The sequence below is a fragment of the Erpetoichthys calabaricus genome, chromosome 3, assembly GCF_900747795.2.
Source record: "Erpetoichthys calabaricus chromosome 3, fErpCal1.3, whole genome shotgun sequence".
Lineage (NCBI taxonomy): Eukaryota > Metazoa > Chordata > Cladistia > Polypteriformes > Polypteridae > Erpetoichthys > Erpetoichthys calabaricus.
The window spans coordinates 255,946,132-256,234,489 of record NC_041396.2 but is presented as its reverse complement, the minus strand read 5'-3'; the positions used below and the strand labels follow the sequence as shown (position 1 = coordinate 256,234,489).

Here is a 288,358-nt window from a genome sequence, read left to right as displayed (position 1 = left end):
TAGTACTGTAAGTGTCCCAGTCCACTTAATGAGTCTCATGGCCCTGGTGTACAATTCAGCAGAACAGATTTTATTTTACACACCACAAGGCACTGCATTAATGTGCAGGAAGGAGCAAGAGTGCATTTATATATGTGCACGTTTCCATTTTCATCATTAGTACTTAGAGTTACTGTACTTGACAAAACATTGAGACTTAGACTACTAAATCTATAATGGCGCTTAAATGGTCATGTAGCTGGAGGTGCTGACTGAAAGCTCGGAGTCCTGGGTTCAAATCTTGAACACAGTGTGGAATCTGTACATTAGCTCATGTCTCTGATGGTGGAATTCGTACATTATCTAAAGTCTCTGATAGTCCTTTACAGGGCAAACCTATGTATATATCCCCAATCATTTATTCTGACACAATATACAAATGTCAATTAACTTAAGATGAATGTGAGGAGAACAAGCCCACTATGCATCTATAGGGACTAGATCTGGAACTGAAACCAGGACCTGGAATCTTTGAGGTACCATTCACATTGCACCACTGGGCCACCACAAACTTCAAAAGTTAATGTCACCATTGACCTACTGCGTGTTTTAGGGTAAATCAATTTCTGTTGACACATTGTGCTGTTTGACACACACAGTGAAAGGAAAAAAATTGAATAAATAAAAGAAAAGATAATTGATGGACATAGAAAGACACAGATGGCAAAAAGTGGAATGACTTGAAACTTGTAAGAAATAAAATACAAGAGAGATAATGCTGCACAACAAAACAGTGTCAAACTCACCTAATCCAATTCATGATTATGTAAGGTCAGAGCTAGCTTGGCAGCATTGGGCATAAGGAAGGATGCACCTCTTGATTGGCAGGGTCTGCTAACCCACATACACACAAGGGACCTATTTCTTAGGTTGCCAATTGACATATCACACTCATTTTTACAATGCTGGGATAGTTGTATTACCCAGTTAGGACTTACTGGCCCAGACAAAATTAATTGTGTTTGATGGAAGCGCAGGACATTTCTGAAAATGTGATGGAGATGAAGCAAGAAAGCTGTTATTAGACTAGATATTAGAACACTCTAGACGAGAACAGGCCATTCAGCCCAACAAAGATCGCCAGTACTATCCACTCATTTCTTCCAAGAAAACATCAAGTCGAGTTCCTGGTATAACCTTCAAGAAAAAACTAAAGTGGTGGAGGACACAAGAGCTTGCTTCACTAAAATGGCTCTCGACAATCCAGAAGTGAATCTCTACGTAAAACAGACAGGCACAAAATTAAACAAGTAAGAAAATGTCTGCATGACGTAACAGGCAGGTATGTTCGTAAACTTGGTTAGCTGATTTGAAAATTGAAGCAATTATACATTTTCTAGTCACTTTATTGTTATCACAATAAACAATGTAACAGTTTGCCATATTCAAAAATAACAGGAAAATAGAATGTGATTACATGTATTAGTAGTGCACATAAAATATATTTTTAATGACATTTTACCAAAATTATGTGGCTAAAATTGTTTGCATAGATAGCAGATTCCAACTCAATTGATGAAAATATTCCTGTGCCATTCTTAGTTGTTTAAATGTGGAGGCCCCTGTGGCTAACTAGAGTTCACATTTCCTAAAATATCAAATTTTTGAAAGAAGTACTCGATAGAGATTTTAAATCTCTACTGCAGTCTCAAGCTAAAATTGTTGACCGCACCTGAACATGATAGATAGCTGATTATTGTGACGCTTTGCTGTTAAATCTCAGTGTCAGAGAAATACTGAATCATTATAATCTTTAGATAATGCAGCCATGGGGCTGTTTTTAGTGTAATGGAAATACTTTGTCTACGTTTATTCACTTTAGCATAAAGTGTCCCCGAGCCATCTATTACACATTTCTACATAAGCCAAATTGATCTTATTTTTTACTTTTACTGACATGAACATCATGTCACTTACCTGCTTCGATTTCAAAGAGTGAGCAGCTGAAAATTCCATGCAGCTGCAGAAGCCAGACCGTTAGGATATAATGAGTCCTACCCTTGCACTGTGGTACAGTAAGGAATGGTGAAGAATAAATAAACAATATCACTGTTAGGAAAGTAAATAAATAAATGCAAACCCAGCATCATGCCCTCCTTTATATGTTAATACTTGGTGAAGCCACCCTGCCTACATCTGATCCCGCTCCATCCCAGGGTGTACTTCCTGTAGCGCACACAACTTATCACTGCTGGTGTTTCACTGTTTTGCAATCTGCATCATCTGTTGAATGAGTAAATGACAAAAATATGAAAAAAGTTTGCTGTGTCTCCCAGCACAGTCTGAGATTCTAGGAGACAGGCAATTAGTTACTCTAGGAGAGCTGGACAGGGATCCCTCGTAGAATGTCCTTAACCCATCAGCAGGACTGGTATCTGCTCCTTTGGGCAAGGAGGAACAAGATGAGCAATGGTAGAGCCCTACAAAATGACCTCCAGCAGGCCACTGGTGTGAATGTCTCTGACCAAACAATCAGAAACATACTCTAGTGGGGCTTGTGCTCACTGCCCGGCACCGTGGAGCTCGATTGGCATTTGCCATAGAATACCAGAATTGGCAGGTCCACCACTGGCGACCTGTGCTTTTCACAGATGAGAGAAGGTTCACCCAGATCACACATGACAGACATGAAAGGGTTTGGAGAAGCTGTGGAGAACATTAAGCTGCCTGTAACATCGTTCAGCATGACCAGTTTGGTGGTGGGTCAGTAATGGTCTGGGGAGGCATATCCATGGAGGGATGCACAGACCTCTCCAGGCTAGACAACGGGACCTTGACTGCCATTAGGTATCGGGATGAAATCCTTGGACCCATTGTCAGACCCTATGCTGGTGTAGTGGGTTCCTCCTGGTGCACGACAATGCCCGCTCTCATATGGCGAGAGTATGCAGGCAGTTCCTGGAGAATTGATACCATTGACTGGCCCCCCCACACTCGCATCATCTAAATCCCATAGAACACCTCTGGGACATTATGTCTGGGTCCATCCGACAGCGCCAGGTTGCACCTCAGACTGTCCAGGAGCTCAGTGATGCCCTGGTCCAGATCTGGAAGGAGATATCCCAGGACACCATCCGTCGTCTCATTAGGAGCATGCATACAAGCACGTGGGGGCCATACAAACTACTGAGTACGATTTTGAGTTGCCCCAATGAAATTTTGGCAAAATGGATTAGCCTGCCGTATCATTTTTTCACTTTGGTTTTTGGGGTGTCTTTGAATTCAGCCCTCTGTAGGTTGATAATTTTCATTTCCATCAAATGATATGGCATCCTTTCGTTCCTAACACATTACCCAGTCCATATCAGTATAGATGTCCAGCAGGATGTGTTTTCAAAGTGTTCCTTTAATTTTTTTGAGCAGTATGAAAGTTGAAGTAAATACTCAAGGTAAAATTGAAACAGTAAACTAATTTGAAGTTAAAGAGGCAAAGAATGTTGTTTTTTAAAATAGACAAGTCGGCAAATTTGTCAATGCTTTTCCATGGAAAATTTAGCAATTTAAAAAAATGTGCACAATGCATACTGTTTAAGCTATCTCAACAAACTGTCTGAACTCTCCTGACAAATGTTCTTTAACATTAAGTGTGTCATGATTGCTTTACTGGGAGCTAAGTTGTTTTGTGTGGACGGACAGACAGACAGATGTTGCAATCACAGTAGGTGCCTTTTGCATTATATGAAAACACTCCTAAAAGAATGAATGATGAAAAAATGTATCATCACGTAGATGGCACCCTTTTCTTTTCAAGCATCAGAAAAAGACAACATAGTTGCTGTTCTTTTGCTGGTTTTGTTTGGTAAAAAAATCACTAAAGAATTAGATGCAGGTACCTGGGTGCAAGAATACAGTGGTGATGGAGCAGTGGTATAAAACAGGCACAGATAATGGTGCTGTGCCCATCAAGAACTTTTAGACAGACAGCTTTTCATAAATCAAGTGGTGGTAGCATTTTGGTGGTTAACTAAAAGGATTGCCAAGTATTGCCTAGGGATCATTAAGCTAAATAGAGAATAGCAGAGAATGTTCATCGAAGTGGAAAGGGTTCATTAAATTTTCCCAAACTCGTGGGTAAATTTGAAATTAAGATTAAAACTGCCTCACTACCAGTTAAGACTATAAAATGACATCAAAAACTCAGAATCAATGTCTCCATGATGGGACAGTTCACTTTGTGAGCTGGAATGTTAAAGGCCTGAATCACGAATTAAAGAGAAAGAAAGTATGCTCTCACCTAACAGGCTTACACGCTAAAATAGTATTTTTACAGGAGACCCACTTACTAAGCAAGGATCTGTCCAGACTACAAAAAGACTGGACTGGCCAAATGTTCCATTCTAGCTTTACAAAGAAAACTAGAGGTGTGGGAATTCTCATACACAGAACAGTCCCATTTGTAGCATCATATGTAGTATCGGACCCTGAAGGGAGATAGGTGATGGTCATAGGCAACTTATTTAGCAGTAAAATGATTTTGATAAATATTTATGCACCCAATGTCGATGATAAGGAATTCATGCAAAATCTATTTGCATCCATTCCCAATGTGAACACTCATAAAATTATAAGGGCTGGGGACTTTAATTGTGTTTTAAATCCACTCTTAGATAGGACTCCCGTCACAGGGGGGACGACATCTAACACTGCAAAGACAATTACACAGTTTGTAACTGACCACAACTTATCAGACCCCTGGAGGTTTCTTAACCCAAACTCCAGAAGATATTTGTTCTACTCACCAGTGCATCATAGCTACTCAAGAATTGATTATTTTTTATAGATAATAATTTCTTGCCTACGATTAAATCGTGCAAAAACGACACAATTGTTATCTCTGACCATGCCCCTCTAGTCTTGGAGCTAAAATCATTAAGCCCCTCACACTCACCTTGCAGATGGCGTCTTAACCCTCTTCTATTGGCAGACGAGAACTGCACAGAATTTATATCCAAACAAATCAGCTTCTTCATAGAGACAAACACACCGTCAGAGGTTTCTGCAAGAACACTCTGGGAAACTCTAAAGGCCATCTTAAGAGGACAGATTATTTCATATCTTTCCCACAGAAATAAATTATAAACCAAGAAAGCGTCAGAGCTAAGAAGCAAAATTACTAGAATAGATGAAGAACAAGCCAGGCGTCCAAGTGAGGCTCTTCATAGGAAAAGGCAGGCTCTGCATACAGAACTCAACATCTTGACAACTAAAGAAACTGAACAACTTATTTATAAGTCAAGACATCATTACTATGAACACGGAGATAAAGCTAATAAGCTTTTAGCTCAACAAATCCACAAGCAAGAAGTTCGCAATGCAATCCCAGTAATCACCAACATGAATGGAGAAGAAATCATTGACCATAAAAATATAATGCACACATTTAGAGATTACTATAAAATCTTATATTCTACTGAGTTCAGAAGACAACACACAATCTAATGCATTTCTGGATACATTACAGACACCACAAATAGATACTTTAAGTGCTGAGGAACTGGATAAACCTCTGACGCTAACAGAATTACTAGATGCTATAAAGTCACTTCAAAGCGGGAAATCAGCAGGCCCTGATGGCTACCCTGTAGAATTTTATAAGAAACTCTCCACTCAGCTAGCTCCCCTCTTATTGGCAACATTTACAGAAGCTAGAGACAATCAAATTCTACCTCAAACTTTTCGTCAAGCATTAATCACCGTCTTTCCTAAACAAAATAAGGACTTGTTACAATGTGCATCATACAGACCAATTTCACTCCTGAATAATGATGTTAAGACACTCTCAAAAATTATAGCTAGAAGGATGGAGAAAGTGCTGCCTTCGGTAATATCACAGGATCATACTGGATTTATTAAAGGCCAACACTTATCTTCCAATCTCTGACGCCTGTTTAATGTAATATATTCACCAGCAAAGTCAAACACCCCAGAGATATTATTATCACTAGATGCAGAAAAGGCATTTGATATGATTGAATGGAACTACCTTTTCACTGCATTGGAGAAATTTGGGTTTGGCCCGAATATTTGTGCATGGATCAAACTACTGTATACCAATCCAGAAGCTTCAGTTTGTATTAACAACATTTGTTCAGACTACTTTAAGCTAGAACGTGGCACCAGACAAGGATGCCCCTTGTCACCACTGCTGTTTGCAATTGCCATTGAACCACTGGCGGTTCACTGTTGAAATTCTTATCAGATAAAGGGGATTATCAGAGAAGGACTGGAACAGAAAATTTCTCTATATGCAGATGCTATGGTTTTATATATATCAGACTCAGAAAACACTGTGCCTGCAGTTTTAACAGCACTTACAGAATTTCAAAAGGTATCTGGTCTCAGAATCAATCTGAATGAAAGTATACTCTTTCCAGTGAATTCACAAGCATATAATATTAGATTGGACACCCTACCTTTTACCATAGCAGATCAGTTTAAATACCTAGGGGTAAATATCACAAGTAAACATAAAGCTCTTTATCAACAAAATTTTGCCGTCTGTATGGAAAAAATTAAGCAAGACTTGCATAGATGGTCAACCCTTCATCTCACTCTAGCCGGAAGAATTAACGTTTTTATGATGAATATCCTTCCTAAACTTGTTTTTTTTATTTCAAAACATTCCAATATATATCAATAAATCATTTTTTAAGCAATTAGATTCAACTATAACCTCATTTATTTGGAACTCAAAACACTCGCGTATCCGAAGAGCGACCCTACAGAGACCTCAGGCAGAAGGTGGCATGGCTTTACCTAATTTTCAGTTTTATTATTGGGCAGCAAACATACAAGCCATAAAAACCTGGACACAAATAAATGAACATACACAGGCTTGGTCCGCAATAGAAGTAAAATCCTGTAGTACTTCTTTATACTCCCTGCTCTGTGCTCCAATAAATGCAAGTTATCGCAAATATACTAATAACCCAATTGTGCTTTACTCACTTAGAATATGGAACCAACTTAGAAAGCATCTTAAGATGGAAAATCTTTTATCTGTGGCACCACCTCTTTTAACCCTCGCAAACATATCCAGTTTTTAATACCTGGTGTAAAAAAGACACAAAAAAGCAGATAAAGGTTTGGGGTTTTCTGGCCCCGTATACTGTACGAAAGTGTAGAAGTTTGAGGTAAACAGTACAAATCTCATAACACCGCCCGCCATCATGGCGGATGGGGGAAACATTTATGAAGGGGGACCGGAAATGGTTGAATGAGCTGATGGGAAGGAACCGAGATGGATGATGGGATTGCTGACGTCATCGGGGTGAGACAGAGGGAAGGTGGAAGTGGCGTGTTGAGATTCCGTGTTCAGGAAGATTCATGGCGGGGTTGTGTCTTTCTTTCTGTTGAGATAAAGAGAGAGAGGTTAGTACTCCGCCATTCCCGTCTGGTATATGCTTTCGCGTTACAGTTTAGATCGTTCCGCGGCTCCCTAATCGCGCGTGCGTGACACTGGAAAAGATTTGGGATTAAATTGCTCAGAGATCTTTACATAGACAATATCTTTGCATCCTTTGAACAATTAAGTTCCAAATTCAACCTCCCAGCTACACATTTCTTTCACTATCTTCAAATAGAAACTTTGTTAAACAGAAACTGCCTGATTTTCCTCATCTCGTACCCTCCATCATGCTGGAAAAAATATTGCTCAATTTCGAGGAATTAGACACCATTTCTGCATTATATAAAATTTTATTAGAGTCCCTTCCTTTCAAAGATCCAAGAGGACAATGGGAAAAAGATCTCTTAATTATTATATCAGAAAAGGAGTGGAAGGTAGCATTGCAGAGAATTTATTCGAGCTCCATATGTGCAAAGCATATAATTATTCAACTAAAAATTATATATCGAGCTCATCTGTCTCGCTTAAAACTGTCCAAAATGTTTCCAGGGCAAGATCCAACCTGAGAACGCTGCAACCAAGCTCCTGCCTCACTGGATGACATGTTTTGGGCCTGCACCAAATTAACATCATTCTGGACCAATTTTTAAGTGCCTTTCAGACAGCCTTGGGGTCACAATCCCTCCTAACCCATTAACAGCTGTGTTCGGTGTTCTTCCAGATGGACTTGAAGTGGAGAAGGACAAGCAAACTGTGATTACATTCACTACACTTTTGGCACGCAGACTTATTTTGTTAAATTGGAAGAATCCTAACTCTCCTCTGATAAGTCAGTGGGAAACCGATGTTTTATATTATTTGAAATTGGAAAAAATCAAATTCTCAGTTAGAGGATCTGTACAGAATTTTTTCAAAACCTGGCAGGATCTAATCAATAATATTTTAGAATAAGAAGAAATAATTATTTCCGCATTTCTTTTCCTTCTCCATTTATTTATTTATATATATATTTTTTCCTTTTTTTTTTTGTTTATTTTTGCCCTATTAAAAAGCCCTAAGCAATTCTCCATTGGCCATGCTCTCCTTCTCAAGTGTGGGGTTTGATTTGTCTTCAGTTCTTTTTTGTATTAATTGATCTATTTGTATGGAATGATTACAATAAAAGTAATAAATAAAATTAAAAAAAAAAAAAATTTCCCAAAGTTTGGACACTGCTTTAACAGTGAGGCCGGCTTATATAACATGATGACTGTGATGTCACAGGTAATGTTGCACATGCATCACATGCCTAGCAGAAAAGAAGCCTCGTTGTGATCAGACACATAATGCTCTGCTAATAAGGAAACAGCAAAAATGAATAACAGGCAGCAGAGAGACAGGGAGAGAGACAAAGTCAATAAACTACTGAGAATCTGAGGCTAAAGATCAAAGAGAACAAAGCCCAAAACACTAATCAAACTTGTAGTTTGCTTTTTCAGAGCAATAACAACATACAAAAGTTTTATTTAGCAAAGGATCCACAAAGTTGGACATGGCAACTACAATGCCATCATCTTAAATTGCATTTTAGTTTTGCCACATTTTATTCATTTCATTATTGTTAGTTTTAGTCACCAAAACCAATACATTTTAGTTGAGAAAAAGCAAATCGTTTTTTGTCAACTAATAGTAAAAGTGAATTAGTCAAACAGTCAAAATCAGATGGATATCTTGTTTAACATTTGAAAATGCACAGAATACACTACACCTCTAAATTACTATACTAGCAAGTACACTAACGAGCCAAACCACACGTAATGATTATTTAACATGAAATGAAGAGTAAATGTAGAAAGGATTTACTCCAAAAGATCTTGGTCAGACAATGACAGCTCTGGTCTGTCATCACAGTTTTTTCAAGATGCCTTAGTTATGCTGCTGTAAGATTTAACCAAAAGAGGATGGACCAAGCAGAACACATTTCATTTCAGCACAAGGTTTAGAAAGAATGAGACCATCTGATTTATCTGACCATGTGCACATTTTAAATTTATTCTCTGATATTTTTTTCCAGCACCTGAAAAATACTGCTTAAAATAATAGTAAAAATAAAAATTCAAACATTATTATATCTGTACCGTTGAATTAGTGAATTCCAAAATTATTTAGAATACTTACCATATATACTCGTGTATAAGTCAGGTCTTGAAATCTGAAATAATCAATCATAAAATCAGACCCCGACTTATATGCCCATTCAAAAATACACTTAGATTTTTTTACTTTTACATCTTCTTGCTTCCAACAATCTTGCACCAGTTTCTCAGAAACATCGAATTTTGTTGCAGCAGTGCAGTTACCAAATTCTTTCACCACTTCAACGACTTTTAATTTAAAACCAGCTTCATATTTTCTTCTGATCGAAAGCTCCATCGTAGATAAGGGATGCTCTTACGATAAATCTGTATGAGGGTGTGAGATGCAAAGAATACAAAACAGTGCAAACGTTGCTATGGAATAGTTTGTGTATTACTGTGTGGTCACGTAGGCACAATATATATATAAAAAAAAAAGGTTGTGTGCTCCGTGGTCACTCTCTCAGGTGGGCGTTAGCATATCATAATCTTGGACCAATAGCGTGAATTTTCTGCACTCGACTTATATGGCCGACATTATAAAAATTATACAGTAAAATCAAGCCCCGACTTATCAAAGGGAGAACTTAAACGCGAGTATATACGGTACATTTAAACAAACCCTAAATGCTGTTTTTGTAACCAAATACTTCTAAAATCATGTTTGTCAGAGAATCACTCTGTTAGGTTTGCAACATTTGCTATTGTAAGATTTATATTTACATCATTAGCTTGTTAAAAACTCACTAAAGAGTAACATTTCACGGATGAGTCAATTTTTTACATTAATCCAATATCTCAGAACTTGTGTAAAAGAGCCTTTGCTGTGTTGCTTCCAAAGTGTCTCACATGAGTGATCAGACTTGGCTATGCTTAGCCTGTGTGCAAATCCACAATTACAAAAGTAACCTGTAGTCAGTTCATCCTGAGAGACTGCATTACAATCACTAATGTACCATTCTAATATATGACATAAGTGCTTTTACTACGTTACCTTGTAAACATTAGCTTGCCCTCAAAAACCAAACGAATAACAGTAATTTAGTGTTTGCAGATTCATATTCAGCAATGAAGCAATGTTGTTTTGCCATACTGTACATATCGTACTAATTGGGAGATGCACTTCAAGCACTGAAATCCCAGATACGTTTTATGTTAGTATTAACAAATGGAGCAGCTCATTACATCTACTGTATGATGTAGACAAGCCAAATGGCCACTTCATTTGAAACTTGCTTCAATTTTTAATTGCTACAACTGTTGTCATGGTATGTGTAAGTGGATGCATGCAAGGTGGTGTCACCCGCAACACTAAACTGTATCCAGCAGTTACAACATGGATGCATGTGTAGATGAATATCTGTAGATCTGCTCATTACAATCAAATAACGAATGTGAAGCTTCTGTTCCCTCATTGGGACTGTGTAGGACACTGAACTAAAAGCGATTAATCTCCCCATTATTTCATCTGTTGTAACAAATGTGTGACACTACAAGCTAAACAGTTAAAACTTACATCTGAGGCTGAGCGCATCTGATTGAGCTCTCAAAGATGCACAAATCATAAAGGGATAATCTACTCTATATCTATAAAATCCTAAGCCTAAAATTGCAACAGAAGTGCTTCACGTTTTTTGTCATGCTTTAAATCGGGCTTACTTTAAAACCTACACATACATGTTTGGTATTATTCTTTTCAGAATTTATCAAACTTTAATGTGATGTTGTTAGATTTTCAGATTCTTATTCCGTTTTTAAATTATAAACTAAAAAATATCAAGAACTCATGTCTTGTGAGACGGGACTTTGTGCCAAAAGATTTAACCACGCTGAGGCCGGAAATAAAAGACAAGCAGTAGGACAGCTGCTGTACAGGCTTTTAAATGTTTGAAGCACCGTGCGAGATGCAGATCATGCGGCACAGCAGCAGCAAGCCAGCAGTTAATTGAGCAAAGAGGAGGTAAAAAAAATGTATTTGTTTCCCATTGTATCACCGATTAAGAGGGAGTTTCGGAGGAGCGATTGTGTCTCCTTGGGGTGCGTTCAATCCTCCTGTTCAAAATGCGAGCAGCAGAAACGCAAAGTGGCTGGCGAGCGAAGCAAGCAGGGGATTTGGCGAGCGAAGAGAGCAGATGGGAACCCCCTAGTATGGCAATAACAAAATCCTGCGTGTGTCTGTCTGCTTTTATTTTATTAATATGCACGTTTTCCCTAAATGCAAGCTGAAATTCTGGAATACACAACAATGCCAAACTTCTGCTGTTTTTCTTTTCCACATTGGTTGATGCAGTGCTGTATCATCACCACTGTAAGCCTTTTCATATGGAATTTTTACTCACATTTTTCTCACATATTATCGTGCCATCCGAAGTTATTTGTATATTTACGGTCACATAAGAGTGCAGTGCTGACCTTACTATCAAAGTATCTTGTGACATCCCTACTAGCAGAACACCTAAAATAAACCGATGCACTTGACACATTAGTATTAGCAGGGTGAACAAGAGCCAGAGGTAACTGTATTGGTGTCAGACAAGTCGCCACTTAGATAACGTTATATACTGTGGACATTAGAGGTCACTGTTGCCCCATTAAACCCAACAGACAGACACTCAGGACACCAGGTAAAGACACCAAGAAGATATTTTAATTATTTTCTTTTATAAATCGTGCCCCTAAGCACCACAGCCACAAATAACAGGCAAATAATACACTAATCATAATTCTCTCTCTCTCTCTCTCTCTCTCTCTCTCTCTCTCTCTCTCTCTCTCTCTCTCTCTCTCTCTCTCTCTCTATTTTCTCCTCCACACCTCCCAGCAAGCTTTGTCCACCTCCACCCGACTCTGGCTCGTCTGCTGGGTCTTCAGCAGTCCTTTAAATAGTCCTCGAACCAGAAGTGCTTCTGTTCTTCCTTTCACGTGACTTGCTAGCACTTCCAGGTCAGAAGGAGAACTCTAGTTCTTTAATCAGTCCGGAAGTACTTCAAGGATTCCGTCCTTGTGACTTTGTACTTTTGGGCTATGGGGAAGATATGACACTCCAGGTTCTCTTGCAGCTTTCACTGGCAGCACTCACGGTACCCAACAGGGCTGTGATATAAAACTACATGTCCCATGGTGCCCTGCGGGAATCTGGGGCACGGCGACACTGCAGGGAAGCTGCCATCTAACGTCTTGGGAGATGTAGTGTCCCAAAGAGGTTGCCTTACCCCATCCTTTTACTCTGTGGGTGTCCTGGCCGGGTTGAGCTGTTGGCTGTCTATCACACTGCCCCTCCCTCAGCTGAGCACTGTGAGGTGAAGCATCCAGTACCGCGAGGGTCGATCTTCACCCGGAGGGGCTGTCTACGATGGCCAGACCATGGCTTCGTCCTATAAGACAACAGCAAGAGAACTGTGGGGAGATACTGCACCAATGTTTCTGTGTAACATCCTCCTCAGTTCTCAGTGGACATTTCCACCACAAGTGGCCAGATCAGTGCCATTCATAACATAGCCACCTTCCTCCTGACATTCATGCCCTGTGGGTTTGGAAACAGGCTGAACATGCCTGCTCCGCCCCTCGGCCAGTTGAGGGTGGGCCATCTCCCCATCCCCAAGTAGAGCATCCTTCTGATGTATGTGAATGCACAACCCGGCCGTCTATCACAATACCTTGGCATGAATCTCAGGATGATGCACGTCTAGAAGCTTCTCAGGTTTGTGGTGTTCTGTCTTGTGTTACCTTCATTGTGAGGGAGTGTCAGTTACAGCACTACAGCCATGTGGCTCACAGGATCCTCATTGCTGAGGACTTGAGTGGCTGGACCAGGCCAAGGGAATGCCCACGTAACACCTGGCTGTGGCAGATAGATGGTAATTTCCGGAGGGTGGGACAGGACCATGTGTCTGCCTGGTGGGTTGCCAACCAGGATCCTAAGCTGTTTCGTTGTGTGGTGGTTGCGGCAACGCACTGTACCAGTGCATGCTCCCCAACCTGACCTGACTTGACCTTTCTTGTGGGCTTCATTCCACATTACTTGCACTAGCTTTTATTTTTTGTCAGCATTGTAATTAAAGTTGGTCTATATGTCTAACCGCTTTTTTTGCTTGAGAAATGTGTTGGCTGACATAGCAGAGCGGAGTGGAGCAGGAGTCTGGCTGATGTGATGATTTCTTGATGGCACCCAAACTAGTGTTATCCAATTATAAGCATGCATACAATTTTTTAAAATTGCACTGCAACATTCATGTTTGTTATTTGTTGATGGACCGTGTCATGTGTAATAGAGATGTGCAAAGAGCTTCACATTGCTCATTGTCCAGTTGATTGTTTGTAACATTTTGTTTTATTTGTTTTTCGTCAACAATGACTTTAAAAGCATTCATCTTAGTTTTTGTCATTAAAAGCACATTTTTATTTAGTTTTTGTTTCATTGTTGTCTTCTAGGAAGGCATTTCACATCATTTTGGAATGTGCAGAAGTGGCTTTACTCCGTTGGGCTCTTGATCCAACTAGCAGGGAAAATTTGGGGGGTTGGTGGCAGGATTGGCACTCCACCCGCTGTAAAAAAAAGCTGGCACTTTTCTAGTGTGGTGCTGAAGTGTCACCCAGTGCATGGCTGGGTCCCATTCCAGGCAGTTCGTTGTGTGGTGGGTGCAGCAACAAGCTGTATCAGTGCGTGCTCCCAACCTCTCTCTCTCTCTCTGTGGTATTCCAGTTCATCCTGAAGATGTTCAATATGGTTATGGTCAGGGATCTGTGTAGGCCACTTGAGCTTCTCTGTGTCTTTATGGATCTGGCACAGGATCACAGTCATGCTGGGAACAAATAGAGCCTCCTTTAAACTGTAAAAAAAGTACACAGTGGTCTAAAAGGTCTTTGCGTTGTGTAGCATTAATAGTACCCTCAGACCATTACCCCTCCTCCACCAAGCTTGACAGTAGGCACTATGCAGCGCAGAAGCTAGCATTCTCCTGGCATATGGCAAACCCAAATTCATCCATCAGAAAGCCAAACAGTGGAGCTTGATTCAACACTCCAGAGAATACATTTCCAGTACTCCAGAGTCTAATGGTGACATGCTTTAAACCACTCCACCCAATGCTTGGCATTGTGTACAGTGATCTTACTCTTGTATGCAGAAAACAAATTTCATGAAGCTCCTGATGCACAGTTCTTGTGCTGATGTTGCTTCCAGGGATTCTTTGAAACTCTGTTGTGAGTGCAGCAACAGATGATAAGTCATATTTACATGCTATGCACTTCAGCACTCGGTGGCCCTGCTCTGTAAGTCTGCATGGTCGTGTCACTTCATGGCTGAGCTGTTCTTGCTTCTAGACGCATCTACATCACAATAATAGAACTTATAGTTGAATGGGGCAGATCTAGCAGAGCAGAAATTTCACATACTGACTTGTGGCAAAAGTGGCATCCTATAACATTACCACATTTATTTATTTATTTATTTATTTTCTATTTTATTGATTTTATTAAAATCAAATAACATTCCATACAAATAAATCAAGTCTTCAGCACAACCTATTCTACTGCCAATGTTTGTCAATGGAGGTTGGATGGATATGTATTTGATTTTATGCACCTTAACAATGAAAAACCTGAACGCAAGGGTATCCACATACATTTGCCCAAATAGTTTCTCATTATAGGGGTAGACTTAGTGATTTGGGCGGCCTAAGTGAACAAATGTATGGGGATTCCCTCTGCACCTATTGTTCCCCATTAAATCTAGCACATTGTGATACCCGGGATGCCCACAGCCTTGGCATTTCCTCGAACCCGACTCATCGATAGACATGAAACCAAGGATGGCTAGGACAAAGAGGACAAGTAAACAAGCAAGGTTGGTGCTTAAAAAGTGTGTTGTGTATTTATTCAAACATATTAGTGTTCATAGTGAAAGCACAGTGCCAGTTCTTCAAATAAATAACCAATAAATTCTCACTTTGGGAGCCAAAGTCAAATAAATAAATAAATATTCCAAACAAGGGTAAAAACAAGTTTCAAATCCCAGAGATAAAAACAGTTTCTATTCTTTTTCTATTCTGAGCCCCAGTGTGTCTCTCTTTCCCTCACTTCTGCATTCTCTGCTCACCAACCAGATGTCTGCTGCAGAGCAGAGGTGCTGACAAATGGGGTCCCCACTCCGGCTCTGGTCCCAGTCACCTTCATCAGTCACCGCTGGGAAGCTCAGAGCTGGTGTCCATTGTCCTTCCACCACCCTTTGGTCCATCAGGACCCCTAGAGTCCTTGATCGCTCCTGCCCAGCAGGAGTAACCTGCCACCTCACTTTCTGGCAGGGCTGCCGACCACCTTGCCACCTGTCCGTCATATTGGCCCACACTCCCCATTCATTCTCTGCCCTTTTTCCCAATCGTATCTCTTAATTTTATTTCCTTCATAATTCTTTTTTTTTCATTGTTCCCCCCCCCCCCCTTCAATCCTGTAGGTGCCTTGATTACGACCCATGGAATGTCAGAAAGGAAACCGGATGAATTGATCATGTCTGCATGTGATCACAAGATCGGCCAGGTTCCCCATTAAACATTCTGGGGCTGTCTGGCTTCACTACTGCATGCACCAACACCCAGGGAGCCTTAGCTACACTGTTTTTACATAAAAACTCACACACTGTCATGGACCCCTATTGCCCTTCACTACATGCATAAATGTTTAAAGCAACACTTGCTATAATCATTAAGAGAACAGCTTGACGGCAAAACAAATAGCAAATTTTCAAATAGAAAAGAACATTTATTATACTCAATAGGAGAACAGCCTAACAGTTTCAACGCTTGCTTTATGTGGGTGCTTCTCGAGTTTTTGCAAATTTCTTGCGACTGTTCTAACTGCGCAGGGTCCAGAAATGATGGAACAGACCACTTTTCACATATGGAGAGGGGAGATGCATTTAAACCAGTGCTAAAAAGTGCACTTTCGCTTTGTTTTCCATTAATAAATCCAGAAAGTATATAGAATAATCCCTAGTTAATGTGTAACTTTCACTGCCAATTAGGTGTTTTTGGGGCCCCCTTTTAGAGTGGGGCCCAAAGTGGCTGCTTACCTCTCTTTATGTTAAGTCTGCCCGACTTGTTATAAAGACAGGGGAGATCTGAAGCCATCCCTGAACCCAAAATGAGCTCCAAGGAATCTATAGGTGTAAAAAATGTGACTTGATTACACATTGAAGCACATAAAGAATGGGATGTTTATAAAGATTAAGAGAAGTACACAAACCCCAATGCCTCCCTAAGCCTTCCTGCAAATGTTGGTTTAGATTGGTGGCTGGCAAACATTTTACCTCAGCACCACTGTACATATGCTATGACATCACCACTCTCTCTCATCCTATGGCATCCTACACCTTTCTACTAGTCAACACATTTCCATAACTCTAAAATTGTAAGCTGACTAGTTTATTGGCTGGATGAAGTTGGAGGTCCTGGGTCATCAAGAACTGCTTGGACAACCCCAGCTTACACCCCTTACAAATCATAGTCTCTATAGCATACATCAGGCATCCACACATCATAGACAGGACATTCATACTGCCCTCTAGTGGTCATGGACACTACTTCTAAATCATATCATCATTCTGTTGTATTGTCATGGTAACATGCACTCACTTCACTGGTTGATCTCTGTTCTTATCCTCACCTATGGCCATGAGCTATGGGCAGTGACCGTGAGAACTAGATTGTAGACACAAGCTGTGGAAATGAGCTTCCTTCACAAGGTGACTGGACCCAGCATTGGAGATAGGGTTAGGAGGTCAGATCACTGTGGAGCTGATGCTTCTCTGCATTAGAAGGAGCCAGCTGAGGTGGTTCAGGTGCTTCCAAAACACCTTCTTGTGAAGCTATTTCAAGCATGTCCAACTAGGAGGAGACCTTGGAATAGAACAAGGACATGCTGGAGAGATTATATTTGGTGAAGGAGGAAGGGAAAAGGGACATTATAATGATTTTAATTATGCTGCCCCCATGATGCAAAACCCAGATAAGCAGTAGAAAATCAATAGATAGATGGATGGTAAACTGCATATTCCTGCCAACATTTTCCCTTACTGTCTTTAACAGTCTTCATCCTGACCAGGCACCCCGCTTTACTGCGTTTGAATATAAACGTACATGTGGCATTATATGCATATTTACAGTAGGTGAATTCATGCCTATGATTCTGCTTGACGTGTGGACATCACAAAGCATGTTTGTCAGTAGGTGGTTACACTTGTGTGCTGACTGAGATGTACCTACATGTGCCACTATAAAAACGAAACACAAATTCACCGGCAGTTTTCAGTCCTAGCCCCTGCTTCACTGGACATTAGATGGCGGAGGTCAATCCTGAGAAGGTTTCTGCCACCTGCCTGCCTGCCTGCCTGCTTGACTGCACAAAGCAGATTTCCTGCACACTGTAAGTAGCACGAGATGCACAAAAATCTATTATTCAGCCAGTCATCAGGCCACTGCATTAAGGGCACCCTGTGACTGTCAGCTCTGATTAGAGACACTTCAAGTCACAATGGTGACAGCCATCCCCAGCTCATTCGCTTTTATCACTCATCCCTTTTTGTGTCTTGCACTTCTAACTGGAAACAAAACAAATTGATTTTTTGGCTTAGAAAGATGTTAACAAATAAAATTGTCTCCCCCTAGGCTGCCCACTGATGAGTGTTTTGACTGGGGTATGAAAGCAAATGCAATGAAAGGACTTGCATGTGGACAACACCGCCAAGGCAGTGCTAGGTGGGTTTGGGCCTGGGGTTGTGTGCGTCTCTGCTTGTGCTAATCATTTTCTGACTGAGGCTCTGCTGCAGCTGAACAGGTGCTGGGGGGAGGCGTTGGGCCGCTATTTTTTGCTGAAGCAGCACTGGCACTTTGTAATTTATTTGTGTGCACGCATGACTGCTTGAAGCTGTTAATGACAGACATCAAGTTTATATTGGTTTAATAAAAAGTGCCGGGGGTGCCACCATCTTTATGAAGGTGCGACTAGAACAGCTCAAGTCAGCTTCATCAGCAGGCTGGACTCTAGCAGCTTTCATACCATGATAATAAACTGTATTGGACCCTTGGTGTAAGTATAGTGACCACTAAAAAAAATCCATAATTTGTAAATCACATCCAGCTACATTTACTGCTAAAATTTAAATCCAGTGTTTAATTGATTATTTTCTAGATAAAATGAGCATTTCAGAAAACCGAATATAAGCTATTTTCTTACCATTTCCATCCAACTGGTAATCCATACTGGTTTACATTTTACCACTATTTACTACTAAACAAGTGTGGCACCCCGTCCGGGACGCCCAGGAAGACAGGAGGAGGGCTCATTCCTCCTCCAGAACGCGAGGGGGCGTCTGCCCTGGTTGTATTGGGGGCCACCGCCAGGGGGTGCCCCGATGCCTTGGGGACCCTGGACCTCAGCGCTTCCGCCACACCCGGAAGTGCTGGGGGGAAGAAAAGAGGGGACACCCGGAGTGCTTCCGGGTACGCAGCCGACACTTCCACCACACTGGGGAGTGCCGGTGGAAGATTGCTGGGGAGCACCTGGAGCACATCCGGGTGTGTATAAAAGGGGCAGCCTCCCTTCAGACGGAGACAAGAGTCGGGTGGAAGGTAGATGATGTCGGGAGGAAGGCAAGGAGGCGGCCTGAAGAGAGAGAAGGCATTGTTGTGTGGCCAGGACTTTGGGGTTTGTGGACACTTGAACTTTGTAAATAATATTGTAAATACACGTGTGTTGGGTGACATGAGCGTGTCCGCCTGTCTGTGTCCGAGCCAGTCTCCACACAAGACTACAGCCAATATATCACCATGTTTGTCCTTTGCATCATTAATATCTTAAAAATAAGCTTCTTGTTGATCTCTGCAAACACAGACTCCAAAATTGCCCTGTTGCGATATTATTATGTGTTATTGTGTAGTGTCATTATATACGTGTTATCGTGTAGTGATGCCCCCTAAAGGTAACAACACTGATAAACACCCAACCTCAAGAAGCCCTTCTTTATTTCTGTCAGTCTGATCTTGTGTATATCTGATGAGTGACAACTGGGGTTTGATCTGTGGTAAGCGATAGGCCATAAAAGGCACCCTGACGGAAGCTAATCTTGGTTAAGATGGTGTCACACAAGTGCTAGAAGGGGATGTGGACAAAGCTAACAACATGAACTAATTTATGTCAAAGATTTTCTCCTTTCACTGCCACCTTTTTCCAATGACCAGTCCCCCCCACATCATCCCTACTACATAACAACTCCTAACACGTCAACTGGAATGGCCAGTCAGAAGTCCACCCCTGACAATCAGTATGGGTTGTGCATAACGGAAGTCCAAGTAAGGAGACAATTGAGGAAGCTACAAAGAGAAAAAGCTGCAGGACCAGATGGAGTCAGTCTTAAGGCCTGAGCTGACCATCTTTGTGGTGTCCTCTGTCACCTGTTCAGTCTGCCCCAAAGGCTCCAGAAAGTTCCACTGCTGTGGATAACATACAGCATTGTTCCTGTTCAAAAGAAAAAAGACACCTTTACACCTAATGACTACAGACCAGAAGCATTTATGTCACATCAAGAAAACCTTTGAGATACTTGTCCTGGATTATATGAGTCCTCTTGTGGTAGACCACCTGGACCCACTGCAGTTGGCCTATCAGACAAAGATTGGAGTGGAGGATGCAATTATTTATCTGCTGAATAAGGCTTCACCTGGACAATGCTGGCAGCACTGTGAGGATTACATTTGTTATATTCTTCAGTGCCCTCAGTACCATCCAGCTATCCAAATTAAGGGGTAAACTCAGAGATGTGCAGGTGGATGAGCCTATGGTGTGCTATATAATGGACTATCTGTCGGGCAAACCACAGTTTGTGAGACTCAAGGACTGTGTTTCTGATACCGATGTGAGCAATACTGAAGCACCATAAGGAACAGTCCTGTCTCCTTTTCACTTCACTCTGTATACCTCAGACTATAAATATAATACCAGGTCATGTCACTTGCAGAAATTCTCAGATGTTTCTGCTTTTATTAGGTGGGTTGATAAGGAGACATAGGAGTCAGTTGGAGAAATAAATTTCTTGGTGAAGAAAAAACAGTCTGCAACCTGACATCAGCAAAAACAAGGAACTGCTTATCAGAGCCAAGAAACTGGTTATTAACTATCAATGCACCAAAAAGCCTCTATGTCTGGTCCCTATTCATCGAGTGAATGTAGAGGTGGTCCACATCTACAAATACTTGAAGGTCCACATCAGTGACCATTTGGACTGGTCTTGTAACACATATGAACTATATAAGGAAGGGTAGATCAGGCTCTTTTTTCTTAGGGGACTGTGATCCTATAATGTGGGAAGTGACATCCTTCACATCTTCTACAACTCTGTAATGTCCAGTACAATTTCCTACACTGTGGTGTGCTGGGCTGGTAACATCACTTAATGAGAGGCCCACCGAATCAACAAGCTATTTAAAAGGACAGGCTTATTTATTGGACACACTCTGGACCCCTTGTAGGTCGTAGCAAAGGAAAGAATTAAAACAAAATTGAGTGGCATTATGACTAATGCTGCACATATTCTCTATGACACACTAACATGGTGAACTTTCAGCCAACAAATCATTCAGCAGAAGTGTGTCAAGAAACGCGATGGGGGCTCCTTTATGCCACCAGCAATGCACCTGCATAATGCCTCACCGCAACCGCAGCTGCAAAATTAGACATTTTCTTTTTCTTTAGTCATTATGGTGTGTGTTCAGACCATAGTTTGTGTGTGTGTGTGTTTATTTAATGAACTTTTGTAAAAATCCAAATTTCCCCCAGGGACAAATAAAATTCTATTTATTATAATTTATCAATCTATGAATTTTAGTGGGAAGCGCATAACTATATTTGAGGACCAAGAGCTTAGAGCATAATGAGAACAATGCGACCCCCACATAACAATGATCCTAGACCCTCGGATACAAAACAGCTTTGTAGGCTTAGATGGTTTGATGAGGCACCTGATGAGTGATGTGAGTGTGATAGCTAGGGTTCGGTCTTTAAAGAGAGATGTGTCTTGGTAGGTAACATTGACAAAATTGATTTTGGTAATGATCATGTCTTAAACGTCTTATTTTAGACACTATTTTAATACTGGAGGGATTTACAGTATGATGGAGTGGAGACAAAGAAAAGAAGAGGAGTGTATAACTGTGTCAAAAAGCGATGCAGTAAAAGTGAACACATTACAATTAAAACTAAAATGTATAATCCAGACATTGAGATTCTGGATACAGCCTAGGGAGATCAGATATTGTACATCATCCTTATTAATGCTTATATTACTCTGTCCTCAGACTGGAAACCCGGCAACAGAAATGATTCACTCTATTATGAACACTCTAATGATGAATCATTCTGACCCTGGAATGGTGGTGGCTTCAACCAGGGGAACTCTGGAAGGAAACATAGCCATCAGTACGTGTCATGTTCCATTCCTGGAGACAACAAGCTGGACTTTCTCTATTCAAATGCCTTTAAAAGTAAATCCGTGGCACACCTGGGCAGATCTGACTATAATCTTACTTCTAGCCAACAATCCCGTTATCAGACAACAACAGCTCCCTTATCCATTATTGCAGCCAGACGTTCTTGTGTGTGTTTGTCAGCAGTGGTTGTTTGTTATAATATTTATATTTTTCTTGAACTTCTGCAAAGTCTCAAGTCCTACACTCAATGGGCATACTCATGTTTGTAATTTACTGGAATGAATTTTGTAATACAAAGGACACAATATCTTATACGAGGTTGTTAATTGAATGAACAAAGTTAAAATTCATTCTGTAATTCAGTACTACTCTGTGGAGGAGTATTAGCCTGCTCTTCCTTGTGAAAATGCTTTAATTCAAAAACATTGGCAGCTTTTTTTGCATGAAATGGTTGTTTCAGGTCCTATCCTGTTGACTGTATTTAAGATTTGACCCAACTACACTTAGGCTTCATCTCATGAATGGTTGACTGGTCATCTTCCTTAAGAATTTTCAGATAAAAACTGAATTCTATGTTTCTTAGATTGTTGCTAGTCTCCCAGGTCATGAGGCAGCAAAGCACACAACACCAATACGTCTGACAGTTGCTATGATGTTCTCACTCTTTGCTTTATGCCAGATATAATGGAACCCATGCTAGTTTTGTCTCAACATTCTCCCCACTTCATGGCAAATGAGAGATGAGCATGCATTGGTCTTAGTGAGCACTTAGTGAGTTCATTTTGCCAGTGTCATTCTGATTCTTGAGTCATGAATGTTAAATGTTGTTAAAATGAGAGAAGCCTGCAGAACTACGTTGTATGAAACTCTAACTTTTATAAACTTTTCTCAACAGAATTATTCTATCTTTTAATTCATTTCTTCTACACAGCTTCACCACCTATTAGGTCAAAAGTGCCTTGTATCGTATTGCTTGGTTTCTCAGTTGTTAAGGGTGAATCCATTGTATTAAGGTAGTTTAGTCACCTTTACTTGGGCGAGGATCTAGTAAACCCTTTAAAAGAAACACTTTCTGTTACATTCACAGACGTTTGTTCAGGTCAGGTCCAAATAAATAACAGCTACAATGTTTGTTTTATCTAACAAGTTTCAGGTGTGAGTTTCATATAGAAATAGATTTATTACCTGAATCAAAAGTGAGTACTCGTCTGCAGCTGACAATCAAAATCCTTTCCTCAACTCAAGTGTCAGCTCAATGGCCAATCCACTTGACAAGCTTTTAAATTCTATTTGACTTAATTCCCAGTATAAAGAGCTCTCTAACCCCAGCTTTCTACTCATGTCTACAATAAAATGTGCACTTAAAAAGACAAGTAGCTCAAAAGTCTCTTCTCACTTTACTCACAAGCCTGTTGTAATCTTGAGGTCCTGCTTGTCATTCTCTTTTAATCTTTGCTCACAAGCCCCTTGTAATTTTGAGGCCCTACTCACAAGAGTCTTTTAGACAGGTGACCCTATTCACAAGATCCTCCTATAATCTTTAAGACTTTTTTCTTTATGTATTTGAATTCGCTACTCAATAAGACTTCTTTGAGTTCCTCCATCTAAAGTGTCACATCACTGAAGAAACCTGAGGGTGTAAATCTTGAAGTGCTTTGTGTACCGCTTAAGCCGATGTCACATTACGTGACTTTTTGTTGTGGGGTATGTCAGATTGCTGATCACAGTTACTGATTTTATTACTGCACCATGTCAAGTTACACGAATGAAAATCTCAGCCCATGTCATTTACTGACTGAGCACAGATCTTCCAGCACTGTCGTGCTCACCCCTTTTTGTGACAGCCAAGTGTGTGTTGCCTGACAGAGCTGGCGCTATATGAAGAATTAACAGCTACAGCAAGTTCAGTAGCAATTTCTGCCATATCTTTTCTTTTTTCCATTCTGTTATGGTATGTAAAATATGAGAGACATCAGACAGACCTCTGTGTGTGAGGTCCACAGCCTCAGTGCGGCCTGACAGAACTTGTGCACTACTGGCGCTGTGTGAAGGGTTAATAGCTGTGATGTGTTCAGTTGCACTCTCAGTCCTTTCGTCTTTCTTCCGTTCTGTTTTAGTACATAAAACATGAGACATAAGACAGATAAATGTCTCTTATATTTGTGTGTTCTTTATTCTTATATAATATGCATTGTACTTCCACATGAGCATTCATTGGCTGTCAGCTCTCATGCAGATCAAGAGCATTTGATTTTATCATTACCAGTCACAGACTAATTGGTCTCAGTTGTTAGGTATGTCACATTAGGGGATCGTCTGCCTCCGACTGGCCAAGATTATGTACATTTACAGTTATTTATTTGGCTAACACCTTTACCTAAAGCAACTTAACATTTGAGATACAATTGGTTACATTTCTTTTTCCAGATGGAACATAGGGTGGTGAAGTGACTTGCTCAGGATCACACAATGTCAGGTTTGATGTCCAAGGCCTTAACCACTACACCACACTGCCTAAATGAAGGCTATGACTGAAAATTGCTGGAAAAGTCGTCTAATGTGACCCGGGCGTTATGCGAGTCAATAGCATATTTGAGAAAGAATGGAATTTAAAAGACGGAAGGGAAAGGTTAAAATTAATGCAGAGTTCACAACTAGGAAGACAATAATTAAATAGCAAAGCTCAAGATGTGTAGCCAGAATCATAGGCCTTGTCCATACTGCTGTGTTGTTGTTTAAAAGCATAGACATTAGTGTCCGTTATTGCCTTTTGTCCATACTACCCTGGTGTTTCCAAACCACAAAACATAGACTTGTGAAACTGCTATCCAGAGACATATACAGTGGAACCTCGGTTTGCGAGCATAATTCGTTCCGGAAATGTGCTCACAGTCCAAAGCACTCGTATATCAAAGTGAACTTCCCCGTTAGAAATAATGGAAACTCATATGATTTGTTCCACAACCCAAAACTATTCATATAAAAATGATTAATACAAAATATAAAGTAAAAATTCATAAAACAAATTAACCTGCACTTTACCTTTGAAGAGAATCATGGCTGGTGTGAGTGAGTTTCTAAACTCTTGTGGGATTCCACCCAACGGGACGACACGCAGAAGAGTGTCCCAAAGCAATCGCAGTCTCCCAGCGCTGTAGCAATTCGCCGTAAAAGCGAATCCGAAAAGATCGCAGACATGCTATAAGCGCCTGCCATCGATGGGTGATACAAGGAACAAGGAACACTATAAATGTGCAGAGCCCTGCCTGACTGCTGTGTCTGTGTATAGGAGAGTGGCAGATCCCACTACAATAAATAACCGTGCTGTTGCTGTTTCAAGCCGAATAAAGCTGGTGTGGCTAAATTACTGAGACTCAGCTTCATGTTTTGGGGTGCAAGACAGGGACTCACATGTCACAGCACACACGCGCACACACACACACACACACATCAAGTTTATAAGTAACATAGAAGAGTTACTTTCTATGGCACTTGCTGTTTTGTTTACCTCTGTGCATCTAAATGACATTTTGTGGTTTGAATGCTGCATACATACGCAAAAGGCAACTTATTTGCCAATCACCATAGTTTTGCAATACCACCCCTTTAAGGATCTCTGGTTTTGGGTGAATGCAGGGCATTCACTTTGTGATTTTGGCCTGAATTTCAGCTTTATCAAACATCATTTCACATGCAGTATAAGAAGGATTGTGATGCCCAGTTGCATACTATGATTGGGCTGTTGAACAATCTGAAGAATTTCTGACCTGTCAGCAGTCTCACAATCCGATTTATTGAGGTCACCATCAAATTTCCTGAAATTCATTGTACATAATGCATTGCCGCATAACGCATACAACTAAATGGCCAATGACATAAGCATGTCAGGAAACGTTTACTGAAACAACCCAAAAAAACACACGCACAATAGTAAAGTACATCGGTCATGTACTTCCAATTCTCTCTGAAAAACAGACAGACCATACTGTCCGCTCCTCAACCACCCATGTGTCCAGTTACGACTTCTTCTTCTCTTTGTACTTTCAGAGCACAGTACAGCAAGAGCCAGCAATGCAGCCCTTTTCTTTCTTGACATTCTGAGAAGCATCTGTCCAAATTGTTTTTTTTCAATAAGTAAAGCTTTATTGCAAAATATGAAGTGATAAAACTGTCCTTCAAGGCCATGAATAAATACCGTTTGAGCACCCACATCATGTCAAGTCAATCAGGCTGAGTGCACTTTGATCCCTTAAACCAGCAATTTTCATCAGGTCTACAGGTGTGCCTCAAGAGTTTCATCCATCCATTATCCAAACTCCACGGAGGGAGGACCCGGGAAGTGAACCCGGGTCTCCTAACTGCAAGGCAGCAGCGCTACCCACTGCGCCGCCGTGCCGCCCTCACACAGTATACTGTATGTCTGGCATAAGTTACAAACAATGTAAACATGCTAGTGTGGTTATAGCCATAGTCATGTAACAGAGTGGTACGTTCTATGCCAAAAGGGTACACGTAATTAGTGACCAGAAACATGACATAAAGATTGTAATCAGAGGGTAGAAGAAATGAATCCGCTCATGGACAATTACTTACTTGTGACTCTGGCCCTTAAAACATCGAGCTAGTGATGCACAGACTTTGAAAACCACATCCCAGCAATGGGGTGTCTCATCCTAGCAAACAGTTTACAGTATGGTGGGGAATAATAGGAAAACAAGATAATATCATGGGGGAACACCAATAATTTTTAACAAGCAAAAATGAATATACCCACAACATTCCTTGGATTAAAATGTTAAGCCAGATCGTGTCACTTTGATGGCTTTCTTAGTGCAAGTTACAGTGCATCTGGAAAGTATTCACAGCGCATCACTTTTTCCACATTTTGTTATGTTACAGCCTTATTCCAAAATGGATTAAATTCATTTTTTTCCTCAGAATTCTACACACAACACCCCATAATGACAACGTGAAAAAAGTTTACTGGAGATTTTTGCAAATTTATTAAAAATAAAAAAATTGACAAAGCACATGTACATAAGTATTCACAGCCTTTGCCATGAAGCTCAAAATTGAGCTCAGGTGCATCCTGTTTCCCCTGATCATCCTTGAGATGTTTCTGCAGCTTAACTGGAGTCCACCTGTGGTAAATTCAGTTGATTGGACATGATTTAGAAAGGCACACACCTGTCTATATAAGGTCCCACAGTTGACAGTTCATGTCAGAGCACAAACCAAGCATGAAGTCAAAGGAATTGTCTGTAGACCTGCCAGACAGGATTGTCTCGAGGCACAAATCTGGGGAAGGTTACAGAAAAATTTCTGCTGCTTTGAAGGTCCCAATGAGCACAGTGGCCTTCATTATCTGTAAGTGGAAGAAGTTCAAAACCACCAGGACTCTTCCTAGAGCTGGCCGGCCATCTAACCTGAACGATCGGGGGCCTTAGTCAGGGAGGTGACCAAGAACCCGATGGTCACTCTGTCAGAGCTCCAGAGGTCCTCTGTGGAGAGAGGAGAACCTTCTAGAAGGACAACCATCTCTGCAGCAATCCACCAATCAGGCCTGTATGGTAGAGTGGCCAGACGGAAGCCACTCCTTAGTAAAAAGCACATGGCAGCCTGCCTGGAGTTTGCCAAAAGGCACCTGAAGGGCTCTCAGACCATGAGAAAGCAAATTCTCTGGTCTGATGAGACAAAGATTGAATTCTTTGGTGTGAATGCCAGGCGTCACATTTGGGGGAAACCTGGCACCATCCCTACAGTGAAGCATGGTGGTGGCAGCATAAAAGGAAAGATGACTGCAGCAATGTACAGAGACATCCTGGATGAAAACCTGCTCTAGAGTGCTCTTGACCTCAGACTGGGGCGACGGTTCATCTTTCAGCAGGACAACGACCCTAAGCACACAGCCAAGATATCAAAGGAGTGGCTTCAGGACAACTCTGTGAATGTCCTTGAGTGGCCCAGCCAGAGCCCAGACTTAAATCTGATTGAACATCTCTAGAGAGATCTTAAAATGGCTGTGCACCGACGCTTCCCATCCAACCTGATGGAGCTTGAGAGGTGCTGCAAAGAGGAATGGGTGAAACTGGCCAAAGATAGGTGTGCCAAGCTTGTGGCATCATATTCAAAAAGACTTGAGGCTGTAATTGCTGCCAAAGGTGCATCAACAAAGTATTGAGCAAAGGCTGCGAATACTTATGTACATGTGATTTCTCAGTTTTTTTATTTTTGATAAATTTGCAAAAACCTCAAGTAAACTTTTTTCATGTTGTCATTATGGGGTGTTGTGTGCAGAATTCTGAGGAAAAAAATGAATGTAATCCATTTTGGAATAAGGCTGTAACATAACAAAATGTGGAAAAAGTGATGCGCTGTGAATACTTTCTGGATGCACTGTATCTACTGCTTTTTTACCACTTCCATTATAAGCTTCAAATTTTTAGAGCTGCTTGATTCACAGTTTCTCTTAATATTCATTCTTTATGATTCACATTTAAAGACTCTTTTAATTTTGGAGTCTCATTACAGTCCTCTCTTATCCTCTTTTATACTTGAATCCAAAACCCATTGTTGATAACTGGAGTTATGAATATGGTAAAAAGAGGAAGTGTGGACTCCAAAAGACCATATTACAGGCTAGGATCTTTACTGGCCAGCCCAGAAAAGGCCCACCCAAACCAACCTGTCCCCAACTATTCTGTGCAGGCTACGGCCTGGACAGGTCTACAAATGGGGTATTGAACTTAAAAGTTCAAAATACTAGGTAGTCCCAAAGCATATCTCCACAATGGCTCACAAGGGAGAGGAAATGTCAATGTCTGATTTGTAGAGACCGACAAGTCCTACAAAGAGTCTGTATAGATTGATGATTTATCGAACAAAATAGGTGCTAGGATTATATTCCTTTTCTGAGTTTTTTTTATACATTCTTCTGCACCAATTCTGCTAATCCTTCACTCATTTAGGGGTTTTCACAGAATCTGGTTCTGATATCAATTTGTGGCAATTATGTTTTGTTTTGCAGGTTAATAATTTTTTGGACAGTCCCGTCCACCATTTTGGTTCTCACACATGTTATTTTGAAGCTCCCATCATTGGGGAAAATGAGCTCATAGTTAGGGGCGTGTCTTCTGAGTTTGTTATTCATGGCGACGGGTTAAAAATTTTTTCCCTCCAGGAAATCACTTCCTCGTCTGAGTTGTGGATTTAGAACCCTTTTTCAAATCACTGTTTCTAAAAGTTTCTTAGTCCTAAGGTTTCCTGGTTCTTACATTTTAGGCTGCATTTTTGACCTTGACTTTTGTCTCTCATTTTGGCTTTGACACTCATGTTTTTGATCACATGGTTTTGACTCTAACCTTGACTCTAACTCTAATCTAGTCAGTTTACAGACATACCATTTCAAAAACAGAGCGAAATACTCAAAAAAGGATTTTATCTTTTTTGTAATTAATTTAATTTTGTAATTATATATTGTGCCTTGGCTGCAAATTGGTTTAAATTGATCAAGATGATCACAGGTACGAGTCCACAACAGAACTGAATATAACAGGAAAATATGGCGGCCTTAAAGGCCAGGACGTCATCACTGGCACTGGAATCAGAAGTGATGTCATTACTGGCATTGGGAAAAAGTGATGTCTTTTATCCTGGCATCCATGGTGCCAGGACAGGAAAATGACATCATCACTGGCGCCAGGACCTGGCGAGATTTCCCGTGGATGGTCTGCAGAAGACTGAGAAAGAGAGTTAGTGCAACTTGCCACCCCCTGGTCTGGCGCGGTAGTACTATTCTTAAGGCCTTTCAGATGTCTTCCAATCGCACGTGTGTGACAATATATATATTATATAAAAATTTTAATAAACAAACAACTACTGCCTAAGCACACAACTTAAGACAACTTCTGCCTTGGAAAATGAAGAGATGGAACTGCCAATAATAAGACTGTACTGTAGGTAGCAGTAAGATGGTGAGCTCTATCCAGATATAGAACAGGTTTGCTTTTAAAGGCATTAACAATTCAAAGTAAACAAGTCCAAAATCACTATCTGAAGGCAGAATCTAAGGAAACAAAGCACAAAAATTAGAAGACACCTGTAAATTCAAAGGTGTCACAATACTCAGAAAACTCCAACATGATCTCAGTGCTCCACTGCTGGGGTTTTCTTTCTGACTGATTTATAAAACCAGAACCAGGACCCAACAGCAGTGATGTTACAGTGGCCCTGCGTCTTGAGGTTCCAATAAGTATACAAGGAACATAAGGTAATTTAAAGGGACAGTCCATGAACGTTAAATTATAAACAAATTGCTTACAAGTATTAAAACTAATAATTCAAAATTAACAAAAAACATCAATAAACCAGAAAGAGCCATAGCCCCAGGTTGATAAATCTTGAAATTTTTAGGCTCTGCTCACAATTCTCTTTTCATGTCAAGTTCTTGCTCAGATGCATCTTTTAATCTTAGGCCAGACCATGAATGCAATACTCCACGTAGCCTAACAACATTCAACCCAAAGCAGCGCGTTGTTGTATGTCTAGAAGTGATAATAGTCTGTGATACTGAGACGACATGTCGAAGGAGCCACTTCTCTGGGGGAATGTCTTCCTGCTCTTTTACCATTCGCTCCCTTCTCACCCTGATCCTGTCACTCAGCTCTCTTGAAGGCGGTGCCTCGACTTCTCACAAAGTGGTTTCCGCCAAAACTCCACCCGCACAGCCACGTCACAATATCAACACACATGTTCCCTCAGTGTGCCGTAGACGTTGTATTCATGGGTGTTAGTTACTGTTATCACTTGTTATGGGTTTGAGCGCTGAGAGTTTTGATAGTGCTGATATTTTTTTTTTTATTCTGTTAAATGCACTTTGTGATTTAACTGATCCAATATATATGCAGTGGTGCAATTGTAGCACTGCTGCCCCACATTAAAAATGATCATGGGTTTGAGTCCTGTGTGGGGCACAATAAGAAAATAAATGCATTGTAAGTATAAAGAATTATTATTATTATTATATGACCAAAATATTTATTTTGTTTCAAAAGATAAAAAAATAATGCTAATACTGTGTATTTTTTTGATTTTATGCACTTTGAGATGTGCCTGGGTCAGATGTGGGCAAAACACTTCTTTTATTTCAAAAGGGAAACAAATGTTATTGCTAACACTGTGCACTGTTTAGTCTTTTTATGCACTTTGAGATGTGCCCGGGTCGGATATGACCAAACTATTTGTTTTTTTTATTTCATAAGTGGAAAAAAAAGTATTGCTACTACCTCAGATTCTATTCAGTTATAGCTTTTTATTGTTTTTTTTAAATACTATATGATGTGCCTGTGTCAATTGTGACCAAATTTAAAAGGGAAACAATGAATAAACATTACTTGTTTCTCAATACATTCATTTGTGTTGGTTTAAAATTTGCTATTACCTGCTGCTTACCGGCAGCTAAGTGTCTTGGTTTGAAAATGCGGCTCAACTGAATTTGTAATTGAATAGCCCTGCTCTACACATTACCTCTTTTCATTATTACATATTAAGCCACTTCTCAAAAAGACTTTTTTGAGATCCCAGACCAAAATGTTCACCTCAATACATAAATCTTAGCAGAAAATAAAGAAACAGATTTGATTGCCTCCCCCTGCCAGCCGTCTGCTGCTTTTTTTCACCGTCTCCATTCGGCCATCTTCCTTATCCGCTGAGGGATTCCTGATCTACAGCTTCTGTCAATTTTCATTGCTCATATCTTATATTGTTTCCATTTCTTCTAGACTTCTGAATCCAAAAATACTTCTAGAAAGGAAGGCATTCATTAAATAGCAGCAACATCTTCCGCAGATTTGTTAAGTACACTGCACCTACCGTCCCTCCCACACCATTATTTTGTTTGCTCTGCTTTTGTTCACAGACCAGCATGACCTTCGTGGGGCAGTAATAACACTAAAATGCAATACTTACTAAAATCATTTGCAGCATCATAGTTTTCCTATAGATCCTCAAAGTGACCTGGCCTTGGTCTTCAGCTAGACGCCATCAATAACATTTTATTATGCAGTTTCCACTTCATTAGTTCCTATGGGAAATATTGTTGTCTATAGGAAAATTATGGTTCACCATCCATAATCATAATAAAAGTAATAATTGCAAGAATCATAATAATAATTCATGTGACAGACGCTGTGAAGCCACAGCTGTATTCTCCTGTGCAGAAATGAGAAAATCCATAGCTGCCAGTATGGAAAATGTCAAGCTGTCAAAAAATAATGCCTGACAAATTTCTCTTGTAGTAAAAATGGAATTGTCTTGCATAATCGGTGGCACAGGAAATGCATCCCTGTCATCTGCATGCAATAGAAGCTCTGATTCCGACGTCTTTTACTCAGCTAGCAGTGGGCTCGCTCAGTGTTGACCTGGGGGCTTGAAAACAAAATTCTAACCTGTAGGATGGACAGCAAGCTTCAATAACCGTAGCCTCTCAGTGGAGGGTTTTGAACATGTCAGACACCTTCTGCAATTTGTAGCAATTTGTGCATTCAGCTAATGAAACGCTAGTGGAACTGGGAGATGGAATTAGCCACACGTGTGGAGGTTAACACATCTGAATATTGTATGCTGCTCCCTTGTGTCCCTGGCAGAGTCTGAATGCTTTATTTTATTTTAAACAGCTTCAGGCGACACAGCAATCGAAAACAAAAAAACACTTAGAGCCGGCTGCCTCTGGGGGCTCCTCCATTAAGGCCCCTCTGTCACTGGTCTCTAGATCACCGCTTTGAGCCAAGCTTTACCTGTTTTCCCTTTCCCCAGTCACGTTTATGTTTCTCCTCCTCAAGACCTTGTTTTTAACAAGCCTTTGCATCCACTTTAGCTCACTCAGTCTTTAATTAGCTCAGATTACCAATGAGCTTGTTTTATGTGTCAATAACAGTTTAAACAACCTATAAAGCTTCACATGCAGTAGCCAAAGCTTGTCTGATGGCATCTCATTAACATTATTGACAGTGCCTACAGCGGAGTACACACACAGTGGGCAGCATCACAGTAAGACTAAGCACAAGACAAATCCACAAAGAAGGGAAACCTCGACACCTCTGGTGCAAGAAATAATCGTCTTTGAGGCACAAAGTAGCCGAAACCAGCTCATTTGAACAACAATACCAGTCTCTCTGTCTAAAGTTGCTAATGGAATTTAATGATTTAAGGAAATGGTAGAAAAGCCTTGAGTTTTAATTAATGCCTTGTATTAGCTGCTGAGAAATGTAAAGAGCAGAACCTTTCTCTGTCAGAATGAAACAAGAGAAACCTAACTGCATCTCCGTGTACTTCCTACTCAGCGTTTAATTATTTCTCAATTACATCCCTCAGCTTTGGCGGCTCTTGTGTCAGGGTGACTCAGTCGTCAGAGATGCTGTGCCTCAGCTCCAGAGACCAGGGGTCTCATTTCTAAAACGTTGGGTGGATTTGTGTGTGAAAATATGTACACGGTAAAAAAAAAAACCAGAACATGCATACATCAAAAAAAAAATTTGTGTATGCAAATTTCATTGCAACTTATCCTTTATAAATAACAATCGTCTTGTAGTTGTGTATTTGTAATCACGCCTCCATGCTAATCAGCCTCATACATATGCAATCACAATGCTGCAGACGTTCATTGGCTGGTAGAGCTGCCTCCCTCCTGTTGTGTCGAGACCCTACCACCTGCACTCAAGAATATTTGGCTACGCTTCGCAACTATGCAGTATTATAACACCTCTCCTCTGCATTCTGGGGATTCAGGGCAGGCGTGAAAGGTGCCAGTATCTGAGTGGGTAGCCTGCCACTGTAAGGATACAATTGGTGATACAATGAATACTACAGGCCATCTGAAACACTGAGGGTTCACCACCACGTAAAGTATCATCATGTGTGCCAAAGCTAGTTTGCCACAATATAAATTAATCATGGGTGGACCAAGGCTACTGAGATGTGGTGTTTGTCAGCATCATCTTGACGTCACATATGACTTGTGCATTAATGGAATGTAACAGTTTGTGGTTGAAAAAAGCAGCATCATTCTTGCTAAATGCCAATATTGCAATATCAGTGCAGTAAAATGTTCCAATTACATTAGGAGAACTGGATACTGTGGGAAATTTCCTTTTTATGTTGGCAAAAACATGTTTTATGAACGTACACTCACACCATAGTAAAAATGGATATAGTGCCTTGTCAGTCAGGAAATGTCTTTCAGCACACACAGCAGGCATGACGGAGATGAACTTGTTGGCCAGGTCCCTGAGACGGGACAACAAATAGCCGATAGAAACTGATGAATAACCCAATAAGTTCTTCAGTGTAAATGCGCAGCATTGGCGTTCTTAAAAGGAAACTAAAATACAGTCTGTGCATCACATTCAGGACTTTTCAAGTTTAATATGTTTCTCACGTTAACACACATTATAATAATGGCTCGGTGATATAAATTACTAGCTGTCAACCGCGGCTCCACCTACATAGTAGTGAAACAGGACAAACTTTAAAAATCAATAAAAAAATTTAAAAAAATATAATAATTTGTATTGAGAACAATTTATATTGACAGCTTTCATATCTGAGGGCCTCTTGATGTACAATATTTTTGGTTTTGCTATCGGGGTGAGAATGTAGCTGTACTCTCTTTGCCGAAAATGTAAAAAGTTGGCAAGGTATCTCTGGCCAAGCGGAAGGTAGGTACGCTCTAACATCAAACATTGCCACTTTATCTGATTGTGTTCAGCTCTGATGGGAGAGCTCCCCTCGCGTGGGGAGAAGAGCATGTGGCTGTACTATCTCTGGGAATCAGCAGCTACCCTCTAAAACACACTTAGCTCTGATCTCTCTCTCAAAAACGTCAAATGTTACTATTTAACAATCTGTAGATGATAATGTCTGCAGAAGAAACAGGTATCGCTAGCTAAGTGGAGGCACGATACACTCCAACATACGGCGAGAGATACAGCGACTCGAATAGAAGCTGACGTGAGGAGGGCCCCACCCAGCTCCCTACTGCTGAGGCTTCACTGTCATTGCCCAAGTAAGCATTAAAGTCTCCCAGTAGAACAACAGACTGGGAGCATCTTCTAGAACTTCCCTTAAGGTCTCCAAGAAGGCTGATTACTCTGACCCAATGGCCTCTGCGTAAGCGTAGAAAAGTGTCAGAGTCCTTCCTCCAACTTGATGTTGCAGGAAGGTGACCGTCCACTGGGTTAAACTCCAATGTACACATGCCAAAGCAGGGGGCTTTTAGTAAGCCTACACCTGCCTGATGCCTTTCAGCCTGGGCAACTGCAGAACAGCATAGAGTCCAGCTCCTCTCCAGGATGGCTCTGGTTTCCCTTTTCTGGAAGAGGATACTGGATCCTTGTTAATCCTTCCATTAATAGTCATATAATTAAACATATAGTAAGAGTGCGCTGGGAATGTCTGTCAGATTCCCCCAGTAGGGAGATCTTCAACTTGCACATCCAGCAGAATTTCTGTTGCACTCTGAGAGAGGGTGGGGATATTAGCCAAAAATGGGCCATTTTCCTTGCCTCCATTGTTGAGACAGCTGCACAGAGCTGGGGCCGCAAGGTTGTTGGTACGTGTCACAGCAGTAATTTAAGAAACCCGTGATGGTTGGCAGTGGTAAAGGGATCCGTCAAATTGAAGAAGGAGGCCTTCCAAGCTATACTACCTGTGGAACTCCGGACGCAGCTGACAGGTACAGAAGTGCCAAGTGGAGCACAGCAATGACAGTTGTGGAGGCAAAATGTCTGGTGTGTGACGAGTTCTGTAAGGCCATGGAAAATGACTTTGAATGACTGAAGTGGTTCTGTCAAACTGTCATTTGACTCAGGATGTGGTTTATAGCAGGGATGGAGTGCTGCTGACCTCACCTGGGGATTTAGTAGGGCAATAGAAGGAGCAATTCCAGGACCTCCTAATTCCCACTGACACACCTTACATTAAGGAAGCAGAGCTAGGGGATTTAGAGAAGGACTCACCCATCAGCTGAACTGAGATCGCTGAAGTAGTTAAAAAACTCCTTGGTGGCAACGCTCCACGGGGGGATATCATTGGTCCAAAGTTCTTAAAGGCTCTGCATTGTTGGTGGGCTGTCTTTGCTGACATGACTCTTCAACATTGTATGGCAATTAGTCCCTCAAGACTGGCAAAGTGGAGTGGTGATCCTCATCCTAAAGAAAGGCACCAGAGGTTTTGGTTTTCCACCATTAGGGCGATCACACACCCCAGTCTACTTGGAAAGGTCTCTGCCATGGTTCTGAATAGGAGGATCTGACTGTTGGTTGAACTTTGGATTCAAGAGGAACAATGCTGAATACTGGACCAGCTTTTTACCCTCACAAAAATTCTGCAGGGTTCATGGAAGTGTGCCCAACCAGTCTACGTGTGTTTTGTGGACTTGGAAAAGGCATATGACCATGTTTTTCAGGGTGTCCTGTTGAGGGTGCTTTGGGAGTATGGAGTACCGGGTTGGCTCCTGTGGGCTATTCATTTTCTGTACAACCAGGGTGAAAAGTTTTGCATTGCAGACAGTAAGTCGGGCTCATTGCTGGTGAGTGTGGGACTCCATCTGGACTGTCCTTTGTCACCATTCCGTTCATAATTTTTATGGACAGAATATTTAGGCATAGCCAAGGAGTTGAGGGTGTACAGTTTGATGACCTCAGCTTTTTACGGGTAATGTGATCCTGTTGGCTTCATCGGGCTATAATCTCAGAAATGCACTGGGACAGTTTGTAGCTGAATTTAAAGCAGCCAGAATAAGGATCAACACCTACAAGTCTGAGGTCATGGTTCTCAACTGGAAAGGGGTGGAACGCTCTCTCCGGGTTGGGGATGAAGTGATGGGTTAAATAGAGCAGTTTAAATATCTTAGGATCTAGTCATGAGTGAGAGAAAAAGGGAGTGGGAAATGAACAGGTGAATGGTAGCAGCATTTGCAGTCAAGTGGACGTTGTGCCAGTCTGTCATGGTCAAGAGAGAGCTGAACTGAAAGGCAAAGCTTCCAATTTAAAATTCAATGTATTTTCCTACCTTAAACCTATGCTCTTGAGCTGTGGGTAGTGACTGAAAGAACTAGATCACAAATATGAGTGGCAGCATTGAGTTTTCTTTTCAGGGTGTCTGAGCTCGGCCTTAGGAGAAGCGTAGACATTTGGAAGGAGCTCCAAGTGTAGCTTTTGCTCCTCTACATTGAAAGGAGTCATTTGACGTGGTTTGGGCATCAGATTAGGAGGCCTCCTGGATTCCTCCCTGGTGAGGTATTTCAGGCTTGTTCAACGGGGGGGAGGCCTCAGGACAGACCCAGGACTTCCTAGAAAGATGATATCTTTCGACAGGCCTAGAAACACCTTGGTATTCCTACAGAGGAATTGGAGGAGCCGGAGGAGAAGAGGGATATCTTTACATGTTTGATTAGACTGCGCCCCTGTGACTTGGACCCAGATAAGCAACAGAAAATGAAAATGGATGGATGGATGAATATGCAGTTCAAAGTTGTACAGTGTAGATTGACCATTTCACTGGTTAGGAAGACGTTCACCATTGGAGGATTTTGTTTCTTAAATATTGTCAGGACTTATAACAGGCAAATAAATGACCCTTGAACAACTTCTTGTGACAGCAATTTATCGTACCTACAAAATAAAGGAAAGATGGAAAGAAAAATGTTTGTATCTATCAAAAATCTAAATCAACCAAGTGTTGATAAATGATGGAAAAAAGATAAAGAACAAACTTGCTGAAAGGGACACAGTTTCTAAAACCAAAGTAAAGCCATGAACTTTCACCTGCAGAAAGTAAAGAAACAAGGATATTCAGTGTAAAGAGAGCCTAATGGACACTAAGGATTGGGAAGACCAGTAGTAAAGGGATCATGGAGATCATCTGTTGCTGTTATTTTCAAGCAGAATCCTGACAACTACACCACTGTAATGAAAGCGTAAACAATGATAAAGAGTTAGGGACACCACCCAGTGACAGTATATTATTGAAGATGAAAAAAACAAAACAGTTTACAGAACTACCAAAAGAAAATCTTATTACCATCAGCGGAACCCTTAAGCTGCCTGCTATGCATGTGTGTGTGACACCCTTATACTGAAAACAAAACATTGTTTAAAGTTGTTGTCAAAAATCTTTTTCTTTGCCATTACTTAAATGAAAGTTTTCCTTATGTGTTTTCTTTAAATTGACAGACTTATTTTTAATGGCAGTCTGATGTTTTGTTTGGTGGGTTGCTGTCTCCCTGAGTTATTATCAATGGGCATCTTTGGCATCAACAACATGGCAGCACCCATGAAAACAGAAAAGGTGACTCTGTTTGAGGAAAACGCCAAATAAAATGGTGCTACAATTCTGTCACAAACATAATGATTAAAGTTATTACCAACAGAAGTAAAACAACGGTGATAACTAGAACTGGGTAAAAATTAATGTACTAATTAATTCAGATCTGTCTTTACATAATTTGATATTGATCCTTCAGTCACTAAGATCAACCTGTCTATGTTTTTGGAAGACATATACAGTACATTCATCATTTTCATCTATTCGTCATTTGCCACAATCTTCCCATCCTGTAGGTGTTTGATTTATGCCTGGGGTAGTCTGCCAAGCTGCCGCCATCTCTATTTGATCACTCATACATAATAATAACAGGCACACCTTCTCTGAAACCAATTCTGTCAAACCACAAAGAAGAAGTTGACTTCATGAAGAAACTGACTGAGGTAAAGGCATCTGTAAGCTGTACAATTCAGATACCGTATATACTCACATTTAAGTTCTCCCGCAGATAAGTTGGGGCTTGATTTCACTGCTTAATTTCCAGTATTTGATAATGTTGGTCGTGTAAGAGAGAGTAACCACGGAGCACACTGCCTTTTTTTTTTTCTATGTATTGTGCCTACATGACCACACGGTAATACCTGAACTATTCCAAAGTGACATTTGCACTGTTTTGTGTTTTTTGTATCTCACACCCTCATACATCTTTATTGTAAGAGCATCCCTTATCTACGATGGAGCGTTCCATCAGAAGAAAATATGAAGCTGGTTTTAAATTAAAAGACGTTGAATTTGCGAAAGAAATTGGTAACTGCACTGCTGTAACAAAATTTGATGTGTCTGAGAAACTGGTGGGAGATTGGAGGAAGCAAGAAGATGTAAAAAACAAAAAAAATTAAGGGTCGCATTTTTGAATGGGCGTATAAGTCAGGGTCTGATTTTATGATCAATTTTTCGAGTTTCAAGACCCGACTTATACGCGAGTATATACGGTATTAAATGCTCTGCATACATGACAAACCTCCAAAATTATCTGTCGAGACACCACTTGGATGTATGGCATGCAGAGCTCAAACTGGTGGATTCTCAAGAGTTGCAGCCAGATGCTTTGTTTGGGAGGTGGAGTTGGTTTTTGTTGGAGAGGGGGGGGTTTGCTTCTGAGACATTAATCCCGATCTTCAAGAGAATCCTCCTATTATGTCTTCTGTCTTGCATGGCCAACTCCACAGGGGACCTTCCCTCTCAGCTCTTCAACTAGCAGCATTAACAGAGTGGGGCTAAGTGCCTAATAAGTGCTAACAATGCTCCTGGTTGTAGTTTGCTTAAGTATTCACATGCAGGCTTCCTTTTAGTTTACAACATACTTAAGAAAAGCTGAACCAGTCACAGGTTTCACAATTTTAAAGTTTAGGGAGTGTTGTTGTTAATTTAATTAATAATTTTAATTGATCTGAGCACAAGCTATTGTGTTTATCTTGTGCCAGTGCAAGGTGCTCTAGTTTAATTAGAAGATTACTGGTTGAGCAGCGGCATGGTAATCAGCAGGTGCCAGCTGCATGACAAATCGGCTATAAGAAGGAACATGTGAGTGCAGGAAAGTTTTGTTGTGTATGTTTTTTTAAATGCAACAGAGAGAGCAATCATTGGTCAGAGAGATATGTCACTGGGAGAAGGAAGGGGTAGCACTGGAAAGGCTGACCATAATAATAATAATAATAATAATAATAATAATTCATTAAATTTATATAGTGCTTTTCAAGGTACTCAGAGTACTTTACACATTGAGTGGGGAGCCACTTGATGTAACGGCAGCCATTTAACGGCAGTATGCTCACCACACATTAGCTGTTAGGTGGTGAAGAGGTGAGAGACAGTTAGCCAATCAGAGACAGGGGATGATTAGGAGGCCCGAACGACCAGGCTAAAGTGAACAATTTCCACTTTGAAGTGGACCATCCAAGAAAGAGCCAGATTGAATGCTGCAATCTCGTCAGCTGAGCAGTGGAGCCGGGGAGATGAGGAGAGACCACTGGAATGTGCTGAAGGAGGGAGATCTGCATGCAGCGGAATTGAAAGGCAAAACAACCTGGGATATAACGGGCTGTGATACTGAAGTTTCCCATTGTCCTGATGCAAACAGGTAGAGAACATGAAGGGACTTTTGCCTCTCAAACGTTTGGAATTTTAACTTTATTTGGATGATTACTTCTTTGCATCCCAAAGACATTTTGCTGTTTGAATGGTACAAATTTTAGTAGATTATTTATTGAATGATTTATTTGACTGCACTCTTTTGTACTTTTAACCCTCCATACCATTCTATTGTTTTTTAAAGTCTCACCTGTCTTCTCGCTCACCTTGGTCTATCATCAGTTCAGGACTATGGATGTCCTTGAAATAAGGGTAATGACTATGGCTGTGGATCTGAGGCATCATACAGGCCAGAACCACACTATCTCTTACCACAGTGTAAACATCAGAGTAAAGCAGATATCCTATGACTACCTGGTGTGTGTCCCATGAGTGATAGTGACATACATTTAAAAAATCACTGATTCAATCAACATAGCAGAGAGGAAGAGACCCTTACCTCTAACATGATCTTCAGCAATATTTTTGTGAGTGTGAATCTCATAACCTGTGCTTTTTTGCACAACATCTCTCTATTATAAAAAAAAAAAAAAAACTTGCGACGAGACGAGACTTTTTCCCGGGGACGAGATGTGATCTTTTAAAGAGAGACAGAGAGACACTTTCACTTCCTATGAAACGGACAAGTCATGTCATACTTATAACCTTCAGACACAAGTCCCATGATACACATGCAGAGCAGGTTAGAGATAATGGAAGTAGGAAAATTCGAAAGTCTCAAAAAATGAGAGTAAAGATCACATTAGTGCAAACAAACTGAAAATATTACTTGGGGAAATAATGGAACAGCGAAAAGAGATTGAATATTCAGGTACTGTACAGGCTTTTAAATGTTCGAAGCTTCGGACAAAATGCAGATCACGTGGCACACAGTAGCAGCAAACCAGCAGTTTCTCGAGCAAAGAGGAGGTGAAAAAAACACCTGTTACTTGTTTCCCAATGTATCACCATTTAAGAGGGGTTTCATAGGAGCAGCTGCGTCTCCTTGGGGTGTGCTCACCCCCCTCTTCACATGGGGGGGCAGGCGAGCAAATAGCAGATCACGTGTGAGGACAGCAGCTGCTCGAGCAAAGAGGAGTTAAAAAGAAATGTATTTGTTTCTCATTGTATCACTGTTTAAGAGGGGTTTCAGAGAAAGGGGGGAAAGGGGTTGGCAAGCGAAGCGAGCAGGGGACAAAGCCCCCTAGTATTATTATAAAATGGAATGGACCGGTAGACTGCAGAGTTCTGAGAATTTATTTTAAGTATTGATGTAAATCAATGACCAAAATGATACTGAATTCTAATCCACCAGGTTGATGCTGAATCAGAATTGAATCAAATCGATTTGGCAAGACTTGCCAATACCCCGCACTGGTCAAAACTCAAAAAATGAGCTAAGACAAGTTAGAATCTTCTCTAGCAAAATCTTGACCCATGATAAAAAATAATGGTAGTATAAAAATGCAAATTTTAAACAAAATAAATACTGACATGCATTAATGGGAACTTAATATGAATATAGATGTAATGTGGAGGAAGTCATGAACGGTGAGTGACTCAACCAGGATGATTGCCGCTACTTTTCAACTGACCGATGCAATGCATGTTTGTTGGGGTACTAGGCTGGGTAGCAGCATTTCTCTGGTGCTGTACTGCTCTGAATTCCTGCAGGGAGGTATGGGATTTGTAGTAGGAAAATGATTCCCTGTTGGGGACCTCTAGGCTACTTTAGGGTGCTCTTGGGGGGCTGCATCCCTGCCCTCATCTATCTGATCCAGGAGTGCTTCCAAAGAATTCTGGTGACGTATTGGTGCTTATTGGTTCCGCTTTGAAATAATCCTACTTTAAAAGAGTTAGGAGTGGAGTGAGATGAAGTTTATGTGGAAAGAAGGAGGAGGATGAAAGAAAAGAAAAGTAAAAGAAAAGAATAGATACTGGTTATGTATCAGAAGTACTTCTTGGCCCTGGTTTGAAAGAAGCCCATCCAACTCAGCCAGGGGAGTTAGAGTGAGGAGCAGAGTAAGATGAAGATCACCTGGAATTAGGGAAGAGGAGGATGAAAGAAAAGAAAAGGAAAGAAAGGAAAAGAAAAGGTGGTTGACTACATAAGAGACAGTAAAATGAAAATGAAATGGAACAGTAGAATCTAAATTAAAGAACTAGGCAAAGGTCAAAACTGGGGGATCTTTTGTCACAGCCAGAATGTGATTAAAAAAAATTCCCAGTCAAAAACAATAACGGGGATTCTAAAAACTGGGAAGGACTAAATAATGACCTTTTAAACACAGCAAAATGAGGTTTATCCATTAATCTTGGATACCCCAGAAATGCCGAAATTGACGTCACAAATGAGCACACTTTGAGAAATTCTGGGAAAGGTCTCCAATGAGAAAACAGAAACAGAAACTTAAAATAGCAACACCCAAATGGGAAACAAAACGGCATCACAATAAAACATGACTAAATTAGGAACTTTTTCAGAACAGGTTTTTGACAACTTTAAATCCTAAATTCAAATTCTGTGTCTCAAAAACCGTATAATTCATTTATAGATTGATGGGAAGTGCACAGAAAGTTACACAAAGAATGAATAACTGGGGATCATAGCAGTACTTAACAAAATTGAATTATATTGGAATAAAAATACCAATTGAAAGCAAAGAAGAATAAAAGGCTTATTAGATCCTACAACTGTGTCTGAGTTTGGGGGTTTGAGATGCCCCCTCAGTGGTTACAACATATACATCAGCTTGTTAGTGCTGGTTAGTGGACACTCTTCTATAGCAGATCCATAAAGGAAAAGACATATTTGTTGGCTTATTAACGTTCACGACCTTAATAGTGATGGCAATCCAGCAACCAAGTTCTTCTTAGGTGCTGCTGTAGCCCCTGCAATACGCATCAGACAAGAAATCTTGAACACAAAGCTTTTAGGACTAACAGCTTTATTGGGTTTCATCCTTTTTATTTTAAAATACAGAGAAAGTTTTCAAACATTCATATTACAAATACAATCATCATTTCAGTACAAAAATGTAAAGGTACCTGTGTCCCACTAGGGTGTACAAGGAGAAATGGTCAGTATGCTAAAGAACATCAAAAACGAGGGAATCTGTTGCCTATGTGGCTTGACAAGAGTCAGCAACAGGAAACACAGAGCTGCTAAATTTGGAGGATCTAGTCTCAAACACCAGGCGAACCAAAAACATCTAGGAGGGCCCAGGCTGGAAATATGACGCATGAGGCCTACTGCTCTCTTGAAGTTGAACAGGCAAATGCTGCCTACCTGGAGGTGACACTGGGGCTGGAGCTGTGCAAGGTAAGCACGACAGCTGGACGTCCCAAGATTCTGAAGAAATGGGGACTTACTTAACTTGCTGTTTTCACATTGTCTGTGTGTTAGAGAAAATACGATGTTTCACGTTTCATAGCATTTCTTCAGAAAAATATAGAAATAGGAATTTGTATTTATATGTAAAAAAAGATGCTACAGTTCTCTTTTGTGCTTGCATTTCACAAACCCCAAAGTCAGTTCATACTAACACAGCAAGTCCCGTCAACAGCCTTGGGAAGGAGAATCTTCCTGAGAGTGAATCTCTGTCACAAATCAGATTGAGCTTTAGTTGTACAGCTCAGTTCACAGAAATCAATAGCGAGAGAGGACATCCAACTATCACAAAAATCAATGAACAGTTAAGTAATGGCTAAAACTAAGAAATAGAATAGAAACCTATAGTTAAAACTGCTGACATCAAAAACGAATATTAAGCCTCCTGTCATTAGCTGTGTCATAAAAGCAGTGATGATCTATAGGAGCAATAAATAAAGCTGTGTAAAGAGACAAATTGATTTGGAGGAACGTGGCTAAATCCTCCAAAATTCCCTTTTAGCCGTTAATTGGAGATTCGGATTGGACCACTCTGGCAGGACTAGATCTAAAGAATCAGATCTTAAAGGTATGGTGCACACAAGGTTATCATCTCACCGGTGCTTCCCAATACTAAACCTAGGCTTGTGTTTCATCTTCTGAAAGATCCATACAGTAATGATATGACTAGAAAACATAAATGTAGACTTTTACTATTAAGATATATATTTTATATTGTTTGTAATCATAAAGTGGTTTGTGGTATTGCTCACAGTAGGTAGTGGTATGTGACGAACAAAAGATCTTTGTGAAAAATCTCATAGATTAATCAGCACACACAGCTCAAAGATTAGCCTGATGTCACTCCAATGACTTCCCTAATGACCCTGTAAAAAGATGTTTCAACTGAATGACCAGCACGTTTAACCCTAAAGCAACTTGTGGACGGTCCATTAGGTATAAAATACGATCTATTTTGGATGCCAAATCTCATATGATAAGAAAGGTTACAGCAAGTATAGAATATCAACTGACTGAAATCCTGGACAAATCAGATTTTGAGGATACACCTCCTAAGTAGATAAGCTAAAACAGCAAGTTGCTTCTGATCTCACAATTAGCTTTCCTATGACACAGAAGAATATCTCCTCAAAGCATTGCCAGATATCATACGCTAAAAATCAGAATATAGATAAGAGCAGTATATATGAAGAACTGCAAGTTGTGACTCATGAAAACCCCAGTATCTTTCATAAATTTGTTAGGATTGTTATGATCTTGGGTGGGATAGTAGAACAGGTTTTAGAACTGCTGAATCATTCATTCAAAGTACTATGTCTGAATCCTGTGCTCATTCTTTTTTCACATGGAGTTTGCACATACTCATTGTTCCTCTGTGGCTTTTACTCTAACTATTCCAGCTTTCCTTCTACATTCTCCAATAATTACGTGAATAGGTGTCTTTAAATTAAATGAGTTTACCGTATATACTCGCGTTTAAGTTCTCCTGCGGATAAGTCAGGGCTTGATTTCACCTGATAATTTCCAGTATTTTATAATGTCGGTCGTATATGTCGAATGCGGAAAACTCACGCTATTGGTCCAAGAGATTAGATAGATAGATAGATAGATAGATAGATAGATAGATAGATAGATAGATAGATAGATAGATAGATAGATAGATAGATAGATAGATAGATAGATAGATACTTTATTAATCCCAATGGGAAATTCACATTCTCCAGCAGCAGCATAATGATACAATAAATAATATTAAATTAAAGAATGATAATAATGCAGGTGAAAAACAGACAATAACTTTGTATAATGTTAAATGTTAACATTTACACCCCCGGGTGGAATTGAAGAGTCGCATAGTTTGGGGGAGGAACGATCTCCTCAATCTGTCAGTGGAGCAGGACAGTGACAGCAGTCTGTCGCTGACCACCGCGTAGAAGAGGGCGCTCGCCACAACTGTCTGATAGAACATCTGCAGCATCTTATTGCAGATGTTGAAGGACGCCAGCCTTCTAAGGAAGTATAGTCGGCTCTGTCCTTTCTTGCACAGCGCATCAGTATTGGCAGTCCAGTCTAATTTATCATCCAGCTGCACTCCAAGATATTTATAGGTCTGCACCATCTGCACACAGTCACCTTTGATTATCACGGGGTCTATGAGGGGTCTGGGCCTTATTATGATTATGATTATGATTATATTATTATTATGTGCTAATGCCCACCTGAGAGAGTAACCACGGAGCACACTACCTTTTTTTCTATGTATTGTGCCTACGTGACTACACGGTAATACCCAAACTATTCTGAAGCTACGTTTGCACTGTTTTGTGTTTTTTTTGTATCTCACACTCTCATACATCTTTATCATAAGAGCATCCCTTATCTACGATAGAATGTTCGATCAGAAGAAGATATGAAGCTGTTTTTAAATTAAAAGTGGTTGAAGTGGCAAAGGAAATTGGTAACTGTGCTGCTGCAACAAAATTTGACATGTCTGAGAAACTGGTGTGAGACTGGAGGAAGCAAGAAGATGTAAAAAAAATCAATTTAAGTGTTGCATTTTTGAATGGGCGTATAAGTCAGGGTCTGATTTTATGATCGATTTTTCAGGTTTCAAGCTTTGACTTATATGCGAATGAACATGGTAAGTGAATGCAGGTCCAGGGTTATTTCTCAACTTGATCCTAGTGGTGCCATGGTAGAATCCTGTCTTCTGTTTTCTTGGTCTTTGTAAATGTTATGTTTTGTTAGTATCATCTGCCATTCAATGGTATTTTTTAGCTTTCTAAATATTTTTAGACATTTTGTTTTCTTAAAATTGTTTTCTTTCGCGCTTTTTTAGTTATAGTCTTGTTGATGTTGCCTCTTGTTTCTCCTTATTGTGGAGCGGTCACAGCACATGCATCAATTTGTGACATGATAGATGTCATTTTTATTTAAGGTAGAGTGGTTGTGGATGCTTCCTGTCTGAACTTTCAATCCAAATAAAGGAAAGTCTAAAGAAATGCAAAAAGGTTAACAACTTACTCTTTCCTCCTGAACTACAATTCTAGTTTTGCCTGTTTGTCTAATGACACTCCCTTTTGGTTTTAATTTAAGGTCTTGCACTTATAACATCTGCTACTCAGAATACTAGCCAAGGATATGTATTTCAGTAAAAAATATTCTGCTGCCCAGAAGAAGTTAGTCAATTTTTAAATAAATAATTGAATGGTCAGCTCGATCTCTGTGGGTGTGCGTGCTCACCCAAACTGCGGGAGGTTGGTTAGGTAATTGGGGCGAGATGCACCTGCACGTGAGGGTACAGTCTGTTTCAATTGCTTCATTGGCCTTCTGCAGTGTGCAATTGAGGATTCGACTTGAGAAAGAGGGGAGGAAAAAAAAAAGAATGAGAAAGAACAGAGTCATGAGAACAGTATGGGGGGAATAGGCAGGATAAGCCAGCCAACTAGGGTGGTGAAGGGCAGAATGGATGTGAGCCCTGTGAAGGAGCAAATGATTGTCGCTCTAGGGGCAGATTGTCCCCATTGAATATTGGTGAGGATTGGGTGCGATTGAGAGGGAGTCCTACCCCTGGGATCCGAGGTACGCCAGGGGAGAGAGAAGGAAGATGGGAGGACAACTGACTCCAAGCCGCTTGAGCCAGCTAAGACAGGAGTCAGAGGGTGAGGACTGCAGCTGTTAGTGTCTCCGCCTGCTGAGTGAGCAATGAGTGAGATGGGGAGACAAAGAGGGTATTGCACTGGGCTTGTCTGACAGAACATGAAGGACCTGATGACTGTTGGTTTACTCTCATTTTGAATTCTGATTGTTAATCTCATGTATTGTCACTTGTTTTTTAAGGACTATTTATTTATTGAAGAGAGCACAGCACTCTTTGGACATTGTTTTTTTGTTGGGTTTAATAAAAGCACCATGTTCACTTTTGCACCCACCCCTTGCTTTGAGTGAGTGTCCTCATCTGCTGGCTCATCCCTCGGGTATGTTATCGGCAGTAGTGGGTTCAAGAAGTTCATAGTAAGGACCCAGTAATGTGGAGCTGACACACACTGTCAAATACTCTTTTTAACAAATGTTCTGATCCAGAGGAGAGTAACTAGGCTGATTCCAGGACTAAGAGATATGAGCTGCAATGAGAGACTGAAGGAGTTGAATCTTTTCAATTTAAGCAATGCAGATCAAGAGGTGACATGATTGAAGTATTTAAAATTAGGAAGGGAATTAATACAGTGGATCCCAGTTATTACTTTAAATTGCACATTGCAATAAGAATACAGGGACATGGTTGGAAACTTATGGAGAAATTTTATAGAAATGTCATAAAGTTTTTCTTCCCACAAAGAACCATAGACACATGAAATAAGTTACCAAGTAGGGTAGTGTAGAGTATTGTAGGGACCTTCAAAACTCAGCTTGATGTTATTTTAGACAAGCTGGCTGAATAGGATGGGTGAGCTGTTGGTTGTAATGTTCTTAATATGCCTTATAGTCTGGATGTTTGTGGAATATGTAGAGTAATGCTTAAATTGATGTCTGACTCATTTTGAGATAGTTCTTACTAGAATAATTTGTATAAAGGATGGACCAACATACAAATCACAAACAAAAATAAAATAAAATAAAATAAAAATAACAGATTAAATTAGACTACTTGGCTATGACAGGCTTGATCTACATGGTCATTCCTGAAATGTTTGTCATGCTGTACTAATGACCCGGCAGATAGTTCTTAATGCCAAAACAGGTAAGAATTATGGCTTTTGAACAGAGCAGCACTTATACCCCAACACAAATTATAATTAGGTATGCTTTAGGGCCAATTTAGGATCAGAAAATAATTCTGCTTATCTGATTAGAACAGTTTGCCAAAATACAAGCAGAAGATATACTGTATGGGACATCTAATGGTAAATGTGGATACTACTAGATGGTATAGTGTCACAGTATTCTCTGCCCATGGGGTATAAATGGAATCAAAAGAGCTAACAGAAGAAAGTTTATATCTCAGTGAAGGACTGAGGTGGGCACGAAGCTCCACTAAGAGGCACATTCTCAGGTCATGGAATGCTTGACTCTGGTATCTGGCCTGACAGATGTGGAACCACAAGGTCTTATGACAAATCCCTTATAGGAATATCATTAGGAATTTCATGTTTTATAGGATGTCAGTGATATATCTAGAAGAGCATGAAGCTCTTGGGTTTACTCACCAGGCTAGAAGCATAGCTTTATTACACAGTAGATGTAGACAGAGATGATTTTGTCTGTAGAAAAGAAGCCTTGCTGTGGCAAAGCAGGTAACCTGTAAAGGTCATCTTAGGAGATCAAGGGTTTAACAACCCCAGTGTTCATTAGTTGTCATCATGGCCCTGAAAGGAACCTCACAATGAGCAAAAAAAAAGGGCTTGAATTGGCAGAAGTACATAATTTGAGCTTGAAAATAGTGCTCAACAGCTGTTTGGTAGAGAAGAATCGTGAAGAGAGCAAATCACTTAACTGAAGGCCAACCCAATCATAACTGATACAGTAAATTTTGTATGAATTTCAGATGTATGACCTCACAGGTGGCACAGTGGGAGTGCTGCTGCTTTGCAGTAAGGAGATTTCGGGTTCACTTCCCAGGTCCTCCCTGTGTGTAGAGTGCTTTGAGTAGTGAGAAAAACACTATATAAATGTAAAGAATTATTATTGTTACTATTATTAGAAGGCCAAGACTATAATGGTGATAACTCAGATTTTATAAAGGCTTCATCTCTTAAGTAAGAGCACACAACTTTTCTCCCTGCTCAGTGGTCACTTTATCAAGTCCACCTGGTCATTCGGGCAGATAGCCTGCTCCTGCAAATAGCCAATCACATGGTTGGAATTCAACATATATGCTCATGTTCAAGAGGTTTAACATTAGAGTCAAACATTAGAATGGCAAAGACACTTTGACCATGGTATGATTGTGGCTGTCAGATACGGTGGTTCCAGCACCTCAGAAGCAGTTTCCCCTCCTGGAACTTTCAGAAACTACAGTGTCTAGCATTTACAGAGATGGTCTAATAATATCCAAAAAGCATCCAGTAAGCTGCAACTTTTTAATGAGAGAGATCAGACCCATTCAAGCCAACAGAAAATTCAAAGAAATGTTGGTATTTTGTTTGGTATTTGGTACACTGTATTAATCCCTGAGGGGAAACTGTCCTTTCGCATGACCTTTGGAGACCTTTGTACAGCACCCATGGAGTAACTTACAGGTTAAGGGCCTTGCTCAAGGGCCCAGTGGAGTAGGATCCCAACCTTCCAGATACCAGTGCAGATCCTTAGCCTCAGAATCACCACCACACCTTAATAACAACTCTTTACATCTACGATGGGCAGAAAAGAATCTATGAACATGTAAGTCAGACATTTAAGTAGATGGACTACAATCACTGTTACTCTAACTCCTGTCCAAAAACTGCAGAAACCATCTGCCGTGATGGGCCTGACTTCACAGACACTGCTTCAGGACTCAGTATTATTACAATAGACAGCACCAATACTGGTATTCAATAATGTTGTAAAGATGGTTCTAAATGAATTAATGCAGTTTATTTCACCTCTGTATTGGCATTAAATATTAAAATTATAAGTGCTTTAGCATAAATAAATGTCTATCATTAAGAAACAGTAAAAGTTACTAACTCTGTCCTCAGCCATTTTATTTCTACTACATTCTAAACAGCTGCTCAGCATGCGTTAAAAAATCACACTTCATTCTGTTTCATTGTGGTTCATCTGTAACACACTTAGTAACGTTATGCAGGGGTGTAATAAAAAGATGTGAGGCTCTGCTTTGATAAAAAATGTCGCGTCAACAGTGTCATTTCAGAGTTATTGTCACATGACAAGTATCCTTTTTCATACAATTTTGAAAAAAGGTGCTTTTTTTTGCAGTTTTTAGTGTTTTTAGTTTGGGGAAGGTGAAATGAAAGGAATATTGCTTCTTAAGGATTGCTGCAAGACTCCATATTATTACCATAGACAGCACCAATAGCAATGTTCAATAGTTATAAAGATGATTTAAAGTTTATTTGTTCAAAGTTTATTTATAAAGTTGCTACAAACCATTACTGTGTATTGGCATCAACATCTAAAAGTTGTTTATCATAAAATAGATTTCAGTTAATGTCTACCATCAAGAAGCAGTAAAAGTTACTAAGACTGTCCTCAGCCATTTGTTTTCTACCAATTCTGAACAGCGACTTGCACTTCATTCTATTTTACTGTGGCTTATCTCTATCGCCCTTACTAATGATATGCAGGGATATGATAGCGCTGGCTTTTAAAAATAAATGTGAGGCTTTGATTTGATTAAAAATGTAATGTCATCAATTCATTTCAGAGTTTTTGTCACGTGTACACAGTGCAATGAAATTCCTTCCTATTTGTACACTTGACCAACACACACCACACTGCCATAGCCCTTGCCTGGCAGATTGAATCTTAAAAATATAATATAAATATGATTATAAAATTTTAAAGTGATGAGCAAAACAACAGTTTCCTTTTGCATACAATTTTGTGAAGAAGGTGCTTTTTTATTTCAGTTTTTAAGGTTTTGATTTCATGAAGAAGGTGGAAAGAAAGCTCCTTCAGAGTTTGGTAACACAACCCATCCCTTTGAAAATGTAAATTTCGCAGAAAAGGGTCCAGATGAAAATGAATGAGGATAAAGTGTGTTTTGAAAATTCAATATGGCAAAACACAACAACGAGACAAAAAGATGCACTCCTAGCAAGGCAACGAAATGGCTATAATAATTAGTTATGAAAATAATGCTGCATCTTAGAGGTGATCCCACTTTTGCCACTGTTATTTAAACTTTGTGTGTGCTGATAATGCCATCTTCCCATTAGCTCTGATGAATTCCTGCTGCATGATGGGAATTGTAGTCCCAGCCTCGCAACTACTACAAGGTTAAAGATGATGGAAACATTTAAGGGGGAAAAAAAGTTTATATGTAAGAGGTGAGACACAAAAATAATCGGACCGGGCTTGGGGCTTTCCTGCAAAACCATCTGGAGGTCGGCTGGATGTGAATCATAGAACTATATCTCCTCCTAGATGCCCTCTCAAACCACCAACTGGCTAGGTATAGCCTGTGAATAGCCCAGTCAGTATTTGCACAACAATTGCTACACGAGTTGCCACGATAATGTCGGGTGAAAAACATCAAATTTCTCGTGAATTTTCTTTTCTGTAAAACGGTTTTTGACTGACAAAAACATTCCTGTCCTCGATCATGCTTCATATTCACCTGATTTAGCTCCCTGTGATTGTTACTTGTTCCCTAAAACCAAAGGTGACATGAAGGGAACACATTTTTCTTCAATGAATGAAGTGAAGACAGAAATGGCAAGCCTGTTGAAGAGTGTCAAGCAAGAAAACTTCCAGCACTGTTTCAATCAATGGAAGATACGTATGGAGCGGTGTAGAGATCAGGAGGGGGAGTGTATAGAAGGTGACAATGTTTAGAATGCTGTAATTCATCAATAAATATTATTTTTTTGTTACCATTCCAGTTATTTTTGTGTCTCATGTATATGAAATACCTTTCTTCTGGGGTCAATGGCATAAATTTCCTGGTCATGTAATGGTATAGTTTTGTTAATTATTATTTTTTTTTAAAACAAAATCACAAAGGTTTGATTCAGTTTCACTTTAATTGCTGGCTTGTCACTAATAACTGGACCCCTTGGTTGCATGGTCTCTGCTCATGTCATTTAAAGCCAGAAATATGAAGCTACAATGAGTATGAGATCACCAGAGCTAGGTGACTGAAGATTGGAATCTCAATTTCTGCTATAATATACTGATGGCAGGGTCAGAATTAGCCATAAATGCATGAATTAGCCATAAAGGCATGAATCCAATAGATCTACCCTGCCTTGTGTAAACGGTGCAGACTATTGGTTGCAGTCTGAAGGTTTTCTTGAGAAACATTAAGCCTCTAAATGCCATCTGTCTACCCTTTGAATGAACCTTTCTACAGTCAACCCTTTTCAAATGAATACTTCCAGAAGGATAATGCACAATATCACAGAGAACATGACAGCTTAAGATGGGCAGAGATGGATAAACACCTTAATGTGGATAAACATGACGGTGACTTCAGTATGTTTTGATACCCTGTCTCTAGATCTCAGAGCACCTTGGGATGAGCTGGCCATGCAGTATGAATCTGTGGCCACAAAATCTGCAGATACTGTGTGATGCTATTCAATCAGCATGGACCAAAATCCCAAAGGAATATTAACAGTACCTTTTGGTATCCATGGTTCAAAGAATATTCTGGGAACATAATAGGGTACTGCACGGTACTAGACAAGTGTACCTAATGAGGAAACCAATCACAGCATTTATTGGTTGTCATGTGACCCAGAGTCATATAGTGGATTCTTGCAAAGCTGATGGGAGATACAAGCTTTTCATTCAGTTTGAAATCACAGATCTTTTAGCACCGTGACACTGTTGATCTTAGCAGGGTAAATGCACAAACACCTTCCTGTAGCCTGTTTAGTCAGAAACATGGGATTGTCCAGAGATCATCTGGAAGAGGTTTTGTGGACATTATTTAAGAAATTTGCAGGGAACTGCTCAAGAGCATCAATTTAGAATTAAAACTGGTCAAATTATATACCTGTATAACAAAAATGCAATTAACAGTTTTTAAGCCAAGAAATATTATTCCTATCTGGAAGAAACACAAGTGCAAGGAGTCAACTGTACTTGCTAGCCATCACACTACATAACTGACAACTCCATTATGAATGATGGGGAGTGACCAGCAGGTGATGTCATGGCCTCACTTTGGATGAATGTGTTCTGAATGCTACCCAGACCAGCTCTACCACAACCATCAAGCAGCACAACTACCCTTGTACCACACGAATAAGCCTCCAATCAGTATTTCTGCCTTTTGATGCAACTATGAATAATTGTGGAGTGATGGCGGGGCTTTTGCTACCGTGTAGACTGAAGAAGATGGCTTCAGAGTTTCCAAACAGCATTGCTCTTGGTCTTTGGACTGAGCACCATACCATGTTGTGAAGTGGTTTCTAGGTTTGTTACACCGGTGATGTCCTTGTTGACTGTTTCAGTATCCGAGGTGTTACAGATGTCCTTGGGCGAAATGATGTCAGTGAAAAGAAAGGGGCAGATCCATGCTGGCAGTGGCTACGGGGTCTTCCTTTGGATGATGTCCTTTCAAGGGGTGGACGGTGGTTTAGGAGATGGACACGATCCCTGGCTATCAAAGCTTGCTGTGCGGCCTTGCCACTGAAAGATAAATACAAAATGAACACAGAGTTTGGTTGAATGATCTGGGTAGTTGAAAACCAGACAACTGTATTAATTACAGAGCTTCTGGTACTTAGAAATCCTTTAACTGATAACGCCTGGGACTGTGTCTTCTTCATTATTTTTCTCAGAATGTGTGCCCCCAAATTAAAAAAATGGTAACTGACCTCTTTCACAGATTTCTTTGACTCCACTAAGGGGTGCCAGTGAGCGATTGGTTTCCGGGGATAGGCCAGCATCTCATTCCAGTGGTCTCGTCCAAGGCCCTCTGCATTAATTCCAACTCGATTGACTCCAATTATTTCATTGTGTCCCACACTAAATAAGGAAAAAAAAAGATAAAGCGAAGAATCAAGCCGTCCACAGGAAGGTCTTAGGAACATAAGCTAATGCAGATTCAAGAGTATGCTGCCATCCCACCTTCACATAAATGTACATTTTTCTGAGTCCTAGGTTCCACCTAATATTTAGTATAAGGCAACACTAAAATATCTTGAGACCATTTTGCCACCTGAAGTTCTGGAAAAATATTATTTATCTCTCTCATTGCCATGTTTCTATTTTTAAGTGTTCCATATGCATATCTGCAGTACTCATTCAGCCTATATAATTGTCATGTTTAGCTCTGTATTTAGTTATGGATACCATTAAGAAAGCAGGGTGGCACAGTGGTTAGCACTGCAGCCTCATAAACTAAGCCTCCTGTGTTTGACTCCCAAGCCCAGTCACCTTCTCTGTGGAGTTTGCACAATTTCCCTCTGTCCATATTGTTTTTTCTCTCAAATATATGCAGGTTAGCAAGTGTGGTTGTGTGCCCAATGATGTACTGGTATCCTGTGCAGTGTTATTTCCTGCCTTGCCCCCAGTGCTGCCAGCATAGACTCGGGTCCCTTGCAGCACTGATATGAATTAGGTTGGGGTCCTATAGAGTTATCAGAGTTTGTTTTATTAGTTTGGTGAGCAAATCTTTATTCCTCAGTATTTCCTCAGGTACGTTTTTGTCAGTGTTGTGTAAAGAACACCTTATTTTACTAGTAATACATTAATTATTTCAATATTTTTATGCAGTGGATTCAGAAAGTTATTAGATCCCTTCACTTTCTGCACACTTTATTGTGTTGTAGGCTTAATTTCAAATGAAAAAAATTAAATTTTTTTACCCATCAATTTTGACAAAGTCAAAAGATGTTTTTGGAAAGGTTTGCTAATTTATTGAAAATCAAAAACCGAAATATTCATTCTTATAGAGGAAGTATTCAGATCCTATTCTGTGGCACTTCAGATTGTGGTCAAGTATGCCCTATTTGCTTAAATTATCCTTGAGATGTTTCTAGAATGCCCTCCCCAGGGTTTGTTTCCTGCCTTGTGCCCTGTGTTGGCTGGGATTGGCTCCAGCAGACCCCCGTGACCCTGTAGTTAGGATATTGAGGGTTGGATAATGGATAGATGGATGGATGGATGTTTCTAGAACCTGATTGGAGTCCACCTGTGACAAACTGAATTGACTGGAGATTGTTTAGAAAGACACACACTGGTGTATATAAAGCCCTACAATTCACACTGTATGTCAGGACAAAAACCAAGCCATGAAGTCCAAGGAACTCTCTGAAGACATCCATGATGAAATTATGGTGAGGCACAAATCAGGACAATGGGGATAAAACTATTTCTACAACTTTAAGTGTTCCCAGGAGCACAGTGGCCTCAATAATTGAGAAATGGAAGACATTTGGAACCACCAGAACTCTTCCTAAAGTTCTCCCTTCCGGCCAGACTGAATAACAGGGCAAGAAGGGCCTTGATCAGAAAAACAACTGAGCAACCAATGGTCACTCTAACAGAGCTTCAGAAGTCCTTTGCTGAGATGGGAGAACCTGTAAGAAGGACAATCGTCTCAGCAGCGATCTGTGAATCGTCGTTTATGGTAGAAAAGGAAAATGACAGCCTATGTGGAGCTTGTAAAACAGCATTAGAAGATTCTCTGGTCTGATGAGACAAAAAATAAACTCTTTGGGCAGACCTCCAAGCACTGTATCTGGCACTGCTCATCATCTGCCTACGAACCATACTATGATAAAGCATAGTGGTGGCAGCATCATGCTGTGGAGGGTCTCATCACTAACAGAGACATGGAGGACTAGCAATAACTGAGGGAAGGATGAATGCAGCCAAATACAGAGGGGTCCTCTGAAAACCTGCTCCAAAGTGCATACAACCTCAGACTGGCGCTATGGTTCATCTCTCAGGAAAACAATGAAGCACAGCACATACAATGCTGGAGTGAATTTTGGACAATACTCTGATTGTCTCGTGTCAGCCAAAGCCCAGACTTAAGTGCATAAAGAATCTGAGGAGAGATCTGAAGATGGCAGTTTGTAAACACTTTCCATATCTAATGGAGCTTGAAAGGATCTGCCAGGAAGAATCAGATAAACCGATGAAATTCAGGCGTATAAAGCTCATAGAGACTTACCCAAGAAGGCCTGAAGCTGTAATTGCCGCCAAAAGGTTTACTACGAGGTACCGAATTGAGGGTCTGAGTTACTTACATGAGAGAGTTCAGCTTTTCATTTTTAATAAATTAGCAAATCTTTCTAAAATGAGTTGTCACATTGTTATTATGGGTTATTGACTTATTCATTTAAAATCTGTGCAGAAAGTGATACTTTCTCAGTCCATTGTAAATCAGGCTTGAAAATATGTCTCTATATTTTCACATTTGGACTTTTATACCATTTTTGAAGACAAACACAATTAATTAATTAATTAATTGATTGATTGATTGATTGATTGATTGATTGATTGATTAATTACATTTATATAGCACTTTTTCAACCTACTCATAAAAGTTAAAGATTTATCAATTGCGAGATCAATTATGTATTTATGTGTAACTTTTATGGACACCTTACATTGCAAAGTAATCCTGTGGCATTATCTGTTTTATAAGTTGTTCTGTAGATAATTTGCATTTCTTTTTCAGCTATGTAGTATTTTATTTTGTGTGCTTTTTTATGGTTTTAGCCAAATCATTTACAGCTGCTTGTGCCATTGATATCATGTGACCAGATTTCGTCATGGTGTGACGTCACAGGCTTTCCAAGTTAAGGTGGCAGCACTAACAGTAATGTCTACATTTCTGTATTGAAAACAAAATTTAGCATTGTATTTTATTTTTCAAATCAACAGTCTGGATCTTGGATGCAATTTTGACTGTGACTTTTGGTTAACATTTTGGCCTTTTGTTGAGATATCTCGAGTGCTGCGCACAGTGCAAATTTTTGAAACTTGAAATACATCCATTTAAAAAGCATCAACAAATTTTTTAAATTGTCTATTTTCAAATAGAAGCGTTCTGTGTGACCTCAATTACTGATTCATTTGTTATTTTAAATTCATTTCTAAATTTACTGAAGTTACTGAAACAGCTGCAGAGTCACCATGAACCTTCAGTGAATGTGGGTGGAAGTCTCCAGATACACCTTTACACATTTTCTAACTTGTTCTGTAGGCTTTTCTGCATTTTTTTCTCAGTATAATTTGGGGTTATATCCTTTATATCCTTTCTGAATAACACTTGGTGGTTGGGTGCCAAAGTCCAATAACAAACTGCATTTTTTATTAATTGCAGAGGTGATGCCAGTTTTTTGTATCTGTTCAGTGGACATGCCTATTATTTCTTATTAATTCGGTGGACCCGTGTGATGTCAGTACTACCATCTATTTTTAGTTGTTGTCTGGGTATGCTGGTATGTCGTACAAAGAGTCCCTCAGGGCTCTGTCCTCGGTCCTCTGCTTTTCTATATTTACATGCTTCCCATTGGCCATATTGTTCGTAGCTTTGGACTGCGCTTATCATTTTTATGCAGATGATACTCAACTCTATTTCAATGTTAAAAGTGGAACTTCATCAGAGCTTTCTCAGCTCACAACCTACCTTAGTGAAATTAAAACCTGGATGGAGCAGAACTCTTTAAAATTAAATTGCAATAAAACTGAACTCCTGCAAATTGGAACTAAAATGCAACTTAATAAAATGAGCTCCTTCCCAGTCTATCTTGGCGGTGATCTCATCAGACCTGCCTCTACTGCAAAGAATCTTGGTGTCATTTTTGATTCCTCCCTTTCTTATTCCGCCCACATAAATCACATTAAGAAACTTTCTTACTTTCACCTCCGTAACATTTCCCGTGTTCGCTCCTTCCTCTCCTTCTCTAATGCTGAGAAACTTGTCCATGCTTTTATCACATCCTGCATCGATTATTGTAATTCCCTACTGGCAGGTGCCCCTTCTAATCTTATATCACAGCTCCAGCTTATTTAAAACTCAGCTGCAAGAGTCCTTACTCGAACCAGCAGCAGCGAGCACATCACACCCATCCTGCTCCGCCTTAACTGGCTCCCCGTGTCTTACAGAATTGAGTATAAAATCCTACTAATAACCTACAAAGCTTAAACAACCTTGCACCAAACTACATCAGTGACCTACTCCATCACTATGTGCCTGACTGCCCACTAAGGTCCTCTGATTCTGGCAATCTTTTTGTGCCCCACACTAATCTACACTCCATGGGTGACAGGGCCTTCAGCTGTATAGCGCCCAGACTCTGGAATGACCTACCGAAATTAATCAGGTCAGCTGATTCCATGAATTCTTTTAAAAAACAACTCAAAACTCATCTGTTCAGGAAGGCTTTTAGCTCTACTTGACTTTATTACCTTCTCTCAGTTTACCTCAATCTCAAGATGCTCATGTAACCTGTATGTGTGTGTGTGCTAGACAATCAATTATGTTGTCTGTTAGGCTTTTCTCTGAATTACTATTTTACTCTTCTTTATTTATTTATTTGGTTTAGTACAATGCTATATACTGTATACCCTGCCATTCTTTCTTAAACTCTGTGAAGTGCCTTGAGCATGGGAAAGGCATTATATAGATAGATAGATAGATAGATAGATAGATAGATAGATAGATAGATAGATAGATAGATAGATAGATAGATAGATAGATAGATAGATAGATAGATAGATACTTTATTAATCCCAAGGGGGCATTCACATACTCCAGCAGCACCTTACTGATAAAGACAATATTAAATTAAATAAAATGTATTATTATTATTATTATTATTATTATGCTTGCATTTCTTCGTCAGTCTGTGTATTTTACTTGCCATGCTGTTATTGTTTTATCACTCTTAGGACTAGTCTGAATTTGTTAGCATTACATTACTGGTCCTCCGAGAATTTATGTGAGCATTTTGGTATTTTATTACTTATGTGAGTTCAGCCTTTTTATCAGATCCATGCTAAGCTTGTGTAAATTAATAGCCTCTTTGGAATTATTATAGGTTTTGCTATCGGCCCCATAAACATACAGTAACTGTATTTCTTCTAGACTCATCAGTACTTCTGTATCCCTTTCAAACTTACTAAACCTTTCAAGCCATCAGTCTTGTATGGTGATTTTATTAGTGCTGTGCGTGTGTAGTTTTTATATCAGTTTTGTCAAAAATCCTTTGTTAAGAGCCTGCAATGAAAAGTAAGTGCCCTGATAGGTCACTACGTAAACTAAGCTGGTTCAAATGGCTACACTCTGCATTCTGAATCCATCCATCCATCCATCCATCCATCCATCCATCCATCCATCCATCCATCCATCCATCCATCCATCCATCCTCTTCCGCTTATTCGAGATCGGGTCGTGGGGGCAGCAGCTTGAGCAGAGATGCCCAGACTTCCCTCTCCCTGGCCACTTCTTCTAGCTCTTCCGGGAGAATCCCAAGACGTTCCACATTCTGAATCCAGTGACCTAAATTCAAGTCCAGCATCTCCAAGTGAGGAGGTATAACTAAGATGGGCACTGCTCGAGTGAATTTCTTTCCAGCGTTTTATTAGCTCTGTGATTCTGTCAGTGTTTTGTTTATACCAGTGTTGTCAGTCTGTCACTATAGCTCAGTAGACACATTTTTATTTTTGGTCAGTTTCATGTGTTATACAGAGATTCTAGAGGGTATTTATATCTTTAGAATTTTTTGTAGCTATATTGATAATTTTCTTTTAATTCTGATCATTATCTCATCTCATCTCATCATCTCTGACCATTTTTTTCTGGTGAGGGTTGCAGCAGACCAAACAAGTCAGCCCAGACTTCCCTGGTCCCAGTTACAAATTTCAGCTTTTCATATGGAATTCTCAGGAATTCCCAAGCCAGCCAAGAAATGTAATCCCTCCAACATGTCCTGGGTCCAACGCAGGATCTTCAGCCAGTGGGATGTGCCTGGAGCAGTAGCCATTGGGGGGCATCCTTATGACATGCCCAAATCGACCTGGTAGAGCAGTGGGCCTATTCTGGAGCTTCTCACCCAATCACAGAGTGTCAGCTCAGAAACCCTGTGAAGAAACCTCATTTCTGCCACCTGTATTTGCAATGTCATTCTTTTAGCCATTATCTACAGCTCATGACCATATGTGAGGACAGGGAGATACAGCAACCAGTAAACTGAGTTTTGTCTTTAGAGTCAGCTCCTGCTTCACCACAGTAGATATATACAGCACCCGCAACTGAGCTTCCTCTGCTCCAAACTGCTTTTCAATATAATGTTCTCTTCTTCCATCACTTATGAACAAGATTCTGAGATACTTGAACTTCTCCACTTAAGGCAGTTTTCACCTCCTGTCCTGGAAAGAGAAAGCCACTCTTTTTCAAGAGAGAACCATGACTTGGAGGTGCTGATCCTCATTCCTGCTGCTTCACACAGAGAAGCAAATCACTCAATTTGCATACTGAAGGTCATAATCCTATGAAGCAAGAAGGACATCAACTGCATAAAGCAACAATGCTACCCCTAGTCACCCCAACTGCACAACCTCACAACTCCACAATCCTCAATGGATTCCTGCACCCAAAGCAAGCATTCAGACACAGCTTTCACTGCATTCATGTAGGAAATGAATAGCACATAAGAGCAGCCGTGTTACCCTATATTACTTTAGCACCTTTCATAACACATTCCGACTGACATGGTCATATGTCAGTCAGTCAGTCAGTCAGTCAGTCAGTCAGTCAGTCAGTCAATCAGTCATCATCCAACCCGCAGTATCCTAACACAGGGTCACGAGGGTCTGCATGGAGCCAATCCCAGTTGGCACAGGGTGCAAGGCAGTAACAAATCCCAGGCAGAGCGCCAGCCCACCGCAGGACACACACACACCCAAACACCAAGCACACACTAGGGACAATTTAGGATCGCCAGTGTACCTAACCTGCATGTCTTTGGACTGTGGGAGGAAACCGGAGCACCTGGAGGAAACCCACGCAGATACGGGGAGAACATGCAAACTCCACGCAGGGAGGACCTAGGAAGCAAACCCGGGTCTCCTTACTGCGAGGCAGCAGCACTACCACTGCGCCATCATGCCACCCTGACGTGGTCATATGCTTTTTCCAAATCTACAAAACACATCCTCCCAATATCTATGTGCTTTTCCTCTGGATATTTCAGTATTTTGCAGAAATTATATATGAATGTGTAAATGAGTAGGTCCTGCCATTGACAGGCACCCTGTCCAGAATTGATTCCGCCACAAGATCGGAGACCCCTTATAAGCCTTGTGGACATTGAAAATCCTACAAAATCACTGTTGTGGGGGGTCCCTGACTTTAAATGATAAAATAATGTTATAAGTCACTCACTGCCCATTACTATGTTTGTGAGCAGAGTGCAGAAAGCTCTTCACAGGGAGGGCTTCACAGTCTTGATGGAATGAGATGTTACAGTAACTCATCAACAAGAAAGGAGAGCACATTCTTAAAATCGGAAGAATTTAAGAAAGAGAGCAGAGACTTTTACAGGAAATGAATAAATCAGAACCCACACAGACATTAATGCTTGCACACGTGGGGCATCATCACAGTAATCATGAAGAACGAGACAGTGATATCTGATACCGTGACACCGACAGTATTCAGCCTGGGAACAGCATGAGGCTAGCTTTGTCTTGTCAGATTGTATTTATTGTTTTGTTCTTTCCAATGGCTCTTAAAAAACAAAAAAGAAGACTTATGTCATGTTAGGCTCTTAAACTGCACATTTCTTATGTATTGTTCAAAAAGCAGCTGTTATGATGATGATCCTGTTGGAATCACTACTGAGAGGACTTCTATTCCCAGCAGTCAGCAAACATGTACAGATGCTAATGAGACGAGGCTTTGATCTGTGCCACATTAAAGGAAGTCAGTGTTCAGAACCAACAAATCAGAGTTGAACTACAGTCATCTGTCACGTAGACTTAAAGTGTGTGGGCATCATGGAAGGTGACAGTTGTGCGTGATGCTAGTCAGGAGTACAAGGTTGCATGGCTTTTGTCTGCAGAGTGTGTAACAGATTGTGATGTGATTATTTCACTTAAGATACGCATATCCTAAGTAATAGCATTCTCCATATAAATTTTATTTAAATTCCACAGCACCAGAGTAAGATGGAGCATTAACGGGATCCCCAGTTACCATGGGGTGTTTTTGCACAATGGTTCTGTCTTATTCTTAATGCTGCTGCAATAGGCTACCCCCTCGTGACCAGACGCTGGATTACGAGGATCTGTGAATGCTATATTATTCACTCAGACTTCCTCTTTCTATGATCTCCAATCCCTTCTGTGTCTTCTTCTCTCTCCTCATTCTATTCTGTTCATGATTAAACAGAATCCTTTCTATTCCATCAATCCTTAATGGTGTCATTACTTGTTGCATGATTGCTCTCACCACCCTTCCTGATTTTCAGCCCTCTAACAGTCATCACGAGCTCTACAGCAGATCTGATCATTAGGGTGTCATTTGTAGTGGAAGACCACCTACCGGTCATAGTCCATGACGGAGATAAGAAGGCTGACTTGGTCCATATTCTCAGGTGGGATGTCAAAGATGATGGCCTCGTTGTATGTGGGATTAAGAGTGTTCTTCTTGATGGTGGTCTTTTTCTTCTTCAAGCGGCGTCCATCACAGAGTAAAGACACCTTCACATAGGGATCTGTAAAAGATGGAAGGAAGATTAAACAGGAACAGAAGATGACCTTATTTAAGTTGCATGCAAACATAAAAAGGAATTTCTAATATTACACAATGGATTAACACAAAAGGGAATGATTATACTCCTTGGGCCTGAATGAGGGGATTGATCACGTGCAACTGAAACATGAGAAATGAGTCTACCGAGGTAACAAGTTGATAAGGAGCATACCAGGTAAATGGTTTTGAAGCAGACAGGCCTGATTTACACCTCCCATTTATTTAGTTTGGACAACAATCTCATTTCTTTCTTGCTGGCTTTCCCCAGCTTTGAATTGAAAAGGGGACACACACTAGGTCTTGACTGGACACAAGGGTCAAGGAGGCCGGCTCCATGAAAGTTTAGTTAGAAAAAGGGGCTCAGGGCTATACTGCCAACTTAGGAGAACATTGAATGTTCATTATAGTTTTTTAGCATAACTCCTTATTCAGAATTGGGGTTTAAAATAAACATTTACAAGTAGGAGGTAGAAACAGGAGCTCACCAATGAGGTTAAAAGACAGACCAGCAAGGCAAGGGCTAGGGCGATCAGGGAGGAATGCTGGGAGGGTTAAGCAGGCACTTTTCAATTATTTTACGGATTACTGGAGAATGAAGACATTGTTGATATTTGTTGTTTAAAATAGTGTACCATATTTTCATCCACAGCCTTAATGCGTTAACATGTAGAAGGTAACACTGAAAAGGAAAGGCTCAATGTCAAGATTCTAAGTTTGACTGTCTGCCCTATGTGGTGTAGCAAGAACAATTAAGGAGCCATCGTATGTCTGTCTGTTCCACAGCTCAAAGACAATGAAACCATCAATGCATGCTAAGTGGGCCCTTGGGCTGTGGTATTCTTTATTTAAACTCATTAATTCTACAAGTTATTAAAATTTCTAATTAGCACCCATCTTAAGAGGGCGCTGTTATCGATTATTTTATGCCATAAAGGCCACATTCTGGTAATAATAAAACAAGAGATCTGACACTCTACATGCATATGCAAACCTTTTCATCTTAGGCCCCCAGTGGAAAATCGTGCATTTCGTTCTACACACCGGCTTTAAGTGAACGATAAATTTTAATAAAAAATGCATTTAATTTTCTTTTATATAGTGCTCTTCAGAGCAGGCACATTTAAAGCCAAAGAACAGATTGTCAAATTCAGAAGTTATCCGTTAGATAGAAACGAAAGAACATAAATTCACTGCCAAATTCTTTAATCAAATTGAGTGTAATGGAGGGCTGGGAGGTGGCATGTCAATTCACACTCATTCGGGTGCCCTTTTAGAGTCACACATTAACTTAAGGTGCCTGTCTTGCGGGGATGTGGGCCAAACACAGATCTGTTGTCAGGGTGCCAGTCTATGAGAGGACCCAAGCAGACAACTTGGAATTGAAAGTAACCATTGTGTGAAATAGCCTGTGGTAATAAGAGGGTCCTATTAGTGCTCCGGGGTTAGCTGAAAACTGAAATTTTACCCTGGTACTGTGAAATATACAAGTATAATGAACTATGGAGAATGCTCTCTGTTATGGTATGTGTATCTTAAAAGAACACTCCACTCAAAACTTACTTTTTTATATGTTATGTATCCTGGGTGAAGTGGTGCCTCTGAGGCTAGGGATCAGTGCTGGAAATTGGAAGGTTGCTGGTTTGAATCCCGTAAACGCCAGAAGTGACTCTACTCCATTAGGCCCTTAACCCGCAATTACTTCATCCTGGGTATGACATTAATCTGCATCCAGCCCTGTAATCAGGTCTTCCGTCATACATAGAAAACTTGGGCATTGTTACTCCAACCACCATAAAAAACCTCACACTGTTCCAGTGTGGTGCTGAGGTGTCACTCACTACACTCGGGTCCCAATCCATGTAGTTCATTGTGTGGTGGGTGTAGCAACATGCTATCAGCACATGTTCCCAACCTCTTACCCCATGTCATTTGTGTTAATGGCTGAGAAAAAGCTTAAATCTCATATTTTTTTATGGAGAACTGAGTAACAAAGTTCTTCACTCAACAGGTTCAATGGGGACCAACACTGAACAAACAGAAAAAAATATCAACAGGTCCATGAAAAAAAAAATCAGTTTACTCATGTCAGATAATCCATATACTAGATTTTGAAATGAAGACTTCCCTTTTCCCTCATTTGTTAACCATGAAACAACATCATTTATTTGTTTTTTTCCTGTGGAGAATCTGCAGACTATACATGGAGAGGAGTTAGGCACCTGGATCTGAACCTAGGAAGTTGAGTCCATCAATTCGCAGCAATAACCATTGCTCCATGACATCAATATTTTAATACTAGCCGACGCCCGCCGTAGCATACGGCAGTGTAAGAATAGGAACGGAAAATGGTGAGAAAGGAATTCAGAAATCAAGAAGAAATAAATACCTCTTGAAAGACGCAGTTGTGCATAGGTGTTTCGCTGCAGCATCGGTGTGACATGTTGGGGCATTGTATCATCGTAAATCGTGCCTAGGGTTTTCCTTGAAAACCATTCGCACAGATGCTGTTGGATTGGACTGAGCGATTTCATGCATGTGTTTGTATGATTCAGCGAAGGGGTTGATGGTTCTGAGCATGGAATCTAGCTGGAGAAGTAAATTTTTGCTGCATGCAGACTTTGTTTTATTTTGTAAGCATACTTCAGTAGCTTGCGCAAAGTCAAAAACATATAACTGTCCATATCCTGAAGATGTAGAAGTGTTAGCGTATAGTGGAGAGATTTGGTGATAAATTTGCCCGTGTATTTTAAAACAGTATGGTCCGTGGCCAGGAGGTTGAGTTATCTGTGCACCCATGGAAGCAAACGCTAGAGAAGAGTTGTATTCTCGAATGTGTTCACGATAATTTTTAGCTTCTGATGTTTGCTGTGTAAGAAGCTGTTGTAAAGACACATGAGCTGCAGGCAGCATGGGGAAAGGTTTGGAAGAGGACGAATAGGAATCGAGAAATGCCGTGTCGGCTGCATGTGGGCGGGACCGGTTTTGAAGCATGGGTAAGGTTTTGGAAGAGGACGAATATGAATCAAGAAATGCCATGTTGGCTGCGTGTGGGCGGGACCGGTTTTGAAGAAGAGCCACAGGCAGCGTGGGGAAGGGTTTTGAAGAGGACGAATAGGAATCGAGAAATGCCGTGTCGGCTGTGTGTGAGCGGGACCGGTTTTGAAGTGGAAGCAGGATGAACCAGAAGCGAAATATATATAAGAGATTGTGATAAAGAAAGGTATGTCCTTCCACCCATTTTCATAGTGCTTTGGTCAATTTAGCATCATGGGACAGGAGCTTGTCTTAATAGCATGTGTTACAGGGCAACTGCCAGTCCTGGATAGGCCATTAGGTCCTCACAGAAAACACCCATTTAGAATCCATCCTTTAACCTTATTTGCCCACCTTTGGGATACTTGAGGAAAACCAAAGTACGTGGAGATAAAGGCACGGGGAGAATATGCAAACTCCACACAGATAGCGACCAACCCTAGATTTGTCACCTTACGGCCGCAGCACTAAATATCGTGTCACTTTGAAGTCACAGAAATGTTCATTTCATTCATTCTTCCATTTTCTCCAAGCCCACTTCACCCATTCACTGTTAGTCTGAACAGGACACAGTTACACACTCATGTTAACCCTCATTCATGGAGAATATTCCTGCACATCTTGGTTTCAGATTCATTTTACAGAACTGTGTGACAAAAACTGCTCTCCGATTTCTCAAGCTATGAAATGTTTCAAAATGTGTACATACAGCACCAAGGCCCCACAGGCTCAGTAGAGCTGGACTAAAGTATCTTCCATTTTCAGTCTGAATTAATTTTTATTAACAACGTGCGGACACAAGGCCTCTTCCCAGCATTCTCAGCATCCTCCCAAAGAGATGTATTGTAGCATATCATGTCACTGCCAGCAACATCAGACTCAAAGCAGAAACCAACCATGAATGTGATGCCAGTCGACTGCAGTGCCCATTATTATCATTCTCACTGTGGCACAGTGGCTGAGACACTGGATTTTAAACAGTGAGGTTTGTGGTTCAAATCCCTGCTAAGTGACTCCTGAGTCATTTAATTTGCCTGTTATCCAGCTGTGTTAAAAAAGAGTTTGTAACAAACTGTGCTCTATCACTGTAATTGTAAACTCTCTGTGGGATGGCATTCACTGTCAAATGACACTCTAGAAAATATAATATGTGTGTCTTTGGGATTTGGGAGAAAACCTAGGGGGCCATTGTGTTAATGCTAATGTGACCTGATTTGCTTAAAGAAGGCTATGAGTTAAAGCTGCGCCTGTGAAGAATTTGGCTGCGGGGGGAACTGTCCAAATTAAGGCATCCAGCATAAGCTCATTTTCTTTGTGCAAGTTAGTTTCAAAAATAGTCCAAATGAAGGGTGGGGATCAGTCTGATAACAATGCAAGTAACAGTACATCCCTATTTGCTATCAAGTGCAAGAATAAATCTGGCTTCCGCATTTGCCATCCAGATATCATGCTTTCTAAGCTGCATATATCCTTCACAGGTAACACGAAGTATAAAAATTGATGTCACAAATGTCACTTCCATAAGGGAGGTGAGGGAAATGAATTATTACTGCATACCTAACTGATGCTTTTATCTGTGGTGGAATATCATAAGGATACAGCTCAATTGTTTCTATTGATTTTTATAACTGGGGAACAGAGGACTAAGCAACGGGCTCAGGATCACACAGTCAGAGTTAGGAATTAAATCAGCAGCTTTGTACTGTAGAGTCCAGCACCACAGTGGACACACTGCATTATATGCCTCAATGTACATTCAACAAACCCTGAGGTTGTGGTATCAAATCCCACCATTGACACTATGTGACCCTGTCTGCCTGTGTTACAATTCGAAGAAGAAAAGAAATGTAACCAATTGTATCTCAAATGTTGCAAGTCACTTTGGATAAACACGTCAGCCAAAGAATTAAATGTATGTAATGTAACACCAGATCTAATGGAGCTGACAGAGTCTGCTCAGATTGGCTGGGATGTACCTGTGATGTAAGGGATGGGGTACAGGATGGCTTTTCGGCCAATGTCCAAGAAAGCTTAGTTATATTTTTTCTTTTGTTTGACATTGTTGAGTCCTATGATGGACTCAAGCCCTTTCAGCGCTGGTTCCTGCTTTAATCTGATACAGTTGAGATTCCAGCTCCCCAAAATAGTGAACTGAAACAAGCAGGTTTAGAAAATAAATTAATTACCAGATAGCGCAGCTACTTGCAAATACAGCAGGGTCAACAATATGCTGTAGTTAGTCAGTTATGCCCCTGGCTAAATATGGTGGCAAGAAGCACATATGTAATAGATGGCTAGAGCTACCATCATATCTTCTGTCCTCATCCTTCTGGATCACTCCCCTGCCTTTGATATAGTCATCCATCAAATCCTCCTTGTCACTCTCTATGACCTTGGCATTACTGAGACTACCATCAGGTGGTTTGAGTCCTTCCTCTTGGCTAGATCCTACTATAGTTCCCTGTGAGGAGAGATGTGGGGTGGTTCAAGGATCGGTGCTGGGCCCTGCTTCTTCTCACTATACACCTCCTCAGTATGTCCTACCATCCTGTTCCATGGTTTTTCTTCTTAGTGCTATGTTGCTGATATACAACTGTACTGGTCATTCCCTCCAGAGGAACAAATGATTTCAGCTAGAATCTCTGCATGTCTCCCTAATATTGCATATTGAAGAAACACCATGTCCAGCTCAATCTGGCAAAGACAGACTTTCTTGTTGTCCCAGCTTGTCCATCTGTTCAGAACCCGATCTCCGTCCAGCTTGGTTCATTATCGCTAACACCTGCCAAGTATGTATGCAACCTTGATGCCCAGCTGTCTTTCACTGACCATGATGCAACTGCCTTTCTGTCTCACAGATTCACTTTATCTAACTCCTGGTATAGACTTTGGACTTGTATTGTCTGGACTACTGACATTTTTGAGTCGTCCCTTTCTTATTCCGCCCACATAAACCACCTTAAGAAACTTTCTTACTTCCACTACCGTAACAAATCCTGTGTTCCCTCATTCCTCTTCTTTTCTAATGCTGAGAAATCTGTAAATGCATCGATTATTGTAATTCCCTACTGGCAGGTGTCACTTCTGATCTTATATCACAGCTCCAGTTGATTCAAAACTCTGCTGCAAGAGTCCTAACACGAAACAGCTACAGCGAGCACATAACACTCATCTTGCTTCACCTTCACTGGCTCCCTGTGTCTTACAGGATTTTGAGTATAAAATTCTATCAATAACCTACAAAGCTTTGAAGCCTTACACTTAGCTACATCAGTGACTTTCTCCATCACTGTGCTCCTGTTTGCCAAATAAGGTCCTCTAATTCTGGCAATCTTGTTGTGTCAGACGCTAACCTGCACTCTATGGGCAGCAGGGCCTTCAGCTGTATAGCGCCCAGCCTTTGGAATGACCTCCCTAAATTAATTAGATCAACTGACTCCATTCATTCTTTTAAAAAACAACTTAAAACTCATCTGTTCAGGAAGGCGTTTAACTTAACTTGACATTCTTCCCCTTCTTTCCTTCTTCCTCTCTGTCCAAATACTGTGTGTGTTATATCAAAAATGATGTTATTTGTTAGGCTTTTAGTATTGAATTTAGTATTTTACTCTAGTTTATTGTCCTTTATTCTATTTAACGCTTTTGTATATCCTGTATCTATCTGTTTAGTGCTCTAGTCAGGAAACATTTGCATCCAATGTTACATATACCTGCTGCTTCTTTCTGAATGAAATGCCTTAAGCATGGGAAAGGTGCTATATAAATAAAATGTATTGTAATTTTTATTATTACTGCAGCTCCTTGCTGGAAGGAGAACTAGAATGTGTCATCAAGCAGATGATTCAAAATGCATTATCATATCTTATGTTCAAACTGTCTAGGTGGGAACATGTCAGTTTTCTTTTCAGAGCATTCTCTGCAGTGTCTCTTATTAAGGTCAAATACAGAGTAGTCAACTTGAGTATATGGAGACACTTTTGAGGTCTTATACTCCTTCTTGCTCACTCAGTTCTGTATCTGGAGATGCCACATCTGTGTGGCATCAAATCTCAATCCAGTCTCTTTTTACATGTAGCTTCTGGCTGGTGGAAGCAGCTGCCCACATCCATTTGAAATTATTACTACCTCAAAGTGTTTAAGAAGCATTTGAAGACTCTCATATTTGGTGAACTTCTGTCTAACTGATATTAGACCTAGGAATTGTAACTCACTTACATTTTGTTCTGAGCTCTTCACTTGGGATGATCAATTTTGCAGTGGCGGGCCATCAGGGCCTGCAAGGCCTTCTCTGCTGGCCTAAAAAAATATCTGAATCACAAACTGATGTTAATTATATTTTGTCCATGAATACTTATTAAATAATTCCAAATAGTCTGTCCGCTTCCTTTCATAGCTTTTCCGATGATTGTGCTGCTTCCAGACATGTATTTTCGTATTAAAGCATTTAACCAATCACATTTCAGCCATCATTTGTTGCCAGGCAGGGTCAAAGTCAAAGAAGTCTGCCCGGAGGCCTTCACAATCCATTCTGCAGGCCCTCTAACACAAAATAAATGTCGATTAAACTGTTGCTTCAACCAATCAGATTTAGAGTTGGTTTCACTTGGGCCCTCTAGCAGGCGTACGGCAACGTCACCGTATTCAGACCCGTTGATTAGATAGGATGGTGCGGATGGTGTAATATCTGAAAAATCTGAATGAGAGCATCATGGGGCATCTGTACACATTGGTATGTTTGGCGGTGACCATTCCCATGTCCACTGCTTCTGTCGAGCGGACATTTTCAGTCCTAAAGCGAATTAAAACTTATACCAGAAATACGACAGGGCAGGTTCAACTTTCAGCATTAGCTTCGATGGCGATAGAAAGGGACTTCGTGATGGAACTGAAGCGCATGGATAATCTGTACGACAGAGTAATTGAACTGTTTTTGAGGAAAGAGAGGAGGATGGATTTTGTTTACAAATAATCCAAATTTTTGGTTAGTAAAATGTTGCAATTTTCCTAAATAATATTGCAAGTTTATGAGTTATTATTGATGTTTTTTATGTGTGTCGCGGGCTGTAGCTGCAGTAGAAAGGAACTTGTTCACCCCTGGTTTGTCTATTCAATAAAGGCATTTATTGTGGCTACAGGAGTTATCTATCTGTGATGCAACGGCTCTTTATACTGTATTTCTGCATATTAAAATGGTTTTTATAACCATAAATTCGTTTTTGAGGGGCGGGTTGATTCAGACAGAGCTCTACTGAAGGCCTAGGTGTGAAATGCATGGTCCGCCACTGCAATTTTGTAACCTTGTCCTGTAACACTTGTTCCCAAACAGTCCCTCAGACCGATGTTTACTTGATTATGCTGACTTCTTTTGTAAGTCACTTTGGATAAAGTCAAGTAAATGTAAATGTAATATAAAGGCCCCTTTGTTGCTTAATTGAGTCTTCTTTGGGTATGACTTGGCTCCAATATTGACTAGCACATTCTCTATAGGGTTACTGTAGTCTTGCGAGGCCAGACATAATTCTTAAATAAGAATACACTTGTGTGGATAACCCCACAAACAAGTTTATTTGGAATAGCGTTGAAATCCTGCGCTGTAAAGGCTACAATCACAGAGCTTATTCCTAAAACATCTGCAGCCCACTTTCTCCAGTTTAAACATTTTAAACTGCTGCCAGGGTTTCAGGGAGAGAGCCAAAAATACTGAACAAAAGACTGACACTGAGAGAAACACAAAAAGCTAATATTGCTGTTATCCATAAAGGAGCTCAGTACAAGGTAATTGAAGCTTAATAATTAGTTTGAATGTTGTAATAAGCACTGTGCCAGACACACACACATAGACCACTGCAGCAACTGGGCTCCACACATTTGAGAAGTGCCTCTGTCTGGTGTGATCTGTGTATAACATAACATGACATAACAACACCAAACAGAGTTTAGATACAGTAAGCTTTTTGCTCTGTGGAAATACGTGCAACTATTTTGTCATTGCATGTTTGCATTCCCAATTAGACAGTAATGTTACATTTATTTGGTTATTTGTTTAGACGTGCAGTCAAAAGGTAGATTCTTTACATCCTTGTCTGTGCTTTACTGGTGTAATTATGAACGATTTGTTGATTCGGAGTTTTGAGCACTGAAATCTGCATCTCCTGTGACTCTTTGATATCAGCTCTCTTAATGACAGCCATTTTAACGTGTGAGGCACCCTTTACTTGAAATGCATATTTGTACTTCATATTTTCATGAATACAGCTGCTAATACTTTCAAGCTTACATCGGCTCCTTACACAGTCGTTGTAATGCTGAACAGCAAACAGCACAAACAGCACCTGTGACAACATATAGTCCACGTTTACCGTTTGTCCATTGTTATTGTCGAATTTCAATGTATAATCTGATGCTACAGAAAGATTTTTCTCTTGCATCAGGTTATGATTATTTTTAAGAAGTGCAATGAGCTCTCTGCATTCGCAATGCACTTTTACAAGTCTTAGGAGATTTTTCGACTGTAGACAGTTCATCATAACCAGAAGCTTATGTCTGTTGGACCAGATTAACACGAGCAACTTTGATCTCTGCAGTTCAAAATCACCGCTCCTACCTTGAGCACCTACTTCTTGAGGTGATGGAGTGGTTTAGAAAGGTGACACTCAGTGATCTGTCTCCTTGTTCACACTCAGTTTTAAGCACAATTCACCCATGGTTGTCTCCAGATATATACTCAGCTTATTAGGCACACCTATTCAAATGCTTGTTAACACAAATATCTAATCAGCCAATCATATGGCAGCAACTCAGTGCATGTAGGCATGTAGACTTTGTCAAGATGACCTGCTGAAGTTCAAATCGAGCATCAGAATGGGGAAGAATGGTGGTTTAAGTAACTTTGAACGTGGCATGGTTGTTGGTGCCAGACAGGCTGTTCGAGGATTTCAGAAACTGCTGACCTACTGGGGTTTTCATGCACAACCATCTCTAGGGTTTACAGAAAAGGGTCCAAAAAGGTAAAATATCCAGTGAGCGGCAGTTCTCTGGGTGAAAATGCCTTTTTGACTCTGATAGAAAGGCAACAGTAACTCAAATAATCACTTGTTACAATTGAGGTGTGTGGAAAAGTATGTCTGAAAGCACAACACATCAAACCTTGAAGCAGATGGGCTACAGCAGCAGGAGACCACACCGGGTGCCACTCCTATCAGCTAGGCAACTGAAGCTACAATTTGCACAGGCTCACTAAAATTGGACGCTAGAAGAGTGGAAAAATTATGCCCGGTCTGATGAGTCTTGATTTCTGTTGTAACATTCGGATGTTAAGATCAGAATTTGGCGTTAACAGAATGAAAGCCATGGATACATCCTGCCTTGTATCAATGGTTCAGGCTAGTGGTGGTGGTGTAATGGTGTGGGGGATATTTTTGTGACACACTTTGGGCCCCTTAGTACTAACTGAGCATCATTTAAATGTCACAGTCTACCTGACCTGTCTACCTGAGTATTGTTGCTGACCATGTCCATCCCTTCATAACCACAGTGTACCCATCTTCTAATGGCTACTTCTAGCAGGATAACGCACCATGTCACAAAGTTCAAATCATCTCAAACTGGTTTCTTGAACATGACAATGAGTTCACTGTACTCAAATGGTCTCCACAGTCACCGGAGCACCATTGGGATGTCATGGAATGGCAGATTTGCATCATGGATGTGCACCTGACAAATCTGTAGCAGCTGCATGATTCTATCATGTCACTATAAACCAAAATCCCTGAGAAATGTTTACTTCTCACTTTTGAAGGGAAAAGGGGGTCCAACCCGGTACCAGCAAGGTGTACCTAATAAAGTGTGAGTGTATATATTATACATGTGGCTTCAGTGAGAAGAATTTCTACCAGGATAGACTTCAGCTCCCATAACCCTGAAATGGAATAAGCAGGTTTGAGAATATAGTGATATGCTATGTTAGTAAGGTCCTGCCATTTTAAATGGAGTGGTTAGATCTGTCTCAGCAAGAGTATTCATGTTGCAATGCTCGATCGGCTTAGGGCAAGACTAATGTGCCATGCCAGTTAAGGGCTGTGAGTTTCATGGCTGGTTGGTCCTTACATTAGATTAGCTCTCTTCTCTCCTTGTGAAAGATCCTCAAACTGTGGCCTCCTTTGCCAAGCATGCTCACTAGGTGTGATATTGGTGCAATGCTGCCCTGTTTGTCTCATCTTCTTGAACTAAATAAATCTTCTATGCTTCATATGCAGCTGTCTAAGAAGTTTAATTGCCTGTCTCTAACTAACGTGTAGATAATTCCAGCCATCATTTTGAACTCAGTGGCTGATTCCTTCCAGTGATGATTCATTTCAGTGTGCATCCGTTAAGTGGAGGATTGCACCACAAGGTCACTCGGCTTACTCTAATCCATTAGTTCAGGTGAAATGAGACAACAGCGAGGAGCAGCAGGCCGTCTAACAAATGTCTGCCTCTTCCGTCCTCCTGCAGTCATCTCCTCGCCTGGGCTTCACCACAGGACACTAACTTATTTTGTCGCTTCTGTACACTAGGAAATCTGACTTGAAAATGGGCAACGCTGCTGACCTGAGTATCCATTGATGTCCATTGCCTTGAGGTTCCTGCATTTGATGACGGTCAGGGTCAGGCGTCCAGCAGTTGGCAGGTAACACAGTGAAAACATGATCTCACCCAGATCAACACTCTCCTGCAGGAAAACAAAAAAGGACAGACACACAGAGAGGGGCACATTAGAGAGGTGATGGCATCCAAGAACAGACTTCAGTCAGAAGGCAATCCCAGGCAAAGCAAAGAGGGGATGAAGGCAGGTAAGCAAATGGAAAGAGATTTTCCTTTAAAATAAAACAAAACTGTACGAAAACCTCATATAAAAAGGTATATTCAATATCACTTTAATAAAATCATGAAAAAGCATAAGGAAATAACAGAATGGAAATAAATGAATAAAGAGAGGAAATCAATAAACAAAAAAAATAAGAAGAAGTAAGAAAGTAAAGAAGAGTAAGAAAATAAAGCAAGAAAGAAGAGACAAAGGAAATACTGAAAAAGAAAATAACAAGTGAGGAAAACAATAGTGGGAAATCCAAGTGTTCTGGAGGTTAGGAGCAGGGTCCCAGATTAGCACCCGAGTGCAGCCATACAACGGGTGACACTTCAGCACCACACTAGTTTAGATGGAATGGAACCAGTGTGAGGTTTTATATGGGGGCTGGAGTGCCAGTCCTGCCACCAACCCCCAGGATTTTCCCTGCAAGTTAGAGGGCCTACATGCGGGCTGGATGCAGATTAACATCATACCCAGGACAGAGCAATTGCAGGTTAAAGGCCTTGCTCAAGGGCCCAACAAAATTATAGAAAAATACAAACTGTTTTCTTTTTAATCATTCAGGAAGTCAGACATTCTCAAGCCTGCATAGACCAAGGCAGGATCACAGGGCCAGAAGCCTGTCCTGGCACCACTGAATGCAAGGCAGAAAACATACCTGGACAAGGTGCCAGTCCATCAGAGGGTCCCCTCACACATACACTCAGTCAATGTAATCTGCCCATCAGCACCAGGAAAAAAATGCACGCAGAAACAAGATAAATGTACAGACTCCACACAGAAAACATCCAGGCAAAGGTTTCAAACCAAGGACACTGGATCCATGAAGCAGCAGTGCTGTCCAACTTACTGCCATGGTACCTGGTCTGAATAAGTAATGATTTAAATACAACTTAATGAAGTTTATGACTCAGACAGATTTTTAACATAATTTAGCATTCTCAGATTTGCTTACTACAGTTCAGGGTCACAGGAGCTTGAGTCTAACACAAGAGTACTAGCTGCCAAACAAGACCAGGGTAGCAGTCATCCGCAGGGCACAACTGCCAATGCACCTAAGGTACATGTCTTCTGTATATGGTGTCACACACGCGTGTTTAGGAGACTAAAGGGCTTGAGTACATGTAATTCCATGCCGGACCCGGGGGTGGCGAAGTGCACTAATTCTCTCTCTCGATCTCTTACAGACCATTCTAGGGAAATCCTGCCCGGCTCTGGGGCAGCCAACGATGTCACTTCTGGTTCCGGTCCTGATGGCATCACTTCCCTTACTGGCCTTTAAAGCCGCCATCTTGTTTATACTAAATCAGTTCTGTTTTGGACTCAGTCGTGTGAACATGTCTATTCTCTTGAATCAATTTTGCAGCCGGGAAAAATTTATTTGGGTGGCTGCCCCAAACCTTCTCAATGTCTTATGGTCATTCTTGTTACAATGGGTGGGAAGTCAGAGTCCAGAAAGAATATGCCATCTCTAGCATTATTAATATGTGAATTCTTATTCCCGCTAATTTACTTTAAACTTTAATTGGACCTGGTAGGTACTGTATGTGTGTTAGTGGGCCCTGAGGTGGACTGGCATCCTGTCAAGAGCTGTCTTCTGCTCTGCCTTTAATGTTGCTGTGTTTCCCAGCCCCTCATAATCTTAAATTGTATTAATGTTATGCTGTTACACATTTTGTTCCATTGTTAGGTCTGGCTGAGTGAGAGAGACATCACCAAGAAGCTCTCTGCGTTGCTTTGCTTATAGGCTGTTCCTGCGCAAACAGTTAATGGAGTTCTTCTTCAGCTTAAACGTTAGACAAGCTGCTTCTTAGGGCCATTGTAATCCAAACATCGCAGGTTTGTGGCTGACCACTGGCAGTTATCACAGTGAGAAATGGGCGACCTGGGATGGACTGTGGTGTGATTCTGTGACAATACAGAAACACACTGGAAGAACTGAACTCAAGTGGAAAGAGATAAGGTAGGGAAATCTAAACAAGAAAGGAAAGATGAACATTTAAAAGCGAGAACAATTCTGAAAATTAGTGAGACTGAGAACAAAAAGTTAGTAAGGTAAGTGAAAGAAAGTTAAAAGAGGACAAGAGAATGAGAAAGTCAATTAGAAAAAGACAAAGCAACAGTAAAAAGACTCGAAAAAGAGGAAACAAGGGAATGGAGAGTGAAAAATGTAGAATATAGCAGAGAAAAATAAGAAATCTCATTGGGAAAAGAAGGAAGAAAATAAAACGTCAAGATTCAGTGAAAAAATTAAGTAGAAAATGAGAACATAAAGGGAGTACAGAAATGCGAAACTACTCAAAAGCACAAAAGGAAAACACAAAAGAATGATGAAAAGTAGAAAAGAGAACAATTTTATAAAAAATAGGAATAAAAGAAGTCAAAAAGAAAAAATAAAGAAATAGGGAATGACAAAATAAAAAATTGAAAAGAAAAATAAGAAAAGATTATTAAGCACAGAAGGAAGGAAAAATGAGAAAAAATATTTGCAAATTTAATGAGATAAAGAAAGTATCAGTCAGTCAGTCATTGTCCAACCTGCTATACCCTAATACAGGATCATGGGGGTCTGCGGGAGCCAATCCCAGCCAACACAGGGCACACACACACCCACACACCAGAGACAATTTAGGATCGCCAATGCACCTAACCTGCACGTCTTTGGACTGTGGGGGGAAACTGGAGCACCGTGGAGGAAACCCACACAGACACAGGGAGAACATGCAAACTCAATAAGCATTCATAGACAGCAGCTTCCAAGTCAACTTTTCTAAAGTTTGCATTGACGGATGTCCTGCTGTAAGCTGTGGGTTGTGGAGTGTTTATGGCTATCTGTAGTTCATATTTCTTAAATATAAACTTTTTTAAAGGAGTACCAAACAGAGAGTTAAAATATATCTTGAAGTCTCCAGTTAAAATTTTTGGATTCAAACTTTGTTGGCCATTATGGAGGCCAGTAAATGACAGTATCTTTGAAATATTAAATTATCATAATCTGCAGATAAAGCAGCAGTGAGGCTGTTTTAGTGTACTGTAATGTGGAGTGCATATTTGCTCTGTGTCTAATGACTTACACATCTATGCTCGCAGAGCTCCTTTCGTCTTCCATTCTTCTATATAAGTTATGTTTTCTTAGCTTGCACTTTTTACCTTTATGGTTACCGAGATCATGCATCAAGCTCATATAACTTCAAGCAGTAGGAGAAGTGAGATGGTGTTGCAGAGATTCATGCAATCTGCCCACTTGACACTGCTGACATTTCAGTGACTCGTATTAAGGCCTTATTATTGACCCTCTGCAGTTTGCATATCAGGAGAAGGTGGAAGCGGAGGATGCGATCATCTATATGCTACACCGATCCCTCTCCCACTTAGACAGAGGCAGTGGTGCTGTAAGAATTATGTTTCTAGACTTCTCTAGCGCCTTCAACACAATCCAACCTCTGCTCCTTAGGGACAAGCTGACATAGATGGGAGTAGATTCATACCTAGTGGCATGGACCGTGGACTATCTTAAGTAATTGGGATGTTCATGAGCCCATAATCCAGTGGCCAGACCTTCAGAAGGCCTCAGTGTCATCGACAGCCCCCACTTGCAGGCTAGTAGTAGTACGCTAATCTTGATCTTGATACGTAATCTGGCGTTCAGTCCGAGTTAAATGATGAGGAATTGATGGCCTCGGCTCATTTCAGTCTCCATAAGCCTGGCTGATGAAGAGGAAACTATGCTGAATGCTGCATAGTCTTGCAGTTGAGACAGATGATCGATACAGTTCTGGCTCTCTCTCAGTTTTTATACTACATGCTGAAAAAAATGTTTCACCATATCCACAGATCTCAGAGGTATCGATTGCTCTCCTGCCAGGATAATAATTTCTTTTAGATGAACATCCAAGAATTCATGTCATGAGGTGTAGACAACCAACAACTTTATCCTCAGGCAGAGCTGCTTGCTGACTAAAACAACTCCACCAAAGAGAGCACAGAGAAGCACACCTTCATTAATTTAGCATAAAGGAGCTAACTACTAATGATTTACTGTAAAGAGTATAGTGTGAGGAAAGAAGAAATTAGAGCACAGAGGCACATGGAAATCTACAACGTACATGCCAAGAAAGGCTCGTATACAAAGTAAAAGCTCTTAAACATGGGTAAATAAACATATCGGGAAGATCTTATGCCATTTAAGATCATTTTGGAGCATTTTTGATATTTTTTCCTGTCCTTTTACTTCCATGTAAATGGAAGTTTGGTAATGAGGTCAAACATCCATCCATCAATTATCCAACCCACTATATCCTAACTACAGAGTCACGGGGGTCTGCTGGAGCCAATCCCAGCCAACACAGGGCGCAAGCCAGGAAACAAACCCCCGGACAGGGCGCACACACATTAGACAATTTAGAATCGCCAATGCACCTGACCTGCATATCTTTGGACTGTGGGAGGAAACCCATGCAGATGTAATGGGCTAGAATTCAGTATTCTAAAGAAAATGACATTTCGGTGTGTTGCTTAGTGTAATGGGCTATAAACCAGTGTTTTAAAGAAAAGGCAGAATTTCTGGAAAATTCTGCTACAGGTTATTGCTGATGGCTATCTACAGGACACAAATATTTACCTGTCTTGCTAAAGAGTCACCTGCTTTGAATAGTCAGACTGCTTTGATTTAGTATCTTATCTACACACAATGTGGGGATACAGAACTGTCTGCTTTCTTGGAAAATTAACGAGTTCTGGGGACATTGGTTTCTAATCAAGTACTCAAAGTAAATGTGTTTACACTATTTGTTATACAGAGTAAATTGGCTTGCACCATTGTTTTCACTGATTACCATGTTCATCTATGCAGAAATTGAAGCATATATATATTTCTGGGAAAAGGAGAATAAAGGCAGAAGAGAACAGGGAAGTATGGTCTGAGACTTGGGACTGCTGTCTGTTTCTTTTATGCTTTACACCATATTGCTGTGGCTACACCCTGTAGCAACAGTGGCTTGTACCTGGCCCAGGTTCCCCTAGGCCTGAGGTCGGTAACACAGACACGAGGAGAACATGAAAACTCCACGCAGGGAGGACCCGGGAAGTGAATCCAGGTATCCTAACTGCGAGGCAGCACCGCTACCGCTGCGCCACTGTGCCGCCCCTGAGGTCAAACATTTTATGTTGAATTAAGTTCAAATTCTGATTCTATGATCTTCAAAACATCAAGAAAAGTTGATTCTAGCATGATTTCTTATTAATGTGTTTGTGTCTGTGAAAAAAATCAACATTGATTATCACTTCTTTTTTTTCCAGTTTTCATTGGAATATTATATGTCTTTTACGGCTTTGTCACACTCCTAGATGACTATAATCCATCAAAGCCACAACATTTTGGAACAAGTTGTTTATGAGATATCTGCCCTGAATGCAAATACCTAAAAATACCTCCCAAAAAAAAATTGACCTCTCTTCTTCAAACAAGATGCATCATATTTGCCTTGTTCCAGGTTTATGATCTATTGGTTTTGGTCCAGTACTTATCCCCATATCCTTCAAACACAGTTTGACCAACAAGCATAGCAAATGATGCTGCCCTAGAAGTTGTTTAATTTAACCATTAATTTTAGCAGTCTGATTTGAAAAAGCTTTCCACATGCAGTTTTTGAGATGCATCATTTATTTATATACTGTATATATAATAGGGGGCTCTGCCCAACTGCTCGTTTCGCTCGCCAACCCCCACGCTAGCCAGTTTGCGGCTCTGCCGCTCGCGTATGGGGAAGTGGATGTAAGTAGTAGTTATACAGACAGCTATTGTCACACGGATGATTGATGACTTTAAGCCCCGCCCCCAAACATGATGGACGACTTCAAGCCCCACCCCCAAAATATAAAAATATGATTTATGAAAATATCCATCCATCCATCCATTATCCAACCCGCTGAATCCGAACACAGGGTCACGGGGGTCTGCTGGAGCCAATCCCAGCCAACACAGGGCACAAGGCAGGAACCAGTCCTGGGCAGGGTGCCAACCCACCACAGGACACACACAAACACACCCACACACCAAGCACACACTAGGGCCAATTTAGAATCGCTAATCCACCTAACCTGCATGTCTGTGGACTGTGGGAGGAAACCGGAGCACCCGGAGGAAACCCACGCAGACACGGGGAGAACATGCAAACTCCACGCAGGGAGGACCCAGGAAGCGAACCCAGGTCCCCAGGTCTCCCAACTGCGAGGCAGCAGCGCTACCCACTGCGCCACCGTGCCGCCCTTTATGAAAATATGATTTATGAAAATATGAACACATAAAAATATGAAAATATGAAAATATAATTTATGAAAATATGTAAATATGAAAATATGAAATATACCCTGCCCCTGGGGGTTGGACCACCGTCATAATTGATCAATTCTAAACCCCGCCTTTTAGGGTGGGTCTTTTGTAAACCGAACCCTTATCCCACCCCAGTAACAATACTCACACCCCCGAGGTACGCCTTTATCTCTCTAACCGCCTATAGGGTTAGGGGTGAGGCGTGTCGCTCACCCCCGACTGTGGGAGGAGACGAAAGAGTTCTTGTATAAAATTCTAGTCATTTAGTGAAAACGCCATGACACACAAAAGCAAATAGAATGGACGGTCTTGTGAACGCTCCTAAGAAACTGAAAGCAAACAGGGTGTCCAGAAGGACTGAGTTACGAGAACCACGCTTCAGCTCTGCCTGGTATGATTCTAACTGTGCTCTGAGCCAGGTAGAGGTAAAAAGAAATGCTGAGGGACAGCTCACGGCAGCAGTTTCCAAGAAGGAGCCTATCCTTCCCAAATATAAAGAGGCCGGTCATGAAGAGGGGGAAGAAGATCAAGAAAATGAGATAAAGGAACAAGTGAGTGAAATTCATTTTTCTATAAAAGACTGGACTTTTTTTAAAGCTCTTATTCCAAATATTGATGAGGCTATTTATCAAGGAAAACTGCCCGACCAAATGAAAAGAATTAAAAGAAAATTGGAGGAGGTGTTTAGCCTGTTGAGGACTTCTGCCACCTCAGAGGCTAACAGGGAGAGAACAGGGAGACGACTGGCCCAGATAGCACCAGCTTCGGTAGGGTAGTTAGTTGAAGACATCTCGATAGTGTTTTAGGTTAATGTAGTCTATGACAAAGACCTCTGTATTTATCTCCACTCACTTAGGGGGCGGTTGTCTCCCAATTTTCTTCCTCCCCCTCCGAGTATGAATTATTCAACAGGCTAAACTATGTTTCATGTTGCGTTAGAGGTATTTGTTGCGTTATATGTTTTCATTCTGTTTGGCTTCGAAATTAACGTGCAAATACTTTGTAAACTTACACTTTTATTGTAAAACTTCAGTAAAAACAATATTTGGAATTAACTTTTCGTCAGTATTGCATTGAATTTTGATACCGTGTTTGGAGTTACATCGTGACAATGCAACGTATAACTGCCCATGAGTGAATATCGTTTCTTTCTCTCTAATAAATAAACCGACTTTTTTGAATGTTTGTTCCTGTGATTTGTTAATTGTCATAGCAAAAACTATTCTAAAGGAAAACTGTAAACGTTTTAATACGAATGGCATATCACGATCTCCTTTGATGTCTAATTTTATCTGTGAAAGATGTACTACCATTACCTTTCTTGTCGTATGTTAAAATTTTACATGTTAGAATTGTTCAGCCAATTTTAAATACAACTAATCTTGTCCTATTGCATAGCCCATCCCTCATACAAAAATTACGCAATAACATTACGATACCTCCTTCTTTCAACAGTAATTTGGCCAGTGGAAGACCGGAACGGTGTTAACAGTTGTAGATATTCTACGGGATATTGTAAGTTGATATTTTCATCTTCCACACCGTCACCACCAACTGTTTCAGCGTAGTCTATTGATACGCATTTAACAAATCTGCCGTGTAACCAATCGACAATTTTTGCGTTAATTCATTTGACTTCATCATTTCTCAGTGCTAGGATTGCCCGTGTACTCATTTCTTCTGTTGATAACCTTTCGGGATGAAATTCTTCAATAAAATTATTATGTCTTCTTTTATTGGCAACTTAAAGTGAGGAAAACATAAAAATGTATAAGAGCTGAGAACGTATGAACTGTGTCTGACAAAAGCATTCACACGAATTAGAGGTGAGAGGACCGTGGGTGTGGGCCATTAACCAGAAATGGTTGAGAGATATATTAGAGAGATATAATAGAGAGAAATGCATACACATGGTTTGGCACAAAAGTACGTGGACACATGTACACACACACACTCAAAGAAATTTATAAGTGAAGATTGCTGACAGCATGTTTGCCCTACCAGAACACACACTTGTTGTAGAACAGAAAGAAATAAAGACACACAAACACAAACTCAACACAATAGATCTGCAAAGGTCGACATGCACAGAGGCATTAAGTCACCCATGTAGCAATCTGTCTGTCTATGTGCTTGCTTACTTCATTTGAACCGGTGTGTTTAATTTTAGGTTGAATACTATGGAAGTTGTTCCTTTGATTCAATTTCTGGTTCATTTTACTCTAAATATATTTATGTAAATTAATGTACTTGATACTAATTGTACATCACATTAGTTAGCATTGTATTGTAGATTCTTCAGTTGAGTGATTTCCTATGGTATCACTAAAGTATAATTTACATGGAAGTATTATTTGGACCATTCCGTACCAATTTCTTTTATTTAATATTATATGTTGTTTACATTATTTTATTCATTTTGTTGATGATGTCATTCCAAATTTGCTTCTCTGTGATTTCTATCAACTCATTCCCACAGCAGTACTGCCACTGTGCATTTCAATTAGTGATGTTATAGTCAGTCTTTTAATTCAAGAACAAGGGGTTGTGGATGCTACTGGACTAATCTTTACTTAAAAATAAAAGAAGGTCTCTCTTTTGTTAAAACATGATCAGCATTTCAACTGAAGCATTCAACACACCGATTCTTGTTCACCCAGAAGTCCACCAGATTGATCAAATCCTACTTCTCTTGAGACATCAATTTGTAATTCTGTGTCTATAACCTCTGCCCTTGGAAAACAAAACCTGTTTTGTTCAGAATTATTTCAAGAGCATAGAGAAAACTGGGAGATGGAAAGCATTGTTAAGGAACAGGCCAATCTGCAGTGAGGAGTCTGTAAAATGTTCAAAACCAGAAGTAAATCGGTACAACAGCAAAAACAAGAACAAAGTTAAAAATAATGAAGATTTCAATGAAGAAGCCCTAGCATTATCTTGGGTTTCTTTTCTCTAACTATTACCACCACAAAGTTTGTTTTAACAAAATACTTAAATTTCAAAAGCTGTGAGCCACCATCTTTTATAGGCAGGACAAGATGACACAACATATCATGTGTGACAGGCAATAGACATAGCAACAGCCATGCACAGATTGTGCCAATGTTATGTAACAGGAAGTGTTTTCTTTTTATTTAATCTTTTTTTTGTTTTTATGTATTACTTAACTAATGTTTTGTAAAAGTACTATGTTATGTTAATATGAGTTATTCTTTACCTCATGTGCCTAACAGACTTAAAGTAGAACCCATGGAGACAGCTGAAGGACTGCCTTTATGCTTGGCTGGCAAGTTTTAATTCTTTTTGCTGCAGTGTTCATTGAAATGTCTTTAGTTTATCTTTCTTTAGGAATTGTGGACTTCATGGTGGTTTATGGACTTTAGCTTCATTCAACAAATTAACTTTCTGGATTATGAAATTAGAGTTGTTTGCTAAGGTTTTCCATTTAGTAATACTTTTGATTATTTTTTAATTGTATTTTTTTGTTAATAAAATTGTTAATTATAAAGTATCATTGTTTTCTGAATTTGGGGAAGAGGGTTTTAAATGTTACCATCTTCCTTTTTCACAAATATTATATGTTTGGCCTGTCCTGCATAGGCCACAAAGCCTGCATGTTGATTTGGAGGCATACTTTTAGTCAAGGACTACTGTACAGTATGTTTCTAGACAAGGTTGAGCCTTGAGCCTTAGATATGGAGGTAAAATCCAGTTTTGAATTTCAAGAATAGTGAAATACATAACACCCGAAATGGTGATGGCCATCCAAAAAACAGACAACAAAATGGCCTCCCCAAACTATAATAAATAAACACTAAGAAAATTAATTATTCTGCTTTTGGTTGATCAGGAGGAAAGACATGGTCAGGATTTAGTGTTAAAGTCTAAAACCAGAAGATTGTTAGCACAGACGACAAAAACCAAGACATTAGGCAAAAATCAAAGTAACAGAGTTCAAGAATAGGATCATAACCATAAGTACATAAAAAATGATGTTTTTTAGCAGAGAAGCACATAAGAGCTCACACCTGAACTCAATTAATAAGTTGCCACATCAACCCAGTACAAATTAATTTTAAGGCCATGCCCTCCATAACCCCATTCACCAATCACAAGGCATCCCTAGTGACAGAAAGAAAAAATTGGTGAAACACATGAAATGCAAAATGTGCTCCCCTATGTTATTTATCGTTTGTGGATGGAGCCCAGAGAGGCGTGGCCACACTGATGTCACGATTGAAGGACCGCCCCCATCCTTTATCAGCCAAATTGAGAGCAGATTGATCAGTGGCCCATTGAAATTCTTTACAGTGAGTATTGGATTTGCTGTTTTTTTGGGATTTTTTTTCTGCTCTTTGTTTTTGATATCTAGATTTGTGTTTTGAGACTTGCTCACTTAGGATTGCCTTTTAGGCAGCTCCTTTTTTTGCCATTTTTATATTAGTATTAATATAATTATGATCTACTTATTATCCTCTTTAATAAAATCCCTTTGTGCGTCCAGGTGTCCGTGTGTGTGTGTGTCTTCTGGTGAAGTGCGCATGTGCGGGGCTTCTGGTGAAGTGCGCGTGCGCGGGGCACGGTGCGATGCGCGATATTACTGTCAGAGAAAGTTAGAGGCATTTTACGAAAATACAAACCAGTATTACTGCGAGAGGAAATTAAAGGTACACAATACAGTGACGCATATTACAGCCACATACAAGCCAGTATTACTGTCAGAGGAGATTAAAGGCATATTACCGACGGGTACGCCTGTATTACCGCCAGAGAAAATTAAAGGTATATTACGGACATACAAGCCAGTGGACGTACAAGACAGTATTACTGTCACAGAAAATGAAAGACACACAATACACGTCGGCAGCCCACGAAGAACGGTCAGCTCAGCAAGTAAACATCAACAAAAGAAAGGCTGAAAGAAAGAAAAATACGACCAACAAAAAGAATGAGGTCAAAGTCCCTTGCCATTTAATATAGACTGTTCCTACTAATGTTTATGCACTACTGTTCTAGCACCCGTTATTGTAACGGGCTAAATGACTAGTATTCATAATAAATCATTGCATTTATAAAGATTCTGTAACAGGTTTTAAAAGTTCATTTCCCTGGTAGGGCATTTTTTTGCATAATTTATATTTTTGGGACCTTTTAGAGATGTATTTAAACGTTGAAAGCCAATTTCTTATTTCTGGCCTAGTTGGCCAAAGCATCTCTGTAGAGCTAGGAGGTCAGACTGGATTGGGTGAGGCCTATTCTGGGCTGGCAGGGAAAGCCTGACCTGCCTTGCGGAGCTTTTTAGGAGGCTATAGAAAGGCAATTGAATCACAAAAGTCATGTAAGCTTCATCATCATGCTGATGACATAACTTAAGCTACAATATAAATATGGCAGTTGCACTTCATGATTATCCTCAGCAGATGACAAAACCTCTTTGATATTCATGTCAATAGTTAGCTTCTTTCTAGGTGGGCCTTTGAGTTAGGATTTTGTGTTTTGGTTTTGACCCTCCTCTGAATCTGACTTTTGATTTCAGTTTTGCCTTTTGATTCTAGTTACTCATTCTTGTATTGTCTTCTCCGGCATTCTGACTCTTGGTTGTATTTTGATGAAAATTTCTGTTTTTTTAAGTGTCTCTTGATGTTTTTTGCTTACAACTAGCTGTTCTACTCATCTAAGGTGGGTTGAAATCTAAGTTATCAATGTACAGTAGACCTCAGCATATTTAATGATCACTTTTGCAGTAAACCATCTGTTGGAATGTATTTTTAATTAACTTAGTAATAAATTGCATTGAGTTTTTCATTCCAATTGATGGAGGTGTGACGGTAGAAGAACCATCACAGAGTCCTTTGCCGGTTCCAGTGAGCTGGAAAAACCAGTAGCAGCCACTATTTAACCAAACATAATATAGGGTGTTGACAATTGTGGTACTGAAAAATAGTAACTTTAAATGAATCCTCATGAGGCGATTTATGTTAGTATGTAAATCAAACAAGAATCTGATTTTTAGATTTTGTAACATACGTTCATTTACCAGCTTGGCAGAGTCTTCTTCTTTAGTGGATTTGGAGGTCAGTTGATGGGCAGTTTTCATCTTGCACACGAGTGTCTACTTACTCCCTTTATGCTGCTAAAAGCTGACAATCAGCTGATTTTGCAACAGTTAGAAGCAGCGGAATGGGAAAGGGGGAGAGCGGTGAGGACTGGCGTTGCTATTGTGTGTATCACGTATGTGTATTTTTCCCATATTGTTGGCTGATTTTGGGAGAGCTCCAGCACTGGTGTGAGAGACAGAGCTTGGCTGCTACTGAGCCATTTGATCAATTATCAGATTTTTTTTTGGGCAGCTTTGGACTATCTACATTTTCAGCAAATTAAAGTTTTGGTTTATTTCATTTTTGCTTGATTGATACATATTATTTTAAGAGAATGTTACCTGTTTATAGCACATTTTTCTTGTTGATGTTTTAGTTCTTTTTCTTACCAACAAATATCAGATTATGACTCTTCCTACAATAAATATCTATGACTGTGGTTTCTAAGTATTTTGTGCTTTATCTGTGGTTTGGGGCATCTTAAGTGCTGTCCAGCTATGAACTACTAGTGAGTACTAACTTATGACAGTGAATTGGGACAGGAGGATCACAAATATTAGCACTCCTTTTATGAATCCCATACCAAATGGCATATAACAGAGACACAGCACACAGACTCACACACACTATTATTTATTAAAGTAGGTAAAGGTGATTTCTGTCCATCCAGTAGTTACCCTTTTTTGGACATATTCAGCATTAACATTCGCAGTGCACCATCTATTGGATGCATTTTTTAATTAATGTAGCAATCAAATGCACTACATTTTTCATTCCAACAGATGACAGATTGCAAAAATTAGCACTGTTTTTACAAATCCCAAACCAAATGGCATATAACAGAGACATAGCAACCAGGCAATCACCCAGATACACAGACACTTATCCTTTTATTACGGTGGATAATCTTTGTCTCTCAGCTCGTCATGGCAGGCACGTGTGCACATACATGCTTGTACTTGTCACATAAGGTGATGTCATAGTGCCCATTGTCACACATGTGCAAGTAGGAGGTGGCTAAAGGGTCTGAGTAATTGTAATAAAAAATCCAACCAGGGGGTGGCGGAGTGTGCTGACTGTCCTTCTCAGTTCCCTACAGACCTTTCCCAGGAAATCCTGCAAGGTTCTGGCGCTTCAGAAGACATCACTTCTGGAGACGGCCCCTTTGCTGACATCACCACTGAAGCCGGCTCCTTTGCTGACATCACTTCCGGTCCAGATCACATCACTTCTAGTTCCGGCCCTTTTGATGACGTCATTTCCTCTTTGGGCCTTTAAAGCCTCCATCTTTGGGCTATTGTGATTAGTTATGTTTTGTACTCTGTTCTATGCACATCGTGTTTCATCAACATTAACTTTTGCAGCCAGGAAAACAATATACGAGTGGCTGCCTCAAATCTTTATTTTGTCTGTGTTGCATTTTTAGATTTTCACCCAAATCATTTTCCTCAATAAATAAATAACCAAGTATAATATTTTTGTCTCATTTGTTTAGCTGGTTTCTCTTTATCTACTTTTAGTACTTGAGTGAAAATCTGATGATGATTTAGGTCATATTTAGGCAGAAATATAGAAAATTCTAAAGGGTTCACAAACTTTCAAGCACAACTGTAAGATCAGTCTGTCATGTCTGCTTTTTTCATATTTATTGTAGCTTCGTGGCTCTCCAAATCTACTGTATTGCTTTTTTCAAATGAACTACACACATTCTTGCTAAGTGTGGCAGTTTTGGGATCTTTTCACAGTTTTCTTTGAACATCCCGAGGCTTTGTTAAATCATTATCTTAGTGAAACTGGCAACACTTTAGCTTTGATATCCATTAGAAGTGGCTACAGTCTGCATGCTATAAACACATTCTAAGCCTCTTTAATATGATGTAAACCAATTGTAAATGTTTCAAAAGTCTTATTGTATTTTAAAGGTAATTTATTGTTGTTAAAAGCATACTTAACACATTTTTATAATTAACCATGTCTGTCTGACTACTCCACTGGATGCCTCTTTAATAAGAAAAGCTAAAGAAGAAAATCTTGCCTTTTCTCACTCTTTTCTCCAAAGGCTCTCCACAGACCATTATAATATACCTACAGTACAGATCACAGCCCTTTTTCATGTGTGGAAAATAATGATGGCCACAAGTGGGGAGTCAGATAGCTAAAACAGATGTTCTAAGACTTTAAGGCCATTAAGACCTTTACCACTACCTTGAAATAAACGAAAACTTTTTAGTCAATGGCTTCACAAAATCCAATGTGGAGTTCATAATTAAAGATTGTGTAGAAATACACTGGAGTGAAACCAGCAATCTGGTTACTTTGCTTACTGACTTACAAACCAGAGCGCACATTAAGATCTCAAGATGCCGGTCTGCTTATGATTCCAAGGATTAATAAAATAACAGTGGGAGGTCGAGCTTTTAGTTACAGGGCCCCTAAACTGTGGAATGGTCTGCCTGCTACTATAAGAGATGCCCCTTCGGTCTCAGCTTTTAAATCCCGGCTGAAGACTCACTACTTCAGTTTAGCATATCCTGACTAGAGCTGCTGATTAACTGTACAGACTGCATCTCTGTTGTTAGTTATTAGCACTTAAACATAAGTAACATGACAGTTATAATTGTATACTAACCCTCACTTATTCTGTTTTTCTTCTCGGTACTCAAATGTGGCACTTGGTGCCATGGCCCACCTGCCAAGTTGTTTTGCCTGCCTAAGGAAAAGTCATCCCAGATGGAGGATCGCGGGAATCGTGGGAGAGAGGGGTCCTTTCATCGGATTGGGTGGCCCAGCACTGTTTCAGCCGTGGAATGGCCAAATGGGGGAGGCAGCTTGAAGGATGAGGTCTCCAGGACTCTATACAAATCCAAATCTTATTATGGGATATATCATCTACTGTTAAATTCTGCTATGTAATTCTAAAATTTATATTTTTTATTTTTTAGTATATTGAGGAATTGTTCTGTTCTGTGTACTGCATTGTATTGTATTGACCCCCTTCTTTTGACACCCACTGCACGCCCAACCTACCTGGAAAGGGGTCTCTCTCTGAACTGCCTTTCCCAAGGTTTCTTCCATTTTTCCCTACTAAGTTTTTTTGGGAGTTTTTCCTTGTCTTCTTAGAGAGTCAAGGCTGGGGGTCTGTCAAGAGGCAGGGCCTGTTAAAGCTCATTGCGGCACTTCCTGTGTGATTTTGGGCTATACAAAAATAAACTGTATTGTATTGTAAAAGGGCAAGGCTAGAATGCCAACAATTCCTTTCAAATAAATATGCTTAAATAAAATGTACTCATGCAATGTGACAATGGTGTCTCATCAGAAGATTAAGCTCCTTACACTGTTGAGTGCTCTTGGGTGACTCCTGCTTTATCTATGAGATGTCTACTGTCTGGGTGTCCTCTGGCTACTCCATTTCCTTCCCACATCCCAATTTATGTGAAATGAAGTCATTTTGGCTGATGTTGGTGTGATCGCGCCCTATGGCAGACTGGCATCTTAGTAGTGCCATTGCAGGCTTTGACTAAACCTGCATGTCTAACTCTTGCCCTGTTAAACCAGGTTTAGAAAATGGATGGGCAAATGAATAACAACTCCTAGTAACATTTGCTTTTTCAGATTCTGTTTTAACAGTTTAAATGTTCTGCTGTTTGTAACACAATGACCCTCAATCATGATATTCAGAATATGTTTTCAAGGCAATAATAACCTTCCCTTCTGCTTCTAGTTCTTCATCTGTCAGTCCCAAGTTTTATCGTTTGTATCTGCAGTGCCTGTCAAAAGTAGTTCACTCCCTTGGACGTTTGGACATTTTATTGTTATACAAGTTTTGAATCCCAGTAGATTTCATTTGTCTTTTCTGACACTGATCAACAGAAAAAGACTCTTTAACGTCAAAGTGAAATCAGATGTACCTGTCCACAGTCAAGGGGTCTCAATTGACTGTAGTCTAAAAGAGTGTGACTGTGCTGAGTCAGTATGGAGGCCTACCCTGCACAATGAAGACAAAAGCAACTTTGTCAAAAGGTGACTGAATAGCCCACATCACAGGCTATGGACAAGATAAATATCCCTTGGAGTCCAGTTAAATCAAACATTAAGAAATGGAAAGAGTCTGACCCAGATGTAAATCTGCCTTGGACGGACCATCCACACGAAAATGAAGTGATTGTCTAGTGAGGGAGGCCACCAAGGGACCTATGAGAACTATGAAGGAGTTACATGCTACAGTGGCAGAGAATGGAATCTCATCTTGGGTGAGTGGCAAAGAGAAAGCTACCATTTAAAAAAACACACAAGCCAACTTGGCTAGATTTTGACAAAGGGCTCATGGGAGACTCTGAAGTCAGCTGGAGGAAGGTTCAACTTTTTAGGCATCAAACTTAATATTTGATATTAGCTAAACACTTTCTATGATCAAACACACACTCGTGAAGCATGGTGGTGGCAGTACCATGCTGTGGCGATGCTTCTCTGCAGCAGGCCCTAGAAGGTTTGTGAGGGTAAAATGATTTTAGCAAAATTCAGGGAAATCCTAGAGGAAAATCTGATGCAGTCTACAAGAAACTTGAGCCTTATGCAAAGAGTTGAATTCCACCAAAACAACAACCCAAAGCCAAAAGCCAAAACTACACGGGAATGACTTAAAAATGACGATGTGAATGTCCTGGAGTTGTAGTTCTCATCCCAACTGAGAATTTTTGGCTGAACTTGACAAAGGCTGTTTGCTCACAATCCCCATGTGACCTGACAGGGCTCGAGCAGCTTTGCAACGAAGAATTGAGAAACACTGTATTGTCCAGATGTGCAAAGCTGATAGAGACCCGAGCACATAGACTCAAGGGTGTCATGGCTGCATCTGCTAAATACTGACTTGAAGAAGTAAATACTTATGTGATCAATTATTTTGTGTTTTATATTTGTAATTCATTTCGACAGCTTTGCACAGAGCTGTTCTCACTTTGATATTAAAGAGTCTTTTTTTTTCTGCCAAGCTAAATCCACTGTGATTTAATGTTGTACCACAATGAACTATGAAAACTTCCAGGGGTGTGAATATTTTTATAGGCACTGCATACTTCATTTAGGCACATAACGTCTGCAGATTGAGAACTGTTATTTTTTGTAATATCTTGAATTCATGTTTTTAATAACTTGAATGTTACATTTAATATTAATGATTTGAGAATATTATTATTGTTTTAGTTATTTTTTATGATATTACTAAGCCACCTTATCTGTTGAAGACAAGTAATAGAATCAGTTTAATAATATTTGATATCTCTTGCCCTGTATGTACTCGTTCCTAATGTATCCTTGTGTGTCTAAACTTCTATTTGCTCAGCGCTCCCTCTCTTGTGCGTGTTCGCCTGCTTCTCAGACTTCATCATTTCAAGGTTTCTTACTCACCTCCTGTTTGCTTTTTGACTACCACCAGTGGTAGATGAGGCCCGATTACATGATGTGAAAACATCATTCACGTTCTTGTGAATACTTCCCATCATTCAAGGCGACTCTCAGTGTGCCTCCTACATCTTGACTCTTTCTCGTGTGTTGCAGACTGTTTTGCCTGGCTCTTGCTCTGTCGCTCACCCCACCAAAAGCCAAACTAGCCAATCAGACCAAAGTCAAATTGACCAATCAGAGTGTGCGATGGGACTGGACACACACAACGACACACATTTTATTTAGTAACATTTTATTATACAGTAGATGATTTAGTTACGGTGGCGCAGTGGGTAGTGCTGCTGCCTCGCAGTTAGGAGACCTGGGTTCGCTTCCCAGGTCCTCCCTGCGTGGAGTTTGCATGTTCTCCCTGTGTCTGCGTGGGTTTCCTCTCACAGTCCAAAGACATGCAGGTTAGGTGCATTGGTGATTCTAAATTGTCCCTAGTGTGTGTGTGTGTGTATATGTGTGTGTGTGTGCACCCTGCGGTGGGCTGGCGCCCTGCCTGGGGTTTGTTTCCTGCCTTGCACCCCGTGTTGGTCTAGGATTGGCTCCAGCAGACCCCCATGACCCTGTAGTTAGGATATAGCGGGTTGGATAATGGATGGATGGTTACCAGTTACCAGTTTACTTTTTACTTACTGTACATTATCCTCTGCTAATAGAATTTAGATCTTTTATGCAGAGGTTTGAAGTCTTTAGAATGATTTGTGCTGTACTGTGCAACAGAACCATTTACAAGCACATCGATTACACAGACCATTTTTAATGGTCTGAAAAATGAAACAACATATAATGTAATTGATTTTTCCTTATTTATTTAACACTTCTTCCACAATTCATGTTTCATGGTTTATGAGCTATTTGCTTTGGCACAACAATAAAAGCCATCAGTCTGGATAATACTTAGATTATTGTATGCTGAATTGTTTGCTGAATATCATGATAGTCCATCCATCTTCTAAACCTGCTTATCTTCCTCAGTGTTGATGGACCAGAGACTATCTGGCTGCTCTGGAGAATGACGTGCCGGTCCATCACTGGGCATAACTTACACATTTGAAATAGCTTGTAAATGTAAAAAGGAATATACGAGGAATGCTGGAGTACCTGGAGGAAAGACTTGACACAGAAAGTGAACAGGCCAGGATTTAAACCCAGAACCTTGAAGCCATAAGGCAGCAGTGCTTTGCTCCTCCAGACATAGGATTTTGCCTAAGAGTCGTGTTAACATTTCTTATATTTAAAAACTCTTACCAAAGCCTGATAAAACTTATTGCTGACAGAAATCTCCCACCAATCCAATAGTCACTGCTTTAGTTGAATTCATCCCTGAAAATAAGCAGTTAATTTAAGATCTAGCCCAGATATGTCATTTATGATTAATATTTTCAATTTGTATTATTTTGTATGTCTTTAATTAAGACATTCTTTTCCTAACAGAGTATTTTTAATACCGACAACGTACTAAGTGCACTATAGCTTAACTGATAAGGCTCAACGCTGCTTTACACCAGGAGGTCCTGTCACATATACAGTTATCAACCAATGATTTGCACATTAACTGTGAATGAAAATGCAAATAAAAAAATCACTTAAAAGGAAGATGCATTTGGCAAGTAAATGGCATTTAAATGATATTGAACTTATAATCAGAAATTGCCAAAAATGTTACATAAGGGCCATTTCATAGGTGTTCTTCAGAATATATGTAACAGGTTTGTTTTATCCATATCACAATAGAGTTTACTATTAAAAAATCTGAATTAATTTAGAATATATTACAATAATTGTTAATACAAAAATTCTCCCAATGTCTGTATTTACTGAAACAAGTTTGTTCTTGATAATTGTTATCTGATATTGACCAATGTCTGCCTTGAAAGATCTTGCTAATGTTTAATGTTAATCAAAACTCAAAAACAGAAACTGGCTAGTGAGACATGTAACCCTCAGTGTCACAGCACTGCTACCTTAAGAGTCTAATTCCATCCCAGGTGTTGTCTGTGTGGAGGTTCTCCTCAAATGCCTCTGGGTCCTTCAGCTACCTTCCCACTTTCAAAAGAAGTGTAGTTCAGGTTAACTGGTGACTCTATATTGGACTATAATGGGCCCTGCAACGGACTGGCAATCAATCCATGCCTCTGTTGTGCCCGAAGATACCCTCAATTGCATTAATCAGAATTAAAACTATTATATCATGTGAAAGACATAAACTGCATATTAACAGGGGCTTCAGAGTGCTGGGTGTCTTTTAAAAGTGCTTTTATATTTGCATTGGTTTGTTTTACGCTATTTGGTGAGTCCCTATGTTTTTCTGTTTGAAGTGTTATGTGGTGACTGTGCTTTCCAGGTGCATTATGCCCACGTGTTGAAATGTTTTGTTTAAATGGGCCTTTATACAAGCTGTAAAAAAAATCTGTATTTTGCTGGTCCTTACCTGTTTTGTATCTTAAAGGAATACTCCACCCAAAAATGACTTTTTATATGTTACTTACCCCACGTACTTTGTATTGATGGCTAAGAAACAATTTTAATCTCATGTTTTAATGCAGAACAGCAATAAAAAATCACGATGTAATACAAGCCAAAGGTGATATGTGCTGTAAAACTGCAAATAATGTGAAAAAGATCCATGCAACAAAGAAAAAAAAAACTCACGTTACTCGTGTTGCAGGATCTGTGGTTCACATGGAAATGGAGTCTCTGGTGTCAGTGGCAGAGAGGAGGACACTATGGAAGCTGCTATCAATTATGGACAATGAGCATCACCCACTATACACCAGCATAACTAAGCAGAGGAGTTTGTCTAGTGGTAGCTTGCTATCACGGAACTGCAAAAAAACAGATACAAGACATCTTTTACCCCCAGAGCCATTAGACTCTTTAACTCTTCCCAAATGTGGCAGGGGGGGTGGTTGAGTTCTGGGCTTGATGCTCCCTCTCTGCTCATAAGCTATATTAGCTATACTGGCTATGCACTGCATCCGATATCTCACCACTTGGTCATATAACCTTTTTTAATTATGTGTCACTTTAAACATCATACTCTCTGACACACCAACATGGAGGACTTTCAGCCAATAAGTCTCTAAAATGCCTGCATACTGCCTCACTGGGATTGGGACTGCCAAGTCAGAAGTTTTCTTTCTTTTTAATTTTCTTGCACATTCTGGTGTGTGTTCAGAAGTAGTTCATGAAAATATTTATTAATTTATTTAACAAGCTTATGTAAAAAACCCAAATTACCCCCAATGCACTACACCTCTATCTATCTATCTATCTATCTATCTATCTATCTATCTATCTATCTATCTATCTATCTATCTATCTATCTATCTATCTATCTATCTATCTATCTATCTATCTATCTATCTATCTATCTATCTATCTATCTATAATATAGTGCCCTATCTATCTATCACCTGGATGGAAGAACCAGGGGAGAGAGAGCATCTGCAAGACACTACCTCCGCTTGGACTCTAGAGGGCAGCCCTCCTGGGTGGCTGTAGAACCATGGATTCCCACAGGGCATGCTGGGAGTTTGAGTTTGGCACAGCCCTGTTGGGTTCCATGGGAGCCACCAGGGGGAACTTCAGAGACTTACTTTGGGTTTTCACCACAACTGAGAGTGATTCCAGGTCTGATTAATGAGCCACCTGGAACACTCTTGGAGCCTGCTTAAAAGGAGCCACTTCACTCTATTCAGGGAGCCAGAGTCGGGTGGAGGAGGACAAAGCTTGCCAGAGGAAGAGTGGAGGCGGAACGACAAAGAACAAAGGAAGAAGACGGGACTGTATATTTGGTGCTTTGTGTACTGTGCTGTTGAGAGGACAGAGGGAGATGTGCTTCCCGTGTGAAAATAAATGTATGCTGCGCTGAACCCGTGTCTCTATCTGTCTGTGTCGGGGTTGGGGCATCTGGAGTGCCCCTGGTTTCCACACTATCTATCTATCTATCTATCTATCTATCTATCTATCTATCTATCTATCTATCTATCTATCTATCTATCTATCTATCTATGCACATGTCAGTTATTCAGTTGCATGCTCAAAATGTGCAAAACACATGCATTTTTTTCTAAAGGTTTGCTAAACAGATCCTTCCAGAAAAATCAATGCATATCATAAACAGCAAATGCAAGTCACATGGGACTGCCTTTTTGAATTGAAGAACTGCTAATTTAATTAATTTTGGAAGATTCAGCTTAACAATACAGTATTTTAGTAAAAATACATATTTTTCAAATGAATAATGTTAGAAAATTTTTTTCATTGACATTTTTCACATTATTTGCCGTTGTGCAGCACTTGCTGCTGTTGGCTTGTATTATATCATAAACTTTTTTGATCTCCTTTCTGCATGAGAACATAAGATTACAGTTTTTTCTCAGTCATCACTACAAACTACATGGAGTGAGTAACATATAAAAAAATATAATTTTTGAGTGAAGTATTCCTTTCAAAAGAAGACTTTTGCCTTCAGACCCAGCCTGCTCCTAGCTATTGGGAGAAGGCAGAGCGAGTCCAAAACTAATTGGGTGCCAATCGGGCAATTAACAGATGCACAGTAACACTAGCAGATAATATCAGGCAATTGCCTCTTATCACCCTCTAGTGGCGTTTATGGGTAGCACACACCTTCCAGGTTATATTGGCCAGACAGGAAATGGCGGTGCTTCACTGACCCCATTGGTTTCAGTGAGGGAAAAAAGAGACAAGGCTGTTAGCAACAGCGTCCCCCCTTGTCCCGGAGTGGTACTGCATGCCTTAGGTGAGCCTCTGGTGCGGATATATGACACTATCTTGTCATTTGTTTATATTTTCTGGAGTGTCGAGTCTTTTTTGTCTGACTGCATTTTCTCTGTTTTTGGTCTTTGATTGTGAAGTGTTTGTACCGTTGCTCTGAGATGAGTGACTGAGCAATCAGTCAACTGAACATCCTTCGGTGGGCTGATTTGTTTTACTCTGGTGGCAACCATATATATAGAAACGAGCTTTCATTTTGTGCTTGTCCTGCCACTCTCTTTGTCAGCTGCTTGTAGATGCATCTACTGAACACAATTTGCCAGCAGTTGCTTCATTCCTGTCAGGACCGACGTCCGGCCCACCCATCAAATAATCAACAATGTCCACATCCTCATCCTCTTCCTTTCTTTTTCTTGTGTTACCCTGTCTTGGGTCCTACCCATCTGCGTTTGTTGCTTAGCAACTGCCAATTATGTGGCAGTCACATGATTAATGGGTAAAGGACACAAACAAGTGAGATTCACATAATGGGTTGCTTGAGCATTAGTAGCCTTGCCTTTGCCACAGCCACTGTTTGGTGTTCCCTTCTAATGAGGGGGGGGGGGGGGGGGGGGGGGGGGGGGGGGGGGGGGGGGGGAACAGAATAATTAACAAGCAAAAGGTAAAAAAACCTTAAGAAGCAAAAAATCTATTGCCAATTAAAAAATGCACTATAAAAAAAGTGAAAAGAGCAAAGCAAAAGTGCTGGATACCCATAAATCATTTTTCTAAATAGATCACTGACTAACAGTGAGTAGATTGTCTTGAAATTACCCATAAGCTTGGCCACAGAACAAAAGGTCCTGGAAATGCCAGCACAGAATTAATGCTTGAGGAGACGGCACAGAATTCTACTGATTGTTCACCTAACCTCATGCAGTGTTGCTGTAAAATACAGTAGACTGACTTGCTTTGACCTTTACTCTGTTACCTAACATTCGGCAAGCTAACTACCGCTGTCACTAGAGACAGGATATTTCTTTTCGTGGTTGAAATAAAGAGTATGGGAGTATGAAATGGAGATCAGTCTGAAGTGTTTTAGGCACACGACAGCACATTTTACTCACATTACACTTTATGTTGTGAACATAACAGTGATCATCTGTGCCTGCTCCTCTATCAGATCTAAGTGTTTCAACTCACATTACGTCTGCTAGGGCAACTCATGCAGAACAGAAACTGTTTTGAATTGTGTTTAAACAAATGAACACAATAATAAATAAGAATATAAATTGAAATTTGTGCAGCCCAGCCACAGGGGATGCACAAACCAGTGTGTTTTTTTGCGCCGGTCCCAAGCCCGGATAAATGCGGAGGGTTACATCAGGAATGGCATCCGGTGTAAAATTTTGCCGGATCAACATGCGGACAACAATACAAATTTCCATACCAGATCTGTCAAGGCCTGGGTTAACAATGGCTGCCACCAATAATGTTAGCCAACAGAGTGCTGGCGGAAATTGGGCTACTGTTGGCCAAAGAAGGAGACGGTTGGGAGACAAAGTCAGAGAGGCGAGATTGCGTTGGTTTGGACATGTGCAGAGGAGAGATGCTGGGTATATTGGGAGAAGGATGCTAAGGATAGAGCTGACAGGGAAGAGGAAAAGGGGAAGGCCTAAGAAAAGGTTTATGGATGTGGTGAGAGAAGACATGCAGGTGATGGGTGTAACAGAACAAGATGCAGAGGACAGAAAGATATGGAAGAAGATGATCCGCTGTGGCAACCCCTTACAGGAGCAGCTAAAAGAAGAAGAAGAAATTGAAATTTGTTAGAAGTTTCCAGTTGCACATTTTCCAGTTTCACACAAGAAATGAAACCTTTAAAGGACTCTCCCTCCCACAATTATAACTTGTGTAGAATGGTGGAATTTGGTGGTGTCTTTTAACAGTGAATATGATGCACTTGCCAAATATTTTCCTGGAAATTCATTATGTGACCAGCTTAGAAGAATTTTTTTCCCGGTGTATCAAAATGCTTTGCGCCACCATCATGGCATCACAGAGCTGTAGCAGGCAATATATAACACTGATTGTAGTGGTGACCTAAAAATTAGCGGAAAACTTGCAAATACATTTAAATACAAAATGTGTATACACAGAAGAAAACTGAAAATGTGTTGCTGTATTTGTGTCTTAAAGGTAATCTCTTTTTATATGGACTTTATGTGACCAGGGTATAATATATGAGCCTAACCTTTTAATAGTATTACCCAGAGTGCTGTGCAGTTGAAGCAAGCAGAAAGAAGTGAAGAATCCACGTGCTTTAGTGTGGTGCTTATTTGATAGCAGTGGCAGTGAACAATCAAAAGAGACAGTGAACAAAAACAACACTCTGTACTTTTCTGTTTGAGTGAGGTTAGTACCTGCTATTGGGGGGCAACCCTCAGCGAATTCATGCTTCCCATCTACCACTGTTAGCAAGATATTACATGGTTCGATATTTAATTCATTTAATTTTATCACATCTGTGCTTATCACTGTCAATTCATTGCTCAGGTCACATTTTTGACCAGAATTTTCAGGCCGAGCATAGCTGGCAAATGTTTTCCTAGCCCTCAGGGACACTTAAAAGGCCATTTCATCATTACAATCCACCCAAAACTAGCTCTGTTTCTCCTTCCCCGATACCTTCAATGCATTTCATGGAGTTTGGTCAAGTTCCCGAACATTTCTGCGATTTTGCCGAACTTGAAGTGAAGGTGAATCCATTGGGTTTCACTCATCATAAGTTATAACATTTCCTTACTGCAGTCTTTTCTCTCTCTTTCAAGAGACAACATGTCCAGTCCAAAAGAGGACTTCGACTCTGTCTCTCTTGATGAGGTGTGAATTCTTAACTCTAAAGGTCTGCAGTGACTTGGGTTTTTGTGGCTACCTAAATATTGACATTTTCCCTTTTTTCCCTTCTTCTTTCTTATATTACAAATAAAAGTGGAAACATCCAGAAGTATTTTAAGCACCACCGAACTGATAACAGTCTAGCTATGTATTTAACATATGACCATTTTTTCTCTAATAACATTTACAAGTCTGATGACCAACTGTCAAAACATGAGAACATGAGGTATTTCTATAGCAAATAAATATTAATTCTACTTAGGCCAGCATCAAACTACCTGACTTTTCCTTATAGCCTTGGTTTACATAATGTTAAAAAAGTCAAAGTGAATTGTAGACATTTGCTATACACCGCTGTTACTATCAGTTGTATGGAGTGAAACACTCAACAACTCAAATGTACTGTAATTCTCTACAATTGTCAGCAAGTTGCTACAATGAAAATAAACGGGTTTGACTGCTTTTTAATCTAGTTAACAGCCAATGAGCACTCAACTGGAATGAAAATGCAAACAATGCCTGAAAACAGTGAGAAACATTGTAAAGATGCAAGGAAAGGAAGAATATTAGATTGGGCATACAATTAAACTTCAAAATTTGGTGCCAGCACAGATCTCTGCTCATTGTTTTATATTTGTTGGCAACTTTACTAGTGATGAAATAATCAGGCAAATTTTGATTTCATTTCCCAGGTGATTTTGCAATTGTGAAACTCACATTAGAACAATCTAGATGAGAACAGGCCATCCAGCCCAACAAAGCTTGCGAGTCCCATCCACTTCATTTTTCCAAAATAACATCAAGACTAGTTTTGAAAGTCCCTAAAGTCCTACTCTCTGCCATGCTCCTTGGTATTAAAAATGTCTTTGGTTCTCTGTGTAAAGAAAAACTTCCTAATGTTAAACTTCCTTAAATCTCCTTGTAACTCTTTCCCTGTAGCTCTCGACTCAGCCTAGTCGCTCTTCTCTGGACATTTTCTAGTGCTGCTATGTTCTTTTTGTAGCCTGGAGACCAAAACCTGGAAACCAAGATGAGGCCTCAACAGTGCATTTTAAAGCTTGAGAAGAACTTCCTTGGACTTGTACTGTACATGTTGTGCTATATAACTTGACATTCTGTTAGCCTTCTTAATGGCTTCTGAACACTGGCTGGAAGTCTACTACAACTCCTAAATCCTTCTCATATTTTTAGAACTCCCATTGTGTATTCAAACCTAACATTTTTACTTCGTATGTGTAATACTTTACATTCATCGAGATTAAATTTTATCTTCCACAAATCTGCCCAAACGTGTAATGCTGTCCAAATCCCTCTGTAATGATTCAATGGATTCTGCCAATCCACCAATCTTGGTATCAACAACAAACTTAACTAATTAGTTCCTTATATTCCTATCCAAATCATTTAAATATATAAAAAATAGCAGGGGCTCTAACATTGACCCCTGTGGAACACCACTCTTAACGTCAGTCAGTTCTGATAATGCTCCGTGCAACATAACCTTCTGTTTTTGATGCCCTACATCTCATGTGGCTGCTTTTCAAAAGCTTTCTGAAAATCACTAAAGAGTTCTTTGAGGTTTTAAAAAAACTGGTTTGGGGTAGAAAACAAGGAATATTGCTCCATAAAGCTTTGTTCACAGTTCTGTGTTTACCTGTGTTCTTTTCTCCAGATGTGTTACACATTAATGTATACCACACTGGAAAAATCAGCTCTGTTCTGTTTATGGGTTTTGTCCATGTAGGAGTTGTGACACGCGGCTGGAGGTGGTACCCAGCCGGGACGGCCCAGCAGGACCGGAGGAGGGCTTGTGCCTCCTCCAGACCACAAGGGGGCGACTGCCCTGGTTGTGTTGGGGGCCACGGGTACAGAGCTGGGAAGCTCAACCCTGTAGGGGCCCGTGGTCACCGCCAGGGGGCGCCCCGCTGCCTTGGGAACCCTGGACCGCAGCACTTCTGCCACACCCGGAAGTGATGGGGGGAAGAGGATTGGGGACACCCAGAGTCCGTCCGGGTGCACAGCCGGCACTTCCGCCACACAGAGGAGTGTTAGCGGAGGAGTATCGGGAAGCACCTGGAGCCCATCCGGGAGTGAATAAAAGGGGCCGTCTCCCTCCATTCAGGAGCAAGAGTCAGGTGAGGAGAAGGACAGAGCTCGGAGGAGAGGAGTGGAGGCGGACCTGAGACACAAGGCATTGTGAAGGCCAGGACTGAAGGGGTGATTGGTGCTGAGGCACTGGGTTTGTGCAAATATATCATTGTAAATACTTGTAAATAAACATGTGTGTGGTGAAACAGCATGTCTACCTGTCTGTGTCCGGGCTGTACCCCACAGAGTGCAATGTGTTTTTAAAAATGAGATAAGCTTCATGTTTTCCACACAAATACACACTAAAAAGCAGCAGTGTGCACCTTGTTATCTTGCTACACGGGATGTTGCTGCTGCCAAGCCAGCCCCCCCCCCCCACCACTGCCACCTGTCTTTATCTAACAACAGCCTAATTCTAGTTAAAGATGTGCACACTTCTGATTTTATTCCACATGCATGTGCCATTGATACATGAGAACACTTTCAGACAGCAACTAAATGCCCTTTTTCTTATGCAAATTACATAAATGTTTTGTCAGGTGAAACATTCAGACTATGGCCACACTACTACATTTTCATTTAAAAACTACACTTTTAAAGGAAAATGATCTTCATCCACACTAGCATTTTCATAACATTTACCAAAGTATCTCTACCCACACTAAAATGATTGAATACGAATACAATGATGTCACACACGTGCTCTTGAGAGACAAGTTCATGGCTCCTCTTTTAGCAATTCCACTCTGAGCCAGGGGTTGGCGCTATTCACTTAATGCCTCTTCTCTTCCTCGCTTTCAGCATTAATGATTAAAGAACAAACGCCGATGACTTCACTTCTGGCCTCCTGAAACTGCCTCTCTGCTCTCCAAACTGGCTCCACCACCATCTTGGAGTCAGTCCATAGTGGACTTGTGTCTAAAGAAGACTTGATCACATTCATTGCATGTTTTTGCTTATTGTTAACTTCACTTATATGGGGATCACTTCTGGGTGCTCCAGACCTTTATAATCCTTAAGCTATATTTTTTTACAATGGAGACGTTTGACAACACAGGGCATGCACGCTTCAGTGGAAACAGGAAGAGGAGGTGTCCTTCTTGAAAGGATGATTATGTCGCTGGCCATGGGATTTATTGCAAAATTGTAGCGAAGGGTAAATTATTTTCCTTTTGTGTATGTTTGCAGCATTCAGACTGTATACAATTCAATTTAGATGGACGCAACAAATGCCAGTGGAGTTTAGAGTATGGTTTTCTTCCATAAATGGCAAACTTTCAGGAAATAAGATGTTGCAATGAGCAGGATCCAATCAGAGAAGAGCCATATAATAAGCACGGACCAATCAGAGTACAATTCGTATCTACATTTTCCACCCATCCACACAGTGCAGAGCAAGCATTTTCAAAAACAGGAATGTTCTCAAAAAGTCTCGGTTTTTGGGAGATAAAAACTCTGGTTTAGTGTGGTGTTTTTAAATGAAAACGTAGTACTGTGGATGTAGCCTGAATTTTGCTGGGAATTGAATTTTGCACTAATCATTTTGCTCATCACTAACCATGACAGAGGATTAAAGAAAAAAGATGGCCAGAGATTACAACTTGCTCTCATGTATACCACAATGATTGGCTGCCAAAATTAGGCAATATTGCATTATTATTCTGGCACAATATAAGAGTTGGAACTGTCAAGAAAAGTCAAAAAGAAATCGTGCAGCCATTCTATTCCTTGCGATTCCTATCTGCACAAATTAAAACCCACAGAGGCAACAAGATCCAGTACCTGCAATTGGTAAATCTGACATGGTGTAAAACCAGAACTTTTGTTAGGTCCAGTAGTGTGATGCCAGCCTTTGATAGTGTGTTACGTGAGCCCTGGTGGCCCCTAGCAATATTCATTTTAACGCTTTCAAAGTGGGCAACGACAAAAGTCGCCAGTACAGGGTAGAAGGATGAGACTGTTTCTAAAAGTTGGAAAAAGTAATCTAGAGAGTATTGTTTTGTTCTGTCTGCTAGGTGGCGGCAAAGACCACACTCTAGGCACCCTTACAGACTTACAGCATCAAATAGCAGCCATCGCTTTCACTCCTGTCCTCCAACTTGCAAGAAAAACTCAGGGGTTGGATGCAGGATTGACACTCCAGCCACTGTTAAAAACCTCACACTGTTCCATTCCATTCAAACTAGTGTGGTGCAGAGGTGTCGCCTGTTGCATGGCTGCACTCGGGTCCTAATTTGGGATCCTGAGGTGGTTCATTGTGTGGTGGGTGCACTGTATCAGTACCTGCTCCCAACCTCTCTCTCTCTTTCACTTGCCAGGTAGACTAACTGAATGTTGTTTTCCATGCACCTATGAAAACTCAAAATACAAGCCAGACTACAGTATGTACTGTAAATGATAGCAACTGGAAGAAAAAAAGCAACGTTACTAGCGTACCCCATATTGCGAACAGTGTAACTTTGAACAGTTCAGTGTGGTTCAGAATTGTCATGTTTAGTTTATAAAGTGCACATACCTTTTCAGACATTTTTTTAAATTTCTTGCACAATGTGAAGAAAAGCCAAGCAAAATGACACCTTTTATTGGCTAACTAGAAAGATTACAATATGCAAGCTTTCGAGGCAACTCAGGCCCCTTCTTGCACAATGTGACTAATTAAAAAATATTTTAGGACATTATTCAGCCTTGAAAGAGTTAAACTGTTCACATTTACCCACAGTATGCTTGGCTGTGTTTGGCTGAGTCCTTATTTTTGATATGGACATGCCATTAGATGATTTAAGTAACCGTATATCACAGTGCAATTTGGTCCCTATGGCTGACCCCAGTAACAGAACAGGAAAGTAAAAATTGGGTGCATTTACAAATTTAAAATTCGGTTGCATTTGAAATTAAACTTGGGTGATAATTACTGTTCCTCTCTAAGGATTACCCTCTTATTGTGGTGGAACGGTTTGTGTGTCTCAATAATCCTAAGAGCTATGTTGTCTATGGATATTGCCCTTGGTAGAGTCACCCAAGGCAGATTGGCCCTAAGTGAGCCACTAGACAAAAAGCCGTTCTATTGACTATTATGGGAAAAGTTAACAAGCACCTAGAAACTCACTCGGAAAAGGAAAATCAGGTCTGGCGGGGCAGGCTCATCAGAGAGTGCCTGGTGATCCAGCCCACACTAGTTTGAATGGAATGGAACAGTGTGATGTTTTTTTACTTATTAGACCAAACCGAGCACAACCCGAAGGAACAACACTCTTCCAGTGGGCTCACCAACTGCAATTGGTGCATTGTGACTTGTGTGGCAGTCAAAGGCAAGTGCTGGTTACCAAAACTGACTCTAGGGCCATGGAATGTGACCTCTCTGGCAGGTAAGGAACCCAAGCTAGTGTGTGTGGTAGAGAGGTAACATCTAGATATAGTTGGGCTCACCTCAATGCACAGCATGACGTCTGGAACCAAACTCCTGGAGAGGGACTGGACTCTATTCCACTCTGGTGTTGCCCAGTGTAGGAGGTGTCGGCATGTGTAAGTAGGAGTTTACCCCAGTGGATGAGAGTGTCGTTTTCCTGTTACTTTGAGTCAGGGTATGGGCTTTGACTCTTGTATGAGCATATGTGCCAACAATTAGGTCAGAGAATTTAGCCTTCTTGGAGACCTTGGGGGGAATGCTGGAAGGTGCTTCCTATGGGGACTTTAATGCTCACATGAGCAGTGACAGTGAAACATGAAAGGGTATAATTGGGTGGAAAAGACTACCCAATCTGAACTTGATGCTTTGTTTTTGGACTTCTATTGCACTCACAGCTGGTCCATAACAAACACCATGTTTAAGCAGACACCAGAGCTCCCTAGGCCATAGGTCAATGATCAATTGTGTAGTTGTGTCATCAGATGTACAACTGTTTGTCTTGGGCAGTCGGGGGAAGAGAGAGACTGAGCTGTTAGCTGATCACTATTTAGTTGAGAGTTGGATCAGATGGTGGGGGAATATGCTGAACAGACCAGGTAGACCCAATCATATTGTGAGAATGTGCTGGTAGAGTTTTGCAGACGTCCCCATCCTGGATAACTTGCACCTTTGGACAAAATTCACTTACAGTACATTCTGGGGGAGGCTGGGGACATTGAACCTGAACGAACAATGTTCTTTGCCCCCATTGCTGAGGCAGTAGCACAGAGCTGCAGCTGTAAGGTGGTTGGTGCCTGTTATGATGGAAATCCATGAATCCAGTGGTGGAAGCCATCAGACTGAAGAAGGAGGTCGTTCAAGCTTCATGGAAGTATGCCCAAACAGGTCCACATGTGTTTTTTGGACTAGGGAAAGGCATATGACCATGTTCTTCTTGTGGTTTAAAAGTATGGGGTACTGGGCCATCTGTGGGATATTTGTTCCCTGTAAACCTGGAGCTAAGTAAGTCAGACTCATTCTCGGTGGGTGTGGGACTCTTCTAGGACTGCCCTTTGTTACTGATTCAGTTCATAATTTTTATGAATGGAATTTGTAGGCACTGCCAAGGGGTAGAGGTTTTCCAGTTTGGTGACCTCAGGATCACATCTCTGCTTTGTTCAGATGATTTGGTGCCTTTGGCTTCATCAGGCTGTTTGTACAGTTCACCAGTTTGCAGCAGAGTGCAAAGCGGACAGAAGGAGGATTAGCATTTCCAAATCCAAGGTCATGGTCCTCTCCTGGAAAAGGATGAAGTGCCCTCTCTGGATTAGGGATGAGGTACTGCCTCAAGTGGAGGAGTCTAAATATCTCAGGGTCTTGTTCACGAGTAAGGAAAGAAGGGAGAAACGTCCATAGTCCTGCAGGAAATCAGTCAGCCGTGGTGAAGAAAGAACTATTGCCTGTCGATTATTGCTACTACCCTCACCTAAGGTCATGAGCTGTGAGTAGTAACCAAAGTATTAGGTCACTGGTCCATGTGACAGAAATTAGTTTCTTTCACAGGATGTGCAGGCTCACCCTTAGAGACAAGGTGAGGAGTCCAGACATTTGGGAGCTCAAAGTGGAGCCGCTGGTCCTCTGCATCAAAATGAGCCACTTAAGGTGGTTTGGGCACCTGATTAGGATGTCTCCTGGATGCCTCCTTAAGGTGGTGTTTAGGCCCTGTCCAACAGGGAGGAGACCTCGAGGCAGACCCAAGATACACTAGCAAGATTATATATCTTGTCTGGCCTGGCAACTCCTTGGTATCCCCCCAGGGGATGTGATGAAGAACGAGAATGTCTGGGCATCATTGCTTAGACTGCTGCCTCCATCACCACAACCCAGATAAGCGGCAGAAAATTGATATATGGATGGATAGATGGATGAATAGAAAATTACTGTTCCCTCAAATTAGAGATGACAGTCCTGTAATATCTTTATAAACACAGTATATTAAAACCAATTTAATTATTTCTGTGACCTTACCACAAATTAGAAATGAGTGGCACGGTAATTTTTTTAAGGTTAGCTTCTTGCAACCTGATGTACTATATGGTGCTTTTTTGGAAGCTATAAAGCATTCGGCATATCAGTCTTTGGGTGAAGGTGGTAGCTTGTGCTGGAAGCCATAGAGATTTTAGCGGCTCCCGTCTAACAGGTCACGTTGATCTCTTCTGTACCTCCAAGGTTTTTGTCTCAGAAGATCAAATTCTGCAGCTTCATTTATGGCGGTATAAGCCTCCATTCTCTCTGCTGCTGTTGGCATTAGGCCAGCTCCCTGGGAGTCCTCTGGAAAGCGCCCATGGCACTGCTTGTTTTTTCTTTGCAAAGGAAAGTTATTAAATGAGACAAGGGCCTGTCTTTGTGAAGCGCAAGTCAAGAAATGACAAAAGGCAGACAATGGTGAACCCCGTGCTTCAGTACTTCAATTAGCAGACTGAGTAGTGAATCTCTGGCCTCAAACGACTCTAAGAAGGGGGAAAGGATATTACATGGAAGAATGAGAGGGAGAACAAAACTTGGAATCAAACTTGCAGACTACTTGACAGGCTTACACATCCGTGAGTTCAGGGAAAGGTCTGGGAGAAGCTGGATGTCAGCAATCTACCAGCAAAATGGGGTTTACACACACAAACATACACACACTCAGCAATGCCAGCTCATCTAACCTGGATGTCTTTGGACTGTGGGGAGAAACTGGAGCACCCAGAGTAAAGCCACTTGGATGTAACTGGTGTTCACTGCAAGCTCTGTAACGCTGCACTCCAATTAATGTTATGTGTTGTGCTTTGTAATTTGCTTTGTTGTACAAACCACCACAAAGAAACAATGTGGCCAAGACACTCAGCTCTGTCTGCTATTAACATTTATTCCATTTAGGCTTCACAAAGTAACACTCAGTGAAATACTGGGAGAGGCTCAAATTCATTACATCGCAGAACCCAGGGAACAGAACAGAGAAATGTAAAAGAAACACAGCAAGAGAACATACAGCATAACAGATATGTGTCAGGATTTGGTAAAGCACTAAATGACTGTTTTAGATGTCTGTTACATGAACATGGATAGAACATGCAAACTCCACACTGGGAGCACCCAGGATGTAAACCCTAGTCTCCTCACTGTGAGGCAGCAGCATTACAATCATGCCACCCCCTGTAAATGGCTCACATGCCGCATCATATCATTTCTTGAAAGACTGAGGGCAGTCAGTTGATTGACAGAAATGGTCATTTTTGCCCAAGTACTCTCACCACTCCTCAGCTCAATGTGTTCTTTATTTGTATTTAAAGTGCACTTCCCTTCAGTTTCAATTGAGGTACGTTACATGCCATCCTCAAGCCTAATCACCCATGTCAGGGTGACAGACATCAGTGCCTATCTCAGCACCATCAGGGTCAAGGCAGGGATCAGCCCTGGACAAGAAAACAGTCTACAGCAGGACAAACTGACACCAACCAGGAGCCCAGGATAGATAGATAGATACTGTAGATACATGTAGATAGATAGATAGATAGATAGATAGATAGATAGATAGATAGATAGATAGATAGATAGATAGATAGATAGATAGATAGATAGATAGATAGATAGATAGATAGATCATAGGTTTAAACTGTCATCAGGAAATGGAAAGCCACAGGTACAGTTGCTGTTAAACCCAGCAGGTCTGGCAGGCCAAGAAAAATACAGGAGCGGCATATGCGCAGGATTGTGAGAATGGTTACAGACAACCCACTGATCACCTCCAAAGACCTGCAAAAACATCTTGCTGCAGACGGTGTATCTGTACATCGTTCTACAATTCAGCGCAATTTGCACAAAGAACATCTGTATGGCAGGGTGATGAGAAAGAAGCCCTTTCTGCACTCATGCCACAAACAGTCGCTTGTTGTATGCAAATGCTCATTTAGACAAGCCAGATACATTTTGGAACAAAGTGCTTTGGACTGATGAGACAAAAATTTAGTTATTTGGTCATAACAAAAAGCGCTTTGCATTCCATGAAAAACACCTGCTACCTACTGTCAAATTTAGTGGAGGTTCCATCATGCTGTGGGGCTGTGTGGCTAGTTCATGGACTGGGTCCCTTGTTAAAGTCGAGGGTCGGATGAATTCAACCCAATACACCAGCCTACAAAAAATATTTTTGTTTTGCTACTGGGAACTTCAGAGCATCTCTTTATTAAGTGTTTTACATTGATTTCATATATGAAATCGGAATTAAGATAGCACATCAGATTTTTGAGATACACATCATTGCCGTTTTGACACTTTTGAATATCAATATAATATATCAACATGATATCTAGATTTTGAACTATGTCTCACCAAAATTGTTTGAATGTGTTTATTCTGAAAATAAACCAGAAGACGATACCAGAGACATTTTAAAACATGTTTATGTCAATTTACTTTAATATAAAAGCGAGGTCAGTGTACTCAAAATTGTCTGAGGCAATTGCTTTTGCGCTTGTACTGCATATCCGTTTTTCTTTGCATGAACCAATAGTAGTCACCCATCATGCTCAGAGTGAATTTTTCCCAATATCAGTTTCCAGCACCTTTGTATCTTGATTAAATCTTTCCCCATGCTCATCTCTGACATAGCTTAGATTTGGTGGAAAAAAAGTCGAGATGAGAATGCGCATAATACGTCTTCAGTGACATTCTGGCTCCCGTAAGCTAATATACTTTCAGCATATTCTCCACAAGCTCAGTATAATTCTTTGTTCTGTGACTGTCAAGAAAATTCTGGACAACCTGCACGAATGAGGGTGCTGATTCAGTTGGCTTCAGTTTCCTTTTGAACTGATCATCAAGCATCAGTTCACGTATTTCAGGGCCAACAAAAACACTTTCCTTAATTTTGGCTTCACTTTTTTCAAGAGCAAACTTACTTCTTAAATGCTGAAATGCATCGCCTTTACTGTCCAGTCATCCTAGTTGTCCAAGACCTGGAACATCATAACTAAAAAATGGGGCGTGCTGGATGAAAACGGTTTTCAGATTTGGAGTCAGCAAATGAAATTTGTTAAAGTTCAGGTGAAAGAATCCCAGTAGCAAAATGCTTGTTGACCAGTGATATCTACAAATTCTTCAGGATAATGTTCAAGTATCAGTCACAAAGTTGAAGATACGTAGGGGTTGGATATTCCAACAAGACAATGACCCAAAACACAGTTCGAAATCTACAAAGGCATTCATGCAGAGGGAGAAGTACAATGTTCTGGAATGGCCGTCACAGTCCCCTGACTTGAATATCATCGAAAATCTGTGGGATGATTTGAAGCAGGCTGTCCATGCTCAGCAGCCATCAAATTTAACTGAACTGGAGAGATTTTGTATAGAAGAATGATAAAAAATACCTCCATCCAGAATCCAGACACTCATCAAAGGCTATAGGAGGCATCTAGAGGCTGTTATATTTGCTAAAGGAGGTTCAACTAAGTATTGAAGTTGGGGTGCCAACATTTATGCACCTGTCTAATTTTGTTATGATGCATATTGCATATTTTCTGTTAATCCAATAAACTTAATGTCACTGCTGAAATACTACTGTTTCCATAAGGCATGTCATATATTAAAAGGATTGCTACTTTGAAAGCTCAGCCAATGATAAACAAAAATCCAAAGAATTAAGAGGGGTTCCCAAACTTTCTCATATGACTGTAGATAGAAGTCAGCAGCAGCACTAACCACTGGCCCTTCATAAAGTACACTGAATATTAATTACATTTTAATTAAAAAAACAAATAGCAGGAAGAATAATGCCTCCCTGACAAAGGGTAATTTATTGGGCACCATTTACTTCTGACTTGTATCCTCCCAGGTTTCTATTTATTATTTCATTTTTTAAAGTCAGAGTCCCCTGCATAGTGACACAGTGGTGTATCAGTTAGTGCCGCTGCCTCATAGACTCAGAGCTCCAAATCCTCCAGCCAGCCCCTTCCTGTGAGCAGTTTGCACGTTCTGCCCATGTCTATTTTCTATTTTCTGTGTCTGCTTGTGTGCAGGATTGCTTCCCAACTGCTTATATTACATCTCTCTGATCTTCAGAAAGAGAGCCGGAGTCTATCCTGCGTCAGTGCTGTGGTCACATCAGTGCAACATTTCCGGAGAGGAGTCGTCTGTACTTATCTTATGAAGTATTTTTTTAACCTTAAATTAGTATCATTTTGTCATCATTTTTACAATATTATCTGTATCCATAGCAGATTCCATATTGCCACATGACAACAAGTGATAGCATCTCCTTGATGATATCATTTTCAAAAGTCAGAATATCACACTCCAATAATACATTGTCCCAAACAGGATATTTGCAAGTTTGCATTATTTTTTGGGCATTTTTTAGTTACTTTGTTTCCATCAGTATTGCTTTTATCTGTATATTCAAGTTCAGTTCCAGAGATGCCACTCTGACTATTTTCTCCTCTCTTATAGTGCCCTCCCTACTTTCCATGAAGCACAGACACTCACACTCTTGTCACCATGCACTGAAGACTAAGTGGTAATTTACTGTGGAGAACTGAGCACTGCAAAATCATAGTTTAGCGTTTTGAAGACCACAGGCTCTTAATTTTGGCAAGCATTCAACAATCTAACAGCAGATAGCAGTCAACCTAATAACAGGTCTGTTGACTGAGGGTGACCAGGAGTCTCAAAGGAAGTGGCAGCAGAACACAAAAGATTCACAGAGAAGCTGTGAGCTGCACTCACATCCAGACTCTGTGGTGTGCCAGTTCTCACCTTTGTGTTGCTTATGGCAGAATTTGGTAAGAAACATGCACTTTTGAAAAGTAAGAAAGTGGAGATCCCCATACCAAGTATAAATCCAGGTAACAAGCAAAAGTCCAGATGATTCTGTTTCACCTCATGAAGCTCAACTGCATTACAGAACAGGTAAACTCCCTGAAGCTCAGCATGCTTGGGCCTGGCCAGTACCGGGATGGGGGATCAACTAAAGGAAGCATTAGGAGTTTTTTGAGGCCATTAGGGGGCACTTACGCTGTGGTTTGTGTGTGGATCCCAATGCCCCAGTGCAGTGATGGGAACACTGTGCTGAAAAAAATGGTATTGTCCTTCAGATGTGATGTAAAACCGATATTGTGACTTTCTTTTGAAAATCCTTTGAAAAAGAGAAGTGTGTCAACAGATATTCTGGCTAAATTGGCCACCATGGCTGAGTGATTCTGACCCCCTAATCATCCCCTGTAACTAACTGTCTCTCTCATCCCTTCACCACCTAATTGCTAATGTGTGGTGAGCGTACTGACACAAGAATGGCTGACATTGAATGCTGCCCATTGGTGGTGGTTGAACTGCCTGCCCACACCCACTGCCTATGTGAAGTGCTTTGAGTGTTTAAAAAATGCGCTGTATAAAATATAATCATCTCTTCATCTCTAAATTGACTTTCTCCATGATACTATAAGTCGTACAGAGGATAATGTCCGCTGCTATTTATTATTCATCCACCCATTGTCTAAGCCAGTTATCCAGTTTAGCAGCTGGTGTCTCCAGGGCCAGCACATTTCAGGGTATACCCACAATTAATCTGATCAGCACATCTTCGGGAATACCAGGCAGAAAACCCACTCAAACATGAGGGGAACTTGCTGACTAAACACAGGCTGTGCCTCTGCCCATTGTAATTATTTTTATATTAAATGGTGTCATTAGTCTGAAAGTTATACTACTGAGCTATTAGCATGCGCTACATGAAGACTGATGGAGGGCTTATCTCTGTTGCCTCATGGATCCAGCACCTTGACTTTGAACCTTGTGTCCTGGCAATGTCTGTGTGTAGTCGGCACATTCCCCTCCTGTCTCTGCGAGCTTTTGTGGTCTGCACAGGTCGAGTGACCGCTCTAAATGGACCCGTGTGAGTGTGTGATGGCCTGGCACCCTGCCTACAACCGTTTTCTGGCTCACATCAATGCTGCTGCTTAACCCTTGAGTCCCAAACTGGATTATGCGGATTAGAGAGAGTGTTACACTGCAGAAATTCCCACTAAAAAGGAATTAAATTAACTATATTTTTTACTAATAAAAATCATTCATACAATTCATCCATCCATTATCCAACTCGCTATATCCTAACTACAGGGTCACGGGGGTCCGCTGGAGCCAATCCCAGCCAACACAGGGCGCAAGGCAGGAAACCAACCCCGGGCATGGTGCCAGCCCACCGCAGGGCATACACACACACACACACACCAAGCACACATTAGGGACAATTTAGAACCACCAATGCACCTAACCTGCATGTCTTTGGACTGTGGGAGGAAACCCACGCAGACACGGGGAGAACATGCAAACTCCACACAGGGAGGACCCGGGAAGCGAACCCAGGTCTCCTAACTGCGAGGCACCAGCGCTACCTCCCCACTCATACAATTAATCATTAAAATAATATTTTTAAACAGATGAATGTATCTATATTTACATTTAATCAATGTTATGCCAATATTACTTTAAAATGCAAGAATATAACAGACTCACAATGCTTTATTAAAATGCTTTGCTTTTGTCATATGGAATTGGTTTATGAATAAATAAAAATATTATAAACTGTTTATTGATATTTTAGATTTACTTAAATTTAATGGCTACTCATCCACCCATGCATTTTCTTAATCAACTTATCCAAAGCAGGACCAGAGGGAAGCTGCAGCCTATTCCAGCAAGCCCTGGGCACAAGGCAGGAACAATCCCTGGACGCGCCACTAGTCCTTGCAGAGTGAATGCACGCACACACACGCACACACACACACACCCATACACACACACACACACACACACACACACACACGCACACCCACACACCCACACACCCATACACACATACGGACACACATACAACAACACCAGTCCATTGAACCTGTATGTCTTCAGACTGTGGCCCCTAACCCTAATCCTAACCCTAACTCCTATGGACAAGGGGAGAACATGCAAACTCCACACAGGGATGACGTGAGCAGCGAACCCTGGTCTTCTTTGGTTTGAAATTGTTGTAAAATGCATTTTAAATACAGATTGAAATTTTATGTTTATGAATTTTAATTGTTTGCTGCCTTAATTTTACTTTGTTGAACTGAACAGCTGTCAGTCATGTAATCGTTGTCACACATGGGAAGCAGAAAAAGGGCTTCAAAGATGGCAATCCCACACCGGACCAGGGGGTGGCAGTGTGCGCTAACCCTTTCTCTATTTCTCCTGCAGGCCACCCGAGGCTGTCAACTTCACTTTTGTTTCTGGGCCCGATGACATTACTTCCGACTATGTCACTTCCTCCAACGCCATTTTGTTAGCCTTGAATCAGTTCTATTTTGGACTCAAGTCTGTAAAGACCTACTGATGATTTTTGCTCTTTTTCCAGCCAAATCTTCAAGGACATGGGGTGGCTACCCCAACCATTTTTCTGTGCAATTCTCTTTTATTCACACCATTAAATTCCATTTTCATTTTTAACATTTTTTGCTATCCCCTGAGTATATTTGATATTGTAGACAGCTTCCTGAATGATTTGAACATGTGATTCAGCCGAGTACGACTTCTTCTTAAATAATTGTCAGTTGATGAAGATTTACTTGTTCTGTGATGAAGTTTCAAGTATGTAGTGACTGTTTTGTGTAACTAAAACCCACCGTAATCTCATCATATCAAAATGCTTTTGTTTAACACAACTTTGTTTTTTCATGGTTGTTGTATTGTCTGTTTTTCATTTCCCTTCTTTAAGACCTTTTAGGTGCATTGGCGTATAATGCAAAAAGCATCTACTATGACAGCCATGTGTGACTGTCCACATGAAACAACTCATCTCCCTATGGAGTGATTTAGCTGAAAATCAGAACTCTTATTCTTTAAGGAAATTTGTCAGGACAGTTCAATTTCCAGGTTCCAGTATCTCACACTGCACTCATGTTTAGGTGCGTTTGTATATAATGCACAAAGCACCCAATGTGAAATTCCATGTATGTCTGTCTGTCTGCATGAAACAACTTGGTCCCCCATAGGACAATTTTGTTGTGGCAGTGGAGTTTGCATGTTCTCCCCGTGTCTGCGTGGGTTTCCTCCGGGCACTCCGGTTTCCTCCCACAGTCCAAAGACATGCAGGTTAGGTGGATTGGCGATTCTAAATTGGCCCTAGTGTGTGCTTGGTGTGTGGGGTGTGTTTGTGTGTGTCCTGCGGTGGGTTGGCACCCTGCCCGGGATTGTTTCCTGCCTTGTGCCCTGTGTTGGCTGGGATTGGCTCCAGCAGACCCCCGTGACCCTGTGTTCGGATTCAGCGGGTTGGAAAATGGATGGATGGATGAATGGAGTTATTCTTCAAAGAAATTTTTCAAGATGGCTCAATTTTCATTCAGATATTTCCAACAGATCACGTTGCACAAAATATTAAAATTATTGAAAAGCATTGGTGAATTTGCACATTCGTCCATCTTAAAACGGAGAAACTTTCTGTGTGACTTTAACTAGGAATTAGTTTAGTGTTTCCTCATAGACTCAGTGCTTGGTCTGAACTTGTATATTTTGTACATTTTCCTCTTTGACAAATCCGTCAGCCACTTGGAGGCCCAATGCACTTGAGTCAAACACTTGACAGAGCGCATGTGCCAACAACTCACCCAACAGCACCATAAATCAGGGCTGTCTTACCAGCATCACAGAACGCAGGGCATTTGTGGGGCCCTATGTTCCTGGTGCCCCTGGCCAGTACCCATTGTGCCCATTCGTTAAGATGACCCTGCGCCTTCTCCTGCTGCTTTTGGTAAATAAACTAATAGAGCACAAAAAAGTCACTTCTCTGGAAATAAATGTAAGGAGAAGGCAATTATGACTGAACTGATTGAACAATATTATCTGCAGATTATTATTGTAAAGAATATCAACCTGCAGCTAAATGGTGTTTGAACAAGTTAATAACATGGGAAAAGTGCAGCTGCCCTAAGTGATATAAACATAGGGCAGGTTTAAAAATGGACAGTGGCATCGTTTGGGGGGCTTCAGTGACCTATGCCCCTGATCTTTCAGTCTCAGATTTACACAAACAATCATGGCAAGTCCCTGAACGTCTTGCCCATTGTGCACAATTTGTATTCCCTTTATACAAAAAATCGGTTCTTTTCCAAGTTCTTATTTATTGATATAGCTGCACTGTGGTGGGCTGGTGCCCTGCCCAGGATTTGTTTCCTGCCTTGCGCCCTGTGTTGGCTGGGATTGGCTCCAGCGCACCCCCGTGACCCTGTAGTTAGGATATAGCGGGTTGGATAAGTATAGATGGATGGATTAATAGCTACATGGGGAGCTTATTTCAGTTCCTTTCCTCCCTTCATAGGGTAATATTGACAGTAAGTTTAGGCTAATATTGGTCATTCTGTATTAATAGATATTTTTCAATTGCCAATTATTGGATACTAATCTTTTGGTTAAACTTTCAAAAATGCTATATTTAAGAAAATTGAACAGCAGTTAGTCACAGACAGTTCACCACTAACACACATCAATTGAATTGCAATCTGCTGTGGATTAAAAACATTGACTCACCACAAGCCTGTTGTTTATAACGTTATTGTAAAGCGCTCCATTGTAATGTAGTCTACTAGCACATGTAATTGCATGCTATTATCACTATTACTTTTGAATGTGAGTCATTGTTGCAATTAATAAATCAAAATGTAATAACTGACTCTTGGATGAAAATAATAAAAAACGTGAAATGTTCTCATTTTTATATCAGTTAACTTAGTTGCCAGACACACCTGAATGTTGTGCCATGCCTACATTGTCTCACTTGTTGAAATTTCAAAGTCCCCCATTGAAAAGTAATAGCAAAGTTAGAAATTCACCTCCCTGTGTGACTTTACGTATGAATTAGTTACCTTGACAGAGGTCACTACAGCTTGTATATTTTAATATATTTTTTGTTTACTTGTTCGTCAGCAGCTCCTGACAGCAAACCAGTGAAACACCTGCAGTTGTCTTCACCAAACCAACACACCTTTCTGTGTGACCAGGATGGGGCGGGGCTTTGTTGTATACTACCAGTCTGGCTCCTCCTCCTCTGCCCCACCCTGCACTTGTCTCTACAGTCTTGTGGCATTGTGTTTAAACCTCAGTCATAGCAGCTCACTCCTCCTGCTCATTGAAGTCAAAGCAAGTAAGTGACATGGTGTTCATTTCTATAAAAGTAAAATAAAAGCAACCTAACTTATAGTATGTACTGGAGAAATATATGAAAGATGGCTTTGTGACACTTTATGCTACAGTGACTAAACGTGAACTCAGAAATTCTATTACACTAAAAACAACCTCATGGCTGCATTATCTAAAGATTATAATATTTAATATTTCTCTGACACTAGGTTATTGGCAGAGTGCCACATTAATCTATCATGTTCAGATGCAGCCAATTTTAGCTTGAGAGACTTCAGCACAGATTTTAAATCTCCACTGGGTACTTTTGTGAAAAAAGTATGCTTACGAAATTTGAACTACAATTATCTACAGATCCTCCACATTTTAACAACTAACAACAGCACATGAATCTTTTCATGACTTGAGCTGGAATCTGCGGTCTATGAAAGCAACTTTAGCCTTGAATATTATGAAAATAGTTTTTGTGCACTACCAATACGTATAATTACATATTGCGAAAATAAATATTGTGATAATAAATCTTTGCTTTGGTCCGCACAGTGAGTGACCAGTGGGCACCGCAGTGGCAGGCCATTAGAGCATGGTGTATAGTAATTATTTTATGATATCTCTATAAGGTGGTGGCATGGCAGTACAGTAGTTAGCACTGCTGATCCAGTGTTTTGGGTTCAAATCCAATGTGGAGCTGGTGTTGGTTTTCCTTAGGGTACTGCTGCAAAAATATTCAGATTAGATTACCTGGCAATTCTAAGTTGCCATTTTGCATGGGTGGGCCCTGCATTAGACTGGCACCCAGGTCTGGGCTGGCTACTTTCTTGGACCTGATGATGTTGGGACAGGCTTCGGCCATGCATGAGTCTGAAATAGATTAAGTGTGCCAGAGAAGGTGATGGTATGTAACTGTGAAAGGAGTTTTGCAGCTGTGCATGTTCATCAGATTGTTACATGAATAATTCTGTGCATCAATAACAAAAAGGGCACTTCTGACAAAAATTATTGGAAACAATAATGATTATTAATTTCTTTCCTTTTTCTTCAGTTTCAAATGTAAATGATTATACAATACATTATCAATGTTTATCATGATGTGTGGCCACAAATTACAGAGCTGCATATAATTTATATCATCTGCCTTGATGTGTCCATGTGCAGTCATCTTTGAAGCTGCTGTTACATCCTCACAATGGTAAACCAGTCACTCTTGTGCAGTATAAACAACTCAATCACTATGTGATGTAATAACTTGCTGTTTATTTATTACTTAGATAATGCTTAGCAATAATGGGATTATCGTCTCAGAATCCATGTTGCTTAGAAAACGTCCTTTTTTTCATTAGCTGGAAATGGAAAACATTTTTTTTATTTAGCAAGCAATAAGACAACTGGCTCCTTAATAAGAAAGATTTATAGTTGCTGCCTTTGTGCTGGTGACAGACGGCACTCCCTGGCTTGGAAAATGTTCCTGTTTTTGTGCCTCATTGCTTTTCAGCTAATCATTAACAGCTCTAAATAGAAACATAATTGGAAATATACTGTATACTATGTACACCAAACCCAAACTCCAACATCTCCCACAAAAGATGATACCCAACCAGATACAGAGAGGAGTAGGAGAGCTGCTAACCTTAAAATCAAGGTAATCAAACCTGCTTTGTATTGTAGGTATGACCATTGTAAAGGGGAGGATGGGGCTGGAGAAATCAAGAAATAGATAGATAGATAGATAGATAGATAGATAGATAGATAGATAGATAGATAGATAGATAGATAGATAGATAGATAGATAGATAGATAGATAGATAGATAGATAGATATGAAAGGCACTATATAACAGATAGATAGATAGATAGATAGATAGATAGATAGATAGATAGATAGATAGATAGATAGATAGATAGATAGATATGAAAGGCACTATATAACAGATAGATAGATAGATAGATAGATAGATAGATAGATAGATAGATAGATAGATAGATAGATAGATAGATAGATAGATAGATAGATATTGATCTCAGGAAGAAATTGCAGCCCACCCATATTAGCAGAGGTCAAGTAAATAAAAAATGATACTCAGTTCTATTGGGTAAAATCAAACTAGGTATTAAAATTAATATATAAAAATAACAGAAAAATGTTGTCTAACATGAATATGTTGGAAGGAGTTAGATGAAAAGAGTTCCACTAGCATACCCAGAAGGACTGTAATTGAATTGATTGATTTCTAATTCTGAGTTTGGATCCCACATCTGGATTTTGTCAATAGGGTTTGTGATCCTGAATTGGGTTTAAGTTAATGCAAATGTTATTGGAAAATTAACATCTGGAGCCTAAAAGTTCAAAAGATACAAACAGATTATGAAAATAGAAATCTCTAACTGTCACAACTCCAAATATCTTCCATAGATTGAAAACAATGCCATGTAAGGGAGGGTAAAATAAGAGATTATCATGTATCAGGGCAATAGATAGCGCTTCTCTGCCTTACAATGTTTCCTTCATTGGTTCCATATCTTTGATATATTATTAAACACTGGACTCCTGACAAACTGACAGCAATTAGTGTTGACTGGAGCACAGAGCAGAACATTCAACAAGATTTGTTTCCATTGCTAATCAATGAAAGTTAGTTAGTGCCATGCCGCCTTCTGAGTTACATTTCTGTAGGGACACCTTTTTATATGTTTCCATTTTGATTTCCAGATGATTGATGCTACAATTGAGGCTTAACTTCTTAAAGGAGGATTCCTTGATGTACAGTATATACATAAAAGGTATAGAAGCTTTGAGAGGATATTCAGTTTAAGTATATTGATAAATTAGGACAGAAGAAGAGCCATCTATTAACAACATTGTTAGATATATGCTGATGTCTGTTATTTCCACAATCTTCTCTTTATGGTTTGTTTCTTTTAGTTATTTTGTTAATTGATTTCCCTATTGGGAAATTCCTAAATCACTGCAGTGGTCCAGGCCATTCAACTCTATGTGCTGATATCTGCACAGGAACCTCACGTAACTACAACGTACAATACTGTTAGAACATATTTCATAAGATCAAAAAAACAAAACTGTGTGGCATGGTCATGAAGTCATTAGAATGGGTGCCTGACTGATCCAGAATCTTGTGTTTGAATCTTGCTGTTTGTGTGAGGTCTGCATGTTCTACCTGTATTAATGTGTTTTGTTCCCAAGACACAAGAAAATGCACTTCTAAATTGGCCTAGTGGAGGTGTGTATGGGTGGGTCGTGTGAACAACTGGTGCCCCATTCATGGTCAGTTTCTGCATGGATAGTCCTGCTCCCCACAATTCTGAAATAAATTAAGTGGGTTTAAGAATGTCTATTGAAATATAAAATGTCTGGGCTGCAAACAATGAGCATTGAAATTTTAAAAATACTGCCACGCTGGCACAGAGCTGTCAGAAAGTATCTTAAATCAGGACAGTAGACCAAATATAAAATATTGATACACACCAGTGCAGTCCAGTGACTAAACTGTAGGATATAATAGAGTGGGACACAGTGTCACGGTGGTATGAAAGTACCTCAGGCATACTGGGAAATGTTCTGTGGAGGAACAAACTAGCCCAACATGAACAGTTTCAGAAAGAAGCACCTTAAATTAATATTTTGCCACTTACATGCTACTGTAGCACTAAAATGATTCATATAGGCTGCTGTGAAAATGACCTGCCAGTAATTGCCTGCTGGTTGGCGCTTGCCAAGGAGTCAGTAAATTACTTGCACCACAATTTACATTGCATCTGAACAATTTTACAGCATTCTGATTAGGAGAAAGGTAAAGATGGAAAACACGTGTTGTGCTGCTTGCTTTGCATGCATAGACTGCACACCAGGAGAGTCACTCACTTCTGTTCCACAGGGCGCTAACACTGCTGTTATTGTTGATTGTCCGGGGATGGAAGATTGGCAGCTGGTTTCAGGCAATTTCTTTCCTAAACTAAACTTTAAAGCAGCTAAAATCCAATAATAAATCCCTTTCATGTCCAGTGAGAAAGCCGACGTGGTCAGAATCTGGAGAAGCCGCCCAGACCTTTCACGTTCTTTTTCCGATCTGACAAAGCCCAGCACATCCTGCTTTTGGACAAATGTCTTGAAATTGAATATGAGCTTGACTGGTGATGAAGAACAGCTTGAGAACAGCAGCTGCATTAGGACAGACGCGAGCTTGCCGCTCTGGCACATTCGTATGGTACTGATCGGCTTGACACCAGTCTCTGACACTCACCGTTATGACTTTGTAATTGATATTCCAAATTTGGGCTAAAATTCAAACACTTGGCAGCAGTATGGCTTCTTGTAAACACAATCCAGCTGTTTTCCTAGTCATTCCAAGCACGGTCTCCACTCATCAAATCTATTATGTTATTACATTCACAGACTGATAAAGCTGGCCTCCATCAACAGTTTTTGTTTTATATCGTAGCCCCCTACCTTCTACATAAAAATCTGTTCACCTTCACTCAGTTTACCTTCCACATCTATTTAATATTTTCTTGTCTCTGCTTATCCCATTTATCCCTTGTTGGACGCATAATCTGTGGGCTCGGACCCCCTATTCATTTTATAGACACTCTCGTATCATATAAACTGTATTGACTCCGTAATTGCTGCATATATAAAATGTGATGCCATGGTGCTGGTAGCCTTGGGGGTATTCAAATTGAACATTTACTTACGATTACCTTCTATCTACAGAATCCTTTGATTAGCTTTGGCCACAACTTTTTGCCAGAATCTACTTGAGTCTGAATTTTTGATTCTCATTTTACCATCGGTCAACATTTCTCTTTTTGATTTCCTGGTAGTAAACCCATGCAAGTTCTTTTGACCATTTCCCTACCTTTGGATCTGTTCTCCTGTGGTCCTTTATATTTTCCACCTTTTAAGGGGATCCCTTTGTCCCTGCATAGACACAATACCACTTCCCAAACACACGTGCATTAAGTTAATTGTCAACAGGCCCGTGGTGGACGAGTGGGATTGTGGTAATCAGTGCCCTTATATATCAGGCCAATTGGACTGATCCTTGGCTACCTCACTCTAAAGGGTCTCAGTGTCCCATTCCTTTAGTTCTGGGACTGCATGCAACCACTAAAAAAAATTGATGGGTAAAGATTAGCCCTTTGTCCAGTTTGCTCAGCCCCTGCTTTTAAATGGCCAACACATGAGTCAGCATATCTTTTATCATCCTGCAAACCCTTCATGACATCTCTGGTACGTTTTGGGTCTTCTGCCCTGTAACGTTGCAGAGGAATTCTCCCTCCTAGGTTGAACTTCACATTCTCTTTACGTCACACATACACCAACAGGAATTGCCACTCTCTAGTTCAGCTCTTTGTCCAGTACAGGAACGTTTATTTGCGTCCACATTGCCAGTGCAGGTTTTCTTTCTCTCCTCAGGCCTTGTTGAGCCCCATGCTGCCTTCTCTCTGTGAAAACTCCTAACCCAGCAGGCACATTCACAGTTAAATGTGAGAATAAAGGAGGACATAGATCAAGCAGGATGTTTAAGAGTGTCATCTGACCTTGACTGAAGCCAATCTCTTTTTTCATTTGTGTAATTTATTGCTGTAGTAAGACGTGTTTGGCCGTGACAGTTTTGGCCTTTCATTCCACTGATATATGGAGTGAATAAGCATGGCTTTTGGATGGGTGCAGGAATCCACCACTAGTTAGGCTTATCATATGGTAGAGGATTCACTAAGAATTCAACGTTTCAGTGCATTTAAAGTATGAAGATGCAATAGACCTTCTGAATTAGAAACCAACAAATGTAAAGAGAAGAGTCAAATGTGAAGAACAAAAGTGGAGCGTCTCTGAGTTAAGCATTACCAGTGTCAGGAAATTCAGGGGTTTGCAAGCAAAAAGTGAGAAGATCAAAGAATTTTTGGAACTATCTGTCTCCTGGCTTAACAGGTCATCCTCCACCAGTACCACGTTTGATGAATGCTCAGCTAAGCCTTGGTAAGAGATTGGTTGGTGACCTTTTTTTTCTGTTTCTTTCTCCCTCTATTTCTCGTGTCTCCTTTTGTTCATGGGGATGTGACTATCATGTGGGAGATGATTCTTAATTTATTTATTTTTTAATTTGTATTCTTTTAATTATGCTGTTTTTTCCTATTATATTTTTCTCCTAAGAGATCTGATCACAAAAAAATTGCAATAGGCTACAGATTTACCAAGCAGTTTAGTCTTCATAAAAATCATTAAGAGAATAATGCTTACACAGTGTGACAGGCGACCTCGGCCATCACCCGACTGGGATGGCACCTGGAAGGAAGGTCCCAGGGGAGAGAGCATCTGCAAGGCACTATCTCCCCTGGGACACTAGAGGGCAGCCCTCCTGGGTGGCTGTGGCACCACGGATTCCTGCAGGGCATGCCAGGACTTGGATTATGTTACAGACCTGTTGGGATCTGTGAGGTCTGCCACAGGGAGCTGCAGAGCCATTCACTAGATTTCCATCACACCTGGGAGTGATTCCAGTCAATCCTCATGAACCACCTGGAGCACTCCCAGGTGCTGAATAAAAGGAGCCGCCTCACTCCATTCTGGGAGCCAGAGTCGGGAGATGGAGGACAAAGCTTGCTGGAAGAGGAGTGGAGGCAGCAGAGAAAGAGAGAAGATGAAGAAGAAGAAAGAAGAAGGGACTGAGCATTACTGCTGGTACTTTTGTACTGTGCTCTGTAGTGGGGAGCAGGAAAAAGCGCTACCCCACAAGAAATAAATGTGTGTTGTCTTGGACTTGTGTCTCTGTGCCTGTCTGAGTTTGGGTTTAGGGAGCTGTACGCCCCCAGTATTCCACAATCATTATTGTCATAATGTTTCTTAAAACCCATCCAACCACTTTATGAAGCTATGATTTCTACCTTAAATTATACTCAGGCCATTCATTACTGCATCAAGATGCTGGAGGAAACTTGCATGTGTCCATCAAATGTTTTTGTGATTTGAGAATAAGGTACTGTGCCTGCACCAGCATATTGTTGTATGTGATGGACAATAAGAACCTTCTTCAAAATGGCTAAATATGGAGCAGATAGGCAGCCAGGAGAGAAATAAAATCTGTTCAGAAAGTGGAAGAAGAAGAGCCACAAGTAAGAAGGAGTTAACTCATGAGGGCAAAGGCAAAATGGAAATATCAAGAGCAGTACCTTACTAAGTTGGTAAGTAAGTATGTCCGGTACCTTTGTATTAGTCAGATTCTACATACTAACTTACTATTTGATTTTTCACATTGCATCTTTCATTATATGTATTCTTTTAAAGCAAGCTCCGCACGAGCGAACGCATTTTACATGTGTGTGCACTGAAGTGAACATCAGCTCAGAAAATTTAGTTTGCATTAAGCCAGCGTGGCTCGTACAGAAAATGAGCACAACAATCAATCAGTCAGTAGTCAGTAGTCAATAGTAACCACAACGCAATAAATTTTCAAAGAAGCAGTATTGTTTTCAAAATTACATCACTTCCCAGCTTGAAATAAACATTTCATTGTGAATGATTGATTATTCATTTGTAATTCCATCTCATTTTCTACTTTCATTCGTTTAATTTGATGTATACGATATGGTGCATTCAGTTGCTCGCTTTGTACACTAGTCATGTTTTATTTTAATATTGCTGTTTTTACAATTTCATTTACTGTACTTAGGAGGTAGTGCACAGCGTGATTGTTTTTGTTGGCAGTTTTGCGTGAAAGGTTATTCAATTATCATTCACTCAGACACTTTAAATTTTTAGAAAACCAAGGTAAAGTTTTTGCTTAGAACAAAATGTACCAGGAAACATTTGGTTAATCTAATACCTTAAGTAAATATACTGGCAAAGCCTTCACAATAGGAGGCCTATGTAGAAGCATGCAGCAATAGGTCTAGGGTCTCTGTCCTGCATGATGTTGTTCTTTGACTTAACTCTTTAACACCATTTTGCCCACCAGCCTGGTGTCAGAGCTCAGAGACCTTGGTCTGAGCAGCTCCATCTGTGGCTGAGTGTTTAACTTTTTGACAAATAGACCCCAATCAGTGAGGATTGGCAACAAGTACTCCTCCACGCTGTTCACCAACATCGGCGTTCTGCAAAGCCCGCTGCTGTACAGTCTATTCCGCTATAAGGTAAACAGCATCCTCAAGTTTGCGGACAACGCCACCGTGATAGGCCTCATCAGCATAAATGACAAGCCTGCCTACAGGAAGGAGGTAAATGACCTGATAGTATGGCGCCTCTCTTAGAATGTCAACAAAAATGGAGGTCATTGTTGACTTCAGAAAGAACAAAGGCAGTCACACTGCACTCCACATCAACAGCCCCTCCACTATCCAGTCCGTCAACAGATTCAGGTTCCTTGGCATCCAGATCACCGACTGCCTTTTGTGGTCTGTCAATACCACCTGAATACTCAGAAAGGTGCAGCAAAGGCTCTTTTTGCTGAAGGGGCTAAAGAGTTTTGGAGTGAAATGAATTTGTACCATTGCACTATTGAGAGTATCCTGAACAGATTCATCATGGTGTAGTTTGGTAATCTGACTGTCAGGATCACAAATGTCTTTGTGACTGTGTACAGAACTTCAAAAGTCATACCATCTACTCCATCAGAGATCTGAGGAGTGCTGAATCCATCCAGCACATCCCCTATTTTCACTTCCGCCTTCTGGAAAGCACTAGCAGATCTTCACCACTCACTCAACCTGTGAATGGGAGACAGCTGAAAGGCCTAAATGATAGCAATTCCATGCCAGACCAGGGGGCGGCAGGGTGCGCTGACTGCCTCTCTCAATCTCTTGCAGACCATCCACAGGAAATCCCGCAGGGTACTGACGCCACTGATGACGTCACTTCCGGCCCCAGAATCACGGATCCTGTCGACTATGCCACTGTCACAAGAATGAATCTTAGACATCATGAAGGTTTGGGGCAGCCACCCGTATATTGTTCAAAGGCTGCAAAATAGGTTTAAATTGAACAGAGATGTTCACAGATTCGAGTCCAAAACAGAACTGAAGTTATTGAGACAAGATGGCGGCTTTAAAGGCTAGTCAAGGAAATTACGTCATCTGGGCGGAACCGGAAGTGTCTTCGTTGGTGGCACCGGTACAATGCGGGATTTCCCGTGGATGGTCTGCAAGAGATTGAGAGTGGCAGTCAGTGCACCCCGCCACTCCTTGGTCCAATGGAATTACTATCATTTAGGCCCTTCCGCTGTTTCCCAAACACACGTGTGTGACAATATATATATTATTTAAAACTAGGGGGCTTCGCTCGCCAACCCCCATTTTTGTTTTTCCGGATACACACTTTTAAGATTTTTTTTCTTTGAATTGTTGCTATTTCATTAGTTTCACTTTTTGTTTCAGAACTTCTGTAAAAACAATATTTGGAATCTTTCGAGTCCCAACATGCTGAATCTTTTTAATGAGGTCAGTGAGACATGTGTTTAATGACTTTATACCATAATTCAGGATAGGTTTCTCTGTTTGGAATTTCAGCACAGACAAAGTGATCTACATCAACAGCACTTAATATTTTTTTTTTGCAAAGTAACCAATAAATACATGTGAGGTAAACCCCGTTTTTGAAATTCTCTGACTTAAACTTCAAAGCCTTACAATATTTACATACTTCTGACATATCACCTATGTCCATATATTCGATCTCTATTCGCCTTTTCGTTATTTCTCTCAGTAACAATTTCTCTTTCTTTGCGCTAATGCGATGTTTACTTTCTTTGTTTTGACACTGTCGTTTTTTTCTGCTTTCATATTCTGTATCTTGCTCTGTGTTTTTTTAGAGTCTTTTGAATTCCAGTTTTCATTACCTCTAACCTGCTCTACATGTGTTTGGCCCCCTTGTTTTTTAACCTCTGTATGACGTTTTACTTTGTTTTCTGTTCTGTCTTTTATTTTTGACCTTACTTTATCCTGCTTTTGTTTTAATGACACCTGGTCCGTGGTGATTATTTTCCCTTTTTCGAGTAATAATTTCCGTTTGTTTGCGCTCCTGCGATCTTTACTTTCTTTTTTTATACTTTCTAATTTTCCTACTTTCATATTCTTTAACTTTGTCCACATGTGTATCGCGCCAACTATTTTTTTTTTGAGCTTTTCGAATTACATTGCTTCATAATTTCTAACCTGTTCTGCATGTGTATAGCGCCAACATCCAAATTAGACGTGCTTTTTTTTCAATTCCACTTGTTCCAGGCTGATAATTACTTTCCTTATTTTCTGAATTTGCACCTAGATTATTCTTTTTCTTTTTTGTCTCTCCAACGCTTTTGAGTCTTTTTTCTCCATGTTGCTTTCTTCTTCGCTTTGTCGTCTACGTTTCAATTATAACGTATTGTCCTTATACGCTTTATATGCGCTGAGAGCCCTGGATCTGTATGTGCTCAAAGCCACAACACGAGTGAGTGTGTTGCTGGCTGCCCTTGCTCTTATTTATTTGTAAGTAGGGTGTGTCTTGCAAGAATCTCATGTTCTACATCATCGCAAGACGGTCCTCGGTCAATCTCTTGGCACAAAGTCTCATGTTTAAGGTCCCCACGTGGCCAATCTCTCTAGTCTCGTGGGTCTTTTAAGTGTCTTCCGTGATCTTAACGTATCACGTATCGTAGCCGTACTGTTTCTCTACAGGAATTTTTCTTATAATAGACAGATGTTTTTGCATTCTTACATTGAGACTTACTACTATAACATACCATGGTGGAGATCTTACTTAAGGGCAAGCCTGACAAGCACAACTTGTTTTAATTTTGAAGGGAAGGCTGAGATAAAAAAAAAAAAAAAATTATTTTTTAGCAAAAGAAATTAAAGGATAAGTTTGGCATTTTTCGAGTGAAAGTTATTTCTTCACAATCAAGATACATATTAGTCTGTCACATGAGATTGCGTTCTAAAGTCAAGCATATTTAATAAATTAAAAAAAAAAAGGTAACTAGCCCTCTCTAGTATTTATAATAGTTGTGAAGCGTCCTTTTTTACAGAAAATCATGAAAGTTATGGAATGTGTTCATTTTTTAAGCCAAAAATGTTATTGAGCATTTCACACTTATTGCAAAACAGCATATCAGAGTCTTTTTAAGAAGGCATAAAAGCAAAATGCAAATAATTGTTGAGAGATTCAGACATTTTAGAAGGAGGCTGCTTGTGCTTTTAACTCCACCAGCTGTCCTTTCTCCATGGTTCCCTTTTAGCCCCAGGGATGTGGATTCATCTCAAAAACTATTCACCAGTACTTTGTCATTGTCAATACAGCAGCAGCAGTTCTCAAGCCTTTATATAGTGTGACCCCACTTAAAAAGAAACAAAACCTCCACTTGTTATATTGTGCCGCAGGCTTCTAACAGGATGTTTTTAAAACTTCGATGGTGTGAATAAACCTTATGACCATACAACACTGTGTGTGACCTATGCACCGAATACCATTAAATTTTAACAGAAAACAGGTCTGTGTTTTTTAACATTCAAATTTAAAACAAAAAGCCTCCAGATGACAGCAAAAACTTGACCCCCATTTCTTTCTGAGGATCTTAATGATCTGAAGTTAAAAGAACACAAAACTACGTAGGGGAGAGTGGAGTAAGTTGAGCCATTTTTTACTTAGGCTGTCCTCTAGGCAAGGGAAAGTGATATGTAAATAAAACCAAAATGTCTACATCTTTTTCAGGATGTTTCCCATCAGTGGAAATGCTAAGAATGCATACATGACATATGAAAAAGAAAATGTGACCTCTTGAAAAAAAGTGGTCTTGTGGCTCAACTTGCCCCAGCTTAGGGGTAAGTTGAGCCAAGCCAGGGGGTAAATTGAGCCACCTGTGTGTAAACTGACCAATATACTTTTTCCAGTTTAAACCTGATTGTCATTTTGAATTATCCTAAAGGAAACTTTAAACTATATATAAATAAGTCAAATGCAAGTGTACTGTTCAAAATATTTTAATAAAAATGATGATATAACAATTGAACACTATCAACAGTGTAGAACAACTGTAACGAACTCACAAAAAAGATTAGGCCTACTGTGGTTTTCCTTAACTATCTACTATTCTATTTTCACTTCTTTTTCTTCATTCTTTTGTATGAATCTGCGTAATGTTGACCTGTCAATCTTTCTCTCTTTTGCTGCTGCTCTTATGGATTTTCCTGCCTTGACTTCAGCGGTTGCTCTCTCCATCTCTTCAAGGGGTGTTGAACCCCAGTCTGTCTTTCTACTGTATTTTCTTGGCATGCTTACTTTTCTACAAGTAAAACATTAGGGGGAAAACAGCTATGTAATACCACAATAAAATATTTTTTGACATTTTAAACATAATATTACTTGAGTTTCAAGGTGGGGTAAGTTGAGCCAGTGGTTCAACTTACCCCAAGGCATCTGGCTCACTTTACCCCACAGCCACCACTTTGGAAAAAGTTACCTAGCTTAGCAATTCAAGCTAACCTTTAGCTAAATGGTTCACATGGTTTAATATGCTAGTAAATCATCAACATGTATGGTATTAATTTTTAGGCCTGGATAAATTAGCTTTCATGTTACAGTCAAAATAACAGAAATGCAAAAAATTTACTTTGACAAGGCAAAAACAGGTTTTTGTGAATACAGCAGACTTACCACACTACCACACACTTCTTTCAATCACAGGGGCAGCGAAATGGAGGGTGCTTTCAAAATGTATGGTCACATGACAACAAATCTGCACTATTGCCTAGATACAGGGGGTGGGTCAACTTACCCCACTCTCCCCTAAGCCAAGAGAGGACGTGCAATATTGTTAGTTTTTAAATTGTTTCCTCAGGATAACAGACTAATTTTATCGAGATCTCAAGTAAACGAACTTTGTTTTCTCGAGATAATGAGATAGATAGATAGATAGATAGATAGATAGATAGATAGATAGATAGATAGATAGATAGATAGATAGATAGATAGATAGATAGATAGATAGATAGATAGATAGATAGATAGATACTTTATTAATCCCAGGGGGAAATTCACATACTCCAGCAGCAAAAAATATTAAATTAAAGAGTAATAAAAAAAAATGCAGCTAAAAAACAGACAATAACTTGAATAATGTTCAACGTTTACCCCCTCTGGTGGAATTGAAGAGTCGCATAGTTTGGGGGAGGAATGATCTTCTCAGTCTGTCAGTGGAGCAGGATAGTGACAGCAGTCTGTTGCTGAAACTGCTCCTCTGTCTGGAGATGACACTGTTTAATGGATGTAGTGGATTCTCCATAATTGATAGGAGCCTGCTCAGTGCCCGTTGCTCTGCCACGGATGTCAAACCGTCCAGCTCTATGCCAACAATAGAGCCTGCCTTCCTCACCAGTTTGTCCAGGCGTGAGGCATCCTTCTTCTTAATGCTGCCTCCCCAGCACACCTCTGCGTAGAAGAGGGCACTCGCCACAACCATCTGATAGAACATCTGCAGCATCTTACTGCAGATGTTGAAGGATGCCAGTCTTCTAAGGAAGTACAGGCGGCTCTGTCCTTTCTTGCACAGAGAATCAGTATTGGCAGTCCAGTCCAATTTATCGTCCAGCTGCACTCCCAGGTATTTATAGGTCTGCACCCTCTGCACACAGTCACCTCTGATGATCACGGGGTCCATGAGGGGCCTGGGTCTCCTAAAATCCACCACCAGTTCCTTGGTTTTTCTGGTGTTCAGGTGTAGGTGGTTTAAGTCGCACCATTTAACAAAGTCCTTGATGAGGTTCCTATACTCCTCCTCCTGCCCACTCCTGATGCAGCCCACGATAGCAGTGTCGTCAGCAAACTTTTGCACGTGGCAGGACTCCGAGTTATATTGGAAGTCTGATGTATATAGGCTGAACAGGACCGGAGAAAGTACAGTCCCCTGCGGCGCTCCTGTGTTGCTGACCACAATGTCAGATCTGCAATTCCCGAGACGCACATACTGAGGTCTGTTTGTAAGATAGTTCACGATCCATGCCACCAGGTATGAATCTACTCCCATCTCTGTCATCTTGTCCCTAAGGAGCAGAGGTTGGATGGTGTTGAAGGCGCTAGAGAAGTCTAGAAACATATTTCTTACAGCGCCATTGCCTCTGTCCAAGTGGGAGAGGGATCGATGTAGCATATAGATGATCGCATCTTCCGCTCCCATCTTCTCCTGGTATGCGAACTGCAGAGGGTCGAGGGCGTGTTGGACCTGTGGCCTCAGGTGGAATAGTTTTATCGAGATCTCTAAAGAACAAAAGATCTTGTTTTCTCAAAATTATGAAATAATTGTATCTAACGTTTAATGTTTAACTTATTGAAGTCACGTCCTGTTTTAAATGGCAGAAGAGCAGAACTGCATCGATCAGCGCGTCACATTTCTGTTCAATCAAGGGCTGATGCAGGCTGAAATATGTTTATGCCTTAGTTTAGAAAATAATATCGTTAGTGTCCATCATTTAAGGAGACAGTTAGCAAGGCTTCATCTGTATAGGTGTCACAATCTAAGCAAGCCTGATGCCAGTAGCAAACGTTAAGTTTCGTTTTCTTGAGATCTTGATAAAATGAGTCTGTTATCTCGAGGAGACAATTTAAAAAAATAACGATATTGCACGTCCTCTCTCGGCTTCTGTACAAAACAACAGAGAGTACGTGATTACAATTAATTTCAAATAGCAAAAGTAGCACTTTAAATATGAATAACATCAAAATGCAAATAGTATATACAATATGCAAAATGCTCTCTGACTTTAAAATGCCCACTTGAGTTGTAAAATGAATAGATTAACCAGTTGTGGCAGAAGGAGGAATGAAGGATGGAAGGACCGGGAGAGAGACAATACCTTCCCTGGCACACAAGAGGGCATCCCCTGTTGGTTTGCATTGGGGCGCCTGGACAATTCTGGAGCCCCGGACTGCAGCACTTTCGCCACATCAGGAAGTGCTGCAGGAAGATCATCAGGGAGCACCTGGAGCACATCTGGGTGTAATATAAAAGAGGCTGGCTCACTCTGTTGGGAGAGCTGGAGTCGGGAGGTGGAGGACAGAGCTTGTGTGGAGGAGTGAAGGCAGCCGGACAAAAAAGGTAGAGAAGAAGAGAGAAAGAAAGAAGGGACTGAGCAAAAGTGTTGCTGGTGATTTGTGTATGGAGCTGTGAAAAGGCAAAGGAAAGAAATAAAAGTGTGCTTTTAGGACTTGTGAGTCTGTGTGTCTATCTGTGTTGAGGCTGAATGCCCACACAGTATAAAACAGAAAGAAAAATGACAATTCATTTTAAGTACAACCTACTGACGGCACGAATGAGGTGCTGTGGGACGCCTGTCCTGTAACTTGTTCTCATGGCCTCCTTGGCTCATTCCATTATTTGTTTGATTCTCACTTCACTGCTTTCATCTTTTAGCATAACTAAATATCTAAAATGTATGTTATGTTACATTCATACATGAAGCCTCCATTCACCAATCATCTGGCATTTGATGACTACACTTTCACTAGGTTATGATCACCAAGATTGAGGACAAATATTTCAGAGTAAAACAGCAAAGGAGACAGACATTGCTAAAAAAAAAACCAAATGGCCTGTCAAATAGGTGAGCTTGGGGTGTGTCACTCAGGATTTGGATCAACTTACCTTATGGAGAAGTGTTTAGATGTAACTCTGCCAATAACCCGATTTCCATTTGTCCCGGAATCGAGGAGCACATTCTGGAGGAACTGGGACGTCACGTCCACCTGAGCCGACCAACTCTCCGCCCTCTTCTGTTCCTGCCTCTAAACAAGGTCACGTGATTCTACCAACCCCATTAGACCAGACCTGGACTCTGAAGAGAGGAGCCCTCCGAAACAAGACCAATCTGACGTCATTATTAACCATCTGTTTTGTCATCCTGTCTTTGCCTAGCATTTTTGGACAAATATAAGGGACAAGCATGGCAACCCAACTGTTCTTCTGTTTACGTTGTGTCTTGTTTACAGGCCGTAAATGAAAAAACAATAAATATCAATTTAAATAAATGTTAAATATAAGCTTGCTACCTGCATCAGACTGTATGTGCAACTGAGCGACGGGCAGTCACTAATCCCGATCGGCTGACTGGTGTGCAGGGTCTTCAGCCACAGGGCCAGTCAAGTCAATGACAATCAGAGAGTTAACATTTTAATAGCTGGGGATTAAAAGCTGTTTCTGGTCTGCTGGTATGATATTTAATGCTACAAAATTGATTGTTGGATCACAGGGAGACAGTTTGTTGATGGGGTGTGGGATGGTCTAAGAAAATGGCACTGTAAAAATTGTGGTTATGAACCCGCTTCTTAATTATTATGATCTGACTTAGAGTTCATTCACTCAAGCCATTAAGATCTTCGGTCCCTCAAATTAGATAGGTAGATAGATAAATAGATAAGGCACTATATTAGATAGATAGATAGATAGATAGATAGATAGATAGATAGATAGATAGATAGATAGATAGATAGATAGATAGATAGATAGATAGATAGATAGATAGATAGATACTTTATTAATCCCAAGGGGAATTATGCAGAGGCCCATAGGTTCTCACACTTGTACAGTAAGTGACTTAATAAAAGTTTTAAGTTAATAAATATTAAAGAATGTACTCACTTGTACTGCAGTATGCAGAAATTGAGTAAAGACTAGGGCTTGATTTTCTAGTACGGGCTGAATCAAGAAGCAGTTTAATTGTTCCTTTCTATAAAGTTGCTACCTTACAACCCAGCTGTCATCATACATAAAATACTTAGAAGATAATGTTTTCATTCTACGTGTGTGTAACGTAATGGTTCCCTATTGAAAATGTTTTTGTGATTGTAATATAAAGATATGCAGATTTTCTGCCAGGCAGATATAAATAGCTGTGAGCTTGAGGGTGCAGAGCTGCAAGTGTCCATGGGACATTCCACCGCTCCTTCTATAATTAGGAGGTCATCATGAGAACAAATGAAACTTATTAGTAAAGTGCCTGAAATAAAACAGAGACATTAAGCAGTGGAAATTCATTAACAAAAAGGATAAGATATGAAAAAAACTATTACAGGCAAACCTGAACAAATTCCGCTACTCAGTTGCTACGAGTGTGCAGTTTTTTAAGCAATCAAATAAAATGTGTTAAATAACGGTTTGTGAATTTGTTCCACCAAACTGACTTTCAGCAACAAAAATGGTAAAATATGAACAGAACTGAAATCGAGTAAGTGTAATATAAATGAATCCAAACACTGAGCTTTTATTGTACTCAAAGAAAGTGTCTGTGAAAACAGAGAATCGCTGGCAATCTTTTTGTTCATTCTTGATGGGCAAGACGATAACATGCAGAACAAAACCTTTAAACTAGCCACAAGAACAGTTGATTGGAGGAACTTTCATCAAACTTAAAATTGTAGTCAAGAGTGCTTAATTGATAACCTGAAGAAAATGTAATTTTGCAATTCTTCTTGTTGCTGTTTACTGCTGTTGTTCTATCTTAAATAAATAAATAATACATTGACAGGTCATCATTTAACAGAAGCTGTAATAGGAAAATCATCCCTAGGTACAAAACAGAACTTAAAAACTGACATCATCAAAAACAACAAAAAAGTAATTAAAATGAATTTTCAAAGAATGGCCCTCATATATTTTCCTGATCTTCCAAAACTATCCTGCTGCACACGCTGCTAGATCCCCTTAAAGAACTACTCCACCATAAATTAGATGTTTTCCATATGTTACGAGGGACATTCAAAAAGTTTCCACATTTTTATATTTTCGTTGGAAATGGTGAAGGCGGGAGGAGTTGTAATTGGTCGTGTCTGAGAGTGTCACATGACTGGGAAAATTCAATTGCAAAGGAAGGTGACTATGTAGAAAAGTGATGTCATTTGTTTTTCAAATTCTTAATTAATAGTTAAAAAAAGTGCGGAAACTTTTTGAACATCCCTCGTACTTACTCCATATGTGTAGTGATCACCCTGAAAGAGTTCTAATCTTATTTATTCATGTAGAATGGTGATAACATCATTTCAGACAGAACTGATGCCCATGGTGATGAACGCTGGACAACAGCAAACAATATAAAAACGTCCATGGAAAGCTCTCATGTCACTCACGTCACATAATCCACAGGTCAAGTCAGCCACTCGTATGATCACAATTGGCATAGTGCATGTATTTTCACTAAAATTTAATCAAATAAACTACTAGTAGAAAATGTTCTCATGAACAAAAATTGAACCTACCCACCTTAATCTACTACTGTATGTAATAAAATGCAAAGGTCTGTGTGTCAAGTTTCTCAGAGAAATCTGATTGGTCAGTTTGGTCTTGGTGTGATTAGTCAGTTTGTTTTTGATGACACAATGAAAGAGGAAATGGGGAGTGTGAGACACACATGGAGGAGTAAAGGCATGTGAGGCATGCTGAGAGAGTTGTCTTCAAAGACAGCAAGTATAAAGGCGAACAAGAGTCGAGAAAGGTGACTCACAAATAATGAAAGGCTTTACTGGAACATGCTCGAGAGAGTTGGTGAAGAGACGTTCGCACATTCAAATACAGAGGACAGGTGCTATATTCTGTTATGTATCTGCAACAAGTACTGTGGCTCATGAAAGGATATGCGTCTGTGTGTCTGTTTGTGTGTCCATCCTGCTGCCACGTCTCCATCATTCCAAAAGATGTCACATCACAAGCAATTCTAGTAATAAAATGCATAGCATTTGACATTCCGACAGAAAGCGCATCACAAACATTAACACCGCTTTTACAAATCCCATACCAAATGGCATATAACAGGGACATAAAGACTGCATGGTGCACTGCTGAAGTCTACATTGATTACTTAGACTTCAACTCATCTTAGACAGGTAGCACAGCTAGTAGTTCACTGATACACATATCAGAATATGAATATACGTTATTAATGAGTTCATAATCCATTTAAACAGATTACATGCAAGATGTATTATAGGTATTACTATGTAAAAGGGTTAAAGTAGCAGTAACCATACTTTCAATGACATTGGGTCAGGGGGTTTCCAATTACAACTTCACCTAGGGCAGCAAAAATGCTACAACTGGCCTTGATCATCATGACCAAAAAATTACATGGAACAAGCTAAAATAAATTTAACCAGCAGATGATCCTGACAAAAATATGTGCCTCCCAACATCCAAATCCCCTCCTGCCCCCTGGCTTCCTCTCCTGCCTGCTAGTCATAAAACTCTTCAATTGGGTTGTACATGGTCTTTCTAGAGACAGAACTATTAGAATCCATATTGAGGATACTTTAGGGACATGTCTTCAGACCCTCGGTTTACTCAAACTGACAGGAATGCTCAGTGCCAATTCATCACAAGGTGCTAAAACCCCCCATATGCCAAACCACAATGGCACCTCATCAGATGTGCTCTCATCCAGAAAATGAGAACGACAGATCCCTTTAAACCAAAACCAGTCTTGCATGACACTAGTTATCAGGACCCCCATGAGACCTCTTAAGTGGGCTTTAGGTTCACGTTATTACACTACTAGCCCTGAAGTAGCAACGATTCCAAAGCGTGACACCCCCCATTGGCCTTATTTTTCTGTCTGGCTCCATCTTACAAATGAATGGTTCTACATACTAGGCAGGACAGACACATTGAGACTATATGTTTAAAATATATATTTTATACGATGAAACAGATTTGTTTCACACTGTAAGCAGTAGAGCTCTGCTTTGATCAACTTTAATGACTTCATCCTTTGTCTACCAAAAAAGCTGCACAGGGACAGCCAGTGAAAACAGCTCCCCAAATAGTCAAAGATGAAATGTGACACTACAGGAGATGGTGATGAGGTGTGAAAATGTCAGATGAAAATGACTTCCATCCAGCCATCAATTAGTAGTGTGGCAGAAGGCCAGGTAAAGGATGCCCCTATAATGGAAGATCCAGGGGAGAGAGCCTATCCAGACCATTACAGGACAGCCCCCCTGCGTGCAGCAGTGCCACGGGTTTGGACCATGGAAGCTCAAACCTGCTGGAGAACTGCTGAGCCCTTGTATGCAGCATTACTGCCACACCCGGAAGTGCTGACGGAAATAGGTCAGCGAGCCCCTGGAGCACTTATAAAAGGAGCTAGCGGCCACTTCTCTGAGAGCCAGCGTTGAGTGGAAGAGGACGAAGCTTGCTGAAGGAGGAGTGGAGGCAAAGAAAGAGGAAGAAAAAGAAGAAGAGAACTGTTTGGTGTACAGTACTCTGCTTGTGCCTGAACTGTGCTGTATAGGTGGGAAACAGCGGAAGATGTTTTCCGTGGAAAAGAAAAATAAAATAAAAGCGTGTGTTTACATTTGTGGTACATCCCTTGGTGGTCCACAGTAGATTAATATTTAAAATAAATAAATTCAGGTAGAAGAGTGTTAGTGGGAGGCACGGTGGTGCAGCGGATGGTGCACAGCTCCAGAATACTTGGTTCAAATTCAGCCGCGGTCACCATAGGTGTGGAGTTTCACTGTTCTCCTCGAGTTGTGATGAGTCGTGATTAGTGAAATAGACAAATCTCGATTTGCATACGGTTTTATAAAACTGACACTAAAATAAATTTTGCAGATGATTTAGAAATTGCATCCTCACCATACAGTTGATTGGTGTTTTAAAGTTTTTATTTTTGTTCAGGAAAACAAAGAATATTCCTTTCTAACGCCTCATTTACACTTTTGTGTTTACTTGTGCTCTTTTCGGCTGCTGAGTGAAGCATGTATTCCGTACGACACCGATAACATTATGCCTTTTGTCCACATCACTGCAGAAGAAAGAATTTTTAAAAAAATATGACACGTGACATATTTTGCACACTAAAATGCACCAATGTGCACATTACTGTACAAGGAGAGTCACTACTGCTAACCCCCCGTTGCCCTCCATTACCTAAATACCACCTTATCCTGAATGAAGATATGCAAACTTGTCCGTGTTTACTAGAGATCTTAATTTAAATACTAAATAACATGTGGAATTAACGCAGGAAAACACCTCCCAGCAAGAACTAAACACCTCTCTTCTTGTGTAAATGGTATGGATTTTGCCAAAAGTGCAATTTGTTTTTGTGCAAAGCAAAACAATGAGTTCCGATAGAAATGTAACTTTGCACACATTGTTTTGCTCACCATTACTTCTATCTGGTTTATCTCCCATATCCAAAATGTGTATGCATTGAGTTGGCTGGGAACTCCGTGACTGACTGGATGAACTGGCTGCGTGTCGGAGATTCCTGAGATGAGCTTGGGTCCAATGCTGTGAGGATAAGTGCTGACTCATCCACGACCATGATTTGAAGTAAAGGGTTACTAGATTAGAGTAGATAAAATGTTATTAATCCCAAGGGAAAATTCAAACGCATACAGCAGCAGAAACATAAAAAGCTAGAATACACATTCATAGAACACATATTGCAACCAATCAACTAATTGATAAGTAAGTAAATAAATAAAAAATAAACTTAACAAGTACACTGAGTGGAAACATTGAAATTGCTTAATAGCCATAGGCAGAAAAGACCCCCAGAGGTGCTTCTTAGCACACCATGGTGGAATGTGCCTGTGGCTAAAAGTGCTCCAAGACAGCACCTCCTAGAGGGAATGAAGAGGATTTCTCATGATGGTATTCAATTTTTGCCATCACTCTCTTTTCCGCAGCAGCTTCCAGTGTGTACTCATTAGGAAAGAATGTAAAGAATATGCAAGGTGTTTCACAAAAAATGTCAGCTACAAAATGTGTGCTGTGTGAGATCATTTACTGTGAACACAACACATGCCCTTACTCTACAAGATGGTAGTTGTTATTAAGTTTGAAGGTTGTTCTATGCTGAATAAATGCATTCAGACAGAATGATGATGCCTCTGCCATCCATCCATCTGTCCATCTGTCCATCCAGCCGTCCATCTACTGAATCCCACTTACTCCACTGACAGTTCCAGAGCCTAAATCTACAAGATCAGGAGCAGACAGAAGCCAGCCAGGGGTTATTCCCCTTGTCTCCTAAGAATTTCTGGTGTGTTGGCACAGCTTTCCATTGTTTTTATATCTTCAGATTGTCCACAAGAGGGCTTGTTCAGCACTTCTGCTTGGTACTTTTTCCTACCAATCCTGACTTATTGTTCTTTTGGGGTAAATTAAGTGGCAGGCTTCCATGACCCTCTAATAAAACAAGTGATGTGTGGATGTTTACTGTAGATCCATTAGATAAGGTTCATAAAGTTTTCCTCTGGGTATAGAGAATATTTGAAAGCTACACTTTAAAACTTATTTATGCCGAAGGTTGAAATTTTTGAGTTTGTGCATGAAATTCACATATGTTGCGTAGAAAAATATAAGGAACAAGAATTTGAAGAGAAAAAATTTTTATTACATTCCATTGTTGAGTTATGTGGCGTCCCAAAATTGGAACACTCGGCAAATCCACTTCTTACATTATACATAACATATGTTACTCCAACGTGACTGTCGTTCCAATAATGGAACACGAGGCATAAATGGGTTTAATAGAGGGCACTGTTAGACTTTTTATGTGTGAAAGTTTGTCCGTTTAGATTCAAAGATGACAGACTAAAAAACCCAGCTAAGATTCACACTGCCTTTGACAGTGATTTATTTATTTTTTCGGTGAGGATCCCAGGAACGCACCCAGCCTTGGCCCGACTCACACATGCTTCCTCACAGAGACACAGAAGCAACAGCTAACTCTCTTCTCTGTATAACTCGTCTGCTTTTAAATCTCACGCCAGCCTCCTTGGCCCCAGCAGCCCCTGCACCTTCAGCAGACGACCAATCAGAGGCATTGCTGGGACTGCTGGGAGTTGAAGTTTTCACTTCATTCCACTTCAAACATAGCAAAAACAGCTTCAGTAAATATAAATGTAAATAGAAAAGCATAGATAATAAAAAATAAATATATATATGCTTGGGCACTCTCAGGGTGGAGTCTGCATGTTCTAGTCCACTGGTGGGCAATGTCAGTCCTGGAGGGCCGCAGTGGCTGCAGGTTTTTGTTCCAACCCAGTTGCTTTATGAGAAGTGAGTTATTGCTGATGAAGCACTTATTGATCAAGTGACATTCTGATGCTTCATTTTAGTGGTCTTGTATGTTAAGGTTCCCCACCCTTATTTGCTTATTTCAATCTTAAACAGCTGCATTCACTGTTTTAATGGCTTCTTATTAACAATAACATGTAAATGACAAAGCAGCCAGAAGTTCTCCATCTAACTTGTTTCCATTTACATCTCTGTGGGTTCATCATGCACTGTTTGATTTAATAATACACTTAATAGGAAAAAGTGACAGATGGAAAATCAAACATTTTAGGCTTCAAATCATTTGGATGACATCCTTGCAAAGGAAAAAAAATCTATGATATGAGAACCTTAGATTGTAGACTAGCAAGCCATAAAATTAAATAAGGTCTGCAATTAGCAAGGATTGGTTTCTAATTAAGCAATTGGGATGGAATTAAAATATGCAGCCACTGCGGCTCTCCAGGAGTGACATTGCCCATCCCTGGTCTAGTCAGCCTCCATATTGGACAGCCAGCTGCTGTCTCTGCAGGGATAGTTCTTCTTATTTGATTTTTCTGTGGATCACATCTATTTTATTTACTTCTTGGTAATTTTTCCACATTTTCTTTCTTTCAAAAAGTTCATTTTAATTATATTTTTTTTCTGTTTTTCAGTCATTCTTTGTTTAAAGTTGTACTTGGTGTATGGGAAGCTTTCCTGCTGCAGTGTGTTGCAACATTAAGGGTGGAGTGGTGGTTCTGTGGCTAAGGGTCTGCACTGTTATCTGGAAGGTTGCTGATTCATATCCTGTTACAGTTGGAAGAGATCCTACTCTGCTGCAAGGCCCTTAACATGAAAACTATCCAGAGGTATATCCAAAAAAAAAACTCTAAATGTCAGATGCCATCTGTGCTTTACATAAAAAATAAATAAAAGACTGTCAAGATAATAATAATAATAATAAAAACATTTACAATTGGAGGCTACCCTCTGCCCTGTCTTGAATATGATTTTTGTGCCCGTATGTATCAAGCATCTCAGAATTACCCTTAGGAATTGCAGTTAAAGTTTGACTAGGACAAGACTTTGCCCTACCCCGGAACACAGGACACAAGAAGGAGTTATGAGGCGTTCTGTACCAACTCCCAGCAAGAAGTAGAAGCCGAGAAGGAATGACGTCATGATTTTATGGCACCCTGACCGGTATTCATGAAGGAAGGTGTTTTGTAGTTTCCTTGGAAATCATAATGACACTTTGTAGTTTTCTGATACCAATGCTACAGCTTCACCATAAAGATAATAAAATAATAATAATAATAATAATAATAGGTCTGGCAAAGCATCTCAAAGGAGGAAGCTTGGTATTTGGTGATGTCCATGGATTCCAGACTTTTCATCCAAGTATTAATACAAGTATTATTATTGCTTTGTCCAATTGAGCTTCTGAAACTGTACAAAGCTTAATGCAATACCTTTGTTAAACCCCAAAAATTAAAGCTGACAGTGTATTCTTCCATCACATCTTGATTGCTTAATTTCAAACCCATTGTAGGGGTATACAGAGAGAAAATTACAAAAATTGCATCAATGTCCAAATATTTATGGACCTAACTGTAACCATTTACCTGTGGTAAAGCACACAGATGTCCATATGGTGGTGTGTCATTTTTATAAAAACAGTATGGCTCAGGACTTGGGGGAGTGGGTGCTCACCGGTGGACAGTTGTGCAGCTGCAGGGTGTTCAGTGAGGAAATTGGCTGATTGTTTGTTTACATGTAAAGGCGATCAGCTCAGTCATTCCTCACTGACACTTCACGGGTTGTTAAGGTGAGCACCTTCACCCACAATCTGTACAAGGGTCCTGAGTAGGACAGACAGAACAGGAAAATTGGAGGAAAGAAAATGAAAGAAAAAAAATGGGATAACATCAAGGAAGAAAGTTTGGTGAGAATAAAAGGCGACATGATGTTATCAAGTTGCTGCAGAAGGCAAGGTGGTCTGGTGTCCCCGCAGTAAGAGAGATGAATGGAGCTCTAGGCGTGGGTTGCTGTTGGTAAGCATTGAAAGGAGCAGGAATGGCCAAAGTCTTCAAGAATTGTCTCACGAATGTCAAAGAATAGCATTGGGACGATGGAGCCGATCATTGGGCTGAGGTTTTACTGCCTGAGGATGCTGAGACAAAAGCAGCAGGGGTACTGTTTGGACTATTTCAAAGTCACTGATTATGAGTATGAAGTTACTTTTTATTTTTGATTTTTATTAGGGAGTTGGCCCTCTATGGACCTCAGTCAGAGGGTGAAAAATGACAAATTTCTATTTCAATCGAGAATATTTAGACATTTTAATATTTCAAATTTTTGATGCAACTATTGTTATTTATTAGATACTTCGGCCTCATGAATAAATCATTATATTTCTTATGAACACCCTGAAAAAGGGAGGTTTACTCTAATTCTGACTTTTTGCTCTTTGAGGGAAACATGACTATTTTTTGTATTCTTTAGTGGATACTTTTAACTTTGAGTTTTCAATCTTTAAGGCATAACCAAACACATTTTAGCCATTTTCGGTGTGATGTCTATGTGTGTCTGTCTGTGGGTCAGCTATTAATGCTGTAAAACGGCATTTGCTTTATATAGTTCAGTGCATACACCATTGGTATATACATATAATGAAAGAATTATGACAGGGCCAGACTTTTGACATCAAAAGGTGTTACTGGCTGAGGTTGCTGAGACGAAAGCAGGTGATGGTTGACCGCACTCGTCAACATCTCTACCTGCAGAGCCGACCTGGAGGGTGAGCAGAGGAGACGTAAAAGAGAAATGATGCACTGGAGCTTAGAGAGACAGACAACCAGATTTTATCTCTGTGTTTTAAACTTGGTTTGAACATATTCTTTTAGATTTATTTATTTATTGCATTTAAGTCCCACAAGGGCGGTTGTCTTTATTGATTATCCTTTTAATGAATTGCACCAGACCTTTAAACACGTTTGAATCTTTTTTGATTGTTCTGAATAAACTGCACTAAGCGCTTTGCACCAGTCTAGTTGTTTGTGCCCTCTTTGCACTAGTCCCTCCTCAGTACATGACGATTACCATTCTGAAAAATGTTAATGCCAAGACTACGGGCACACAGGGCATCACAGTTGCTATAATTATAATTTGAGAGAAAGGCACTATATAGATTCAACAACCTGATGAGGCCCATATGGCATACAGAATAAAAATACCCTCCAGCACTTGAGGTTCAGATGTTGCCAGTGCTGTCGGGGTTTGTCCAGCTCCGAGTCTGACAAGGTGCGATTGGAGTCTCAGGAGCTTTAGTAATTATGCCAAACAAGGTTTGCTTTGAAATGCACCTGCTAATTGGGAGCTAATTGAGATGCAAACCAAACAAAAGACCCCTGAGTTTCCAAGGATGAAAGCAGGGGGTAGTCGTGCTGGGGGGGGGTTGGGTTGCTCCATATCAATGTCTCTGTTTTGATTTACATATGAATTAAAAGCTGAGCTCTTTTATTAAGGACTTCAAGAATTTTCATTCTTCTCATCCCACATACTGGGTCTCGGAAAACAAACAAAGAGAAGAACACTGGGGATGGGGCCAGCATAATATTTCACAGGGATCTTTGCCTCTCTGTTCACTGCCATTTCTATCCCTTAAACATTTTTAACTGAAGATAACTGACTAGAAACTTTAAGACATGCCGACTAATAAGTCTCTCGAGAGAATGAGAGAAGAAATTTTCAGCTGGAAGAGGTTACAAAGCCAGGTGCAATAAACAATTTACTTTTCTGCTCCGTCCTCCTCCATTCAGTTGATTGAAACGTGCAATTCAGAGGCATCATCATGCTCTGTGGAAGCACACCATTTACTAAGAGGATTGGTATTTCGCAACAGCTTTGTCCGTGAGCAGATAGGGGTCACGCCTTACCTTAATTATCCCAACTGTGGATGACATTTATAACCTGTCCTCTGCATGAGGAATACTCGAGGTGGGAAAATACAAGTGAAAAATATGGCTGGCAAATGTTTTTGTGTTCACATGAATTACTTGTGAAGTCTTTGAAATCATTTTAGTGTTTTGGTGCCTCCTGACTCACCAGTATGAGAAACACCTCACATATGGTATGCCATTCAATTCGCCTTGATATCGCGTTATGCAAGAAATTGAGCGTTTTGGTGTTTTCCCCAGTTTTTGTCCATCTAGACCTAAAATCCCTTATTTTTAGACCATATTTTGTGCAGGAAATTGCACCCTAATTATAAAGAGTAAACCAAAATTGATCAGAAGGACTTGAAGTCATGCCTATCACATTGACCGACCCCAGAGGTTCACCCCCTAATGGGATATGAGGAGTCAAAGTTACTCCATTTCACAAAACTTCTACAAAACAGTGGTCTGTAACATAGGCACATGGAATGTCGTTTTATTTTGTTCCAAGGTTCTTCTTCTTCCTAGCATTAGTCCCACACGACTGCAGGGTCTGCTTTTCTGCAATGTCTCCTCCATTTGGCGTGATCCAGGGCATCCTCCAGGGCAACACCAGCAATTTTCATCCGGTCCAACGTTTTTTTCGGTCTCCCTCTTGGGTGTCTGCCTTGGGGGCCCAGGTGCAGTGCCGTTCTGGTCATGGAATTCTCATCACTGTGGGCAACATGCCTATACCATGGTAGCCTTGCTTCATGCATCTTTTCCATGATTGGTGCAACTCCCATCCTTTTCCAGATGTCAGTGTTCATGACATGGGTCCCATCTCGTCAAACCAAGGCACCACCACAGCATCCGTGTTTCCATCACACTAAGGGTCCATTTGTGCTTTGCCGTAGCTGTCCAGCAATCTGAGCCATAGAGGGCAAATGGGCGCACCACTGTTTTATATATCTTGGACTTAAGATGGCCTGGCATGCAGCAGTCGCAGAGGACTTCGGTGACTTTTCGCCATTTCAACCATGTAGCATTGATCCTTGCACTGACATCAGGGAGCAGGTTGCTGCTGCTGCTGATGACAGCCGAGATACTTGAAGTTGGTGACCTTCTTTGGGTCTTCGCCGCCAATGCTGATGGCACCATTGGTCTGCAGACCACACTCCATGTACTCAGTCTTCTTGATGTTAAGCCGCATACCATTGGCATCCAAGCGAGTCTTCCACTGCTGTGTTAGCCGCTCCAGATCTTCACAGCAAATGCTACGTTGTTCCGAGGTTACTGATCATATTTTTTGAGAACTGATTCTTTTGCTGGTGGTCCCAGCCATCTAAAAGCCACTCCCAGAATGTTAAAAATAACAACTTCGGGTATTGCTTGGGACTATTTCAAGGTCACTGATTATGAATATGATGTCATTTTTTATTTTTGATATTTTATTAGAGAGCTAGCCCTTTATTGCCCTTAATTAAAGGGTGAAAAAGGACACATTTCTATTACAATCGAGAATATTTAGACATTTAAACTGAAGCACACATTTTAATATTTCAAATATTTGATGCAACTATTCTAATTTATTTGATACTTTTGCCTCATGAATAAATCATTCCATTTCTTATGAACACCCTAAAAAAGGGATGTTTACACTAATTCTGACTTTTTGCTCTTTGAGGAAAATTGACTATTCTTTGCATTCTTTAGAGGTTATTTTTAACTTTGAATTTTCAATCTTTAAGGCATAACTGAACACATTTTGGCTATTTTCGGTGTGATGTCTATGTTTGTGTCTGGATGGGCTCTATCTGAAGGACGCTTGAATAAGCTAATAATGCTTTAAAACGCCATTTGCTCTGTATATTGTAGTTCAGTTCATACACCATTGGTATATAAATACAGTGAAAGAATTAGGACGGGGTCAGAATTTTGACATCAAATTTTCAGAGGATTTACACATATGAACACTTTTAGAGTCGTGTGTGTGTGCGTGTGTGATGATGAAGTCTGTGATGATAACTCAAAAATCAATCACTCAGTCCTAATGAAGCTTGCAACAGTTATTAGCATTGTAAAATGTTAGAAGCCTATTGATTTTGAATAATCTTGTTTCAGTAGGTTATCACCAGAGTTAAGTGCATATACCATAAGCATATAAATATCGTGAAAGTACTGTGACCGGGTTCAAATTTCATACTTGAGTTTTTAACGGATGTTTGCATATTAAGGATCCCTGAACATGTCTGACGAAATTTAGAGTGACGTCCGTCTGTCTGTCTGTCCGTGTGCATGTGTGTTTGTGTTAGGATGTGAGCCTTTGGGCAGGATAACGGAAAAACAAACCACTCAATTCAAATGAAACTTGGCACAATTATTAGCATGCTGGGAGCCTATTGATTTTGAACAAAATCACTCAAGCGGATTTTGCCCTGCAGAGATAATGATTTTGTGTTTTTGTGTGCATTGGCCTGCCATATTTTACTGCTACTGAGAATTCAGTAAGTATTTAGACGATTTCATTTTCTGCACGCCTTATTGTGTTGTAGATTTTATTTAAAATGAATAAATGTGCCATATTTGCCTATCAATCTACACTCAATAACCCATGACAAAGTGAAAACACACTTTCAAAAAGGTTTGCAAATTTATTAAAAATCAGAAAATGAAATCTCTCAATCATATAAGTACTTGGTCCCTTTGCTGTAGCGTCCCAAACTGTGGTCCGGTGCATCCTTTTAGCTCTAATTAGAACTTGATTGGCGTTCATCTGTGACAAAGTGAATTGATTGGACATCATTTAGAAAAGGCACCGACCTGTGTAAATGAGGTACCACAATTCACACTGCATGTCAGCACAAAAACCAGGCCATGAAATCCAAAGAACTCTCCGTAGACCTTCACAATCAAATTGTGGTGAGGCACAGAGCAGGGCAAGGATACGAAACCATTTCTAAAGCTTTGAGTGTTCTCAGAAGCACGGTGGCCTCATTAATTGCGACATAAAAGTTTGAAACTACCAGAACTCTTCCTAGAGTTGGCCTTCCAACCAAACTGAGTAACCGGGAAAGAAGGAAGTTGGTCAGGGAAGTAAGCAAGAACCCAATGGTCACTCTAACGGAGCTTCACAAGTCCTCTGCTGAGAGATGAGAACTTGTTGAAAGGAGAACCATCTCAACACCACTCCATCAATCAGACAGAAGCCACGTTTGAGTAAAAGGCATACGAAAGCCAGTCTGGAGTTTGTCAAACAACATTTAATGGACTCTGGGAGCATGGGAAAACAGATTCTATGGTCCAATGAGACAAATGTTAAATTTGTTGGGCAGAACTCTAAGCACTGTGTCCAGCAATGGCTAGCTTCTGCTCATCACCTGCCTAACACTATTCCTATGGTGAAGCATGGTGGTGGCAGCATCATGCTATAGGGTTGTTCCTCATCAGAACTGAGGGAAGGATAAAAGTGGCCAAATATAGAGATGCCATTCAAGATAACCTGCTCCAGAGTGCATGTGAAGTCAGAGTTAGACAACAGGTCATCTTTTAGCATGACAATACGATGCTGGAGTGGCTTTGGGACAAGTTCTTGAGTGAGCCAGGCAAAGCTCAGACATGTACTACAAAGAACATGTGCGAAGAGATCTGAATGGAGCTTGAGAGGATCTGACAAGAAGAATGTTATAAACTGCCCAAATCCATGTGTGCAAACTTGTAGACTTACCTCAAATGGCTCAAAGCTGTAAATGCTGTAAAAAGGACTTCTACAAAGTGATGAATTAAGGATCTGAATACTTACATGAATTAAAGATTTCAGTTTTTGATTTTTATAAATTGGCTAACCTTTCTGAAAGAATTATGGGTTACTCTGTGTAGATTGATGGGCTAAAATGGCAAATGTATCCATTTAAAGTTAAATCTATAATGAAATAAAGTGTACAGAAAGTGAAAGACTCTGAATACTTTCTGAATCCTCCGTAAAAACACATCAGACATTTTTTCTTCAGTCTTGTTGTTTGCTATAACATTTTGAATAATAATAAACTGAATAAATGGGACAACCTTGGATGGTTTGCATTATATATAGTATAAATGTCATCTAAAATTTCTACAGGTTTTTAACAGCTAAGGGTAAACATCACAAATAAATTTAAAGATATTTTTCAACAGACTTTTGCTATCTCTATGTAAAAAATCAAACAAGATGTGAATAGATAGTCTACCCTCCATCTCACATTAGCAAGAAGAATAAATACTGTCAAGATGAACATCCTTCCCAGAGCTTCTTTTTCTATTTCGGAGCATCTGCATATACATTAACTAATCATTCTTTAAGAAATTAGACTCATTTATAACCTTATTTATTTGAAATCCGAGACAATCATGCATTCAAAGGGTGACTCTGCAAAGACCTAAAGTAGGAGGTGGCACGGCACTACCTCACTTTCAGTTTTATTACTGGGTGGCAAATATAGAAGTTATAAATTAATGAATATACACAAGCCTGGTTTGCAAAAGAAAAATATAGATTATGTATTTGCATCTTATGAATGATTATGCTTCAAATGCAACTTCCCAGAAACACAATTTTTCCACTATATTCAAATAAGAAACTTTGCTAAAAGGAACCTACCTAATTTTCCAAATCTCCCACCCATTTATATTCCAAATACTATTGAGATCTCAAGATGAAGGCCAGTTTATGATTCCAAGGATTAATAAAATAACATAGGGAGATGGAGCTTTTAGTTACAGGGCCCTGAAGCTGTGGAACGGCCTTTCTGCTAATATAAGAAGTTCCCCTTCAGCTTTAGCTTTTATATCCAGAGTGAAGACTCACAACTTTAGTCTGGCATACCCTGACTAGAGCTGCTGATTAGCTGTGCCTACTGCATCTCTGCTTGTTAGTCATTTGTACAGAAATATACGTAGTACAATATTTTTAACCCTGACTGTAACCCTCCTCTATTCTGTTTCTCTTCTCATTATCTTGATGTGGCACTTGGTGCTGCCGCTCTCCTGCAGATGAAAAGTCATGTCGGATGAAGGAGCATTGGAATCATCAGATGGAAAGATTCTCTCATCAAATTGGATGGGCAACACATACTCCAATATAGAAAACCCAAGAGTGGGTAGGTGTCCTGTTGGCCGTGGTCTTGGACTGTGACTTTGTTTTTGACTTCCTCCTTTACAATTTTAATGTCCACTGTTGTCAACTGGCCATAGATCAATTAAGAAATGGAGAGATATTGTTGGTTTCCATTTATGTTTAATCAGATTCTCCCTTGTTCTCTGTGTGTTTTAACAAATCTTTATTTATATGTGTACCAGTTCTGCATTGAGTAATTAGGATAATCTATACTTTTATTTTAACTTAGAATCGTTCACGGTGCTCTGAGCTTGCACTCAGTGAAGAATGCCATATAAAAATAAGTTGTTGTGATTACCTATTAAAAAGATAAATGGATGCTAAATTTGATTCATTATTAATCACCCATGTTTCAAGATATTTTTGGATGATTACCATGCATATTTCATCTATTATGTACACTGTGTTTAAATGTTAAATATGTATTTACTGTTATTTGTAAATGTGTGCCATTCAGGGGAAAATGTGGGTACTTTACATTAAAATTACTGCTAATGAATTGTCATGACTGAACAAAACTAGAGGCTAAACCGTTTGAGAAGCAATGTCCTAGTTCATCTCCCAGTCGTTGCACACCTGTGCAGTCATTGCCACTTTCTGATTCCACTGTTGCCTAGATGCAGTTTTTCATTGTCAAAGTTATACTTCAACAGAAATCGCAATGAGTGACATCATCCACATGGTGGTATTTAAGCCACCATTGCAGGTCTGTTGTCATCCAATATTATTATTATTTTATGTGTATGCTTCCTTAAAGATTCTTTTATTGAATGACTTTCTAGCTAGGCTTTTCAGACTTTGAATTATGGTCATGTTGTATAAACATTTATCTTTCTGGTGTTGACCCCTGCTAGTCACCTGGTTATGATTTCATCTTCCAATACTTTTTTACTTGCCTTGGTGGCCTGCAAATTTCACTAATGCTGGCAATATAGTAAAACTTCCTCGCAGCAGATCCTTATGTGAAATTGGAGTCAGGAAGAAGGCAAGTGGCACTCTAGGATACAAGATGAGAACCCAGAATGAGAGCTGGAACGTAAAACTGCGTGGCATATACAGTAGATGTGGGCAACAGGATGAGCCACCACACAGATAGGTAGGAGCTCACATTAGGAATTATCAGACTGTCTTCAGTGGTTGGTTGTGTTCTTTGAATTACTTTGCACTTTGAATTCCCTTCTGTTGATGAATATAATTCTGGCTTTCTTTCTGCCTTTTTAATATTATTTTGGGTTCCAGAGAGAACTCAAGAGTGCCCCCACTGTTTACAAAGTTAAGAGACCCTTTTTAAAATAAAGTCTCATGCCTGCTGGAATCCTAGCCCCTCTATAATCCTGCAGATTTTCGTATTGCCTCACTTAGAATATCTGGTAATGCTTTATAATAAATTTCATTAATGAAGCATTAACAAGCATTATGTAATGTTTAACAGCTCATGAGTTCATGTTCATTCAAATAGTTATAAATGTAATAAAATGATCATTCATACATTAGCTAATGAATTAGGTATTATAGTTGGGCATTGGGTAGTCTATTCCATGACATTTCAAGACAATACAAATAAGGATTAAACGCACCAATTTCTTTGTTCTAATTGTCTATGCATTAGCTTGTTCATTCTTAAATCAACACATTCTGTACATTTTTTGATAAAAAAGCTCTTTTGTTTATTTTCATCAATGTAATCATATTTTATAGACTATTAAAATTTGATCAAACAGCGGTTTACAAATACTACTTATTATTAATTAATAATTTAGCATTTTCTATTTGTGTATTCACGTGTTTGTGTGTCAGTATGAATGTCAAATATTTTTAGGAAAAATAAAACATAGAAAGATTGTTTTTTTTAAATTGTATTTGCTGTTCCTTGCAATTTTGATAAATTGAAAAAAATATTTAAAATTGAAGAAATGCTGTACAATACCATTTCTAAAAAGGAATTACTTGTTCATATCACAGTAGTGTAATGTCTTATCATAAATCTGTTATTAAGGCAATAAACATAATGCTTTTATTCCGAATGATTTGCTCCTGCCATTAATTTCTATTACAAGGATGAAACTAAACTATTCATAAAACTGCTCCTTACATCCCATTGCTGTCTTCAGCAGGGCACAGAGCTGGTCATGCTAAAGCCCAGTACCCATTAATGTATTAATTACCCATTTACACACCTTTATAACGCATGAACAGTTGCAATGTTAGATTAGGTACTATAAAAACCTCTACAACTCACGAAAAAATGGTTTATAAACATGTGCAGACCTGTATAATAAATGAAGAGTTTCAACTTTAGATTGAGTACTGCAAAAACATTTATAACGAATGAATAAATGAAATGAAAAACAAGTGTGAAATCCAGCAAAAATTCTTGCAGTGTTACAAGAAGGCCAGTACATGAAATAAGCAGTTTTACAGACTCATGAACAACACACTCGCATATGATAAATAAAACACAAGTAGCTGATATTTAAAGATGCTTGCCAGTAATCAGCTAGACGTTAGTGAATGCAGTCTCAACATGAGTATTGTGGTAACAAATGGTAAAAAAGTTACATAATTTGTAAATGTTCAAAAGTACATTACCTAACATATGAATTATCATTTAATGACATTTATAACTATTTGAATGAACATTACATTACACAATGCTAGTTAATGCATTATTAATGAAAGTTATTATATAGTGTATATAATTTGATATCTGTAATGACTTTAAAAAACGCATTCTTAATTAATAGTATACATTTTAAAACAAAGCCAGATTAATGCAGGTTCATTTAATGTTTCTTGAAATGTTGCTCAATAGCATCTTTCAGTTTATTATGCCTTTAAAAACAAACCTGAGAAGATGTAGCGATTTCAAGTTTGATTTACTACTTTGAAGCAGCAAAGGCTCAAATGAAGTATGTGTGTGTGTGGGTTTACTCAATAAATGTTTGCTTTTACGCTTTATGAAACTTGTTTTCTTTGTTTAGATTTAATAGCTGAAAATATTGAAAATGCTCAAGGCATCATGCCCAGTGATTTATTGTAGGGTATTGGAATTAAGTTGAAAATAAAATCATTTTTTCAGAAGTGTTGTGGAGCACTGGAAATTGGGTAAGTATCCCCAACACCGGAGGACACTGCAGCACATCGCTATATATGACTGGACCCTCAGGCATAATAAAAACGTCAAGGAGGAAAATCAGTGTATTTACTCAAAAATATTAACTTGGCTGTAGAACATTCTTTTGGACAATGTCCCAAGTACCATTAGCTGATCAGTGAAACTTGCAACCTAATGACATTATAGTGCTCAGAAAAGAGACGTAATTATTGACTAACATTGAATAGGAATTCTTTAACAAAGGCTAACAGTTTTTCTCCAGGGACAGTGTGGTCAGTGGAAAATGATGAGGTTGACCCTGGTGCCCTGAGCCTCTACTTTTTGGTCAGTAAGAGTAGATAATGACAACAGTGGTGGTAATTCTCATATGGATGATCAGTACCTAAAGATAATGTTCACATCGTAGTCCATGTCTCAACTACACTATCTCATAACTAAGCACTGTATGGTCGGTGAGAAGTGCTGAAGTCTACAATGCTGCCCTAATTCTGTAACCTTTGGTCAATAAGGGCAGTTGAAGTCTCATTCTAACCTAAGTATTCAAAACCTCCATTCTTTTGTAAGATAGGAGACACAAGAACAGGAACAAGGACAAATTTGTAAACTTGTTAAGAGTAGATTTTGCACATGTTAGGTTTTTCTTCATGCAAAGAACCATAGACGCAAGGAATAAATTACCACGTTATGTGGTGGAGAACAGGAATTTGTGGACCTTTTAATAATGACTTGATATTATTTTGGACAATTTAGGAGAATAGGATGAACATGCATGCTGGACTGAATGGCCTGTCCCCCTCACAACTGTTCTAATGTCCTAAATTATTTCCTCATGTTGTTTGCTTACAGCTTCACTGTGTGGTCAGTGAGAGCGAACAAAGTTCAGACTGGTTTCCAAATCTTTGCTATATTGTGTTTGAGAAGGAAATGATGTCCACACTGCTGACCTGATTATGTTAGAGGATCGTGCAAGGACTTCATAATGCTGCCTAGAAGGAAGAATCATATGGCTTGAAGTGTTTTGAAGAAAAAAAATGAATAAACGGTTGTGCTGGTGTCTGCTGAATTGTAAAGAAGATGAGTTGAAGCATGAACTGCTGCTGGAGAGTCTTCACTGTAGTAAGATCGTTTACAGCAAAATGATATTGGTTTTGCAGCCCCATATGGTCAGTGACAGGAGATGAGTTAATTTAAATGATGCAGTGCAATTTTACTTTTCAAACACTCTCTTATAATCAAAATCTGGCTCAGGTCCATGAACACTTCAAGTGATCTCTTCTCATCTTTGTTTTCTTTACACCTAAAGCCACAAGAGACCATTTCCCTCAACACCAATGTAAATGAACCACACAAACTTAAAAAGAAGACACTTTCTACATCAAGGTCAGCTCAGGTTCAGAAAGACTTCTGACTTTCTTTCACTTTCTCAGTCTTACTTAAACCCTCAAAAATATTGGAAGAAACCTAAAGTACTCCCTAAGTGGGTTTTGTTTGCTTTCTTGTGGCCACTTTCTGTGCCTTTCCTCTGTGGACAATGCCATAGTTAGTCAGTCTGACTCTTTTTCTGCTATTGTCTTTGTTTGCTTTCTTTATGATCAAAGTCAGTCATTTAAGGCTAATGACCCCATTTTTGTAATGTTACTTGGTGGACAGTTCTAACTAGTTAGTTAGTCTGACTTTACTTTCTGCTGACTCATCACTATCTGCCCCGTTGTTTAATAAATCCCCCTGTCAAATATCAGAGAGGTCCCTTTGGTATTCCAGAAATCTCAGCAGCTGCACTTAAAGATTATTGAAGGATTAAATGTTCTCATTACATTTAGTGTCACCAGAGCAGAAGACGCATTAATGATGATTCATCTCGGCTTTATCCAGTTCTCCGCTTCCAAGTTAAAGAAGGAAGCTGCTCATGGGAGGATTTCCGCTAAGAGCAGCCAAGTACAGGTTTAGGCTTTGAAGGTTTTTAGACAACCATCTGTTTGTAGGAAATGGTATTTTCTACTTATTGTGACAGGTTGCCCCAACATTCTCATCCATGTATTATTTTCTGATGTGAGTCAGACAATCAGGGAGGAGTGAACAAGACAGTAATAAGCCTCTAATGAACTGACTAATAAAAAGAGAATTATTACTCACACATATGCTATGACAATTTAGGGACTTCATATGTATGCTCTCTGAGTCCCCAGTTGTCAAATTCAGATTCTGGAGGGCTGCAGTAGTTGCAAGTTTTCACTCGAGCCACTTTCTTAATTAGTAACAGTAAGCAATTACTGCACTGTTGTTGATAGAACTTTCCTCTTTTGAGTTAATTTAAGATTCAGAACTCTTAATTGTTTTCAGTAGCCCAAAAATAATGAGATGTGAAGCAAGCAAACAGATGTCTGGCTAACCAGATCCTATTTGCACTTGTGTGTATATTGTGCAGTATATGTTTCAATAAAATAGAAAATAAAAAAGGGGTAAAGGCCTGAGAATTTTTAATCTGTTATGATCCACAAACCATGCTGATAGTGCGCTCCAGAAAAAGAAAATCAACAATTTTTGGGAATGTCTGGTGTGGCAGAAAGAGAACGCTAAGAGGCCATAGAATTGTGATAATGCATTCAATAACAGCAGATAAGATAAGAATTTCAAAAATGGAGGCTCATCAGAACAGAGTCTTGAACAACTTGGGTTAGTTGGTCATCTGTTGGCCAATTTTGGAGTTCATTTTTACTTGGCAGCTTCTTAAGGAAAAAAAATCAGTTAAATCTTAAAAAACAAGTCAACAAACTTTAAGGTAAAATAAGCCTGTTCCATTAGTGGCAGTAATTAGTTACACATTGAGGAAGTACACTGTGACCCCCCTGGATCTGAGTTTGACACCCCTGGTGAACGTATTGGAGAATGCTATACAAAACCAGATTGAACTAAGATGAGTAGAATAAATGGGACCTGTAGAACCCAGAAAGGGCCACCATATTGCCCAAGAAATGTTGTTGTCCTTCATTCGCACTGCATAGCATTCTGGTCTGCAAGGTGATATTATTAGTACATAGTCCTGCTTAAGCCGTCTTGGACTGTTCTGAACTGATGTTATTTTAGTAGTCCACATTGCTTCGATGAATAAACACTTTACTGATGCTGAGAAAGAGAAAAATCATTACCTGTATAATCATTTTAACAGTATAAGTATATTACTAGTTTGTATTAATGAGCCATGGATTAATTGTTTAATAATATGACTTACTTAAACTAATGAGTTAAAGATTAATTGTTTATTAATAAGACTTACATATAAAAATTAAGTGTGTACGCAAAGCTAAAAGGACAAACTTACATTTCTGTCAAACTGCTGACTCTTAGTCTGTACTCAGGAAAACTGCTAATCTTTTTTATTTTCAACGTCTGTGATTTTTGTTTAATCAACAGTAATAGGTTCTTTCACTTCTTCTTAAGTTGTTTTGAACAAATGTGTTGTAATTTTTGGGCATATTACTGAACCCCTCCAAAGAATTGTGTAACCTTGTCTCATGATAAGCTGTCTCTGCAAGATGTATCAATTATAAAAGGGAACTCACCCCCCGCAAGATTGGGCTATTTTCTGGTAACTGTCAGTGACACAAGCTGACAGGGGCTGCAGTGGTCTCTCTGCTCATCAAGAATAAAGAAATTGCTTTTTTACTCTACATCTGCTGTCTGTCTGCTGTTTGCCTCGAACCTTCGTCCACAATGCCTTGTAAGTTCAATTAACACCAATAAAAGCCTTCATTCATGCCTTGTTACATACTGGTAAGTGAGTCATAGATGCATTTGTGCAGTACCTAAAGTAAAGTGTTAACACACTCCTCAAGAAATATAATTTACAACAGGAACAAAATCCAGGACCTATAATGAATGAATGGGTTTATAAAAGAGAAAGCCATGAATAAGAAACACAGAGAAGAGCAAGAGATCCTCACATTTTTTAGAGGACTAGCATTGCTTTAGCCTGTTTTACCGATTTCTCATTTGAAAGTTAAGGTGATGTACTACGGACGTTTGGGCAAGCATTCTGGATTCGAACTGGGCACCCTGTTATTGCTCTAGAGCAGGGGTACTCAATTACAGCCCTCAAGGTCCGCAGTGGCTGCAAGTTTTCATTCCAACCAGTTTTGTGTGATTTGACATCAGACCTAATAACATGGTGTTACTCAAACCACCTACAACTGAACACCAGCAAAACCAAGGAGCTGGTGGTGGATTTTACGAGGCCTAGGCCCCTCATGGTCCCCGTAATCATCAGAGGTGACTGTGTGCAGAGGGTGCAGACCTATAAATACCTGGGAGTGCAGCTGGATGATAAATTGGACTGGACTGCCAATACTGATGCTCTGTGCAAGAGAGGACAGAGACGACTATACTTCCTTAGAAGGCTGGCGTCTTTCAACACCTGCAATAAGATGCTGCAGATGTTCTATCAGACGGTTGTGGTAAGCGCCCTCTCCTACGCGGTGGTGTGCTTGGGAGGCAGCATAAAGAAGAAGGACGCCTCGCACCTGGACAAACTGGTGAGGAAGGCAGTCTCTATTGTAGGCATGGAGCTGGACAGTTTGACATCTGTGGCAGAGCGACGGGCACTGAGCAGGCTCCTGTCAATGATGGAGAATCCACTGCATCCACTGAACAGTATCATCTCCAGACAGAGGAGCAGCTTCAGAGACAGACTGCTGTCACTGTCCTGCTCCACTGACATACTGAGGAGATCGTTCCTTCCCCACACTATGCGACTCTTCAATTCCACCCAGGGGGGGTAAACGTTAAAATTATGCAAAGTTATCGTCTGTTATACCTGCATTGTTATCACTCTTTAATTTAATATTGTTTTTTTATCAGTATGCTGCTGCTGGAGTATGTGAATTTCCCCTTGGGATTAATAAAGTATCTATCTATCTATCTATCTATCTATCTATCTATCTATCTATCTATCTATCTATCTATCTATCTATCTATCTATCTATCTATCTATCTATCTATCTATCTATCTATCTACAGTGCATCCAGAAAGTATTCACAGCGCATCACTTTTTCCACCTTTTGTTATGTTACAGCCTTATTCCAAAATGGATTAAATTCATTTTTTTCCTCAGAATTCTGCCCACAACACCCCATAATGACAATGTGAAAAAAGTTTACTTGAGGTTTTTGCAAATTTATTAAAAATAAAAAAACTGAGAAATCACATGTACATAAGTATTCACAGCCTTTGCTCAATACTTTGTCGATGCACCTTTGGCAGCAATTACAGCCTCAAGTCTTTTTGAATATGATGCCACAAGCTTGGCACACCTATCCTTGGCCAGTTCCGCCCATTCCTCTTTGCAGCACCTCTCAAGCTCCATCAGGTTGGATGGGAAGCGTCGGTGCACAGCCATTTTAAGATATCTCCAGAGATGTTCAATCGAATTCAAGTCTGGGCTCTGGCTGGGCCGCTCAAAGACATTCACAGAGTTGTCCTGAAGCCACTCCTTTGATATCTTGGCTGTGTGCTTAGGGTCGTTGTCCTGCTGAAAGATGAACCGTCGCCCCAGTCTGAGGTCAAGAGCACTCTGGAGCAGGTTTTCATCCAGGATGTCTCTGTACATTGCTGCAGTCATCTTTCCATTTACACTGACTAGTCTCCCAGTCCCTGCCGCTGAAAAACATCCCCACAGCATGATGCTGCCACCACCATGCTTCACTGTAGGGATGGTGCCTGGTTTCCTCCAAACGTGACGCCTGGCATTCACACCAAAGAGTTCAATCTTTGTCTCATCAGACCAGAGAATTTTCTTTCTCATGGTCTGAGAGTCCTTCAGGTGCCTTTTGGCAAACTCCAGGCGGGCTGCCATGTGCCTTTTACTAAGGAGTGGCTTCCGTCTGGCCACCCTACCATATAGGCCTGATTGGTGGATTGCTGCAGAGATGGTTGTCCTACTGGAAGGTTCTCCTCTCTCCACAGAGGAGCTCTGACAGAGTGACCATCGGGTTCTTGGTCACCTCCCTGACTAAGGCCCTACTCCCTGATCGCTCAGTTTAGATGGCCGGCCAGCTCTATGAAGAGTCCTGGTGGTTTTGAACTTCTTCCACTTATGGATGATGGAGGCCACTGTGCTCATTGGGACCTTCAAAGCAGCAGAAATTTTTCTGTTACCTTCCCCAGATTTGTGCCTGTCTCGGATGTCTACAGAGAATTCCTTTGACTTCATGCTTGGTTTGTGCTCTGACATTAACTGTCAACTGTGGGACCTTATATGGACAGGTGTGTGCCTTTCCAAATCATGTCCAATCAACTGAATTTACCACAGGTGGACTCCAATTAAGCTGCAGAAACATCTCAAGGATGATCAGGGGAAACAGGATGCACCTGAGCTCAATTTTGAGCTTCATGGCTAAGACTGTGAATACTTATGTACATGTGCTTTCTCAATTTTTTTATTTTTAATAAATTTGCAAAAACCTCAAGTAAACTTTTTTCACGTTGTCATTATGGGGTGTTGTGTGTGGAATTTTGAGGAAAAAAATGAATTTAATCCATTTTGGAATAAGGCTGTAACATAACAAAATGTGGAAAAAGTGATGCGCTGTGAATACTTTCCGGATGCACTGTATCTAACAGATAATGAAACTTGATGTTTAATGATGTGGCTTGTTAGTGATTTCATTCTTTCCAGACAAAAATGATATACTTATTGTTTTCTGAGAACTTTATCCATATGCTTTGTGGTCCTTCCCTTCTCATTTATTTTAAAACATTTTATTAACACCCGATGCCCATGCCTGGCCGGGACGCCCCTTCACCACATCTGCCAGGGGGACAAGGGTGGGAAGCCCAGTATCTCCACCTGGAAGCTAGATGGCAGCCTCCCTGGGTTGCAGTGGTGCCTCGGACTCCCCCCAGGGCTTCATGGGGGTTGGAGTTCTGTGCAGCTCTGTGGGGTTCCGCAGGCGCCACCAGGGGGTGCTGCAACAGGAGCGGCTGGCCCCTTTTGGGCACTGGTTTCACCTTACCTGGAAATGCAGCCAGATGTCAGCAATCAACCACCTGGAGCACTTCCAGGTAACTGATAAAAGGGAGCCAGCGATCACCACTCAGTGGGCAGAGTCGGAGGAGGAGGACAAAGCTTGTGGAGGAGTGGTGGTGGAAGAGAGAAAAGTGCTTTTGTGTGTTACTTGTGCTTGGGACTGTGTTTTGTATGGGTACGAGGGTGGGTACGAGGAAGGCATAGCCCACAGATGAAGAAAATAAAAAGTATTTGTTTTATTTTACACGTGCCTCCTATGTCCAATCTGTGTCGGGTCAGGTGCTATATAGCGTCATTCTTACAACAGATACTTCATGATGCATACACACAGGTTTAAATGGAAACGCGTTATCTACAGAGCTGGTTGTTCTTTTGTCATTTGTACCTCATTATTAACTGAAGGGTGGTTTATAAAAGTGGTGACAATTAAAACCGAAATGCAGCAGTTAAAAACTAAAATACACTATTAAGGCTTCTGAATTGTAACACACATTACCTAAAACTAACCCTCACAAAAATATTGCTTTCTTATTAATTGAGCTATGCTACCCATCTAAGACAGATTGAAATCTAAGTAATCAATGTAGACGTCAGCATTAATGTCTGCAGTCCACCATGCATTGTTATGTGCCATTTGTTATGAGATTCATAAAGCATTTTATTATTTAAAATGTGTATAATGCGGCATCTTTTGGAATGACAGAGACATGGCAACTGGATGGACATACAGTACGGACAGACACACGAACACTTATCCTTTTATTGAGGTGAATAAATGGGTTCTAACTGGTTGAAGAGAAAACCTGCAGACTGTAACTGAGTACCTCTGCTGTAGAGTCGGCACATTTTTTCTATGTCTGGGTGTGTTTTTATTCCAAAGTGGTACAAAATTATTTTTGATTTTTAGTGTTAAAAGATTGTAGTAAAGGGAAAATTAGTACCATAGATACTCGCGTATTAGTCGATCTCGCAGATAAGTCGAGTGTATTTTTAAGCTGAAAATTATGAAATTTGTTATGACCCATGTATAAGTCGAGGGTAAAACTTGACAGCTTGCGACCTTTAACACTATGTACTAGCTGACAGGCACGCGTGATCATATCCGCTATATGCCAGCTTGCTCCCGCGACCTTTAACACTATGTACTACCCGACAGGCATGCGCGATCGTATCTGCTATATGCCGGCTTGCTCCGGCGAACTTTAACACTATGTACTGGCCGACAGGCACATGCGATTGCAGCCGCTATATGCCGGCTTGCTCCCGTGACCTTTAACACTATGTACCAGCCGACAGGCACGCGCGATGGCAGCCTCTAGATGGCACGTGGCAGCTAATGATATGTTTGTTATCCAAAACCTGCAAAAGCTAATGCTCAAATTCAAGTATTTCACATTTTAAATAATTATTTAATGAAATTAGAAAAAAACTAGCTAATTAGCAATAGTAGTGCTGGCTTATAATTATTTCAAAGACCATGGGAAACGGCAGATGACCGGTGACTTAACACCGTGAAGCGTTGAGTGTACAATGTCATTACCCAAATTCTATGGACAATTGTGCTGCCCCGTGGATAAGTCGACCCTGTTTTTTTGAAAGAATTTTAAGGCATAAATTTTTCGACTTATACGTGAGTATCCACGGTAGTAGTCTGTCCACCGTAAGAATGTTTTTTATTGTATGTTATGGATAAACAGCCCAGCTATATGCCGTTTCACTATAACATGGGGCTTTTTCTGTCTTTATTACTGTTGCATAGTTGGGATGGATTTATACACTTTGTAGTAATCTGTTTTTTTATTCACTATTCATGCTCCTTGGCTTCTTATCAAATAAAAATGACTAACCTAATAGGAAAGTGCCTTGTACACCTTGTTGACCTCTGGCTGTGCAGCCAGACATAACTCCAACTCCATTATTAAATTTGCAATATGTCAGCACCATCATAGGCCTGATCACCAACAATAATGTGGCAGCTTAAAGAAAGGAGGTCTGCCTGATGAGTCAATGGTGTCAGGACAGCCATCTGATTCTTAATGTCAGCAAAACTAAAGAGCTGCTCATTGACTTCAGGAAGCAGAAGGCAGACTACACTTTCCTCTACATCAGAGGGGATGCTATTGAGAGGGTGGGCAGCTTTAAATTTCTTGGAGTGACCATCAAAGATGAACTGATTTGAACACAACACGTTTCAGCTCTTTTCAAGAAGACTCACGAAAGACATCTGAGAAAAGCCCAGTCCTCCCCATTTTTTCTCACAAACTTCTACAGGGTCACAATGGTCATTCCTTACTGGCTGCCTCATATCCTGGTACAGCACTTGCTTGGCTCAAGATTACAAAGCATTGCAGAGGGAGGTGAAGGCCATGCAGAATATTACTGGCATACAGCTGCCCTCTGTTCATGACACACTCACTGCCTTTGAAAGCCAAACAGTATTATTAAGGGCCTCCGACATCTTTCACTGTTACCTTTCTCACTCCTCCTTTCAGGCAAATGGCACCTGGAAACCAATAGATTCAGGCATAGCTATTACCCACAAGTCATAAGGTTACTTAAAAGGCAGTCACACTAGCAAATACTGTCAGAAATATTGTAGCATAAAAATGTTTAATGTGTATGTATTTATTGTAAAGGATGCACTGGCGTTTCGGCCACGACAGACCAAATTCCCTTATCTGGCCATGACGCCAAGAGAGACTGGTGGGACCAGTGGGAGACTACTTCCCATGGGCAGATCATTCCCCCGTACACTGAATGGCAGCATCCCTTCTGGGTGAGCCCTGGTTTGGACACCAATAAGGCAGCATGGCAGTTGTGGTCCCATAAAGTTGCTATGTTGGGTTACATGGGGGCCACCAGGGGGAGCTGGCCTGTGATCAAAGGGTTCTGTCTGTGGGTGCATCCAGGAGATAATGGATTGAGCACCAGAATACTCCCAGGTCTGGATTAAATGAGAGACCTCCACTTTATCTGGAAAGTCTGAACTGGGAAAGGAGCTGGACAACACACACCTGGGAGAAGTAGAGGAGAAAGAAGAGAAAGAATTGTATTGCTGCGCTGTGATATGTTAAAATAATGGAAAAGAAGCCTGTTGTGGGTACTTGTTCAATAAAAACCACTTGTTTTAAACCCGGGACTAGTGTTTGTGGAGTTCTGGAGTATATACGTAACTATCTTTATATATAATACGCTACCGTGGCTGTTTGTTTGTCTGTCCAGGATTTTAAATCACCTGTAGCTCGCAAACTGTTTGAACTATTCACCTGAAATTTGGCACACATATACTACGTGATGTCTACTATCAGCTTTCGGAGTGATGATTGACCTCCAAGGTTATTCCTCTTTTTATTTTTATTTTATTTTATTGTAGAATCAACTCTTGGCAGCAGGAAGCAGGGCGGCCATGCGCCGTCCGTCCCCTACCTCTTCATATCTGAAATCATTCTTGAGGCAAATTGAATACTTGAATGCCAGCTTAAGTGAAAAATTAAGAAAAACGTACTAAGCAATTGCATCAACCTCTGAGCAAACAAATGCTAAATGTACAGAGAAAGATTATGAAAACTAGGAATTCTCAAGTCAAGTGTATTCCGTGCAGTGCACCGTTACTGGTATATGTATATATATTGTCACACACGTGTGCATGGGTGGCAGCTAAAGGGCCTGAATGAGGGCAATTCCATGCTAAACTAGGGGGTGGCAAAGTGTACTAATCCTTTGTCTCTTTCCACTGCAGACCACTTACAGGAAATTCAATTCCGACAACGTCATTTCCTGTTCTTGACCCAACAATGCCACTTCCGGCTCTGGCCCCACTGATGTCGCTTCCTATGCTTGCCCTTAAAACTTCTATCTTTACCTTAGCAATTCAGTTCTGTTTTGAACTCTAATCTGTTCACATCTGTACATCAAACTATCCATTTTGCAGCCAGGAACAATATATGGGATGGCTGCCCCAAACTTCTTTATTTGTCTTTGACAATATATATATATATACATATATATATATATATATATATATATATATATATATATATATATATATATATATATATATATATATATAATATATATGTGTGTGTATATTCTTCATGAAGTCTAAACAACTGAAACATGTCTTTTACCTTCCTATACTGTTTATAGATAGACAGATATATAAATATATATAGACGTGTGTGTGCTTCTTTGTTGAATGCTATTTATACCTTTTATTTTTTCTTTGCCTTTTTCTTGTGTTCAGAGGAGACATGTAAGTAAGAATTTCAATGTACTATTGCTCTACATACTATGCACACATGACAATAATCTTGAGCAAGCTATTGTACACTGCAACCATAAAATGTATTTACAACTGTTTTACTTATGTTTTGTATAAGGATATGGATATGGTGAGAGAAGAAATGCAAGTGATGGGTGTAACAGAGTGAGATGCAGAGGACAGGAAGGTATGGAAAAAGATGATCAGCTATGGTGACCCCTAACGGGAGCAGTCAAAAGAAGGTTTAGATAGATAGATAGATAGATAGATAGATAGATAGATAGATAGATAGATAGATAGATAGATAGATAGATAGATAGATAGATAGATAGATAGATAGATAGATAGATAGATAGATACTTTATTAATCCCAAGGGGAAATTCACATACTCCAGCAGCAGCATACTGATAAAGAAACTATTAAATTAAAGAGTGATAACAATGCAGGTATACAGACAGACAATAACTTTGAATAATGTTAACGTTTATCCCAAACCCGGGTGGAATTGAAGAGTCGCATAGTGTGGGGGAGGAACGATCTCCTCAGTCTGTCAGTGGAGCAGGACAGTGACAGCAGTCTGTCTCTGAAGCTGCTCCTCTGTCTGAAGATGATACTGTTTAGTGGATGCAGTGAATTCTCCATGATTGACAGGAGCCTGCTCAGCGCCCGTCGCTCTACCACAGATGTCAACTGTCCAGCTCTGTTTAGTGAAGTAAAGGAAGATGTACTGTATAACTCTTTAGTATAGCAACTTTGTTGATGTTACTGACTGTTTGCATACCTACAACAAAACCAAATAATTTTGCAAACTCTTTCACTCTCAATATACTTTTATTCCCTGGGGCTTCCAATATGTCATGTTGAATGTGTTAAACCCAATCCATAGGTGGAGAGGTCTACAGATAAACACAAAAAATTGCCTTTTCAATGCACACAATTGATACACGCACACACACACTCACATATATATATGTACTCCACATTATTTTACTAGTATGATAAATTTATCCCACTGCTGACACCACTCAAAGGAGAATATTTCCAAAATGGATACCACTGACACACAAACACTAGATTGTCACTCAGTAGTGCAGAAGACTACTAGCCTTTTTATAAACCATATAGACTCAAGTGAAGACTTGATGGGCCATTTAATCTCCTAATGATCATGATTGGAATATTTGAGAAATCATAATATACATCACAAACAAGAAAAAGAATATGATGTTGCGCTTAATGTCTGATTTGAAATCTTTCATACCTGCTGCAAATAAAATTGAACCTCATCCAGTTGGCTCACTAATCTGTGCACAAAAATGAAGAAGCAGACTGGATTTGGCATTTACAATTTAATATCATATCATATTTGCTTTCATTGGCCCAGGTTGCACAGAGACAGTTTCATAAGTGCAGAGGCGTTTTCATGAAACTCTTAGACCAAACAGATGCCTGCTATAAAAAGAAACAGGCATCCTGGACTTCAAAAAAAAGAGTGTAAAACAAAGACAGACATGTTGCTTCATTTAATGATGAGGTCCTCATTCTGAGCAGGGAAGGTGATTAATCCTCCCGTCGAGATTAGGAGTGGGTGTCTGTCAGCCTGGCAACAAACAGTCCTGTAATTAGGGCAGCACACGATCAAGACACGGATATGTGTAACAACGGAGACAGGACTAGCAGATGAGAGCATCCATGTTCTCATTAGGAAGAGATCTAGACTTTTGATATGAGGAAATCACTGGGTGACAGTGCAAGTGAGGATGCACAACTCGAGGAGGTGGTTCAGAGGTCAGATCAGTAAGCCTCCGCGAGTTGACAGATAAACAAACCCCTCACTAACAGCACTTTGACACTACATGCCCCTGGTTGCTATGGCACTCTGTGCATCCAGCTGGCTTTTAATGGAGAACTGAGGGTTAAAGCCAGAGCTTCATGACCTTTCAGAAAGCACATCTGCAACCAAATTAGACAATATTAAAAAAGAGAGTGAGTGGTCTAATTCAGTTTTGCAATGCTGCTGCATTATTAAAGCCAATAAAATGTCACAAAAATCAATGGGGTTCTTACATAAGTTGCATCGAGGCCATGTGTTAAGAGAAACTGCCTACGACTTCCTGTTCATCCCAGAGTCAACTGGCTGCACCTACTGTGTCTATTCAGAAAGAATGCATAGCCTAATGTTTAGGGTAAAGAAAACAACAAAACAGTCCAAAGAGTGTTCCTCGTTGCTCCTACCACCTGCTCTTTACAGAATAAAATACACACAGTATGTCGTAATATTTGTGCACCTCACACACGCATGAACATGCACACACAAATAGAGGATGCACCTCTTCACATCCACTCCTGTCAACTTACCGTGGTGGCATACTGGATATCCTTCCAAATAGATGTCTCCCTGGAGAGGTCTGAGGCTTCAAAGAGATTGTCCAGGATGACTTCACCGATCATATCGTGCCGAGAGAAGCGATCAAAGTCGAAGACGCTGAGGTGTAGTTTACGGCTGACAAGCTCATCGTAGGGCACAGGAAACTGGAAGGACTCATCAAAGGTGGGATTCAGGGTCTTGCGGTGCACCCGCGTTTGGAACTTCCTCTTTCGGTCAGGCAGCAGGTAGATCTTTACGTAGGGGTCCGAGCTACCACAGAAGTCCTTAGCAGGCAAGTCTAAAGCCTTGAGGATGCGGACATTGAGCATTTCATTCTCGTAGTCGTACTTGAGAGAAAAATTAATTTTGCCGCATGTCTTCCCACTGTCCTTTGCTGACTCTTCCAACTCTACTGACTTCTGCTTGTACAACTCCGGCTTAATGCGACCGATGCTGGTGGGCTGCTCGTCGACGTATAGGATGTCTGAGCCATAATCCAGGCTGGATACATGCATCTGCCGAGGCAGGTGTCTCTTGAAAGAGCTGTGCCTGCGGGAAAAGGGAGAAATCCTCACTAGCCCACCTGATCAGAAAGCAGGAAATGCCACATCATACAATGTGTGTGATGTACGAAACTCTTAAAGAATCAATCAATGACACATGGATGTATGACATACAATAAATGCTAATTATAATACGATTATGAAAGAATGAACAATATTAAATTTATCCAGTGACATACTTAGTGGATCATAATGATGTTTACTGATCAATGGGGACCACAGTTTCTGTAAGACAGTCCATATTGTGCATATGTGCAATTTAAAGTATGACATTAGGAACTGTGAAGCTGCACCATATTGATGACATGTAACCTTAGTAATCCTGCACCTAAAAAATAACTACACTGTATAGTGAAGTACATAATTACAGACATTAAATGAGTAAAAATACAGCATTGACAATAACAGCAATGAAGTGATTAAAGTAGAATATGAGAAACAGAAAAACAAAGAGGATGTACACAGACAACAAATCAGTGACAGAGTCTGATTTATGAAACAAAACCAAAAAATTAAAGTGAGGGAAAAACACATACTAAGGACATGAGTAACAGAATATCAAATTCAAAAGAAACAAGATAAAATGTGTTTACTATACAGAGTAAAAATACAGAATGAGACAGAAAAGTAAATAATGTAGCACAGTATGATAAATTCAGAATGGAAAACATTAACATTTTGTTTCGTTTCTAAAAAAAAGAGAACTACTCACTGTACGTTTTTGGTGTTTAACATGACTTTAATACTATGGTTTAATGGAAAATTTAAAGAAAATAATCTATACTGTATATTTTTATTCATCTACAGTTTATTTGTTTATATACATGGTACATTTCAAAAACTGCATTAAACTGAGCCTACTTTCCAGTATTGTATTCACCTGCATCTTGTCAGAAATGCGCGTAATAAGGAGCACCTTCAGGGATTTTAAAGGTAAGACCGGCAGAGCCCAAACTAGGATGAACGAAAAGGCTGCTGACTCCTTCCCTCTTTTCACCCACATGTATGGAATGAATGTATAGGGGAAGGCAGCTTGCATAGGGCATCGTCTTCCACAAGGTGCTAGATGGCAGCCTCCCTTGGGTACGGCATTACTATGGATTCCGTCTGGTGCATTAGGAACTGTAGTTCATTAGCTCATCCCTGTTGGGTTCTGTGGGTGCCACCAGGGGGCACTGAGGAGACTAGCAAGCCTGCTTTGTCATGATTAGGTCTTACCCGGAAGTACTCCCAGGCCATGGTCTTGGGACACTGGAAGTGCTCCCTGGTTTTAGATAAAAGGAGTTGGCTGCCTTAACACAGGGAGCCAGATTTGGAAGGAGAATAACAAAGCTTGCTGGAAGAGTAGAGGAGAGACGACAGACTTACAGAATTGCAAAGAATTGAAAATGCAGTTGTGGTGTGGGAAAGAATTCATTGTGGAAGAGTTTCACACAACCCTTCATTCATTGGTAAACTTGTGTCCAAGCCTTTGTGTCAGGAGTTTGAAGAGCTGCACTGCCCCCTGGAGGAAGAGGTTAGGAGCAGGTGCTGATACAGCGCATTGCCGCACCCACCAAATGTCAAACCAACTCAGGATCACAGATTAGGACCTGAGTGTAGCCATACAACGAATGACACCTCAGCACCACACTAGTTCAGATGGAATGGAACCAGTGTGAGGTTTTTTATGGTGGCTGGAGTGCCAATTCTGCCACCAACCCCCAGGTTTTTCCCTGGAGGTTGGAGGGCCTACATGCAGAGCTGGATGCAGATTAACGTGGCCCCCTGGGGACCATTGTATATATATATATATATGGCGGCACGGTGGCGCAGTGGTAGTGCTGCTGCCTCGCAGTTAGGATACCCGGGTTCGCTTCCCGGGTCCTCCCTGCATGGAGTTTGCATGTTCTCCCCGTGTCTGCGTGGGTTTCCTCCGGTGCTCTGGTTTCCTCCCACAGTCCAAAGACATGCAGGTGAGGTGGATTGGCGATTCTAAATTGGCCCTAGTGTGTGCTCGGTGTGTGTGTGTGTTTGTGTGTGTCCTGCGGTGGGTTGGCACCCTGCCCAGGATTGTTTCCTGCCTTGTGCCCTGTGTTGGCTGGGATTGGCTCTAGCAGACCCCCGTGACACTGTGTTCGGATTCAGCGGGTTAGAAAATGGATGGATGGATATATATATATATATATACTGTATATATATATATATATATATATATATATATATATATATATATATATTGCAATACACATGCACATTGGGACCAAATTGAAGGTCAGATAAGCTTGTCAATACCACTCCCAAGCAAGAGGGACTACTGTTCACTAACCATATTTTCCTCTTTTGACAGCTCCGACCAAATCCAGGAAGATGACACTTTCAAAACCCCGCGCCTGAGAGCTTAGACCTATTTAATCACAATACCTACAGTGGGAGTTCATCACCCTTAGACTAGCTACATTAGAAGACGGATATCTCAATTTATGTTTGTGTGTTGGAACATGTGTGTTCATGTATGTATAATGTTTCCTTTTGTTTTTCTTGTTAATAATTTCTTATCTGGCTTTTATTTCATACTGTTACTTTTTATTCTACAGTATGTAAAGCACTTTGGTCAACTTCTGGTTGTTTTAAACCAGGTGGATCGGAGGTGGATTCAAATTGTTCTATCATGGTGTGGATGGGAGGAAAAATGGGATAGGAGTTATTCTGAAGGAACAGTATGTCAAGAGTGTTTTGGAGGTGAAAAGAGTGTCAGGTAGAGTAATGATTATGAAGCTGGAAACTGGAGGTGTGATGATGAATGTTGTTAGTGCATATGCACTGCAAGTTGGGTGTGCAATGGGTGAGAAAGAAGATTTTTAGAGTGAGTTGGATGAAGTGATGAACAGTGTACCCAAGGGACAGAAAGTGGTAATTGGAGCGGATTTCAATGGGCATGTTGGTAAAGGGAACAGTGGAGACGAGGAGGTGATGGGTAGGCATGGTGTCAAGGAGAGGAATGAAGAAGGTCAGAGGATAGTGGATTTTGCCAAAAGGATGGACATGGCTGTGGCGAATACGTATTTTAAGAAGAGGAAGGAACATAGGGTTATGTACAAGAGTGGAGGAAGATGCACACATGTAGATTACATCCTATGCAGAAGAGTTGATCTGAAGGAGATTGAAGACTTCAAAGTGGTGGCAGGGGAAAGTGTAGTTAAGCAGCATGGGATGGTGGTCTGTAGGATGACGTTGGAGATCAAGAAGAGGAAGAGAGTGCAAGCAGGGTGGAATGAGTGGAGAAGAGTGTCAGGAGTAATCTGTGACAGACGGGTATCAGCAAGAGTGAAAGGGAAGGTCTACAGGAGGGTAGTGAGACCAGCTATGTTATATGGGTTGGAGATGGTGGCTCTGACCAGAAAGCAGGAGACAGAGCTGGAGGTAGCAGAGTTAAAGATGCTAAGATTTGCATTGGGTGTGACGAGGATGGATAGGATTAGAAATGAGTACGTTAGAGGGTCAGCTCAAGTTGGGAGACAAAGTCAGAGAGGTGAGATTGCGTTGGTTTGGACATGTGCAGAGGAGAGATGCTGGGTATATTGGGAGAAGGATGCTAAGGATAGAGCTGACAGGGAAGAGGAAAAGAAGAAGGCCTTAGAGAAGGTTTATTGATGTGGTGAGAGAGGACATGCAAGTGATGGGTGTAACAGAACAAGATGCAGAGGACAGAAAGATATGGAAGAAGATGATCCGCTGTGGCAACCCCTAACGGGAGCAGCCGAAAGAAGAAGTTATATATAATTATTTTTAGCTTGCTATTTTTTTTCTCTTGTAATTATTTTGTATTGTGTAAAGCAGTTTGAGCTACATTCCTTGCATGAAAATGTGCTACAGAAATAAATGTTGTCATTGTGAGTAGGCTGATTTCTCTTATTAAACAGGGCCATCTAGCCAGTTACCCTAAACCCCTGATCATGTGTCTTGTGTGCTTCTTCACTATGTATATTTATATACTGTATATATTGTACTGACTTCAGTAGGACACCACAAAAATTTATGAGAAAAGACTAAAAGAATAGATGAGGTTAGAAAATGAAGAAAATTTTGAAAACCAGGGTTCAAAGAGTGAAATGACAAAACCAGAAATGCCAACCCAAAAGATCAAAGTTTAAGAACCAAATTCAATAACAGAAATTGTTCAAATAAAGTGCAAATATTGCAGAGTATGGACCTATGCAAGCTGACTTTTCAGCAGTCATGCCAATTTTGTTTCCATCGTACAATCTTAGAATTAGGATTCTTAGGACATTTGGTGATGTGCTAACGTTGACATACAGTAGTTTTGCATAAAAATAACAAACTGACGTTGAAAATATGAGGAGAAATTTTAAACATCAAAATAAAGAATCAGAATGAAAAACTGATCCCAGAAAACTAATCCTGAGTCAGAAAAGCCTTAAACATATGAATGGTTTATTTCACATCAACGCAAGCATCAATTGTAACATATATTTAAATTATGGAAGTTTCTTTACTTTGGTCATTTAAGCCATGGCTTTACATTCATTTTCTCCCTTAAAGGACATTTGTAGCCCGGTTTTGGGCCTGTGAAGGGAAGAAAGCCTGCCATATGAGTTTGGAGCTAGGCTGCCTATAGTGAGGCCACGTCTGACACCCAGATCTAGTGGAGTCTGGTCTGGCTGTTGTTTATATTGAGGCCTGCTCACTCTTTTTGATTATCTTTGTGTTGTGGAATAATAACAAGTAGGAGGATAGTGTTGGTCTGCCAGTTAAGCAAAGGGTAGTAGAGCAAAGCAGTTAAATCTCAGCCCACTGCAGGATTGCCTAGGGGATGTAGTTTAGGCAGGAAATCCTGCTGGAAAGGAAAACACAAACTGCAGTGGAAGGACTGCAAGGGGTGGCCTCAGGATTCAGTATGAGCTTTTGTTTTTCAAAGATGCAGAAAAGGCATGAGCAATACACCTAGGTCCACAAGTGCTCACCTGGCAGAATGGAGAAAGAAGAAGGTCAGAATACTGGTAGAAGCTTGTGCCACTTAGAAAGCACATAATTGTTAGATATGGCACTGCTGTGTAATGAAACAGCCAGTGTTTTATAATCAGTTGGTTTTATATTTTTTTTGCAGCTCACCCTGATTCACTTGATTCACTCTTTATGTCTGCTCAGGGATTTTGGAACTTGAGGATTATGAACATGAGGTTGATCTTTGCATTAAATGAGCAAGTTCAATAGTTTTTAACATCTTGCAGTGATGCCATCTTTAATTTCTGTGAGCACTGCTACTTTGTGGCCCTGTTATCACGATGCAGGTCCTGATTGCCAGGAGTATGGAAACAAGGGTCTCGATGCCGGGTGTCATGTGTGTGAAATTAGTTAAAAGCAGGTATTCCCTATCCAAATTGGTGTGGATAAAAACATCCCTTTTCAATTTTTTCAAATTTCTTTCATTTACTGATTTCCTGCTAATGAATTTCTTGCTCTGGTTCCTGACTTGTAAATTTTGGTTTCCCATTTTGGCTCTGATAAAGATTGGTTTGACTCACAGTTTTGTTTCTTTCACTTACAAATTTCTTCTTACTGTTTCAAGTCAATACACAGGGTGGGGGAACAGCACTTATAATTTTATTTTTGTGTGAACCATTTGTGTCAGTACTTCCAATATACCCTGTCACACACACACACACACGCATGGGATGCAGCTACAAGGCCTGAATGAGAGCAATTACATGTGTGGTGGAGTGTGCTGACTCTTTTTCTCACTTTACTGCAGACCGCTCACGGGAAATTTCGCCTGGCCCTGATGACGTCACTTCCAGTGACGGCCCTAATGATGTCACTTCTGGTTACAGGCCTGAGGACGTCACTTCCGGTTCTCAGGCCTTTGATGACATCACTTCTGGTCCCGAGCCTATGGACAAAGACCCTTCTGGTTCCGGCCCTTTGGATGATGTCACTTCCTGCACTGGCCTTTAAAGCCACCATTTTTCCTCTATCCAGTCAGTTCTGTTTTGGACTCTGATCTGTACATATCTGTACACCATTTCTTCTGATTTTGCAGCCAGGATATAATATACGGGTGGCTGCCCCAACCGTTTTTGAACTCTTTGTCAGTTCTTGTGACAACCCTTACGTGTAAACTTGATTTATCCCAATAAACATTTTTTTGTTGGAAATCTGGAGTGAAGTAGTTGTTTTTTGGGCTTGGGGTTTGCTCAGGAGTGGAACCAGAAAGTCACAAAACTAAGAAACGCAGAGTGAGAGACAAAAAATTTGAAATACAGAATGATACATGCTGAACGTATAATATTTTTAGCATGTAGATCTTTTTAAGGAGAATATGAGAGATACAGTATCAGGAAAAGGACATTGGGATACAAGAAAAGAAAATGAGATGGGAAAAAAAAACACGTAATGAGAGATACAGAATTAAGATTGTTGATTTGAGACACATAATTAAAAAGAAATGATGAGAAACAAAATGAGAATTAACACCAAGCTTATAGTCCTGACATGTGAAGCGGGAATATGGAATAAGATAAGGTATGGAATGTGAGATGGAATGTAGACTGTGAGATGGGCATTGCCCAAATCCTCTTGTGTACCACCTTAAAATGGCTTAAGTGCCTCCATGTCTTGCAGTCAAATGGAGATCAGTTGCCATGGACTGAAGACTCTTAGACAGGGCACCATCCTGCCTCCCCCCGACACCCACCAGCCTCACATCAAACCCCAGCACATCTGTCTTTCTGCTGACTCTGTGAATTGAGAGAAAGCGGAGACGGCAAAACATAACAAGAGTGGGATTTCAGGCCTCCGAAGCCTCCTTTTAACGGCGCTTATGAAGCGGATTTGCATTTCTCAATTTCACACTCCCAGAACAACAAATAAAAACATTTCCCATCTCTTGTACTTTTTTTTTGTCTCCTGGCAGCAGATCAAGAAGAATATGATTATCCTCAAAACTGGCGCTTTGCAAAGATGAATAAGGCTGGAAAAAGTTAAGCAAACAAGGGCTTGATGTAGTTGCTGAAATTACAAATCTAAAATAAAAGAGGGGCCTGAAGTTAATAGGTTTTGCCAGAGAGCACTGAGAGATTGAGAAACGGCTCTCCCCCCGCCATCTCCTAGCACGCATTTCACTTAGGGCTGATTTAACTGAAAGAAAGTCCTCTTTCTACAATGTCTTTTTCCTCTTTAAAATATAATCTGCTTTTCCTTCTAGGTCACACTTGACAACTAATCTGCATGGGAAGTAAACATATCTTGGCTAAGCTATGAGTGAGACCTAAAGGGAAATATGTCATCCGAGGTAAGCAGTCCATGTGAAGGACAAAAGAGTGGTGGGAATACAATACAAAAAACAACTTAAAGGTGCCACAAAAAAGATGTGGAAAATTCAAGCCCCCAGCTTCAAAGAGCCAGCCAGAATTTAAGAAATTTGACAAACAAGAGAAGACCATTCAGTCCATCAAGCTTGTTTGATTGCTGATATCTGAGCTGCCCCAATATCTCATCCAGACTCTTCTTAAAGTCAATTCCATGTCTCTTTGGTTTAGTCTAGAGTCCCACAATTCTGCTTGATCAAATTTATCAACGCCTTTGAGGATTTTGAAGATCTGGATTAGTTCCCCATGCAGTTTCCCCTGAAAGAGGTTCAATTTTCTAAGTCTGTCAAACAACATTCCCCCAGTTCTCCATTGCCAATGCTTGCATCCAGCCTACCAATGCAGGCTCACACCAACTCAATCAGAAACACTTCACTGTCTACTTTTGTTTTATTCTGTCCTATGAATCTAAATGATGGTACTGAAACCATCTTGTAACCACACCAAAGCCCAACCAGCTACCACAGCTGGAATGAAGAATCTTGGAGTTACTGATCCCCCTTATGATTCCGGTGTGATTGATAATGGAGTGTCCCCAAGATGCCCAGTGAACCTGCTCTAGTAGAGGGTTTATGTTCATGAGGAATAAGACTATAAAGAAGCCCCCACACACAAACTCTGAATGGTTCATTCCCTTTTTCCCAGCTCTAACCCGTAGCAGGAGGTTCTGACCTGGTAGAAGATGCAGGCTCTGTTGACTGCCTCTGCATGCGAGCGCGTCTCAAAATGTGCTCCCTCATCGAGAGCTGAACTTCGGCGGGAATATCTGGAGAAGTATGGCTGATTTTCACCGCTGCTTCCAGGATGCTCATGGCCCCCGGCTCTTTAAGCTTGTCTGCTGCCATCTTCTCCTTCTCTTGTTCTCCTGCGGATGGGGCAGCGTAGGGCAGGGAGAGGGCGGCAACGCTTAAGGACAGGGCCTTGCTCCTCCAGGGTACCCAGCACAGCTTCCAAAGGAGAAAGAGAAAGACTGCCACCAGGGCAACGCCACACGTGGTAACAACGACAGCGAGGAGGCTGGTTGAAAGTTCTGTGGGGAAAGACAAATAAAGAAGAAGAAGGGTAAATCAAGAGCGGCTAAGGCTCACAACCTAGTGGTTGTGAGTTAATATCCCACTACTGACTCTGTGCGGCCACGAGCAAGTCACTTCACCTGCTTGTGCTCCATCTGGGAAAAAACAAAAGAAATGCAACCAATTGAACCTGAGATGTTGAAAGTCACCTTGGAGAAAAGAGTCAGTTAAATAATAAGTAAAAATAATAATAAGAACAAGGATAAAAGAGTGTTAGAATAGAAAAGGGAAAGAGAAATAAATGTGACTCATGCTTTGTGTTAATAAACATCAGTCCACTCCAAAGTGGCATCAGCTGCCATAGTCTGTGACAAGCATAATAAAACAGTTAAGCAGGACAAAACTGTCTAAAGAGTACCTGGACATCCTGTTGACCGACCCCCATACTGTCAATTACAGATAAGGGGTGAAGCATCAGTGCACACACCACATGAGTAAATGACCTAGATGGGGTGTATGAGGGTAAATGAAGTATGTTTGTGGTTGTGTGCAGGCTTGTGTGTGTACAAGTAAGAGAAAGGAGGAGGACAAGGGGCAGGATGGCCAAGCTATGGCAGGAGTGTTAATGCTGCCTGTCATTCTCAAGTCGAAGCGAGAAGTGATGATGTAACACCCAAAAGAGTGGGGAGCAGGAGCATTACAATGGATGTGAATGATGTTCATAATTCAAATATCTACCACCATTCAGTTAAATACAGTCATGTTTTGTGTTTCTGTTTTATTCTTGTTTATTTTTTCTGTCATGCACTGCCTATTTTGAATGGGTTTCTATGACACCATGTCATAGACTACAGAACAGTGCTTACCCCAGTCCTGGTCTACTTTTAACCTAATATTGGTGATAAACCAGCAAGTGAAACTGAATTTGTTTGACTTTGAGAAAATTATTGAGAAACTTTGCCATTTGCACCATTGAGCCGGGTAGAATGGTGTTTGACATTTTGAGGGATGGCCAGGGCTATTACTCGGCCAGGATGCCGCCTGGGTTGGAAGGACAGAGGTAGAGACTATATTTGGGACATTGTCTTCCCTGAGACGCTAGAGGGCAGCACACCTGGGTTGCTACAGCACCACGGTTCCCCGCAAGGCATGCTGGGAGTTGTAGTTTAGAGCAGCCCTGTTGGGCTCCATGGGCGCCCCCAGGGGGTGCTGCAGGTACGTCTGAGTCCTCTGTGGCACCACATCCACCATATCCGGAAATGCAGCCGGAAGAAAGTCAAGAGACACCTGGAGCACTTCTGGATGCACTTTAAAAGGAGCCACCTCATCACTAGTCAGAGAGCCAGAGTCAGGAGGTGGAGGACAAAGCTTGCGAAGAGGAGTGGAGGCGAGGAAGGGAGAGAGAGAGAAGAATGAAAGAAGGGCTGTATTGAGGACTGATCATTTATGTTAGGTAGAATGCTTAGAGAGGGCTGAGTGGTCCCATGGCCTGGAACCCTTGCAGAGTTTATTTTTTCTCCAGTCATCTGAACTTTTTTTTGTTTTTTCTGTCCTCCCAGGCCATCGGACCTTACTTTTATTCTATGTTAATTAGTGTTCTCTTATTTTAATTCTTACTTTGTCTTTTTTCTCTTTCTTCATCATGTAAAGCACTTTGAGCTACATTATTTGTATGAAAATGTGCTATATAAATAAATGTTGTTTTGTTGTGTTTGGTGCTTTTGTACTGTGCTGTGAAGTGGGGAGCAACAGAAAAGGCTTTCCTCCTGAAGAATAAAACGTATGTTGTGTTGAACTTGTGTCTCAGCCTGTCTGTGTCGGGGTTGGGGAAGCTGTACGTTCCCTGGTGGTTCACAACGTATATAAAATCTCTTACTCTCCATATTTTTTCATCTCATCTGGATCCTTGTAGCAGTGCCAACAATGGAACTACTCCTCTCATCAGGCAGCAGGAGTTTGCTGTGGCTGATGGGAGGCAGCTTAATCAGCTTGGCACACAAAACGTTTGAAATTTGAAGGTGGCAGGTAGTTTTTTAATCTCAGCTACGTTTTACACCAATTTCACTGCTTCACTTGGTTACAGTATTTGATAACAGAACTCCTTTTTGTCTCATCGTGGGTCTTCTTTAGCCATATTATATTAAAAAAAGCACTATTTTCCCGCTACAGTGTTGGCGGCAAGTGCCCATGCTCTCTCACTCTTTATGTTGCTCTCTTAGGTAGCCTGTTATCCTTTAAAGGAACGCTTGTAATTCTTTTGCTACTTTGGAAGGCTTGCCGTTTCTCTCAGCTTCTCTGCAGCTGCCTCTGAAGCTGATAATTTGTGTGACACTAATGAGGACTCATCCTTAGACTGATGCATCTTATAAGTGCCATTACAATATTGTGTGAGGTTCATCCATCCATCCATCCATTATCCAACCCGCTATATCCTAACCACAGGGTCACGAGGGTCTGCTGGAGCCAATCCCAACGAACACAGGGCGCAAGGCAGGAAACAAACCCTGTGCAGGGCGCCAGCCCACCACAGTTGTGTGAGGTTATATTTTACATAACCAGTGGCGTGAACAAAGAAAGTGGAGGCATGGTGGTGCTTGTTGTACTTGTGGTAAACAGGAATATCATAATACTGTGTACTGTATATGAGACATTATATCTGAGATGACCTGATGACACTCTATTTTTTATCAAAGCAATGCATTACATTTTGTAAACAGCCAGTGCCATTTTACACACATTGCAAGATTGCTAAACCAATCATCTCTCAGCATTTTGCACTTTTTGTGGTATGTCATTTGCGTGCATGAGAAGGAAAGTTTCAAGGAAATGTGGAAAAAGCTATGATGAAACAGAATGAAGTACGGTTGTTTGTTTAGAACACGTCGAGTCGTTTTTGCTCAGAAGATGATAGATAGAGAAAGACAGAGGAACTATTTTGGAATGAGTAAAAATAATTTGTAACTTTAACTGTTTGTTGTTGATATACATTTATTCAAATCTAGTTTATGAGTTTGGGGCCAACACTTCATCATCCTTCAGATGAGACATAAAACCGAGGTCCTGATGCTCTGTGGTCATTAAAGATTCCAGGGCATCCTTTGAAAAGAGCAGGGTGTATTCCGATGTTCTGGCTAAATTGCCCACTTGCCCCCTAATTATCCCCTGTTCTCTGATTGGTTAAATATCTAATCTAATGCTAACGTGCAGTGAATGTACTGGCACAAAATGGCTCATATCATCCAGGTGGATGCTGCACATTAGTGGTGATTGAAGAGGCTCCCCACTCACTATGTAAAGTGCTTTGAATACCTTGAAAAGTGCTATACAAATGTAATGTATTAATATTATTACTATTATAAGTATGATTTACAGAAATTTTAAATGTATTTACAATGAATCACCTTTGAATCATCTCAGCAACCACTACGTGTCCTGACCCACTGCTGTCTCTGTGAGACAAAACACCAACTCCCCCACACCAAACTCTAACCCCCACTAGATGCTTTCCAAGCACCACTTGAATGCTGATGATAGTATTAGGTTTAGCAACCATCTATAAAAGAGTACGCCATCTGCTTAAAAGTTGTCTGCGCTTTATTTCTCCAAAAAAAGACTGGAGATGTAAAACTAGATATTCAAGAAATGTTTCTTTGGTTTTAGTTTAACCTAGACAAGCTTATTAAGTTCAAGTTCGATTTGCCCTTTTGTTCTGGTCTTTAATTGTCTACCAGTTTGGGGTATAGACCTTCTACTGCACATTCAGCCAGTTTTTGCCATTCCTCCTTAACTCTTTCAAGGCTGATTTTATTTTCAGAAAAACTCACTTTTTGATGGTGTGTTCTGCCAATAGAAGAAGTGTGGTAAATTTGAGAAATAAGGGAATAGGAGATGAAAAGATGTCAAGAAAACAAGCCAGTGTACATTATGTGTGTCAGGGTCAATGTCTGGGTGACGTACCCGACAGTAAACTGTCCTCATGAACCCTGGTAGTTTGTAACCAAGATGGGCACAGCAGCAAGTGAGAGACAACAACAATGCTCACATTTTCCAGAAGTGCATAGTGCAAGCTTATTAAATTAATTTCACAATAATAAAAATGCAATGAAGATCCTAATTAATAAATAAATAATCCAATTAAAATCGGAGCACATGAACAATGTACAATAAACCAAGGTAGCAGGATGGGCAGTTCTCTCTCTCTCTCTCTCTCTCTGTCACCCCAGTGGGTCCTCCCAGATGGAGACGACACCGTCAGCTGTGGTCACCTTCTCCCGACTGTCCTGCCTGCCTGCACTTAGCCAAACATCTATCTCTCCATATGCTCCATTAGCGCTTCTAGAATCTCTAGAAGGCTTGTTCTCTCATTCCGGCACGGACACAATTGTTCAGTGGGAACACCGCTTGGAGCCCCATTACATTTGCTCCTTTGCAGGGGCTCAGCCACACTTCCTTCTCTGCTTTTTGTTGCTCTTCTGACTTTGCCTTAGTATTTCTTTTCCAACTTGTAATTTTTCTCTTTTACTCTATTGTGCTCAGACTCACCTTGTAAATGTTGATGGGCATGCGTGCTTGATGACACACTCCAGAGGGCCATCGAAGAACTTGTCCAGACTTTGCACCTCTGCACGTGAGTACTGTCACCCCAATTCCCTCATTAACAACCCCAGGGCTACTCCGCCATGCTACTATAAACCTGCACCCTGTCCTCCCAAGCTTGACTGCACGTTTTTTCTACAACTAGAGTTGCCACGGACCTCACTTCATGACAATGCAAATTTCTATAAATTGTGATGATTGAAGCCAAAACACAAAATTGTAGTCAAAATTCTATAGAAAAGATTGAGAGCCACAAACAAGGAAAACTATAAAAGTTTTGGTTTGCATCCACAATTTCTGACATCCAGGAAGTGCAGGGAACTGACCTTTATGCCGTTATGACAGTGACATCATGTGTCACACACCTCCCAGACATCCATGAATGGCAAACTGACAAAAAGGCAGCACTCACACAAAATAAATATGCCGTAGATGTAGATAATTCCCAAAAAGGGAAGAAAAACGCATAAAAAAAGAACAAAGAACGACCCAAGAAGATTTTTAAATGAAGCAAAATCATAACACTGTGCACCTCAGTCTTAAAAAAGTGGGATGCAATGACATCAGGCATCACATGATTTCCTGCGACTGCCAATGGGCACTATTGCTATAAACATGATGGCCACCAACACGAAAAACAAGCATAGAATGACTGTGACAGCTACACAAAACATATATAAAATTGCACTGTGATAATGTCACAAAAATGAGTTGAAAGTTTATCAAAATTAATAAAAAAAAAGTATTAACAAAAAAGCATGATCAAAGTGAACCTAGACAGTCATCTAAACCAGTGGTCCCCAACCTTTTTGACAGCAAGGACCACTTTATTAGATGCAAATTTTTCCACGGACCGGTTGGGGGGGAGTGGTGGGAGGCAGTTTTATACACAATTTACATAACATTTCTATTATTATTAAGTTATTAAGCAGTTCGCATACGTTTGCAGCCTGAGATTTTTCTTCTTTTTTTGCATATAACAAAGACATATGCTTTGCATTTGCCATTCCAACAGATTGCACATCACAAACATTAACACTGTGATCGTTTTTTCCGTGTCTGCCGTTTCTATAGGAGGGTGACAAGGAGTTAAATTCCAATGGATGTTTTTCAAATGTTGACAAGCAATAAGCAAAAAGGTATCACTGAAAACCACAGAAAACAAAAACAGCAAAAAAAAAAACAGTACAAGGAAAGTTCGAAGAAAGAATTTTTATTTCAATGTTTCTGTTTGGGGATCGTTGTGTAAATGTGTACAACTGAGCTGCGACCACAGATCTAACTGCTCTGTGGATGATTCATTCAGGCATTTCAAGGTCACTTCATTGTAATGAAAGTATCTGCTGAATGTACTTCGTAGTAACGCGATTTCTATAGTCTCGTGTCATATGGGGAAACTGTCGGGACTGTAACAATACTTTGTTGTAATACTCTCTCACCTCGGTCTCTCTCCTCTCTCTGCACTGCTGCAAAGCCCCGCTCGCCAAGCGTTCTGAAAAGTCTGAGTGAGTCTCCGTTGCCGGCAGTTCTCTCGCGGCCCGGCTGTCAGACAGCTGCGGCCCGGTAGTGGGTCGCGGACCGGTGGTTGGGGACCCCTGATCTAAACAATATTAATGATGGCATTCTGACAGTGTGCTTTGGTTTATACAAAAGATTTCCATCCTACAAACTAATCTGATTCCTGCATATCTGCCAACTCTACTATCGTGTTTTCCTCTAAAGGAAGACATTTGGTCATCTCTAAAAAAAAAAAGGTGAATAGACTAGTCGGTCAGTTGAGTCAAACATGACAGATGGAATTTTTACGAAGGGGAGTCAAGTTGAAAGTTAGAAAATGGGATTTATTAGAAAATGGAATGAACCTTCACAAAACTGATAATGTCATCTCTGAACATAGTCTCCATCCTTCTCAGTGCACTTGCGCCACCTGCGTGGAAGTTCCTGGATTTCAGCAGAATAAAAGGTTTTTATTATTTGAATTATTTTATAATTGAATTATATGAAATCAACAAAGTAATTAACTCTATTCCTCGCTGTTCAAATGCCATATTGTGAAGAAAAAACTAAAAATGTGCTAAACAGATCCAGAGAAAAATGATGACATGTACAAAAGCATCACACCTGGTGCAGGAGCCCTGGTTGGCATCCCTGTTCTACGCAGGGCTCACTCGCGTGCTCACCCACATTCACTTCTTCAGGGTCAAATTCAATTTTCCAATAAATGAAACACACCAGTCTTTGGCATGTGGGAGTAAAATTAAGTACCAAGAGGAAAAATCAATGTTGAAGTTGGGAAAACAAGCAAGCTCCACATAGACAGTAAATGGGTGTAGAGTGTGAGCCCAGGGTGCAGGGTCCTGTAAGTGCCAGCACCAGGACTCATTAACCTACATAGCTGCTGGAGTTGGCATGTTCTCCCTGCGGTTACATTGATTTTCTTAGGATACTGTTACATCCTCCCACATTAAGGGATGGAGTGGTGGCTCTGAGACTAAGGATCTATGCTGGTATCCAGAAGGTTGCCGGTTTGAATACCCATTACTGCCAAAAAGAGATCCTACTCTGCTGGGCCCTTGAGTAAGGCCCTTAACCTACAATTGCTCCAGGGGCACTGCACAATGGCTGATCCTGCACTCTGACCCCAAGGGGTATGCAAAAACTAACAAATTCCAAATGCAAGAAATTGTAAAAGGTGAAATAAAGAACAAAATAAAATACCAAAGATGTAACCATAGGCTGGTGGGCACTCTGTGGCCTATGGGCTTAATAAATGGAGGCTGTGTTATGAAATGAATGTGTCTTTCATTCTATAACTATACAGCTGCATCCTTCTGGATGTCTATGGCTACGTCTTGAGCTGATTTTGTTCAGAATATGAGTGTGTCCCATTGTGTCAAGATCTTGACTTCTCTTTGTTTATATAATGCCAGTATCTTCGGAGTATGGTCTGTCTTAAATAAATGAGTTGCACTGTACCACCACACTCTAGTGCGCTCTTAGTCCTGCATGTATGAGGTGAGACTTGCTCACCCGCCACACTCACTGATATATGAACTCACAAAATAAAATTAGAGGTAACAAAAGGCTGAGGTGTCAGAAGAAACTGCCAGCCGTCTTGGTAGAAGTGGTGCCAGTGATATTGTGAGTCAGAGGAAACAAAGAGTGTGAGCGGAGGGAATGACACTGCCATCTGACAGGTCCAGCTCTGTGCTCTGCTGCCACCACTGCTGCTTATTTAAAACTTTTACAAATCAGGCAGTGTGCAGATTATGTAGCAAACCTCTCAGGGCTACTTTGTTTAATCTTGACATGAGAATGGCACAGTTAGTCAGCCAGTGTGACAGGCAGAAAACCCAAGTGACGTCAGACGTTCAGCATAGAAACAGAAGGAGAAGGAGTGCCTGATTCTGTTGGAAACAGACTGGGGCTGCGAGTCGAACACTTCACATGAAAGGGATGAGTTCAAGTCCACAAAACACTGGCAAAGTAAAGAAATCTATCTGCATGGTCCACAAAACAAAACAAAGAGTTGATGTTTGTAGAAAAATTTCCCCACAAGACTTCTCTGTGGTCTGATTGTGAAACATTTAGTGGTCACTTCGTTCTGAGAATTTTATTTGTATTGCTGCTATGTACTGTGGGGGACACGCTAGATGGTAGCTTCCCTGGGTTGCAGCAGTGCCTAGGACTCCCGCAGCCTTCATGGGAGTTGGAGTTTGGTGCAGACCTCTTGGGATCCATGGGCACCTCCACACCCGGAAGTGCTGCCGGAAGTACAGTAGGTCATCCAGCACCGGAAATACAGTAGGTCATCAAGCACCTGGAGCACTTCCAGGTGCGTTATAAAAGGAGCTAGCAGCCACTATTCCGGAAGCCAGAGTCAAGAGGAGGGAGACAATGCTTGACCGGAGGAGTAAAGGAGAGAAAAGAGAGAGAAAGAAAGAGAGAAGAAAAGAAATGAGTTGAATTGCATCGTGTTGTGCTTGTGTTTTGGGACTGTGTTATACTTGTGGGGAACGGGGAAGGCGTTGCCCACAAGGGAAAAGAAAATAAAAAGTCCTGCGCACTTGGAGTTGTGCTTTTGCATCTGTCTGTGCCTCGTTGGGGTGACGGTGCCCACCTTAGAGGCCCACAATACATATACTTGTGAGGGATTCTTAGTAAATAATAATAAAAAAAAATGAAACCGAGAACCTTCTAGTACTAAGGTGGAGTTCTCAGAACATTCTAGTACTAAGTGAAAGTTTCCAGAATATTGTAGTATTAAGTAGATGTTTCAAGAACATCCTGGTAGTAAGTAGGAGTTTCTATGTTAGCCCCTTTTGATGACAGAGTCAAGGCACTAAGAAAAGAAAAGATGGTGCAAAGCCTGCAGCGGCCAACGTTTTCAGACATTCCTCGATGTCTGAAGTTGTTTAATGTTGGAGGATCGGATAACAAAAAGAACAGTGGTAATCTTTGATGTCCTTATGGAAAGGTCTCAGGAAATTCTTAATAAAGCACCAAAACAGTGGACAGATGATCCAATCTTCAACGAATTTTGTGAACTTTTGGCATGCATGACGGTAGGGAACGACACAGCTGAATGAGGAATGAGTCACAACAAAGTACAATGACATATTGACATAGGATGAGGAACAGAAACAGTTTATTCTTTGAATGATCACAAACCATCACAAGAATTTTCAAGTAACCATCAAAGACAGTGCTAGTGTTGTAGAACTACCAATGTGGAACAGGTGTCTGCTGTTCAGTTCAGTTGACATAAAAACTGCCCAATGCAGTGACCTCTAAACATTGTTTATTTGCATTAAAAGTTTGTGTATTTGTTCTAAATTGGAGAAAGAATAAAGCTAGCCTCATGGAAATTGTGAATCGTTTTTTTTTCGGACCTCCCTAAGGCAGGTGGCTATTCCACTGAACCATGTCAGGCAGTAACTCATTAGGGGCCAGAAGCAGGTTGGCGAACAATGATCAGGAGATGACCTGCAAATATTTCATGCAGACAAGACAGAATGAATGACATATAAAAGTAAAACTCACTGAAGTAAAACACAGGAACATGGACATGGACCCACTCTCCCCATTTGCTCTCTACAGGAGTCCTACAGGTTTCTCCCTCCAGCTCCAGATTCAGTTTCTCCACTGGAGCCATTAAACAGTGTTGAGTGGTTCTATCATCGTTCTTTACGGAATGAGGCCCAGTCTTAAATCAAAAGAATTTCTTAGAATAGATGGCTGACTTTAGCAATGTTATCTGTTTAAATATTTTAAAAGTGACTGAGAGAGTTAAATTTTAAATAACAGTGTTTGATGCTCAGCTGAAGACGCATTTGGAGATGTGCTGGGGTTAGTCAGCCAGAATGCTGTATACAAAAATAAAGATAAGGAGAAGAGAAGGAGCAAAAAAGAAATTGGGCATTTGGAGAATCTCATGTGAAGGGCTGTATTACAGTACGCTAGTGTTGCAAATAAGATACTTAAAGGCCCCCTATTTAAAGAGAACAAAAAGGAACCCCAGGTTTTTCACACAGCAATTCAACTCACCCAACAATTACAAATGTAAACCTTTGGGGTCTTCATCTGTTTATGGAGCAGTGCAAGACTATGGATGGAGCCAGTCCTCGAGCACTGAAGGGGTTTGTACTAACCACATTTGTGGTATCTTCTGCTACCTGTTCAGTCTGATACTAAGGCTCCAGAAAGTGAAACATCCTGCAAGTTCTCTTTAGCTATTGACTTCAGACCAGTAGCGCTTACAGTTTACACCTTTAAGACCTTTGAGAGGTTGGTCCAGGACTTTATGAGTCTTCTTATGAAAGATCACTTGGGCCCACTGCACTTGCCTTTTGGCCTATCATAGTGGAAGATGCAATTATCCATCTACTACACAAGCTTATTCCCATCTGGACAAACATAGCACCACTGAAAGAATTATGTTTTTTGACTTCAGTACCATCCTTTAATCCATGCTAAGTGGGAAACTCAGAGATATGCAAGTGGCTGAGTCTATGGTGTCCTGGATAATGACATATCTGTGTAGTATGTGAGGCTTAAGGACTGTGTTTCTGATACCGAAGTTAGGAACACTGGAGCACCACAAGGAACAGTCCTGTCTCCTTTTATCATCACTCTGTACACCTCAGACTACACATATAACACCTGGTCATGTCACTTGCAGAAATTCTGCACTAATGGTGACAAGTGGGGTGATACAGAGTATAAGAGTCAGGTGGAGAAGAGAATTGTCTGCAACTTAATATCAGTAAAACAAAGGAGCTGGTTATTGACTTTCACCACACCAAAGAGCTTCTATGTTTGGTAACTATTCAGGGAGTGGCTGTGGAGGTGACACAATGCTACAAGTACGCAAAGAGGTCCACATCAATGATGGGCTGAACCGGTCCAGTTAAACAGTGGAACTGTATAAGAAAAAGGCAGAGTAGCCTCTTCTTTCATAGGAGACTGCATTCCTTTAATGTGGGCAGTGACATCCTTCACGTCTTCAATAACTCTGTGATGGCCAGTGAGATTTACTACTCTGTGGTGTGCTCAGCTGGTAACATCACTTCAAGAGAGTCCCACCAAATCAACAAGATAATTAAAAGGTCAGGCTCAGTTATGGAACACACCCGCAGGTGATGGTAGTAGAGGAGAGAATGAAAACCAAAGTAAGTACCATTATGAACAATGATGCACATCCTCTCTCTGACACACTAACATTGAGGAGTTTTGGCCAGTGAATTATTAAATAGAAGCGTGTCAAGAAATGCTACTGGGGCTCCTTCATACCAACAGCAATACGCCTGGATAATCCTTTACTGTGATTGCTCTCCTACCATTAGGAGAGCAGGCCATTACTTTCTTCTTCTTTTTTGTAATTCCTCTGTTTGTTTGAAGGGGTTGTTGATTGTTATATTTCTACATCTCTATAGTTTCTGTATAAAATTTAAATTTCCCCTTTTCTTTCTATCTATCTATCTATCTATCTATCTATCTATCTATCTATCTATCTATCTATCTATCTATCTATCTATCTATCTATCTATCTATCTATCTATCTATCTATCTATCTATCTATCTATCTATCTATCTATCTATCTATCTATCTATCTATCTATCTAAATTGAGCATAGTTGTGCTCTGTGATGAGTCCAATTCTCCGTAAATCAGATAAAGTGAGTTTAAGAATGTTGTGTTTTGCATAGAGCAGGAAGCCTCAGGTCAAGTAAAAGATCATTTCCTTGAGTAATACATCTTGACAAATGTTTGATCAAGTCTACAGATCCCTGCAGAGCATCACATTTAGGTGGAATGTAAATAAAAATCAGCAATGGTGCTCATGTGGTGCTCTCTAGAGGAGGCCAGGCTTTTCAAAGAGATAAAATAATTAAACTTGAGCACACAGGAGTTCTCTTACAATTTAAATACACATTATATACAAATATATTCCCAAAAGACACTAATGGAAAAGCTTGCTGTACTCTTTGAAGTCACTCATCCGTTGGGAAGAGCGCGTTGATAGTTAAATTGATGACACTGCCAGTGCTCTGGATCTAAATGAGGATCAGAGCAGTTGGATGAAAGCTGGAATCATCGTCTAGTGTATTAACTGTGGGAATGTATGCCGCTCTTTCTCATTTATATTTTTAATTACAAGAACATTTGAATGTTACACTCTTAAAAAAAATCTATTTGATGAATTCACACCCAGAATGTGGAATGAAGAAAACATGGCTGGCCAAAAGTCTCTCCAGGTAGTGCTTGATATTTCTTTTCCTATCGTTTGTCACCCTGAATGTGCATTTGGAATTATATTAAAAGGCTTAGCTAGAACTACTGTAGAGGAATAATTGGACTCAGAAAATGGATGGGTGGATAGATGGATTATTGCTGTCCATTACATGTGAACTCCTGCCTCTATCTGCTCATTGCAATTTCAACAAGAAAATAAAAAACCAAGGGTGAGGAGGAGACACAGAGCATCTAATGGGTTCTTAATCACTGAATCTTTATGTCAGAAGTCACATGTTCACTTTGGCACACTTGGGTTGGTCCAGTCTTTTATGTCTTTCTACTCCAATCCCTCTTTAGTAAGTTTTTTAGAATCAGTTCATCTTTAATTTCTCACTGAAGAGACCAGTTGCTCTTCCTTCATACGTCATGAAGACCATTGAGAGGTCAGTCCTGATCCTCTGCAGTTTCCCTATCAGGCACACGTAGGTGTGGAGGAGGTTCTACTGTATATGCTCCACTTGGACAAAGCTGGCACCACAGTTAGGATAATATTCTTTGATTTTTCCAGTTCCTTTAACTTCTTTCTGCCTCATTGAATGAGGGAAAAGCTCAAAGTTATATACATTATCTTAATGCCCCTACAATCTCCTGTATTATGGACTACCTGACCAACAGATAGCAGTTTGTGAGGCCAAGGGACTGTGTGTCAGAAATGGTGTGGGCACCTCAAGAAGCAGTCCTGCTTCCCTTTCTGCTCACCCTCTACACAGTAGACCTCCAGTACAATTCCAGCACTTGTCATCTACAGAAATTCTCAAATGACTCGTCCATCACAGGCTTTATTAGTGATTGAGACGAGATGGAGTACATTGCTTGTGAAAGACTTCGTCTTGTGGTGTAGGAAAAATCACCATTAGCTCAGCATCAGCAAGGCAAAAGAGCTGATGATGGATTTAGAGTGTGGCAAAGAGGTTCTGAAACCAGTTACCATTCAGGAGGAGGACATGGGAGTGGTGCCGAGCTACAAGTACCAGGGGGATCACATAAACAGCAAACTGGACTGGCCTGACAACTCTGTGATGTTGTATAAGATAGGCCAGAGCAGAGTATACTTCCTAAGGAGACTCAGGTCTCTTGATGTATGCAGAAAGCTGCTGGAAATGTTCTATCAGTCTGTAGTAGCCAGTGTTTTGTTCTAAACCGTGGTCTTCTAACATTTATATTTACATTTACATCATTTAGCAGAGGCTCTTATCCAGAGCGACTTACAACAGTGCTTAGTAGTCTACGACTGTTCTTCAGTCTTTAAGTCTAGGATTAAATCTACTGTCATTAAACAAGTTACCGCTGACCAAGTTGTACACAAAACCATGCTAGAAGAAAATAGTAAGTTGTTAGTACAAAATTTTTTTTTTTTTTTTTGAGAAAACGGGTAGAAAAAAAAGTATGGGGACTTTAGTCCAAGTGCTGTTGAAAGAAGTGTGTCTTCAGACGACGTTTGAAGACAGTGAGGGTCTCCGCTGTTCGTACAGCAAGAGGAAGTTCGTTCCACCACTGAGGAGCCAACACTGCAAAGAGTCTTGATGCATGTCGTCCTCTTCTTTTAAGTAAGGGTGGTTCGAGACGAGCAGTGCTTGATGTTCTGAGAGAGCGAGAAGTGACACGCTGCTTAACCAGTGCTGATATGTAAGGTGGTGCAGTTCCAGTTTTGGCCTTAAAGGCAAGGGTTAGGGTTTTGAACCTGATGCGGGCAGCCACAGGGAGCCAGTGCAGGTTCCGCAGCAGAGGTGTAGTGTGAGAGAATTTGGGAATATTAAAAATGAGTCTTGCAGCTGCATTCTGGATCAATTGAAGTGGTCGTGTTGCCTTTAGTGAAAGTCCAGACATCAGAGAGTTGCAGTAGTCCAGCTTAGAGATGACCAAGGTCTGGACGAGAAGCTGAGTAGCCTCTGTAGTGAGAAAGGGGCGGATTCTCCTGATGTTGTAAAGAAGATATCTGCAGGACCTGGAGAGGTTGCTGATGTGAGGAGTTCTAAGGAAGCAACTTGACCTCAAAAGATGTCCAATGCCTGAACAAACTTATCAGGAAAGCCTGCTCCATTACTGATCTAACCCTGGACACAACGGAAGCTGTTTTGGAAAAGAAGATGGTGGCAAAATTGGATGCCATAATGAAAAATCCCTTCCATCCCCTCCAGGAGGTGCTGTCTTGGAGCACTTTTAGCCACATTCCTCCTGGGTGTGCTAAGAAGCACCTCTGGAGATCCTTTCTTTCTGCTGCTATCAGGCAATTCAATGTTTCTTCCGGATATCCAAAACTAAATGCTCATTTTGTACTTTCTGCACAATACATATTTAGTTATTTATCTTATATTGCCTGTATTATCTGTTCTGTGAGACTGTATGTTTGTTTTTTATGTTTCTGTTTCATCTAAATTTACACTCAGGATTAATAATGTTTGTCTAATCTAATCTAATCTAATCTAATCTAATCTAATCTAATCTAATCTAATCTAATCTAATCTAATCTAATCTAATCTAATCTAAAAAATCAAACATTCTAAGTAACACAATAAATCGTTAATACAAATACTGTGGTACAGTTCTAGGTGCTCTTGTTTTACAGACCTACAGCTCTGGATCTGAACCCTGACTGGTACTCTACTTGCCTCTCTTCTCTGTTCTGGTGCAGACTTTTCTCTGGTTTCCCTCCCAAATATGGGCTGGATAACTGAATAAGTGCTTCTAAATTGATAAATTACATGTCAGTAACTTGCCCTACAATGGAGTAGCACCTTATTTAGGGCGGATTCCTGTCTTAAATCCAGTGCTGCCACGTAAGACACCAGTTTCAAGTGAACCTGAACCTGAACTGGATACACTGGTCAGCAAATAACTGGCTGGGTATGTAAGATGAAATGAGAGTAGACTGACAGGATGGATGAATAATTTATTAATCCTCTCTGGAAACAGCACAGTTGTAGCAGCCTATACATCATAACAGCAGTCAGATATTTACAAAAAGAGCAAGAAATACAATCAGATATAAATATTAAATTAAATATAATAAATATGTCTACAATCTACTTAAAATTAATATATTAATAGGGAGATGAGGTGATAAAAAGGCTCCACAATATCTTAAGGAACTCCTTATATTACAATCCACTACAAGAAACCTCCGTTTTACAAATACCTGCCGCCTTCGCCCCCCTGTGACCAAACTTCATACATTGGGTGACCGAGCCTTTGCAGTTGCTACTCCACGGCTCTGGAATGCCCTACCAGAGGGTAAGAACACATCAGATTGTGGGCTGTTTTAAAAAAACAGCTAAAGACTTTTCTATTTAGGAAAGCTTAATAACAAGTATGCTATAATTATTGTTGTTTTATCTCTGTTTTTATCTTGCCTTGCCTTTATTTAATCTTTTTATGTTGCACTTTGAGATTTACTGCTAATGTAAAGTGCCCCTATAAATAAAATGCATTATTATTATTATTATAAAAAGTCTGATTGCAGTTGGTAAAGAACACATCTGAGAAATGAAATCCTGCGGTACTTCTTTATATTCCTTGCTTTGTACCCCAATAAGTACAAGTTATAGGCAACATACTAACAATCCGATTGTGCTTCATTCACTCAGAATATGGAACCAATATAGGAAGCACTTCAAGTTAAAGAATATTTTATCTGTGGCACCTCTACATGATAACCACCTCTTTACATCCTCTCAAACTTACATAGTTTTTAATGTTTGGAAAACATTCAGGATTAAATCATTTAGAGATTTGTGTATAAATAATGTCTTTGCATTCTACAAACAATTACACTCCAAATTTAGCTTCCCATTAACACAATTTTTCCACTATCTCCAAATTAGAAACTTTGCTAAATGAAATTTGCCCGATTTTCCTCACCTCTTACCTATTTCTGTTCCAGAAGAAATATTGATCAGTCTTGAAGACTCAGACAGCATTTCTATAATATATAAAACCCTTCCCCTTCCTTTTAAAGATCCCAGAGTACAGTGGGAAAATGACCTCTTACTCAACATTTCAGAAAAGGAGTGGAAGGTAGCCATGCACAGAATTCACTCGAGCTTCTTATGCACAAAGCATACAATTATTCAACTAAAATCTTTTATCAAGAGCATTTATCTCATTTAAAGTTGTCCAAAATATTTTCCCGGCACCTGCGAACGTTGCAATTGAGCTCCAGCCTCATTGGGCCAAATGTTTTGGGTGTGTACCAAATTAACATTATTCTGGACCAAATTTTTTTTTTGTGCCACAATCCGTCCTAATCCATAAACAGCTGTGTTTGGTGGACTCTCAAATGGGCTTAAAGTGGAGAAGGACAATCAAACTGTAATTACCTTTACTACACTTTTAGCATGTAGACATATCTTCCTCAAATGGAAGAATCCTAACTCACAAATTTTAAGTCAGTGGATAACTGATGTTATATATTATATGAAATTGGAAAAAATCAAATTCTTCTACGCAGTGGTGTGCTGGGGTGGCAGCATAAAGAAGAAGGATGCCTCACGCCAGGACGAACTGGTGAGGAAGGCAGGCTCTATTGTAGGCATGGAGCTGGACAGTTTGACATCCGTGGAAGAGCGACGGGCGCTTAGCAGGCTCCTATCAATCATGGAGAATCCACTGCATCCACTAAACAGTATCATCTCCAGACAGAGGAGCAGCTTCAGCGACAGACTGCTGTCAATGTCCTGCTCCACTGACAGACTGAGGAGATCGTTCCTCCCCCAAACTATGCGACTCTTTAATTCCACCTGGGGGGGGGAGGGGGGGTAAACATTAACATTATTCAAAGTTGTTGTCTGTTTTTACCTGCATTTTTATTACTCTTTAATATTGTTTTTTTGTATCAGTATGCTGCTGCTGGAGTATGTGAATTTCCCCTTGGGATTAATAAAGTATCTATCTATCTATCTATCTATCTATCTATCTATCTATCTATCTATCTATCTATCTATCTATCTATCTATCTATCTATCTATCTATCTATCTATCTATCTATCTATCTATCTATCTATCTATCTATCTATCTATCTATCTATCTATCTATCTATCTATTCTCTCTTAGATAGAATCCCTGAACTGGATTAAGCTGGCGGATGAATGTAATGCAGTTCCGGGTATAGCCAATGAATATGAGAGAGAGTGTGTCTTTTTATGGATGATCAGGATATGTCTATTGATGGGGCTTCTTGCATGGACCTTAGCATAATACCAAATGGTAGGTGCCACAAAGCTAAATGAGCTCTGGAAAAAGAGTGTTTAAAATAATGAGAAGGCTGATGTCTGACTTATCAAGAACAAATGAAACTTTTTACTCAGTGGCATCTGTAGATAAATAATATTGTTTCACGTACATTTGGCTCACTATTTTATCCAGGGCAAATCACAAGGTCTGGACATGTTACGGTTGTTTAGATATTTTTATGTTTGGTGTCCCAACACAACAGGTTAAAGGCAGGATCTGGGCCAGTAGCCTTCTGGTTTTAAGTCTATTGCCTTCGCCACTGTACCAAAGAGTCGATAAATTCAATTTTAATCTGCCTAAACTGGTTCAAAAATATAAAGTGTTACACAGTTGAACATAACCATCTTTTTGTCTGTAGCAGAGTCGCCATAATAGACAGGAAGTTGGTTATCTTGGTTAAGGCATCTAAGGCTGATCATTCAGTGCCCACTACTGACTTACTGCCTGTGCTCCAATTGTAACAATTTACAGGAATAACCATATTGTGTCCTAAATTTGTAAATCACCATGGATAAAAACATCAGCCTACAGCACTTATCACATGTTTCTCTTTCATGCCATCATTTTCCACCAACGTGTAAAGAGTTCATCATTCTGAACCTTCGTGTTAAGCCAAGAGTTATAAAGTTTAATGAACAGAAGAAGCTTTAACAACAGCATCTTCTTATAAGCTCATAATTTGTCCTAAATAACAAACGTAGCAACACCGAAATGTATGGCCTCAATAACAAAACAAAGGTATGAAAGAATTAATCAAAAGGAAAATTAACTTGAAAATGGAAATCATTTTGGCGTAAGACATTGCTTCCAAATTTTCCACAGTAAAGTTCATGCCTCTTTTCTGTGACATTATCCTTTTCTTTTATGGGCAACTGTTCCTGAGAAGGTGAATGAGATGACCATCCTACTTAGGTGTGTTGGACCTTAAAGCTAACTGAGGGGTACAAAGGGTTGGGTTCATGATATAAACCCACTGAATTATGAAGGAAGACCACTCTCCCTTGTCTTTGATGAAAATTTCAAGTCTATAATCCCAAGATATCTTTCATATTTTCAAAATTGATTACCTTACGATCAAGAATACTGTGTGAAGGCTAGGGGGCACCAGTGAGCCCCAAATCCCAACCACAGTCCCGGGTTCAAATCAAAGGGGTTTTAGTGCACAAGTACCTTGTACAATGATTAAATACTATGCTTCTCTTCTTTCTCTCTCCCTCTCTCTCCACTGCACTACTACTCCTAAAGTTGAGTGTTGCCTATCTCCGCTCCCAGCTCCGACTCACCTGGACAAGGCAGTGCTGGTCCCTTTTATTGAGGACCTGGGAGTACTTCTGGTAATGTGACGTAGCCAGTTGGAAGCACTTCTGGTTTATGAGAAAGCCAGGGAGATCCTTCCCTGGCAGCACCCTCAATCGTTCGCCAGGGATCCCTATAGGGCTGCTCCTCCGGACTCCAACTCTCGTAATGGGCTATAAATGAACTCTCCAGGCACAGTGAATGCCTCTCTGGCATACTAGCTTAATAATTTCTATGTGCGCTTTAATGTGAATGTCACTAACAGCAGCCAGTCTGGCACATATGTGGTGATAGAACTGCACAGTGAGGAAACAGTGATCACTTTGTCAGACCATGGTGTGAGAAGAGAGACCAAGAAAGCTGCAGGTCCAGACAGAATTCCAGGATGAGTTTTCAAGATCTGTGCTGATCAGCTTGCAGCCATGTTCATGGTAATATTTCATCTCTCCTTAACCCAGTCTATCATACCAACGTGCTTAAAAAGGTCCACAATTGCCACTGTACCAAAAAAATCACATCCAGCCTGCCTGAATGACCATTGTCCTGTTGCACTAACACGTACTGTATACCAATGAAGTGCTTCTAGAGGGTAGTCAAAAATCATATATGCTCTTTTCTGCCACAAGACCTGGAACCATTACAGTTCACATATTGCTACAGTCGATCCAAAGAGGATGCCATCACTTTGATCATCCATACAGCACTGGTTCACCTGGATAGCAAGAGGGGGAACTATGTTTCGAATGCTATTTATAAACTATAGCTCTGCATTTAACACAATAAACCTCTCAGCATCCTGTGTCTGAGCACTTGTGCTGCTGGATTTTAAACTTCCTTATCGACAGACCCCAGGCTGTCTGAGAGGGTGGGAACACTTCATCATTCACAACAGGGCTGTTCCTCCGGACTCCAACTCCCATGCAGCCCAAACTAGGACTATATATGAGGGACACTGACACCTATTAAAGTGGTGGATGAACTGCTGCCTTCCGCGCTCTCCTGCCAGTTCTTATACTCTTTGGGCATCCCATTCAGGACGGGGATCGTAAAGGCGGCCCAACCGGGTATTGCCCCCATTTAGTCCATCCTTCGATTATGGCATCCGAGCTGGGAAAAGACTCCACCTCTGTCATGGGTGGGATACCCAACTGCCATCAGGGTTATCTACAGCTCCTAATCCAGATCGACCTTAGTGACCTTCTCAGTGGTGACTAAAGTAATTAAGGCCTCTGGCTTTATGTTCAAATGTCCATCGCTTTGATCCTTGCTTGGATTTAAAAGAAGCTTTAAGTCACTTAACAATTCCTGCCTAGGATCAAACTTGAATAGTAAATTACTAGCTGCCAGGATCGGGGAGGAATGTCATGAATACAGAAATGCTGCATCTGCTACTTAGAAATATGCTTGGTGAATTTGATTTCATAACCAGCATTACTTAGATGCAGTGCAAACAATAGTGGGCTCATAATTGAACCTTGGGGATCTCCCTTAATAAGGTCTGATGATAAATTTCCATTTTTCTATAAACTATGATTGATTACCTCAATAATGCACAAACCAACTGATGTGCATTTTAAACAACAGAACTTCTTGATTAATGACTTATGGTCAGCTATTTCCACAGTCAATAAGGATCATCTGTAAGTTTCACATTTTCAAATCAAGCTAAAGAGAATACTTTGCTTTCCAACACTTGATTTGGTTATTGAATTTGACTAGTGTTCTGTTAAAATAAACTAATGTTGCAGTTTGTGTGGAACACTTCAGGAACATCATGTTTGTCACTGTTCTGAGATAATGAATGCCATGGCTTCCTTGAATGAATAAGTGTGCTAAGCCATTGACAGGAATATTGTATGTATAATCCCTGCCTTTAAGTGCAAACTGCTTCACTAAAACACGGATATTTGCTGACTTATTGAGCTGGTACCATTGATCCACCATTAACGGTATTAGAATAACTTTACATCAGGAATTGAGATGTCTGACCTCTGCTCTGTTACATTCACATTCTGTGACCTCTGATCCCTCACATGATAATGCTATGGAGCATCTAATTAATTGTAGAATAGTTCTTTGAAACGTTTAAAAACCCATGCTCTAGGATGCCTGATTTGTTCATGAATAGATCTCTGCAAGAACAATACCTCAGAACTCTAGGACATCTGATTTATGGTTAGTGTTCTGTGGTTTCTGATCTATTACTGAATAGCGTTAAGATCTTGGAGTGTCTTCAAAACAGTGCCTAGCGGTACCCGATCAATTACACAGAAGTTATTTTAAATTGTTGATCTATTGTAAAATAGCAATCTGGCCTGTTAATCTGTTCATCAATTACAGAAAAATCCTCCATAGTCATATTAAAAAAATATTGCTCTGGGACTGATCTTTTAAATGAGAAAACTAGGCAACTGTATGTTATGATTGTGTCTTCATTATTTAATGATTTTCATTATTTGTAAACTTTGTCATTTTCCTCTGCTCCCTTGTTTATTGCTTATTTATTGCAATGTTTGTAGTTTTGGCAATTAAAGCTGTCAGGTATAACCTAAACATTTTACATTTACATTTATTTGCTTAGTAGACACTTTTATTCATAATAACTTACAAAGGGGGTCAATTGAGAAAATATCAATCTGGGGGAATGTTTGGAAACAAGCGTTACAGGACAAGTTTACAAAAATTGACCAACACAAGTGAAGAGCTCAGAACAAAAAACAAGCGAGATACACTTCCGAGGTTTAAAAACCTAACAGATAATGTTAGACACAAATAAACCAAATGGGAGAGTCTTTGAATGCTTGAAGACATTGAGGAAGTCAGAATTTTGAAATGAAGTCGTGCAGCTCATCAGATGGAAGCTACACTTGAAAAGATTCTGTTCTAAGATGTGATACCATGTAGAGGTGACATCACCAGATGCCATTCATTCATTTTCCTGGCTGTGAAAGCTGCTATGAAATGATATGGGTAGAAAGTTAAAGGCTGAATTTGAACAGTCAAAACAGTCCAATCCAAGGCGTATGTGGCAAGGTCTGCAATAATGGACTATTACTTAACTACTCCCAGCACAGTGAATGCCTCTCTGGCACACTAGCTTTAAAGTGAATGTCACTAACAGCAGCCAGTCCAGCACATCTGTGGTGATAGAACTGCACAGTGAGGAAACAATGATCACTTTGTCGGACCATGGTGTGAGAAGAGAGACCAAGAAGGCAGCAGGATCAGAAAGGATTCGAGATGTGTTTTCAAGATCTGTGCTGATCACCTTGCACCAGTGTTCACGGTAATATTTAATCTCTCCTTAACCCAGTCAATCATACCAAAAATGGATTTAAAGGTTCACCATTGCCACTGTACCAAAACAATCACATACAACCTTCCTGAATGTCCATTGTTCTGTTGCACTAACACCTAAAGCAATGAAGTGTTTCGAGAAGGTAGTCAAAAATCATATATGCTCTTGTCTGCCAAAAGAAGTGGATCCATTACAGTTCATTTATCACTCCAGTAGATCTACAGAGGATGCCATTATCTTGATCCTTCATACAGCACTGGTCCACTGAGATAGCAAGAGGGAGAACTATGTTTCAAATGCTATTTATAAACTATAGCTCTGCATTTAACACAATAAACCTCTCTAAGCTCATCCACAACCTCAACAACCTGTGTCTGAGGATTAATAACTTTCTGACAGGTAGACCCCAAGGTGGTCTAAGTGGGTGGCCACACTTCATCATCCCTCACTGTCAGCACAGGTGCTCCACAGGGCTGTGTTCTGAGTCTACTGCTGTACTCCCTCTACACATATGACAGCATGGCTGTAGACGCCTCTAACGTCAAGTTTCCTGATAACACATCTATTGTAGGCTTGATATCTAACAACAACGAGCAGGTTTACCTGAATAAAGTCGAGACTCTCACACTGGTATCAGGACAGCAGTCTTCTACTGAATGTCAACAAGTCAAAGGAGCTAATTGTGGGCTTTGGGAGGAAATAGCACAGGTACTACCACCCTCTCAGCATTAACAGCACTCAGTTAGAAAAGGTAGACAGATTCAGACACCATGGTGTCCACATCAAAGAGGATCTGACTTGGTTCAAGCACATCAACACCTTGGTGAAGGAGGTACAGCAATCTCTATACCACTTCTGATGCCTCAGGGTCAGTTTCAGGCTGCTCTCACAGATACTAAAGAACTTCTATACGTCCACCACTCAAAGTATCCTGACAAGAAGCATCACAGCCTGGTTTGGGAACAGCACTCAGTAGGAATGCAAGGCTCTGCAGAGAATGGTGCAGTAAAGTTAAACTCATCTCATGGTGTGCACTCACTAACCTCCAGGACATCTACATCAAACAATGTTGAACCAAACCAAGGAAAATTATCTGTGACACCAGCTGTCCCATCAACAGCGTGTTTCCTGTGTTGTGCTCAGGTAAAAGCTACTGCTACCTAAAGTTCAGTGCAGAGGGACTGAGGAAGAACTTTTTCCTGCCGTCCATCTGCATGTTAAATAAAGAAAGTGTCTGGAACTGCATGATGACCTATTGTCAAGTCTCCCACAATAAGTTATTCAAGCTAACTCGTCTATTAAGTTATTATTATTATTATCACATATTTATAATTCTATTAATGATTTTTGAAATTCTAAAATGATGTATTGTTAATGTCCATTTATATTTGTCTGAAGGCACAATCAAACATTTCATGGCATATTGTACTGTATGTATAATTTGATCACGATAAGTAAAAATTTGATTTGATTTGGTGAGCAGCCCTGAGTAGTCAATAAGGAGCATAGGACCTCACAAAAACCTCCATGTATAAGGGTGCTAACCCATTTACTACTCTGTATGCAAGCATCAAAAATTGGAACCTAATGCATGAAACTACGGGAAGACAATGTAGTCATCTGAAAAGAGGAGTGACATGTACCCATCTTGGCTACACCAGACATGCCATTCCATTTCAAATCATCTACAGTGGCTAAGTGACACATGCTGGCACTCCTGCCATTAGAGAGTTGCAGTAGTCCAGATATGACAAGACAAAAAGCGGCACCAGGAGTTGTGCTGCATACTCTGTTAGATACGTCTGATCATTTGTATATTGTATAGAGTGAATCTACAAGACAGATAGACCATTACAACTTAGTCCTGAAGGACAGCTGTCCATTGATCAACACCCCAAGGTTGCGCACAGACTTGAAGGGTATTTGCAATAATAGATAGACAAGCTGAAATAACAAACAGGTCAGCTTTTGCCAGGTTGAGCTCAAGATGGCGTTTCTTCATCCGGGTTGTAATATCAGTGAAACACGCAGAGATTCCCGGTGATATCGTGTGGTCCTCTGGAAGGAACAACAAGCACAGTATTATTGGCATAGCACTGATATCAGAAAATGTGTGACAGAGTCATGGAGAATAGAGAGAAGGTGTATAGAGAGAACAGGAGAGGGCCATCTAGGAAAAAGCATAAGTTGCTACTTGAAGAGGTGATGGTAAGGCCATCAAGGGGTGCTCACCTTGTGGTCTGAGTGCAGATCCCAATGCTCCAATGTAGTGACAAGGAAATTATGCTGTAAAAAACTGATGCCAACCTTCAGATAAGACATAAAACTGAGGTTTTGGCTTCCTGAGTATATTAAAGATCCCTGGGCATCTTTTAAAAAGATTAGGGTGCTCCCTGATGTCATGGCTAAATTGCCCACCATGGACTGCCCATTCTCATTCCTTCACCTCCTAATAGTGGACGTGCTTCTGCAAGAATTGCTGTTGTTGCATTATCCAGGTGTATGCCATACATTGGTGGTGGTTAAGTGGTTCTCCGCTGTCTATGTAAAGTACTTTGAGGGGGTTAGAAAAGTGCTATATAATTGTATTTAACTGGCTATTGATACAAGAATAAAGTTTCTTTGTCAGAGCATTTTGTGTACTAATACTACATGTTTATGTTTGTGATTGAGTATTTAAATATTTAAATTCATTATAGATTAAGAAAAACAATCACCAGAATCACTTCCTGTTATGTGTAGACATTTAATTGAGCCATAAAAAGTAGATAGATAGATAGATAGATAGATAGATAGATAGATAGATAGATAGATAGATAGATAGATAGATAGATAGATAGATAGATAGATAGATGGTCTCTAAAGATTTAAAGAGATAGAATCAATACTTAATACAGCTCTCCACGATATGCGGAGTGAACATATCTGCCGTGTCTTTTGCAGGAATCAAGAAACAGGAAAAGGCTATTGCAAGGTAACACCAAGGGCTAGACTACTGTTGTTGTGCATTTTCCTAAACAGAAAATATGATTTAAATTCAATAATGTGCATGGTGATGTGTTTTTGTATATATTCATGCAGAAAATATACAGCATGACACATTTTAAAAAATTCACTGCACTCCTTCACAGTGATGTGAACGAGAGCCATAGAACATAATTGATTTTCTTGGATGCCTACATTACACAATTCAAAAGGACATAGTGAGCAATATTTGTTACTTTCCACCACAAGAAAAAACTTTAAAAACTGCAGAAAACCATATGTTAGAGAGTTTTGGACTTTTGATTGTGAAGTGAAAATGTGAAATTAATGTTAGCATCCATTTCCGTGATGTCCCATGTCCACATACAGCCATAAGCAACAGCCTTTACCACAACATCAGTTGTCATGAACTGAGATGGACCAGAGTGAGTGAAGAAACAGGCAAGACTTTTTTTTACCAGAGGATTATTATAAATAATAAAATTAACACATTTATATAGCACCTTAACATGCTCATTAAACAAAGAATGAAAGTGCCTATAGTGCAACAGTGTATTCAATAAATAATTCTTCTTTAAATAATAAATTGTGCCTTTAAAACAATGTCTTATGGAGCTACAATATATAAATACTTTTAAAATTACAGCACCATTCTTAATGAGGTATTGCGTCTCTCCTAATCCAAACCTCTTCCAAACCCGAACTACCAGTATTGTGCATGAACTAGTTCAAATGAGCGCCTTCATTGAACGTTGAACATTTTTCTAAGAACGATGAACTTAAGCGAAGAACTTGAATGTGAGCTAGTTCAGTTTTATGTGACATTCTCGATCTGGTTTTGGTCCAGATTAAAAGTTTTGCCTTACCCTATAATGTAGGGGTGGAGCCGAATCCGAAAATGGTATTTGGATAAGCACAAATAGTGGATTTTTACGAATATTTATTGTGTATGAATTTTTTGCCATTTATTTGTATTCAGAAAACATAACATAAAATCAAATAGGTACTGTTAGTGTCTGCTTCCTTGTGCTTAAGCATGCTGTGAAGCTCAACTTTCGCTTTTAGGAAAACATTGTACTTCGCGAGACCACTTTATATTTTTCCCCGTTAGACATGCAATATGTGAAGCGAATTTTGTAATAGGTTAGTTCACCTACATGCTGCTTCCACAGTCACCATTTGTGTCACATGGTTGGAAACAGAGTGGTAATTTAATCTATTTCATTTCTTTTTTGACCAGGAGGATATTAGCTTTTATGTTTATTCATGTTTGTTGCTGGGTATAACTCAATAAAGTATATATGAATAAAAAAGTCTTCATAATTTTTGTACTTTATTCAAGAATGCTGTAATAGCCTAATATAAGGCATGCAAAACTGAAAAAAAGTAAACTCATGGGTCATTTATTCTTACTCCTTAAAAAATACAAAATGAACTGAACATGAACTAGTTCAAAACTGAAATGGTGAACTATGAACGTGAATTTATTAATTTCAATCTGCGTGAACTGAACTTTGAGCTAGCTCTTGTGAGGTGTGAACTTGCACAACACTGCGAACTACCACCTCAGCTGGTACCCACAGCTCCCTCTGGTGCCTTGCTCTGAAATGGATGCCTCTACACTCTGGATCCTCCTGTCTCTGTATAGTTCTAGCGGCCATGCTCCATTCTCATCTCATCTCATTAAGTCAATCAACAGACGCAGACTAACTCAGCCACTCCTGCAACCTCCACACCAGCCTCTGGTCCTGCTCCCTGTGCACAACTCAACAGTGCCGAGGCTTCCTGTGCTCTCCTTTCCAGCCAGACTACTCACCAAGACAAAATTCCAGTGAGCGATTGCTTGTACTCTGGTCGTTATTTTCTTTGATCTCCACTAAGCACTTACCTCTTTATCCTCTTCGGCTCCTTACCCCACACCTGGCATTTAGCAATTATTGCATCGCACTCACAATGATTGCTTCAGTAGTCTCACATGCTCAAGTGTGACACGCTCAATAAAAACTTTCATGTAATTGTTTCAAACCATTTAAATAATTACTAAATTAAGCTATTAAAATACTCTCAGACTCGACTAATCACAATTTCGGGAAACATTATATGAAACAAAACTCGGTCATTTCACTCATCACTACATAACAATACTTTATAGCTTCTATTAGCTTTGAGACTAGTGTCGAATAGTGCTCTGGGACTCCTGAACCATTGGCAAATAGTGCTCTTTGGTCCCTGGTCTTTTATACAGCAATATTCTGAACTACTATTACACAAATTTTGCTGTGAGATAATTGATCCATTATCAAGAGGTGCTCATGATCCATTATTAAACCTCTGCAACTACTGATCAGCACAACAGTGTTCTGGGACCTCTCATTTATGACCAAATCATTTTTCAAGACTAATGATCACTTAATGAATAGTGCTGTAGGACCAATAACACATACAGGCTTCTGAGAACGTTAATCTATTATGAAATCACTTCTGGCCACCGATCTCTTACATAGCAATACTCTGAAACTATGACTATACAAAAGTGATCCGGGATGGCTGAATCATTATTGACCAGTTCTCTGAGGACATTATTAAATAGTGCTCTGGAATTGTTCATCTGTTCTTGAAAAGGGGTCTTTGGCTTCTGATCTTTTACATATACTGATTTATTATGCAAAAGTTCTCTGTGACTGCTTGTCTTTTATACAATAGGAGTCACTGATCAATTATAGACCAGTCTTTTGGAACCACATACCCATTTCCTAATAGTAATCTGGGACCACTCATCTATTATCAAGTAGTGCTGTGAGGCTCTTCACTCATTATTGAATACTCATCTTTGAGTCTCTTAACAATACTCCACAGCTACTGATCTACTGCATGATATTGCTCTGGGACCACTGATCAGTTACACAATATAGCTCTAGGACTGCTGATCCATTACAGAACAGTGCTTGGTGACCACTGATTCATTATCAAACACTGCTCTGGGAATGCTCAGCCTTTATTGGATAGTGGTCCTTGGCCTTTGATCTTTTCCGGGACAACTGATCCATTACGGATAGTAGTACTTTGAACCATTAATCCATTATACATTAGTGCTTTGCAACCACTAATGCACAGTATACTAGTATTCTATAAAACATTTTGTGACATTTTAACTGTTACGACCTTTTTATGTCTATGTTAAAAGTGCTCCTAAACTTCCAATGAACAATGAAGGAAATGGAGCATTACGTTGTTGAAGGAATGAGTGATTGGAGCTAAATTACAAAATCTTATAATTGCATCTGAAAAAGAACTGGATTAAAACTGCTAAAAGCCAATAAGCCGGCAGGACCAAATGGTCTGCTGTTATTTTTTAATTGCTTAGATTGTTGCATGGTTTTTGTTCAATGAGTGGCTGAAAGTGTCAACTGTGCCTCACTCCAGTTAGTGTAATGTCTTAATAGTAACCAACATGACAGCACTCATGAGGTTCTCAGAGAGCTACCATAGATATGACTAATTTAACTCTACGCTGTGTAAGATGTTCAAGTGCTCCTTGAAGTGAATGCTTAGGGTTATGGATCCTTCAAGTTCTACTATCTTTATGAGTGAATAGGTCCTCTAAAATGAATAGAAACATTGTGCAATTTAAATGGATCGATAAATGTAAATGAATCTTGCACATTTCTCGTTCTGTGATGCCGTGGAATCCCACCTGGAATCCCACCAGTGCAGACACTAAAGAACACAATCATTGACGACCACACAGAACGGTGCGCCTCTGCAGGAACGGCGCTTCAAGAATGTGACTAATTACAGCACAGATCTGGAGCCTTTCACAGGAGAGTTTCTTCTATTTTTAATTAGCCATTTAATCAGCGCCTTTTGTTAAACAGTTCTCTCGATTGTTCATTCACTTGAAGGTTATTTGAAATTGTCATTAGAGTTTCTTTTTATTTAATAAATTTGCTAATTGCTAGACTCTTAAAATTGAAGTGTGATCTCAAAGCCTAACTGCTGAAAGTTCTCCGGGTTAATTACCCTTCAGGATCACTAAGCACATTGCCACAAACACAAGATCTGATCTCTGTGTGCGGCGCTCGAGGATCATCAGGCACACGTTAGTGATGGTGCAAACTGCCAGCTCAGCTTGTTTCATAATATAGGAAATGTAAGTGGCACATCTTGCCTCAAATTTGCAGTGGACCATTTCTCTTCACATCTAAATGATTGCCATGTGAGTCCAGTCAGTGTTCTACTTAGGGTCCTGATGGCCCAGTCAGTGGCTAGTGCTTTTTTCTGCATACCACTTAGTTAATGTGTGAAAGTAAATGTCCCCCCGGGGGGATCCAATCAGTGCTTCTGTGGGTATCCAAGTGAGTATTTCAGCAAGAATGTCATGCAAAATGGTACTCCTCTAATGTGGTATTAAACATTGAGCTTTTTATTTATGCTCTCTGTGTGGCATGCATTACTTTATTTTTTGACCAAAAGTATTATGCAGCTCACACAAACATGATCAACAATGTGAAAGGCAGAACCTTGACCCTTAGTTTACAGAAAATGCATTTCAAAGCTTTAATTTCCAAGAGGTTTTGTGCCATTTCTCCAGGAACAGTACTTATAATGATGTGCAATAAAACCTCCTGCTACCCCATGTTTTGCTGCAGGATAATGGATTACAGTGTTTGGTAAATTCAAAACAGGATTATACAGAAATATGGCTAAAATAGAACATTCCTTATAATATGATTCACCTGGCAGAGTACACACTTCATTATCTGTAGCACATAGCTCACTCAGCTGACAAAATGGTTCACATTTGTAGCGCTGATGCACACCTTGAGCATTTTGTATCACCCTACCAACTGCGAAAAAATGTTCTTCTTTCTATACATTTCTCTCTAGTTCTCTTTCCCTCAGAGGTCACTCAAAATGAGGACTTTGCCTGTCCAGGTCATACTTAGATGGCAAAGGAGTTTAATCCTCAAGCTTCAGACTTTGAGACCGTGGGGGCAGGAGATTCCAATTGTGATCCTCCTCCACAAATCCTCTTTCCTTTCCATATATGATCATATTTTGTGTATCTCATTAAAGAAGCAGCTGCCCTCTAACTCATGTGAAGAAGTTGGTAACCTCCCAGCAGTTACAGGGACTACTAAGGAGGTACTTAATAATTTGGAAGAAGTGCTGCTTAGATTAAATAGACTGGAATATAACAGATCCCCAGGCCCGGATGACATTTATCCTCAAGTGCCCCAGGAGGTTAGAGAGCAAATAAATAAATGCTGGATGGACATTTTTCCAAAATTACTGTCCTTGGACCACTTTTGGTATGTACTAGCCACTATATTTTGGGTAAACCCCACAAGACCTGTCATTTTGTAGGTGATCTGATCCAATCGTCTAGCCATCACAATCTGGCCCTTGCCATATTTACTCAGATCCTTACACTTGCCCATTATTTTCTGCTTCTGACACATCACCATCAAGAACAGACTCTTCACTTGCTGCTCTAATAAATCCCACCCATTAACAGGTGCAATCGAAATGAGATAATCAATGTTATTCACTTCACATGATGTGGCTGATCCATGTTCAGATATACAGTACAGCATATGCTGTCTGTGGTACCTATCTAAGATCTAAGAAATCAGCGTAGACCTCAGCACTAACGTTTGCGTTGCACCATGCATTGTATATACCTCTGCTATATGCCATTTGGTATGGGAATCGTAAAAGTAGTGTTAATTCTTGTGATGCGCCACCTATTGGAATGATGAAGGCAAAGCAACTGGAAAGACACACAGACAGACATTTATCCTTTTATTAAGATGGACGACCAAAGCAAGGGAGGTTATGCTCAAACTATATAACACTTAGAGAGAAAGTATCAGGAGTACTGTGTGCAATTCTGGTCACCACATGACAAGAAAGACATATTTGTATTGTACTGTATATATTATACAGTTTACTGTATCTACAGTATGAGGCAACTTTGATTAGAATATATATCACATTTTTCTAAGTTTCCAGATGATAGTAAACTAAGTAGAATGGTAGATAATGTAGAATCAGATGAATTATAACAAAAGGACCAAGACAAAATCCAGGCTTATGAAGATTTGTGGCAAATGTACTTTAATGTAAATCCATGTTGTGGCGGACGGCTGGGGGCCATGCCCAGCCGGGACGCCTAGAAGGCGCCCAGAGAGGGACTATATACCTTTCCTGGACCATGAGAGGGCAGCCGCCCTGGTTGGTATGAGGGCCACGGGAACGGAGCATAGAAGCTCAACCCTACTGGGGCTCATGGTTACCACGGTGGGGGGGGGGGGGGGGGGGGGGGGGGCCTGTGGACGTCAGCACTTCCACCACACTCAGAAGTGCTGATGGAAGGAATTCCAGGGACACACGGAGTGCTTCCGGGTGCTTATGCGGCACTTCCACCACACCAGGAAGTGCCGCCGGAAGATCGTCAAGGAGCACCTGGAACACACCTGGGTGCTTATAAAAGAGGTCACCTTTCTCCACTAGATGGCCGGAGTCGGGAGGAGGAGGACGGAGCTTGTGGGGAGAGGAGTAGAGGGGCCAGAAGGATTTGGAGAAAGAAAGAAAGAAAGAAAGAAAGAAAGAAAGAAAGAAAGAAAGAAAGAAAGAAAGAAAGAAAGAAAGAAAGAAAGAAAGAAAGAAGGGACTGATAAGGCATTGTGATGCTCTTCTGTATAATAAACATGTGTGTTTCAGGACATTTGGTGTCTGTCTGTCTGTGCCCGGGGGCTCTCTTTCCACAATGTATACATGTAAGGAGGCTAAATGTTAAATTTAAATATAAAATAGGAAACTAGAAACCACATGTTTTGAGAAAAACCTAGGAGATGTAGTGGACTCTTAATTTTTTACATCCAGACAGTGCACAGAGGAGATTTAAAAGGGAACTAGCATGTTAGGTTGTATAGCTAATGCAATATAACTCACTGGCGACGTAGCAGAACTAAGAGTGCACTAAGGAAAGTGCTAAGGACTGAGAGGTACGAGCTAAGTGGAGAGACTGAAGGACTTGAACTTTTTAATTTTTACTGGTTTGGAGATTAAAAGGTGACATAAATGAAGTGTTTAAAATTAAATATAAGTTAGAACAGAGGATACATTCTTTAGCAAGAACAAGGTGGAACAGATGGAAACTCATCCATCCATCCATCCATTATCCAACCAGCTATATCCTAATTACAGGGTCACGGGGGTCTGCTGGAGCCAATCCCAGCCAACACAGGGCACAAGGCAGGAAGCAAACCCCGGGTAGGGCGCCAGCCCACCTCACACACCCACACGCCAAGCACACACTAGGGACAATTTAGGATCACCAATGCACCTAACCTGCATGTCTTTGGACTGTGGGAGGAAACCGGAGCACCAGGAGGAAACCCACGCAGACATGGGGAGAACATGCAAACTCCACACAGGGAGGACCTGGGAAGCGAATCCAGGTCTCCTAACTGCGAGGCGGCAGCGCTACCACTGGATGGAAACTCATTGAGAGTAAATTTTGCAAAACATTAGAACGTTTTTCAATCACACAGAGAACCACAGACACATGGAACCCATAGTTTGGTAAGCAATAAGACCTTAGGAACCTTTAAAACTCAAATATTTTTGGAAACATTAAGGAAATTGTATTAACTTGTTGGGATGAATGACTTATTCTCTTCAAGATTATTCTAAAGTTTTCAAATAAAATGTGGCTTGATGAATTACGTGTCATAAGAGACAATCTGTAGCTAGGGTCACCCGTCTATTGATGGTAATGTTGATTTGTAGGTAGATATACTTGATTAGTGAAATTTCTTCTGACAGCCCTGCAATGAAGAGACAACAGCAGAAGAAGTGAAGAATGTTGGACTCTAGCAATGTTCCATGTGTAATATAAAGACAGATGTAGAAATGTGATTTTTCACAAACTGAATTCTAAAGCTGGCTAATCTATTTCCAAAACTCTGTGCACCACTAAGTAACACTGTAAGATTTTTCAAATCATGATCTTCCACTCATATTTTTGGTCAGCAAGCTTGTTGCCATTACAGAAAGAACAGTCTTTCCAAACTCAAGTACTATGTTTGAAAGAAACACACTATCAGCCACTCAACACCAGTCTTGTTTCTATGATCTCTTTCTTCTTCAAACCGCTACGGATAGAGAAATCAAACTCTCATCTGACAAATGCAAACCTAACACAAGATGGCTGCATAATTTAAACCTATTATTCATTCATAATACAGTGCACATACATAACAGAAGGCTTCTCTGCAGGGACATTTGATCAAGTGGTGAACTGGTTGGCAAGAATTGCCAATTAAACTAACATGAATGATTATGGGATGTGGGGAGACACCTAGAACAGAGTGCCAAATCCACACAGTCATCAACAAGGGATATCATTCAAATCCAGGACACTTTATCTGTGAGGTGGCTATGCTTCCTTAATATTACAGTTTGAAAATGTTCTTGCAAAAGTTATTCCATAAACACAGTAAAATGAATACTTTACTCCTCAACAGTCTCGACTCCAAAGATTTTTTGAATGATGACATATTACCTTCCAAATCATTCCAACATCCCAGATTAACCATTTGCATTGCTTGCCTCATGGCAACTTGCCACTGAGGTTGGGCTTCCAGTTGCTCCAAAGGCTCATTTTGCAACTTCAGTCAGAATTTGCTTGACTTTGCGTTTCTTGCTCTCCCTGAAGCCTGTTTATGAAGCAACATACTTAGTAGCTTTCAGGTCATGCCAAAAAAAACCCCATAATTTCTGTCTTGAATTTAATCACACTCTGCACATATCTATATTTTCTATCTTTCATCTCCTGTATCAGTGGTAATAATCCCAACTCTACTCTACTGTCAACCTGCTCCCATGTACTTATTGTTCAGGCTCCCTTTTGTACACTCTTCAAATCTGATTTCCTTTGAAATTAATTACCTGGAATTGATTTTTATTATTTTGAACTCTTTTCATGTTTTTATTGGAAAGCACCGTATACTGTCATGCACTTAATGACTTAACTGTGTAGCAGTAGTGGGCGCTACCGCTCCCTTGAAAACTCAGGTACCACGCCAAACACCAGGTAAAAGTACAATACTTATTATTTTTATTATAATAGTACCGTGCACCAAGCACCCTCCACTCCACACTACATATACAATAAACAATACTCTAATTACTCACTAAACAATCCTCCACTCCCAGACACTTAGCCACCCTTCCTCTCAGCTCAGCTCAGCGTCTGGGCTTTCCCAAGGTCCTTTTATATCTCCTAACCCGGGAGTGGTTCCAACCCTGCAGTCCATGATTCCTTATCACTTCCGGGTCAGATAAAAAGTCCTTTTCTTCATCCCGGAAGCACGTCGTTCCTTCTGTCCATGTGACCAGGATGTACTTCCGGGTTATAGGGCACGTAGTACTCCCCAAGCCTCCCTACAGAAGCTCCTGGTGGTCCCCATGGTATCCTTGCAGGGCTGTTTGTAAAAACTACAAGGTCCATGAGGCCCTGCTGGAATTCGGGGAAGCTCCATGCTGCTGGGAGGGCTCCATCTGGCGGTTTGGAGGTGTGGGCCGGAATATATGGCCGGCCATCCCTCACATCCCTCCCTCTGGCTGAATGACAGACAAACAAGGAGGTTTGTGACACAGATATTTTCATGTAAATCAGGTTAACAAGTATGAGATATTTATTCTTTGATTATTCTCTTATCCACCCATTTTCATAACCCACGCTTTTCACAGTTGTCTTCTTCTTCTTTCGGCTGCTCCCATTAGGGGTTGCCACAGAGGATCATCTTGTTCCATATCTTTCTATCCTCTACATCTTGCTCTGTCACACCCATCTCCTGCATGTCTTCTCTCACCACATCCATCCAGTAATATTAAAATAGTTAAAAATCTGATAAGTTATCTGTATAGACATTGGAATCTACAAGAAGAAAGAAATGGAAATTTTGCAGGTGCAATTAGAAGTAGGATTTAAAAGATGCTGTAGCTCAGTGCCAATGTCGACTGTAAGAGTTCCAGTTAGTTATTGCTAAATGCCCAAATCAGCAGTTTTACAAGCCGTTCAGTGTGGACTTCTGTCAATCTGTTCAAACAGAAAACATTTCCAAAACAACATCAGGTCGAGTTTTGAAGGTTCCTAAAGTCCTACTGTCTATCCCACTACTTGGTCACTTATCCCATTTCTATATAGTTTTCTGTGTTAAGAAAAACTTGCAAACATTTGTCTGAAATTTATCCATAACAAGTTTCCAGCTGTGTCCCTGTCCCATTTTAAAGTAACAGTCTCATTCCACTGTACTAATTCCATTCATTTTCCTCTTAATCTTCATTTTCTTAAACTTAGAGGGTTCAACTCCTTTAGTTTATCCCCATAACTCATCAGTGGAATCAGCCTAGATACTCCTGTCTGGCCTTGTTCTAGTGCTTCTATGCCTTTTTGTAGTCAAGAGACCAAAATGGTACTCCAGGTGAAGCCTCACTAGTGTGTTCCAAAGGTTGAGCAGAACCTCCTTGGACTTGTACTCCACACATCAGGGTGCAATATAACCTAACATTCTATTAGCCTTCTTAATGGCTTCTGAACACTGTCTGGAGGTTTATAGTGTTGATTTCACTATGACTCCTGAGTCCTTCTCATAAGATCTATTATACTTTTGATTTTCAGACCTCCCATTGTATACTCAAATTTAACATTTTTACTTCCTATGTGTAATATTTTATATTTACTGACATTAAATTTCATCTGCCACAAATCTGTCCAAGCATGTATGCTGTCTAAGTCCTTCTCTATTGATTCAATGGATTCCAAATTATCTGCCAATCCACTTGTCTTGGTATCATCTTCATAACTTAACCAGCCTGTTACTTATATTCCTATCTAAATCATTTATATATATTAAAAATAGCAGCGGCCCTAGCACTGACCCCTGTAGAACACCACTCTTAACATCGGCCAGTTCTGAAGAGGTTCCTCGCACCATCACCCTCTGCTTCCTGTGTCTGAGCCAATTCTGCACCCATCTAAAAACATCACCCTGAACTCTCACTTCTTTTAGTTTGATGCCCAACCTTCCATGTGGCATCTTATCAAATCCATCCATCCATCCATTTTCCAACCCGCTGAATCCGAACACAGGGTCACGGGGGTCTGCTGGAGCCAATCCCAGCCAACACAGGGCACAAGGCAGGAACCAATCCTGGGCAGGATGCCAACCCACTGCAGGACACACACAAACACACCCACCCACACACCAAGCATACACTAGGGCCAATTTAGAATCGCCAATCCACCTAACCAACATGTCTTTGGACTGTGGAAAGAAACCTGAGCGCCCGGAGGAAACCCACGCAGACACGGGGAGAACATGCAAACACCTTATCAAATGGTTTCTGAAAATCAAGATTTGGTGGATGGATTTAATTCTTGAGGACAATAGTGGTTACAAGTTTATTCCAAAAAAGCTTGACGGACTAAAGGTTTCCTCTCACTAGTCACACTTCTTTGTTTTCTCTCCGGCTTCCTTGATTGTCAGTAAATATGTTTTATCTGTAAATCAGCCCCACACTTAACTCCACTCACCATTTTGTGTGAAAGGAAATATCAGACTAGAAAAGTCAGGAGATCAGCAATACCTCCACAAAGACACAAATAGCAGTGAATTCAATGCTGCATATTAACAGTAGCTGAAAACAAAGAGCAGCAAGGCAGGGGGCTTCTGTGACCATTTGGTGTATCACTGTGCTGATCGCACAGTGATTGATGGCCTCCCTTATCTCCGGGATGGACCGCTCCACACTCATTGTGCTGTCCCTTTATGCATGTGTCCTGTGTAGCCAGGCTTGGTGATGGGTAATGATAAAATCTCTCTGTGTGACACAGAGAAAAGGACCAGAATTAAAAAAAAGAAAAAAAAAAAACCACAAAAAAAGACCAACCCCCATCCCTTTAGAATCAAAGAATCCCAAAGTGGTAATTTGGACTGTGGGGGGTGGAGGAGTTTACTGGAGAAAAGGGGCAGACGTATTTAGAATTTAAAGCCTTTCATTGGCTTATGTCAAACTACACAGCATGAATAAAAATCAATACCCCAGCCAGGCAGAGCTGGCCTGTTCAAGTGAAACTGGGAAGAAGATAACCGCCATTCAGATTATGGAAAAGCTGAATATTCAAGGGAAGCTGGTTCAGATAGACTGACTAATCAGAAAACAACTATACAAAATTTAAATAATACTGGAAAACCATTTAGAGTGAAACTGGGAAAGAGACAATGGGAAGAAGATACCAGTGATTTAGACTAAACTGGAGTGAAATTGAAATTCAATGGAAACTGGTGAAAATAGATAATGCAAGTAAATGATAAAAACACCGTGGACCATCAGAAAGGAAAATGGACAATGAAATCCACTCTTCTGAATAGGAAAAGGTGGGAGATTCTAACTATTTAGAGTAAAACTAACAATGACTTACTGGCCATTGTTAATAAATCTCAGTACAAGACACAAAAACCATAAACATCCAAAATGAAATGGGCAAAAGAGATCCAGATCATTAAGAAGGCAAATGAGACTAAGAACACTATTAATCTCTGGAAGAGTAAAATAGCGACAATTGAGAAGAAACCAGGAAAGGAACACTAGCTTATCAGAATGAAAAAAGGTCCCAACTGGCTTGTTATCAGGCCACCGAATGAACGCTATTAGTGTTATCAGTCTCACTGGACCCACAGATCCCCTGGAAGATGAAGCAGGTTTATCAGTCAGATGAGTGATAGCAATGCTGATGAGCACTCATATCTTGAGATTTAATGACTGTGTGGTGAGCATGCCAAAGCAAATAAAACATCCATCCATTCTCTTCCGCTTATCCGAGATCGGGTCACGGGGGCAGCAGCTTTAGCAGAGTTGCCCAGACTTCCCTCTCCCTGGCCACTTCTACTAGCTCTTCCGGGGGAATTCCAAGGTGTTCCCAGGCCAGCGTGTCCTGGGTCTTCCCCGGGCCCTCTTACCAGTTAGACGTGCCTGGAACACCTAACCAGGGAGGCGTCCAGAAGGCATCCTGATCAGATGCCCGAGCCACCTCATCTGACTCCTCATCTCTCCTTTTATTTTTACTGGAAGCATTTAATTCATGCTAGGAGAGATGGCACAGTGGATAGGCAGGGAAGCATCATGGATTAAATATTCTGGGTTCGAGTCCCGTGTCCAATTTTTTTCAATAAAGTATATACATTCTTCCCTCCATCTGAGTGGGGATTCTTGCCACATTCACAAAGACATTCTAGTTAGGTTATATTAAATGGATTAATCCCAAGGGGAATTTTAGATGCATTCAGCAGCAGAAACATAAAAACAAAGATACAGAATAATTTGACAAATAATGCAATTAATCAATAGACAGAGGGATTCAAAAATAAATGTATAATGTGCAGAAATCAAAAAATGAACTTAAAGAGAGATTCAGCAGTTAGTTCAGGACATCGGGAGGAAGCAGTGAATCGCTTGCATTGACAGAAAAGACCCCCAGAGGTGCTTCTTAGCACACCCTGGAGGAATGAGTCTTTGTGCAGAAAGTACAAAATGAGCATTTAGTTTGGGATATCCGGAGGAAACATTGAATTGCCTGATAGCAGCAGAAAGAAAGGATCTCCAGAGGTGCTTCTTAGCACACCCAGGAGGAATGTAGCTAAAAGTGCTCCAAGATAGCACCTCCTGGAGGGATGGAAGGGATTTTTCATTATGGTATCCAATTTTGCCACCATCTTCTTTTCCAAAACAGCTTCCATTGTGTCCAGGGTTAGATCAGTAATGGAGCAGGCTTTCCTGACAAGTTTGTTCAGGCATTGCGATTCTTTTGAGCTCAAATTGCTTCCCCAGGAAACAGCAGCGTAGAACACCACACTGGCTACTATGGACTTGTAGAACATTTCCATCAGCTAGCTGTATACATCAAGGGACCTGAGTCTCCTTAGCAAGTACAGTCTGCTCTGGCCCTTCTTGTACAGCGTCATATAGTTGTCAGACCAGTCCAGTTTGCTGTTTATGTGAACTACCAGGCAGTTGTAGCTCTGCACCACTCCCACGCCCTCCCCTTGAATGGTGACTGGTCTCAGAGTCTCTTTGGCATGTGAGAAATCCACTGCCATTTCTTTTTCTTGCTAATGTTGAGTTGCAGGTGGTTCTCCCACCACCACACGATGAATTCCTTGACCATCCTCATGTACTTCAACTCTAAATTATTAATGTCATCTGAAAATTTCTGTAGGTGGCAAGTGTTGATATCGTGTGGGAAGTCTTTTGTGTAGAGGATAAACAGGAATGCAGACAGGACAGTTCCCCAAGGGGCCGCAGTGCCACACACCACCATTTGTGACACACAATCCTTGAGCCAAAACAAAGGCTAATTGGAAGTTCTAGAATGGCTCCTTCATGAGTGTGGGTGTGCTCATGAATGGGCCCTACAATGGACTGGCATCATATCCACAGCTGTTGCCTGTCTTGTGCCCATTAGTCAAATGATATATTGCCTCACCTCCTGTGTATTAAGCTAGCAAAATCAAATATAGGTAAATTATGCTTCATAATTGAATATGCTTAAAGAAAAAACATCATCACGGCTCTCCATTAATGGGTTTTCATTTAAAAATCATCTCATCACATGTGATCGAGTAAAAATCAAAAGCACAAGCTTTATCTGACACTTGATGTCTTAAGTTAGCTGACAAATCTTCAATTCACCACACAACTGCATTTCTGGACAAGCGAACATTGTTGAATTCATGCATTTTCTCTGAGCACATTATCCCTGAGACTTTAGTGAGGCACTGTTTTATGAAGTCACCATCTGAGAAAGGTTTCCCGTGATTGGCAGTGAGTTGCGCTACCTCGTAACTGCTAATGTGGCATTTTCTTGTGTTTTATTAGCACAGAAGAAATACTGTTGTTAGCAGACTAGCTGCCATTTGCTTAACTTTCTGTTCTCACTCGACACCAGTGTAGGACGTGTAGGTCGAATGTTTGGTGTTGTAGTGTTGACACACTCTTTCATCACTGCAATAGTTTCATTGCAAATCAAATAGACACACTTGCCCTTGACTTGTAGGAAGATATATTCATTTTCTCACCATGTCTGAAATTTTCTGCTCTCACTTGCTATTGTGCGTTTCTTTGTTTCTGCCTTTTTTGGTCACCCGTAGCAAAATTGTTCTTTGGTTGTGCTTATTTGTGAAGACACTGCCTTGATCAAGACAGCAGCTCCGCCTTGTGCTAAACCTAAGAAGTACAATACAGTTAAGGACAAGTTTCGTGTGTGGATCACATTTCATTATATTTTTAGAATTTGCTGCGGGCTAATTAAAAATGGACCATGGGTCACAGTTGGCCCGCAGGCCTTAGTTTGGACACCTTTGACTTAAAACTATCAGGGTGCTGCCTGATCTCAGTGTTCCTAAATACATTTCCCCATTGCATGTGCCACAGGGAAAGGTTCTAACATAACCCCCATGGGGTTTCTTATGAATGACAGCTTCTACATCACTTCTCCTTCCCAATTGGCTCCATAATACCCCTTATGTTCATTTAAAAACAGCACTTTTTAACAAAAATGATCTCAGTCCACTCAGCCCATTGTTTATGAAAGTAGACCTGTCCACAGTAAAACAACCAAAAGGATGCTCAACTACACTGGGCATGCATGCATCAGTGGAAATATCCTCTAAAGGATGGTAACACTGAGAAGATTTATCACAAAATTCATAGAGACTGGTAAATTCTTTTGTGCACATATGCAGCATTCAAGATGTATAAAATGAAATTTAAATGTACAATATACAGGTAAGCAACACAACATGCGCCATGGTTAGCAGCTCTTCTAGTTCTAATATAATTTTCTTCTGTGATGGATGACCAATCAGGGAAAGAGATGATGTAATGAACAGAATTAAAGTTATAGTACTGATTTTAAAGGGTCACACTACACAACTTTGAGTCAGAGAGCATGTCACAATGAATGACTGCTGTTGTTGGATCTCTATTCCTTGGGGATGATAGATTGCACCTCTGGGAATCACACAGGATGATAGATTACATACCAAATTCCGATTCTAACATGAGAGCATCACAAGGTCGACACAGTTGTCAGCCAATCAATGATGAACACCAGAATGGAGATTTGTGCTGGCTTCAGCACAAACTGTTTCTCCAGAACACCCATTTTTATTAGTTTGTTCAGGTTGTCATTGCCTTTCTGTGTTCTGTTTCATCTAAGTGCCCATTGGTTGTCAATTCCTGCACACACAGGAAGACCCCTTCTGACAATTTAGCAGTAGGTAGTCACTTAGTGCTGTGATTGAGTTGGTGGTGGTTACTAGTGCACACTCCTACTGTCCCCAACACTCTGAGATTATCTTAATAAAATTTGTTAATGTGCTAGAGAATTCCTTTCGGTCATTTAGATACTGATAATGAGTTTCCTTAACCCTTCAGTAGATTCCTATTCCCTGGCCTTTTCTTATGGTACTCATAAATATGTTTATTCATAAAGGATTAGCTAAAAAAGAAAAGATCTAAGTAAAAGCTGAGATTAAAATTAAAATTGACAGCAGGATAAAGCTGGGGAGCGGACTGTCTCAGTCCAAGAATTTGCTTTGTGTCACCGATGGTCAAGAACTAGTCCTTAAGTCCAGCTATGAAGATACAAAGAAGCTTTCCACTGTGGAGAGTGATAGGAGATCTCTCATCCCACCGCCGATGGGACATCTTACAAACTGCAAGCAGCATGCTTCTATGCATGTGACATCAATCATCTCTCACTCAGCACCCCACTCCAACACACTCCATTAAAAATTTACAGGGACTCAGCTCTGGAATGGCAAATAGGGGGAAGCAGTTTGATGGCTGAGGTCTCCAGGACTCTGAACAAATCCAAATCATATTATGTGATATCATCTACTATTGAATTCTACTCTGTACTTGTAATATTTCTATTGTACTATTATATCGTATTGAGGATTTCTTATGTTCTGTTTTGTGTATTGTATTGTATTTACCCCCTTTTATTGACACCCACTGCATGCCCAACCTACCTGGAAAGGGGTCTCTCTTTGAACTGCCTTTCCCAAGGTTTCTTCCATTTTTTTCCTAAAAGAGGTTTTTTGGGAGTTTTTCTTTGTCTTCTTGGAAAGTCAAGGCTTGGGGGGGCCGTCAAAAGGCAGGGCCTGTTACAGCCTATTGCGACACTCCTAGTGTGATTTTGGGCTATACAAATATAAATTGTATTGTATTGTGTTGTACTTTGGAAATAGACACCGGTAGAATCCTATCAAAATGCTGCTTGGTCGGAGACACTAATCCATGTTACATGGAGTCTCAGATGAGGTGGTTTATGCCAACTGGATGGCACAGGAGACAGTCTGTACAGCTTGACACAAAGTGCTCCATAGGAATGTTCAGCTGGCATGCAATTGAGAATAACAAGTGCAAGTTTTTGAACCTGAAATGTTGGGATACTGACAATTTATCACAATGTATCACAAAATCTACAAAGGAGGAGTGTCTTGGATCCTCCCATCTCAAGCAGACTGCTCCTTAGCCCACCAGGATAATAATACAAAGGGAATCTCAGCAGCTGTGCTCAGCGGAGTTCAGTGGGCGAATGTTTCACCCAGCCACTTACAATTAAACTTGTCAGCTGTGAAGACATTCACCGGCCAAAAAGACTTGCCGAGCAGATGTTTGCTTCATTGGCAAGTTGCTTACCTCTGACATGCGATAATGGATCTGTGCAGATGTTCCAATTACACTTTCTGGCTGCTTTGGCTCAGCCGTCAAGTTGTCCATTAAGCGTTAATGGCACTGTGCCAGCCAAGAAGGTTCAGCGCTGTCTGCCACAAATCTCTGTCGCACTTTCCTGGTGTTAAAACAGCCCAGTTTACTGAGTAGGCAGTGGAGAGTTGAGAATGGGCTTGGAAGTCAATTTATCTCAACAGTCCAGGCAGCCTGGCAGACCTCACATTCCAGAAAAAAGCACTCAGTGATTTTTGTATTTTGCATTTTCTTATCTGGTGGTAGGAAGGTGAGGTATCAGTGAATCTTTGGGTGTCACATATTCAGTAGAAGGGACCAGCACAGCCAAAATGTTGAGAGCTACTGCCCCACACTTCTATGATCCTTTGCGTATTTTGAGTAATTTCCATGTTCTTCCTGTACTGACTTGGATGCGCATGTGACATCCATGTGAGTTTAACTATATGATTTAGTAGTGACAGTAGTAGCAATAGTTTTATGGTAGCCACCTCCTGACTCTCCCAGTTAGTGAGGACTGCATCTCGTTGTTGTGCTAGCCAGACAAACAAAAATTTTGAATACGACCAGGAGATAAAATGTGTTCAGTAGCCAAAACAGGATCAAAACCAAGAGACTGAGAAATCAAGCATTAGATTTGAAATGAGAACTTCCAAAAATTGAAGTAAAAAGGATCAGAAGTTTAAAAGACTATCGGGTATTTCGTTTAGAGAATAAAAATGCTCATCAGAAAAGATTATGTATCTGCAAACTCAGATAAGGAAGTGCTCAAAACGATGACTTTAAATTCGTCATGTTGTAATCAAGACGTCACGATCTTCGAGGAAATGCCACTAACAATGCAGGTACTGACTTAACGACAGGAGGAACAAATGGCAACATGTGTGGAAAAACAAAATGGCAACGGTAGCTCAAAATAATTCACAACACAAAAAGTAAGAGATACAGTAAATGAATAAACTGGCTTCAAAATCAGATTCCTTACATTGAAAAGCCTCTAAAAGGACTGTAAGAACATACCTTTTAATGCACAAACACCCATTAAATATTATAAACAACCCAATTCATGGCTCGTGGCTCCTTTGGCCTACTGTGTATTAGGTACGTCAAGCTGTATTAGGGTTAGTGATGATCCAGGCATTCCCTCACTAAAATCAACAGATTATTACAGGACACATTGTGATAATTCACAGTGGATGAACTAAGTAAGTTTGATCGCTTCAGCTTTGTAACATGGACATCTGATATGAATAGATAATGGGGCACAAAATGGCGTAACAACTCCACGTCCCCATTTTGTCCTTGCCTTGCTCCCAGTGATAACAATACGATCTTTAGCTGCTTGTGACTCCATTAGTGACAAAGTTCATTAGTGAATGGTTGGATTTTCTTAATTTTTGCTTAATGTTGTTAATGTGACCCTGTGGCTGAGTTTACGGGGGCTAAGTGAAATGAGAAACAGGAAGTGGTGGCAGCAAGTATCCAAAGTCTGGAAGTTGGATGAAGGTCAATGACTCCCATCTGACTCCTCTCATTGATCCAATCTTATGTCCAACAACCACCATGATAGGTTCTGTAGTCCATTAAGCCAAGATCTGTAACAATTGTAGCATATTCTACAATCAATGGGAAATTATTCTTTTTAAAGCCTCTGCTTTTCTTGGCCGTCTCTAACTGCATGTTTCTTACAACACTGCCAACAGTGAAGAGGGATGAAAACACAAAAATTGGTTGCCTAAATATCAACAATGCTCTACAGAATCTTATACAGGGAGATTCACTTGAAAGAGGCCCCAAATATTCTGTAATAACTCTCGCTAGGACAAAGCAATTTGAACGAAACATGTAATGTGCTCCTCAGTATATGGAGCTTCGAACAAGCTTGGATGCCCCTGCTTTAGAGCAATGAGGTAGGCGCTGGACAGCTGTCATGACGTTTAACCTCTGTTTGCAACTTCTAGGTGCATACTGCGTGTACCCCTTCACTCAGTTGCTTAACTTCTCATCAGGATGGTGGTGTACAGTATTGAGTGGCACGTCTTCCTAGTGTGAATCTATTGGGTCACCAATTCGTTTAAGCGATGTCAGAATCAACTGGATGATCATGAGTTAACGGAAGGTTACTTCCATCAAGATGGAGCAACGTGTCACACATCGGCAATGAGCATGGCAGAAATTGAGTTCTTCTTCGGCAACAGGGTAATTTCAAAGGGGCTTTGGCCACCACGGTCGCCGGATCTGACACCACCAGACTTCTTCCTTTGGGATATACTCAAAGGAAAAGTCTATCGGAACAAGCCTGGCACTGTGGAAGATTTGAAGGTAAACATCCAACGTGAAATTGCTGCTATTCCCCCCGAGATGCTTGCCAATATGTTCAGGAACATGGAGCACTGCATCAAAATGTGTCTGGCAGAAAACGGAAACCACTTCCAGCATCGCATGTAATGCGATCGATCACACATACATCAAGGTATGTAGCATATTTGTTTGGTTCAGATTGCTTCATCCTAATGGGAGTTACAACAGAATATTTGGGGTCTCTTTCGAGTGAATCTCCCTGTACCTCCATGTGAGTACATAAAATTATTTAGCACACAATCATGTCTAATTTGGGCTGTTTCTGCAGCCTATAACTCTTATAAACGTATCCATTATTATCATAGTCTTATGCTTACCACACAGATTCTTGCGGAATGTCACACTCTGATTAAACAATATTCCAGAACACCTTCAGATTTGCATTCCACTCAGTCACACTTGGACTTAAACCAGAAGATTTGGTGTAACAACGAATATTCCCAGGAGTGGCCCATTAGGTCAAAATCAATCCAATGCCACAGTGCAAAATCAATCAAGCAAGTGCAAATGATTCCAGAAAGACATACAAGCGTCTTTTTAATCACAGTCAGTGTGTGGGGCCTATCATCCAAAAAACAGCAGAGTAGCAAAGAAGAAGCCACAAATAATGAAGATTACTTTAGGTTTGTCATAGACCAATTGGGTGTTTTTTGACATCTTTGGAGGTTAGTTAAGGTGGAATGTTGTTTCCTACATGAGCATAAAATAAGTGCTGCCTTCCAAAATGAGGACTGCATATCAGTAATCACATATTATGGTGGAAGTTTCATAGTTTAGGAACTTCTTCAGAACCTACTGTAAATAGGTAACTTTTTGAATTCTTTTCAGTATTTTGAATATGTTGAGGACAATGTTAGTTTATTAAACCTGAAACACAATTAGATGATGCATCAAGACAATATTCCAATACATTACTTTATTTGGCTGACACCTTTATCGATGGGGACTTACAGCATTTATGATACAATTGGTTACATTTCACACAGCGTCATAAGCAGGATTTGCACCCACAACCTCAGAGTTTGAAGGCCAACACCGTAACCACTACACCACCCTTCCAATAATATATGGTCAACAGATGACACAAGCAGCTACAGAAAGTGTTCTTTATACTTGGAAAGTCACATAATTTCATATGACCTAAAATAAGACAGAATGGTCTAAAATATTATTGAAATGAAGCAGTTCAGAATTGAAGAAATGAGAAAAAATTGCTACATTGTATTATGTAATCGAAACTATTTGCAAGAAACTTGCTTCATTTTCCATTACAAAATAATAACAGGGTATATAAATTGTTAGAATGAAAACAAGATGCATAAATAAGGCATATTTTTTCCAACCATGTGAGTGAAAATGGATGCTTCTGAAAACTGTATTTGTGCAAAAACCTTCATTTCAATTATTTTCCTTCATTACTAAAAAAATCTGACGTTTTGTGTTCAAACCTAACAACAGTAATCATCTCTCTGTACTTCACGAAAGCCTCCCTATTTGCAGAGATCAGTAGGCCAGAGAAACCAAATGCGTCACAGGCTAAGGTTAACAAGCTATCGAGTAATATTTGTAGCCTCCTTATGCACAATGAGGATAATGGAAATATCCACCATTGTCAGTCAGTCTTTACTTCTTTAGTTCAGACTACATGAGCTAATTGGATGCTTAACACCTAAGCCACTTATCTAGAGAAGTATGAACACTTTGTCTCCTGTTGGTTTCTCAGTATATTGTTAATCTGTAAAGTGATCATGTTATCCTTGATGACTTTTACAAGACTAGGGCAGTATGTTAACACCTAGAAATGTACTGAAACAAAATTAGTATTAAAAAATACAGTGTCCTCATCAATCCAAACACACTAATGGAAACACAGCAACATAAATCCACTGTCAGAAGCAGTCTGGAGTTCTGCCCTTCAGGCCACTGAAAGTGTAAAAATTAAAGTTTTGTGTTCCTGAACATATGTTATGATCTTATAAATAACTCAGTACTCATTTATAGGCAAAATAAATTAAATACAAATCTATTAGAAGATCATTGTGAGGGTCTTTCCTCTTAAGACAATGTGGTTCTGCTGCCCGTTCTCACTCTTAACTAACTAGAGTTTCGTCTGTGGCAGGGAGACAATAAAAATGTTTTGTTTAACCGAACTCTACTCTGAAACAAAAAAAAGAAGACTAATGTCTTCACTGGTAAATTTTTAATTTAATTTTTAAAATGTTTAAAGTCCCAAATGGTCAAATGTACACTATTATTGAGGTGCACTCAAGCACTGCTACAGCAAGCGGACCTGGCATTTACTTCTTTCACACACAAAGGTCCGTGTGTATCACAAATGAAACATTCTGTGTGATCTTGCCAGAAGTATAAGGGCTTTTGTGTATGGTACAACTGCTCAACTTAAGCTATTCATATTTTAAGTGATAGCATTGTGTATGGCTAGTTGCATATTCCATAACCTCTGGTTCCACCCCTCTACTATCTCTATGTCTGATTTTAGCTCCAAGCTCCTCTCATCTGACTCTTTGATTTAATAAATGTCGGTATACAAAAGACACAGATTAAAAGTGCCAAGTGTTAAATGCAGACACCTAGATAACTCATTTAGACTACTGTGTGTAGTTTTGGTCTCCATGCTACAAACGGACATAGCAGCAATAGAGAAGGTCCAAAGAAGAGCGACTAGGCTGAGTCGAGATCTACAGGGGATGAGTTATGAGGAAAGATTAAAAGAGCTGAGCCTACAGAAGATTAAGAGGTGACATGACTGAAGTGTTTTAAATTATGAAGGGAATTAGTACAGCGGATTGAGACTGTTAGTTTAAAATGAGTTCATCAAGAACATGAGGACACAGTTGGAAATTTGTTATGGGTAAATTTCTCACAAACATTAGGAAGTTTTTCTTCACACAGAAAAGCATAGACACATGGAATAAGCGACCAAGTAGTGTGGTAGTTAATAGGACTTTAGGGACTTTCAAACCTCGACTTGATGTGGTTTTAGAAGAATTAAGTGGATGGGACAGGCGAGCTTTGTTGGGCTGAATTGTCTGTTCTCATCTAGATTGTTCTAATGTTATAAATGATGGATGCCCGAATCCCTGCTTGACATAAATGTTTTACAGAAACAAAACACCAATAAGATAGACCAAGGGAAAATTTACTGTAAGGGGCAGAGTACCAGCCAAATTTGGACACTCGTTTCCTTCTTGTCATCAGTGTATGCTCTCACAACATCAGGATGAAAATCACCTAAAGTAAACAGATAGGCAAGTTAAAGAGTTTAGGGTTTTTATGTCCATACTGTTGACATATGATATGTAACACCCAAAATGTTGGAATGACTTGATCTTGCTGAGAATGGATAAACAATATAAAGGGAGGTTGGGAGTTGAGAGCGAACAAATAATCTGGAAATTTCTAAAATGACTTGAAAATCCTTAATCTGCAAGGGCCTATGACTACCTTTACAAATGGCTGGATAGTTACAGGCTTTAGACAGCATAAAATCATCAATTAACCAAGCCAAATTCAACTGCTGACTATAGGCACATTTAGGCTACGTTCACACTACTAAATTGGCCCTTTTTAAACAAAAGCAATCTCTGTCCTTTCTAGTATTTTCATATCATTTACGAAAGTATCTCTATCCACCTAAAAATGACTGAAAATGCATTTGACGTACGTAGCTCTTCACCAACACTGGGCATGTGTGCATTGGTGAAAAATATGTTTAAAGTGACAGTAACACCATGAGATTTATCACAAAACTGTAGTGACCAGTAAATCATTTACCTTTTGGCCATGTATGCAGCCGTCAAACTGTGCATCACAATTTAAATCCAGGTGAGCAGCACAACGTGGAAAGCAACTCCCCTTTATCCACTATGTTGTTTTCATCCGACCAGGGTAAACAATCAGGGAATGAGACGTTGTAATGAGCAGAACCCAATCAGGGAAGGGCTATGTGATAAGCATGAACAAATCAGAGCACTGCGAAGGGGGACTCTTAAATTCCCAGAATCCATCAACAGCACAGGAACAGGGTCAGTTCACCAATCAATCCACCAAGTGGCATCTTGCAGAGTTGATCGAGTGCATGTTTGTTGCGTTTATTTTACAGTCGCACAGTTGACTTCTGTGTTTATTTTCTCCAAACCACCAGGGTAGATTTTCAAGAGACAATGATGACATTGATGGACTTTTTGATAAAGAGTTTGTTCCCTATGGACAGACTGGTAATCAATGATGTTACACTGAACTGCTGAGGCATCTACTGGAAGTGCGGAAAACTGCATTTTACACCTTGATAATACACCTGTACACACCCCATTGTCAGTAAAAGAGTTTTTGATCAAAAACAATGTAGTTGTTGCTTTGCACTCGCTGTATTCAGCTGACCTTGTTCCCTGTGACTTCTTTTAATTCCTGAAATTAAAATTGAGACTGAAGGGCAGAAGATTTGGTGCCATGGAAGAAACGCAGGAAAAAAACACACAAGAGGCTCTAAAATAACAAAGATAAGGACAGGAAATTTTAACAGGAAGTGCTAAGAAAAGTGTACGGAAACTCAAGGAGGGTTATTTTGAAAGTGATTAAATGGGAATTGCTCTGTTTTACAATAAAAGTTTTTATAACAAGAAATTTTCAGACCCTCCCACACATTATAGTTTATGTTTTCAAAAATTTGCATTCTCACCCAACCATGTCATGGGCTGTGTTTTCAGAATATACACCTCTGGAAAGTGTTTTCAAAAGTCTCCATTTTCTAGGGTTGAAAACTCTGGGGTAGTGTGGCTAAAATAGTGAAATGCCGGCATTTTTAAATGAAAACGTACTAGCGTGGATGGGGTCTAAAGAAAGCACCTTAGTAGATAAAATTCTTATTAAAAAAGGAATCAGTGGGCAACTAATACTGTACTTCATATGGATATAGCATGGTGCCATCTTAGGTGGACAGGGCAGTCAGAATAAATTTGTCCAGGCATTCATTGGGGCTCAGAGTTAAAACAGTGTGAATGTGAAGAAAGATATATAAAAATTGGCTTTTACGATCTATAAGATGTCTTGAAAATTTGGCTGCAGCTGTGGATCAAGAGCTGCCAGCATGACAATTTTTTAAAGTAATGGTTTTGTCTTGGTAGAGTAATATGTTGCTCTACTTTCCCCTATTGTATTATTATATAAGTAGTCTTTGTCAGAATGCCTAATCTCCCCGATTTACCACTGTTCATAAGGTATTATAGTATATAACTTATCCCCACCTTCCCTTCTATATCTATAACCTCAGGCAATTAGGTGTAGTAAAAAGACAAGCAGGAGTTAAGTTTCACATAAAATAATGTATTATTGATAATAATCATAAATAATAACAATATGCAAAGTACATTTGAATAATGGCAACCATACAACGTGATTAAATGGTGATGTGTAGTTCAGGCAGCACACAGACTTGTTAGTTATTTAAAATGTCTCTAGTTTAAGGCATCATTGGTGCTCAGCTTTCTTCAGAACAGGCCGTGTGCCTGTCTCAATATGGCTACTAAGCTGTGGTCTTCATTGTGTTGTCTTCATCATCACAGGTTAGTAAGAGATGCTTCTTTCAGATGTTAATAAGAGAGAGAGAATGTGGTTGAACAAGCAGATTTATAGATTCTCTGTCCAACCCCTACAGCCAATAATAATAATAATAATAATAACAATGCATTTTATTAATAGGGCATCATAGTACTTAAAGGCCTCTGAGACAAGCCAATTCCAAACAAGCATACCTCAGACCAATGGGGAAATACAACATCTTAATTCCTGCCATCCCCCAAAACCATTTGTTGAGCTAAAGTTTGCCAGTTAGGCAACCTGGCTTCCTTGCGGGGGGTTGAAAGACTCTAGCAGAGAAACACTCGTGTCAAGCACCCCTTCCCCCAACTCTGTCGTAAAATTCAAAAAGACTCAGTCGTAAAGGGGGGCAAACATGAATGCCTCTCATCAAAGTAACACTAAATTACATTGCTTTGCCTAAATTACAAATAAAGACATACAAAATATTTATCAAGTTATATGCAAAATCTCACATCATAACAGTAATAAAGTAGCCATGAGCCATCAAGCCGTACAGAACTACTCACTCCATTTCTGTAATTTTTACGTACTGTACTCTATATTGGTTTTTGCCAATGTCATTGTGATGGTAACGTTACCATGTTGCTATGTTTTTGGTGACCTCCTTGACAGTCACGTTGTTGACAGCTGCTCTGTGCCAGGCTACCATATGTTTGGACTTTGTACTTATGTCTTGTACGTATTTCTTAGTATTAGCTTATTAAAAGATGGCATCACTCTGTTTAATGGATTACATTGAGGCAACTGCTTTTTTTACATTAAAACTTAAGGAAAGGCCATTGGAAGTGGAACTGATGGAAATCATATTATTGAGCTATGATTTCTGGATAACGTTTTGTGGTCTTGAAAAATGATTTTTTTTATTTCTTCCTTTTTCTTTCTTATTTGTTGACTCTTGCCCATTAAACAACTCTTCTTTGTCTCTCTCTTTGAAAAATGTTCTATTTCCTAATCTTTCTTTCACTGTTTGCAGTTTTTTCTGTCGCAAATCATAACACAGTAAAACTCCACACTTGATACAAAATGACATGTAGCCTCCAGGCTGAAATAAAACAAAATTGCAAATGCAATAGACAGACTAAGATGTTGAATTCTTATTATAAATTTTCAATCAACAGCGTCCTTTTGAAACTGACTATAAAGACAGCAGTGGAATGATAAGGAGTTGTGAACAGCTTTGATTGAGGTCATACAGTTTATTAAGACATTCATTTATTATCATTTCATTTTGGCTGCCAAGATTACAAGGAGCTGAAAATTAAATAATTAATCGTAAGTAGCGTTCTTACTATGGAAGAATATCGTCTAGTTTTGCAGTCGTAGAATTTGAAACATTGAAATGAATATACATTCATGCTTCTGTTCGTCGTTGATAGGTCGGTTAACGCGCTATCACCAAATGCTCCCAACCTCTCCGCTTCATGCTTCTTGAAAAAAAAACTCAAAATGGTCAGACAAGCATATCTGATTGATCTGTGTAACTTTACAGACAATATTTTACATATTTTGACATTTTAAATCTGAAGATTGGTGAAGATAAATATTCTGTTTACACCTTTACCTCAAAGTTTGCCACCTAGCGATCATTTTAAATATTACGCTGTTAAGTTTCTTCAATCCACTTTTCTTAAGATGGCGGTTTAGTGAAGTTCTGTGCGCTGTTTATGAATCTAGTTCTTTCACGTTAAGCCCTGGCGAAGATATGCCTGTAAGTTTCTCTTTTAAATAATTATTTTGTAAATGTTTGTTAAGATGTTTATCTACTACAGTTCATTGATTTATTTATCATGTATTTCTTTATTGATTGATTGCTTGGCGTGAGCATTGTACCGAAAGCACCCTTTGTATTGTGTTTTGTAGTTTTACAATCAAGAATGAAAGATTTGTCAGTTAAAGCCTCATTCTGAGCTATCTGTATAGCTTTGTATGGACGCACAATCACGAGGGCTGAATAATAAACATATTCAAATTCTCGATGGATTTTGTCAGTAGTGTGTATTCTGAAAGACTCTAGGATTAAATTTGAAATTAATCTGATGAAATATACTTTTGTAAATAAAATATCCAATGAATATGTTAAAATTGGTTTATATGTGAAACACAGTAGCCACATACTTGGACTGTACATACATCATAACAAAATGGAAAGGTTGAACAAGGCTTCAATTTCCATTAATATAAGAAAAGTCTTGCTACACTAGGCAGACGATTTAAGCACATTAGATGCCTCAGAATTTGTTTGTCTTTTTGACAAGGAAATTGAAGCCTAGAGCTCAAGGTTTGTATTGGTCAAGAAGATCTAATAAAGAGAGTTAAGACAGCCTTTGAAAGACAAAATGACTATGATAGATGGTTTGCTACTGGGGTCGAAACTCTGCCTGAGAGTCTGGTCCAAGTACTCTCAGAAGAGGATACAGCCAAATGCAGAATTGATTAATAACAGAAGTAATCATTACTTACATTTATATAGCACTACTCAAAGCGCTTAGACAGAGAGGAACCACTTCAACCACCACCAATGTGTAGCATCCACCTGGATGATGCGACGGCAGACATTTTTGTGCCACTACACTCACCACACATTAGCTCTTGGATGGTAAAGAGGTGAGAGAGATAGCCAATTAGAAACACGGGATGATTAGGGGGCCAGAATCGATAGGCCCGTGAAGGACAATTTAGCTAGGTCTTTGGGATGAACCCTAATCTTTTTGAAAGATGCTCAGGGATCCTTAATAACCACAGAGAGTCAGGACCTCAGTTTTACGTGTTATCTGAAGGACGGCTCCATATGTCCCAGTCACTGCACTAGAGCATTGGGAGCCACACACAGACCACACTGTAAGCACCCCCAGCTGGCCTCTCCAACACCTCTTCCAGCAGCCACCCAAGCTTTTCCTTGATGTTCTGTCATCTAAGTACTGGCCAGACCTAAACATGATTAACTTCGACCTGTTCTGAAACACAGGTGGTATGCTCCTGTCTACTGGTCTACCCTATAATGGTAGCAAATGGGGAAGAGGTAGAATATGCAGAGCCACTGGGCAACAGGTAGGTGATGCTGAGTACTTGCATCCATCTTTTGAAAAAGACATAGCATTTAGTGCTCAGGTTTTTCCATACAATCAAGGAAGGCTGGAGCAGAAACTCCACAAGACTGCTGACGAAACCACAATCCAAGTCAGGGCAGAATGGACAAGGACTTGGCATCAGGGCCTCTTTATGCCAGTTATGAAAATACAGAGTGGCCCAACAGGTCCAGAGCTCAGACTCCCACCACTTGTCTTTTCCCCAGACTGACTGCCTTGGGTAGTCATTTTGCAAATGAGAGTTTAAGAGAAGCTGCTCTGATATTTAAAGCAGAAGAAAAGGAGATGCATGTTTGTTTCTTTTAGAAAGAAAATTAAAGACAAAAAACTACCTTTCCCAAAAGCTGAAAATATTATCACACATAGACAGAAAATGTTTCTGAGGTGTGTGAGTTGTTTATCAAGCCAAATGGTTTAATTATTATCACTCCTCTAAATTTTCTATTCTATGTTTCTATACACATTTTTTTTTTCTGCCGTAAGCATCTAATCAAGAAACAGAGGATGTAGCCCACGCTACAGCAGTTTCTTCAGTTTCAGACTGCATGATTGTGTCAACTATTATGAGCATACTTTTCAAGTTGAAAAATCAAATAAATTGTAAAAGCAACATTTGATTTTGAATTTTGACATCTGAGTTTAAAAACAGAGTCACAGACCGATCTGTCTAAGGATGGAAAATCGGCAGACCAATATAGAGCAAGGTGGAGTGACAGATGAATTACAAACCAGATGGCTCAGCAGAGGGTTTGCAACCTAAAAGGCAATGTAACTTACATCAAAGCTAAGTCGAAAGTCAAAGCACAATAATTCTCAGCCAAATAATTGTAAACCGGGTAAACTATCATCAACACATGTAAAGACTTTTGAGAATGTGTCTACAAACTTGAACAGTTGAAAGATAAATTAAATACTTGTGGCATCATAAGGTCTTACAGTACATCTGAAAACAACTCCAAACAATGGGCATTTGCATCATGGGCACAGCCCTCTAAAATGGCACTCACTAAAAACAAAATTTTAAAACAAATAAAACAAAATGAAATAAAAGTGGACAACAAAAGATAAGCTATACTCATATTTCAAAACTTACAGAAAAAAAATGTATCAAGCTTACAGAAACATGTTCTATCATCAGAAAAAAATTAACAGACATAAGGAATTCACAGACTAAAGTCCCAATTTGATTCAACACGTTGTAGCAATGCTGTTAAACTACCTGGCCAACCTAAACGTCACTAGGAGGACTAAAACTGGTCAGTCAAACACCAGCCACAAACACTATATCAATGTCATGATTGGTTATTTTTCATTGATATTACAGTATATTATTTTTTCATAGCAGTTTTTATCTGTATATGTTTTTGTGGTTTCTTTGAGGTTAAAGCCATTTCTGACTTTAGTTTTTTGGATTGGGGTTGTTTTACTATGTTTACTGTATCTATAGAATGGAATTCTTTCATTACCCCATTTTGCTTTGCTCAGGCGTTACCGCTTTGCGTGGTTTTATTAGTTTCTATGTGGTTGCAACTCATTTCTTTAGTGTAATGCCAGTGAACTGTCAATGATTTAGAGAGCAAACCGGGAGAGAGATGCAAAACAGAAAAAGGTGAAAGCCAAGACATCGAAAAGATCTGTAGCAATTTAGCCAAAGTGTAGGACAAACATTGAGGTTGGAAAAATGAAGCAAAATTCCGAATGCAAAACAAAGAATTTTCTAGGTAGGTTTTTAAAGAAAGGTTTGTTATCAGCAGCTTAGATAAAGACGTGGTGAAGAGAGTGACTTTTCAACCCCATTGCTGCAATTACCCATGGGTTACGACCTTGAGAGACACACCCCTAACGACTGGAAAAGCTACCCAGGCAATGGGAGCAAAACTGCAGCACTTTTAAAAGCACACAAGATAACCATCAGGACAAAATAAAATCCAAAAAATATAATAGTCAGAGGTCACGAGTGAATTATCATCAGGGGTCACAGAATATAAAATTAATTTTTTTGGGATCACTTAATTGTCCGGGTTTACGGATCTCTCACAAAAAAAAATAGTTGTTCATATCTTTCTGGTTCCTTGATCTCTTTTTTGCTTCTGCCTTTTGGACTATGCCTTAGGTTAGTGTTTCAGATTTTGTCACTTTGATCTCTTGTCGGTTATGACATTTGCCTGGTTTTTAACTCCTATTGATCTCTTGTTTCATCATCTTGCTCTCTGGGCATATTAATTAACATGCAACAGTATTCTTAATATAAAAAGTTCATGAGTCTTTTCAATTTTGTTACTGGGTTTTATGGACTTTAGATAGCAATTAGAAGACAAGGATGTAGTCATGAAAACCATAACGAGGGTCAGAACCTGGAGAACAGCTATCTGTAATCTAAGCCAAGAATCACAAGACAAAATTAAAGTCGTAAGGAGTGAAAAAACTGGAGAAGCAAAGCAAAGGAATTTTTTTCAAAAATGTTTGAAGGGTTTTGGAATCAATGTAGTCAGATGATGAACTTTATCCTTTTGCGTCATGATTGACAGGACACTACCTTTGAGGACACAACAACTTTGGGATAGTCCTAGCCACTGAAATCAACAATAGCATTGTCACAATGGCAGTTATATAATGGCCCAAGTCACAATTCAAAATTAAAAACTATGTTTCAAAAATAAATAAGCCCAATGGATATCTTAGGGTATAAAACCCACAAACAGAAGCAAACTGTATTCAAAACAGAAGTTCCTGACAGTGCCTCTCAATCATTGATGGCAGAAAATCTAAACTTAATAGGGCAGTGTAGATATGTAGTTATGACTTGAGCGAAAATTAAGAATGTTTCTATGATTGAAAACAAATATATTAGATTAAAACAATAAAATAGTTTTACATTTTATGAACCTTTTATGAATGGTTTGTGAAGTAGTCGTGCCTGTTCAGTTCATTCATTGCATAATATAATGCAAGGCCTTTGCAGCAAAAACGCTTCCTTCCTAGTTGAACGGTGTGCTGCAGACCTCAAAACAAATTGATAATCTCACCAAGACATGCCTAATAACATCAGGAACGGGATTGGAACCTGAATCGTCACTCCGAAGAGAAACACTGCTTTAGCGGCTATTTTCAATGCGGGATGTATTACCCCTTTAATGTTTGGTCGTTCATCTTCCTATGAACAATGTTGAACCAACCAGAAATATCTAACTCATTCTGCACACTTATTAGATATTTTTATTGATTTAATTCTGTTAATTTATCACTTCGGAGCCCCAATTCAAATGTAGTAAAACTGACTGACAAGATCAAGAGGGTTGTGGGGAGACTGGAGAATGCAGGTTGAGGTCAAAATAGGCACATGTTCACCATCTTGGAGGAATTTGTAATGGAAAATAAAATTGGACGATACTAAAAAATCATCTGAATGACCTTTCTAAACATTTCTGGCATTATTTTTGTGAATGGCAGAGTGGGGACCAATATGATTGCGATTCGTAAAACCCATCATTACCAATGCAGGGTGTCAGCTGTCATCAGAGACATGGGATGTTTTTACACTACTTACACTAACAGTAAGTCACGTGACTTGGCACTGCCATACAGTCTCTTAGAACTTATTCTTCATCTAATTCTTCCACGTGAAGCCTGTAAACCATGAGGGCTGATTGAGATCATTTATGTTAGCCAGCGAGCCCAGTGTGGGCTGGATGGTCTCGTGGCCTCGGAACCCCTACAGATTTATTTTTCTCCAGCCCTCTGGAGTTTTTTTTGTTTTTTTCTGTCCTCCTGTCCATCAGACCTTACTTTATTCTTTATTACTTGGTATCGCGTAATCTTATTTTTATATTTTTGTTTATTTTTTTACAAACTTCATCTTCATCTTGTAAAGCACTTTGAACTATGAAAACATGCTATATAAATAAATGTTGTTGTTGTTGTTTTTATTAAGAATTAATACCACTCATGGTTAATGACAGAAGAGGATGATTTACGACTAGATGTGACTGGACTTGAACCACAAATCTCAGAAAGAGACGCAAGTATCAGTTGGGGGTACCAGTCATGTATCCTTTCTTAAAAATAAATGAAAAGCTTGCATGTATACATAATGTCAATTATATAGTGAAAATGTACGGTTTTGTCAAAGGGTTTTGAGTTGAGGAAATATAAACTCAAACTCAGATGAATTACATGTCAAAGAGATTCAAAACCCACATTTAGAAGAGTGGAGTCTAATTCTTCTAACCTTTCAGTGGTGTTGACAAATAACCAAACTTTAAAATAAGCATGGGGAAAGGAGAGAGTCAAATACCATCTATAGATATTTTATGATTCAAAACAATATGCTGAAGTATCACCAAAAATGGTGTCAAAGAGCAGAAGCGGCTGGGAGTGCTCTCCTCATACTCCAGACATCTGCTTCTAAAAAACACCCTGTTTAATTTCCTCTTATTAAATATCCACTTTTATTTTAATTTCTCTTAGGAAAAAGCACTCTTCCTTTCTTTCATCCACCTTTTGTTTTAGAATACGATTTCCAAAAAGAGAGACCTCATTGATTGTGTCAAATAATGTCTGCTTGAAAATATTCTATGAAACCAAAAACAAGTTCTCCTTTGTTTCTGCTATGAACGCTTCTCTTATTTAGCGACTGCAACATTTTTAATTCTCCATTTCTTTCTTTTCTTTTCCTACTTTTCTTATTGTTCTTATTATCTGTCCATCGTTTTTCATACCTGACATTTCAGAAAAAGACAAAAACTCGGACTGCCTTTTATAAGAAGAGGTTAACTTAACTGAAATTAGGAATATTACTTTTCCTGTCCTCGTCTTGATCTTCTAATTCACTAGCATTTTCTGCATCAGTAGTTTCTTCATCGGTAGAGAGGTCATGTCGCTCTTTAATGCCTTTTTCCTGTATTGTTTTCTATTAAATATCTCTTTGAAGGTACTTCTTGTAATGAATTTGTTTTTTCCTCTAAATCTTTTTTGTGCATTTTTAATTTTGCTTTCTAATTTTTGTTGAAACACCATTTGTTTCCCCTCTGTGACCATTATACGCTTCTTGGCTTGTGATGGTGGGCATTTTTTTAATAACTCTTTTCCAATTATTTTCCGTACTTTTGAGAACAGGCTGACAAGCGATTGAACGAGAATTATTAGAGAGTTTGGATCAGGAAACCAAAAGAGGTTGATGTCTTTTATAAAACCAGAAGGGAGTTCCTAAAGACTAAGCAAGGAACAAAGCCAAACAAATCAAGAGAAGCAACTAACTAAAATAAACACAAGCAAATGCAAAGTTTTATTGAAGAAATGTGAAAGCTAGCTAGTCTGAATACCGTGCCTTCAACTTGAATTGCCTATGTGGGACGACATCTTGTGCAAAAATCTTGGGTGAACTTAACATCTCATATAAACGTACAATCTTGCCAGTAAGTTGTGTTTTAGAATGGCTTTGTGATGATGACATTATCATAATGGTAAAAATTAAAAAAATGTAAAAATTCTTGTTCATAACATAAAAATTAATTAAACAAGTACAGAACGCAAAATATTTCAATTCATAATACTCAGCTTTCAGAGATAACAGGTTTTATTTGTCTGTTTTAATTTTATTCAAGTATTAGTTGGGAAAGTGTAGGCAAAATATGTCATATGATCTGCCAGCTAGTATAGCAGCTGTAAGCAATACAGATGACCAAAAAACACAAACACAAAAAAATAAAATAAAAAATGGAATCATCAGAAAAAATAAAAACTTATTTCAGATAAAGAGTAAAAGCATGTATAAAACATCAGTGAAGCACAGAACTGAGGTAAAAATCATGCATCTTTGTACTTGTTTGTATACTCATGGAAATACAGATCAGGCATTCCTTTAGCTTTGGATTTATTTAAATATATTAACAAATTTGAAATTGGAAAAAATCAAATTCTTGCATAGAGGATTCTGTTCAAAACTTTTTAAAAATATGATAAGCTTTATGCATGCATATTGGGGGAAAAGGACATTTTCCCTTCTTTGTTTCTTTTTCTAATTATATCTATATTTGCCTGTGTTGTTGGCTCTCCTCCCTTCCTCTCAGGTGGAGGCTGAATTCTGTTTTGCTGCTTTCCTTTCTTAAGTTTTGGATATAAACATATATATTTTTATATATATATATGTAAAAAAATATATATATATAGTGACGGACAGCCGACAATGGAAGGACCGGGGAGAGAGCTTTTTCAAGACATTGTCTTCCCCAGACCGAAAGAGGGTAGCCCCCTAGCCTTGCAACAGGACCACGGGTTTGGAGCATGGAAGCTCAAATTGTCTATAGCCTGTCGTCATCACCAGGGGGCGCTGGAATGTTTGCGGGGTCCTGTTTGGCAGCACCTCAGACACACCAGGAAGTGCTGCTGGAAGAGGGTCATTGGACACCTGGAGTCCATCCGGGTGTCCTATAAAATGGGTCCAGTCCAGTTACCACTATTCAACTGTGTGGTGAACCTGTGTCCTGCCTGTCTGTGTCAGGCTTCCCAATATATATATATATATATATATATATATATATATATATATATATATATATATATTGTCACATGTGCGAGTAGGGAACAGCTAAAGGGCCTGAATAATAGTAATTCCACACTAGACCAGGGGGCAGCGAGGTTTACTGACTTTCTTTCTCTTTCCCTTGCAGACCATTCTGGTGACGTCACTTCCAATGCCGCCGATGACGTAACCTCCGGTTCTGGTGCTTCCGATGAAGCCATTTCCGGTTCTGACAAATAAAGCCACCATCTTTTGCAGTGGCGGCTCATAGCTAAAATTAGTGGGGGTGCTGCTCCAGAAAATTTTTAGCCTTTGTTTTAAAATTGTGTAAAAGGAAACAAACATGTATAAAAAGAAAATTTATTCAGAAACCGGAAAAAAAAATGAATCGAATACAATAGCTGGAAGCAGGATAATAATCTAATTCTACACTTTATCACATTCAAGAATATGGTACACGGTTTTTAAGCACAACACATGTGGAGTAAAAAAAAACACTACCTTCCACCAGCACGCCAGGGTCGGCACTGCAGCAGCGACAGTGCTGTCTCTCCCTCGCAGCCTCGCGTGCAGCTTCCTATGTGCGCATGTGCACAACAGTCAAACACCACACCGCTGGAACTGTGAAGCGCACAGTTCCATACAAAGATTTTTGTATCTTTTTCATAAACTGGGGGATGGCTACTGACATTAAGCTTAAGGATTATATATTGTACAAGTATAAAGAAAGAATTAAAGAAAAAAGGACTCATTATATTAAATGTTATCAATAATATCAAGTGGAAATAGGGGGTTATGCAGTTCCACAGTGCCTATACGCGAGCCGCCTCTGATCTTTTCCTATCAATGATAGTTCTGTTTTGGTCTCTAACCTGTGAACATCTCGCAACAATTCACCCATTTTGCAACCAGGTGGGATTAATAAAATATCTACTGTATCTACACAGATGGCTGGCCCAAACCTTTGATGTCTTTTTGTCATTTTTGTGACAATATATATATAGTTATATATAATTTATTTTTTGTTTTTCAATTTTATTTTCCAGGTTATATGAAGTTGTTTGTTGTATGAGTTCAGCTTGAGTGTATGCAATGATATCTTCTTCAAATAAATAAAGTAATAATAAAAGAAAGGTAAATACTTAAAACATTATCAATGAAACCTTGCTGTTATGGGATTCGTTACAAATAACCAAAAGAGACTGGGATCAGCCTCTTCCTCCTCTTATAGTGCATCATAAGTACTACAGACTTCAACCATCTTTTCTTCCTGTGAGTCATTGTATTTGAGGTAATAGAGAAGGCAGCTTCTGTATGTGGTAAGAAACATCTGGGAAGAACATCCCAACTGAGTTGTTAACATTCTAGAACTGCTTGTGTAAGTTAGTGAGAAACCAACAAAAAAAAATTGAGATGAACAAAACAAAAATAGCAGCTTTATCACATAATTTGTTTTACAGCATGTTATGTTTCAGCCAGGGATTGTTAATTTTCCTTTTTATTGTTATTTTCATGTGTTTTTTATTATTATGTATTTTTTATTTAAATATTATTTAGTAATTATGTATTGCGTATATTTGTTTCCTTGCTATGTTCCTTGTTTTCCAAGAAGTGAGTCCACCCTGATGTGACTGCTGTGGAATCCCCTCTGCCTCTTCATTCAGGTGGAGATGGTTCCAGTGGAGCGGCTTTGTCTGTTGTGCAGTGTATATCATTATAACTATTGTTGTGGATTAATTCTGGTTTCTGGACTTTTAATTGGATTTGTTTATTTTTGGTTTGCTTTCTTAGGCAAACTATTTTTGCTTATATTTTTATTTTCTCGTAAACAAGGTATAAGAAAAGTATTGTAATCGTCTGAAAATTTGATTTTGAGATTTTAATGAATCTTGACATTTTAGACCTCCCTGAATCCGAAAATACAATTTTTGGAATTATTTCTGTGTGTGTGTGAATGTATGTGTGTATGTAAACACGATAACTTGAGTACGCTTTCAGTTAGGTCAACCAAATTTTGTACAAGTATTAACAACAAGTATTAGGTACAAGATTTCTATCAACGTTTGACCTATTTACCTTAACTGGAAGTGATACTTTTTTTATTCATGCAGTTGCAGAGTCCATTTTATTCAACTTTACTTTTATAATAATTGTTCAATATGTCATTAATTTGATTTGATTTGTTGTTGGTGGTTCTTTAATGTACATAATATAAAAGTATAATCATTGTCTTGTACTTTACTTCTCAAATATCCATCCCCATATCTGAGTATACGAGAAAGTCTAGGGGAGACCACTCCCGATTTTTTGGTTTTTGTACTTATTCAATATTTCTTTAATCCGTCCATCCCCTTTCTATATGTGCTTTATCCTGAGCAGGTTCACAGAAGTCTATCTCAGCAAGCATTGGGCACAAGGCAGGAACAATCGCCAGATAGGAAGCCAGACCATCACAGAGTGAACACTAAGGCCAGTTTTACGTCACCAGTCCACCTAACCTGCATGTCTTTGGGCTGTGTGAGGAAACTGGCGCACCCAAAGTAAACCAAAGCGGACACTGGGAGAAAACACAAACTCCATGAAGGGAGAACCTGGGTTTCCTTATTGCCAGGCAGCACTGCCACTGCGCCATCATGCTGACAATTTTTCCCTAATAAATTATTTAAATGTTATGGAACTTCATTTTGTGTTGTTCAGTGACCTAGTAGTTTGTATTTTTCTCTTACATTTCCTCTTGAAAGATATGTTTATACAGTTAAGTATTTTTTAACTTAAAAACCCCAAGCCTCATTTTAGCACTTTGAAGGCCTGAACTCCTGCCTGTTGAGTCTGAGACCAGGCTGCATGGGGTGAGGTTTATCTTTGAGGTGGACTCAATAAAATCCTAGACTCTTTTTGACATTTTGTGCTGCAGCTTCATAACACATCCCTGGGGCCAAGTGGGATAATGGGAAAGCTCTCAATAAAGGAAAAATGAGCAAAACATCCAAAATGTTAAATAACAGATGCATAGTGCACAGTAAAGTATCTATTGAAAGCAAAGGTGACAAAATGAATAACTAGAATAATGATTTCTATCATTAGAGCTACTAGAAATGTGTGTAGTCCACATGTTTAAAGCCCTAAACTTGAACAGATTTACTGAAAAAAATAGGCTAATAAAATGCACACCCATAGGCCTCATAATAAAGAACAAGAGTTGTGGAGCATCATAAATGACAAAAATCTCAAAGAAAGCTATAAGTGAGGTGTACATTAAGTTTAGCCAGAACCAGTTTAAACTAGAACTCCAGTGTCGATTTAAACAACTCCTTTCAGGCAAGCATTGCAAGCAAATAATACAACTACAAGATGAAAATACACAAAAATAGCAGCATGGTGAAAGCAATGGAGCTTGAAAAAGCAATTACAATACAACCACAGTCTCATTAGAAAATCAAATAAAATGTAAAAAATCTCTGAAATCTTAAATTGCAATGAGCATTAGAAGAGCATTGTCTGAATTAAACGCTTCAGCATGACAATCAGGACTATAATCTAAAGGACACAAATTGAGTTTAAATGTTAGCAAGAGCCAATGTTATGTTTTAATCAATTGATCTAACCTTATTTTATGTTGTTAATGGATTACAACTCTGCCTGACTTTGGCAGCACTATTTAAAGATTTCGTTGGGCTTGCTGTGTTATAGTGTGACAATAACAAGCCATTTCATTGGCCTCAATCAAAGAATCCATGGACCAATCAGTTAATGTTGTGTTTATGGAGTGCTTGTCATGGATCAAAATCAACAGGAACTTTAGAGTCCAATCAACTAGTCTATACCAGAAATACATCTTAATTTTCAGAGATTCCTTATAATTGGAGGTTTAGGGGCAGGTGCCGACACAGCACGTTGATGCACTCTCCACATGACAAACCACCTCAGGATCCCGGATTAGGACCCAAGTGCGCCATGCAACAGGTGACACCAGAGCACCACAGGTTTCTTATGGTGGCCGGAGGGCCAATCCTGCCACCAACCCCCAAGTTTTCCTTGCAGGTTGGAGGGCCTACTTGCAGGGCTGGATACCCAGGATGGAGCAATTGCAGGTTAAGGACCTTGCACAAGGGCCCAACAGGGTGGAATCCCTCCTGACATTTATGGGATTTGAACCAGCAACTTTCCAATTGCCAGTTCAGATCCCTGGCCTCAGAGCCACCACTCTGCCTTTTCCTCTCACATTGCAATCAAAATTCTAAAGTAACATTTTGCAAGCAGGAGTCCTGGATTTTGCCATCATTTCACTTTCAGATCCTTGCTGACATGTTGTTGGCATCCAGTGAGATATAAAGGAGCAGTGCCAGTCTTATGGCTTGGTTATCTTCCAGCTTTTGCCTTAGTACAATTTTCAGCAATACTGAAAGGAAGTCTAAAAGGGAGCTTTTGGTCTGCTAAATCCTGCGGGCATGATGTGAACAAACACATCAGATAACATGTTAGGCAGACAGAGATTAGTCAATTACTCATTTGGATAGACTCTGCCTGCCTTTCCAGGCATTGCTTTTTTATCCTTAGTTCAAATGTGGCTGCCAAGCTCTCACAAAAAGGGTTAACTAGAGAATAAAGAGCACCAATAGAAAGAAAATTCACTTGTACTGCAACAGGACTTTTATATTAAAAACTGCAGAACTACAGTATACAGTATACAGTCCCCGTGATCATCAGAGGTGACTGTGTGCAGAGGGTGCAGACCTATAAATACCTGGGAGTGCAGCTGGACGATAAATTGGACTGGACTGCCAATACTGATTCTCTGTGCAAGAAAGGACAGAGCCGCCTGTACTTCCTTAGAAGACTGGCATCCTTCAACATCTGCAGTAAGATGCTGCAGATGTTCTATCAGATGGTTGTGGCGAGTGCCCTCTTCTACGCAGTGGTGTGCTGGGGAGGCAGCATTAAGAAGAAGGATGCCTCACGCCTGGACAAACTGGTGAGGAAGGCAGGCTCTATTGTTGGCATAGAGCTGGACGGCTTGACATCCGTAGCAGAGCAACGGGCACTCAGCAGGCTCCTATCAATTATGGAGAATCCACTACATCCATTAAACAGTGTCATCTCCAGACAGAGGAGCAGTTTCAGCGACAGACTGCTGTCACTGTCCTGCTCCACTGACAGACTGAGAAGATCATTCCTCCCCCAAACTATGCGACTCTTCAATTCCACCAGAGGGGGTAAACGTTGAACATTATTCAAGTTATTGTCTGTTTTTTACCTGCATTTTTTTTTATATTACTCTTTAATTTAATATTTTTTGCTGCTGGAGTATGTGAATTTCCCCCTGGGATTAATAAAGTATCTATCTATCTATCTATCTATCTATCTATCTATCTATCTATCTATCTATCTATCTATCTATCTATCTATCTATCTATCTATCTATCTAGCTATACTGTATGCAGTGAACAGACACAACATTAAAACTACTGACAGGTGAAGTGAATATCTTCACTTATCTCATTACAATGGCACCTGTCGAGGGGTGGGATATATCTGGCCACAAGAGAACAGTCAGTTCTTGAAAGTGATGTGCTGGAAGCAGAAAAAAATGGTCATGCGTAAATATCTGAGTGACTTTGAGAAGGTCCACATTGTGATGGGTAGATGATTGGATCAGAGCATCTCGATATGCATTAGTTAGGACCTACCTAAAGTGGTCCAGCCAGGGATAACCGGTGAACTGATGCAAGTGTCATGGGTGCCCAAGGTTCATTGATGTATGTGAGAAGTAAAGGCTAGCCCGTCTGCTCCGAACCCACAAAAAACCTTCTGTAACACATACTGCTGATAAACTTAATGCTGACCATGAGAAAAAGGTGTCAGAGCACAAGACACAAGAATGCCCATGCTGACCCCTGTCCACCCCTGAAAGCTCCTATAATATTAATGTGAGCTACAGACCTGGACCATGGAGCATTCAAAGAAGGGGGCCTTCACATTTTTTTTTAGATCATGTGGACGGCCAGGTGTGTGCACATCATTTACTTGTACACTATGAGAAGAAAGACGAGCTGGCGGAGACAGGTTGATACTCTGGGCAATGTTCTACTGGGAAACCTTGGACCTTGGCTTTCATGGTGATGTTACTTTGAGACATACCGCCTACCTAAAGATTGTTGCTTATCACCTATACCCCTTCTTGGCAATGGTATTCACTGACGGAAGTGACGCTTTTCAGCAGGGTAATGTCACACTGCAAAAACTGCTCAGGAAAGATTTGAGGATTATGACAAACACCTCAAGGTGCTGACGTGGGTTCCAAACTCCCCAAATCTCAATCTGCAAAAAACAATCTGATCCATGGAGGCCACACCTCACAATGCAGCAGACTTAAAAGACCTGCTGTTAATGTCTTGGTACCAAATACCATATGTGACGGATGGCCGGGGCCCATGCCTGGCCAGGACGCCCCTGCAACATATGGATGAGAAACCCAGTATCTCCCCCTGGACGCTAGATGGCAGCCTTTCTAGGTTGCAGAAGTGCCTCAGACTCCCCCAGGGCTTCATGGGGGTTGGAGTTCTATGCAGCTCTGTGGGTTTTCGCAGGTGCCGCCAGGGGGTGCTGCAGCAGGAGCTGCTGGCCCCTTTTGGGCACTGGTTTCGCCACACCCGGAAGTGCAGCTGGATGTCGGCAATCAACCACCTGGAGCACTTCCAGGTGCCCAATAAAAGGAGCCAGCGACCACCACTCACCGGCCAGAGTGGGGTGGAGGAGGACAAGGTTGCCTGGGAGGAGTGGTGGTAGAAGTGAGGACTGTTTTGGTGTTGGAGTTTGTACTTGGGACTGTGTTGTGGCTGGGGGGAATAAGGGAAAGACGTGCCCTAAAGCTGAAGAAGATAAAAGTTTGTTTTATTTTTATACATGTCTTCTGTGTCCAATCTGTGATTGCAGCATTCACAGGTTGGATCTCGTCCTGGAAACATTTTGGACAATTTTAAATGAGACAGATGTGCCAATATATAATTTTAAGTTGAATAATTGCATGCTTTGCGCATATGGAGCTCAAGTAAATTCTGTGCATTGCTGCCTTCCACTCCTTTTCTGAGATGTTGAGTGAGAGCTCCTTTTCCCATTGTACTCTTGGGACTTTGAAAGAGAGGGACTGTAAAACAGTTTTATATATTACGGAGATGCTGTCCGAGTCCTCAAGACTGATCAATATTTTTTCTGGCATAGAGGTAGGTGGGAGGTGAAGAAAATTGGGCAGGTTTTGTTTAACAAAGTTTCTAATTTGAAGGTAGTGAAAGAAATGTGTTGCTGAAAAGTTACATTTAGAGTGTAATTGTTTGTAAGATGCAAAGACGTTGTCTATGTTCAGATCTCTAACTGATTTAATCCCAAATGTTTTCCAGACGTTAAAAACTCTGTACGTTTGAGAGAGTGGAAAAAGATGGTTCTCATGCAGAGGTGCCACTGATAAAAGCTTCTTTATCTTAAAATGCTTCCTACATTGGTTCCATATTCTGAGTGAGTGAAGCACAATTGGGTTGTTAGTATATTGGCAATAACTTGTATTAACTGGGGTGCAAAGCAAGGAATATAAAGAAGTACTGCAGGGTTTTATTGTTAATTTTTTTAAGTTGAAATCTGGCCTGGTTTCTCAACCTTTGTGGCTTTGGGAAACATTTTTACCTTTTTAACTTTATTGACATCCCACATATGAATTGAAGAGCCTCACGGGTTGAAACAACTATGAATGGAAGAAACAAGTGTGGTCAGAGATGGGGAAACAAGGTGGGAGCGGATGGCTTCAGCGCAGCTCAGTAGCTGAAATGGCATTATTTTTTTCCTGTATGACTGTGACACAGAGATGGCCAAGTCGGCAAAACATTTAACAGCAGGCATGCGTGAAAGTCCTGTGCATGGCTGCTACAGCTCTGTGATATCTTGTTGTCCTCACAAAGAGTCATTGGGCCATTGGAAAACAAATGTTTGTCTAAGCCAGCCACAGGGTAAATTTCCAGGAAAACATTTGGCGACATAGCTTATTGCCTGCAAAAAATGCTTTAGTGAATTTCACTGATGAATGGTCCAAGTTAATCATTATCTTTGGTACTAATAAGTAATCACTCCTGTTGACAGCACCATTTGACAAAACATGTTTGCTTTCAACTACTACTAACACAGCACATGGAGATTATTGTCCAAAGTTGGGGCTGTTCATAAAATGAATTAAGAATGCATGGCGACTTCCAATTCAGTTCCTTAAGGTGGATCTGAATTCACCATCTACATCCAACCCTGAGGAAATGTAATTGGAATAGAATTGGAATAACAAGAAAACAGCACTGGAATTCACTAACTGCCATGAAATTCCACTTTGGAGAGAGATTGTCTTGACTTGCTTAGCACCATAAATCAAACATCATGGATCAAATTAGAAACAGTCACACAATTAAATACCTTTGATCATAAGATACTGTACATATTATGAGTACATATGGTGCTGGATCAATACTCTACACATTTTCATGCATTTATAACAAAAATGTGTTTAATTTTATCTTTGATTGTACACAATTATTATCCAGAACCATTGCGTTTGAGGATGTCTGGGTGAGTTGATGTAATAAGAAAGTTTTACATATAGGAACAAATTCCATTAATTTATCAATAAAAAATTCCACTGTTTTCCACATGTATCACATTTTTGTATCACACAGATTTTCTCTGCTTTTATTTAGGAACTAATTTTTATTTTGGATACTCAAGTAATCCTTTGCTAGTGGAAACAGTCCAGTCAAATCCACAGTTTGGCTCCAATTTTTACCGTTGTCCCATTTCTACCATTATACCGCTCACTGCTCGCTTCACAATCGCCAACCTCTCATTTTAATTCAGTTTAACTTACTTAAATTATCGTTCATACATCTAACACTACATGAAAGGACCCTTTAACATTTCAAGATACTCAGTATTAGAAATATGAATCACTAAATGCAATCGCAGATACAGTATGTGGTTTAAAAAATATGGAATTGAACTGAATTTGAATAAAATTCAACTTTCTTGAATTCTAATTCAATTACAATTTTGATTCTTGTATGTTTTTTATAAATTCCAATTCCTTAGTTGATTTAGAATTGATGACTTTATTCACGGATTGACGCCAATGCCATGGTGACACCACTCCTATGGCCTAACTCTCAGAGGAACGAAATGAATGAAATGAACTTGTGCTAATTATGGTGAAGTATAAAATTTCATGAAAGTAAAAACCAAGCATCAAACACAATCGATCAAATAATAGTATTCATTAATCAGTATTTATTTTATATGGCACCTTTGACAGTGGCCACTTTTACTCATTCTGGTGTCATGTTCAGAGAGAAAAGTGACCCCTTCCCAGGAGGGGAGGCCAGAGTGGAAGTACAATGATGGATCAGAGTGCTGACCAGTTTGATTCCTTGTCAGGGAGGGAGGTGAGAATGATGAAGGGACCAGGGTGAGTTAGCCTTTCTTGAGCCTATACTTCCCCAATACACTAGAGGGCAGCATTCTTGTGTCATTGCTCCCTTTTTTCAACCAACAGGCATGCTGGGAGGTGTAGTCCTGTGGTGCAGCCCTGCTGTGTGCCACGGGTGCAGGTAGAGTTGCAGGGCAAAGTCACTCCTGCATTATAGAAATGCCCTCCTGACCAAGAAGAGCTTCAGTTGAACTTTGGACAGACACCTAAATACTTCCAGGATCCCATTTAAATGGAGTTTCTCTGTTTTGCCTCAGGGAGTCAGAGGACAATACTTGTGACAGGAAGAGGAATAGGGAGAGAGAAGAAAAAAGGAAGAATTCACCATCCATATACGTACTGTATCATCAGGAGTGGGCAGGAGGAGGAGTATAGGGACCTAATCAAGGACTTTGTTAAATGGTGTGACTCAAACCACCTACACCTGAACACCAGCAAAACCAAGGAGCTGGTGGTGAAATTTTAGGAGGACCAGGCCCCTCATGGACCCTGTGATCATCAGAGGTGACCTATAAATACCTGGGAGTGCAGCTGGATGATAAATTGGACTGTACTGCCAATACTGATGCTCTGTGCAAGAGAGGACAGAGCCGACTATACTTCCTTAGAAGGCTGGCATCCTTCACCATCTGCAATAAGATGCTGCAGATGTTCTATCAGATGGTTGTGGCGAGTGCCCTCTTCTATGCGGTGGTGTGCTGGGGAGGTAGCATAAAGAAGAAGGACGCCTCATGCCTGGACAAACAGGTGAAGAAGGCAGGCTCTATTGTAGGCATGGAGCTGGACAGTTTAACATCTGTGGCAGAGCGACGGGCACAGAGCAGGCTCCTGTCAATCATGGAGAATCCACTGCATCCACTTAACAGTATCATCTCCAGACAAAGGAGCAGCTTCAGCGACAGACTGCTGTCACTGTCCTGCTCCACTGACAGACTGAGGAGATCGTTCCTCCCCCACACTATGCGACTCTTCAGTTCCACCCGGGTTAAACGTTAACAATAATTTAAAGTTATTGTCTGTTTAGCCTGCATTTTTTATCACTCTTTAATTTAATATTGTTTCTTTATCAGCATGCTGCTGTTGGAGTATGTGCATTTCCCCTTGGGATTAATAAAGCATCCTATCTATCTATCTATCTATCTATCTATCTATCTATCTATCTATCTATCTATCTATCTATCTATCTATCTATCTATCTATCTATCTATCTATCTATCTATCTATCTATCTATCTATCTATCTATCTATCTATCTATCTATCTACTGTATTACATATAACATCCATTATAATTAAACCCGTAACTGAGTGCGTGTCAGTTGTGTCTGGGGTTTGGCGCTTGGCGGCACTCCCTGTCTTCTACACCATCCTTTTATAAAGTACAGAATAATATAAAATGAAGCAGCACATGATAACAAGAAGCATAACAGTGTCTGGCATATTATAAGACCTGGAATGCAAGCTTTGTCCCTGGCATTTATCCCCCAAGCTCTTGTACTGTACCTGCCTCTACACGAATCACATTTTAAAGTCTAAAAGCAGATTGGATTTAATACAAGGACAAAGCCTAGAAAATATAAAATCCCCACAAGTCATTCTAATCCTACTCAGGCAAACACTGGTGCATCCTTGAACCTTTGCTGCCATTACATCACAGCATAGAGCCAGTAGGGTCCCTGACAGCAGCATTTTTTAATTTGTTGGGCCTGCCTTTATTTGCACCCTTGATTCAGGTTGCTCTGCAGTACAAACCAGAATAAACAGACAGCAAAAGTTAATTACTAAAGCTCTGAGTGAACAGGGCTGGGACATTATTGTTCCCTTCTTCGTCCCCAGCAGACCCAGAATAGCAACAACTGCAATCCTTCTGAATCTAATGCTCCATATGCATGAACAGGAGGCTCTGTACTGTAACATAAATTGATTTCCCAAGGTGACATGTGTCCTGGAGCAACAGTTGCAGCTGAGAAGTTTATAAATAAGGAACGTTGTGTCTTCTGTCACAGACCTTCTAGGAGTAGGGTCTGGCCTGGCTCAGCCCAGGACTTAGCCACTTAGGTGAGGAAAAAATTCAATGAAGGTAATTAGACCTGCTCTCTTATTGATAAAGCCAAAGAAAAGATGACACATCAGCCCAGCACTGTAAACAAAATGGACCCTTTGAACTGAGTGATTATATCCAGGAATGAGGATAACCGGATGGCTCTGTTGAAAAATTGAAGAATATGTCCTCCATCAGCCAATAAAGAATAGACTCAGTAGAAGAAAATACATTTACAAAGAGTGGGTCAATCCCAAAAAAAAATGCTAAAATAGACCAAAAGCTTCAAAGTTTAGAAGATGTCAAGTCTTTGGGGAAGAAGAATACCCGGGAATTCTAACAATTACGCTTTAGCCAGACTAACAAATTCAAGAAACATCTAGAAACAGTGAACAGCTATCAAACTAACCAGCTCACAAAAGAAGAGAAACCACAGACGACACACTTTTCAGTAACACCACAGACTACCAGACCAGGGGCCTCATGTATAAACGGTGCGTATGCACAGAAATTTTGCATGCGAACGTTTCCACGCTCATATCGCAATGTATAAAACCTAAACTTGGCGTAAAGCCACGCACATTTCCACGGTACCTCATACCCTGGCGTATGCAATTTCTCCGCTCGGTTTTGCAGACTGGCAGAACCCAGCGTCAAAGCAGTGCTACTGCTCCTGTGTGGTCACCCTTTCTTTCTTAGATCCACATTCCTGATGCGGCTTTATAAATACACTGAAATTAACTGCATATTGTTTATTAGTGTAATGCATCTGATTGTAATTAACCTGTAGCAATGTAATGGTCCAGGGAATAGCCATAGTATTCCAAATACCATAACTGCTTTAGTGTTGTTACTCTCACTGCATCTTCTTCTTCTTTCAGCTGCTCCCGTTAAGGGTTGCCACAGCGGATCATCTTTTTCCATATTACTCTCACTGCACCACTCAGAGTATTTATATCACTGTATCTGAGTGGGGAATCACAGCAGCAGCTGATCGGAAAGAGAATTATCGGTATACAGTTTCAAGCACACAGTACCTCAGCCACGGCAAAACGCGTCAAAGCCTTTCCTGTACGGACCTCGCGTTTCAGAAACAGTTTCATCCCAAGAACTATAAACGCACTCAATCAAGTGCTCCTTGTGGAACTGTTTGTGCTTATAAGTACAATTACCTCACTGTAAACTTGCACTACAGTTATAATATTGCACAACCTGCGCCTCTTTATAAAGCGCGTATGATGATGATATCATTTTTACAATGAAATGCAGCAAAATATGTTGCTTATAGTATACAGATAAAACTTTAACTTCATTTAAATAATCTGTGTTGTTAATAAATAAATGTGAGGACACGGTGCTGCAGCGCTAGCTAGTTCACGGATAGCTCCTGCCTTGTGCTGTATTATTGCTGGTGCTGACGCGACACTGGAAGGATAGACGAATAGAATAATTAAACATGTACTATGAAGATATTTCAATATTCCTTAAAAGTTTTGAAGAATCTGCGTTCTAAGTTTACAAATGGCTTCACGTCTATTACAGAGCTGATTGTGTGGCGATTGGGTATTTGGAGAAAGAAAAGTAAGGACAGGAATTGGAGGTTAGAACGTTTGAAAGAGACAGTACTTCTGTAATAAATTATTTCATCGAAGGTCGCACATGGCACAGCAAGCCTCTTGCGTGAGATATGAACAATCACTGTGCCACCGTGTTCCCATGTTTAATAACATGCTTTCATTCCTATCATCATGAAAAAGATATCACGTATACATCTCAGTATTTTAATTATTCAGAGAGCTGTAATATCACAAATGTAATGGATTCTGTGTCCTGTCGGAGAAAGAGAAAGAACAGAAGCACGTAGTGATTCACACACATAGAGCACATAGAAGATCAAACACAGAACAAAGCATTTAACGTGCTACTTTAGTTACGATGGGATTTGAGAAACTAGTAAATTAAACAATTTTAGGATGAAGTTTATGATGTTCTACTTTAATGACAAAATAAACTACGTGATTAAAGTGGAAATTTCGAGATTAAAGTTGACATTTCGTGCTTTTGTCCCACTGTGTGCCTATTTTTTTTTCTCTGTACCCTAACAAGCTTTCATATGACATGTCCACTACGAGTCGCGTTTTCACGCTGACTTTGATATGTGACAACTTCTTTTTTATTTCGGGCACTGTGCGACTTTGTGAACTTGAGTTTTAGAGTTTCTCCGACACTATGTCACTCGATCAGCTTCCTTTTGTTGATTATACCACTGTTTAAACCAACAAATAGTATGTTTTTCCTTTGCCTCCACTTGGTATTCGCTGAAATTCTTATAGTTTCCCCCGTGCTTTTCCCATTGTCTTTTCACAGAAATCTATTTATATCGACTTGCATATTCAAAGAGGCATAATTCTGGGAGGAGTTGGGGCGCGACAGAAGGCGCTTGCACGTGCGTTACTTTTCACGCTGATCGGGATTTATATAGTGGAAGAACGTGAAAGTTTGCGTACGCACAGATTCTTGCATCTGTATTTTTCTGTGCGTACGCACATTCCCGCTTTTGTGCTTACGCCATGTTATAGTGTGAGTTCTACGCACGGCGTTATACATGAGGCCCCAGTACATTAGGGAAATGATAGATAAAGCAGCAAGTTATAGCCCGGCTAGATTGAGCAGTCCAGCTAAACTGGAAAGCATTTGATGAAACTCTTTTCATTCCAACTTCAGCCACCTTGACCAGTCCAACCATAATACTTAAATGATAGATTGTCAGATTGACCACTTTAGTTCAATCAGGAAATAATAGAGCAAACACTTCCCAGTCACACCAGTCCAGCTAAACTGAAGAAGCATACATGAAGCACTTTCCACTTACAACTCAGCCAGATTGACTATAATGGAAAATATATTTATAAAACGTCTCTCATTACATCAAACAAATTGACTATTAATATATACAATAGGGAACGTAAAGACATGCACCTCAGTCAAACTGAGATAAGCTCAGCTATTGGGATTGGTGGGCATTCATATCTTCCTTTATCTCGGCTATTTACTTCAAATGTAATGGGGAATAATTGAAAATTTACAATAAGACAGAATGAAGATTTAACTTGTAATTGAATATTTTATATTTACATTTATATTTATTTGTCTCAGCAGACACTTTTATCCAAAACATAATTGAGTAAACATCAGTCTGGATGAGTGTTTAGTAAAAGGACAAGATTATAAAACTGATCACCACAAGTGAAGAGCTCAGAACAAAATACAAGTGAGTTACAATTCCTAGGTTACAAAAACCTAACAGCTAGTTAGACAGAAATGGACCAAACAAGAAAGTCTTCAAAATCAACTGTAAGCACATCAGGGAAAATAAACATAAAACAATTGGCATATATATATTCTTGCACATGCGAGCTTGGGAAGCAGTTTAGGGGGTTTACTGGGAGTAAAACAGGGTTGTTAAATGGTGTTAATACCTTTTCTCCCTCTTCCACAGACCAGCAGAAGGAAAGCCTGCCTAAGGCTCCACCTACTTCCACTTCAACACATTCTCCTACGAGACTTCACTTCCTGCTGTGATCCCACCCCTTCCTGTCTCCTCTCTATATAACTAGAAACTTTAATCCTCTTATTTAGTCTTGTGTTGACTACTTTGTTTTATGGTTGCCACAATATATCAAATTATTATATTTGTTCTTTGTGTTTGGAATAGTTTAATATATATTTATATATACAGTATATATATATATATATATATATATATATATATATATATATATATATATATATATATATATATATATATATATATATATATATATATATTAAACTATTCCATTGTCTGCACAGGTGCCAGACTGGGATGAGAACATCCATGGTGTCGAGGCTCGCTCTGTCTTTCTTCTCCTTGTATCTTGATGACTGAGACTGGGCAATACACAACATATTTAAGGGCTGTCTCACAGTGTTAAATTTGCATTTTGGATTAATCATTAATTTGTTTAATTACCTGAGATTTTACGGGTAAGGAAAACAAAAGTTTCAAGGTAGGTTACTTTTTTGTGAAGTAACAAAGACAGTGTGATCACCAGGAGGCACACCAGCTCCCCAACACCTGACACAACATACACCAGGCACAAGTCCAAGCACAAGACATATTTTATTTTCATGGGAGAAATGCTTTTCCTTTGTTCCCCCTACAGTAAGCACAGTATAAAAGCACCAGTACAATCAAGCATGTAGCATTTTGTCTCTTCTCTCACTTCAGTCTCGTCCTTCTCAACTCCTCCTCATTCAAGAATCATCCTCTCCCTCCCAACTCTGGCTCCTTTTATAGAGCACCCGGATGTGCTCCAGGTGTCTTGTGATCTCCTTCTGTCAGGACTTCCAGTTGTGGTGACATTCCTGCCATAAAGGGTTCTGCCATTCCCCATGTGACTCCTGGTGGTGACCATGGGCCCTAACAGGGCTGAACTTCGAAGCTCTAAACCTGTAGCACTGTCCTAAGCCAGGGGGACTGCCCTCTGCCTTTCCAGAGGAGGAAATTACCTGTGCAAGCTCTCTCCCTCTGTCCTTTTCTTATGCTGGCATCCCAGATAGGTAGAAGCCCCAGCTGTCCATTACAAGAGGAATAGTTGAAGTTCCTATAAAAAGTCTTCACCCTATTGGAAGTTTTCACATTTCATTGTTACTCAAGATTGAATCACATTAGATTGAATTTGGCCTTTTAGCACTGATAACAGATAAAGACTGCTTAATGTCAAATTGAGAACAGATCTCTGAAAGGTGGTCCAAATTAATTACATATATGAAAGACAAAGTAATTGATCACACAAATATTTAATATTAAACACCTAAATAATCAGTGGTGCAAACAATTTGTTGTAGACGTCCCATCATTCGTTCAATGGAAATCACCTGTCTAGGGTTTCAGTTGGTTGTTATGTAAAGGCATCTGATCTGGAAGATCCAACATGTGATGAATCAGTATGGTGGCTCAACCTACACAATGAAGACAAAAGAACACTCCAAGCAGCTCCGTCCAAATCACCAGTCAGATAATGGAGACAAGAAAATATTAATGTCACTGAATATCCCTTGGAGTCTGGTTAAATAAACCATTAATAAATGGAAGGAGTATGACAGAGTTGGAAATCTGCAAAGTGGGAGACCTTGCAAGAGGGAGACTTAATAGGGAAGTTACCAAGAGGCCTATGAGAACTCTGAAGGAGTTACAAGCTAAAGAAGGTAAGATTGGAGAGACTGGGCAGAAAATGAATGTTGCTTGGGAGCTTCACCAGTCGCAGCATTAGGGTGAGTGGCAAAGAGAAAGCCATTGTTATTATGCTAGAGTTTGTTAGAAGGCACATGAGACATTCTGAAGTCAGCTGGAAGAAGATTGTATGGTCTGATGAGAAGAAAATTGTGCCTTATAGCCAAACACTGCATATTATCAAAAATACACCATCCCCATCTTGAAACATGCCATGGGAAGGCTACTCTACAGCAGACCCTGAAAGGCTTGTGAGGGTAACATTTATACAGCAAAAGTTGGGATATTATGGAGAAAAACCTATTACAGTTTGCAAGAAACCTGTGCCTTGTTTTCCAGCAAGACAATAACCTCCAAGCATAAAGTCAAAGCTACACAGGAATGGCTTTAGCACAACAATGTTAAAGTCCTGGAGTGGCTGAATCAGAGTCCAAATGTCATTCCAGCTGAGATTTTGTGGCTATTCACTCACAATCTCCATGCCACCTAAAAGTGCCTGAGCAGTTTTACAAAGAAAAATGGTGTTGAGATGGGCAGAGCTGACAGAGACCTGTGTGTACAGACTGAAGGCTGTCATGGCTGTCAAAGGTGCATCTACTAAACGCTGACTTAAAGGGACTAAATATTTATGAAAATAAGAAATTTGTATTTATATTTGTAATTAATTTAGACCACTTTGTACAGATCTCTTTTCACTTGGAGAATAAAGATTATTTTTCTGTTTATCAATGCCAGAAAGCCAAATGAAATCCACTGTGATTTAATGTTGTATAACAATAAAATGTGTAAACTTCCAAGGGGATGAAGATCTTTTATAGACACTTTATACTCACTTATCTTGTCTGAGAGAGAAGCAACATATGCCATATTTAATAACAAGCAAGTAAGAATTTCACTGTACACTACACTATATGCAATAATACACACCTAGAGACCTGCCATGAAGCTTCATAATTACACCTCAACTACAGAGTCCAGTTTAGATATACTTAGCAAGGAGGACAGAGTACACATCTTACATACTGTATACCTCTCCCTCATTCCATATTGCATATTCACTATTACAAACTCTCTCATGATTCAACAATCTGGTCTGGCCCTTTTTTTTTTAATATGCTTTGTTAATCCCTGAAGGGAAATTGTCTTTTCGTATGACCTTTTGTGGTCTGAGCGCAGGGTCAGCCATTGTATGTGACAATCGGGAAAACAGAGTATGAGTGTCCCTGAATTACACCTTATGTTGTTATATCTGAAAGGACGGCACAATATGCTTCCAAGTTACACTTCCTAGCCACTTTCAGGCAGGAAATACGGCAGAAATTAAAAACGGAGACATATATTTATCTACATCCTTAGACAGATTCTGTACCCTTTTGCAGAGCGCAAAGCAGCATGTCGTTGCAGTGTTTATCTCGCTAAGCTGTCGCTGTCTGTGGTGCTGAAATCAGCCAGGAACACTTTACAATGAACTCATTATCCTTTCACAATTTACAGTTTCACACCAAACAGCTAGAGCAGCAGATTCAGAAATTACATTTTATCTAAAGGAATGATAAGCACACAGTGCTGATCCCAATGCAGCATTTCTTCAACGCTCTACTAAAGCCTCCTCCTCCTCCTCCAAATTGCAGGAGTGTATTCAGATAATCTCACTTTACAACACTAAGTGCCATCCATCCATTTTTCACTCTTACTCTTTCCATTACAGAGCTGCAAGGAGCTGAGCCCATCCAAAGCAATATTGTTCAAAAGTAGAAAGCCTAGAGCAGGGTTCTTAAACTTTGGTGCAGGGGGCCACAGTGGCTGCAGGTTTTCATTCTAACCCTTTTCTTAATTAGTGACCTGTTTTTGCTGCTAATTTACTTCTTTTGAATTACTTGTAATTGACTTACTCTTGAAGACTCAGACGCCTTAATTGTTTCTTTTTCCTTAATTAGCTGCCAAGAAATAATGAGATACAAAATGAACCAAAACATGACTAACAAACTGTGACCATCATACAATATCTGAAAATAAAGAAAGTTGAAGGTCTCAGGAATGCTGATCTGCTCAGGTCCACAAACCATTTTACCACTGCTCTTAGAAAAGAGAAAATCAACAGTTTCAGAAATGTCTGCTATTGCACAATGAGAACAGCAGCAAGCCAAGGAATTAAAGAACAAGTTTAATTAACAACAAGTACTGACATCTAATTAAGCAACTGGTTGGAGTGAAATTGGTTGGAATTTGAGGCCCTGACTTAATTGGTCTTCTGTTGACGCTTTCACTTCACATTTAATTTCTGTTTGGGTGCCGTTTAAGGAAAGAAATGAAGCAATTCAAAGGAATGATGAAGAAATTCAGGGTAAACAAATCTTAAAAACAGTCAATTAAAATGAATTCAAAAGAAGTTAGTTAGCAGCAAAAACAGATCACTAATTAAGAAAAGGGTTAGAATGAAAATCTACAGCCGCTGCAGTCCTCCAGGACCGGAGTTTGAGAACCCTAATCCTAGAGAGAGGGGATTGCAGTCAATGGCACCCATAAGGAACAGTGCATGTTTTTTTTTTTATCACAAAGATATCACTCCAGTTAAAGTGTGAAAAACACAATGAATTTCCAAAACGTGCACAAGCCCCATCTAGGTGTACATTTCAAAATCAATGTCTGTGTCAGTTCGTTAATAATAATAATTTGTATTTAAAAAAGCCTTTCAAGGTACCCAAGGCCACTGTACAACAATACACATAAAACCAAACAATCCAATGCACAAACAAAGTTAAGAACAACAAGAGGGAATATTAAAAAGAGAGGGTTTAAGTCTAGATTTAATAACAGAAAATGACATTCATGCGCGGAGCTCCAAAAGCAGGGCATTCTCTAGCCGTGGCCCTGATACACTAAAATCCCTGTTGTCCATAGTGTGCAAACTCCATAATGGAATGGTTAATAACAAGGAGTCAGAACAAAGTGCACGTATTGGAGTATATGGACAGATTAAAGAAGACAAGTAAGGTGGGGCTAGACCATGATGAGCTTTCAAAACTAAAAGGTGAAGTTCATATTGAATACGGAGGGGAACAGGTAGCCAATGCAATTTTAGAAGTGTAGGAGTGATATGCTCCCAGGATTTTAAGTGGGGAACCAATCTAGAGGCTGAATTCTGTACATATTGTAATTTATTTAGACTCAAAGCAGGGATACCAATTCGCAAAGTGACAAAAGCATGAATAAACGTCTCAGTTGCAGTATCAGAGAGCAATGGACACAGCCTTGAAAATTGCTTAAGGTGGAAAAAAGCAACCTTGGTAATATTATTAATATGAGGATCAACACCTCAAGGATAACACCAAGATAAGAAAATATAGCACACTACTGCATCCAAACACAAAAGGAAAAAAATTTAAATTATGTTAAAAATAAAAACAGGTATTTGTTTATTTTCTATGCTTGAATTATAATTCTTTATTAAAGTGAAATTGTACATTGTAAAATTGTTCACTGAGCACTGCTGAAAAGAATCACAACAATGATAATATGCTTTATTAAAGCTTAATAATGCAAGACAAATACTAATTATTTTCAAGTACAGAATATGTTCATGCACAGGAAGACTGGAAAGTAAAATGAGCTGTCTGATGAATTATTATTTAGGGTTAAAGAATGTAAAAATAATAACAATAATAATACATTTTATTTATACAAGGCGCCTTTCTAAGCACTCAAGGACACCGAACAAACAATAATTAAAAAAATATTATAAACAAAACTTAAAACATCAGAAAATACAAAAACATAAAAATTAAAACCAAACAAAGCCACTGTAATCAAAAAGAAAAAGACATTTTAAACAGATGTGTTTTAAGTTTACATTTGAAGGTTGAAAATGATTTGATATTTCTAAGCTCAGTAGGTAGTGAGTTCCAGAGCTTGGGAGTAGAACAGCTGAATGCTCTGCTCCCCATGGTGGTTAGACGGGCGAGAGGGACGGTCAGATGGATGGAGAAAGAGGATCTAAGGTTACGGGAGGGAATGGCAACATGAAGAAGGTTGGACAGATATGGAGGGGTGAGGTTATGAATGGCCTTAAATGTTAATAGCAGAATTTTAAAATCAATTCAAAACTTAATCGGGAGCCAATGTAGCTGCTGCAAGACTGGAGTAATATGGTGAATAGATGAGGTTCGAGTAATGATGCGCGCAGCAGAATTCTGGACTAGCTGAAGCCTATGGAGAGATTTCTTACAGAGACCAAAGAGGAGCGAACTGCAATAGTCCAGACGAGAAGTAACAAGACAGTGAACAAGGATGGCAGTGGTATGGGTGTGGTGTTATGGGTCCACAGCTCTCCAGCTAAGGCCAGTTAAATAAATAATCGCCGCGCTCGCGGCTTAGCGAGGGGGCGTGGTGGCTGAAGCAAGCCGCAGGGCGATCTGCGGTGTGGGCGTTTCTCACCTAAGTGCACAGGTGAGGGACTGCCCACATCCGTGATTGTTCCTGTTGCTAATGCGCTGCAGCTGCCATGACCTCTCTGCATATATAGAGAAGCCCAAGATGGTTAGGGGGAGGTAGAAGAAGTACAAGAGAAAGGAAAGAAAACGGGAGGTTGTGGGAGAGAGAGAGAGAGAGAGAGAGAGAGAGAGAGAGAGAGAGTGAGTGAGTGAGTGAGTGAGTGTGCGCGCCGGTGCGAGTGAGTGAGAGAGCGAGAGCAGGCTCGCAACAGCTAAAGAGGCAACCTGGGTGTTAGGCCGACACCCCAGGCGTAGAAGTTGTTGTCGCTCCCGCAGAGTTTTATGAAGGACGGGAGTGACTGGAAGGTGGATGATTCTCCATGGAAGACCGCGGGAATCATGACTTGGGAACGTAGTGTCCTCAACGTGAGAGCCTTGGCCATTGGTGGATTTCCCAGGTCACTGTCACGGATAGCCGACCAGAGCCAAGGATCGGAAAGGTGACTGACAGTAGTAGTAGTAGTAGTAGTAGGTAGAAGGCCAGCTGCAATGAGAGCGTGTCTCCTGTAGAGCAGCACAGATGGGAGTAGCAGGGGAGCCGCCAGGCTAAAGAGAAGAAGCACCGGGTTTGTCATTTGTTTTTAAAGACTGTTTCCTGTTGAACGTTTTAACCTTGTTTTAAAGGATTATTCTATTTATTGATTTTAACCTCCACACGTTTCATTTAACGGATTATTTATTTATTGAACATTGCATTACTGCACTTTACTTTGAACATTGTTGCACTTTGTTTTCGTTGACTTGTTTGAATAAAAGCACTTTGCACATTTATACATCATCCCCTTGCTCAATTGTTATTGCCTCACTGTCTAGCTCATCGGTGACATTACCGACGGTGTTGGGTTCAAGGGCTCCCTAACAGAAGGTGGGAACACGGAGCCGAACCCGCATCATCACAATGGGGAGTGAGGGAGGGGTGAATGTGATTAATATTACATAGGTGGAAGTAAGCAGATCGGGTGATGTTATTAATATGAGATTGGAAAGACAAAGTACTGTCAAGGATGACACACAGACTCTTGACCTGAGGTCAAGGGGAAGCAAAGGAGGTATCAATAGCAAGTGAAAGATTATCTGCTTTGGATAATGATGATTTTGTAACAATGAGGAGAACCTTAGTTTTTGTCACTGTTTAATTTAAGAAAATTCAAAGAAAACCAGTATTTAATTTCAGCAATGCAGTCAATGTAGTCAATGTAGATGATCTTATGAGTAAATTTGATAAAGACTCTTTATTCTGTCTTTGACTTCAGAGCATTTGCTAGCAACACAGCAGCATAAAACTGAAATTTCACCTAGGCACAAGCATTCAGACCCTTTGCTTTGGCACTTTTGGCTCAAGTGCTCTTTATTCTACTGATCATCACTAAGATGTTTCTGCACCTTGCTGGGAGTCCACCTGTGGTCAACTCAATTGACTGGACACACTTAGGAAAGGCACACACCTGTCTATAGGAGGTCTCACAGTTGACAATCCTCTCAGCCATCTGACCTTATCATCGTACTCATTTTTACAGACTTATAATATGATAATATACAGTATATATAAGAACTCTATATTTCTAGTAATTACACGGTATATCTGTTTTATGTAAGCATGAATTTATTTTATTTTCATCATTATTGATCTTTACTCTTTTGTTGTAACTTCTCCTTTAGACATCCTTCAAAGTCTTTGAGATACATCCTGTGTATGAAAATATGCTATAGAAATAAATGCTGCTGTTGTTATCAGAGCAAAACTCAAGCCATGAGGTTGAAGAAAGTGCATATAGAACTTAGAGACAGGATTGTGTTGAGGCCCTCAAGTGGTGTAAGTACACAAAAAATTCTGCAACATTGAAGGTCCCCAAGAGCACAATGGCTGCCATAATTGTTAAACTGAGCAATCAGAGGGGAGAGAGCCTTCATAAGACAGATGACCAAGAACTTGATGGTCACTCTGGCTGAGCTCCAGAGTATCTCTGTGAAGATGGGAAAATCTTCTAGAAGGGCAACACTCCACTAATCTGGCTTTATGGCCAGACGACACATGAACGCCCACTTGGAGTTTTTCAAAAAATCACACAATGGACTCTTCGAAACAAGACTCTCTGGTCTGATAAAACCATGATTGAACTGCTTAGGCTCAATTCTAAGTGTTATGTCTGGATGAAACCGGGCAGCACTTATTGTGTGTGCAATATAGCATGGCATCTATGAAGCATGGTGGTGGCATGGTTGTTTTTCAGCAGTAGGGACTGGAAGGCTAGTCCGACTTGTGGGAAAGCTGCCAAGAGCAAAGTATAGAGCTATCGTTAATGAAAACCTGCTAGAGTGCTATGGATCTCAAATTGGGCCTTCCAACAGCACAATAATCCTGAGCACAACACAAAAACAACTCAGGAGTAACTTAGGAACAGCTCTGTGTTCTTGGGTGGCCCAGCCAAGGCCAAGACTGAACCTATTTGGTCATTTCTGGAGAGACCTATAAATAGCTATCTGCTGATGGTCTCCATCCAACATGACAGAGCCTGAGAAGATCTACAAAGATGAATGGCATATAATCCCCAGATCCAGGTGTGTGAAGTTTGTCACATCATACCCAAGAAGACTCTGGGCAGGAATTGCTGCCAAAGGGGCTTCAATGAAATACTGAGTAAAGGGTCTGAATACTTGTGTCAATGTGATATTTCAGTTTGCAAAAATTCTAAAATCCCTTTTTTGCTTTGTCATTCTGTAGTATTGAGTGTTGCCTAATGAGGGAAATAATCATTTTAACGATTTTAGCATAAGACTGAAACAAAGCAAAAGTCTGAATACTTTCTGAAGGCACTGTATAATATATGATGTCTCTATATTATCTGTAAACCTCTTGTGCTTTTAATACCTACTATGCACTGTAGCCATTCACTAAACGTCTTTTCTCAGTGAGGCATGCAACTGAGCACGAAATGTATAATTATTTAATTGGCTAAACATTTGGCTGGTTGGTGACCCTAAATACACCCATAATGAGTGAGCATGGGTGTGCATCCTGTAATGTAATGGCCCTCTATCTGGGGCTGCATAATGTCTTGCACCCGCCGCTTCTGGGATAGGCTCTGGCCTCTGTGTTCCAAAGTTAAATTAAGCTGATTCTAAAATAAATTAGCTGCCAGTTGTGGTAATAAGAGTGTGAGCAGTACGCCATACTTCCTTCAGTATCAGTTTTGTCTTCAATCACTTGTATTATAAATTAACATTTACACTTAAGGACAAATGACTTGTGAAAGAGTGGAACTGATTTGAAGCAACAATGATGAAATGAAACAAGACATGCCACTTAATTTTTATATAGAGTTGAAAAAAATGAACTAACAGAGAGTAAAAACAATTTGCAAACAAAAATATAAACTCAAGACTGTAAAGCAATGCAGCGAGTGATAAAGACGGCCCAGAATTTTCTCATCACCCAGCTGCCTTCTGTTCATGATATATCCTGTATGTCAAACAGGTTAATTAAAGACTTGAACCACTCGGCACTGCCACTTGCCTCAATCCTCTCTTCTGGCCAGAAGTACAGGACCATTGACCCTGGCACCAGTAAACTCAGGGACAGTTTCTGACAAAATTGAATAAGGTTCCTGAACAGCCAATCATAAGAACAAATATTGTACCATAGCAAACACTGCTAATACAGTATATATTGTGACAACTTGTTGTGATGTGAGATTTTACATATAACTTGATGGATATTTTGTATTACTTTATTTGATTTTTAGGCAAAGCAATGTAATTTAGCGTTACTTTGGTGAGAGGCATTCGTGTTTGCCCCCCCTTTTACGACTGAGCCTCTTTGAATTTTACGACAGGATTTGGGGGAAGATGTGCCTTGTGTTTCTTTGCTTAATTCATTTCTACCTCCGCAAGAAAGACTTAAAGACATATGGTCTTGGGGGTGGCAGGTATTAAGATGTTCTATTCCCCCATTGCTCTGAGGTATGGCTGTTTGGAATTGGCTGGTCTCAGAGGCCTTTAAGTACCATGATGTCCTATTGGCTCTCGGGGTTGGACAGAACATCTATAAATGTATGTGTTTAACCTCACAATCTTTCTTGCTAACCTGTGATGATGCAGAAGTATCTCTCACTTACTAACCAACATCTGAAAGAAGCATCTCTCTTGCTAACCTGTGATGATGAAGATGACACAATGAAGAGCACAGCTCAGCAGCCATTTTGAATAGACATGTGGCTGAAAGCTGAGCATCAATGATCCCTTAACTAGAGACATTTAAGTAACTAGAAGTCTGTGTGCCGCCTGAACTACATATCACCATTTAATCAGGTTGTATGGTTGCCAATATTCAAATGTACTTTGCATTTTGTTATTATTTATGAATATTATCAGTAATACATTATTTTATGTGTAACTTAACTTCTGCTTGTCTCTTTACTACATCTAATTGCCTGAGGTTAAAGATATAGAAGGGAAGGTGCGGATTAGTTATATACAATAATACCTTATAAACAGTGGTAAGTCTGTGAGATTAGGCATTCTAAGGCTACATATTAATAATACAATAGGGGAAAGTAGAGCAATATATATTACTCTACCAAGACAAAACACAACTCTAGGAGGTGTACCAGCCACCCAACCCGACACAGACAGGGGCACACTTATAAAAACACAAATTTTTTCATTTTTATTTTTGTTCTTCACTCGTGGGCAACATCTTCCCCGTTCCCACAAGTACACAGCACAGTCCCATGCACAATACACAGCACACCTGAACACAATTATTCTTCTTTTCTCTCCTTCTATTTTCTCTCTTTCTCCTCTACCCTCAAGCTACGTTGTCCTCCTCCTCCCGACTCTGGCTCCCTGAGTACTGTCTGCAGGCTCCTTTCATATGTTACCCGGAGTGCTCCAGGTACTTGATGACCTACTTCTGGTCTCACTTCTGGCTGTGGTGAAATAAGCACCCATACGGGCTCAGCAACCCCTGGATCCCAACAAGGCTGTATACAACTCCATCTCCCATAAAGCCCCTAGGGAGTCCACTGCAACCCACGCTTGCTCCCCCAGTCCTCTCAGCTAAGAGACGTCTATCCATTGACCTGAGATGAAGACTGGACTCCTTTGGCACTGTGTCTCTCCGGAAAATCCTTGGGTACCGTTGGTTTGACTTTGTGTCGAATGAGAAGTTGCTCATGGTGTCCCGAACGAGGCACATTACCTGCATTGTGAGGGAGCGTCAGTTACGGTGCTACGGCCATGTGGCGCGTTTCCCCGAGGATGATCTGGCTCGAAAGAGCCTCATTGTTGGGGACCCAAGTGGCTGGACTAGACCAACGGGTTGCCCACGTAACACCTGGTTATGGCAGATAGAAGGTCATTTCTGGAGGGTGGGACTGGACCGCGTGTCTGCCTGGGGGGATGCAAACCGGGATCCCGAGTTGTTTCGTTGTGTACTGGGTGCGGCAATGCACTGTACCAGTGCATGCTCCCCAACTTGACTTGACTTGGTACAGGGAGCCATTGTAGTGATCTGAAGAGATAAGTGACAGAAAACCAGATCTGCATTTTGAGTCATCTGCAGTGACTTAATGACAGCAGTCCAGAACAGACAAGACAAAAAGCCTGAATCAGGAGGTGGGCTGCATACTTTGTCAAATATGGTCTAATTTGGTGGATATTGCTTTGAGTGACCATTGCTACATGATCAGTGAAAGACAGCTGGTCATTGATCACCACCACAAGGACATGTCAGGATAATGAGCTGAGCTGAACAGAGATGTAGTGCTGAATAGACAAGAAAGCTGGGATTATAAGAAAATTCCGGCTTTGCCAGGTTTAGATGGAGATGGCGCTCCAGTGAGATATGTAGAAATTCTAGCTGATACCATGTGGTCCTCTGGAGAGAAGAACAGGTACAGCTGTTTACAGTTGGAATAGCACTGATAGGAGAAACCATGGGACTGGATGATGGGGCCTAGTGTGGATGTGTATATGGAGTTCCAGCACCCAACCTTGGGGCACCATGCTTACCTGGTGCACTCTTGACATCTTTCCTCACCAGTACACAGTAGGATCTGCCCAAGAGGTAGGATTCAAACAACCTGAGGGCAATCCCAGGGACACCAAGGTGGCAAGAGCTGTTATTTTATTGTATTTTCTACCAGTACCAAAAACTATAAAAAGTACTGTAATACCTTGACATCAATAAAATAATGTCAATAACTGGCGTTATATGCGTGGGCATTTCAAGATGATATGTTTTCTTTAATTCAAACGCCATTTTTAGAAGAAGCCTTAACTAGCAGTGCTGAAAAGCTTATTTTCAATCATGTCACATAAAAATTTTAAGTGTGTAGTAGACTCAAGTGACCCCTTAAAATTAGTGAATTTGGAGAGCAAAGATCACCCAGGGTCAGAGAGTCTTGAAAAAAAAATATGAATCAATACCAATATACTGTATATTTTTAGTAGTTTTAACTTTCACAATTTCTACAAAGTCAAAGCAGTTTTCAGGAAATCATTTAATAATAATTGGAAAAAAATCAGTATTTATTTAAAGTTCAATCAGGCAAGTCGTATTTATATATTAATGTATTTATTGATTTCTGATTTATTCACTTTAATGTAATGAAATCCTTTAAACAAAAAAAGTCTGTGTATAGTAATCAGAGAATAGTGGGCATACAGGGATGCAGGCTACAAAGAATAGGGGGACAGGAAAGTGCATAAGGATATGAGGGGCTTCAGTGTGTGCATCAGTACTGAGATCTGGATAGCAAAATCTGTCAAAGTAGTGCAAAAATGAAACACAATAGGGGGTTTAATACCACAGAGTAAGGATGAACCTCTAGTGGGTATAAGAAAGCAAACTTGGAAGATGAAGGAAATTGATTTTTAACATTTGAATTGCCTATTGCAAGCTTTAATGATTCTATAGATCTGAGGGTAATAAATAACCCCAGCTATATTAATGTAGTTAAATTTTTAACATCAAAAAGGAAAATATTGGGTAAATAAAAAAAAAGTGCACAGCTAATAACTGCTGTTCATAAGGAACAATATACCTCTCATTTAGGAGAGAATATTAACCAGGAAATCAATATTTCTTGTTAAATGGGGTTAAGCAGGAGCATAGCCAAAAAACAGTCGAGGGTCCAAACCAGGAGATCAATTATGAATGTCAAAATTCAAGGGCCAAACAAGACGCAAAGTAAAAAAAAAAGAAAAGAAAATTTTCAAAAACTGACAAAAATCCAGAACTGTTTAGAGATTTCTCTTAATTAGTACTTTGTGAAGTTTTTTTTTAACACTTCATTGATCCAAAGAAGGGTTATTGGTCAATGAATAAGTATTCATAATCTGGCAAGGTTCCTCGGGGCATAATACAGAAAAACCTCCAAATGAAGCTACGAAGTCAGCCACAAATAATTAAAAAAAAACTAAACTTAACAAGTATATCGGGTGCAAGCACTAAATTGCCTGATAGCAGTGGACAGAAAAGACCCCCAGAGGTGCTTCTTAGCAGTATTATCTATATATACTGTAACATAACATAGGATTGTCAATCCTAACAAAGCTTATCCCAGTAGAATTATACGCAATGCAACAAATCAGCCTATAATGGGCACCAAACTGTTAAAGGGCACACCACTCACACATGCACACACACACACACACATGCTGTATATCCTAAAAACATAAAAAATAAAAGATATAAATCTCTGTGCTCACCCGGAGTAGTTTCCTCCTTGTGTATCTGTCTACTGTTGCTGGCTGACAAGAGCAGTTAAGAAATATTGGCAAGACTTGAATGTATGGTAACTGATTTTTTTTTTTTTTTGTGATTAACATTTTGTTAAGTAAAGACAAATTGACAGGATATATCAATCAATGGACATAGCATACAAAGTAAAACAACTTACCTAACCATGCTTATACTATTCATTTATCCATTCATTCTCTTTTGAACCAGAGGGTTCCAGGAAACCAGATCTTAATGTGACAGCAGGGGGACACAAGGGAGAATTGTTACTCTATTGCAGGGCATTTATGTATTTGTTTGTTGTGAAGGCCATTATTACTATTAGGATCTACTATTAGATTATGTCGAGGAGGGTCAGAGGGCATCCTCTCTCTCAAGAAAGGCACACAGAATCTCAGGAATGGAAGCTGAATCAAGCTTTATGATGCACACATGGATTCAGATCAAGTGAAATTAGTGCCCAGTGATGGGCAAACCTTTCTTTCATTACAGTTCTTATCTCCCAACACATTTTTCATCCTCATCTGACTCCCGACATTCCATTCCACTCAATCCTGCCTCCAGCTGGTTCCATCAGTAATTTTCCCATGTTACTGGGCGTAGCCCCCTTCCTATACATCCTTCTCACTTGACAGGCCCTATTCCTGCCTAGTACCAATCTAGTGTTTGCCACCAATATTTCCAGCCTAAAGTTTACATTCCTCATCTGGAAAAGGGGGGTTTCCTTTCCCCATCCCTTTTTGCATACCTGACCTTTGACCTCTAATATATTGGTGGTTTCTAGCTTACTCAGATACATAAAAATATTTAAGCATGAGCCTTTTCCAGTTTAACCCTTACAATGCTAGTGCTCAATCAAATTTAATACTTGTCTTTTTATGTACTCATGACTCTCTCTGAATACATACAAATCATCAGTTCTACAAATATATCCCTCTATGATTATATTAGGTATTAGGGGTCATTATTGTTACATGTTCAAAGTATAGTGAAATTCATGCTTGCATAATAAGGTTACAGTCTGGCACCATGATTAATAAAGATGTTATAATTACTCATAACGTGTCTCCAGTTGCACTGCATGTAGTGTGCCTAGTAGCTTAGTGACTAGCCCCAGAGCCAAACCTTTGTACTTCTAGTGGTCTGCTGAATGTTTTCACTGAAAAGTTGTAGTGTGTTGTGTGACATAGGAAGTTACACTATCCCATGTACTGTATTTATTACAAAGCTCCTTTAATCCTGTTCAAGATCTCTGGTGGCCATAGTGAATATCAGCAGCATCAGGTACAAGACAGGCACCATCTCTAGATGGGGTTCCAGTCCATTGCAGGTCACACCCACGCTTATTCAGACTGGGTTATTATAAAGCTGTCCAGTGACCTAACATGCACATTGTGGGGAAGAGGGAGGTAAAAAAAGCAACTGGAGAAAAACCCATGCAGGCATATGGGGGAAAATGGCAAACTCCATGTATTGAGTACCTTGGTCAGAATGCTGTGAACCCAGAACTCCGTAAATTTGACACTTGATCATCCCATACAATTTTCTTACAACACTTTATACCTGAGGGTTAATGCAAGGCACTTCATACAAATACAGTTCATGGTGAATGTAAAGTTAGGGAAATAGGCAATGGAAAAGCATGCATAGGCACGCCTAGGTGCCAGGACATTATATTAACAGACCTGTCACTCTTTATTAGCCAAGCAAGTATTATTACTATTATCGTTGCTATTATTATGATCTCTCTATCATATTAAAAACGTTTTCCATTGTGTCAATGTTATTCAGCTGTGACCACTCCTCTTCATTACTCCTACTCTGAATTTCCCATTGGGATTAATAAAGTATCTATCTATCTATCTATCTATCTATCTATCTATCTATCTATCTATCTATCTATCTATCTATCTATCTATCTATCTATCTATCTATCTATCTATCTATCTATCTATCTATCTATCTATCTATCTATCTATCTATCTATCTATCTATCTATCTATCTATCTACTGTGCACATCCTCCCTCCATACCACCCTTTGACACCCTAACTGGTAACTCGCCCTTCAACACAGTTGGTTATAATGGCAAGGCAGAAAAGCAAATTATTTGTTCAAGAACACCAAATATTAGATTGTGATAATAATAATAATAATAATAATAATACATTTTATTTATATAGCGCCTTTCCCAAGCAACAAAGAGAATTGTCCCAAACAATATATGAACAGAAATGCAAAAAAGCAACATTTATAGAATGTAAGTTAAAGGATAAAGTAATTCATAGTATTGTTTCTGACAAGGTGTTAATGCAATTTAATTTTTTATTTACTTTTTATTACGTTTTATTACATTTTACTTTTTCACTTCTACTTTTACTTTTTTCTTTTACTTTTTACTATGTTTTATTATACATTGGTATTTAAAATAGTAAGCTGTAGTGAAATGCTCAAGTAACTGATTATCTGTCTATAATAACTAAGGAGCAAACCGTCTTCCTCCTGTGCCCAGAATACTCTTCTGTATACCATCTCTTTAAATACAGTCGGGTGCCCTGACACCCTTCGAGAGGCTTAGACATGAGATAGCAGGCACCCAGCCCACCCTTCAGGGTTGGTAAGTGAAGCGATCATGGGGTCGAGCCAACTAGTTATTATTGTTATTATCATTATCATTATTATTTTTATAGAGTTAGTGTAGGGCTGCATCAGCATGCGTTTGCAAAAGAAAAAAGTAAAATGTTTTTTCCAGGTTGAAAAGGAAAGAAGTCGAAGTGACCTTTTAAGTTTTTTTCCTTATTATTATTACAGTTGATGCAAACTTGACTGATGCCTTTATTCAATTATATTGCATATTACATATAGATATGTAATATAACTGAATTATAATTACATACATTACTTTTACATTTCACGTTCCAAACCTGCCATAATGAGTTGGAACTGACTGAGAAGGACTGAACAAATAGCCTAACTGCTACACCACATTGCCTACCAAAAATAGCTCAGCTGCCACATCCCAAGAGATATCTCAGAATGAAAAGGCTAAAATGCTGAACAACAAGGAGCTCAGGGTTAGGCCCAGACTCTAAAAACAAAAACCCTGAAACAGGCTGACATTTTCAACCAGTCATCTCCACAGAAATGTTTAATATAAGGCACATAAAGTAGATAGTGCCAGTGGTTAGTTACCACATAGGCGGGGCTGGACACGAGTTCGCTTCAACCTTGAAGTGCATAATAATGTTAATAAATGAAAGGACAAATGAATGGATGGAATAAACTAAAAAAAACAAAAAAAAAAAACAAAATAAAAAGCCAAATGAATGGATGGAATGAACTGGAAAACATTGAAATAGCTGTCATGCTTTTTAAACTCAAATGTTACATTAAATCCTTTCCCAGACTTCACAAAGATTTGGCTCACATCAGTGATTCTCAGGCTTCCTGCTATGGTCCCACATGGCTGATCACTTTGATTCCAACCGATTATAGACCAAGAATTTTTGTGTCCTTTTAATGCGATATTCCCCTTTTATTCTCCACCATGGTCTGCTCAGGTTTTTAGAATTCTTTTAAGAGCATGGGGTCACCAATGATGGACAGAGAAGCATAGACTTGGGGGCTATGGGATGGCCAAAATTATAGTTGAAAGTGTTGAGCAGTTTAAAATCCACTCAAGCTGGAAATTCAGGCGGCCCTGAAGAAACTGTCAAGAAACAACTATCTATCGATCTTGTATTATTATTATAATAATTATTATTATTAGATACTGCGGTGGGATGGCGCCCTGTCCGGGGTTTGTTCCTGCCTTGAGCCCTGTGTTGGCTGGGATTGGCTCCAGCCGACCCCTGTGACCCAGTATTAGGATATAGCAGGTTGGAAAATGACTGACTGACTGACTGACTATTATTAGATAATAGATAATCTCAAATCTGTTGAATCATTACAGAAGGACTTGGACAGCATACTGGCTTTGGGCAGATTTGTGGCAGATTAAGTTTAATGTCAGTAAATGTAAAGTATTACACATAGGAAGTAAAAATGTTAGGTTTGAATACACAATGAGACGGTCTGAAAATCTAGAATACACCTTATGAGAAGGATTTTGGAATCATAGTAGATTTGGCACTATCAACTGCCAGTCAGTGTTCAGAAGCCATTAAGAAGGCTAACAGAATGTTAGTTTATAAAGCACGATGTGTGGAGTACAAGTCCAAGGAGGTTCTGCTCAACCTTTATAACACACTGGTGAGGCTTCATCTGGATTCTGTGTGCAGTTTTGGTCTCCAGGCTACAAAAAGGACATAGCAGCGCTAGAAAAGATCCAGAGAAGAGCGACTAGGCTGATTGCAGGAATACAGAGGGTGAGTTATGAAGAAAGATTAAAAGAGCCGAGCCTTTTCAGTTTAAGAAAAAGAATATTAAGAGGTGACATGACTGAAGTGTTTAAAATTATGAAGTGAATTAGTACAGTGGATCGAGACTGTTATTTTAAAATGAGTTCATCAAGAACAGAGGGACACAGTTGGAAAATTGTTAAGGGTAAATTTTGCACAAACATTAGGAAGTTATTCTTTACACAGAGAACCATAGACACTTGGAATAAGCTACCAAGTAGTGTAGTATACAGTAAGACCTTAGGGGCTTTTAGAACTTGATGTTTTTAAAGAAGAATTAAATGGATAGGACTGGTGAGCATTGTTGGGGTGAAGGGCCTGTTCTAGTCTTGATTGTTATAATGTTCTATCTATCTATCTATCTATCTATCTATCTATCTATCTATCTATCTATCTATCTATCTATCTATCTATCTATCTATCTATCTATCTATCTATCTATCTATCTATCTATCTATCTATCTATCTATCTATCTATCTATCTATCTATCTATCTATCTATCTATCAACTGGATATGGTGGTCCGCGACACCATTGTAATCCACTGTCTGTCTAGCCAGATCTCGTTTTGCCCCCCATTGAGTGTGCGACGGCTCCGCTACGTGAGTAGCCTGCGTAGAGCCTTATATCCACTACAGGGTCAGCATCTGCAGCAGCGGCACTGCACCGTGTGTGAATACACCTGCATTTTCACTGAGCTACGGCCACCTGGGGGATGTTAACGCAGCACAGCAGAGCGCTCAGCCTCTTTAAACAACCGCGAATTAATATTTCAGCAGAAAAACCGCATCATGAATACATTTGTCACTGTGTTTCATTACCAAGCTCTGGTCCCCTGAGATGAAACCAACACAAACGTCTGGAGTCTTCGGTGGCACACGAGCCCTACAAGCAGATTAACATCTCTCTAGTATTCTGTAGGAATTCACAAATGTACCACAGCTATGCTTTCTATTCTCAGTAGCAGCCCATCAGATGCTGATTATTTGTAATAACTAAGCAGACAGTATAATGGATCTGAGGATTTCCTTTTCTTGATTTTTGTTAGGTAGTGTGACAGAGTGTTGAACTGCTCGCAGACAATTGTGGAAGTTTGTATTTAATCCCTGCCTGGCCACTGTTTGTGCTGAGTTTGCAGGTTCTCCCCTTGACCAGTATCTTAGGTTAATTGGTGGAGTATGCATTACAGGACTGGACTCCAACTTTCTCCTGATGTTGCCATGTGATGCTGCAATGAGATAAAAAAAACAAAACCAAACACACAAAAGCCTTCTCTCTCTAGCCTGAATCTGCATACACGCACTGTAACTGATCCAAAGAACATTTGAGCAGCATAACCGACATCTACCAGCCCTTTGAGATTTCGCCCCCTGTAGACCTGGCAGCCGCACACTCAAGGCTGCCAGGTGTTACACTTCAAATCATTTCTAAGTGGATTTTAAACATTTCCATTTTGAGGCTGTCTCCAGCGCTGACTGAAAACATCATTTATGGCATAAAGTTTTTGGGTCTGCAGGGAGACTTCATGCCGACTCTGAAAGGAGTGCTTCATTTGACCTGTCTGCCATTTAAATGGGGCGTTTACTTTATTAACTGGGATTTATACAAATGCTTTTCACTGATGCATCACCTCATCCCCTAAGACTCTCATTTACAGCCCTAATACTTTGATTTCTCCCTACAGAATGAGTCTTCCCCATTACTGCTGTGTACATCTGTGGAGATTGTTCTTCACTCAGTGAACTGGTGAAGAGGTCATTCAGCCATTTCTGTCAGTTCTGCATTGGTTCAGAGGGTGGTGACCTGGAGCAGCGACATCCACTCAATCCCGGGATATCAGTGCCACTGTGCCAGACCTCTGGCTCCTTGGTACCTTGGCAAAATGGGTCAATTGAGTCCTTTGATTATGGAGATGTTATTTTGCTAACTACAAGAGGTAGTAACCGAATGAACAATTTGAATAAAAGGGCCAGTGTTTGAATGCTTTGTGCTGGTAGTCCTCTCACCTCAAAGATAAGGTGTTATTAATAGTTAAAGTGCCTAATTACTGAATGATCGTGGAGACGAGTTTGACCTTATTTCTCCTTTTAGATTAGTAAAGTAAGAAGGGGGCAGAAGTGGCCTGAGGAAACGGTGCATTTAATTGTGGGGGTCTGGCAGGTTAGGGTGGGGCACAGTGCTTCAGTTCAGAAAGCTGTCCAAACACATGGGATTTTATTTTTCAGAAGGTCCATCCAGCTCACCTATTCATTCATTTATTTTTCTGTTTATTTATTTGAGGACATGATGGCACTTTAGTAGGTAACAGTGGGCTTGAATTCTGCTCCTGGTCTCTCTACCTGTGTGGAGTTTGCATATTCCTACTATGTCCATGTGGATTTCACTTTGGTCGGCAGCCCAAGAACAGGTAGGTTCGGCTAAATGGTGAGCATCATACTATTATGGAATGCATTTTAGTAGGTCCTGTGGTCCCTTGATCGGGATTATTTCCTGCTTTGCCATAGATGTTGCTTGGACCCTGGCATCCCATGATGTTGAAATGGATTAAGTGGGTTTGAAAATATTGTTTTTATTTATTTTCACATCTATTTGCTAATTAGGTCCAACATGCCTTTTTGCATCTCTGGAGGTGGACGTCATTTCCGGAGGATGGGACTGGACCGCATGCCTGCCTGGGGGGCTGCCAACAAGGATCCTGAGCTGTTTTGTCATATGGTGGGTGCGGCAACACCCTGTACCAGTGCATGCTCCCCAACCTGACCTTCCACAATGTTATCCTCAAACCAGCCTCACGTGCTCATTCATTTGAAAAGGACTGAGGGTTTTTAATTGACGCTAAAATGTGACAATGGGCTATAGAAGCTACAAAGGCAAATTCTATATTAAACTGTATTCTATAACACTGTGCTATTTGCTGAGAAGACAGAATCTGGTATCCTGGTGCCAGCCCAATGTATAAAAGAGTCAAATGTGCTCATCATGATGGTCTCTGGATAAAGCAGTGGTTCTGAACCCATATTCTCTTTTCACTTGTGTACACCTAAGCATCTCTGGATCTTATATAGCGCATTACATAGTGTATCTGTCTTATATAGTAACTCTTGTTTATTTGTTTTATAAAGTGCTCAACATTGTGGATGTATAACAGACTTCATTGTCTCAATCACTTATTGTCTTGCATCATTCCTGACGCTCTCCAATTATCTCTGTTTAGGAACATCTACATTAATGATTATCTTCATAATCAATAGGCTTCTAGAATATTGCAGTGTTAATACTTTCACATGTTTTGAGTGATTAGTTTTTAAGTTGTTGTGCCCAGAAACTTATAAAGCCAGACATCATCCCTGAAGTGGTCATGTTCAGGGATCCCAAAGACATGTAAATCCATTCAAAACTCCAATGCTTCCCTTTATATATACCATTTACAAAGCTGCATTAATCCAATTTAGTGTAGCAGGGGACTGGAGACATGTTTTCTTATGGAATCACACTTCAATCTATCTCAGGTAGAACATTTTCCACTGTGGCAATGGCTGGTAGTCTGTTGTGAAGCCACAATGTCTGAACTATAAGTGCGCCCAGAAGCAGCTCCTTCTGTGCCGTGAGCAGTAAGTGAACTCTCATGCTTGTGGGCAAAGGCACTGCTAGTAAGCACTGCAAATGGCATGTTTCCTTACAACATAAGCCGGGCTTCCAATGTTTTGTAAAGCAGTACTACTACAAGACTATTTAGAATAGGATGTCAGTCCATCACACATGTGCACACATCCACTCAAATTGAGGTCAAGTAACACAAAGATCATTTTGGGCATGTGAGGAAAATGGGATTACCTGGAGGAAAAGCCATGTCAACAAAAGGAGAACAAGCATACGATGTTCAGACAATGACGAGGCATGGTAGCTGAACTTAAGACATGGGAGCCAACCACTTTCCATATTTACATCTACATCATTTGTACAAAAACACGATAACATTGGATATGCCCAATATGTTTTCCAAATTTTAGCAGACCAACGTTTTATGATGTACAAAGGAATAGCGAAAACGGATTCTCCTTTTCTCCTGTAATACTGTATTAGGACACAAATGTGCACAAAAATGCAAAATCATCTTTGTGGGGCAAAATCTGCTTACCGATTTCTGTTCAAATCAATAAGCTTGTAGCATTTTAAATTGGCTAATTACTGTTCTAAATTTCATTTGTGAGTTGTAATGTCCATATACTCACATCCCAGCACACAGACTGCCAGACAGACACATATGAAAACAAATATGGCTCCTACAGCTGTCACATTGTGTTCAGCAAAGCCTAAAGCATGTAAATCCATTGAAAGTGTGATCCCATCACAACAGCCTTCTCATCATTGAACTTTCTACATTATGCTGGACGTAATTCACTTCGTAGAGTGAAATCTACTGGAGCTGATAAGCTTCTGACACTTTATAATGCTGATAACGCTGCCCCATGTCTTTTAGATTAACTGTTTAGTTAGAAAGTTATTGTGTCTATGGACTCACAGTGTGCAACACAAACATTGTCACCATGAAAATGGTCAAATTGTGTTGAATCATATCTAAGACAATAAAAGAGAATTTATGAAACCTTTGGTACACAAAAGGTGAAAACTTTCAAAAAAGAGAAAGAAATAGCAAATGAATTAAACAAATATTTCACTTAAGTATTTGTAAAGGAAGAAACAAAAGGAGAGCCCCATGCAGAAGTAAAAACAAGTTCTGAGTTAACAGATTTTAAAACAGAAGAGACAGATGTTCTTCAAAACCTTCACACATTGAAGACTGATTGATTTTACCAATTGTATTGAAATAAATGAAAGATGTCACTTATAAATTATTATTAGGCATATTTGAGCAGTCATTTGAGAAAAGAGAAGTAGCTGAGGACTGGAAAGTTGCAAAGTAAATCCTTAAAATTACAAAACAATACTTCTTACTTCTGTTGACAAGAACAAAGCACATGACATAATTCACTTAGACTTACACACCAAAAGCCTTCGAAACAGTCCCACGCCAAAGATTAATTCTGAAACTTGAAGCTATAGACGTCAGAGGTAACCAACAAAACTAGTTGGTTAACCAAAATTCAAATAAGAGATGTTCCGTGTGGAGAGCAGTCCCACTTGGGTCTGCCCTTGGCTTCTTACTTTTTCTGATTTATATAACATTGATTCCAGTGTAGTTAGTAAACTTGTGAAATTTGCAGATGATACTAAAATTGGAGGAATGGCAGACACTGAGAAGGCAGCTAATATTGTTCAAGTATACTTGGACAAGCTTCAGAACTGGGTGAACACAGTTTAATGTAGAAAAGTGCAGAGTGCTACACATGGGCAGTAGGAAACTTCTTTTTCTTTTGGCTGTTCACGTTAGGGGTTGCCACAGCAGATCATCTTGTTCCATATCTTTCTTTCCTCTGCATCGTGCTCTGTTACACCTATCACCAAGCATGTCTTCTCTCACCACATCCATAAACCTTCTCTTTGACCTTCTTTTTTTCTTGCCTGGCAGCTCTATCCTTAGCATCCTTCTCCCAATATACTCAGCATCTCTCCTCTGCACATGTCCATAACCAACGTAATCTTGCCTCTCTGACTTTGTCTCCAAACCGTCCAACTTGAGCTGACCCTCTAATGTACTCATTTCTAATCCTGTCCATCCTCGTCAAACCCAATGGAAATCTTAACATCTTTAACTCTGCCATCTCACATGGGCAGCAGAAATATCAGTTATAAATATAAGGTGGAAGACACTGTCCTAAAGGAAGCAACATCTGAAAAGGATTTAGGGGTTTATGTTAAAAAAGTGGTTTAGCCATGTAAGCAATACACAAATGCAATTAAAAAGGGAAATGAAATGTTAGGTTGAACATAAGCCAAGGAACGTTATGCTCAAATTATATAATGCAATAATGAGACCGCATTTGGAGTACTGCGTGCAATTCTGGTCACCACAGTGTAAAAAAGACATAATGGCTGTTGAAGCCACTATGAGCAGAGCAACATGGTGCATCCCAGGATCTGTCCTACTCCGACAAAACTCAGAGAATTAAACTTGTTCAGTCTCAAGCAGAGGAGTTTGGGCCTAATCCAGGTCTTCACAATCTTCAAAGGCATTAATAAAGTAGATTCAGAGGAATTCTTTCAACCTAACGGTGAATTACATACTCAAGGACACCTGTGAAAATGAAGGGGATGTGCATTAAGGACAGAAACCAGAAAACGCTTCTTTACGCAAAGAGTTGTGGAAATGTGGAAGAAAATGGCAAGGCATGAAGTTGAACCCGAAGCCCTGACAACATTCAACATTTAATATCTCTGGATGAGATACGGGGTGGGATTAGCTAATCACATGAGCTAAATGGACTGAGGTGCCTCCTCTCTCTGTCATCTTTCTTATATTCCTATATTCTAAACTGCATAATTCTGCTGAAATGTAAAAATTTTGATGTCTAAATGCATGCTCAATAATCCAGGTAAAGAAATTCTAGAAAGTTGAAGTTGAGACTGAGGAAGTCACTTGAATGAGTGATGTAACGTATCTCCCTTGGAAAAAAACTATGTCCAGAAGACCAAAATCAACTTTCTAGACTAAAAAATTTGATGTTTTTGATTTTCCTGTTAATATATACAGTATATCTTTATTTACACTGTGACACTAGGGGGTTGCTGTTGCCCCGTGAAACCCAACAGACAGACGTCCAGACCTCAGGTAAAAAGCACTAAGGAGAATTTTTAATATTTTTCTTCGATGAAGTGCACAAAAGCACCACCTGCACAATACACAATAATCAATAATAATAATACAATAAATCAATCCTCCATTCCCAGCAGCTCCGTCACACTACCACCCAACTCCGGCTCAGCTTGCTGGGTTTCCCATAATCCTTTAACTAGTCCTTGACACGGAAGTGCTTCTCTCCTTCTGTCCATGTGATTCCATAGCACTTCCGGGTCAGATGAAAACTCTTATTTTCCGGGGCACTTCCTTGCTGCAGGGAGGACTCAATCTAGTGGCCTGGATGTGTTGGCCGGGATAAACTGTCGGCCGCCTCTCACAAAACATATAAAGCTATGATATTAGCTGTAGAATATTAAAATCGAGTCATATCTTGCTGACAAAATACAGTATATGTTTTCCTTCTCCATTTGTGCTTCAGTTGCTCCACACAAAAATAGTAAAGGGGACATCTGAAATACTAGGGGGCACATGATGTGAAAAAGTCCCAAAAATCCAACAAGTAACAGTATACTTAACAGCATGGATAGTGAGTTTGACATGATATTTTGTGAGGGGCTTAACCAGGCTAAAAGACTGTGTAGAGTCAGGCCTGGTTGAGACCCATGTGTGTACAAAAAACACAAGACCGTTATCTCTGTAGCACAAAATTGGGAAATCTAAATGGGTGAATTTTTTCAAAATTAAAAAGCATCCAGCAATTTTAAATGATAAAAAGCTGTGCAACTTGGATAGAGCTATTCATATTTGAGTTATTATTTCTCCAGACTCATACCCTGACATATTCAAGCAGACATCATTCCAAAAGTGGTTATATCATGCTCAGGAATGCCAGAAAAGTGTACACCTGTTGAAAGCACAAATGTAAAATTTTGACTCCATCGCAATATATTCCTAATAAACGCACACATTGCAGCCCTAAAATCGTTACAAAGATCAAATGGTTGCATCACTGAAGTAACAGACATGTCCTACTCTGACAGGCTCATCACTCTTTAATAAAGAATACTGCATGGAGACCTAATTGAGATTTTCAATGCCATCGATAAAGTTGATTGAGCCCAATTGTATTATTTTAATTGGAAAACTACTACTTAATGACATCAGAGGAAATCAAGGGGAAGAAGGAGCATCGAAGGTGAAAACCAATACACATTTCTTCTGGAAAACATGGAACAAATCCTGCAGTCGTACAGCTGAAACAGAGACACTGACAGCCTTACAGAAAAGTCTGGACGAGATATTGAAACAGATGTCAGTAAGCCAGGCCAAGCGTCCTCTCGTTTCTCTGTTCTTAGCGTAGCACCTTTTATAAGAACAACAGTCACGTAGCACTTAACAAAACCATCAAGAAGAACATCAAGCGTATGAAGCTGCTGTGAAAATATAGTTCAGACACTATAACAACTAGTTTGTTCATCTCTCTTTCTCGACAGAAAAAAAAATTCAAGATAACATCTTAATGGCCACATTCTGCTGAAGACCTCCCGTCTGATTTATTTCTTTCTGGACTTTTCTTTTGTCGGCTGGAGAGTAGAAATATTTTTGGCTTACAATTGATGGCTAAATAAAGTTCATACCCTAGCCTATAAAATATTTTTAAATTGTTGGAAAGCATGAAATTTGAGCCATTTGTCAAATTAACGAAGCAAAAGCTCAGCAGGAGAGAAAATCTGAAGACACGGTGCCCCCAACAATCACATAGTGATACATTTTCTGCTGTGATTTACCGCTCAGTGTAATGAGATAACGATGTTGTGAAGCTTTGCTTATGCTCCTTGTGAAAGGAACTCTATAAGCAGAGGAAGAATTCGCCATCTCCATTTAAGGCTGTAACATTGTATTACTCTGCTATGTTTTATTGTATCAAATTTAATTTCTGCTTTGATTTTGATTCCTGTCAAGGCTAAACAAGGCAATATGCCTTCTAGGTAAAGCCCATCTAAAAGCAGCCAGATTATGTAGAAAAGAAAGGGATACTGGAGTCCGTGGAGCCAGACTGGCTAGCTTTACTCCAATTAGTGCCACCCAGTTACTGCTAAAATAGATCACATCGGTCACCAATAAGGGATTTAAGCCCCTAATAACCCAAGCAAGACCAGTAACTCGCCTATGAGCAAACTGGACAGCAAAGCCTCCCAGTTACATCTAAGGTAGTCCATCTAGTCAAGACCGAGGAAAATAAATGGACAGCTGCAGACACTCCTCATCCAAACTTAAGTCAAGGAAGAACATTTAGCAATACAATTCCACAAATTTATTTTCAAGCAAAAACTGTTGTTCACTTGGTGAGATATGAAGGACGACGGTCAGAGACCTGTTGATAAAAAATCTAAAGTGTCCACGAAGAAGAAAATACGAGATGATTTTGTTGTCTTTTTGTTTCCCAGTGTGCATTTCAGTCCCACCCCCACTTAGCACACTTAATATGGGGTGGACATGGGACAGCCTATCTCAGAAGAAACCTCATCACCTCCCTGCCAAGACAGTCCATGACCCATGGTGCCAGTGTATATGCCCAAATAATAATAATAATAATAATAATAATACATTTTATTTATATAGCGCCTTTCCCATGCTCAAGGCACTTACAGAATATAATAAAGAACGGCAGAATATACAGTATATAGCATTGTACAAACCAGATAAATAAATAAAGAAGATTAAGACAGTAAATTCTGAAAAAAACAGACAACATAATTGATGGTCTCGCTCACACACACATACAGGTTACATTGGCATCTTGACAGAGAAGTAAACTGAGAGAAGGGTAATAAAGTCACGTAGAGCTAAAAGCCTTCCTGAACAGATGAGTTTTGAGTTGTTTTTTAAAAGAATTCATGGAGTCAGCTGACCTGATTAATTTTGGTAGGTCATTCCAGAGTCTGGCCGCTATACAGCTGAAGGCCCTGTCACCCATGGAGTGTAGATTAGTGAGGGGCACAACAAGATTACCAGAATCAGAGGACCTTAGTGGGCGGGCAGGCACATAGTGATGGAGAAGGTCACTGATGTAGTTTGGCGCGAGGTTATTTAAGGCTTTGTAGGTTATTAGTAGGATTTTATATTCGATTCTGTAAGACACGGGGCGCCAGTGAAGACGGAGCAGGATGGGTGTGATGTGCTCGCTGCTGCTGGTTCGAGTAAGGACTCTTGCAGCTGAGTTTTGAATAAGCTGGAGCTGTGATATAAGATTAGAAGGGGCACCTGCCAGTAGGGAATTACAATAATCGATGCAGGATGTGATAAAAGCATGGACAAGTTTCTCAGCATTAGAGAAGGAGAGGAAGGAGCGAACACGGGATATGTTACGGAGGTGAAAGTAAGAAAGTTTCTTAATGTGATTTATGTGGGTGGAATAAGTGAGGGAGGAATCAAAAATGACACCAAGACAGAGGTGATTACTGCAATATGAAATACTGTATGCGACACAGCTCATGATAAGCGTTAATGGCATTTTCAATGAGTTTGCTGTTTGCACAGAGCCCATCTGAGCCTATTGTACACAATGATCAGCCCACAAAATCCTCACCAAAGGTCATTCCAAGCAAGATGAACAGCCCAGGTGCTTTCTTTTGTGAGGCTAAGTCATTACAGGAATGCAGAGTCAAAGCCATCGGAACATATCTGAGAAGTTAACACAGCCCTAAATAATTGGGAGTTAATAAAAATGTTACTTCACATCTGTCATTTAACTTTGTTAGAAAGAATATGTTTCAACAAAACTTCAATTGTCCCTGTCTCTAGTCTGAAGTATACTGCTGTTTGATTATAGAAAGGAAATAAAACTTCAAAAAACAAGATCCCAGAATTACTGGGTCCATTCCTATAAACTTAGCAGCATGTGAATGAAGTGTGTGATTCTGTATGAGCGGGTAAGTCTTCTGTATACAGGAGTGAAGGTGTGCATGTGACTCTCTAGGAGTGTGTGTGTGTGCGTGTGTGTGTGTGTGTATGTGTGAGTCTACAAAATGAGTGTGTGTATCAGACAGGAGACTAAAGGAGTTTACAAGTGTAATAGGAGTCGTCAAGTGAGCATTTTAGTGTGAATCTACAGAGCTGTGTTGTAGTTCTATAGGTGTGTGAACTAATGTGTGCATGAATGGTCTATAAGCATATAAATATATGAGTGTGGGAATATTTGATATAAAGGGTCTACAGTGTAAATGTGAAAATGCCTATTTCTTTTAGAGAATGTGACCCCATAGAGGTGTGTGTGAATCTACGGAATCAGTTGTCACGCACGTGCGCTTGGGGAACAGCTTAAGGGCTTGAGTGACTGTAATTTTCCACCAAGACATGAGGTGGCGCTGTCTAATAATGACCTCTATTCTCCTTCCTTTGCAGAAAGGAAGCCTGACTGCTTTCCATCCATGACATCAATTCTGGGTTCCAACCACCTGAACCACCTGCCTCTTCCTCACAGAATATCTTGTAAAGAGAGCAACAGCCATCTTAGCCAGTCTGCCTGATGGAGAAGTCAAAATGACTCACTTCTTATGTTTACTTTGTGCTTTATTTCAAACCATTTATTTAATTATACTGGGTTAGCCGTAAGGTGCCCCAAAAGACATCTTTGTCTTGCACAGTGTATATGTATATGATGGGAGTCTGTAGGAGTTTTATGGGCACAAACACAGTCCACTACTGTGAAATTCTACAGGTTTGTGTTGCACTTCCTTATATGCGTGAACTAATTCTATGTAAGTGTGGAAATATATAGGAGTGCGGATATACATGGTACAATGGTGCAGAAGTGTACATATGAATCTACAGTAGGGTGAGGGAGTCTTTTGGAAAATATGATCATATAGGAGTGTGTGTTTGTATCTACAGAATTAGAGTGTGTATATGGTGAGAGTCTGTAGGAGTTTCCAGTACACCAGCTTTTCTCAACCAGGGTTCCGTGGAGCCTTAGGGTTCTGCGAGAAATGGTAATGAATAGCAGTGGCAAACAAATAAAGCTCAACAGTGGAAGAAAATAATAAACCTTCTCTAAAAGGAATAAATTCGAGTTCTTGTATTAACAGCCAGTAGGATGCGCAGCAATGCTGTCCGTGCTTCACTTATCATAAAGCAACTAGCGCTAGTGTCACTTATGAGTTAACTGGTGCTGGTTAGTGCAAGTTGGTGCAAGCAAGAAACGTGAGAAGTTCAGTCTCTTATCAATCCTAAGTGTTTTCTAGCATGCAGGTATGCATTCACTCATTAATATGAAAAGTTAGTATGTTTTCCCTCTCTCCCCGTTTTCCAATGTATTTCTTTAGTTTGCTTTTATTTAGGCCGTGTATTTAAGCAACAGTTTGAGTATTCGAACTTAAAAATTGGCGTTTTTAAACACAGTTTGAGTCTAATAAGCATGCATTTTAAAAGTGCTCACACAGGCATTCGAACACAATTTTCATTCACCAAATTGTGAGGTGGTGCTGCTAGAACACATACGAAACTTTACCTTATAAATTCTTTACTCTCTGAACATAATGCCAAAAGTGTATTATCTGACCGTGGTTTTTTGCAGTTTTTTCAATATTGTTTTAGCTATTCTATAGTTATCAGTAGTAATTTTTATGATAATATAGGAATATGATTAAACTATTAACAATAATTATCGCAAAGTTAGTAACTTGTTACTTTGAGGTTATGTTGACCAAGTCAGACGCAGTCAGACGCACATCACGTCATACACACTCTGTTTTTAAAATTCATTGTTTGAACAAGTGTTTGAGTATATTGAGTTTCTATTCGAGTACATTTCGTTCGAACAGCTAGTGCACTTTAAAAACACGGCCTGCTTCAGTTTTATTAGTCTATGTTTTATTTATCATCTTTGTTTCATTTTTTTTATTTTATAGATATTTTCCAACTGTGAAAATGTGGCACAGGTTTCACATTAGAAAAGTAAATTTTATTAATCATTTATGTTTCAAGAATAACATTTTTTGGCACATACTGTACATTTGCTTATATTACATTTTACTTTGATTTATCTTATTCTTTTGAAAACTGCAAATAGACGATTAAGTATAGCACTTATTGTTATATTATGTTATACATGTTTTCCTTATGATCTTTAAATTTATAAATAAAAAAATACTAATAATGATATAATTATTATGTAGGAGTTCCCTAGAACATGAATATTATTTCAAGGGATCCACAAGGGCAAAAAGGTTGAGAAATGCTGCTGTAGACCGTCACAGCCTACAGCTCTAATCTTCTTATATAATACGCTACAATGGCCGTCCGTTTGTCTGTCCAGAATTTTAAATCACCTGTAGCTCGCAAACCATTTGGCCCATTGACCTGAAATTTGGTACACATATACTACGTGACGTCTACTATCCATTTTCGGGGTGATGATTGACCTCCAAGGTTATTCCTCTTTTTATTTATATTTTATTTTAATGTAGAATCAACTCTCAGCAGCAGCCAGCAGGGCGGCCGTGCGGCTCATGCGTACAGGCGCCATTCTCATCCCTAGTACCTTCGCTGTCACTTCCCCTACCTCTTCATATCTTCAATCATTCTTGAGGTAGATTGAAGTCTTAAGTGCCAGCTTAATTGAAAAATTAAGGAAAACGTACTAAGTAATTGCAACACAAACACTGACTTAATCAGTTTTAATGCGAAATGATGAGAAGAAGCGGGCCGCTATGGTGGAGAAAAGAAGAGCTGCTCAGGAAGCAGCAAGCATATCAACCTCTGAGCAAACGAATGCTAAATGTAGAGAAAGAGGATGAAAACTATGAATGCTCAAGTCAAGTGTATTCACTGCACATTATCATTACTGGTAGTCTGTATAATAGAAGGGAGTTTACAGCCGGGTTTGTGGTTCTTTAGAAGTATACAGTCCCATAGGAGTGTTCATGAGTCTACAGAATCAGCATGTGTACTGTATATGGTCAGAGTGAGTAGACCATCACAGCCTACAACTCTGTAAGGTTATTTTATATAAGGGAATCTGCTGCACATTGTTTGGCTCTTTAGGAGTATTTGACCCTTGTTGAAGTGTGTGTGATTGATTCTACAAAATCAGTGTGTTTAAGATTAGAGCCTATGAGAGTTTCATGAAGACCATCACAGCCCACATCCATGACTTTCTATAGGAGTGTGTTAGCATGTCAATTGAGAATGTGTGTATTGAGTATATGTAAATCTCAGGAGAGTGTTGCAGGTCCATGTACAGTATGTGTCAGTTAATGGGTGTGTGAGGTCTGTGCAAGTGTGTGAGTGTAGGAGTGTATGTTATTAGGGAACTAAAGTCTGCATGTGAAACTGTAACAGGAGCGTATAAGTGTCTATTAAATGAAAGTGTGTATACATGAGTGCAGTGGTTTATAAGTCCAGAGGTGCAAATGTAATTTCTATGTAAATCTGTACATTCGCAGTGCAGAGCAAGATGTTATGGGACTGTACGTAAACATTTGAGAATGTATAGGTGAATGCCTTTGATATGAGCATATAGAAGCTTATACATGAATCTACAGCAGAATGGTAATGGATATGACACCGCAGGAATGTGTGTGAGTCTACAGCTTGAATGTGTCTATAAGAGAGAGCTGTGAGGAGCTTGTTGTAAGTCTGTAGTAGCAAAAGTTCGTATATACAGTGCCCTCTGTAATGTTTGGGACAATGACACATTTTTCCTCGATTTACCTCTCTCTTCCACGGTTTAAAATTACAAATCAAACACTTCAAACGTGATTAAATTGCACTTTGCAGACTTTAATTTAAGGGTATTTGCGTTCATTTCGGTCACACTATGTACAAATGACAACACTTTTTATACATGGTTGGCAAACATTATGGTGAGCCGGTGTGTGAATCCCTCGAGCTGTACTAACAGTCTATACAAATGTGTATGTGTTTACTCAACTTTACGTTAGTGTGTTTTGATCTTATATATGTCTCAATTTATGATTAAAAATTTAGAAGAAGTATATAAATGAATAGGAATGAGGTGGTGTATGATATAAAAGATTCTTGAAGTGAAACGTGATTGTACAAGAGTACTGTATAATGATTTTTTTATACTGAGTGAATTTATGCATTTATGAAAATCTGTGTAAATGTATAGGAGTGAGAAAGCATAGGATGTAAAGAAACTGTATGAGCAGCTATGGTATCACAGGAGTGTGTCGGAGAGTCCAAAGGAGTTAATATTGCATATCTGTAAGTATTTCTGTGTGTGAACATGTTGGAGTCTATAGGAGTGGGTATAAATTGTTAGTAGCCTAAACAAGCAGACACATGATTTTACAATGTAAGAGAGTGTGTTTGAACCGAAATGTAAATTAGTTTTTAGAGGTGCAAACTCTCACAGAACTGTCAGAATCTATAGGAGTATTTTTTTATTAACCTATACGGAATTGCGTGTGTGTATGTGAATATACTATCCTATAATGTCTGCCAAACTGTGTCTGTGTGTAGGAGTGTTTATGTAAGAGTGCTAGAGCAATGTTAGGAGCCTTTTGGGAGTTTGAGCCCTCAAGAGTGGCCTCCAAGATATAAAACCTTCACAAGGTATGAGAATCAAAGACAGAATGGGACTCTGGAGAAATGGTAGAAAAAGTCTCTTTGGATGCTGGAGTCAACGTCACTGAGTCTGACAGCATATAAAGGAAGGGCACGGAGGGTCAGACATATTCCAGAAGACCATCAGGCTGCTAAGAGCAGGAAATGGCCCAAGACTGGAGAAGTTCTCTTAAGGGTGAGGTGAAGTATGACCGACAGATGTTCAGTACTTTATGGTCAAGCCATTAAATGTCAGCGCATAAACCTCAAAAGCGATTAGTGGAACTGTGTAACAGCCTTAATAACACAGGTAGCAGTTGACCTAGCTTGGAGCCTTTGTCCCTGTAATGGTTATTGAGTGAAGAGTCATCATCTAAAGTTTGAAGGAGACATTCTAGTTTGGTGTCAAAGGAACCAGTGAGAGCCAACCTTGAATCAAGGAGTGGTTCTTGGTTGGTTTTCAGATGACCCGAGAATGTAGGTCAGAACTACTTTGATCATGGAGGGCAAAGAATTTTGGCAAAGGCTCCATGATGGAGATAAGAGAGGTGAAGAACCAAGCAAGCAAAAAAAATGGTTGGGTGGGACTCAACTAAGCAGGGGTTCTTGTCGACTTTAGAAAGGTTCTTTGGGGCAGCAGACTTCTTGTTTCAGTTGATGCCCAAGTTCTCCGTATTTGTGATTATGCCTCACATTCTTATCTATTTACTGTAAGTTATGTGAGCATCTGTGGCATGGGTGTGCAGAGATGCCAGGAGGGCACTTTTCTATTACTGTGTATGAATCTCTAAGTGTTTGTGTCAATCGTTAGGAGAACCCTGGTCTAAATGTGAGGGCTCAAGAGATTGAAAAGTCACCATGATGTGCAGGAGATTACCAGCCTGAGGGCATTAGAACGCAAACAGACGTCTCCCTGGCTTGACTTTAGGAGCCTCAGTTGCTTTGTCTGAGGCTCTAGACCTTCTCACAACTCCATTTAGCCCAGATGAAATCTTTGAGTTATGAGTGCGCTCTGCCCTTTTGAACTCAGTCGCGCCAGGCGTCACGCATGCAGTGCTAATTCAGCGGAGCAAGAATTGCAAAGCCAACTTTAACCCCAATGAAAAAACTGGATACAGCAAAGGAAAAAAGTGTAATGGCTAAGCAAAGCAATTAAAACAGTAAACCTCCAGAAAGCTTTCAGTGGAAAACAGCAAATCTTCAAATGACCAATACGCTGCCAAAAATGGATGCTCAAAGCTCTAACGGCAATGACAAAGTGAAGAGAGCAGCAGAAACTTGAAATGAAGAGTAAAGGGGAGTGAATTAGGAAGAAGGAGAGGTCTTGCGAGCCAAGAATCGAGATGTGGAGGGTGTGGTGGAGCTGTCTGTTTCACTTGCCTGTGGAAATACACGGAGGAAAAAACCACATTGATTCAAAGGTTTAAGGGGTTGGATGGAAGGCATGGAGTGTCAAGTCAAAGGCTAGTTTAACCCCTTCTACAAACCCAAACTTACGTTATTCAACCTCCTACCACCAGGGGGCACTCACAAACACAAAAGTCAGAGGCAAAGAAATGGTGCCCCCAACACACGTACTCCCAAACACATTAAATGTGTGCCATCAAGGAAAATGGGCTTCTTCATCACATTGTAAAGCACTTGAATGAATACACCTATTATACAATAATAAAAAACGAGTGTGCAAAGAATCATTAACATAACAAAGTGAATGTAAGCCAAAGGGGACCCTAGGGAACCTGGGGCCACCTCCAGAGCCCTGCCATGTCTAATTACTCTCCCCTCCTGTCCTGTTTTCACAGGGCAGTTTCTGAATAAATGAGCTATTTCTGTGGCAGAGGAGCCATTACCCAGGAAGCTCCCATTGTGATAATCCCGGAGCGTGCGGAAGTCTTACTGTGTGGCCTCAGTCCAAACAGTCATTCAGAAGAAGGAAAATGAAAAATAAAAAGCATTTTTTCCTTCTTTTCTCTTTTTTCTTTATCTGTATTATTCCCCCTGCTTGGGGGCTGCCTCATCTCGGAAGTGCTAGACGTTTAAGTAAGGCCAAAATGCATCGCAGTCAAAATAAACCAAATGCTATTTTCATATTCAATACATTTCCGCTCTGAAATTCAGTTTTACATCATGGATTGCAGCCCAGCAATGTTCATGCCCATTTGACCTGTTACTTATGAGCAAATGAAGATTCCTGGCAGCGCTCTGGAATTCCTGGTTTTGTATCTGTGAGCAACGTGGCTTAGCATCTTAGATGCTGAATTACAGAGCACAAGGTTGCCAGTTCAGTTTCCATTAATGATTTACTGTATAACCCTGAGCAAGTCATTTGATCAGCCAGCACTTCAGACTTAGAAATATCATATTAACTTTTGCAAACCTGCTTGATCCAGCTCTGGGTGGGCAGAGCCTAGCCCACCAATACCAGGCACAGGATAGAAACCAACCTGCATGATGCATCTGCTCAGGACCCAGCACTCACAGGGGGCCAATTAAACCAAACACAAATACATTTTTAAGAATCTAGGATGAAAACTAGAAAACATGGAGAAAACCCCACACAGAGAAGGAAGAATGTGGGAATCAGACATGGGAGTCGAACACTAATTACTATTATACAGCCATGCTACCCAGCTATAGAAACAGAAAAGAACATTCTTTATCTAGTGATCATTTTTTTATTAAATACAAAGCAAAACAACAAAAGATATCAAAATAAACAACCATAAGAAAGAAAAGTCCTAACCCACCCTATTCTACCCATCTTTCCCACCCCATCCCAGCCGCAGCCTAAGGGTAAATACTTTAGTTTTGTATAAAGGACTCCACTTCCGTACTTACTGGAACGTGACTCAAGTCCAAGTAAAATTTAACCACATGCAAAATGCTTAAGCAGAGGTTTTAAAGTACCTCATATAGAGTGTGCATAAGTATGAAAAGTAAACTTAGGGGGCCTTCTTGTTTT

The 288,358-nt window shown here is 40.0% G+C and overlaps 1 protein-coding gene and 1 long non-coding RNA gene across 2 annotated transcripts; one reads left to right on the top strand and one right to left on the bottom strand.

The window, feature by feature from the left end:
* Positions 1-49,272: 49,272 nt before the first annotated feature.
* Positions 49,273-49,755, top strand: LOC127527211 (uncharacterized). Its single transcript, XR_007934519.1, has 3 exons — positions 49,273-49,376; positions 49,517-49,626; positions 49,661-49,755. It is a non-coding gene; the product is annotated as an uncharacterized LOC127527211 (long non-coding RNA).
* A 3,306-nt stretch (positions 49,756-53,061) lies between these two features.
* Positions 53,062-180,619, bottom strand: LOC114649534 (synaptotagmin-6-like). Its single transcript, XM_051924769.1, has 8 exons — positions 180,599-180,619; positions 179,881-179,896; positions 175,716-176,073; positions 167,104-167,662; positions 74,831-74,951; positions 62,999-63,170; positions 54,309-54,459; positions 53,062-54,120 (listed from the first exon to the last, which is right to left on the bottom strand). The coding sequence occupies exons 1-8, from the start codon at positions 180,617-180,619 to the stop codon at positions 54,049-54,051; spliced, it is 1,470 nt and encodes a 489-aa protein (XP_051780729.1). The 3' UTR covers positions 53,062-54,048.
* Positions 180,620-288,358: the final 107,739 nt, after the last annotated feature.

Excerpts from the sequence above, each read along its gene's own strand:
- LOC114649534 (XM_051924769.1), bottom strand. The coding sequence starts at position 180,619 with ATGCCCATCAACATTTACAAG. Across the intron at positions 167,663-175,715 it reads GAGCCTGCATCTTCTACCAG|GCACAGCTCTTTCAAGAGAC; the intron begins GTCAGAACCTCC and ends CTTTTCCCGCAG. Across the intron at positions 54,121-54,308 it reads CAAAGAAATCTGTGAAAGAG|TGGCAAGGCCGCACAGCAAG; the intron begins GTCAGTTACCAT and ends TTTATCTTTCAG.